The sequence below is a fragment of the Podarcis pityusensis genome (assembly GCF_964106645.2).
Source record: "Podarcis pityusensis genome assembly, chromosome: 2".
In the NCBI taxonomy this organism is placed as follows: domain Eukaryota; kingdom Metazoa; phylum Chordata; class Lepidosauria; order Squamata; family Lacertidae; genus Podarcis; species Podarcis pityusensis.
In genome coordinates, this window is record NC_138029.1 from 43908778 (window position 1) to 44190911 (window position 282134).

At 45.7% G+C, this 282134-nt stretch overlaps 5 protein-coding genes and 6 long non-coding RNA genes across 21 annotated transcripts; 5 read left to right on the forward strand and 6 right to left on the reverse strand.

The window, feature by feature from the left end:
- The first annotated feature begins 13109 nt into the window (after positions 1-13109).
- On the forward strand, positions 13110-22413 carry LOC308472319. Its single transcript, XR_013983427.1, has 4 exons — positions 13110-13245; positions 13510-13688; positions 17218-17294; positions 20105-22413. It is a non-coding gene; the product is annotated as an uncharacterized lncRNA (long non-coding RNA).
- Positions 22414-36926: 14513 nt separating this feature from the next.
- On the reverse strand, positions 36927-134489 carry LOC308472315. Of its 2 annotated transcripts, XR_013983421.1 has the most exons (5): positions 134141-134489; positions 132183-132286; positions 107999-108459; positions 104547-104703; positions 36927-37595 (listed from the first exon to the last, which is right to left on the reverse strand). It is a non-coding gene; the product is annotated as an uncharacterized lncRNA (long non-coding RNA). The 2 variants fall into 2 exon arrangements; XR_013983422.1 differs by lacking the exons at positions 36927-37595; positions 104547-104703 and having other exon boundaries at positions 106954-108459.
- Positions 73186-74752, reverse strand: LOC308472327. The gene is made up of 2 exons (XR_013983431.1): positions 74610-74752; positions 73186-73323 (listed from the first exon to the last, which is right to left on the reverse strand). It is a non-coding gene; the product is annotated as an uncharacterized lncRNA (long non-coding RNA).
- A 130-nt stretch (positions 134490-134619) lies between the features above and the next one.
- ASF1B (anti-silencing function 1B histone chaperone) lies at positions 134620-144437 on the forward strand. Its single transcript, XM_080997042.1, has 4 exons — positions 134620-134838; positions 139185-139300; positions 142099-142275; positions 143332-144437. Exons 1-4 carry the CDS (start codon positions 134730-134732, stop codon positions 143527-143529), a joined length of 600 nt encoding a protein of 199 aa, XP_080853168.1. The 5' UTR covers positions 134620-134729; the 3' UTR covers positions 143530-144437.
- A 9060-nt stretch (positions 144438-153497) lies between these two features.
- Positions 153498-212996, forward strand: PRKACA (protein kinase cAMP-activated catalytic subunit alpha). Of its 5 annotated transcripts, none has more exons than XM_080997030.1 (10): positions 153498-153674; positions 200020-200081; positions 201935-202063; positions 202162-202260; positions 204383-204465; positions 205599-205725; positions 206245-206340; positions 206487-206609; positions 209549-209713; positions 211820-212996. In XM_080997030.1, exons 1-10 carry the CDS (start codon positions 153629-153631, stop codon positions 211943-211945), a joined length of 1056 nt encoding a protein of 351 aa, XP_080853156.1. In that variant the 5' UTR covers positions 153498-153628; the 3' UTR covers positions 211946-212996. The 5 variants fall into 5 exon arrangements, with proteins under 5 accessions (XP_080853156.1, XP_080853159.1, XP_080853157.1 ...); XM_080997033.1 differs by lacking the exon at positions 153498-153674 and adding an exon at positions 166453-166548; XM_080997031.1 differs by lacking the exon at positions 153498-153674 and adding an exon at positions 166755-166782.
- On the reverse strand, positions 162760-166692 carry LOC308472321. Its single transcript, XR_013983429.1, has 3 exons — positions 166598-166692; positions 164013-165727; positions 162760-163590 (listed from the first exon to the last, which is right to left on the reverse strand). It is a non-coding gene; the product is annotated as an uncharacterized lncRNA (long non-coding RNA).
- LOC308472318 lies at positions 179910-185957 on the reverse strand. Its single transcript, XR_013983426.1, has 3 exons — positions 185833-185957; positions 183947-184378; positions 179910-181525 (listed from the first exon to the last, which is right to left on the reverse strand). It is a non-coding gene; the product is annotated as an uncharacterized lncRNA (long non-coding RNA).
- Positions 212997-219303: 6307 nt separating the features above from the next.
- SAMD1 (sterile alpha motif domain containing 1) lies at positions 219304-227657 on the forward strand. Its single transcript, XM_080995464.1, has 5 exons — positions 219304-220188; positions 221913-222291; positions 222757-222847; positions 224222-224330; positions 225529-227657. The coding sequence occupies exons 1-5, from the start codon at positions 219445-219447 to the stop codon at positions 225685-225687; spliced, it is 1482 nt and encodes a 493-aa protein (XP_080851590.1). The 5' UTR covers positions 219304-219444; the 3' UTR covers positions 225688-227657.
- A 4573-nt stretch (positions 227658-232230) lies between these two features.
- Positions 232231-250076, reverse strand: LOC308469292 (uncharacterized protein). 6 transcript variants are annotated; one of them, XM_080991503.1, is made up of 6 exons: positions 249092-249263; positions 242928-243432; positions 242330-242411; positions 240705-240787; positions 236724-239516; positions 232231-234609 (listed from the first exon to the last, which is right to left on the reverse strand). In XM_080991503.1, exons 2-6 carry the CDS (start codon positions 243346-243348, stop codon positions 234197-234199), a joined length of 3792 nt encoding a protein of 1263 aa, XP_080847629.1. In that variant the 5' UTR covers positions 243349-243432; positions 249092-249263; the 3' UTR covers positions 232231-234196. The 6 variants fall into 6 exon arrangements, with proteins under 6 accessions (XP_080847629.1, XP_080847627.1, XP_080847630.1 ...); XM_080991501.1 differs by lacking the exon at positions 249092-249263 and adding an exon at positions 249405-250076 and having other exon boundaries at positions 232232-234609; positions 240621-240787; XM_080991504.1 differs by having other exon boundaries at positions 232232-234609; positions 242357-242411; positions 249092-249259.
- LOC308469295 lies at positions 249214-250689 on the forward strand. Its single transcript, XR_013982079.1, has 2 exons — positions 249214-249346; positions 250071-250689. It is a non-coding gene; the product is annotated as an uncharacterized lncRNA (long non-coding RNA).
- Positions 250690-255853: 5164 nt separating this feature from the next.
- Positions 255854-264992, reverse strand: LOC308469294 (CCN family member 1-like). Its single transcript, XM_080991509.1, has 5 exons — positions 264747-264992; positions 263534-263750; positions 260603-260929; positions 258043-258248; positions 255854-257562 (listed from the first exon to the last, which is right to left on the reverse strand). Exons 1-5 carry the CDS (start codon positions 264795-264797, stop codon positions 257254-257256), a joined length of 1110 nt encoding a protein of 369 aa, XP_080847635.1. The 5' UTR covers positions 264798-264992; the 3' UTR covers positions 255854-257253.
- Positions 264993-282134: the final 17142 nt, after the last annotated feature.

A 282134-nucleotide genomic window follows, 5' to 3' on the forward strand; every position in this document is an offset into this window, starting at 1 on the left:
AGGAGTGAGTCTGCATTTGAGGCACATGCTCAGTAAGACTGGGCATGTCTTACTTGCCATTTACTCCAGGAAAATGCCTTGAGTCATTTTGGCTGGAGCAAATGCCATGGTGGTGGGAGCAGCAACATTAGAAGAGGTGTGACTCACCAGATGTTGTTGGACTAGAACTCCCATCATCCCTGACCACTGCCCATGCTGTCTGGGGTTGATAGGAGTTGAGAGTCCAACGCCATCTAGAGGGCCACAGGCTCCCCATCCCTGTATTAGAAAACAAAGCCACCACACTATGCCTATATATGTGGGAAGAAGTCTCACTGTGTATGTTCCCAGGTGTATCTCCGCAGGGCTGCAGAATTAGAAGCAAGGAAGTGAAAAGGGCAAGGTAGTTTCCAAGGGCTAAGCGTCATCTCACATAAATGAGTTGTAAGAAATATTGTTATTTGTAACTAGAAGATGACAAAATAGGGAGAATTTTAAAATCAACACCACTATCCATCTCCCTGTCTTGGATAGTGCGACTCATTATCTCTCTTTCCCCCCTCCACCAATATTGTTTCGAGGCATTTTACTTGTGTTTCTAATCAGGGCTTATCTGCTTTAGAAGTCTCAGCAAACCTCTACAAAGAAGTGGCATATGGAAGCTGAATCTGGTTTTCTGAGGCAGCTCTTTGTGTCTGTAAAACCCATTTAACCCTGCCCACATGCACTTGTCACACACACACACACACACACACACACAGGCACAAAATCCTTCTTTAAATGTTCCATCCAAGAGCACGAATAAATGAAAGATCAGACAGCCCATCTCTCTTACATGCTTTCCAAAACTAAAATGTCTGAAAACATTTATTATCTCCACTTTGAGACTACAGTCCCATGCACATTTACTTGGGAGTATGTCTAATTGAACTCACTATGATTTGCTTCTGAGTAAACATGCACAGGACTGGGGCTGCCTGTAATTCCCTTGCCAACCTAAATGATTCCCTTTTTTTTATCATCGTTGTTCATTCCCACCAAGAGAAAACCAGACCATTTTTTCCCTCCTGCTTACTGGAGGCAAAGTCCTTTTCTCTCTATGGTCCAGTGCTTACAAATCTGGTCCAGGTTTTCCACTAAACCAATCCCTTTTTGTGTCATTTGGATTCACCTTTTCAAGCTTTTCTCTGCTGCCACAAGGGTTAGAAATTCATTTTGTTTAAAAAATGAATCCGAGATGCTCACATAATACACTTTGTCCTCCAAAGATCTGGGCTAAGTCATGGTTATGTAGTCTTGGGGAATCAATTCTTCTATGCTAGTATTTCCCAGAATAAATACCAGGTTTGCTAAAGGAAGATGCAACACATCTGTAGTATAATCTGGAGAAGGAAAGGAGAATGCACAACAGCTGTATGTGCCATTACCTGGAAGCCCCAGCAAATCCATCTACTGCTTTGGCCAAGGAGGGAGCTATTGTGACATGTGCCACCGGTTTCAACTTACCCTTTTCCTCCCAAGATGTAGTTGGTGGCTGTTTCCAGGGGAAATTCACCAGTGGAATCCAGATGTTACTTCTGTAGCCTTGTAAGGTTTCTGTTGAGGGAACACTGTTGCAGTGTCTTCTGTAGTGGGAAGAAGGGACAGGAGCTTTATTGACAATCTACCCTGATCCTCAAAGGCTTTCCTATTTTGCAGAGCGACAGGCAGAGTGCATTGATGATTAAGGCCAATGTGAGTAAATATGCCACAGCCTTTGAAGGGAATAAGTTATTGGCAGTACATGTTGGCTGTGTGGTATCACTTTGCAGGCTATTGCAGCCAAGCAGATCACTCCTTAGAGATGACTGTGGTCCACTCGGAGAGGAGCAGGAGTGTTTTGTCAACCCTGGATTGCAAAACATAAGGCCTCTCTAACCCTTGTCACACACCCATTCTCGGAATAATTCCTCGCTCCTCTCTGTCTCTTTCCCACCCCCCTACATGCCTCTCTCCAGCTTCCAGAATTCTCTTTGGCTTTTGGGACAGTCTCTTCACACACATCCCTCAATCTAGGGCAGGAGTGGAGAAACATTTTGAGACCACAGGTCATATTCCCTTATGGGAGTTGCATGTTTATGGTGGGTGGAACCAGAGGTCTTCAAGGTCTTCTGCTGGTGCAATGGGGATTTTTGTCCCTTCCTCTCATGCCCCCCTCCAACTGGCTGGTGTGTGTGTGTCGGGGGGGGGGGGACACCCAGAAGAGCATGTGAGGCGGGGGAGAGAGGAGATCATTTTGTCTGGCAAGCTGAAATGCTTGTGCTGACTAGACAGTCTCCCGAGTACTATGTTGAATTCCTCCCAGAGGCAAAAGTGGGCAGAACAATAGATGGGGCTCTTGCCTTTGTAGGGTAGGCTAAATTCTGGGCCTGTAAAAGTCAGAGGTCTCTACATCTGGGCAAGCAAGAGGCAAATGGTTCAAAAGCACATCCCAGTTAGACCAAAAGCACTCAATGGGGGCTTAGAGGAGGACGAGCTAGAGAGGCCTGGAGGACTATTTGGCCCCTAAGCCTGAGGTTCCCCACCCATCCTAGCGGAGGGCTGCCTCTACAGATGCATAATGCATGACCTCCACCTTTCACTTGTCACAGCTGTTACCACTCAAGTCACTCAAAGAATGTTGTTACAAAAGAACATGTTGGATGGAGTTCAGTGTTGTGTTCTTCCAGTCTTTCCATCTGCACAAACATCTCTGCTTGCCAGATGGAATGATCCTATCTCTCTGCTCCCCCCGTGTGCTGTTCTGGGGGTTTCCCAAGTGGAAGTCCTTGTGCAAGGCATCCGCTGATGGGGCTCATTAGGAGAATCTTGCCCAATGTTTTTAAGAATAATGCCGAAGGATTGGGTGAGTTTGTGTCCTCCTTGGTTTTTAAACAAATATTTGGATTTCTCAACACTTCTACATTCATTTCTCAAACTTAGTATCCTTCTGTTGATTGGTTTCTGCCCTTGTCTGCTGAACTTGAGCTTCTACCGAAGGGCCAAGCTGCTCTTCTGCCAAGTCCATGTTGTTGAACAACCCTCTAAACAAGTCTTCCAGCAATGTAAAGCAGATGGATTAAATGAACATTTTGATTATTTATTTAAGGCATTTATATAACACTTAATCATTAGCATTTCTAAGCAGTGTACATAAACCATGTGGAGAATAAAGCAGCAGAAATTCAGCACAAAATCAAACTAAAAGCTGAAAACAAGCAAATATGCACATTAATTTTTTCCTTCACCAAATACCTTCAATGCCAGGAACAGCATTCCATAGTGTTGCTTAAGTGTTGCTTAAGCTGGGTTGTTTTTGCAGATCATTATCCCCCTGTTTTCTCATGGACTTTTAAGAGGGCTCTTGGGGTGCATACATGTTCATTAACACTTTATTCATCCCTGAGGGGATGCGGGTGCCACTGGGGTCTAAACCACTGAGCCTCTTGGACCTGCTGATTGGAAGGTTGGCAGTTCAAATTCACATGACGGGGTGAGATCCCATTGCTTTGTTCCAGCTTCTGCCAACCTAGCAGTTCAAAAGCACACCGGTGCAAGCAGATAAATAGGTACCACTACGGAGGGAAGGTAAACTACGTTTCCTTGCGCTCTGGCTTCTGTCACAGTGTTCCATTGTACCAGAAGTCGTTTAGTCATACTGGCCACATGACCCCGAAAGCTGTCTGTGAACAAACGCTGACTCCCTCGGCCTGAAGCAAGATGAGCGCCACACCCCATGGTCACTTTTGACTGGACTTAACCATCCAGGGGTCCTTTACCTTTATACTTTTCATTAATCTTGGAATACAATACTAGTTTTCCATAAGCCACACCTTTGCTTAGCCTTTCCTTAAACTTTCCAACACAGTATCAAACACTTGATGCAGGTTCCTCAGTGCAATTTGAATTATCAAACATGGATCAGAGTCTAAAGTTTAAAATGGTTAACTGGTGGGGCAAGTTTTAATTAGCAGAATGTGAGTTGAGAGCACAGGGGGGGTTGGGAAGGGGAGCACAGACGTTATGCTATTTTGGTTCTGGTGTCTTAGCGCAACTTATAAAGAAAAAATAAGAATCCCTTGGCTAACAAATTTATTATGGTATTAAAACAGCCTGGATTGCAACCAGAGCATAGGTGGTGGAAATCTTGTTCTGAGACTGACCGAACACTGGTTAGAGCTCGTAACTGCACCATCATGTGACAGTGAGGATAGCAAAGAAGACATACTTTGCTGCCTCTGTTGCATCCTTGAGGGTGCTCTGGAGGTGGTTGTCCCTGGAAGACACGCCACTGGACCCTTGAAGGCGCACTATGACACATATTTGTGTAAGAATTTGAAGGTACAATGGCTCACCTTTGGAGCAATCTTGACACCATGGCTTTGGCAGTTCCTTGCAAGGCATGCAATATCACATCTTTCCTTGTTATGTAGGCTTGGTGTATGTGACCTGATATCATCAGAAGATGCTTGCAGTAAATGTGCTCTACTATTTGCTCTCCTGATAACTGTCCCTCCTGACTAATTGAATGTAGCCAGCATGGTATGGTCAGTTTACCCTGGAGGGAGGTGATCCAGCTATGTGAATCTATCAGTCTGATCTACTGACTGGTGATATATTTTGTCTTTGTTCTATGACTGTAATTTTATTGTTGATCTGATACTGTTCACTGCCATGACAATTTATTTTCTTAATCTTGAGGGTGCATAGAATGATTTTATTTTTTTGCAAATAAAAATACATAAATAAATGTAAGCTTGTTTCATGATCTGTATGTTAGCCCCCTGGTTGTTTTTTGCTGCAGCGAACTCAAATGGCTACCCCTCTGGAAATGTAAAGGGTGGGGGACATAAACAATGACCTTTCCTTCTCGTAATCTTTGTTTATTCAATTGTTACCTCTCTCATGCTTCCGTCAATATCTCAAAAACATCTGTATTGAGGTTTTTTGGTAATATGCACATTTATTTAAATTCGATCAATTAATTAACTGATCGGGTAAAGGTCTGATTATTGTAATGAACTAACAGTTCTCTAACAGGCTGACAGCCCTAATTATAAGTCTTAAAACACTGGAAAGTATTGATGTGGCACAGTGGCCTGCCTTAGAAATGTGGAGACTGAAAGGGTGCTGGTAAGAGATCCAGAGGTGGCTACTACACAGCAACAGTCTGGAAATTTGGGGAGAGAACATTCAGGTAGGAAATGAGCAAATGCACCACGTGAGATATGGTCTTATGAGACTAGAGCAATTCTTGCATAAGGGGGAAGGGCCAAACAGAAAGGGGGTCTCAGAAAAAGGGCGTGAATCTAATAGCCAAGATTGTCTTATGAACCTATGGAAGACCTGATGAGCACTATTTTCACATTCTTAATCTGAATGTTCGTTATGTGTGAACATTGCCTCCATTCTTATTTCCTTGGTGTTAACACCAAGGGCTGGATTCAATTAAGTCCCTGTGCAAGCAGAATGAGTTCCACGAGTGCAATGGAATTCCTCCTCCCACCCATGCCCCTCGCCCCACCAATCTGCTCTGGAAGGTGGGTGGAAATCCAAGCAGAGGAAAGAGGAATGGTAATTTCTGTTTCACTCATGGAAGTTGTTCCACGCATGCAATGATGCAATGATTTAGCTGACTACAACATCAGATTTTCATAGTTGTTGAACCAAATATAAAAGTGTCATAATTACATAATCCCCGCCTGGAAAAAAGGGAATTTGTGGACAGGAGGAGAGGGGAAATGGTGAATTGGAGCTCTCTACTTTCTCATCTGAGGCCAAAGGGATTGGGCAAAGCACATGGCCCCCGAAATATAGCCGGGGGGACCCGCCATGTGTGACTTCAGTAACAGAATCAACTAGGACAGAAAGCAAAGATCTACTATTGTAATTAACTTAGATTAAGAAATACGCCATTACAGTGTATCACAGCCTTGCTCTTTGCCGTTGCCATTGCTGAGACCTGGCCAGTATAATTGTGACTTGAAAAGCTTGATTGTTGGCTACCAGGGGTGCCAATTTGAATAAAATATTGGGGGGGGGGGACTCAGGTAAGCCCCACACGCGTAGTCAATCACAAGATACAGCGTGCATGCACTATTTGAATTGCCATGCCCACTAAAGTGGGGAGGGGGCAGCTCCAAATAATAATCTAAAATGTTTTAAAACATTCTAAGAGGAGCTAAAAACTTGATCTCAACCAGTGACCTCAAGGTTGCCGGGAACAGTGTCTCTCAGCCATCAAATGCCTGAATAAACAGTAATGTTTTTAAATTCCTCCTGAAAGTTAATAATGAGGGATACATACACACCCCACTAGGGAGAGCATTCCACAAATGGGGAACTGCCGCTGAAAAGTGAGTCGTAGCCAACCAAGCAGTGCCACCAACAAGGCCTCACCCGCTGATCACAGGGTTCGAGATGATTCATACTGGGGGAAACACTCTTACCAGTGTTGAGTGCTCATGAAGTGGATGGAGACAAAGGAGAGGACCAAAACTACAGGCAAAAGTGATTGTATTCCCAGTTGGGATTTCTCTTGCATTGTGGTGCAGAAAGCTGTACAGGATATAAGTTACGTAGCAGGAACTCTCGGGTATAGATGGAGCTGTTTATGTTGGGTGGGTGACTGCCTCCCTATGAGCATGTAGAATCCCTCCAGGACTGGAAAAGCAATTCCTCTTTGGATGGAGTCCCAGGGGGTGTGCTGAAATGATGGAGTATTGAGTTTTTAATTGAGTATTCAGTTAACCAGTTAATCGGTGGTGGTGGCGGCAACAACAGCAACTTGAACCAATTTCCGGAGAGGCAGGCATATTGGTCTGTTGCAAAAAAATAAAATAAAAAAAATTCTGGTGACACCTAAAAGACTAACAATTTTATTATGGCACAAGCTTTAATGGATGAGAGTCCACTTCATCAGATGCATCTGATGTACTGGACTCTAGTCTACTAAATTGCATGTCATCATAAAACTGTTATTTGTTCAGGGCGGATTTCAGCATGGCGCTATGGCAATCGTTCTGTCAGTGCAAACATTTTAGTTTGCCAGAAGGTTCAATCCTCCTCCCTGCTGTGTGTAGTTCTGGGGGTTCTCCCAACCCCACCCCTGAGCCAATTTGGGGGGCACAGGCAGGACGGGACAGAGGAGAGCAAGCCTTGTTGTGTGAGCAGAAGTCCTTGCGCAAGCTTGTGCTAGTAGGAATTGTTAGTAGAATCCCACCTGAAGCAGACCCTCCAAGTGTCCCTATTTTCCATTTAGAAGGACGCGGGTGGCGCTGTGGTCTAAACCTCAGAGCTTAGGGCTTGCTGATCGGAAGGTCGGCGCTTCGAATCCCCACGATGGGGTGAGCTCCCGTTGCTCGGTCCCAGCTCCTGCCAACCTAGCAGTTCAAAAGCATGTCACAATGCAAGTAGATAAATAGGTACTGCTCCGGTGGGAAGGTAAACGGCATTTCCATGCGCTGCTCTGGTTCGCCAGAAGCGGCTTAGTCATGCTGGCCACGTGACCCGGAAGCTGTCTGTGGACAAAAGCCGGCTCCCTCGGCCAGTAAAGCGAGAGGAGCGCCGCAACTCCAGAGTCGTTCGCGACTGGACTTAACAGTCAGGGGTCCCTTTACCTTTACCTTACCTGATTTAGAGAAGCCATCAGAATTTCTGATTTGATCCCAGAATGTCCCACTTTTCCTTAGGATGCCCCTATTTTCATTGGAGAAATATTGGAGGGTATGAAGTTATCCAAACCCTGAGCCATCTGAAGGCAATCCTGTAAAGAGAAGGGTTTTTTAAAAAAATGTTTAATGTTTTATTATGTTTTTATATATGTTGGAAGCTGCCCAGAGTGGCTGGGGCAACTCAGTAAGTTGTGTGGGGTATAAACAGTAAAATTATCATTATGGAATGGGATGTCACCATTTTCATAGAAAAAACGTTGGAGGGTATGCTGAAGGTGCCACAAAATACTCTTTGTTGAGTTTGAACCAATTGACAGTGGTCCTGGGAGCAGTAACTCAGTACTATGGAGGGACTTTGCACACACCCCTCTTAAGCGTTGAGGGTGTCTTATCTGTTTTGAATCGGCACTATGAATATGGCTGGAGAACTGCATTTATGATGATAATATGCCAATGCCCTGCATTCTGTCTATTGCTGTTTGACTTGTACTGCTGTTCTGTTAGTTTATAAGTCTGTCTGTAGCAGCTTATTTAGAGAATAGGTTTGCTTGAAAGAAGTCAGGTGCATGAAAGCTAAAGTAAAAGCATTCAGCCCAAAACTACATTCTCTAACGCACTGCTCAAAGAGTGGATTTCAGTAAGGCTGATCACATATTTATCTATTGCCAATGACTGATGGACTTATCACACAACTATACATTAACAAGGTCCTTTAACAACGAAATAAGTTTATGTCCATATGGGTCCAGAGAACAGATATTTCTTTCTAGAAGAATGATCAGGTACTGTAACTCCAATTCCAGTTTTGCCTTAGTATGTGGTATTTAACAGCTTGTACCGAGATGCTGTAATCCTATGTGCACTTACTTTGAAGTAAATTGCACTGAAATTAACAATGTTTGCTTCCAAGTAATCATGGATAGGATCAAGATGACTAGTCAAGAACTAGATACCCCTCTGTGCACCATTAATTTATGGCACATAAGCCACTTTACCTCCCTCCCCCCTTCTTTCTAAATAAAGCTTAATTTTGTTCAACAGGGTTTTTTCCTATCCTACAGAAACATCGATACCCACAAATGCTGCTGGGAACTCCAATTCAGGATACAGCACACTTTTTGAGTGTTAGTTCTGAGCATTAGTGGGGGGGTTTAACAGTATAGTTGGGATTCCACAAGAGCTGAATATGAAAGTCTACATAACTCTTCATCACATTTACTCTTGACTGTTGTTGGAACCCCAAGATGCCTTTTCCATCTGGTTTTTAATGGTTAAGAATGGACAAAATGGTTATCTAGTGTGAAAAGGCACCATGAAGAAGTCCTGTGAGTTTGCATGTGACGCACAAAGAGCAGACTCTGGTACCTTAACCTAGGCTTCCTCCTCCTCCTCCTCCTCCTCCTCCTCCTACAGTGGTCATCTTCTGTTGCAAACCTGCGCTGGAATGCACAAGCCTCTCCCTGAATCTCACCCAAGCACTTCATCAATGATAACGAACCCTCTAAAATTGATGATAAAATGGGCACACTGACCCTCCACCTGCCTCAGCAAAAATGTAGGCTTTGCAACATTCCTTATTAGAATGCAAACTGAGCAATTCGCTTGTTCCCGCTCCCTCCCCAACACATGCATAAAAATGCTTATTTCTTAAAAAATAATAATCCATTAATAGGCTTACAATGACAGAGTGACCCAGATACCTCTTCACCCTCCAATTCAGGATACAGCACACTTTTTGAGTCCACAGGGATGATCATCAATAAGTAGGGCTACTCTGCTGCAGCCAGGGCACAAGCACGAGTCACTGCTTTATGCCAGATGCTCCTCCTGGCAGTGACCTCGTCCCCGGCCCCACTTCACCATCTCTAAAAGACAAAGTGTGTGAGCAGACGAGCAGTCCTATCTGGAGCACACTAAACGGCACACCAATCAGCAGTCCCCAGTATCTAGAAGGAGGCTGCCATTTTGCCACATAGCAGCTGACAGGTTTGTGAGTTACCAGACACACTTTACTATATATGTGTGTGCACATGCTTCCTTCTGGGTTTTGGGAGAGGGGTTATTTTTAGAATGAGAACACAGAATGCATAGTTTACAACTCTGCATGTCTAAATTTTCTCTCTCTCTCTCTGTCTCTCTCTCTCACCCTCTCCTTCCTTGGAACAGAGAAGTGACAAAGTGAGAGCAACACATTGGACAGAACTGGCCAAAGTGGAAGCTCAAGTCCAAAGCATGGGTTGAATAAGGCCCTTTGCAGTTTCCAGAGAAATGTGGGGTGTGTGACTTGGAACAGAAGGACATGCCTCCTTTCCCCCTTACCTCTGTTAATGTCTGAGGATCCCTTGAGTTGAAGCTGGCTAGGCAGGGTGCGGGAAGGAGAGATGCCCCCTGTCCTTTAAGTGCCGAGAAGCCAGGGGTTAAAAGTTAGGAATTTTAGGGAGTTCTGAGGTTAGTTTTGATCTTTTGTTCCACCCAGACCTCAGTATTCCTTCCTGCCTTGTCCTCATTTCTGTCTTCCTCCGGAGTGGCCAATCAGGATTGACCTTTGTTTCACACCCCCCCCCCAACATCCTGAAGCAAATTAGCCACTGTATTAATTTCACAGGCAAAGATCTTCAAATGCCTAATCAAGCCAGGTGCTTTGAAGTGCTGCAGTTGAGGGTTAGCGGGTGAGGCTCCATGAAGTTCATGCCATTCAGGGGGCTGGACAGAAATGAGCCTGTTAAGGTGTTTAAAGAATCTCTTAGTGGACCACAAGCTTAGCGTGAGTCAACAGTGTGATGCAGCAGCAAAAAAACCACTAACGCTATTCTAGACTGTATCAAAAGAATTATAGCGTCCAGATCAAGGGAAGTACTGAGCCTACGGCTTGCTGATCAGAAGGTCGGCGGTTCGAATCCCCGCGACGGGGTGAGCTTCCATTGCTTGGTCCCTGCTCCTGCCAACCTAGCAGTTCGAAAGCACATCAAAGTGCAAGTAGATAAATAGGTACTGCTCTGGCGGGAAGGTAAACAGCATTTCTGTGCGCTGCTCTGGTTTCGCCAGAAGCGGCTTAGTCATGCTGGCCACATGACCTGGAAAACCTGTCTGTGGACAAACGTCGTCTCCCTCGACCTGTAAAGCGAGATGAGCGCCGCATCCCCAGAGTCATTCGCGACTGGACTTAACTGTCAGGGGTCTGCCTTAGTCAGACCACACTTGGAATACTGTGTCCAATTCTGGGCACCACAATTTAAGAAGGATGTTAACAAGCTGGAACATGTGCAGAGGAGGGCAACCAAGATTATCAAGGGTCTGGAAACTAAGTCTTATGAGGAGCGCTTGAAGGAGCTGGGTATGTTTAGCCTGGAAAAGAGGAGACCGAGAGGAGATATGATAGCCACCTCCAAATATCTTAAGGGCTGTCACATGGATGAGGGAGCCTGCTTGTTTTCTCCTGCTCTGGAAGGTAGGACTTGAACCTATGGCTTCAAGCTACAAGAAATGAGATTCTGACTAAAAATTTGGGAAAACTTTCTGACAGTAAGAGGTGGTGGACTCTCCTTCTTTGGAGGTTTTTAAGCAGAGGTTGGATGGCCATTTGCCATGGATGCTTTAGCTGAGATTGCTGCATTGCAGGGGGTTGAACTAGATGACCTTTGGGGTCACTTCCATCTCTAAGATTCTATGGTTCTATGTGACAGGGCACACAAACCACATATAGGAGGTGCCTGAGCCTGGGAGTTCTGCCCCTAGCATCCCTGTGTAGACGACGACTCCTACTACCACCACTATTACTATTATACTACTAGAATGATGCAGAGTTGTTAGTGAACACAAGGCTCACATATGCGATACATGTATTAGAGTCTTCTAATAGCTACCGCTGTAGCTCATGACAATGTGGAACAGAACTGAGTAACCTGAAGGTTGGGGAAATAAAGCACATAAATCTGGCTATGATAAAAAGGCCAGAAAAATTGAGTCTGGTCTCCAATAAACTCCTGCATAATGCTACTAAGGACAAATTGATAGTGGCACCTGGCAAGATAACTGAGCCAGTGGAATAATCCAGGTCATACGTTGTGCAGACAGAGAATGGACACTTAGCTCATACCTGTCAGCACATTCTCTTTCTGCGGAAGAGTGTGGCATCTGTTATTTCCCCCATTACTTTAATTTGAATCACATATGCAATTTAATCGTCTTCTTTTTGTTGTTGTTCTGATTTGTTTAAAGTGCTTCAAGATGTTCTTTTTACCCCATTTTCTAAACAAGCTAGCCCTATGTTCATATTGTTCATGGAGAACACGCCTACCATAGAAATGCAACTTCCATGTTTAAGGACAGTACAATACTCTGTATTTTTCCACTCTGTTACATCCAAGCAGGCTCACCGCATGGCCTACCAGTTTCTCCTTTACTGCTGTGAATTGCTGGGGGAGTAAAAGCCTTGTGTGCTGTTGCTGCTGCTGAGCTCAGTGAGAACAAACAGAGACAGGGAACAAAGGGAAGAAAAATAGTGATAACTTGAAATTTGGGGTAGACAGACACCAGTAGGGTGGAGAAACAGAGAAGTGGAGGTGAGAGAGAAAGTGCAAAATGGGAGGACAGACCGAGAGAGACAAAAGGGAAAGGTAAGAGATATGGGGGTGCAACGTTATGATGGTGATGCAGGGAGCGGAGAATGCAATGGGGTGCAGATGAAAAGGAGGGTTCAGAAGAACCTATGCCTGGGATAACAGAAGGGATAGAGAGGCCTCTAACAGCACAAAGAGAGAAAATAATACTTTGGGTGTGTGCAGGGGAGAAAAAAGAGGGCAACAGAGACCTGGTGGCAAAAAGAACAGGGCAAAAATAAATAATATGCTAGGAGGTACAGAAAGAAATGGGCTTGGCAGTGGTGGTGGGGAGACAGAGAATAGGTTAAGAAGAAAACATTAAAAATGTAGCAAAAATAATTCCTGGCAATTACTGTGGCGATGTGGGCCCCTTGCGTTAATCAGGAAATGTCAATGTCTCCCTCGGAGTGATCTGGATTGTATGCACCTGTTGTAGGCAGATACAGCAGGCAGGAGTCAGCAGCTCCTCCCCTTCCTTTTCAGGGCTGGAAACTTTGTGCTGCTCCTTTGCCACCCTCTTGATAAAGGGAACGAAAGGAGGAGTCCTGCCCAGAAGAGGGAGAGGCAAGGCTGACTGGCAGGCACCCCACTGCAAGTAGAGCCCCACATCCCCTGGCTTCATGGGGGATTGTGAGTACTCCCAGAGTGACCCACTTGCCTGAACGTTGCCTCTCATGATCTTCCAGAATGTGCTCACAGCAGCAGGAAGCTTGTCCTTGCTTTACCAGACCAAAAGATAAAAAAATCTGCTCGGCAAATTGCAAAAGAAGGCTCATTGATTTCAACAGGAAAATGAAGCACGTGCTCAGCATCAGTCTCCCTTTGAAGATGCGAAAGTGCTTGACTTTGGTTGGATTGCATCCTCACTCTGTTTCTTGACCCTTCTTTTGTATCGGTGTGCAGCGCAAGATGAAACTGTTTTGTTTTTCTTTAAAGAACATATTGCAGCTATTTTTTCACTTCTTAGGTACAGTGTAAGCTTGTGCTTATTTTAAATCTTCTGTTGCCTTTTGTTCATTGCATACAGTTAACATCCTTAATTCTTATGAAAAATGCACCAGTTATTGAGATCAAGGTGTTTGTGGTTGATTCTCTGTTTTAAACTCACCTGTAAAATCTGTCCTTTTCATGAGATGTTTCCTTATTTAAAGAAGATGTTCAGTTTAGGCAAAAACCTCTGAACTAAAACTAACACATCTCATGTAACTAAAACGGTTTCTCATCCTACCTGTTTCTAGACCTACTCTACAGAGGATGGTCCTCAATTCTGAAGGGCTGTCAGGCGAAGGCCCTCTGAGTGGTCCTGTCCAAATCTGGTTTAGAGCTAGAGGGAGAGTATCAGGGAGGGACTTGATGCTGCCCAGCCACAGCAAACACCTGAACAGCAGACTGAAGGCCATGGCCTTCCCCCACGATGGTGAGATTTATTGTTTTTCTACTTAAACTGTAAGAATTATTTATAAATTTGAATCAATGCCTATAAATGACCAAATGTAAATTTGATGCAAACCTTTGCCCTCCTTTGCCCTCTTTTTTGGCATGCCATACACAGCCATGCCCTACACATCAGCATTTGAGCTTGGCCACATGGCTACTGACGTCTCTGTTGGTTTTAAGGAAATAATTGGTTTTCTATAGGCTTCTTCCTCAGAAAGGTGGCAGCCCCACCTTGCGAGAAAGACAGCCTTCGCTTCCACTGATGGCAAAGCTGCCCTTTCTAAAAGGGATGGCTGACACAGGCATCACGGATGTCAACTTTGAATCCCTCCCCACTCTGCAATAATCATGTTATTTTCAAGGTTTGAAAGGAGGGCTCCTATTTAATTTTGGAAAGGGTGATATCCTATTTAATTTTGGAAATGGTGATATCCTGTATGCAAGTTCATCTTGCTCTCTAAAAGTAGCAAACATCAACCACCCCAGCTCCTGTGCTCCACTCTGAAGAAGCCTTTTTCCTTATTCTTTCTTTCTTTCTGTCTGTCTTTCTTTTTCTTGGACGTGCACTTTATGACCTACTTTTATTTTAGGATGGAGGCAAACAGGCTGCCCCCTCAGCAAGCTCTCCTGCATGCCCCAAGGGCCTTGTCTCTCGCCATGTTGTCAGAGCCCACATAGGAAGCTGCCTTACACCAAGTCAGACTATTTGCCCATCTTGTCCAGTATTCCCTCCGACTGGCAGCAGGGTCTCAAGCACAAGTCTTTCAAATTATCATTTGTATTTAGCTAAAGATAACCAAGGCAGACAAATAAGGCTCTGAGCTGCTGGATTCTTAGGACTTTTTGGGCAGGGCAGGGTGTTGTATGTAAGGTGCACAGCATTTGTTTTGTGGCTGTAAGGCATCGCCCGGAGATTAATTTCCTTCCTTTGTGGTTTCATGACAACTGACTTCCACGTCTGGTTTTCCCCACTGCCGTAACATTAAAGTGCTCACTAAAGTGTTTTTGTTATAAGTGAGCATTTCCACAGCATGAATTAAACAATTAAAACCGAGTCCTCTGAGGGCAGGATGAATCCAGCAATAATATATCAATTTTTAAGAAAAAGATGTGCTTGGAATGAACTGGTTTGGTTTAGCAAAATTCACTGAATTAGCTCCAAATCTCTGATCTACACCTGAAAATAGTCCCCATAATTGTCCAGTTCATCATCAAGTTGCATGTGTTTTTGACTTTGGGGGGCCTTTAAACTTAAAGATAGTAATTGGTAGGGGAAATAAACCAAACAATTCACATTATGCTGTGTGTGTGCGTGCCTTGATGCTTCCTTAGTCTGAAATATAGACTTTAAATATAGTTTATACTTCAGCATAGTAGCTTGTAACATTCTGAAGTCTGGGTGCAGGGAGGGATGCAAAGAATCATTTGAAACAATTTGAATCGAACTGCGAACTGAATCAGTTTATTTTATAAAGGAACAAAAGTGAACTGGAATTAGTTCCTTTTGGGACATGTCAACCTTAAACTAGAACTAGCTCCTTTTTAAAATGAACTTCCCCAGTTCTGCAATGGCTACACGAGGCTTGAGACCAAGCAAAAAGGGTAGGGGAGAAAGAGAACACTTCCCTTCTCATCTGTCCCACATGCTGTGATGGGAGTGGTTGTGCACCTTTATAGATCCATAATGTGAGAAACCACATGGCGAATAATGGACTATGATTCACTTTAAGAGACATATTAGGGAAACACATTCGCCCTTAGTAGCTTATCATGTATTTTTCTCTCCAGTACTCTCAAATATACTGTTGTGAGCTCAGCTGGCTTGATCACTGTGAATGAGTGGTCAAGTCCTTGATAAAGGAATGTTAATGTTCTTTAATGATTGTGGATGGTCTCCTGAATAAGCAATTCCATTTCACAGGTGGGGTATGAGATGAGCTTTCTCTGCACCTCTCTACAGGCAGTGGTGCAGCTTCCCACTGTTTCTCCGGATCTGCTGCCTATTTTTAGGCGTTTGCTTGCTTCCAGTAGGTGCTGCTAATATTATTTGTAGATAAAACAAATAATACAAAGACAGCAGAAATTGCCTTTACTCTCTCGTCCAAACGAAATGGAATTCTGCCGTGCTGCCCCTGAAACCTCTTTCCGCCTTATGCTGAATCCGACCAGGGTTTCAAGCAGGAGTCTTCCCTAGCCCTACCTAGAGATGGCGAGGATCAAACCTGAGACCTTCAGCATTCAAAGCATACCACTTATGATTCAGCTAGTATCTGCAGTGGATTTGAATTGATTTTATATGTGTGCTGTTGTTATTTTTCAGCTATTTATATGGGAAAGGCCTACTTGCTTTTTTATTTTAAAGGTTGTTTTAACTGTTTTTATATATGTAACTGTTTTATATATATATACACCGATTATATTGTAAATCGCTTCATGATGCGTCATGGGAAGTGACTCAAAAATGAAATAAATAAATAATAGCTTTGACCTTTCCTAAGAGAGGAGATTGTAATAATACAATCACATCCCTGGTCTATTTCCCCACCCCCACCCCCACCCGCCGCAATATACAGTTTAGAATATTTGTGGAGTAAAAGTTCCGCTCTCGGGAGGAAAAGGAGGGGGTGATATGTCATGGTTGCTTAATGTTAAGTTTCACTGGTTTCTCCCTCACGCCCACCTCCCCTGCAAAGATTGAAACAGATCAGTAAAGATTAATTAGTAAAGATTTGCTTCCACCTCCTTAACTGAAATCGCAACTCACAATAAGGATATGAGAACTCACTTTACGGCTTTGCGTTTGTGTTGCACCTACAAGGTGATGATGTGGAGGTATGCAACAAGACATGGGATGCTTCAGGACAGGGGTGGGGTGGGGGGAGGGCTTAAGTTGCAAATGAGACATTGAGATATTGCAAATGCTTTGTTGGCAGCAGACTTTTTTCACTGACTGAATTTCCTCTGGAGAGGGTAAATCCAGATTAAAGTGGGGGTGGCGGGGGTGGAATACAGGCTGGTGTCTTGATGTCAATGACGTCATGTGTACACTGCAAAAACTATCAGGCATGAGGAGTACTGATCCTACAATAAACACCTACCCAGAAGCACCCTAGGAAACCTGCACTATGACTGGGAGGCACATGTTTCCTTGTGCACAGGTGTGCAGATGCATGTAGTACAGTACCTGTAAATGTTGCATTGCTCAAAGATGCAGGGTGGTGGGTAGGTGACATTCCACGGAGGTGCGATGTATGTTAGATAACATTACCCAGTTTCAGAAGAATGACCCTCTCCCTTGCTATTCTCCACCAGGTATATCTATGAACATTTCCCCCTTCCAACAGACTTTTATTTCATGAGGCAGACAGTGTTCTTTATTTTTATTTTGTTTAAAAACTGCTGATCTGTCTCCTTTTTGGTAATTGTTTTATATTGTTTAACACAACTGTAATGTCATGTATGCGGCAAAGTGCCCTGAGTTAGGTTTTTTTGTTTTTGTTTTACACCAGGAGGATGAGATACAAATGTTTGAATAAAACGATATGGGAAAAAATTGCAAGGCTTTGCAGAAGAGTATATAGTTCAGGTATTGCCTTTTGCTTATGACTTTAATGAATTAATATCACACACAGATGTACTGTTTGCAGAGAGCCAGAAATGCAGCCTTGCAGACCCTGCAGATTCGGGGAGGGGAGGCAAATCCACGAGAAGCAGCCTCTATTTCTTTTTAATTAAACTCTTCAATCAACCCCCCCCCTTTTCCCTTTTCCCTACTCCCAAGGCTCTTCCATTAGTGTTTCCCTCCCTGCCTTACTAATGGCCTTGCAGGCCCTTCCCTGTTATAACTCTCCCTGCCGCCCCACCTCTGGGTTTTGCCACTCTCCCCTCCTACAACTGTATTTCCCAGCCCACGCTGCTCAGAGCATGATTTACGAGAAGGCAACGCCAATTCCAGTCTGGCAGGAGAGTCGGGTACCACATTGGCTGAGAGAATGGCGCCGGTGCCAGGCCAGGGGGGAGCCCAGAGGGTGCAGCTTCCCAGAAAGAAGGTCGAGTGCGGAGGGAGGGGGACTGCTTGGCCAAACGCAGCAGCAGCAGCAGCAGCAGCAGCCACCAGCTCTGCAGGAGCAGAGAAAACTGAGCAATGGCATCAGGTCCAGCATTCCTTCCATCCCGCCCATCTGTCTGAGACAGAAGCAGAAGGGGAATCCTGCATGCATGCAAGCAAGCAAGCAAACAGACAAAAAACACGACAACAAGGCGGCAGGCAAGTTCCCTTCTGCCCTGGGTGCTTGTTTCTCTCCTGAAAGGCACTCTTAACATATAGGTGGTGCCTTGCACCGTTGAGCTGCTAGGCCGTGACAGAGACACAGATTTCACAAGCTGCCCCCGTTTCTTCAGCTCTGTTCTTAATTGCTCATTCACTCCCATGGAGACACATTTATCTTAAAGCATCAGTGGAGGCAAAAGATGCAGAGGGTGACAAACAGAGACTCCTCCTCTCTCGGCAAGCATAAAGGAGACATTGCAGAGCTGAGATTCACGTCAGGGCTCCCTCCCTGGTGCTCTCATGTAGGATGATGCTCCCTCCAGCTCAGAGAACCGAGGCCCCTGGGAATGCGCTGCACGTCTGCACAAACACAGCCCACTGCAGGGCAGAAAACTGTCCATCCTTGAGACAAGGTTCTGCCACCTGTGGGCATGAGGAGGAGCTAGTGTGCCTTTCTCGGCTGAGAGCCCTTCATATTCTCTTGTTTCTTGCCTGCCTCTGGAGCTGCCCCACTGCCGCACAACGCATCCATCAATTGTTTGCCACCAGAGGAAGCACAAAGGTGGGGCACAGCCAGTAGACACAGGTTCGAATCTCACCCACTCAGCCATGAAGCTCACAAGCCTCTCCGATTAGCCTTCCTCACAGGTTTGTTGTGAATACAGAATTGGGTGGGAGAGTGGGAGGACCGTGTGCATCCACCCTAGACTCCTTGGAGGAAAAGTGAAATAAAAATGTAATGCTCTATAAAGCACGGAGGGTGGGGAGGCATAACTCAGTGGCAGACAACTGGCTTTAAACATAGAGGGTTCCAGGTTTTATCCACAACATCTCCAGTTAAGGTGGGGAGATCTAAGACTAGGGGGGCTGAATGTGGTTCCCCAGGCCTCTCTAACTGACCCAGGACTCCCCCTTTCCCAGGACACTCCCCCTCTCCCCAGGCGGCACCCCCTCACCGCCCTGCTTCGCACACTCCTTGGGTATTTTTGCCTGGCTGGAATGTGTCCTTGAATTCCGATCATGTCTCTTGCTTGCCTAGATGAAGGATAGAGGTGTGTAGAAACTAGTTTGCTGTATGACGGTCATTCCTCCACACACTTTTGCCCCTGGCCCTGCCCAGCCCTGGCATGTGGCCTCTGGAAGGTTGCTCAGAAGGGAATGCAGCTGCCCTCAGGCTGAGAAAGGTCCCTCATCCCTGAGTTAAAGGGAGCAGAGCAGGAAAAAAGCCCTGCCTGAGGCAGCTGCCAGTAAGCAGGCAGGGAGAAGCAATGGCCTGGCTCACCGTAGCCTGTTTCCTGCCTGTGTTTGAATACCAAGCCGACTAGAGATCAGGCATCTTTGAAAGCTGAAACCCATCCTGAATAGGGTTTGTTGGGATTCATGGCAGAGACCGCAAGCACACTTAGGTCCCTCTCAGCCCAGTAGAAAGCCTGACTGGGAGCAATGAACCAGCACACCTGATCCCCAGGATTACAGAGGTCTGGACTGGATCCAAGACTTCCTCTGGAGACTCCTGCATCTTTTAAGACAGCCACTACTGTCTCCTTCGCATGCAGGGCTACAGCTGCATCGCTGCTCCTCCTGGACATGGACGTCTTGCACGCCTTCCCTTTTCCCTGCTGGCGCAGGTGATGAGTGCTACCTTCTGCAGAAAACTGCCTCTCCTCTCTCTCTCTCTCTCTCTCTCTCTCTCTCTCTCTCTCTCTCTCTCCCTCCGAAGGGCTCCCTGAACCAGGGCTATCCCTGATGGCTGAAGCCCAGGATGTCTCTCCAGGGATGCAATCCTGCTTTTTGCATTAATAATTTACACCGTGTTGTTCAGCTAATAATGGCCTTTCCTTGTGATTAGCTCACTTAATGGGCTAAAATTGGCAAGAGAACAATGGGGCTTTAATCTTCCTGGGGAGCGTGGCGGGTGGGGGAGGTGGGAGGAGAAGAAATACATTCCCTAGATCTTCTGCACTTGTGGAATATCTCGCTGCCCCTGTCTCTGGCAAGAAGAGAGGGGCAAATGGGCTTGCAGGTCCAAAGACCCCTCCTCCAAGCACATCATCCTCAGCCTGTCTGTGTGTTCCAAGTCCTCTGGCTGTAGGAAAATGCCCTGCAATATATTTCTCTGATTACAGGTCTGAAGCATCGAGAGCTCCTGGCTGCCCTGGCCAGGTTGTGGCATGCATTGCCCATACCTGCCTCCCATCCTTCTCAATCACTTCTCAATCAGCGTTTTGATACCGCCCTCTGTTCTTCAGAAGTGCAATATAAGAACCGTCTGCTTTCATGCTCGGTGATCCATTAGTAGCGGATGCCCCATGCACATCGCAAACCAGCAGTTAGGAAGAAGAGAAGAAGAAGAAGAGTTTGGATTTGATATCCTGCTTTATCACTACCCTAAGGAGTCTCAAAGAGGTTAACAATCTCCTTTCCCTTCCTCCCCCACAACAAACACTCTGTGAGGTGAGTGAGGCTGAGAGACTTCAGAGGAGTGTGACTAGCCCATGGTCACCCAGCAGCTGCATGTGGAGGAGTGGAGACGCGAACCCGGTTCACCAGATTACGAGACTGCCGCTCTTAACCACTACACCATACTGGCTCCCAGAAGCAGCATGAAGGAGGAGACAAACAGAAATGGTGGCTTCCTTTCCCAAAGACCTCCTTTGGTGTATTAATCCCACTGGCAGGTGCAGGTGGCATTGGCTACTGGAATAGGGGCAGCTTTTGTTTGCGGCAACTGCCTTAAGAACCATAGGAGGAGGCAGTTGTTTCTTAGGGGGCTATTGCCACCGGGGGAAACTCGTTTCGGAGAGGCGGTGGCCACAATCATTTTGAAAGGGCAAGGCCTGCACTCCCTGGTAAACATAAACGCCGCCTGAAGTCCCGAGTGGCTTTGCATTGGCTTTATCCGTCAGTGTGTGCTTGAATTCCTGATCTCCACTTCCCGGTCTCTCTGTTCCTCTGACCTGCCTGTCTCTAGCTTCATTGCTACTCCCTGCTTTCTGCTCCGCTTGACAGACTCCTTGGCTGTGACCTTGGCTCTGCTTGACTCTGACTTTGGCTCCCCCTCTTGCATTGGTTTCTGTGTTTGAACTGTCTTCCTGGCTCCTGACCCCATTTCTCTGCACAGTTCTCAAAGAGGCTCACAGCTTACACACAATTGCACCAGCCCTGAATAGGAGTCCCAGGTCCCACTTTGATTAGACTAGCTCGGCTCAGTTTTCTTTCCTGAGGTGGGGGCAGAAACAAGGAGGCACCAGCCGCCTGCCCACCCCAGAAGCTCCCTTCTCCTATGCCAGCGATGAGCAGACTTCAGCCGTTGATTTTGTACTATGTCCAAACAATGCTACAGTAGTATAGCAGGCAAGGAGCAGATAGAATCATAGAATCATGGAATTGTAAAGTTGGAAGGGACCCCGAGGTTCATCTAGTCCAACCCCCTGCAATGCAGGAATATGCAGCTGTCCCATATGGTGTTCAAACCTGCGACCTTGGTGTTATCAGCACCATGCTCTAACAAACTGAGCTGTAGAATTAAAGAATAGGGTGCCTCTGAGCCTAGACCAGGAAACTGTTTTGAGTACTAGAATTGAGCTCACAGTCTTTTCACATAAATATCCACTCCTGGTTCCCCTCCCCAAGCTTTATTTGCTTCGGCAGCCTAATTTAGGGGACACACACACACACACACACACACGTATTTATGTTGTTGCTAATCTACTGGAGGCTCCAATACTTTGGCCACCTCATGAGAAGAGAAGACTCCCTGGAAAAGACCCTGATGTTAGGAAAGGTTGAGGGCACAAGGAGAAGGGGATGACAGAGGACGAGATGGTTGGACAGTGTTCTCGAAGCTACGAACATGAGTTTGACCAAACTGCCGGAGGCAGTGGAAGACAGGAGTGCCTGGCCAGGGGGTCACGAAGAGTCGGACACGACTAAACAACAACAATCTACTGGAAACTACCCAGAGATCTGACATCAGTTGCTAGAAACTGCAGGAGGGGAGGGTCTGCTTGAGCTCAGGTTCTGCTTGCTGTTTCCCACAGGCATCTAGTTGGCCCCCATGAGAACAGGATGCTTAACGAGATGGGCCATTGGTCTGATCTGGCAGGTTCTTCTTGTGCTCTTAACTGTGCCCACCCCTGTTCTAAGCTACTAAACCCATTTCCTCCTTATTTTCTGCTGTAACCAACTAACGCTATTTCCCTGCACAATGTCTTCCCTCACCGTCTCCAACTAATGCCATTGCCACAACTGTAGGCATGTTTGCCTGGCTGTATATCCCAAGGGTGGGAAAGAACTGGCCTGGGCTGTGGGGTGGCGGGGGTTGTAGTAAGTGGAAAGGAGAGGATACAAGCAAGAAATGCAAGGAAGGACACCCTTCTCCAGGTCCTGCTCCTCACCCTCCTTGAGTGCTTGTGCCTGGCTGAAATGTTTCCTTGAGCTCGACCTGAAGAATTTGGAGCAAATGATTCAGCAAAGGAAACACAGCCCAGAATAACTAAGGAGATAGTACAAGAATACTTGGCTAGTTTTTTGTTTTTTTTTAAGAATATTTATTCCAATTTTAAGATTACAGAAAAAGAAAAAAGTAAAAAAAAAGGAAAACAAATCACATACATCCTACAAATCACATACATCCTACAAGAAAAACACACAGTACAAAGAAAAATACAAAAGACAAAAAATCACAATAAAAAAGTAACAAAAAAAATCAAATTAAGCCATTAGAACCGTTTTCCCATTTGCTTATTTCCGTGACTTCCTCTCACTTCTCTGCTTTGTATTCTAATTTGAATCGTATCTCCCGCAAATCCTTCTAGCCTTCTTTTCATTTACTTATTTTAACATTCAAAAGTATTTAATAGAATACTTGGCTAGTTTAGATGTATTCAAGTCTCCAGGGCCAGATGAACTGCATCCAAGAGTATTAAAAGAACTGGCAGATGTGATCTCAGAACCACTGGCAGTCATCTTTGAGAATTCCTGGAGAACAGGTGAAGTCCTGGCAGACTGGAGGAGGGCAAATGTTGTCCCTATTTTCAAAAAGGGGAAAAGAGAAGACCCAAATAATTACCGCCCAGTCAGTCTGACATCAATACCAGGGAAGATTCTGGAGCAGATCATTACGCAAACAGTCTGTGAGCACCTAGAAAGGAATGCTGTGATCACCAATAGTCAGCATGGATTTCTGAAAAATAAGTCATGTCAGACTAACCTGATCTCGTTTTTTGACAGAATTACAAGCCTGGTAGATGAAGGGAACGCAGTGGATGTAGCCTACCTTGATTTCAGCAAGGTATTTGACAAGGTGCCTCACGATATCCTTGTAAAGAAGCTGGTAAAATGTGGTCTTGACTATGCTACCACTCAGTGGATTTGTAACTGGCTGACTGACCGAACCCAAAGGGTGCTCATCAATGGTTCCTCTTCATCCTGGAGAAGAGTGACTAGTGGGGTGCCACAGGGTTCTGTCTTGGGCCCGGTCTTATTCAACATCTTTATCAATGACTTGGATGATGGACTCAAGGGCATCCTGATCAAATTTGCAGATGACACCAAATTGGGAGGGGTGGCTAACACCCCAGAGGACAGGATCAAACTTCAAAACGACCTTGACAGATTAGAGAACTGGGCCAAAAGAAACAAGATGAATTTTAACAGGGAGAAATGTAAAGTATTGCACTTGGGCAAAAAAAATGAGAGGCACAAATACAAGATGGGTGATACCTGGCTTGAGAGCAGTACATGTGAAAAGGATCTAGGAGTCTTGGTTGACCACAAACTTGACATGAGCCAACAGTGTGACGCGGCAGCTAAAAAAGCCAATGCAATTCTGGGCTGCATCAATAGGAGTATAGCATCTAGATCAAGGGAAGTAATAGTGCCACTGTATTCTGCTCTGGTCAGACCTCACCTGGAGTACTGTGTCCAGTTCTGGGCACCACAGTTCAAGAAGGACACTGACAAACTGGAACGTGTCCAGAGGAGGGCAACCAAAATGGTCAAAGGCCTGGAAACGATGCCTTATGAGGAACGGCTAAGGGAGCTGGGCATGTTTAGCCTGGAGAAGAGGAGGTTAAGGGGTGATATGATAGCCATGTTCAAATATATAAAAGGATGTCACATAGAGGAGGGAGAAAGGTTGTTTGCTGCTGCTGCAGAGAAGCGGACACGGAGCAATGGATCCAAACTACAAGAAAGAAGATTCCACCTAAACATTAGGAAGAACTTCCTGACAGTAAGAGCTGTTCGACAGTGGAATTTGCTGCCAAGGAGTGTGGTGGAGTCTCCTTCTTTGGAGGTCTTTAAGCAGAGGCTTGACAACCATATGTCAGGAGTGCTCTGATGGTGTTTCCTGCTTGGCAGGGGGTTGGACTCGATGGCCCTTGTGGTCTCTTCCAACTCTATGATTCTATGATTCTTGCTTGCCTGCCTGGAGAAGTGGGGGGTCTGTTTGTTTATTAGCAATTTCTAGGATTGTAGGCAATTGAACTAAGAGCAGATCCATAGTGTGCATTGAAAGCAAATCCAGTGCATATTTAAAGCATGTTACTTTCCCCAAAGAATCCTGGAAACTGTAGTTTGTTAAGGATGCTGGGAGTTCTGTCTTTGTGAGGGGGGGGGGGACTACAGCTTCCAGGGTGCTTTGTGGGAAGTACTGTGCTTTCAATGTATGTTGGACGAGCTTCAAATGTATGGTGTGGATCTGCCTAGTCACACCTGCTGCTCCGCCCACTTTTGCTCCTGCCACACCCCCACACACCACTGATATGCAGCTCCTGAAAGGTTATCAACGAGGAAACAGCCTGGGGGCTGAACAACTTCCTCCACCCTGATACATCCCACTGAACTGAGCAGGAGTGGGGGGGGGGGGACTTACTTCTAACATGCTGAGAATTTAGTTGTAACTCTCTCTTTTTACATCACAAAAAGATCCCTTGCAGCATTAAGAGAGTGAGAGATTCTTGTGATATAAAAAGAGACTCTCCCCTCCTGCAGAGTGTCTCCCCTCCCGCAGTCTCTACTTAACTGTAGATCCCAATCATTAACCCAGTGATTCAGTTGTCATTGTTACCTCAGCTAGCTGGCAGATAATTCTCACTGCCCCAGAGTCTAACCCTAGCACAACTGTAAATAAGTGAAGCAGTCTCCTCTTTTAAGTAACTTCTATGGTAAGTGACCGAGCTGAGAAATCACTGTGTTTGTGCAAAACTCATCAGACAATCCCATAATAACCTATTGGGGCCAGGACTCAATGGCCACTGTAATGGCAAACTATTTATGCTGGCTAAATAGTGATTTGAAGGAAGCTGAAAGGAGAGGACATAAGGAAGAAATGCATGGAGAAAACAGCTGCTTCAACTGCATGGCTGCACCAAACCCCTCAGAAAACAGCATTTTTGGGCTGATGCCTTACTGGTGGAAAGCGGGCAGAGAAATATAGGATGTGTCTCCTTCCCCAGTACAGACAAACCCCAGTTCCATAGTGGTTCAGATTACTTGTGCCACAAATCCATCTAGCCTCATATAAATGTTCAATTGCAGGGGGAGGGAGAGTCTTAGAAGAGGCACCCTGAGCTCCACAGACTCATAAGATGTAGTCCATCCATTTCTTCAAAGGTCTTTCCTTCAGCTCCAGTTTCATAGACTCCCATGGGCCAGACACAGCCCTCTCCTCTTCTCACTGCAGGGCACTTCCAGCAATGCACCGAGACCCTCCCTGATTTCAAGGGAACCGCAAACTCTTCCGAGACTCTGACCTACATTCTTTCATTCCAAGGACATCTTTGGAAGGCACCAGGGCACTTAGCTTTCACATCTCACATTACTTAGCACCAGGCGCCATCTTTCCTCATATCTCCAACACCCTTCTTAATTACTCTTCATACCATCATTTCTCATGGAAATCCATTTCTCTCAAGGCAAATGTGAAGGTGAAAGGTTACAAAGTATTGAAACAAAACTCCCATCCTCAAGGGGAGGGGAAAGAAGGAATTCCCCATCAGGTCTGACCTTCCTCCCCACTGAGTTTAACAGCGCACACACACACACACACACAACACAAGCACTTTTTCTCAGAGTAAACTTAATTTTGAGATTTGGATTCAGCAGGTTAAAATTAGCTCAGTTTGTTAATAAGTCCTGTACCCAGATTGCTAAAGGACTGTGGAAATTTGAGTTCTTGAGGGAGAAAATATTCAGGCACCTCTTCCATTGATATATAAATATATAATACATTTGAATGGCATTTGTTGCCAGTTATTGGCCCCACGATATTTACAGATATGACCTTCCCATCCTTCCTTGGTGAAACATTGCTTGGTACTCAACATTATTGAAGTCCTGAAAGCAGGAATGGGACACGTCTCCTTTGGATATGTCTCCAGGTAAGCAGCAATTCACACAGATCTACAGTCAAGGAGGTCCATGCTGCTGCCAGCTTCATCCTGGAGCTGTGGCAGCCACCTGTGAAGCCAGGATTGGAGCCAAGCAGCTGTCATTGCCTCTGGGTTATTGCTAAATAGATTCCTGCCAATGCTATGTACCCCATGCCCTTGTAACAAAGCCGCCTGGGTTCCCTGCGTTGCACAGCAGCTGCCTCTGCTTGATTAAGGCTTCCAGTGGCATATGCTGATAGGGGTGGTGGTAACCAGGGAAAGATCAGGCCAAGGAAGGTATGGCCGTCAACCCAACACAACTGGACTCTTCTGTTTCTAGGACATTGCCTTTCATAGCTAGGTCTTCCCTACTCGATCTTGGCAGCCTGAGAGACCAGGCTAGTAGCTAAAGCCAAAGGGAGGCAGGAAAAGAACTAGAAGCCTATTATGGTCCTCCCATCATCAGCAACAATGGTTTCATCACCAGTTATGAAAATGAACGGACCATTGTTACAGCTAAAAGAAACCCAACAGGGGGGGAAATGACAATAATGAAAGAAAGGAAACATTTTGAATAGAAAGCAAATAACTCAAATGTGAATAAACTGAAAATCAATTGGAGCACTGCTACCCAGCATAAATGTTTTAAAAGTACAATTTTGGGAATTGTGTTTCTTTTGTTGTTTAGAATTCAGATATTTTCAAATGAGTGGAATACACCATTTAAATTGCATACTTATTTATTCCCTAGAGTTAATCTGGTAACCTCTAGATTAGATTACTGCAATGCGTTATATGTAGGGCTCCCTCTGAAGATGGTTCGGAAACTTCAGCTGGTGCAGAATTCAGTGGCCAGCTTGCTGATTGGGACAAGACAGTTTGAGCAGATTACACTGATCCTGCTTAAATGGCTCAGGACCACCATACCTCAAGGACTGCCTCTGCCCAGATAAACCGACCTCGACCCAGTGATCATCATCTGAGGCTCTTGTTAATGTGCCTCCTCCATGAGAGGTCTGGAGGGTGGCAACACAAGAATGGGCCTTTTCTGTGGTGGCTCCCCATTTGTGGAATGCTCTCCCCCTTGAGGATTGCCTGCCCGCAACTGCATTGCATATATTTAGGTGCCAGGTGAAAATGTTTTTCTATAACCAGGCCTTTGACTGATTAACATTTTCTGTCCTTTTAAATATGTTTGTGGGAGGGGGCTATTGGTTTCTGTTTTATTATGTATTTTGTGTTCTTATTTTGTATTTTTATGTTGTAAACTGCCCTGTGATCTTTCGATTAAAGGTGGTATTTAAATTTAATAATAAAAATAAAAATCTATTCCAGTTCCTCCAGAACTGTGCGGCTGGTCAGTTATGGAGGAGAAACTGCTGGGTATTCTGGAAGAGACGTGAAGAAGGAGATATTGTAATTAATCTAAGAGAAGAGTCTTCAGGCTATGAGCATTACTAAACTACAAATATATATTGGCTTTGTATCAGTTGAATTATCAAGGCTTACCCCCCCAAAGAATCCTGGGAATGGTAGTCTGGTAAGGGAGTGTAGTGGAGCACTTTTTATTTTTATTTTTTAATTATTGTTTGTTTAGATCTCTAGCCCCATCACAGAATACAGTTGCCTGACTTCCCTGGGGGAGATGGAATGACTATTAGAGCAGTCAGTTTTTCTGTTTTCCAGACTGTTTTTCTGCTTTTATGATTAATTTTAATTGATTTTATCCACCATATGCTTTTTGTAATTTTTATGCTTAGAAACTTTGGTGATTAAATGGTATTTTAAGAGCTGAAATAAAATTAATAACAAACAATGAGTGGCACAAGAAACAAGAAGCAGTGCTGGCCAGGAGCAGCTAAGAATTCTCTGAGCTTAAGGGTCTCTTTTGGACACTTGATTCCACAAACAGCATTCCCTGTGCTGCTGTGTTCACAAAGGCATTGTAAGGAACCAGTGGCAGGCTTAATGTCTTACTGAACAGAAGAGAAGAGAAGAGCATGAGCTGCTTTATTCTTAAGTGCCACCTCTCCTCAAAGTGGACTACAGTGGTACCTCGGGTTACAGACACTTCAGGTTACAGATGCTTCAGGTTACAGACTCCGCTAACCCAGAAATAGTACCTCGGGTTAAGAACTTTGCTTCAGGGTGAGAACAGAAATCGCCCGGTGGCGGCACGGCGGCAGCAGGAGGCCCCATTAGCTAAAGTGGTGCTTCAGGTTAAGAACAGTTTCAGGTTAAGAACGGACCTCCAGAATGAATTAAGTTTTTAACCCGAGGTACCACTGTACTCAACTGAGTCTTCGTCTAGGGCAGTTTCAGGCATTCTGATTCCCTGGAGACATTCAACCTCCTGCTGTACATCACCATTCCCCTCAACATGACTCATCCAGGCTGCTGTATCCCAGGATACGCATGGCTGGTGCTCTTAGTTCTTGGTCTACTACCACCCATCGCATCAGGAGGCACAACAGGGCTGTAGCGTGGAAGAGCCTATCTCCTCATGTGCCTCTCTGTTATAACAAGTAGTAACAGGAATGTGTGTATGATATGTCACCATCACAGCCAGCATTTCCCCATCTCCCACAAGCTGCATCCAATGATCGGAGAACAACAGGAAAGCCCTGAATGCCATATCACACGGTTATTTTCGAAGCATTATCAGAGAGTCTGGTTAAGCCGGGGTGGGGAATGTGGCCCTCCCAACCCTTACTAGCCCCAGGCAGCATAGCTAAAAGTCAGGGCTGACAGGAGTTGTACTCCAGTGGCATCTAGAGGGCCACCAATTCCCCATCCTTGGATTCAACTACAGTCCTAGAGAAAGGTCTGTTCTTTCCGTATACAGTGGTACCTCTGGTTACAAACTTAATTCGTTCTGGAGGTCTGTTCTCAACCCGAAACCGCTCGTAACATGAGGCGCGCTTTCGCTAATGGCGCCTCCCGCTGCTACTGCGCTGCTGGCATGCGAATTCCACTTGCATTCTGGGGCAAAGGTCGCAACCAGGAGCATCTACTTCCGGGTCAGCGGAGCTTGTAACCCGCAGCGTTCACAAGGGAGACGGTACGTAACACGAGGTTCTATTGTAGCTGCCATCTTCCTAGTGACACAGCTACAAAGTAGCCAGTTTGATTAGTGGGAAAGGATGCAAAAATGGGATATATAACTAACCTCATTAGAGAATATAATTCAGGAAGGGACACAGGACACCTAGAAGGCTCATGTGTAACATGAATTTTGACAATAAGGCTGAGAATGAAAGGAAATGATGAGCCATTATAATCCAGGGATGGGGCCCTCCAGATGTTGTTAGGCTACAACTTCCATCGTCCCTAATAGTTGGCCATGTTGACTGGGGCTGATGGGAGCTGAAGTTCAACCACATCTGGAGGGCTACATCTCTCTCTCCCCCCCCCCCATCCCTCTTGTGAACTAACACTTTTCATGGAGATGTGCTTAGGCTATGACAGCTGGTGAGGTTTGGTTTTTTTTTCAGTCTTAAAAATAATAATAATCATTTCATAAAGGCTGAAAGAGAACTCAGGAACTCACAGCTGTTGTATCTAGAGGCACACCATTATGCATGGTGGCAAAAATAGTTTGGGAAGCTCAAGCTCATCAATTTCATTTTGAGATAATTTCACAAACAGGTGGCTCTGCTGATGAAAAGAAGACTGGACACCACTCAAGGCAGCAGAATAAGCAACTGAGCCCTCCAACAACATCTATTAAGAGGCAGAAATACCAAGTTTAAAGGCCAAGTTTACACAAGCAGCTCTGCCATGGAATACATTGTTTGCAATGGCTGCAACTTGCTGATATGATGAACAGAGGCAGCCATGCGGAAGGCCCACTGCTCATACAGAACTCTATTTGCATTGAGTTTTAGCATGAAGAGGTTAGAGAACTTACGACAGTATGACATCATCACATATAGATATGGAACTATAATATTATTGTATAAAGGAACAGTTGCCAATATGGCACCTGCAGGAGCAGTGGCACCCTTGAGCTCTTCCCCTGATGTCAACAAAGCCTCTTGAGCCCCCTCACTCATTGTGATCTTGGTCGTTGTTATGTACTGAGTTGAATAGGATCCAAACTGTAGCAGTCTGATTGGTCCTAGAACAATAGGATCCAAAAGGCAGCAGTCTGATTGGTCCTAGAACAATAGGATTCAGAATGCAGCAGTCTGATTGGTCCTAGAACAATGCAGCAGTATGATTGGTTGGCAGGAACCACCCAATCCTGCTCCAGATAGAAGTGAATCCACAACCTGATTGGCTTACAGTAGAATTCCAGAATTAGCCAATCATGTGCAGCCCATTGTGTAAATAATGTATATAAAGCAGATACTGTGAGGGGACATTCATTCATTCCTCCTCACCACTATGAGCTGAATAAAGAGCATGAAATCACTTTGCGACTCTGAGTATATTTCACTGGCGACGAGGATGGGATCCCGCTGAGCTGACTGCCACACACAGCACCGCAGCACCGCCAACTGCCGCACCGCTGCCTCGCACCGTGTATCCAGGCTTCAGCTCCGGGGCACAAGGAACTCAGAATGGCAGCCCACAGCAGCTTCTCGCCATTCAACCCAGCATCTGGAGACTGGGAAGCGTACGCCTCCCGTTTCACCTTCCTCCTAGAAGCCAAAGGGGTCACCGACGAAGAAGACGCCAAGAAGAGGGCGATATTCTTCAGCGTCTGCGGAGAGGAGACGTTTGAAATCGCCCGGGCTCTCCTTGCGCCTGAAGACGTCGCTACTGTTCCATACAAAACAATAATGGAACAGCTGAAGGGGCACTTTTCGCCGCAGCCCTCAGTGGTGGCTCGTCGAAATGCCTTCTACGCAAAGCGGCAAGCCCCTGGGGAAACCATAACTGGGTTTGTGACCTCTCTCCGCCAAGCCGCCCGGTTCTGCAACTTCTCAGAGCTGGAGAACATGCTTCGTGACCGCCTCGTCGGTGGCCTGAAGGATGAGAAGCTGCAACGGCGCCTCTACGCTAAGAAGGACCTAACGTTCCAGGTCGCTCTGGAGGAGGCCCTGGCAACAGAAGCTGCCGAGAGGTCGACCCAAGAGGCACGGCCGAGCCTGCCATCCCAACCGAGGGTCCACCATGAAGACCTCACCGACGACTCAGGATCCGACAGGGAGGAGGTGCACCGAGTACAGCAGCGCACTCAAGCAGCGCACAGACCACAGCTGCCTCGACGAGAAGGAGGGAACTGCGCAAGCTGCGGGGAGAGTCACGAGAGGAGGACCTGCCGTTTCCGCAACGCAGAGTGCAGGCAGTGCAGAAAATCGGGACACATCGCCCGGGTGTGTCGGGCTCGGCCCACCCGACACCAGGCATCAGATGACCAATCCAAGAGCCCCAGGTCCCGGGGCCCAACGCACCAAGGCAACTCGACGGAGCTCACGGACTTCCAGGTATACCAGTTGCCCCACCCCAACGTAGAGAAAATTTATGTAGAGGTACAGATAGAGGGGGCCCCATGCCGCATGGAGCTTGACACGGGTTCAACTCTATCCATAATCTCGGCAAGGACCTTAAGGAAACTGTGTCCCACTGGGGGTCCCAAACTCAGGCCGGCCCCATTCACCCTCCGGGACTTCCAGAAACGTAAGGTCCCCACAATGGGGGTGGGGACCTTCAGGGTGCAATACCGAGGGCGGACGCGGCAACTGGACTTGCTTGTGGTCAAGGGCCCCTACATTAGCTTACTGGGATTGGCATGGTTTGGACCACTGGGGCTAGCTGTCACCGGGGTGAACCACACTAGCTTACAAGTGGACGTGGACGCCATATGCAAGGAATTTCCAGGGGTTTTCGATGGGAAATTGGGACAGTATACGGGCCCCCCCATTGCGCTACAGCTTGACCCCGCAGTACGACCGGTCAGGCTCAAGGCCCGCCGGGTCCCGTTCGCCTTGAAACCCCGTATAGACGAGGAATTGGACCGACTCGTAGAGCAAGGAGTGCTGGAGCCGGTGCCTAATGCTCCCTGGGAAACCCCAATCGTCACACCCGTCAAGCCTAATGGTTCGGTCCGCATCTGCGCAGACTACAAATGTACCATAAACAAGGCCCTCACGGCCCACGCATACCCAGTGCCAGTGGTCAGCCATGTCCTTGCCACCCTGGCTGGGTCGAAAATTTTTGGCAAGCTGGACTTGGCCCAAGCATATCAACAGCTGCCAGTAGATGAGGCCACAGCAGAGGCACAGACGATTGTGACGCACAGAGGAGCGTTCAGGGTAAAGCGGCTGCAATTCGGTGTCAGCGTGGCACCAGGCATATTCCAGAATATAATGGACTCTCTCCTTAAAGGGATTCCTGGCGTCACCCCCTTCTTCGATGATGTGTTGATTGCCGGCCCCACACCAGAGGAGTTTGAGGACCGCCTCCGCACCGTTCTGCACCGTTTCCAGACGGCGGGTCTCAAGGTGAAGCGGGAAAAATGTCTACTAGGAGTGCCTCAGTTGGACTTTCTGGGATTTATGGTGGACGCAGAAGGGGTCCACCCGACTGGGGACAAGGTACGGGCCATTTGTGATGCCCCAGCGCCCAAGAGCAAGACTGAACTTCAGGCCTTCTTGGGACTATTGAACTTTTACCATTCCTTCCTTCCCCACAAGGCGGCGGTAGCGGAGCCCCTACACAGACTCCTGGACAAGCGGGCCCCTTGGGTGTGGGGCCAGCGCCAGGAGGCCGCATTCCAGGCAGTCAAGGACTTGCTTGTCTCAAACTCGGTCTTGGCACACTTCGACGAGAGGCTGCCGGTGGTGCTAGCATGCGACGCCTCACCCTATGGCATTGGAGCTGTCCTGGGGCACCAACTCCCGGATGGAAGAGAGGTACCGGTGGCGTACTTTTCCCAGACACTCAACACAACCGAGCGGAACTACTCGCAAATCGACAAGGAGGGTCTGGCAATCGTAAAGGGAGTAAAAAAATTCCATGATTTCTTGTACGGGCGGCCCTTCACCGTGGTGACTGACCACAAGCCGTTGCTTGGCTTGTTTGCCCCCGAAAAGCAGACCCCCCAAGTGCTGTCTCCTCGCGTCCTCAGGTGGTCAATTTTCCTTGCCAGCTACCAGTATGCACTGATTCACCGACCTGGGAAGGCGATGGGCCATGCGGACGCCCTCAGCAGGCTACCACTACCGGAAACAGGCCCTGACCCAGCACCTGCACAAGAGGTTATGAGCCTGGAGCTGCTTCCCGACCGCCCCATTCAGGCACAAGAAGTTGCACACCATTCCAAGAAAGATAGGGTCATCTCCCGGGTCCTGGACTGGGTGTGGAGGGGATGGCCCAGCAGCAGCCCCGGGCCAGAATTCGCCGGCTACACAACCCGCAAACATGAACTGTCGGCCCACAAGGGGTGCCTGTTATGGGGAAGCAGAGTCGTTGTTCCCCAGCCCCTCTGCAAAAGGGTCCTCACAGCCCTACACGAGACACATCCAGGGGTAGTAAGAATGAAGGCCCTTGCCAGGAGTTATGTGTGGTGGCCGGGGATCGATGGAGAGATAGAGGCCTGGGTCAAACACTGCCAGGCCTGCCAAGAATCCCGCCCAGATCCCCCAAGGGCCCCAGTCCAGTCCTGGGAGTCCGCCCGAGCACCATGGTCACGCCTGCATGTGGATTTCGCTGGCCCCTTTCAGGGGAAAACATTCTTCATAGTGGTGGACTCCTACACCAAATGGCTGGAAGTCGCACTGGTACCGTCCACTTCCACGTCCGCAGCCATCCGGGTACTACGCAGGCTGTTTGCAACCCACGGGCTCCCTGACACTCTCGTCTCAGACAACGGGACTGCATTTACGTCAGGAGAATTCCAAACCTTCACAGCGCAGAACGCCATCCGCCACATCCGTTCGGCGCCGTTCCACCCTGCCACCAATGGCCAAGCAGAACGCATGGTGCGGACCACCAAGGACACCCTTCGCCGCATGACGCAAGGGGACTGGGAGTACCGCCTTGCCACATTCCTTCTAGCACAGCACAGCACCCCCAGCTCAACGACTGGCCGGAGCCCCGCTGAACTACTAATGGGTCGGCGCCTTGCAGTCAGATTGGACCGCCTTCACCCCGATAGAGCTCAGGATGAGGTAGTGGTGGGGGAAGGCAGGAACCCCCGGACCTTCGAGGCCCAGGACCCAGTGTACGCAAAGAATTTTGGGGCAGGCCCAGCATGGGTACCCGCCACAATCACCAGGGTCACTGGCCCCGTGTCGTACGAGGTGCTAACGGATGGGGGGCAATGCTGGCGCCGCCACTGCGACCAGATACGGCGACGATTCCCGGGAGAAAACCAGGAGGAGGACAGGTCAGAGGAGTCCCAAGGGAACAGCGGGGCAGTGAGGCCCATAGAGCAGGAGGGGCCAGCAGGAGAGGCAGAATCAGTAAATACAGAGAGGACCCGTGAGGCCGAAAGGACACCGGAACCAGAACCACGACTGAGCGAGCCGGTTGCACCAGACCAAACAGCCGCATCACAGCCAGCATCCTTGGAACACGAGCCAGAACCCGGAGCCCGGACCAGGGAACACCCCAGGCCACAACGCACACGTAGGCCGCCGGCATACCTTGAGGACTATGAATGCGACCTCCCGGGCAGGACTGGAACTTAGAGGGGAGGGGTGTTATGTACTGAGTTGAATAGGATCCAAACTGTAGCAGTCTGATTGGTCCTAGAACAATAGGATCCAAAAGGCAGCAGTCTGATTGGTCCTAGAACAATAGGATTCAGAATGCAGCAGTCTGATTGGTCCTAGAACAATGCAGCAGTATGATTGGTTGGCAGGAACCACCCAATCCTGCTCCAGATAGAAGTGAATCCACAACCTGATTGGCTTACAGTAGAATTCCAGAATTAGCCAATCATGTGCAGCCCATTGTGTAAATAATGTATATAAAGCAGATACTGTGAGGGGACATTCATTCATTCCTCCTCACCACTATGAGCTGAATAAAGAGCATGAAATCACTTTGCGACTCTGAGTATATTTCAGTCGTGAGGGTGATTACCTTTTTTCTTCAAGAAGTACATAAGAGCTGAAGGAAGAAGTGGGAAGAGTGATGCTCTTTCCTACTTCGTTTTTCACTTCCAAGGCCTTTTCAAGGCTGAGATAAATTCTGCTGGATCTTAGTTTTACACAGATTCCTTAGGAAAGGAAAGTGGGTGCACACGTTCTTTCTGCGTCTTTGGGGTGGAGGTTGTTCTGGAGAAGATGACCACAGTACTTGCTTACAAACCCCAAGCTGCCCAAGGGCCTAAAAATATAGAACTGCAGGTGAAATGGAGGATTGCTCAGGGAGAGAAAGGTAAGTTGCTTAGAAGTCCAGTTACTTATTTATTTATTTCTTTAATAAAATTTATTACACCACTTGATTGTTAAAACAAAAACCTCAATGTGGTTTACAAGATAATTAATAATTGTTTGCAGAGGTGCAACTATCTCTAGCCCAGACAAGAATGTAGGGGATGATACATTTTAAACACAAGCAAAGTGCAAAAATGGTAGCTACTAGTGGTATCTGGCTGTGCTAGAAAGGCAGGATAAAGGAGTGTGGAGGTTTTGTAATGATTCTAAAACTGCCAGCTATTTTCAGGATGCAACCACCCAGCAAAATCTAATTGGGTTGTGAAAAATGTAGAAAATGGGATCAGGAAACAGGATGCTTTTATTTCAGAGAGAAAGTCTGCGTTCTCTGACACAAAAAAAGAGAATTGCATGTGAGTACTTCAACTTAATGTGCTGCTGTTGATGGACAAGGACCCATAGCTCTGTGACAGAGTAATCATTTGGCACACACAAGGCCCCAGTTTCAGCCTCAGCACCTTCAGCTGTGGTGGGGAGGAGGACCACAGGGACCAGGACTGGGGAAGCAGCCCCTTTCTGCCTGAGACCTCTGAAATCCAGAGCCAGACAGATGTTGTTTTTATTGTGGGATTTTTTTTTTTAAGGCAGCAAACATCTTTTTAAAGACAACAACAACACATAAACAATAAAGCAATCACAAAAGCAACAAAACAGTGACAATCAATGAAGTAGTACATCAAAGAAAGCAAGTTTTAAAAAAAACCCTCACTGAAGGGGGACCAATGGCTCACTGCAACAAAATGTCTTTCAGACTATAGGTAAAGGTAAAGGTAAAGGGACCCCTGACCATTAGGTCCAGTCGTGACCGACTCTGGGGTTGTGGCACTCATCTCGCTTTATTGGCCAAGGGATCTGGCATACAGCTTCCGGGTCATGTGGCCAGCATGACTAAGCCGCTTCTGGCGAACCAGAGCAGCGCACAGAAACACCTTCCTCCCTGAGTGGTACCTATTTATCTACTTGCACTTTGATGTGCTTTCGGACTGCTAGGTTGGCAGGAGCAGGGACCTGGCAATGGGAGCTCACCCCGTCGTGGGGCTTTGAACCGCCGACCTTCTGATCGGCAAGTCCTAGGCTTTGTGGTTTAACCCACAGCGCCACCTACGTCCCCTTTCAGACTATAGTGCACCCCAAATTCATACAAGCGGAGAGGCCCACTTTACATCTGCATGTGTCTCCTAAACCAATTACCCCTGAGTGAACGTAGCCCTTGACAGAAAAAAACAGTGAAGACCAACAAAAACAGCACTGTGCAGACCCTGAGGGGCAAGGTGTTCCAACAAGTAGTTGCTAGGTAGACCAAGAGTCTGCCTCAGAATAAAATGGATTTATATGGGTTGCTTGGCCTAGCGACTCATTCCTCAGTCTAGATAACTCTAAGCTCTTTGGCTGTTTGAAATGCTCTCCTGTTGAGGTGAACTTAACATGCACCTGTGATGTTTGCATAATGCACAACTGGAAATAGATGCAAACCATCTGTTTTGCAGGATCAGACCATCTTGAATTAGAATCCACATTAACTCCAGGCTTCTGCCCCCGTTGCTAGAAGCAATGGAGGGAATGAGCTGACCATAGCTCAGTGTCATCCTTTTGCAAAGACAGCAGGAGCCCAGCAGGCCCCTTACAAGTCCAGGAACCCTAAATCCCCACCAGTCCCTGCTATGACAACGGGAGGGCATGAAATCCATAGGTTTCAAAGAATCCTGAGCTTCGAAACCAACGGTGTTGTTTTTGACCTTTAAAGGCCCTTCAAGACCTGGCATCCTCACACCTCTCAGGGTTCCACTCTCAGAGATTTTGATGGTGGCAGGAAGACTCTGGACCTTTCCCCAAATAGCTCCAAGGCTCTGGAAAGAATTGCAAGTGGAGGTGAGTCAGTATGCCTCCCTGTTAAGCTATACAGAGAGCTTTCTAAATCTTATTTATTCAAGCAAGCTTGGGGGGATTTAACAGGTGAAAATGATCTAATGGTGCTATCTGTGAGAAGGAGAGGAATTTGTGCTGCTAATGTTTTATGGTTGCTGTTGCCTTTGTTATGCTGTGTACTATTTATATCACCTATTTTATGTTTTTGTAAGCCGCCTTTAGCATTTATGGGAGGGCTTTGAATATATATAGGTATATATTTTTAATCACCCTGGTAATTATGGTAATACAGGTATCAAGAGAAATAAGGAGTCTTGCACACGCATCTAACATGCCATTCAAACACGTCACTCCCTTTTGCACAGAGAAGCCCAATCTTCTCAAACTCTGGCTGTTCTTGAGCTGCACTGATGTTCTTAGCAAGATAGCACCTGTGTGTTCACCTGCTCTGGCATGTAAACAGATGGGCGTGAGTAGGCATGGTGTGCAACTGTTTGTGCATGTGGATGCGACAATGCATGTGTGCGCCCTCATTTTTTGTATAATTGTGTGCTGCTCTTGAGCATCTGTGTGCAGAAACATGTGCATCTATGGATTTGCCTGTTTCAAAGACTGTGTGCATGCCTGCCTTTGTGATGGGGTTTGTATTTGCATATCCGTAAGCTTGAATATGCAACCTTGTGCACATGGCGAGCTTCTTTGCCTGGCAGCCTCCTCTGTGTATATATGTACAAGGGAGCAGAGTTTGCTTCCATGTGCAGGAACGGTATGTGTGTCACGCCCTTAACCATCACACAAGAATGCATGGCTGTCGATGGCAGAGGCTCCCCTAGGAAATAGGAATTGGATTCTAATGATGTCAACACAGTATGAATAACACGAGACACAGGGAGGCAGGGAAAAAAAGGGATGTGATACCCTGATGTGTCCCTCCCACCCCCACCCTGGCACCGTGACGACCGTTGCTAGGAAGCAGAGAAAATTTAATTTTGCAACATTAATCTGCCGTCTTGAGAGAACCTCCTTCTGGATCGGGAAGGAGAGAAGACAAAGGGGGACAGTCATAGTGACAGCTAGGACACTGGGTCTGCAGTGATTCCTTCCAGTGCTATAAATGTGGGGCTTCTGAGACTGCCTGGGTTCAAAACAAAACATTAACAGCTCACTCTTCTGGAGAAGTGTTGGGTTTTGTAGACTTAGAGGGGATGGCTGAGAAGTCTAGATTTCCCATTTTTAAGGAGAGAGAGAGAGAGAGAGAGAGAGAGAGAGAGAGAGAGAGAGAGAGGTCTAATGGTTAACACTAGGGGATCTGAATGCCAAGGGTCCTGGAATCTAACCATGGAAGGAGAGTCGGGTTTGTGTGGATAACCCATAGTAGACCCAGACATCCAGACATACTCCTCTGGTGCTCTCTTACCATCTTTTGAAAGACAGACTAGTCATAGCTCAGTGGTAGAACACAGACCTTGCATGCAGAACGTTCCAGGCTCAATCCTGGCATCTCCAGGTAGAGCTAGGAAAGACCCCTGTCTGAAACCATTTAGAACCACTGCTGATTTGCATAGGCAATACTGAGCTAGTTGGACCACTGAACTTGCCTGGTATAATAAGGCAGCTCCCTATTTTCCAAAACTGGGTCCATCACAGTCTGAAGGGCATTCATCACAAACCATGAAAAGCTCCTGTAGGGTCTGGGTTTAATTCCAACCACATGAGTCATTAAATCCTTCTCTCTCTCAGTCAAGTGCTTTTAAGAGCACAGGATTCATAACTACATAAATACCCAGTGTGATCTGTGTTGACTGCAGGTCAAAATCAAAGATTTGTGCACTCAGGAAAGCTGAAGTCTGCAGGCTTGCTATAAGCAAAATACTTTATGCAAATTAAACAGCTTATGAACATTTGATTTACACAACTTTCGTTTCCAGCATACAGTTGTCGTTGGATCAAGACGCTAATTTTTTCAGCAGCAGCACTTGGTTCCAAGAAGAAGACGGGAGGGGAAGTTTGCACAACATTTCAGACAGGTTTGGCACCACTCAGATTCAAAATGCACAGTAAAGAAAACACATTCATAGCTCGATAGTTTGCTGTCTCTCCTCCAAAAAGACAGAGGCATCCACATGGAGCACCCGACTCATAGATTGTGGTATGGAATCTGCATTGAGAAGGGGAAGGGGATGCATCACTCCGCCATCACCTGCAAGCATGTATACTCTAAAGCTCAGCCACCCCAGGCAATTCTTTGGGGAAAGGCTGCTTTATATGCAAAGGCATCTTCAGGTAGGGCTGGGAGAGATTCTTGCCTGAAACCCTGGAAAACAGCAGACAATCAGTGCAGACAATGCTGAGCTGGAACCTGCTCTAAGGCACTAGATTCAGGTAGGTAGCCGTGTTGGCCTGACTCAGTCATTTGCTCTAAGGTAGTTTCCTGTTGTCCTCCTAAATCCCTTCAACTGTCCCTTTAGGACACTTACAGATGTAATGTATTTTGTGAGTGACTGGCACTCTGAATCACAGCACTAGCCACCCATAAGCCACATGTTGAAGGTGCCAATCAGCACAAGTGACAAAGCTCCCATCTACCAAAAGGCCCACACATTAGTAAGCACCCAAGCCTGCCACAGTATTGCTTCTAAGGAAGGCCCAGCTAGAGGCTGAAAGCCTTCTCAGGAAAGTCAGCTGGCTGCTGCGGGTCACATCCACACCATACAAGTAAAGCAAGTAAACCCTGAGGTTTTCAGAGATATGGGAAGGGGAACCCATGCTTTCGAAAACATGACCAAGGGGGCAAAAAACAGCATGGGATATTCAGCATCAGCTGGAAAACAAAAAGAGAAAATTTGGGCTTATAGTGGGCAGGGGGAAGGCAGTGAAATGTCCTGCTGAAGCTCCTCACATTTTATAGTATTATGGAGGAAGGTATGGTTGCCTGGAAACTTGAGCAGGAGCCATCCTGCTGGGAGGTGAGGAGACACTTCAACAATTTATTTCAGGTCACCCTTGTTGTACCTAGAAGGCTTAGGGGAATGCCTTATTTCCACTCTGTGCTCTGCTGCTGCCTGCCTGGGGGTCTTTTTTTTCTCTTTGCCTCCATTTCCTCATAGAAGAGTGCCCCTTCCCTTCTGTACTCTTGTTTGTCTGGCTTCTACTTCAGTGGGTGCTTTGAAACTCATTCACACCTGTCTCTGAAAAGCTCTGGAGGAAGCCAGGGAGACAGTCAATTCTTCTACTTTAGCTATTTAAAAAAATTTCCCTGGTCGAAAGAGGAAGTTCTGTCCCCTGCCGCCTGCTGGTGAAAGGCAAACAGCTGGTGTCAGTGGCACAATGGACCATTCACTGAGACGGCCTCAGCTTCTCAATTCTGAGCCATTGTTCCCTGCCCATTCCTTTCCTGTCCCTGACCTTCCTGCTTTGTCTGAGCCAAGGCAAGGGTCTGCCCCCACCTTGGCCCCAGAAAAGGAAGAATATGTGCATTTCCACAACCAAACAGGAGCCAGCAAAGGCAGGTGCACCCTTAGGTGTCAGCCAGAGTATTTGGATCCCTGTACACCTGAGCATGCTGCTCAGCCATGGCTAAGGTACAAACACTTGCTTGTTATTTGAGGGTTGCAAAGATTAATTTATTAGACAAGGCACACCACTGTGTTTCCATGGACTTAAAGGACCAGTCTGTTGTGGTTGGGCTCCAGGTGCTGATTCATTATTAGAGTGAAGCCGGAGGTTTTTCCCTTTGTTTTTGTAGTGTTGCATATGTCAAGACAGACTGTGTGCTAAGCACTGCCACAACAGTAATCATGAACCCCACAGAAAGCTAAATAAAGTGTGCAGAGAGTCCTGTAGGATCACTGCACCTAGATGGGGATCTCCCATATAGCATGTGTAAACATTATGTAATGTATCTGAGTGATTACCGTACGAAGGGCTGGTAAACAGAAAGAGGGTCCTGTTGTGGACTGAGTTTTATCAATTTATTTATTTATAGGCCACTTTGGGGGAGGACCCCTGCCAAGGCATAATACAGTGGTACCTCGGGTTACATACGCTTCAGGTTACATACGCTTCAGGTTACAGACTCCGCTAACCCAGAAATAGTACCTCGGGTTAAGAACTTTGCTTCAGGATGAGAACAGAAATCACACAGCGGCGGCACAGCAGCAGCGGGAGGCCCCATTAGCTAAAGTGGTCTTCAGGTTAAGAACAGTTTCAGGTTAAGAACGGACCTCCAGAACAAATTAAGTACGTAACCAGAGGTACCACTGTATAGGAAAACAGACCATGTTATATAAACCTAGACTCATAAAAGGTATAGGCAGCATCCACTGTTGCTTACAGGTGGTTTATGCTTGTAGGGTTAGGGCAAAGTTCCAGGAACCAGTACGATACTGGACTGCTGGAGGTCAGAACCTATAAGGCCCATTCTAGAGGAGAAAGGCAACATAAAATATGAGGCCAAAAATGAACCAAGTTCAGCAAGCATTATGGGCATAGAGATAGAATACATTCTTTGCATGGAAATGATGCAATGACTACATCCTGCACCAGACACACACACCTGGACTGCTTTTGCCTGGCTGGAATGTGCCCTTGATCTGTGTGCTGATGCCTCTTGCTTGCCTGGATGGAATATAGAGAGACTGTGATCACAGGCCCACCATCCAGGTAAAGCACATGGTGTCCTGTCCCATACCCTCCTCCACCCAAAAATAAAAAAAATCCTGGGGACAGAAGTTTGTCAGATGAAATGTTCTGTAGCTCTGTAAGGGGGTAAACTACCATTCTCATATTTGGGGGAAGCCACGTGCTTTAAATGGACGGTGTGGGTGTGTGCAGACACCTATGACCTTTCTATGGCTGAAAAGGAGCCTACCATAGGAAGCTGAAAACCACATTCATTGCTCCACCCACTTTTGCCTCTGCCTCCCCCACGACTGGATGTAGCCCCTGCAAGGCTGCCCAGAAGGGAATGCAGCTCTTGGGTTGAAAAAAGGTTCCCTTGCCCCTCTTAGATATTCCTCACCTCCCAAGACTCTTACATTCTATGGACCACATGGTCTGAGAACCACTGCAGTCCCCTATTCTATTTTGCTGTTCTTAGCAGCTGTTCTCCCCCTTGTATATTTGTGCATTTGTGTTTCCTTGCATCTGGTTAACACACTGCACGTTAGTCTTTGTTCAGCTTTTATTTTGCCATTTTCAGCTCAGTTCTCCGCTTCATCAAGATCATCTGCGCAAGTCCACCCACACATTTGCAGTCTTTCCCAGTTTATTTATCTGCCACTGGTTTTAAGATGCTCAAGATGAACAATTCAGATGGGATGTTTTGCCACCGCCAGGCTTCCATTTTGTCAAGAAAAGAACATACCCAAATCCCCAGCAGAGTCACTGGCCCTCACATTCTTTTGGCTTTCCAATCAGCCTTGTAACTAGAATAGAATGAGGGCTGAGAAGATAACTTCCTAGAAGTCCTGGGTGTGGTGTCCCTTCCACCCCCATCAGGACCTTGTAAGAGCAGAGTGGAAGACATCTCTGTAGAATCTCAACCGGAGACAGATTGGCCAGCCACCCTAGAAAGAGCATGCATGCATCCTCATGGCTCAGGTTTGCTGTTTCTTGCACATCATAGGCTATATAAGGCAGCATAAGGAAGAACTTGCCCACACTTGGATCTCTTTGGCCTGGCTTCAAGTGGATTTTCACAAGCCTTGTGGAGATATATTGGTGGGAAGGAGAAAGGGGGGGGGGAAATGGGGACCTGCAGGAATTGGACCCCAGCGGGCTGGGGGATGATGATTCAAACCCCAGAGAGAGACCAAATGGAATGCCATTCATTCATGCATTTTATTTGTATGCTACTTTTCCACACAAAAAAACCATGTTCAGAGCAGCTTAGAACAAAGAAACAAGGCTGCATTTCAAGCAAACACTACAAAAACAATTTCATAATAACCTAGCAAAACAAAAAGATAGTAACATTTTTAAAAAAAAACAAAACCACATTTCAATGCCTGCAGATAGATCAGACAGCAAGCCAGCCTCACCAACTCCACCTCCAGTGCCAAGAACGTGAATGTGATGGTGCTGATGCAAAGAGACTCAGCAAACCCAGCCTACTCAAAGCAGTGCCCACTTGCTTGCCAACCAGGTGAATGACTGTGCCCACCCTGCTCTTCAAAAGGAGAGCCTTGGGGCATGTCAAGTGTTGGGACAATGTCTTAGCTTGTAGTTTGCCATGTCTCTTAACCTGACCGATGTGCTGTGTAACCTCTGTACCACAGTGTTCTATGCATGAAAACCTTTGGCAAAAACTGCATTGAGAGTCCAAGTACTGTGTCCACTAGTGAGAGCCAGGACAGGGGTGGCTTTTACCCACATGGAGCAATGCATTTAGTGCTGGGAAACCTTAGGGACAGGATTCGAGACTGCTTGATCCAATGAGCTGGTTGTGCTCAATCATTTCCCTGAAAGCCATGGTTCTTTCCTGCACTCTGGCTTTTTTTGCCACATCTCCCTTCTGCAAAGTAGGAAAGAAACAGCCCATAACGCCCCCCCCCCGATAGAGCAAGACCTTCATTCAAGCTAGGACTGATGGGCATGACCTCTCTAAACAGACTCAGAGGAACCACGATCACACCTGCTAGTAGATCAGAGGTGCAAGTCCAACTAAAATGTAGCCTGAAATGTAAAAGTCAAACCTGAACCTGACTTGTCTTTCGTAAAAGAAAATGATGGGATGAAAACAGGAACCAGAAAAACTGTAAGCAAAATACCAGCCACCTCCAGTGTTTCACTCATTCAAATGAGCTTTTTCTGTAAAAATATGGAATATGCTTTTCTTCAGAAACAGAGCAGCTGGGTATGTATGTGGTTAGGAACATAGGAAGCTGCCTTATAGCAAGTGAGACTGTATATCCAACTATCCCAGGATTGTCTGCTCTGACTGGCAGTGGTCCTCCAGAGTCTCAGAGCTAGCTTCCCACTGCTTTTTTTTCTTTTGGAAGGTGGGAGTTTCTCACCAACCACTAACAGATACAGGTTCCCTGCCACCTGAAGCACCTATATCCCTGGCACAATACTCAAACGGAGACACCTATCTTACTCCCTGCAGCACAGTGCCCCCTAGTGCCCCCCTTCTGTTCTGCAACATCATCAAAGGCACGCCACAAATTGGGCTTTGAAATAAGAAAGCACCGAAAAGGAATGAGGGTAGAGGCCGCATGGCAGGAAAGAGGGTGAGAGATATATTGTGCTCCAAGCGCAATTGAGGAAAATGCAAGAATGCAAGCTGACATTTTGAAGAACATAACAGATGGTATCAGTAATCAGTATTGCCTCCTCCTCCAATGTCTTGTTTTTCTCTTCCTCCACCCTTACAGGTTTCAACTATTTCCCTTTCTCTGTAATGCTGACCAACCAGGAGACCAGCACAAGCTGAACACCAGCATAATTTGGGTGTGTGTGTATTCAAATTCAAACCAGATGTGCATTTGATCCTTGTGACAGTGGCCTACGAGGTTTGTATCTGATGCCTGCCCCCTCCTTGCATTTTTCAAATGTATACAGGAAAGTGGCTAGAAAATAACTCAGGGGACTAGTGAATGAGAGACCATGAAGTCTGGCGGAAATGACTGGCAGAATCCGAGACCAGGGAGAAGAGTCGGTGGAAGAAGATTGGAAGAAATTTAAGGACTATCTACAGAAATATTGTAAAATTAATGAATGTTAGAATGATGTTGGATAGAAATTAAGTGGTTTTCAGCTGTAATACTATAAGGGAATATGAAAAATGGATGATTATTAATAGGTAAAAATTTAACGTTACAATATTTTAAGATTAAAGATTAGGATAAACAAAGAGGGTAAGGATTTGCTGAACCAACAAACTGAACTGGAATACAAAAAAGGGAGGCGTGAGGAGGTCCGGGAAATAAGCTAATGAAAAATAAGTAATGGAAAGATTGAGTTGTTTTTAGCCATTTTTATTTTTGTACTTTTTTGTACTTTTTTCTTTTTTTGTTTTTGTTTTGTAACATTTTGAAAATCTTAATAAATATCTTTTAAAAAAAAAAAAAAGAGAGAGACCATGAAGTCCAGAGAAGTTTCCAGAGAGACCTACAAAATGGATTTCACACTTCTAACAGGCCCTTCTGACATTTCAGAGGTGCCTCCCTCTGCTACTTCTGTTTTAAACAACAACACGTGGTAAAAACATGTAGGATTTTCCCTAGCACACACTGTAGTGGCACATGTATACCTTGCTGTGCCAAATATCTATATACTAATAATACCAATTCAAGTATTTTATGCTTACGTAGCCAAAACATAATAATGATGCCCAAGAGAGAACAGCAGATTTGGGGTAACATCAAGGTATGCACAAGTTAAAAAAAAACTGAAGGGAAAATCCTAGGAAGGTGAACCCCTAAACAGCCTCATAATGACTCGCTGACATGCAATTTTAGGAGACTGGAAGAGAGAGAAAAAGCCCTGAGAACTGGGTAAGAGGAGGAATAGAAGGGAATGTCTGCAATAGAAACACAGGTGTGTGTGAGTGTGTGGATGTGTGACAGAAAGAACTATATTGTTGTCTGGATAGGTCAGTTCCTGATTCACACTGACAAGCTATTTTTCAGTGTCCCCTGGGATGGAAGAGAAAGCTACCCAAAGGCATCAATGGAGAAATCAAATAATTTAATGTAACAGGGACCAGACCTTCTACTCCATCTCTCCCCCTCCAAAGAAAAAAAGAAACGAAAAGGATAAGAAGCACCAAATGGAGAGAGAAGACCCAAATGTCCCAATGTGCATGTTCGCTGGGCATGGAGTACTGAGTTGTGGGGAGAGAGAAGTAAGGGGAGGGGAAGCCGAATGACTAGAACCTGAACAAAGCCATTCCACACTGAAACATTTTGTTTATTATTATTATTATTTATTAAGAAACTATAGCCCAGTTTTCAATCAAAAAGATTCTCCAAGTGGGGCATCAATTATAAAATTAATGATATGAAGAAAACCCTAAGACTACCCAAGGACAGGAGCTGGCACTAAAACAAAAACAAAACAAGAACATTTTGCTGCAGCCTCCCTCAATCTAAATCTAGATTTGAATCCTGACGCATCTTAATTTGACTAAGAAGAGGCCACCTACGGCGTTCTCTGCAGTACAGCGCCCCCTGCCCTAGAGGTGTGGCACAACAGTTTCCTAGGGGGTAGCCAAGCCTTCCCCTGCTCTCCTCCTGTGCCAGACAAGACCAACAATGACTGAAAGAGGAGAGTGCCCCCTATTGAGCTTCTGTGCCCTGCATGGAGTCATCCCCATACCCCTCTCTCCATTTCTATTTATACCAGCACCTGGGGAGGTTTCTAATCGGCTAGAAATCTGGTCTGCCTTCATTGTAATAACTTTAAACCAGGTTGCTTTTCTGTACCAATTACAGGTTAGTAAGGCTGGTTGCCACAGCAACAGCAGCTGTGAGCCCCCCCAAGGCGCCGCTCGATACCTTGATTCCTTTATAAAAGGGAAAAAAAGACAAAAAGGTGGGAAATATATATAACCCTCTGCCTAGACTTAAAGGGCCAGAGGCAGCTAAGGCCTTGCTACTGTGGTAACCAAGACTGTGCAAGTGTGAAGCTAAAGAGGCTTACTTCTGGACTGGTTGGGACCTACACACACACACACACACACACACACACACACTCTTCCACCTTTTGCTCTCTAGAAGAGCACCAGAGAGTAAGAGTCTGAGGCTGGAACAAAAGGGAGGCAAGGAATAACAGAGCTTGTTTGCCAACACCTAATATTCCATTGCTACTATGGTTGCCAGCTTTTCAGCTGACTTCTGCAGCTATGACTTTAACAGCAGCTTAACTTGCAGACAGTAACGAGTGAAAACGTTTACCCTCGTGCCATGAAACAAACTTTTGCTTGCTTATTTATCTGCATCAAGTTGCTCTTAATGCACATAGCAGGCCAGGATGCTTTTTGTTAACCTCTGGTCACTTGGCAACTCTACTGCCTACTCTACATCCTCTCAAACCCTCAAGCCACTCACTCCCGTTGGTGTTCCCTGAATCCTGCTGCCTCCCCAACAGCATGGTCCATCCACCTATCTAGAAGGCAGGCAAACTGTTCCTCGATTCCTCCTCCTCAGGACTGGGGAACCCTTTTCAGCTTAAGGGTTGCATTTGCTTGTGAGAAACCTTCCAATGGCCACATGCTAGCACATGGGAGTGGGAGGAGGGAAACATGGCCTGAACATGGGGTGTGACTCTTACCTTATAGGCTATATATTCCAGTCAGACAAAAACCAGCAACTGCATGCGTGCCTACCCTTTCCACCAGCCAAGCAAGAGGCATTCTCACAGTTCAAAGATTCGTTCCAGCCAGGCAAAAGCACTTGAGGGCCTGAAGTAGGGCCTGGGAGAGGTGTGGCTAGGAGAGAAGAGGCGTGGTCTAGGGAAAGTCTGAATGGGCAAGTAGAGAGTACCTGGTCGTCCAGGAAGGAAGAAGCAAAGGAAGGTGCTTCATGGTTTGGAAAGAGTCATGCTCCCTGTTTATTATTTCTCCAGTTCCCATCCACCACTTCCTGAGGTGTGAGCTACTGTAAAGGGACAGTGCCTGCTTCCTTTCTCTCCTCAGCGCCTCTTGCCCCTAATGTGGGTGTAGCAGGCACAGCTGACCAGACTGGGCTGCCAGCACAAAACCTGCTTCAATGAATGCCACACATGGCAGCTGCCTGACAATGGCATTTGCTCAGTGGATAGGGAGGGATTACAGCAGCCCAGCATTAGTTTCCCTAGCAGATGGCATTTATAAAAGCTATGAACTAAGAGAGAGAGAGAGAGAGAGAGAGAGAGAGAGTGTGTGAAGGATAAAGCCCAAGGGCTATGATTGCAAGAAGGAGAATTTGCAAGAGCAGTGCAGGACTGTAACAGTACAGAACCAAAGACTTGCTGGTAAATCTAGGTGTGGAGGATGGGGAAAGTGTTGAAATTAAGGGGCACTGAAGAGGATCTGTTTCCTCTTTGTCCTACAACTAATTTCACAGCGAATAATCTCCTGCTATCTGGTGCCTGCCATCAAGGGGCTGGGGGTGGGGATCTGTTTCTGCCTAAAGCCAACTTGTTCCTTAGCTAGTACTTCTTATGGCACTTGCTATAGTATGTGGGGTGTCAAGAACAAGCAGGGGAAGTCTCTGGGCGGATTAATTAATCTGGAGTAAAGAGTGTAATCCTGTCTGTGTGCCCCTGTGAGCTTTTTAGGGAAGTTCAAGGAGTCAAAGAGATCTTGGTGGTATTCTTTATTTTCTGGATGTATTTGCAGGCTGCCTCACAAAGCAGCTGCTACAGAAGAACAGATGCATTAGACATCAGAGTGGAATACCTTATTTTAGATCTAGATAATAACATAAGGATGCCAATAAACAAATATAAACAACTCAGAATCATAAAGCCAGATACACAAGAAAACTATCTGGGAAAGGGAGCATGGAAAACAAGAAGTGGCCCATTTGTAAGACTATACCATAGAGGCCAAGAATTCATAAGGGAGTTCAATACCAATTGGACCCCCATCAAGATGGCCCTGTCCCTCGTCTCTGCCAGCCAAATTGATCTTACAGACAGGTATACCAGCAGGACCTCAGAAGCTGATCTTAAAGTAGGATTATTCAGGGTCAATATTGGATTGGGTCTGGAAACACACTGGTGCAAAATTGTGTCGCATGTTCTGACTTGCCAGCCCCCAGCAACATCCAGGACTTCAGCAAAAAAAAAAAAAAAAAAAAAGGTGGGGTGGGGTGGGATCTACGTTCACAACCATATATTATGATTGAATGGAGCTTTGCATTTCCAGTAATGAGAATGTAAAACCTCATTTGGGTAGGTGTCCATTTGCTTGAAAGAGAGGTTCTGCTCTGCTTTCTGCCTCCCATTAACAACATACACACACACACACACACACACACACACACACGTGCAGAATAGTGTGAGAAAGTCTCAAAGGTGCTTCTTATGTAATGTGTGAAAACACCTAGGTAATTCATTGACTATCTGAGGATGGAACATCAGAGGACTGGGGATTAGGATTTAGAGGTAAAAACAACCAAGGGAGATTAGCGGCCCAAGGCTAGGAGAGTAGAGGTGAATGGCAGTGACCAGTGGCCATTGGCAGCTATGTATGAGAGATTAGATCCCTGATGACAGAAAGGCTTCTAAGGATTCACACTGATAGAGGGATAACTGGCAAACTGAACTGGAGAAAATGCTTGAGCTAGCAAGAAGCCCACTTGCTATAACTGCACACAATTAATTGGACTTGGATGATGTAGCTATCTATGGCACATGGTGCAGCAAATGCAGTTCCTGGTAATGACGCATGGAGGGAAATCGGAAGAATGTATTCTTGACAAGCTCATGTTGCTTAGGCAGTTCTAGAACAAGCAGGTTTTTCTGAAAGTGTCTGTCCCACGTTTCTTTGATGTCAGGAGTGCAGGGTTAGGGTGGGGGTGTGCTTATGTGACTGATTCATAGCATCCAATCCTTGCAGAGGCAACACACACACACACACACACACACACACACACACCCTGATTCCCCAGTCATCTGCATTGCACAGTTTCAGAATCATGCAGACCTGTAATGGGGAAAGGACACACTCTCTCTGCATAACAAGGTATCTTCTTCTTTTTTTCAGACACTGTCTCTTCTGCTCCTTCCTGTTTTGCACCAGAATATAAAAGTGGGCACTTTAGAACCTGTCAAACTATGAAATGAGAGGTGGCAGCAGAACTGAAATCTGCCTGGATAGTGTGATAGCTACTTTTTTGTGTCAAAGAAGTTTCCCTAGTTCCAAGAGAAAGGACTGCTCTAACCATCTCTCCCATCTATTTTCTTGCTGGAAGGGATGCAAAAAGTGACCTACAAGGTGTGCACAATCCAAGCTGGTGGGATTGAACAAAGGAACAGAGTATGTCTGAGCACGTAAGTCCAGGAATTTGTTTCCTGTGCTGGAACTGAGCCTCACACAATTCTTTCACATACGCTTGTGTTTGCATTCCCATTTCCTGTGCACTCATGGCGTTTCCAGTGCTGAGTTCTTAATGTTAATCGTATGCATTTTCCAAAATGCATATATATCCTGTACTTTGTTATAGGATACTACTGTTTGGTGTCTTGTTTCTCAAACCAGCTTTACACTGATTGGAGTCCTTAAGGCATTCCTAATTCATCCCTAGCCAAGGTGTGAACACCTTTGCATAGGGTAAAGACATCTCTACCCCTTCATGTCCCCTGGTGTGTACATAAACAGAAAAGAATTGAAGCCATGGCGATGTGAACAGCTATGGGAGGGGAAGACGTGAAACACATGGGGGGGGGGAGGGAAAACAACTTCATGGTGCTCTAAAGCAATAAACACACCCTCAGAAAGCCTTTGTGCTTCCCCTACCCCTGCAAGCCTTTTGGCTTCAGCAGCTTGCTTTTGTTTTTGATTTGTTTGTTTTGGTTGGTGGGGTTTACTCTCAGTGTGGCGTTACTATTGTTCAATAAGTGAGAATCAGAAACTCTTGCTGATCTACTGCAAGCCACCCTGAAATCTACCGGTAGATTCCCCCTGGGTTAGAGTAGGCAGTGTTTGGAATCAAAACCAGATTTACAGTATCTTATTCCTAACTCACTACTCTGAATGGGAAATTGACTACTCTCTGGGGCAGAGTGTGCAGATAGTGGACTTCCCCAACCCATCTGTCCCAGAAGGCTTCCTCTGTTTTCTGGTCTTCAGCCTTTTCAATATTTCAAGCCTTCTATCTTTTGGGGGAACTTTCCACTCTGCTGCCTACCCCAGAACCTTTGGATATGACAGAGGATTCTAGGGTGTGTTCTAATCTAAGATGTACCCTCAGCTGGGAGTGAACAAATCTACCCATTTAGGTCTCTCTTTTTCTAATTATTCCAGTCATAGTTCGCCACATGTCTACAACTAAAAAAAATGTCATCCCTAAATTCCTCAGCATTTTTTAGAGTGCATTGCTCCTAATGTACACCTTTTAGCATGCAATTTCCCCTAATATAATGCATTTGCATGTGTCATTTTCATTAATACATGAATCTGTAGACACATCCCCCCTAATATACCTGTCACTGGCCATTCTTACTGAGCTTCTTTCTTGGTCTGCGTGTGAACCAAATGCTGCCTTTCAAGGAATTTTGTCTGTCATTACTGGACTTTCTCATTGAGGAACCCCCAGTAAGCTGCCCAGAAACTCACAGGTCCCCAAAACACATTTTGAAAAGTTAAAGCCACCAGACTAATGGATACATGCTGGGCTGACAATATCACACCTGAAGTTGCAAAGCACAACCCCCTTTAATTTTTAGCCTTCTGCAAAGATCTTTATTGCTTACTCACCTGGGTGGGGTAAAGAGAGGGCAAATAGGAAGGTTTGAAACTGACATTGTGAGCTGGATGGAGAGATCTCCAAAGTAAAATTCCTTGGCTCTCCTTGAGCTTAGCGGTTTTGTCTATAGAATTATTTGTGAATTGTTTCTATATGAGTGGTCAGGTTTCAGATGGGTGACATATGCATTGCAAAAAAAATTTAAAAAAATTCATAACAAAAATGGCTCCTGATCACCATTCAGTCCAGGAGGGGAGCGAGGAAGAAAGGAAAGGAATTTGTCAACAACGTTGTTGGTGTCCTGTGAATCTGTCCCGGTCCTTGAACAATCCAATCCTTGCCTCTATAGGCAGTGGCAATGTGTCCTCAAATTCCCTCTGTGCAGACACACTGCTCTGCTCGCTAACGCCTTGCTAGCTAAACCACACTGGAGTGGCATTTGTCTCGAGCCAGACAACTTCTGCATCATCTTGTCCCCTCTAGTCTTCCAATTTCCCTCCTGCCATCCTTGATTTCATACTGTGAGCTTTGTGGTGCAGGACCATGTCTTGCCATTTCACCTAGTCGTGAGGCAAATATTTAGGCAGAGCAGTGACTTGGTTCAGTCCAGAAAATGAAAAAATTGCCAGCATTGCCCCGCTGCAGAACTTAAATCATTTTGCAAAGGAAGGAATGAAATAAGTAAACGAACATACAGGCAGAGTAGGTTGTTCCTTCTGTTTAAGTATTGTACTTAAATCCTTCCTGCTCTCCAACAAAGTGACTGATGGAATGAGAAGCACTGGCTAGGGCTGTGGGATTTGGAGTCCAATAGCATGTGGCAGGTTCCCCACGCCTACATAAACCATCCTCTTCTCACACACCTGTTTGACATAATACTTCAAAACAAAGTTCTAGGTGTAGGGATCTCTTTAACACATTCTGCAGTGAAGAAGATAATTGCAGATAATTCAGTTGGCTTCCCTGCAATTTCCCCATCTTCCTTTAATATTCCTCTTACACCTTTATCTTCCAAGGATTCTATTGCCTCTAGCTGGTTTCCTGGTCATCGTGCATTTAAATACATGTTTATTATTAGTTTAATTTGTTTAGTGATTTTCTTCCCTGATTTATTCTTGGCTTGCCTTGTCTTATCATAAATGATGTGCCAGAGCTTGGCTCTTTCATTTCCCCCCTCTTCAGACAAGACTTTTCTTTAATGGATATCTGGTTGCCTTTTACAGCCTCAGTGACTTTGTTCTTTAACCATACTGGCATCCATTTGGACTTCAAGACATGCTGATTAGGACAAATAATGATGGCATCTAACTGTCCTGGCTGCATATATATGGAGCATATGGGGGGTAACATATGTCTTCCGACCCACCCCAAATATGGCAAATACTACCGTATTTGCTCACATTAAAGACTAAGGCATTGTGGTAAAGCAACAACCCTTGGAGGGTGACAGATTCATCCCTGCTCTGAGAGTAGGTACAATTCACAGATCACTACTCCCTGTAAGTTTGGGTTCCCTTGCTTTCTATTCTTGTTCCTTACTAGCTTCCTCCATACCCAGAAGCAGAAGGCTCTGTAACATGATAATGCCACATATATCTGCATTGCTGGGGATTTTCCAGAGCTGCTTTCTTTTGCTCTGTGCTGAGACCTATGACAGTTTGATGGGATCTTCTTGATGCTTGAGAGCACATTGGAGCACATTGTCAGGAACCATTCGGGTTGAGTTGTTAGCCCTTTTTTGGTCAACATAAACAGGAAAAGTCACAAAAGGGTGAGCCCTCTGCCTGCTGTTGCATTGAACAAACACGTGCAATGGTGATTCTAACCCACATTAGTGACTGTGACAGCAGGGCAAGAAGGTGCCAGTTATTCTGGTTTAATTAATCTGAAGAGTGCTGTGCATTGATGAGCATGACCCAGATCCCCACCTTTTTACCCAATGGTGCCACCAGGGCAGGAAGGACTTTGGGGCAGGAGTCTAGGGCCAAGTTCAGCAGAATGAGGAGGGGGAATGGTGTGTGTGTGTGTGTGTGTGTGTGTGTGACCCAAATGTAGCAAGGCTGGATGACCACATTTTGAAATAAGTCCATTAAATCCAGGGTCTAAAATTATCTCACTATGTCACTCTTTCCCCCTGCTACATACTGCATCTTCATACTATATGGGGAGCCCCAGAGTGACTGAGCGAGTCTGTCTTGTCTTATGATTCTGCATATATGTGTGTGTGTCGGGTGTGGGGGGGTGTGTGAGAGGGGAAAGGATTGGCTGCCTGCCACCCTTGCTGATAGATGGGGTGAGGGCCAGGTACAGCAGCTGCATGCTTGAACAGCTATGGGAGGTTTTCTCACACCAGCCCCACAAACCCGTCACTCAACCCATCGATCAGGTGCCAAGGGCGGGGGCTCAAGGGGCTTCAACTGAGCCTGGCAGGCCTCCTCTTTTTTAAAAAGCACTGAATAGTGGGAGTTGAATGCAGCCCCTTGGCCCTGACAGCTGTGCAGCTGGCAGCTTCATGAAGACATCACCAAGAGGGAAACACAGACAGACACCAGGGCAAGGCGGGATGAGGCATCCTGTTGTTGTTGTTGCTGCCGCCTGTGTCTAGTCCCTTACTAGTTCCTCATTGTTTCCCTCTGAACCAGGGAGATCCAGACTCCTTGGCAGACCAGCATACTGTGTAGCACTCTGTGTAATGATGTGAAGGGCATGGTTGCCTTTCTCAATGGATCATACTGTGAAACATTAGGGCCTTACTGAGTTATGGCTTGGTATGCTGGTATCCTTCCCCAAAATCATTCAGGACCCCCTTCAACACATTCAATGAGTAAATCAGCAAAGATAGGTCCTTTAGGGTGAATGGGGCACTGCCCCATCATCCTCATCCAGCCTGTCTGGAGGGACTCTCAGTGTGTACTAGAATAATTGTAGGTACACCTGCACATACATCTTCCTGTGCTCGCAGTTTGGCACTTAAGTGCATATCCAGGTGTAGGAAATTCGGCCCTTTCAGTTGACCTCCTTATTGAGCATTGATCCTGATTTGGTTGCAGGAAGATTAGATGATGTTAGCTATTTAATGAGCATTCTTTCTGATTTGTGAAGAAGTTACATGTGTTGCATCAAAGCAAGTGATATCTCACACTTTCCTGTGCATTTCCCCATCACTTTCCTTAAGGCAAAAAGTCCAATTTGGAAGTGGAGTGGTGTGTTCACTGTGCAAGACATCCCAAACAACTGTAATTGCTCGACCTGAATTTGCTGGGATGTGATTAAATCCCACCTGAAAATAGCAACAGTCTGGAAGCGCCCAGGGTGTCAGAAAAGAAGGCATGTTGTCTTTGAGGATTTGGCACATCAATATCATTCATTCCCTCACATGGGCTGTGCCACCTGTGCAGAGATCACAGTTCTCTGCATCTGTCTTGTGGATGGGCAGGAGATTGGAGCAATCAATGCACGGTTGCTGGGTGGCTGCAAATATTTCTGTGCACAAATGAGCCAAGGACTGAGGAGTGGCGAGTCCTTTGCAGACAGGCCTTTAGAGTGCTAGGAAATGTTCGCACAACCATGCTGAGGTGAGCTTACAGTGGGAATCTTCTCCCTGCAGAGTACAGTAGTACTGTTAGATAATTAGGCTCTGCTTTTACTGTGTATGGCAGGGGGTGCTCGTGGGAGTGCTCTTTACATGTTAATGTGTATTTAAAATATGGAAAGCCAACCCTGCTGCATTAGAGGGATCCCCTTGCTCAGTAACATTACTAGGTATTTAAGGGACTCAAGGCACAGGCCCATGAAACAAACTTGAATGAATTTGGATATGCTTTTTAATCTTTGTGAATGCCTCTAGGAAATTAAAAAGGTGGGAAGCTGGGGTCTCATGAGAACGGCACCCAGTTGCTTTTAAGCAAAGTAAAAATAAAAAGTTTTTAAAGGAGAGGAAGGGGCATATCTGGAACCTGCTGCAAAATACTCCAGGCCCTCTCTAATAACAAGAACTTGCTGAATGGTACCTTGGATTTCTGCCACAAAGTTCTGCATTGATGGCACCACTGACACCACAGCATAGCCTCTGGCAAATAAAGGTCCTTGTATGAAATTACAAAGCCCTAACAACTTATATCCAGGGTGCCTTAGGGACCACCTGAACCCTCATATCCCAGCTTGATCACTGAGATTATCTGTGGGAAAGTCCCTGGTTGTCGCCCAAGTTGGTGAAGCTTATCTGACACTGACACAAAACTGAGCCCTCTGTGTTATTGGCCCACTCCTATGGAATGGTCTTCAGCAGGCACATTCTGTTTGAGCCTTTGAACATTTGCTGAAAAATTTCCCTTGCCACCAAGCTTATGCAGACAATTAAGAAAAACATTTTCTGAAATATTCAGCTAGTGATGTTTTAATTTTTGTGTGGTTTTTATTGTACTATCATTGTTGTACTTTACTTTGATATTTTATGAAACTGCAGTATACAAATACTTTTACAAATAAATGAAATCAATCACTGCTGTGAAGGACTCTGTCTCTCTCCCCACCCCCCTCTGCTACACACAAATAAGGACATTCTGTAGTTCTCAGGTAATTCCATCCCTACAGATTATAATATGATGCCCTCTATTCTCTTTGAAAACTCTTTATATAGTGGCTTGTTGATGACAGCAGGGGGAAGTGGACTTTCTGGGTTGTTAGCTCAGAAAATCCTCCCATAGAAAGGACGTGAGCCAGAGATTAGTGTTTGAAATCAACTCATATCAGATGCTGCCACTGGATTCCTACTATGCCCACTACTGGTCAGAAGTTGGAACTGAAGCAGTCATAGTCAGGTTTGACTTTCTGCAACCAAAGCTGGGAGAACAATGGGATTGACACAACTTGGAGTTCCTTCTTTCCTTGCACACTTTCACCAAGTTCTATTTTTTGCTTAACCGAAGAGAGCTCCATGGATGACTGTGGACCACACCAAACCCTTCCACTCTCTGTGGGCTTCAGTTGCCACTCTGGCCACACACATACGCATTTCCAAGGATCAGTGCTTTTAACAGCTGTATCTCCGTGCCAGGAAAGCTGTGCTTGGTCCCCATCTGCCCAGCTGTTGATGGCACAGGATGTTTGCCAGGGGAAAAGATGGGACATCCCAACACAGGTTGCAAGTGGCGCCCCCTTGGCTCAGTGCCCAGTGCGGGCAAATCGGTCGTGCTCTCCTAAATCAACCTCTGATCTTATTCTCACAAGTTGCCAACCAGATGCCTGTGGGAAACCCACAAGCGGAATTTGAGCATGACAGCACTCCTGTGATTTCCAGCCACTGGTATTCGGAAGCATGGCTGCCTCTAACTGTGGGAAGAGAGCATAGCCATCACGGCCAGTAACCTTTAAAGGCCCTTTCCTCCATGAATTGGTCTAATCCTCTTTTAAAGCCATCTAGGCTGGCAGCCAACATTGCCTCCTCCATTGTTCCAAAGTTTTTAACTATGTGCTGTGTGAAGATGTGCTTTCTTTTATCAGTCCTGAATCTTCCGACATTCAATCCCTCGATTTATTAAAACCAGGAGAGAAGATTTTTTAAAAGCTCTTTGTGTAAAATATAGAGTAAGTCTTGGGACCTCAAGCGCCCTTAGAGGAACAGACGAGAAGCAGAGCTGGAAAATTCCACCAGGAAAGCAGTCTGGCCCTAATATTCATCCATGATGGCCTGAGGCACTTCATCACTCACATATAGGACATCCAAGGCGCCGTGCTCTGTTTTAACCAGAGAAAGCAAATAAGTGGATTCACTACTTGTAGGTCAGCTCTCCTAACCCACTGAGGATGGATGCACGAGGTCAAGAGTGAAGGAAGGCCTAACGTTGCACAGCAGCCAAAAGAAGCTTCTAGATTTCCGGGCTTCTTGCCTCTCGGCTTCCCTCCCAGAACTGCCGGACTCCTCCTGGCTCCTCCCTCGCCTCTCCCTCTCCAGCCTCTTCCCTCCGACTGAGAGAGAGAGTCCGGGACTTGCCGCTCTTCTCACATTCAACACAACCAGATCCAGTTGCGTTTCTCCCAATGATATTTCCTTCTCTCCCCTCCCCACCCGTCACACACACACACACACACACACACACACACACACACACACACAAAACCTGAGTTGCAATGAAATCATATCAAATCAAAAACGAAATTAAAGCCTGGCTAATACAGCGGTGACGGCAGCCCCAGGGTGGGCAAGTTTATTTATTTCTCTTTGGAAATGAATTTCAGCTCCTCTTCCCGCCTCCCCCCACCCCCTCCAGGAGGTGTCGTTCACTGTGTCTCATCCATCATCAGCAGGAGCATGACGGCTGGTGGGTGGTGTGTGGGCACACGCCAAGCCCAGGGGCTTTGGAGCTGCCGCCTCGTGTGTGTCCCCCCCCCCGCGCTCCCCACAGCTGTATTTCTGTCGCGGGGAGGGGCTGGGGAGGATGACAAACATTTCACCGAAACGGATGCAAAGGGCTGGATGCAAAGGGTGGAATTATTATATACCTTTCTTGCCCGGAATATATAGATTAGGATTAGGGAACGTAAATCGATGCAACTGTTTGCACCCCAAACCTCGCGGCCAGGATCCGGGCTGCAAAAAGGGGAAGGAGCCTTCTCGACCCCTTTTGTGGTCTAATCCTCTCATGCAGCAGTCTCACAACCGGGCGTTTGCGAAGAGGTATTCGTGGGCGAGGAGGTGAGAGAGTGAGAGCTATACTAACAAATGAATACCTCTTAAATATAATTTAAAAATCAAGAAATAGGGCTCCTTCATTAGCAGTCACAACAAGCACAATTCAACCAAAAATGTGTTTTCACCAAGTGTGAACAAGCAGGCTGTGAATGGCTCTGTGTGGCGATTCTGACATAGCACTTTTCTTCCAGTTGACAAATACACATGAAGAACTTTACACCGACATGCTAAAAACTCATATGGGTTATGCAGAGGCACAGGAGGCAAAGGCTTTGCCTTAATGGTTTTAATTTTGATCATGCCATAACCCAGAGAAGTGTAGCTTCCCTCCCCCATCCATTACAGGCCAATATTTTTGATTTATTGTAAAATGCTTAGTACATGTTAAGTGCTCTCGAAACAATAAATGATGCTAAGGATGATGAACATGTATCTGTGGAGAAATGTGTACGAACAACATTGTGTTTGAAGACAAAATCCACCATGGATTTCCCTAGCTCCCCCCAGGAAAAAAAATCTGTGAGCAGGAGTGGGCAGAAATCCAAACAGGCAATAGTCTTATCTTGATTACATCGTAATATAGATTTTTTTATTCTAATCTAGGTGTCTCTGATGTAATGTTTTTCCTCTGTGCGAGCTGTTACAATTTGAAAACACTGTACTAAAATTGGCCTTGTGTTTGCCGATGGATAATACGCATTTGTGCGCATATTGTTTTTCATTCCTGCTAAAGAGCTGCTTTCCCCATGCATGCACTTGCCCTCCCCCTTCCTGCACTCCCAGCCTCTCATCCCCACCCTTGCCCACTCAATTGGTGTGCAGTTTGTGGTTACACCACTTGTTTATTGTTTGGTCTGTCTGCCGGACTGGGTTTCAGGAGGCTGTGATACCCGGCTGTGTGTGACAGAAAGTGATGGCGGCATATTGCAGTAATTGCATATGGTCTCATTAGGCAGTGCTGCTTGCGCACGCCAAGGTCTGATCGTGCCTCCCTCTTCAGACTTCTAGCGGGGGAAATGATGTGCTAAAGATTTTTCTACTTTCAGTTAGAAGCGGTCCTTGCAGCCTGAGGCTAGAGGCTTTGTAAAGAGGACTGGAAGGCTGACTTGCAGCACTGGGGCCTTCTTTATTCCCTTCCCAAATGCACAGGCAGCAATATTGTGGAGCTTTGAAGGGACTCTTATGCCCCATCCCTGAAGCTGCAGCACGTTGGTGGTACTTTATTTAGCAACCCATCCCCCCCCCCCATGCCACAGCTCTGACCCATGCTTTTCAGCAGCCCTTTTGGAGATTAGAAATGACTATTAGAAATTTGGCTGCACAACCAAAATCTTAAGGCCAGTTCAGACCCCCACTGGGCAGATGGAAACCTACCTGAAATTGCCACGAACACTGGCAACCTGATTATGACCAGCCCATTCTGTACAAGTGCCACCGTACACAGGATTGCATTATCACCATATCACTCATGTCAAAACTTCCATGTAGGATAGCCTGCAATCGTACTGATACAGGAATTTAACCAGTGAGCATGGCAGGCTGCTTTAGCATACAGTCTGCACCCCAACAACAACAAAACTGAATGGCTGATGCATCTTGCTTTTTGTGGTTTGCACATATAGGGGATTCTCAGAGGTCAGCATCATCAGCCACCTGCTGAGACCCACATACCACGAGTGCCTCCGACTCCACAGAATCTCCCAACCTTGCTGCTGCTACTCCTTACTGTTGCTGCCTGATCACCTGCCCTCTCTCAGTGAGTGAGCAATGACAGGACCACCAAGGAGAAGGGGCAGCAGCCTCCACCTGTCTCACTCTTTTTTTAAAAAAATGATATTTATTAAGGTTTCCAAAAAGAAAAAAGAAAAATTACATATATAAGAAAAAGAATAATAGAAAAAAGAAAAAATACAAAATACAGAAAAAATAAAAAAGACTTTAAAAAACAAATCATTCTTTCCATGCCTTACATTTCATTTACTTGTTTCCCTGACCTCCTCACGCCTCCCTTTTTTGTATTCCAGTTCAATTAGTTAATTCAGCAATTCCTTTCCCTCTTTGTTTTTATCTTAATCCTTTAACTTAATATATTGTAGGTTTAGATTCTCACCTGTTAACAATCCATTTTTACATACATCTTTATATCAATGCTGCTAAAACCACTTAACTTCATTCTGACATCATTCTAACATTCATTAATTTTACAATATTTCTGTAAATAGTCTTTAAATTTCTTCCAATCTTCTTCCACCGACTCTTCTCCCTGGTCTCGGATTCTGCCAGTCATTTCCGCCAATTCCATGTAGTCCATCACCTTCATCTGCCATTCTTCCAGAGTGGGTAGATCTTGTGTCTTCCAATACTTTGCAATAAGTATTCTTGCTGCTGTTGTGGCATACATAAAGAAAATTCTGTCCTTCTTTGGCACCACTTGGCCGACCATGCCCAGGAGAAAGGCCTCTGGTTTCTTCAGAAAGGTATATTTAAATACCCTTTTCATTTCATTATAAATCATCTCCCAGAAAGCCTTAATCCTTGGGCACGTCCACCAAAGGTGAAAGAATGTACCTTCGGTTTCTTTACATTTCCAACATTTATTATCGGGCAAATGATAGATTTTTGCAAGCTTGACTGGTGTCATGTACCACCTCTGTCTCACTCTTCCAATTGAATAGTGTGCAGATTGGATTTAGAGGAATATATGACAAGTCCTGCTGGATCAGGCCAAAAGTCCATCTAGACCAGTGGTTCTCAAACTCTTTTCTCTGAGCCACACTTTCAGAATAAAAATTTGCTTGCAAAACACTGAATTTTTTATTGACACGAAATATGTTGGGAAAGAAAAAGAAGCAACTCCTAGCAGTGCTTGATTTATAACACAGAACACAACTATTTCATAATATGATCATGGGACATCCAGAAAGTATAAAACAATGTAGCTACAAAAGAACATGAATCATTCCCAAAATATAATTAAAAACGAACCTCTTACGTATGTACTTCAAGTATGTATACAAACTTAATGAGAGGTGTGAGCTTTTCCCCTGGATTTGGGTTGGGGGGGGCACAACAGAGCTCTCTGTGATTGGTCAGTTAGTAAAGTATTTTTATCTATTTACATGATTTAGGGGGGAAGTTGCTATTACCTGTTTTATTTTTAGCTGTTCTTATTGTATTTTGTACATCACCTTGAGACACGGATGGTAGGCAATTAAGAAACCTTCATAATAATCCCTGGCATCTCCAGTTGGGTTGGGAGAGACTCCCTGCCTACAGCCCTGCCAGTCAGTGTAGCCAACACTGAGCTAAACACTGAGGCAGCCTCCTCCTACGTTCCCTCTTCCGCACAACTATTAAAAGCACTGCCCTAATACTTAAAGATTGGCCATCCTTGCAGTCCTGCGACAAACACTAATTATGTGCACTTATTTGTAAATTAGTATTGCTTGCTTGCACCCTTCCTACGTTTTTGACTGCAGAGTTATTTGCATGACTCCACCTCACATCAACAACTTTTAATTCCCAGTCCCTCTGACCCCCAACAGTGCACACACCCTTCCATCATCTTGAATTTGCTGCATGCTAGGTAAAGCATTGCTCAGTAATATCTAGTTAGGGAAACAAAATCAGCGTGAAACCAAATATTATAGGAGGAGGAAAAGGAAAAGGGGACAAATGTTCATCCAGCCAGAGCTGCTCAAGGCAACAGTGCCTCCTGGGAAGGGAAAGGGCATGGCATTTTCCTTTAATGCCCTGGACGAAGGACATTTTTACATAGCCCTTTCCTAGCAGCAAATGAGACTTTTAGGTTAGGTTGGCTGGAATGCAGAAGGCGGAGGGGTTGTGCCTGAACAATGCATCATGCCCAAGGGTGGGATTTATGTGCTTTAACTGTCCAATAACTCAATTTTTTGCGAATGCCTCATGCCCTGGTGATGTGGCTCAGCTGGCAGCCCAGGAGCCGCTGGGTTCTGAGGTTATGGGTTCAGATCATCCCTCAGGATGCTGGCTGATGCTAGAGTGGGCACCAGCAGCCCTTTCAATGGGGTAGGCAGGAAAGTCTACTTGTGTTGCTGCGATCAGAATGTACAACTGCCCAGCTAATGAAGGGAATACAGCAGGGTTTCCTCGATAAACTGTGAGCAGATCACACAGGTCTCTTGCCTGCATCCAAATATACAAGATTGGGCTTTCTGGATGTCACTGTTTCAAGAGATGAGATGGGTGAAATGCTGTAAAGGGCATGTCATTCTGAGAGGGTCATAAAAGGCTTGGTGGGTGGGAGATGCTGGAAGCCAGGTTTAAATAAACATGTCAGATAACATTATGCCGTAAGTGTCAAAGTATAAACAGACAGATTCAAAAATGGGCAAAGTCTTCTCTGACTGAAGTTCAGCTCCCTGCACCCATAATCTATTGCAATGGTGTCCAGTCTGTCTGACATGGGACACACCTTCAACCCAGCTTGCAATTTGGAAAACCCCCATTTAACTTACTGTTGCCTTAGTGGTGGGGTTGATAGCAATGCTGTGTACCATCAACCCACCTCAGATGTTGACACAAACCACACTTGTGGATCCAAATCCACAACTGAAGGTCAATATCTATAAATTCTAAGAAGGAATTCCAGGGATTCACTTCCCTCCCCCAAGTTCAGGAGTCACTATTTTTGGATCAGTGGATACATTTGGGATTTTGATAAGGTGCAGTAGCACCTGTCAGAAAATGGCTGCTGTGGGGGTGCTACATAACATAAAATGGCTGCCACATTTAAAATAGCAGAAAAAGAGACAGGGCCACAGAATGGTGTGGCCATGCCCTCCCATCAATGTAAACAAGACACCTATATCAGCTTCCTCAGTGCCCTCTCAAAGAGAATGTATTTTCACTTCTTATCAGAAGGGAGGAAGGGTATCCGGTCCTGTCATGCAATGAAATCTGGGCAAGTTTAAGGGGGTAAAATCAGTGTAGGAGAGGCTGAGCCAATGCAACCAGGAAATGGGCAGAAAAAGCAAACAGTCACTCATGCAGTCTGGAATTTTAGGGGATATTTGCTGAGTTTTTTCATGGACACCTTAGGAGGCACTGGTGGGTACACTGGTGCCTGCATGTGTCATGTTGGTGATAGGTCACCAACAAAGGATAATTAGGAGGGATAGATTAAACTGGAAGAGGGTACCAGCCAGGATTCCTGGGTTCACTCATCTCTCAAAGGCTGGGAAAGAGGGAGCCAGTATGGCAAACACATAGCCATTCTGTTAGTAACAAGCCTATGGCACATGGCTCTGAGTGGTGAGGCTGCACAATGCCAGCATGGATGATTAGGATATAAAGACTGTGTTAATCCCATTGAATCACAGACAGGGTAGCTGTCAGTGTGCAGGGGCCTGCTGAGTTAATGGGCTGCCAAGGAAGCCCCAGGCGCCAGCCTGTTCAGGAGGGCGGAGTGGAGAGAGGCAAATGCAGATGGATGGGCAAGGGGTGAAAAGAGTGGAGACAGAGGCAACCGTGGAGCGAGAGGAGGTGGGAGTGGGTGGGACACTGGGCTGTTGTAACCCTTCATTGCGGGTGATCTCATCCTGTTAGCAAGGAATTAGAACCCTCATTAATGCATCAATTAGACATATTAGCACAGGGGCTGGGGCTAAAAAACGCTGCCCTCCTGCTGTGCCATGCTATTAATCCCTTAGAGAACTGGCCTAGAGGGGACTCTCCTGCTGTTTAGGGCATGCCCTGTCTCCCTCTGGTGACTGCCAGGAATTACCATCCCTGGCTTGTGGTGCATCTCTCTCTCTCTCTCTCTCTCTCTCTCTCTCTCTCTCTCACACACACACACACACACACACACACACACACACACTGTACACTAAACCACCAATCCAAGAGTTATGACTTGAAGCCCACTCTCTCTTCCACTCCCTACTTGACTATTGGTAATTTGTTTCCAAGATGTCATTTAGCTTGCTTCTGTTCTGAAAAAAAAAAAGGTCTGAAGGATTCCCCTTCTACATAATGTTTATTTCCAGGTAATCTTAGATCCGGGAGATGGGCAAGGTAAGAGATTTTTAGGAGTGGTGAACCTTTCTTTCTGCCAAGGGTTGCATTTACTCTCTGTATGTGTTTGAGCATGCACAAGCAATGGGAAAGGTAATCCCATCTCCTTCTCTCCTTCTGCCCCTCAGCAGGGTCAAAAACTATTTCACACATGACTTCATGCTTGGTTTTTCTGGGTAGATTTACACAACCATTTGTTTGTACCACGTTTGACTTTTTGCAGTCTAATGGAAAGATCTCAACCAGAACCACAAGGCGATTACAAGAAATCACTTGTGATGCAAACAAGTAGTTGTGTGAATCCACCCCCCCCCAAAAAACAATGGGTCAGTAGGTTAATCAATGTGTCAGTGCTCTTGGATTGTGGGTTTATTTGTGTTAGCCTGATAGCCCACAGTCTACATGTGTGTTGTACTAGTAACAAAAAGGAGACCCACATGAATCTCTACTCAGAGACCAGTAGTGGAGGGAAAACCTCACATTGTCAACAAACTGAGAGCCTGAAAATCATCTAGCATCTTGCATAGAATCTTATCCATGGACACAGAGAAGTAGGAAACCATCAGGGAATAGTGCAGGAGTTCTAGAGAAATAGAAGGGTCAGTTCTGCTTTCGAAGGGCTACAGTGCATAGAGCAGAGAGTCCCAAATGGTCTTGAGGATTTCAGACTTACATCTGCTGGGCTGTGGGAGAGAGCTCTGAAGGGAAAGATGGGAGGTGAGTCCTGTTCTCTCTAAATTCCTCTAAGGGAAAATAAACCAATCCTGGATAAATTTTGCTTTTCCTGTTTGTCTCCTTCTCTCTTCACTGACTCCCTTCCCCACCCCGCTATATACAGGACTTAGCCAATCCTATAGCAGGCCACAGCCAATTGACCTCTTCTCAGAGAGTCACCCCTCTCAATTTTCCAGCCCACTAATCATGACTGTTCCAGATCAGCCAGGGCCCCAGACCTGTAACAATCAGCACTTGGCATGTGGCTGGTAGGGTGCTGCTCTGTAAAGAAGCGGTGAGCGGGGAGATTGGAGAGAGACTCCTGCCAGCTAATGCTGCCCAGATTCTTATGAAACGTTTGTCCTAGGAACCAGCCTTGACTGTGAATAGCTAACCGCCAGCAGATTCTGTGGGGTCGGAGGCAGCGGAGGAAGGGGAGAGAGTGGAGAAAATTGGTGACTCTGGTGCAGACTCCGTTGCTATTTCAGGGTGGGAATCAATCATATCCCAGTAAATTCAGCTTAAACAATGAAAGCTACTTCCCAGAAGATTGGACTTTTAGCAATATGAACAATGACAGGAAAATGCACTGGGAAGTGTGGCTTGATAGAACTTCATCTAACCCCTCTGCAATCAAATCAGAACAAATGCTCAATACATAACTGGTGTCATCTAACCTCCTTGCAAACAAACCAGGCTGGGTGCTCGATAAACAAGTCATCTGGAAGCAACCTATGAGTGGGCTCCAGGACAGGTGAAAAGGAGAAAGGGAAGAGGTGGGTAGAGAGCTGGAGGTGTCAAATGGTTCCAAGGAGAGCACCCCAAACCCAAGAGTTACGTATATCTGCTGGAAGCATCACCAAGCAGGGACGGAGGAAGGGGTGTGTGGTGAGTGAGGACCGCCCTGGGACCGCCCCACTGAGGGGGGGTGACAAAATGCCAGGTGGTACTCACCGCAGGGTCTGCAGCACACCCGAGCCACACGTCCCTCCTGGGAGAGACATGGTGGCTTAGGCACGCACAGGCTCCGCGCTGCCCAAACGGTCTGCCCACTGCCTCTCCCCCAAGCTGAGGGCGGCTGGGTGGGAGGCGGCAGGCAGACTCCGGAGGCCCCGTGGTGCGCCCCACTCCTATGGGTGGCTCGCCCCGCCCCGGGCACGCCACCCCAGGTGCCCGAGTGGCTTCCTCTGCTGCTGTCGCCAAGTGCAGACTCCTGGGTCTTAGACCCTCTCCTAATCAAGAGATAGCCCTCTCAGAGCTTGGGGCTTTGGCTTCATATCCCCCACCCTTCCTACCTAATATAATACACACACACACACACAGAGAGAGAGAGAGAGAGAGAGAGAGAGAGAGAGAAAGTTGATGCCACAGTCTGTCTCCTCCCAACGCCTCCTTTGCGACTCCCTCTCTTCTATGCTCAGGGTAGCCCACTAGCCAGCTGCTGAGAGTGTCAGCTGTGTGTGAGGTCAGACAGAGGCCAGCCATGAGCCATGCTCCTTGCATCTGGGAGCAAGCACAACACGCCGCGTGGCGACACTGCAAACAAATGACTCTGACAGTGATGCAATGATCTCACTCTGTTCCTGGGCAATGTGTGCCGAGAACAGAGAAGGAGGGGCATCTGCCACAAGCAGCTTGACACGCAAGAGGGTGTATGCTTGTGTGTGTGTGTGTGTGTGTGTGTGTGTGAAGACAGGGAGTTTACAGACCCTGCCTCCTTTGCCTTGTGAGCAATGCAGTTCTTCCATCCCCAGAGGGAGAGAGGGTCATGCCTCAAGGGGACAGATGGTTGCTGTGGGAGAGACTTGCCAAAGACCTTTCCTCCTTCCATCACGCCTGCAGGAGAGGCAGAGCTGACTCAGCCAGGGCTGCTCATCCCTAGCCCGTGATGCGGCCCTGTCATTGCTCCAGCCCACTGCCAGGGGCAGGTAGAGATGAGCTCACCCTCACCTGTTTCAGAAGGGTTTGGCAAAGAATACTCATATTAATAAGGTGTCAAACATTTTGCTTCTGTTTTGGATCTGCAAGTAACCCTTTTATGTCTGTTACTTCAAGAGAGACAAACTCAAGAGAAACTGTCTTTTGTTTACTGGCAGCTGCAAAAACACAAGATGCCAAAATACTGGAAAGAAACTCAGTTGTCCCTTATACATTTGCAGCTTGTAAAAATACAGGCTGTGGATGCTGTAATGAAGTTACATAGGCAGTTAGGCAATTAGAGTTTGGGAAAGGTTCTTTTTTAAAGTCAGATAGACGAGATACTATCAAATTATGTAAATCATTGATTGTTGTTTTAATCTTACACTGTTCTTCATCTAAGCATTTATGTATGTAACAAAAATGAACAAAAATGAACAAAAAGTATAAAGCAAAGGGATCGGATACAATATGTAAACAGGTTTTTTTTATACAATAACAGGGTAAGCAGGTGATTATTGCTAATATGAACTGCTGCCAAGCATAGGGTGAATCTGAAATCCTGTTGTCTCTACCAAGAGTCCCAGGACAAGACAGGGCAGGACTGCCTGACGGCTCACCCTTAAACGGGGGACATCTCTTTAATATATTTTAATTTGGGTCCCAGGCAAGCCACAGTCACAAGTGAGCAGGGGAAAGTATCTCTCCCTCTATCCCTTCCACCTACCTCATCAGAACTCTTTTCTGAACTGACAAAGACCCTCCACCTTCCAGAATTCCACTAATTCTGGAATCAGCAAGAATCTGCAGCCAGCTTCGCATGAACAAATAAATCACTTTACTTTAAGGAAATCTTAGAGTCTGCTTTCCTTCCTTTTCTGGGTGTGTGTGTGTGTGTGTGTGTGTGTGTGTGTGTTTGTATGTATGTGTGCTAGGATGTTTGCAGATATACAAAATTTATCAGCCTGCTGTGGAAGTGGGCTTCTTGCACTTGTTTCACACAGACAATATTTTTACCCAGACTGGGCTCAGAGAGGGACCTCTTACTCTAGTGTGGTCACAGAACTAGGAAGACAACAGTCGCACACAGTTCCCAGCTTCCGGCTTGATTTGGAATGTTCATTTTACACTTTGTAAAAGGCAAAAGTGCAAGACACCTGCCTGCCAGCAAATGGTGCGTGCGGTGTCTGCTGGATTTGGATTCTGTGGGGGAGCTTCAAAATCCCTTTGAAGGGGCAATTTGCTAAAACCTGAGGTGTGTTTTGTGAGGAACAATTTTTATGTTTGGTGGGAACAGGCACAATGTTGCCAGTTGTGTGCATGAGAGTGAGAGAGAAAGAGACAGAGAGGTTTGAAAGCCCGAGTTAACAACCCAAAAACTCAAAGGACACATGAAGCGGAGAGATAATTGTTGGTGTTTCTTTAGGTAAGGGAAATACAGACTGGTGGGGGAAAGGACTGCAACAGCCACTGACCATTAAACTGTATGGCGACAGTCATTACTCTGCCCCTGCATCTCTCATGGGCTCCTTTGGGTAGGGTATAAATTGAATAAGTAATAATAATAGTATTAAAGTTCTACACATCTGGCACTGGCAATGAGAGTGACTCCCAGTTTGATTCAGTACCAGAAATGGCAGTAAGTCCTATGTTGAAACTCTCTTCCACACTGAGGGCTGACAAGGAATTATAGTAAAATGCAATAGAGCAGTGGTTGCCAATTGGTGGCCTACATGGCTATAGCGAACTTGATTCTTTCTTGAGAGAAAGCAGGGCATGCAATGTACATAGTGACTATGACAGCTACAGAAATTAGGCAAGTGCTCGTTCCTAAATAATTCTTACAGAGGTGATACAATGTTGTCAACAAGACCAGAAGTTCACTATTGTCCATGTAAACACTACTAATGGGAAACACTTTTGCCCATTTTGTTGCACAATCTGACATTTGCTGGCACAAATTTGCTGGATGGACTTGGCTGATTATTTGGAAAGTACTAAGGTTTCTGAGATTTCCAAGAAGTATCTGTGATGAAAGACCAAGTTCTTTTCTCACTCAGAACTTTGTTCCATTTTCTCTTTCAAAATGTCTGTAGTCACCAGCCAAATAACAGAGCCAGCACAGCATAGCAATCTAAATAGCATAGCATGGTTACTGGGCCATGTTAAAGGTCTTGTTAACATATAAAGCCCTGAATAACTCAGAGCTGAAAGATCATCTGCCCCTGTATAGACCTGTAAGATTACTTAGATTGTCTAGGGAACATACCATAACCTACAGAATATCATTGGGTGGTGACCCAAATATGGGCATTTTCTGGTATTGCCCCTGTATTATGGAATACTCTTCCTCTGCCATATATATAAATCAGCAACCATCAGTTTCTTCAACTGCCTTGTAAATATATTTTTACCTGGACTTTTCCTGACCCATAAGATCCGACCCTGTTTGATGTATTTTAATGCCCTGAATTCCTCTTTTATTTGTTTTTATATGCCTTTTATACTGCTGCTTTATTTGCTTGAGGCTGTCTTTTTTGTTTGAATGATATTGTTTGTCCTTTAACTATCTGCAGCCTTTTAGAAGTGGGCGGGATGTTTTAATGTATTTATTTCCTCTTGGTTTTAATGTATCTATGTGGGGTTTATTGTCTGGTTGGTTGTCTGGTTCTAAGTCGCTTTGTGTCGCCCTGGGCAAGATAAGGTCACTAAATTTTAACAACATATTGTACACTGCTTAGAGATTTTTTAAAAATATTATGCAGTTTAAAAATGCTTTTGAACAAGCAAGCAAACAAATTAATAAATATAAACATAAGCAGTGGTTTGGGAAGAAAATAAACACTTGCGTTTCCAGAGAGCCTGATGTGATAGCTGAGAAGAGAGAGGAAGTATGTGTAGCTGAACAAACAGATGGGATATACCTGTTCATCAAACTTTTTTGTGCTTGAGTTGACCAATCAATTAACTTTAGTCTTTGGAAAATAATAAGAGGACAGTGCAGCATGTAAGGTCCATTTTCCTAATCTGATTGCCTTGCTCTAATTATTTCCTACAGCTGCAAGCCAATGGACTGGTGAAATTGACTAACCCATAGGATCACTGGTGTAGTCCATTTCTCCCTAAAGGGTGCAGTTTCCCAAGAGAGGTCAACCAGAAACAACAGCCATTTCTGATCCAAAGCTTAAACCAGAAGCACCCACCAGTGAGGGTAGGGCTGCCAACCAGGAATATCAAACTATCAGCTGCTTCTTTTCCCCCCTTTTGTCTCTGGGCCAGCTGCCAGAATTTTTTGTGCAAAAGCCAGAAGTTTGGGTTCACTGCCAGAATATTTTGAATAAAAATCAGCAGGATTGCATTTAACGTGCACGCTTGAACGGAGTGACCCGAGTATGAGCACTAAGGAGCTAGACAGCTGAGCTCAAGCCCAAGCACACCACTTCACATGACAGACGGCAGAACCGTATGAGTGTGCCTCCTCCATAACTGACCCCACAGACTCTCTGGAACAAAGCAGGACCAGGGGATTGTGGCATACCAAACAACAACTTGGCAATGGCAGCTATAGGGATTGCTGATGCACGTACTTCCCTACACAACTCTACCATGCTCAACTCACTGTATCTGCTAGGGCAGGCCTGGGGAACTGCAGGCCTGGGGACCAATTATGACTCTCCAGGCCTCTGTTGGCCCTTGGAAGACTCCCCAGGCCATGCCACTCACTGGCTCTGCTTTGCACCTCAAGTGTTTTTGCCTGGCTGGAATATATCCTGGAATATGCCTCTTGCTTGTCTGGATGGAGGAGAGAGAGGGGTGTCTAGCCAACTGCACAGAGGTAAAATTTACATTTCTGGCTGTGCCCACTTTTGCCTCTGGCCCCACCTGCCATTGGCATGTGGACCCCAGAAAGTTGCCCAGAAGGAAATGTGGTCCTTGGGCTGCAAGTCTCTACTCCTTGCTCTGTCCCCCTGGTCTGAGGATGTTACAAGGTATCAGATGTTGGCAATCCTAAGCAAAGGAGCTGTGCAGAGCAAGGGGGTTGTGAAGTAAAAAGTTGTCCAAAGGCCTCTGGGGGTACCCAGGTGTCCCAAACTCTTCAGAGGGGAAGGGGTGCCTGCCATGTTGGTGGCAAGGAAAAAGTAGGTTGTATAAAAGGAGAATTCCCTGGATACCAAGATCCAGGTTTGTGGCAAGCACTATTTGGTGAGAACCCTAGCAGAGATTTAAAATCACAAAATATGCAGCAAAGTAAAACATGGAAATACAGAGTGTTAGGCATTTAAAATATGTCCTTCTAAGTTCCTTCCAAAGCTCCCCTCTTCCCCTAGCACAGAAAAAGGCTACACATTTGGTAAGTTCAACATTGGTTTACTTACAAACTCTTCAAAGGGCAGATTCTTGTGCTTTTCCACACACCAGTCAGGTAACATAGGCAGTGAAACCTGGCTTAGTTACAGTGGTAAAGGTTCCTAAATTATTGGCATAGGAACACAAGAAAGCCTTGTTAGAGCCATGCGGTCTGAGCCTGGAGCAACCAGCTCAGACTTCTTTACGTGCTGAGCTTCTCAGGTAGACCAAAGAGGAATAACAATAGGTCTGATTACCTAGTTCCTTGGAAGGTGAGGTAAGTCAGACAGGACAGCTTACTCTATGGTCTTAACCCCTTCATACATTAATTTGACAAGCATGTTGGTTATACGAGGGTGGTTATCCCACACTGTGAATTTAAAATGTGCCCAAAGGCCCCTGGGAGTACCCAGGTGCCCCAAACTTCGGCAGGGTTGTCTGCCAGACTGAAAACAGCATACAAAAATATCTTTTCCTCCCAATGCAAAATGAAAGCATGACCTTAGATGGACTTGGAGGCTCTGGGGACATGCCAGGGTTGAGGAGAACGGAAGAGATGCATAAGAAACTTGCATGCCTACTGAAAAATCTGAGCCCCAATCTCATGAGATACCTCTCCCCAATATTAGGCCAATAGCCCTGCCTAATGGGGAGGAGGAAGAGATAAGAATGTTTTTGCATGGCAGAAGTCTGCAGAGAAGTTGCAAATAACCTCGCACTGATTCATCACCCCACCACCCCTTTATAGAAGGACATGCAGATAAGCACCCATCTTTTTGCTTCTTATTCTTTTTTAAAGCAGCAACTGTTAAAACCAACCCTCTCAGGACAGGGCATATATATTTTTAGAACTTGTAATGGGCACTATCCAAGTGGACGACCCTCACAGTGAAATGTATACAGGCCTGCTACAATATCAGCTGAAGGCCAGCTTTTCCAAAGGACAGCTTGAAGCAGCGCAAAAAAACCTACAAAACTGATTTGACCAAAGATCATGGGAGGACACACAAAAAATGAGCATGTGTGCCGTGGGCAATGACACCTCTACAACACCGCCTCCAGCTCTTTGAAAAGCTAGCTGCTACGCGCAGCCTCAGTCCTTTGTAGCTTACTGTCCTCATTGCTGACTGCCAACAGCCTGACAACCCACCCTCAAAGTTCCTGGGGCCGACCATTTCGAAAACACTGGGACTGACAGCAGTTTGGATTTGTGCTCCAAATGTGACTTTTGCAGGTTCCCTGCCAATCTGTTGTCTCCAGGTGCCATTATGACATGCAAGACAGAATAGCGGGTCAGGGAGAGGAGGTGAGGATGGAGTGTATAGTCTAAAATGGTGCCAAAGTCAGGGGTGCCTGGATTTGTATTTAGGTAGAAGCATATTTGCTGATATATTGCCCTTTGCAGGGGTGAGGGAGGTAGGGATGGGCAAGGCTGGATGGACATTGATAAGATAAGATAAGATAAATTTATTGTCATTGTCCGTATATACACAGTATACACAACAACGAAAATCAAACACCCACCCAAAGACCGGGTTCACATACACATTTGCACGTATCTCCAACACTCTCATCCTATTCAGACATAATCTATAAAAACATATCATACTCCAGAATGTAACATAACCTATTAAAGGCATAACATAACCTAAAAACCTGTCTCATTCCTTCCTACTCCCTGCTTGCTATTTCTTGCAACTGGCCCTGAGATCATTATTTAGTGCAATCAGAGCTCTTGGATAGAAACTATTCAGAAGGCGTGTGGTTCGTGTTTTCATTGTCCTATATCTTCTGCCCGAAGGCAACAGTTCAAAGAAGTTGTGAGCAGGATGGGTGGGATCTCTCAGGATATTGTGTGACTTCTTCAAAGTGCGAGACGTGAAGATCTCATCCAGGGTTGGTAGTTGGAGCCCAATAACATTCTGGGCAATTTTAATTATTCTCTGTAAAGCTTTTTTATCCGTTTCAGAGCTGCTCCCATACCACGATAATATACTATAGGTTAAGACACTCTCGATGGTACTGTGATAATAGGACAGAAGTAGGTGCTGAGATAGATTCAGTCCCCTGAGCATTCTCAGGAAATACAACCTCCCCTGCACCTTCCTCACAACCATATTAATATTTGCAGTCCATGAGAGGTCCTCAGAGATGTAAATGCCCAGATATTTAAAACTACCAACCCTCTCCACCTCCTCGCCATTTATGTGCAATGGTAAAAATACACTTTTCTTTCTCCTAAAGTCAATTATGAGTTCTTTGGTTTTTTTGGTGTTAAGCATAAGATTGTTTTCTTTACACCATTGAATTAACCCCTGTACTTCTTTCCTATAAGCAGTCTCATCGTTCTCACTAATGAGCCCCACCACTGTTGTATCATCCGCAAATTTGATGATTGTGTTGGACTTATACAGTGGGGTGCAATCAAATGTGTACAGGGAATAGAGAAAGGGACTTAGCACACATCCCTGAGGGGCTCCTGTGCTTAATACTAGAGTAGAAGAATAGTAAGGGCCCATTCTCACTGTCTGCGGCCTATCAGTCAGGAAATTCCTTACCCACAGACAGATCTTCTGATGTATACCCAAATTGGTCATTTTAAGAAATAACCTGTCTGGCAGAATTGTATTGAAGGCAGAACTGTAGTCCACAAACAACAGCCTTGCGTAGGTTCCCTGTCGTTCTAGATGACTCAGTACAGTATGGACAGCGATGGAAATAGCATCATCAGTAGATCTATTTCTTCTGTATGCAAACTGGAACGGGTCTAGAGTGGGTGGAAGACCAGCCTTAATATGATCTAGCACCAATCTCTCAAAACATTTCATAACGACAGATGTTAGGGCTATTGGTCTATAGTCATTGAGAGATACCACCACTGACTGCTTGGGGACTGGCACTATAATCGATGTCTTCAGGCAGGTAGGGACAGAACCCTGCAACAGGGATAGGTTAAAAATGTCCGTAAACACACCAGCTAATTCTGCAGCGCAGTCCCTAATAGCCCGTCCCATGATTCCATCCGGTCCGGCTGCCTTCCTAATGTTAATGCTCCGAAAGGCACGTTGTACGTCACAGGTCTGTAATAAAAATGGTTGTCTATCAGTAGTAGTTTCTGATGATGTGCTGGTAGCCAATGCTGTAGTGACGGTAGTTCCAGTTCCCACCTCAAAGCGACTAAAAAATTGATTCAGTTGATCAGCCAGGTGCGCACTGCTGCTAACCAGTTCGTTTTTAATATTTTGCCCTGTAATTTGTCGCAGGCCTTGCCATACTCGACGAGGGTCGGAGCTCTCAAAATGTTTTTCGATCCTCCGGCAGTACATAGCTTTGGCGTTCCTAATGCCCTTTTTCAATTTGGCTCTGGCTTCTCTATACTGTTGCGCATCACCAGAGTGAAAAGCAGCATTTCTTGCCTTTAACAGAAGATACACATCCCTGTTTAGCCAGGGCTTGTTGTTAGGGAACACCCGTATTTGTTTGGTGGTAGTGACAACATCAATGCAGCTTTTAACGTAGAACAGTACTGTTGAAGCGTATGTGTCCACATTATTCTCCACAAAAAGCGACCACTCGGTGCTCCGAAAGCAATCTTGAAGTTGCTCAGATGCACCTACTGGCCACACTCGTATCTCTCTAGTTGATGGTCTAATTCTGCGTACGAGAGGTCTATATGATGGTATCATAAGTAAAGATATGTGGTCTGACTGCCCCAAATTGGGCAAGGGCTTGGTCTTGTATCCATGCATGATGTTACTATATACTCGGTCCAGGGTATTTCCCCCCCTAGTGGGACAATCAACATACTGGTGGAACTTAGGGAGCACAGTCCTTAAATCGGCTCGGTTAAAATCACCAGCAACCACAAATGCTCCATCCGGGTGGGCCCGCTGCTGTCTGCTAATAGCAGTTAGCAGGTGGCCCATAGCTGTAGTAGCGTTTGCATCGGGAGGTATATACACCGCTGTTATTATAACAACATTAAACTCACGTGGCAAATAAAAAGGGCGGCACTTCACCACTAGGTACTCCAAGTCAGGAGAGCAATGCGTGTCCATTTGTTTGATGTCCGAGCTCCAGTTGTTATTTATATAAACGCAAATTCCTCCTCCTCTGCTCTTCCCGGATTCGGCGGTTCTATCCGCTCTAATTACTGAGCGTCCTTCTAGCTGCAGAAGTCCCTGTGGAAAGGAGGGATCCAGCCACGTCTCTAGAAGGACCATAACACAGCAGTCCCGGATACTTTTCTGCCGAGAGGTAATAAGTTCCAACTCCTCTACCTTGTTGGGTAAGGATCTCACATTTGATACAAGGAGACTTGGCAATGCAGGCTTGTGGGGATTTTTACCTAGCCTCACTCGTAGACCAGCCCTGCAACCCCTCTTCTGCTTGCGCCCCCTCCGTTTTCTTTTCTTTCTGGCAAGGAGAGCAAGGGGAGTATCCCAAGAATGTGCAAGATATGGAGGCTCTCTGATAAGCTCAGCTGGAATGTTATAGGTTGAGACCTCCTGGCTGCAACCTTCTCCTCTGCCGATACTTAAGAGCTCTTGATGACTATAAATTACTTGTGCCTGAGTATTCACAGTCCCTAGCAGCAATAAGTTCACAAATAAAAATAAAACACAAATCACTGAATACCGGTCTTCGGAGTGCCGAGCCGCTGCAAGTGCTTGCGCCGCCATCTTGAAGGAGGTAGTTTGATGTATTTATTAAATTTATATCCCACCTTTCCTTCCAAAGTTGCTCAGGAGGCCAAACACATACACAATGGATTTTTGTTTAAAGGCATTCTCAGTTATAGTTAAAAACATGATTTCACCCAGTGATCTCAGGCTTGCCACCAGGGCCAGACTTAGATGAAGAGAGGCCCTTGTGAGGGCACTTGTGAGGCCCCTCCCCATCCCCCACCCTCACAACTAGAAGAAAATGGCAGAGTGTTATAAACAAAATTGAGTGAAGCCAAGGGTAATGACAGATATTTAAAATTCTGCAATTCACAATTTCTCCTCTAAAGGACATAAGATATTATTGTTAAATACCATGGTGATTTTTAAAAATGCATAAAATTAACACTGAAAAACTTTTGCAATAACGGGACTTTGCAAACCTTTTGTGAAATTAGCATTATTTTTTAGGAAAATGAAATTGTAATGTTATTATTAAAAAAAAGAAGGCCTGGCCAGGGCAAAGGCCTCTTATATACCTGCTGGGATTGACAAGGCATCTGACCCTCACCTGAATCTCATAACTCTCCTGACAGATCATTTGGTCTGCAGCCACATTGTGGAAATAAAGGATGAGATTGCCCACCAGATACCAGGCACTCTGCTAAAATTAGGCCTCTGTGTTTTTGTTACAATCCCCTTCTCAATTAAGTAATCAATTTTAATCTATAATTTAAATTCTCCAAACTTTCTTATTTGTTAATTTGAGCAAGTAAACTACTGCTCTCACTTCATTACAAACAGTATTTCTACCTGCAACACACTTGAGCAAACCTGCTCCTCTTCCTTTCACAGATATTTTGTTGCCATTTGCAACTGTAGCTGCCTCTGATTAGTTATCATTTAACTCTTTGAGGAAATAATTAGCATTACACGTCATGTGCATGGAAGTTGCTGAACCAATTAACTAACTAGAAGGATTACTGTTAATAGCACCAGTTTTCCTATACAGTGGTACCTCTGGTTAAGAACTTAATTCGTTCCGGAGGTCCTTTCTTAACCTGAAACTGTTCTTAGCCTGAGGTACCACTTTAGCTAATGGGGCCTTCCACTGCCGCCACGTCGCTGGTGCGTGATTTCTGTTCTCATCTTGAAGTAAAGTTCTTAACCCAAAGTACTACTTCAGAGTTAGCGGAGTCTGTAACCTGAAGCATTTGTAACCCAAAGCGTTTGTAACCCGAGGTATCACTGTAACTTGATATTGCTGGATAGTTTTGATGAACTGCAAAAGGAGTTTTAGTTTGCCTTCTGTTGCCACCCTGGAACTTTTCTTTATTAGTGCCACTTTGTTTTGTACGATTCCTTGCAAATGAAGGGAAACAACTTTTCTGCTTGTATATGTTGATAATATAATTTTGGTTACTGAGAACAAACAAGATTGTACAAAAACAAGACTGGGCACAGGCCTGGCCAGGACATAGGCATCCAGACTGTGACAAAGGTGATTTGTGTGCTTGCTTGCTTTCTTAACAGCTGTTGGGAACTTCAAGGTCCCTGCTCTCCCTTCTTATGGTCTTTGTATTGGACCTGGAGACTTCAACAGAGAGCATTCCATGTCAAGAAGGAGGGCAAGTGGGCACCCTATCAAATGACAGGGCAGGAGCTAAACGGAGCAGGGCCTTTTCACTGGTGGTGCTCATTGTATGCCTTGCTCTTCCCAGACCCGTTCTCTTTTGGCCTGTATTTTGGAGCTTTATAATTTAGGAAGACTTTGGAAAAACTGGTTGGCAAGTCTTATCAGTTGCTGACGTATGAGCGGATTTTATTTGCTGTTATTCTGGGGTTCTGGTGCACCAGGGTTTACACCAGCGTAATAGAGCTGGCCAGAATGCCAGAAGGGATACAATTTACAAGCTTTCGTCATTATCTGCACAGCAGGGGATGCTCAGTCAATAGTGCAAAGGCTGAGCTGAAGCATTCCCTGCTGGTTACCTATTTGGTAATACGCAATTTGGTAGTCGCTATTTGGTAGTACGCAATTGGTTAGCTGTTAGATTCTAGAGCTCCCTATTGGTGGCTCTTAGGCAATTCACAAAATACAGAGTCCATTCATAAAACACAGCGTTCATTCATAAAGCAGCAACATACAGTATATCTCCATTGCTATATATTGGGCATATATCTCAGCAGTTGAACGTACAGGTTTATGGCCATGCTGTAGTGTAGTGCTTATGCGACTATGAATAAAAGGTGGCTGGGTTCATTGTCTCAGGGTTTGGGGGGGAAGAGGTTACAAAACTGATTTCTAATAATTGCCCTCCCTTTATTTCCATAACAAGTCCTTGAGTCTGTACTCTGAATAGTGACACCAGGGACCTAGAAGGTGCAGGGCTTGTCAGTCCAACCCCTGCACAGTCTCATCAGGGCTGATCTTAAGGCAATTGGAGCAATTTGGCCAAATTGGGCCCTGCAGAATGCCCAAAAAATTAAGTTGCGCCCCACTGCTTCAAATTGAGCCCCACTGACTAGCCCTGAGTCTCATAGTTGCTGGGCCTGAGTTGCCCTGCCCTCGCATGAAGTCTTGGGTTTGCAATTTTGAGAGAGGGGGGGTTGCCTGCTGGGGAGTTGGCAGGCTGGTGAGGTCCCCTAAATTTAGAGGCCCAAGTTGCCCTGCCCTCGCATGAAGTCTTGGGTTTGCAATTTTGGGAGAGGGGAGACTGCCCGCTAGGGAGCGGGCTGGCGGGCTGGCAAGGCCCCAGACTTCAGCCTACTTAGCATATACATAAATCTGGCAGTGCTTGCCAGGGCCAGTATTCTTCAGCCACCAAATGGTACACAGGAAAGTTTTCACATTCCTCCTGAAAGCTGATCATGATGGAGATGGATCCACCTCGCTAAGGAGGGCATCCCACAACTGGGGACCACCACTGAGAAGACCCTGCCACCAATTGGACAGTTCTTGGTAGCAGCAGCACCAACATCAGCTCACCTGCTGACCATAGAGACCAAAATGGCCAATATAAGGAAAGGTCCTCTTTTATGTACTTGGGTCCCAAGCTATTAAATATATATATATGCTAGTACTAACACCTTGATTGGGTCTGGTAGCTGACTGGCAGGCTTTGCAGTGCTTTCAGGACTGGTGTCACATGGTCCCATCGGGCTGCCCCACTTAGCAGGCCACCTTCAAGGGCAGTTCCACATAGCGCACATTACAGTAGATGGGGCAGGAAGTCACTAGAGCATGGGCAACTGAAGTCAGGCTATCCCAGTCCAGGGATGGCTGTAGATGGGGAACCAGCCTGAGCTGGGCATAAGCACTCCAAGCCACAGGAGCTGCTTGAGACTCCAGTGACAAGTCCAACCCACCCTCGCATTATTTACCACCCACCCAGCTTCATGAATGGATTTCATTCTCTCACCAGCTCACTGTTCCACCTCTCACCAAGAGGTTGGGTTAGCCACATACACCCTCTCGCTGCAGTCAGGAACTGCTGAGACAGGCCTGGTTGGCCCCTCTAGGAATCCAAGCTCTTTGGCAAAGCCAAACTGCCCTGCAAATGTACCACAGGTAGAGACTGCAGGCAATCAATAGATGTTAAAATTCACCACTCAATCTCTACCTGGGCAGATGATGCAAGCATCTCCTCTCTCTGCTGATGCTGGGGATAGGTGCATGTTCTGCAAAGCCAAAGAAGGGCAAAGGCTCAAGGGTGTGCGCGCCAAAAGCTTGTAGCAACAGCTTCCATTTTCCTTTGTGCTTTGTTGCTTAGCAGCCTTGGCAGGTTTCGCCTCTTTCAAGGCTGCTTGTGAATTACAGTGTTAAAGATGGAAAAGCAGCAGAAGGAGAAAAGATCTGCATGCAAATTTGAATCTGGACCTGGAAGGAAATATAACCCTGTTTCTAGATCACAATCTATATCCAGCCACTGCTTGTTAGTGGGGAGTTGGTGAATGTGGGGATGGGCTTGGCTTCTGGAGAGGGCAGCACTGGATGTCCCCCTAGTAGTTCTGGATTCTATGATAATAACACTTCTGTATCTCTCATTGTGCTGGTCCCGGGGGGAAGGTTACCATTGGCGTAGTCAAAGTCCGGTCCTGGGTCACTGGTGTGGAAACAGTTCACAAGGAGCGAGGCGAGGTCCGAAGCAGGAAGCCGGGCGGGGACAGGAACACTGGAAGGTCAGAAGCTGGAAGCCGGGCGGGGACAGGAACACTGGAAGGTCAGGTATGGGTCCGGGTAGGAGCAGGTACTCAGCGACGACGTTGCTCCCGCAACCTGGGACCGGGCTGACTGGCCTTTATCTTCTCTGAGGCCAGGGGTGGTCCCGGCCCCCAGGAGACCCGCCTCTTCTGGCCTTAAGGCGAGCACTCCTCCAGGGAGAAACCAGTTCCCTTCGCCTCTCTGCCCTGAGCCTCTGCAGTTCAGGAGAGGCTGAAGGGTTACTGGGCCCAGGGGGAGACTCACCTGTAGGCACTGAGTCCTCAACCACCTCTGGAGCCAGAATGGATTCACCTGGTGCCGGCTCCTGAGGATCCGGCACAGGTGCAGGTGCTTCAGAATCAAGGCCCTGCCCCAGTTCAGCCGGCCCTGGAGGCGGGTACTCCTGCGCAGGCTGGGATTCCTCCGGTTCAGCCTCTGAATCGGATTCCCAGGCCATCACACTCATGCCATTTTAAAAGAAATTGAAACAGGAAGTCCACTGTCCACCCACAATCCAACCACAAAGCACTTCATGAGTTCCTGCTTTGGTTTGGGGTGTCTCAGACCATTCCCTCTTTGCCTCTGACAAATGCACAATCTCTTCAAACCATTCACTTTGGTTTAAGATTTGGGATTCATCCAAATCCACTACCCACCCATTGTATCAATGAACACATTTTTGTATAGTTTAGTTGTTACTGCTGATATACTTAGTAAGTTGTTGTTGTTATGTTATGTTTTTATACTGCAAATCACCCTGTGATCTTTGGATGAAGGGCAGTATATAATTTTAATAAATAATAAGAATAGTTGGTATACACCTACAGTACTAACAGTGTTTGAAATAAAGCCAGTCCACTTCACTTTAAATGTTTTTGTGTGAGAGAGAATGTTACTAAAATGGTATGCTTAAACATATAATATTCATTTCATGTTTGAAATCATTATTTCCCCCCATTTCATTATATTAACATTATGTGTCCAGATCATACTTACTGGGGGTCCACTAATGGGGAATAGCGAGGGTCTATTTTGACACACAATTATTTTTTAAAAAGCAATTAGTTTGGTAGCTGTGCAGAGAGGAGATGAAATATTTGCCTTGAAATTTGGATTAAAAAATAAACTCTGGATTTTAATTTAGATTGTTCATCATTTAGGCCTATAATGGATCGTTCTTTGGATCATTGTCTGCATCCACATCCAAGAACGATTTCCACCCTGCTCCTCCTGTTCACAGAAGCTGTCGCTGCAAGATGCAGTGGGTTGGCACTAAGAAACTGACAACCAATCTCTGCTTGCTTCTGGTACGCTAATCACACAGAGATAGTTACTAGTACCAAAACACTCACTTAGACACCCATTCTATCAGTACATTGGCTGCAAACACACCATACATTTAAAGCACATTTTCCACCCCACCACCATCCTAGGAAGTGGCTGGAGCAGGGAAGTAAACCATAATAGTATTGCCTTATACACAAAAGCACCTACTGTTGCTTTTAGACCAGTTCCAGCAGCTACTGGTTGACTGACTTCTGGCATGACTGCAATCATGATTTCATATGTGTGAAAATATGTCATGCAAATTGGCCATCCACAAAACTTGCTTGTAGCTCATTATGATGTACTTCTGTTCACGATGTTATTAATAACTTGCTTCTGTTAACTATACAAAAAAGCCATGTTGACTATATAAGGGGGGGAAATCTTCCCTTCTGTTCCCTTCACCTATCTTCCTACAGTCAATGTTGCAAGGCCAGTGCAAACACAGATTTAGTTGGTTGGCTAAATTGGTTAAGTTCCTTCATGGGAGCAATTTGTGGTTCTCATTCACAGTTATGTTATGTGCATTGCTTGTGCAAGCAGTTACTCTCCCATTGGGAGCTTTGCAAACTGTGGTTTCCCACATATTTTCAGTTCCACACTGAGACCACATTTGCATAAGAGATTGCCCAAGAACTATTGGTTCTTAGAAAGGATGTCATGTTGGAATTCTAGAGAAATGAGGGTAGAGGAATAATCTTGCTAAACACACACACACACACACACACACACACTTTCAGGTCCCTTAGATGTGGGGTTGAACTATGATCTGCTTCTGGGTCCCTCCTGTCCTGCTGGCTCAAATGGATGCATCCTTCGTCTAAGGGAGGACTGTAGCTGAGGTTGGCCTGGCCACAGGCAGTTGTGCCAGTTCTGGGAACAAAGAGCTTCTCCTATGACAACGCAACGAAGCTAGTGTGAAAGTAGCCTGTTCTAGTAATATTAAGGGCAAGCAAGATTAAGTTAGCTAGAGATGTGTTTTAAATTAAAGAGTCCTTTGTTTTACTGCCCCAAAAGCTTTCCTGCCTATTGTAAACAAACTCTTTGCTTGAGAGAAAATGTCTGTTCTGTGAATACGCAGAAAGTAGTTGGCCTGCCAGGAGTATGTTATTGGTTGCCTAGTGCTGCTCTGCTCAGGTAAATGTTTAAAGGAAAAGTCTCCCTTTAAAATTAGAAACATGTGCAGAAAAGACATTCAGAGTCATCACCAAGTTACCGATTTTACTGACCACTAATGGGAAAACTCTTTTCAAAATGGAGAGAATGGCCGAGCTAAGAGTATGTCCACATTAGCAGCTTAAAACACAGCAAGGTCATTCCCCACTTCCCCTCCAGCTGCATTTTAAGCAGTATTTGCACAATGTTTTTTGAATAAGCCAAAAAGTGCTAGGACTGGAGAGGGAAAAAGAAGAGCTGTTCATGAAATTCACAAGCCAAGCCCATGACTTCACTCGATTTAGCCAAATAATCTCCTCACCCCCACCAGACTTCAAAACCGTAACTAAGGGGGTCATTTCACAAAGTAGAGGTCTGGCTCTCCATCAGTTGAGCTTTGAGTACAGATACTTGGAGGATGGAGATCTGAGACATGTTGCACTCTCATGTAATATAGTGATTTCCTGCTATTTTGTGTGTGTTCCATTTAACCAAGGACCAACTTTTATTTTAGTTTTGCTCTGCAGATGTTGCCAAAAATGGCCTCTCTATGAAGTGATATTCAGAGAGGCCCATCATGTGATATGGTGCGAGAGATATGAAGGTCTGAGGACGAAATGGGGGGTGGGGGTGGGATGAAAATATTTGTCCAAGGTGTGAGATGGAAAAACTCAAAACTTGGGGTGAGAAAACTGTTGTATAAAACATTTTCTCTTTCAGAATGAGGAGTGAAATATTTCTTAAGGCACAGTTTGAAAATAATACTCTTACAGCTAATTCTCTCTGTTGCAAATGTGTTCTTAGAACCAATATTTTACTTTTTATGTTATTTTTTTATTTAAATATTTGTATATTGCTAGTCATAAGAAATACCAAAGTAATCCGCAGCAAACCTACTTATATACAATAAAAAAGCCATGTACAAATTTAAAATCAGAGATCAACTATCAATTACAGATAGATATTTTCTTAATTGCCTGCATAAGCTTGCTGGCATAGAAAATTTATCAGCAGGCATTTACAGACTAAAACAGAAGGCGCCTGCTGAATCTCAATTGGCAGAGCATTCCACAGGACTGGGGTGATGACACTAAAGGCTCAGTTTCTTGCTGCTGTCAGATGAGCCTCGCCAAGTCGGGGGGCGACCAACAGTGCTCCTGCTGATGTTCTCACTTATCAAATTGGGATATGAGACTGTAAGCCGTCCGTAAAGTACCCTGTACCAAAGTTCCTCAGGGCTTTGTAAATTAATACACCCTTGCTCAGTAATAGATGAGCAGTCAGTGCAGATGTTTTATAATCTGCAAAGGTAGCATAGGATTTGTCCTTTTTATGTTACTGCAGAATGAGCACAATGAGTCAATTAATATTCTTTTTATTTTGTTGATGTGTTTTGCATTTTTTAAATGTGCATGCATTTATGACTGTAAATCATTTTGAGACATTTTTGTAGTAAGCAATGAGTAAACAATAATATCAACAACAACAACAGAGATTCAGCGGGTGCCTTCTGTGCCAACTTTTAAATGCCTTCTGAAAACTTCTCTGTTCTGCCAGATCGTGACCTATGCAGGCAATTAAAAGGACATCCTCTACAATGGTCTACTGATGTTTGTTTTTTTATTTCTTTTTGTTTTTAACTTGTTCTTAACTTAATATGATTCCATTGTCTGGTTTTATGTTGTAAACTGCTGTGATACATTTTTATGATACGGAGCCATATGAATATTTTTTATAAATAAATAAAATGATGCAACTCCTAACCTTGTGCTACCATTGACCATGCTGGCTAGAGAGCTGGAGTCCAAAAACATCTGGATGGCCACCACCTTGGCTATCCATAAGTGAAAGAATAGGGTTTTACATTCTTGAATGCAATGTATAGATCCTCCTCAAAACCTTCTGGGCCACCTATTTATTTATACAGCACCAAATCTCACCAGGTTAACACTGCTTGTTATGTAACAACATCACTTTAGGGTTGCTGGTCTCACCCCCAACCCCTTGAAGTAGGGCTGCCATATTTCAAAAAGCTGGGGGGTGGGGTGGGCAAAGTTGTTGAGCTTTTTTAGTTTTGGCGAAAGTTGTTTAACTCAAAAAAAGAGACCCTTTTGAGCTATTTTAAAGGAAATTTGCCAAAATCTAGACTTCTGACATCAGTTGCCATACGTCCGTATGTTCCCAGACATTTCAACGATTTCCACCCAGACACTGCTTCTGAATACAGTATTCCGGCTATGTCCAGGAAATTTTGGACATATGGCAACCCTGGTAGAAGATTTCTGTGTGAAATTTTGCTCTTGAACATCAGTTATTCCAGCAAGTGGCACAATCTAACATGGGGCATTTCCAGACTGTCACTATTTTCAGGTGGGATTCAGTCACGTACTGGGTAATTTGGGTTGCACAATTTATCTGGCACTTTTGTGCAACAAATCTGTTTCCCCTCTCCCCACAATCAGACTTTTTACAATAAGAAAATTGATAGGGAAACACACAGGAGAGTGGGATAGGGGTGGAAGGTTTTTTTTGCCAATATTCAATTCTGTTCTCCACATTTCTGCAGCAATTTATAATTAAAAAAAGAAACCCTCATGAAAATTAATCACCATTTGAGTGTGAATTTCTCCTAATAACACATTTTTGTATGTGGTTTTGACTAATTTACCTATTATTACGAGCAAGTTTCCCAATATAATGCATTTTTGCATGTTATTTTCACTCAAAATATACTTTTTAATGTCCACTTCCCCTAATATATGCATTTTTGTAAAAATTTTGGTTGCGGAACTGCATCACAACATTTGGATCCGCGTAAATTTGAAAGGAGGGCTGTGTTTCGGTTCTCATACTGTTTCAGAAAGTGCAAATCTGATACAATCACCTTAAACTGAATCAATTTTCTCCCACATCCCTCATGTGGGATAACAATTGCTTTGACGCAGCATCATATAACACCGGCCAGTATGGTGAAGGATGTTTACAGCGCTGGACTAGGACCTGGGAGGCCAGGGTTCAAATCCCCACTAGGTCATGAAGTTCACTGGGTGATCATGGGCTAGCCACCATCTCTTAGTCTAACCTACCTCACAGGGTTCTCGTGAGGATAAAATGGGGTGGATGAAAACCCATGTAGGCGAACCTTGAGCTCCACGCTGTAAACAAATCAGAATGGCTGTTCAATATATAACCACTGCCATCTGACCTTCCTGCACACTTTGTGAAAACAAGTAAGAACAAATGCTCAATAAACAGATTGCCTGGAAGCAACCTTCATCTGTTGTTTTCGTTCTATGGAACTCACAAGGCTTCTCAGACCTTGGTCTTACAGTCTCACATGGATTGGCAGGGGCAGAAACTATCCATTCTTCGTACTCTGACTGGGTGGGCCAGTGTTGGAGCCCAATTGTGTGTGAGCTTCCCATAGCCATCTGGTTGACCACTGTGAGAACAGAGTACTGGACTGGATAGGTCTTTGGTCTAATCTAGCAGGGCTCTTCTGAAGTTCTTAAATACTACTCCCCACCCCTACAAGGAATGGGGAGTGGGATTTAAGGGGAATGGCTTTAAGAAGTTTCAGTGCACCATACAGACACCGATTCTTGGTTTCATTACAGTAATTCCCTCCTCACCATCCCCCTTTCATGCTGCCTCTGGAAGAAAGTCGCTTCACCCTGCTACATTGCTCTGGCGTGAGTAAAACAGTACCTGGAACCAAGGGCAACAAGGTCCCATGATTTGCTGAAAAGTATCTTGGTCACATTTTGGACCAAAAAATGTGGAAGGCTGTAAATCAAGACTAACACTGAGTAGAATCAGCCAGGGCAGTCCAGAGCTGAACTAATGCAGAGCTTCTGTGCATGTCAAGACTGAAAGGCATTAGCAGATCTACAGGAAGTCCAGGGCGTAGATCGCAAGGCAGGGAGGCTACAGCTGGATAAAGGATAATGTCGAAGAAGGGGGAGGGATTCAGGTCTGGAATCGTGGGGAGCAGCTGGCTTGGAGGGCATTTGCAGCATTGGATCTGCTTGGGCTTGGGAGGGGCAGAAGTTGGAAGTAAACAAGGACAAATTGTAGCACAAGGCTAGCATGGAAGAGTGGAAGAGAAAGCAGAATGCTGTACCAGCTTCATCCCCCAGACAGTGTTTACCTTGAGCAAACATCCCCCATCCCTGGGGAAATAACCAGAGCAGGGAGGGCCCAGCATAGCTCAGAGCCAGCAAAGCCCCTAATCCCCCAGCACACGGTGCACAGGTGCCGAAGGCGGGGAGGAAGGAACCAGGCTAAGCCTTAGCAAATGACAAGTGCATGTGTGTGTGTGTGTGTGTGTGTGAATGATGCATGAACACTGAATTAAGCTCTGTGGGGCCAATGATGATCTGTTCTACAGGAATTTGCTAAAGTGGGGTTGTCAGCGCCACAAGGCAATATGGAGGCATGAGGTCAGTGTTAGTTCTACGGCATCTGTCAAGCAAGTGTATCTGTTTGTGTGGTTCTGTGGAATTGTCCGTTGTTCACCCCAAAGAGTTTAAGGAAGCCTGTGAACTCCATATGGGGCTATGTGTGCACCTACTTTCTAGCAGGAGGGACAGCGAGAGCAGATGAACTTTGCAAAAAGGAAGGAGTGATCAGGGCAGCAAAGAAGGTGTGGGGCTCAGGTCTGAAGAAGCAGGGAGCAGCTGGTATGGTAGAGGAAGATAAGCCAGAACATATAATCAGGGTGAATAAAAGCTATAAATGTAAGGGCTAGATGCTTGGAACTGATGTAGACAGTGCAGAGACCTACAGCATAGGAGCAGGAGAGAACAATGAATTTAGCGGAACAGGAGAGGTGGGGAGACTTGGCAGCCAGACCAGCAAGGAGGAGGTTACTGTAATATAGATAAGACGTGACTGGAGCATAGACAAGGTTTAACCACTAGCTCTAGAAAGAAAGAGAAAGGCTGTTCATGGAGTGGCTGAAAAGGGAGAAGTAGCAGGATTTGCGACCACTTGGATGTGAGAAAATGACAAAGTAGAGTCAAAGATGACCCCAAGGTTGCAAGTGGGTGGATAACAGTATCTCCAGCTGTGCCAGACAAGTGTAGGAGCAGGGAAGGTTTGGGTGGAAAGATTAAGAGCCCTGGGCTCACAGGTCTGGTTAATATATAAGACATAGTCTGGTATAAGCTGCATTCAGAGTAGAAGTATGCTTTGATTTATTTGGCCTGAGCACCAAGGTGAATGCAACATTTCTACCCTGCCTGCTACATCCTTAGCTCAGGTTAAGCTTCCTGCTTTCCAGGTGGCACAAATTCATAACATTTTGCAAAGATTATGTTCCCCTTTGCTGGGAAGTAGCAAATGACCACCAGACCTGACCTAATAAGTGCTAATCCCTTGACCTCTCTGCTGGTTCACACTAAACTTTGATGAAAATGTCCTGATTTAAAAACAAAACAAAAACCTGGAAGCTGCTTCTAAAAACCATACTGATATGTGATCTCATCTTATCCTGGAATATCTCTTTCATAAAAGCACATTTCCTGACACCTTTGCCCTCCTACAGTCTTGGGGCTACTTCCAGACAACCTATTTCTTGAGCATTCATCCTTACTTGCTTGCACAAAGCTTAGACAGAGGTTAGTTTATGTCTGGTCTTTATTAGCATTCATCTTGATCTACTTTCAATGCATTTCCCTGTCACTTTTCTAACTGCAAAAAGTCTGTTGTATTTTTAAAAGTGCATTTGTTGTACTTTGGGACAAAGCACTATAATCCACTTTACTTTTGCAAACCTAAACAGTGACAGTCTGGGTACATGTATCCATGCTTTGAGAGGGTGGCCTATTTGGCTCCTGAAGCCCCTTCAAAGAAGGCAGGGTCAGAACTCAGCATGTTCTTGCACACAGAACCAGGTTCAGAACCAGGTTCAGTCCAAGCATCTCCAGGCAGCGAGACTGGGGAAAAGCTTGACCTTTGACCCTTGAGAGCCTAGGCAGACAGTGGCTAAAATCCCAGGCACAGCTTTGCTGCTTTGGTCATGTGATCTGGAACGATAATACCAATAAATACCGGCTTTCCTAGAGATCAGAATAGATGGTGAGAGCATATACAAAACTACTCTCTTCCTCTACCTCTCTTTCGAACGAGTCAGAGTGCTCCCACACACTAGGGTCTCATTGCATTGCTCAATCAATTCTCTTATGAAATTAGCTTGAAGTGCATGTATCCCTGTTGGTTCCGTAAAGGTTTATAATTATGGGTACCCCCCCCCCACTCAGACAGTTAATTTCAGTCTTACAGCAAAGGTAACAGGGTGTGAGATGAGGATAAGGATTACTTTTATTTAAATGTATATTCCCCCAGCCTCTGTTCCTAAGCCTGGAGTAGGGGCCTGGAGTAGCAAACAACAGGCAATAAAAAAATAAAAGCATATGAAAAACAATTCCAATACTGGACAGGGAAAGATCTTTACGTACAAGTCTTGTTGCAAGAGGAAGGTTTTCAGTAGCCCCCAAAAAGACAACAGATACGTTACTGCTGGGCGGTCTCTGATGCACCGATGGCAGCCGGTCCCTGCTAAACTATCCACCCAGCCTTATTATTCTTCCCAAGTAAAGTCATGCCCACAAGCAATTGTGTGAGCAGCTCCACCTCACTCCACCTCAGATGCTGCCCTCCTGGTGCAGCTCTTGCTGATGAGGTGAAATTAATAATAAACCAAAAAAAAATCAAATATCCTATGCATGCAATCAGTTCCCACACCCAGATATGCCACTTTCCAGTAGCAGCAGAAAGGGAGGTTTTTATTGGATGCTGCCATAAACAGACCTGAGCAAAGGGCTGCAAAGGCGCGATTTAGCAACTACTGATGAGCCCATCCTGGGTTCTCATAGTGAACTATATGGCTCACAAGGCACAGAAGGAGCAATTGGTTCCATTTCTGAAAATGATGTTTTAGATCTTTTGGAGCATAGGAAGGCCTTTACTTTTTCTCTCTCACTCTCTCCCTTTAATTCCTCTCCTGTGCTTTGATTGGGAATTGTCGGCATCTCACACCTCTGGGAGCTCATTATCTCACTAATTCAAATCAAATAGGCAGGGAAAAAACACAACGCAGAAATCCTAATCTATTTTTTTAAATAAAATAAAAAGAACCTCAAGCCCCTTAATGAGATTTTTACTCTTGGCAAAGTCCCTCAAGGACAAATTCACACACCATTGTGCTTTCAACGGGAATGAGACTGTTAAAACACAATCGTAATAATTAATAACAAATAGCAATAATTACTGAGCAGACCAATGATGGCAGATAGCCTATATTTTCAACATCAGTGACCATTTATGGCAGGGCTGCTAACACTCATCATTTTTTACTAAACCCCAGGAATTGATTAATAATTGTAATTGGCTATTACGGAAATATGTAAGATTGCCGATAACTATATGCACAATGAAAATAATTACCACTTTCTTCTATGCCAATTAATTATGATAATCCATAATTGTATGTGTTGGTAATCATTATTAACACCTGTAGTGACTGAGGTTGTTGTGACAGGGATCACCAGGTGGTGCTGTTGTGACCTTCTTCTAGCTAAGGGTTCATGATTGTTAATGGGCAAACAAGTTTCTACTCATGTGTGATGTCAGGTGGTTTGGGATTAGGCAGGACAGGATTTACAGTTGTGCTAAAGATGCTGCAGAGCAGGTAAAGTTGTGAGGATTCAGCCTGGAGAGCGCAACTTTACACTGAATACAGCGCCTCTACTGGGAGAGGTTGCTGCTGCTGATCTCTCATTTCATTGCTTCTTGGGTCCTACTGCTTACCTTCCTCACCCATATGCTACAGGGCAAAACTGAAGCCCCACCTGCTTCAACAGAGGAGTAAGGAAAATGAGCAATGGTGCCTGGAAAGGAAAGAAGTGGGAAGAACTTCTGCAGCAATTTCCCCCACTACATTTACAGAGAAAGGTGTGTTCTCCAGATGACACCATAAGGTAAAGGTAAAGGTACCCCTGCCCGTACGGGCCAGTCGTGTCCGACTCTGGGGTTGCGCGCCCATCTCGCTTAAGAGGCCAGGGGCCAGCGATGTCCGGAGACACTTCCGGGTCACGTGGCCAGCGTGACAAAGCTGCTCTGGCGAGCCTGCACCAGCGCAGCACACGGAAACGCCGTTTACCTTCCCGCTATAAAGCGGTACCTATTTATCTACTTGCACTTAGGGGTGCTTTCGAACTGCTAGGTGGGCAGGAGCTGGGACCGAACGACGGGAGCTCACCCCGCCGTGGGGATTCGAACCGCTGACCATACGATCGGCAAGTCCTAGGCGCTGATGTTTTACCCACAGCGCCACCCGCGCCACCCGTGGATGACACCATATCTTGCACTAAAGCTGACTTAACATAATTCTGAATCCTGCCCTGCATAATACAAAACCAGTTTCCATAACCACCATCCATAACCAACTTCCACCACTGGAATAATCCAAATCTTACTACGTTTGCATAAAAGTAGAAATTCCAGCTTGCTGTTTCCAAGGTTATGACCTTGCAACCCTCAAGTAGGGAACTTGGCATTTCTTTCTTATTAGCTGGGAGTTTCTCCAGTTCCACCTTTAGTTCTGTTGCTACTACTAATAGGATTCTCTGCATGCAACTCAAAAGGAAAGAATGGTCCATGCTCCCACTTTTCAGAATGCCCATTAGCCCAAACAGCATAAGAAGTAGGAAGCAGTTGCTTGTGTTTGGGGACTTCCCCTGGGTTTGTCCACCTCTGCATGTGGGCAGACAACCAAAGGTGATATACCGTAATGATCAGAGGTCTATAGAACTCTGAGCCAGTCTCCCTAGATGAAACCAGGCAATAGCATCCTGTCCCTTGTGCAACTAGCTACTGGTTGTAAGCGTCTCACCACCGGTGGTTTCCTTGCTGAAAGGTGAAGGGGAGCTATACCTTTGCTGAAGGACTGTAGCTGAGCAATAGAGCACAGGAGGTCCCAGTTCATGGTATCTCTAGGTGGGGCTGGGGAAACCTTGTGCCTGAAGCTCTGGAAAGCTACTGCCAGTGAGTATAGACAATACTGAACTAGGTGGACCAGTGGTTTCACTCTGGATTCATCTATGCTGTTATTTAATGTGGACAGTAAGCTTTCTGTGCCTCCATTAATTCTCTGATGTCCATATGATGTTCCCTTCCAAATCATGGCCACTCTTTCCTCTCCCTCAGTCTAGATTTTCTCATACATTTTCTTTTCTGGAGTATCTCTGGTATGAGAAAATCCAGACTGAGGGATGGACTGCCCAAGGACTAGCCCTAGGAAACACCAGAGACAGGAGCTTGTTTAAAACTATACACAAGTTCACTTTAATAAAGAAGAGTAAACTGTAAACATTAATCCCTCTTGCTCTACATGCAAACAATGTTTAGCCATAATTTCCTTGGACCACAGAAATTATCTAGTCCAACTCCCTTAGTCAATCCTAGTCAATCCTTGGCATCTCCAGGTAGAGCCGGGAATGCCCCCAGTATGAAACCCCACAGACCTGGTGCCAGTCACTGTGGGGAATATAGAAATAGATGGGCCAATGGTCTGTGTACACACCTCAGTCTTTGAAGAGTTTCACTTTAGGATTGTCTAAAAGCACTTTTGGAGACATCACTTTTAAAGAGTGAAACATTAGTGAAACTTAGGCAACAACTCTCTAAAGATGGAAATATTAGTGTGTAATATTCCTATGTATACCGATATACAGGAAAAATATTATTAAAAAGCAACCTTGATTCTCATCAAACCGTTCTACCAAAAGTGCTAAATCCAGATTAAATGGGGAAATAATACAGGGCAGCGTTTTCATGAGGATGCTGCACTAAACTTGCTCACATGAGCAGGATCAAGTCTACAATAAACTGCTGTGTTGAAGTGTCCTAAGCATCAGGACTTTTTTCAGAGTAAATATACATAGATCAGGCAGCAAATGCTGCAAACCAGGCATGTGTGGTCTTTTCTGGACAGAGTCCAAGATGAAGATAACACTGCATTATAGGGGTGCTGCATCCAAGCAGGGATCCAGGAGGGAACTGAATATCCCTCAAGGTCATATAGTGCAGAACACACATCATAGCGAGGAAGATCAGCTCATGGAGGCAGCAGCTGGGCTCCTTGGGATTTCTAAGAAGCAGGAAAATGGGCAGGCAGGTGCAGCAGGATAGGAGAAAGGAACTTCAAGTTAGGCTGGAGAAGGAGAACAGGGGAAGCGGAGCAGAGCAGCCATGCAGAGGAGTATAGGTCAAAAACAAGGGCCAAAGCACATGGCAGCAGAGCAAGCATCCGGGTCAGGACTGCTGCCAAATGGCTATAAAGTGAAAGGTGAGAGTGATTTAAGGTGCATTAGAGGTGGGCAGAAGGGTAGTGCTAAACAGCTGCATTTTAAAAGCCATTTTTCTCCGGATGAGGCTAAGAGATCAAAACCTTAAATATTTGTTGCTGCTGCTGTTGGAGAAGAAGCATAGACACAGGAAAGGTTCAGCAATAAAAGAATTCAATAAAATGTACACGTAACAAATGTGCATCACTAAAAGTGGTAATGCATCCCTCTGCAACAACCTTGCAGCCTTACACGTTCGATTTAAGCTCCACCGAGTTCAGTTGCAGTTCTTCCCAAGTCATGTGCATAGGATTGCACCCTTGGTATGAATGGGTTGTAGCCAGTGTTTGTCCTACTCAGAGTAAACCCACTGAAATTAATGGTCATGACTAGCTTTAGTTCATGAATTTCTGTGGGTCTACTCTGGATGGAACTTAGTTGAATACAAGTCTATGTTTCCGCCCTCCCCACTGTCTGAAAGCAATCAGTGCCCTAAATGTCCCTACTGCTCCAGGGAATTGTATGTAACACACTTGTGTCAAAAGAAAAGTGGCAGGAAAACAGCCCCAAATGTCACACAATGAGGGCCTGAGTGGTCTTTGTGCAAGGAGATAAGCGAAGCACTATTCTTGTTACCTACTCATTTGTTTCTGTAGGACAATAAGACATACAGCTTCCAGCTTTCAGTACAAGATTAGTGGGGCAGGACTGGAGACTCAACCTACATGTTTCTGCAGAGCCACCCTATGCTCTACAAAGCACATGCTGCAATTATTGGTATCCTTGGGGCCTAATGTTGGTAGCAGTACTCAGACAGCCACTATGGCTATTCTTAGGGTAGAAAAGGAAAGCAGGCAAACAAACAAAAAACAACACTGCTCTCACAATCCCAGCTGACAGTGATGATGGGGAACTAGCTTCTCTCTCATCTTCCTGATGACATGTTTATTGAGCACAAAGTTTGCAGGGAAGTTAGACAACATCAGCTATTTATTGAGCATTCATTCTGATTTGTTTGCAGTGAAGTTAGACAATGTTGCATCAAGCATGTGTTACCCCCACCCCACAATGCTACTCAGGGTATAGGCACATATGTTTCTATGTTTGCTATGTGGTGTGTTTGAGTTCTGCTTGCTGCCAGATTGCCACACCACCAAACAAGGAGCCTCTCACATTAAATCCAGAGCGAGAATAATGCAAATGTGCTGTAAATGTTGGGAACTGCTACACGGAATGGACAGGTACTTGGGATGTCCCAACTGTATTTTGTGTTTCTGTGGCATGTGTATTTGTATATATGTGGCAACTGCCTACCAGGGCTAGGCATGTACATATAGATGCATGTATATGTACAGAATGGGTGCACCCACATGTACAGCATGGATATTAGGGCGATCCACGATTGCAGCGTGCATCTGTCTCTCCCTGTGACTCGCTCTAGCGTGCTGGCACTTTTGGGCTCTATGCACGCGCACGCATGCACACACATCTGCATACCCCTTACTCCAGAAGCCCATTAATAAAAAATGCACTCGCTGCCAGCCAGCCTTAGGCCCCAGCTCGACAGGAACGAGGCTGCTCATGAATATCTCATGGCACCCTTGCTGGTGAAGGGGAAGGACGCTGCGAAGGGGGAGGTCGGCAGCAGGTTAGGATGCTTACGCTCTGCTGAGCCTCATAAATATGGTAATAGCAGGACAGGGACATGGCTCTTGCTGGGAAGATCTGGCCTCACCAGCTTCTTCGGCCCCAACCACCCTCCTTCCTGTACAGACACACACACAGTGTGGGGAGACTCCAAATGGAACAGGTGGAACAGCCGCCTGCTAGACAAGAAGTCAGGCTGCTGGGATCAGTTCCAGGCCCCATGCAATACGCCATCTCAGCACGTGGCAGCCCCTGTCCCCCTACTGCCTTCACTTGACACCTGCCACTCTCTGGGCCTTGAGGGGCTGCTAGAGCTAAGCCCAACTTTGCTTAGAATTATCTACTGGCTTTAGGTCTGGTTTACACTGGCTGGAGATTCTGATCGCCAACTGGGATGCCAGGTTGATCCCATTATCTTCTCGCTCACTGCCTGGGCTACTTCCTGTGTGTTATTCAGCATCAAATTAGCAAAAAGGCAATATGTGAATGAGCTGGCTTACCCAGTGGCTCAAGTACTGAGACTGAAGTGCTGGGTATGCCACAGCTGACACAGCCAGCAGCAGTCAGATCTACATGTACATTCTCATGCTGTGAGCATTCACCTGCATTTGCATGCAAATTCATCCTCCCCCAAAATGGCAATCCTACATATTACCTCTCTAGCAGCTGCACGTGGAGTGAATGAGCCATATCAGGTAATTCTTCAGTAGGCAGGGCAACTGAGGCCTAGTTTCTAGAGCAGAGGTAGTCAATGCAGTACCTTCCAGATGTTGCTGGATTACAACTCCCATCATCCCTGCCCGCTGGTCATGCTGGCTGGCGCTGATGGGAGTTGGAGTCCAAGAACATCTGGAGTGCCCCAGCCTGGCTGCTCCCAGTCTAGAGCAAAACATTTGGCTTGGGTGGCTTGCTGCTGCTCATAACAATAGGTCTCACGTGAGCAAGCTGGAGTTCTGGAAAGCAGCATGAACCTATGGGTATGGGATGGTGGAGGAGCAAGAAGGCTTTGTGAGAAATCTGAACAACATTAGGCTGTTGAAAGAACTGGGCAGATCCAAGGCATGGAAGCCGTTCCAACTCAGGAGCAGCCTCAGGAGAAAGGCATGTCAGGCATGACAGATGGCTGCTATTGACTTGGGGGTGATAAATGAAGGAGCCATGAGATGCTGAGAGCAAGCAGGGAGTGAGGAATGGCATGGCCACTGCAAAAGGAACCTGAGGCTGGTGCTCTGCACTGTCCTTCCTTACTGAAGCCTCCAGGAGAGGTGAGGTATATGGTGATCATTGGAAGAGGAGCAGGTGGGCAGGGGCGTAACAGTCATGGGAGCCTCAGCCTACTTTGGGAAGGAACCTATCCTTCTGCCATCCCTTTTAATTCCATAAGGAAATTTTCACCAATTTGTTCTTTGCTTTGCTCCAGTTCTTGATTGTCCCAAAGCAAAGAGGCTAGCTAGGCCTAAGTGCAGAATCCAACCTTCTTCTGTGTGGGTCATAGTGGCTGAGCAAGCTGGATTCTCCCCAGCCCTCTCCTGTTCATTCCTCTGTTCACCTTGAGCTCACCTTGGAACGAGGGTTCTTTCAGATCCTGACATTGCTTTAAAACTCATCTTGCATCTAGGGCCCAGGTACCAAATGAGTTTTAAAGGTATAAACACAGTGGTTCTCAAAGGGTGTGGCGTACCACACTGGTATGGCAGGAAAGGATGGCAAGTATGGCAGAAAGATTCAAGGGCAATCAAAGAAACATCTAAACATTTCAGTGCAGTACAGTATAGTATCAAAATATTATTTTTTTGCAGAAATTTTAGCTGCATTGTTTTATACTTTATAGATGTCCCATGATCATATTATAAAACAGTTTTGTTCTATGTTATAAATCAAGCAGTGCTAGTTGTTTCTTTTCCTTTTCCAATGTATTTCTTAAGCAAAAAAAAATTCGGTGTGGCACAAGCAAAAATTTTATTCGGAAAGTGTGGCCCAGAGAAAAAAGTTTGAGTACCAATGTTGATGCCTCTCCAAACATCCTTTCTATTGTGCATTCAGATTATTTGCACTCATGGCAGCATCCAAGCAGTTGTACATGATCCTGCTTTCAATACTGCTTTCCCCTGCGAATGTTTTAAGGCAGACGTACTACTTTGTTTCTGATCAGTGCATGTTCCGTAACTCCCTCCTGAAATATTGTCACTTTTCATACCACAAATGTTGTAGTTTATTTTTTGCCCTGCTCTTGAGGCAGGACAGTGCAGGAGTGTCCAGGCAGCAGCAGTGTGGTAACACTGGGGAAGCATCACAGAACAACTAGTAAAGCAGAATGGTGTGTGGGAAATCCAGCATAAATCCAGCACTAATGCACTATTATTGCGACAATGATCCGTTGCAGAAAACATCCACACACAAAAACCCACCAGTCTGGAGAGGCCCTTAGTGAGGCTATTCCACTTGGCTTGAAAGTCCTATCAGCCAGAATACATAGAATTCATGATTGCTGGGCCCCTTGGAAGGTGGCAGAACACTCTGATTGACAGCGGGGAGTATCTAACCAAACCAAGTGCATCAGGGAGAGAAGGAGCCAAGCAGGTAGCTAAAGAGAGTTCCCATGGGACATAGCATGAGTGGATCTGGGTATTGTTATGTTTATGTCATTGTGAACCACCCTGAAAAAGGCAGTGTAGAAATATATAATGAGAAAGGCAGTATATAAATATTTTAAATAAAAAATGAAATAGCCTGAGTAAGAAAAGCAATGCAAAGCTGGAGCTCACATGGAAACAGAGATTCATGTGCACATTAACACCCTAGTGTGTGCCCACAGCTCTTACTGCCCTCCTTAGCCAGGCACAGAGCTGCAGAGAGACTGGGAAACATGTGGGGCAGGAGAGATAAATCACATGTATCCCCCCAACTGCCTAAAACAGCAGCTAAGGGACTATCATAAAATGCCCTCCTCTAATTAAGGCATTTATTTAGTTCCAAGTGATCATCTGTGCATGGGGCATTACGTAGGCAGCAGAGAAGATGACAGCACCCCCATCAACAATGTAGGGATGACCTAGTAAGTCCAGCCCATCACTGGCATCACAGTTCCCAGCTGTGCTGATTGTAAGAAAAAGCAGATTTCAGGCTTGTGGATCCACTTTGTGTGCATTAGAGCCCTCAGACCCACTGACTGGAGCCAGGGCCCACGGACTAGAGCCTACATTACTTAGGAATGTGAAGAATATGCTGCCTCTGAGCAGCTGCTGAGTGAGCACAGGAATTTGTTTTGAGTTGAGCTCATGGTCCTTCAGTGTGAAACTACATTCTTAGGAAAGTCTTCTTCATTTTGGGCAATATGGGGGGGGGGGTGTTAAGGTGGAGGAGAATAATTTTGTTGTTGCTGAACAATTGGGAGATCTTGCCAATTTACTGTACCTTAAGCCACATTCACACCACACATTTAAAGCAGTATCATACCGCTTTAAATTGTCATGGCTTCCCCCAAAGAATTCTGGGAGCTGTAGTTAAGGGTGCTGATCCCCTTCCAGAGCTACAATTTCCAGAGTGGTTTAACAATCAATCCCCCTTCACAGGGAACTATGGGGCAGGGGTGAAGGAAGGGGGTGCAGTGGGTGTGGATGGCCCCAGGTGTCACCACTGAGGGGAGTGACAAAATGCTGGACAGCACTCACTGCGGGGCCTGCCCACACGGTCTACCCACTGCCCCCCCCCAGCTGTAGGGCTCTTGTCTACCTTCTGCCCACCCGTGGACAAGGATGGATGGTTTCTTTGTTTCTTATTTTTCCAGTGTTCAGTCCTTTGCATTTCTGCATCAGATTTGTTCATGAAAATTCATCAGCATTTTGGTGCAAATTTCCCATAAAATACATGCATGCATTTTCCTCTACTATTGCACATATTGGCATGTTATTTTTGTTAATATAAGCATTTGTATGCACAATTTACCCTAGCATATGCATTTCTCTACACATCACTTGGCCGGTGAACTACACTGCAAATTTCAAAGTCAAATTTCAACAAAAGGCTTCGTTTTGCATATTGTTCCAGGAAGTGTGAATGAGACAGGTTCACCTTTAAATGTGAATTGAATTGAATTCCTTCTCCATCCCTACTCTTGGTTTCCATCATAGGAACCAACTCTAGGTTGGGCACCCACAATAATATAATTGTGGGGCTGGGAACCCACAAAGTCAATGAAAAAAGCTGGCAAGCAGCAGCAGTGCTTCCTTCAAGAGAAAAGCAGTTCAGTTCTGCCCTCCACAGCCAGCCAGCGAGGCACCCTTTTCCAGGGGGTGGAGCTCAGATGCAGAGAAGTATCTCTGCTTCTGAGTCAGAGCCGCTCCTCATGGGAAAGGGTGCCTTGCTAGCAGGGGATAGGAGGAGGAAGAGGAGTCACCAGCGGCCACCATTACAACATGGAAATGCAACATCACATGCACACATGCAGGCATCTGCATGTGATGTCACATGCCTGCGTTGCAGGGGCAGGCACCCACAATCCTGAGGGTGAGATAGCACCCCTGGTTTCCATCCATTTGCAGACACAATCCTTGCCTCTCCTTCTTACGTACCTTTATTAGGAAGCTTCCTTATACTGAGTCAGACCATTGGTCTATCTAGCTCAGCATTGGTTATATGGACTGGTAGTGGCTTTCAGGATTTCAGGCAGCAGCCTTTGCCAGTCATACTTAGAGATGCTGGGGATTGAACCTGATACCTTCTGCATGCAAGGCAAATGCTATACCACTGAGCTATGGTCCTTCCCCTTATTTTCTCTCACACTTAGAGATACAGTAGCCCAAATACTCCCATCCCTTTCCCTTGTGCTCTCTGTCTTCAGCTGGCCCTGTATGCTCTCAGCCAAAATGATTCCTCAAGTCCAGCCAAGCATCTGTCAGCAAGCCTGGCCTCCACACCCTCCCTTGCCACCTTCCTCCTTGCCCTGCCTGTCTGATCCAGACAGCAACCTCCTTGGGGCAGAGACTGTCTCTCTCTAGGGCTCTGCAGCACTGACAGCATTCAATAAATGATAAATAATCATGTCCTGGACTCAGCTTCCTAGGAGGGCCTGGAGCAGCTAAAGGGAAGCACAGCAGTCATCTGTGGCTCTGCTGAAAGACGTTGCTGCTCTCTTTAGCTTTCCCACCAACCTGCTTCATCCTGCCAGACCCCCCCCCCCCAAAAAAAGGCATTGCAAGCAGAGAGCAGAAATCCAGCCTGCCTTCTCAGCTGTCAGGCAGGTCTTAGCATCCTGGGGAGAAGATTTCGACAAAAACAGATCCTGGGGATTCCATACTTTGTGATGCTTAGCAACCACAGCTCAGACAGATTGGGCAGAGGAAGGTGAAAATTGTCCCTGAAACTGCAGTGTCTATATTAAACTGGTCTCTCTCTCTCTCTCTCTCTCTCTCTCTCTCTCTCTCTCTCTCATATTCCACATCCCCCGGAATACACTGATTTGTATTTTACACACACACTCACCTTCACACAATGCTACAATCTCCCACGGGTAACAGATTTACACTATGTCAACAATGCAATATGATGGGTAAATGCCCATGAGAAAGAATAGGCGGTCAATTGTGTCGCTGCAGTGTGATGCCAAAACTTTACCAGACTCTCCCCGAAAGCACAACCGGCTACTGTAAACAAGGAGTGGGACAAACAGATCCAAAAATGATATGAAAAAATACATAGGCAGCTGTCAGTGCAGGGAATATTCTAGCTGCTTTGCTAGTCTGAAATAATGCAAAGAAGGGGCTGGCAGCTGTCAGATGATCAAAGATCGGAGACACCAAAACCCTGCTCCTGGCCTTCTGATGTGCCAGAAATTGCTTCATAGGAATATTGGAAGCTGCTTCATTCCAAGCCAGGTTATTGGTCCATCTAGTGTAGTATCCCTCTGCATACCAGTTGCTGTAAACTGCAGGAGGGGACAGTGCTCCTGAGCTTGGGTTGTGCCTGAGGGTTTCCCAGAGGCATCTGGATGGCTACAGGATGCTGGTCTAGATGGGCCACTGGTCTGATCCAGCAGGCTCTTCTTACTTTCTTATTGTCTACACTGACTGACAGTGGCTATCCAGGGTTTCCGGACAATGGTATTCCCCGGCCCTACATGGAAATGACAGGGACTGAACCTGCATGGGGGCACCAATGAAGGCTGGTGACTCCCACTTTAGGGAATGTTACATAGCAGCTTACATCAGTCAGAAAGGAGCAGTTTTGAAAGGGAGGGATGAAACCCACCTACATCAGAGGCACACTTAGAGTACATTCTGTTGCTGCTGTGAAAATCAGTGTTTGCACCTTTTGGTAATGAAGCCAGCAGGCCCACTGATTTCTATGTAAGCTGAGCAACTGGGACTTAATGTGAACATTGCAATGCAAACAAATGCATGTTTACTTGGCAGCAAAGTCACCATACTTTGTCCTGGTGTGTTTACTGGAGTTTACTCCTCCTAGGTAATGTGCTTCAGACTGCAGCCTTAAGGCGCACGCAACCACTAATGCATGGAACAAAAAACAAAAAGTTGTAAAGAAGCAGCTTATATGTAAATGCTTAATCATTTCCTTGCCCATATCCTTCTCCCCTAGTTGCTCTTCACTAGATGCAGGACTCCAAAACTGCCTCCGCAAACATACTTTCGCAACCCTGTGAAGCAAGAGGCAAGTGATCAAGAGCTGTGAGAAGTAACAGGTGAGGAATGGATTAAGCATCTCCTCTTCCTTCTCCCCTCCTACCTGATCCCCTGCCCCTGCTTTTCCATAAGAAGTTTTGGCTTTCATTACATGGGTGTGTGTCTGTGTGTAATGCCCAGTTCCACCCTCAGAACAACAGCAGAACTTTTAGCACTTGGACATTAGGTACTCATGATGTCCATCATGCAAACACTCCTGTGTCAGAAAGCCAATTCAATTAAAAGCTTTCAACCCATTCCGATCCTTCTTGAGACTAAAGAAGTGAGTCACAGAAGGGATTTAGCTTTCCTCCACACACTCACGATCTGTTCCGAGTGGCGGAGACTCAACCACATACTGCTGCGCAAGGGGCCTGCCTGTGGTGGACACATACAAAAATCATTTTGTTATTCTAATTTAGCACTGTCCACAGCAGTGGGAAGGTGTTGTGGTTACGAAATCGAGCTGTGTGCTGGGCAGTCTCTACTTTGAGCTTCATCTCTGCCATTTGCTCAGAGGGTGGCCTCAGGCAAACCACTTGCTCCCAGCCTTAGCAGTCCAAGGGATAATAATAGTTGCCTACTTTAAAGAGCTGCTATAATATTGGTTAAATAACACATGGGAAGCTCATCTAAAAAACAAGAATCATATAATAAATACTAATGGTCCCTCGATACATCCTGTTTATTGTGCATTCATGGTTGTACTGGAGTGGTTATGCATAATTCCCTTTCAACCCTGTTTGCAGCTGCAAAAGTTTCAGGGTGGACATATGTTCCCATTTAATTTTTTGTCCCACTTTTGTTGCACTATACAAGTCACTGAAGACCACCTTCTCATCATTGGCATCTGAAGGAATCTCAATGGCTAATGGTGAAAACAAGGCTGCTGGCAAATAATTGTTGCCAGAGCAAATGAAGAAATGTCTCAATGCCTCCTGTCCCCTCCTTCCATGCCTCCACTGCTACTAGACACGATGGCTACGCTCTGCCTCCACAGTCAGAGGCAGTAATGCTTCTGAATACCAGTTGCTGGAAACCACAGGAGGGGAGAGCCCTCTTGTCTATTTCCCATTGGCATCTGGGTGGCCACAGCGAAGACAAGATGCTGGACTAGGTGGGTCACTGGCCTAATCCAGCAGGGTCTTCTTATGGTCCTGCTCATGCCTTCCCTGCTTTCTTTCTCTGTGGCAAATAGTGTTGTTTGGCCTTGCAAAATATTATAAATCCCACTGTATAATCAAGGGTTGGGGAAACTATAACCTTCTATAAATTGTTGGAATGCAACTCCCACCATTCCTCTGGACCATGAGGCTTGGGGCTTATTGGGACTTGGAATCCAATGGCATCTGGAGACAAGGCACACATTCCCCATCTCTGCTCTGCCCCATTCATACTGTGCTTCAATATGGCACTCTACCTTGGAATTCATATATCAGGGAATGATTCAGGAGATGCGGAGATTATAGAAGTGAATAATCTTAAACTATGTGACGCAAAAGTGACTTAAGGTGTTGCAAAAATGGCCCTCTTTGGGACTGTGCCATCAATAATGACCAACACTCAGGATAGATGAATCTATCAATTCTGGTTTTTGTCAGTTTCTGATTTCTCTGTCTTACTCAGTTTGCAACATTTCTGTATTAAATCTTTCATTATTATCATCATTGTTTAAAAACAACCCCCATGCATACTTTTCTCTAATATATTTATTTATGTACACATGTTTCAGTTGGAAAACTGCATTGCAAAATTCAGAGTAGTGCAGATTTCAAAGAACAGTTGCATTTTAGTTTGTGAGTTGTTTCCAGAAAATGTGGATTAGGTAGATTCCCATTCAAATGTGCACTATGCTGAATTTTTCCTCCCACCCTAGCCAACACACCCTCTATCTCTGGAAGCAGCCCTGAAGTTGCCAAGCTCCAAATGTAAATCACACCACCTCTCTGTTTTAATTCCTCAGTGCAACCCGCAAAGCTTCAATCTGTAGTCCCTTTCCTAGGTGAGAGTTTAAAGTGTCCAGTTGTCTGAGCAAATGCATGAGAATGAACACAGCTAAAACTAGCACAATAGTTTGGCACTTAAAAGTCTACTGATTTCAATAGGACAAAGTCAAGAATATGCTTAAACACTCTTCTCTCATTAAAATCAACAGGACTGAAACACGCTGAACTTAGTCTGAATTTTGCTCCGTATTTATGCAGCTCTCTGAAGCCAAGGAAAGTAGCCCATTTTTAGTATTATTCCATTTGAATGATTTTAATAGTGGCTTATGATGTGATTTTTTAAAAATAAAAATTCTCAGGGCTGGCATGGCAGGATCAAGCAGCTGGAGAGCCTCTCTTTATCTCTTTTCAGCCAGCAGGAAGCCACACTCTGGACTGACAATATTATACCTGAAGCCAAAACAGGAGCATGCCTTAAAATGCTGTTATGTGTTTGCCGAGTGTTTTCTCTTCTTCTTCTTGGCCATCGACTCTCCTTGCAGGGGACCTTCCCCCTTGCACCTGGCTTTCCTTCAGTCTCTCCTCCTCACCCACCAGTTATTGAGCTGACAGGCAGGTCACCTGGGCTCAATCCCTAGCTCTTTTCCCGTCTGTCTCTACACAGGCTCAGAAAGCTCTTTGAGGCAGAGATTGTCTCTCACCTTTTGTCTGCAGCGCCTGCCAGAACAGTGTGTTGACCTCATTTGGGGAATATCAGTGCTACTGAGGACAGCGGATCACAGACTAAATATGAAATAACAGTGTGATGTGCAAGTTCAAAAAGACAAAAGGCTCTTTTGGCTTACCTGGTATCACATCATATCCAATACATAGGATATAGTTCTTCTCTACTGTCCTCAGTTGTGTTTTTCTCCATCCGCCTTTACCACAGCTTCAGAAATGAACTGGCCGTGTGGAGGGACTTGGCAAACAAGGGCATAGCTAGCGACACTTTTCTTCCCCCTGGGCAAAAGAGATTTGGGTTTGTTATGCGTACCTCATGGACCCAGGAAGATTCAGAGAGGTAGTCAATGGAAATGCATAGGTTTTAATGAAAAAAGGCCCAGCACTAATTATAAATGTAGACCGGGGTCAACCAGCATCTTGCATTGTTTCATGGCAAGACCCTGCCTATAGCTAGAGAGAGATCTAACATATGATCTAGAATGGCTCTAGATTATGGCGTATTAAAAACAGGGCTCTGCCAGATGTTAAGCTGTTTCATTCTCCATAGCAGAGTGGTGATTACAGGGACATAAAACATTTTCTTAGGGGGAAACACCCAAATGAAGCAAATATGCACCTTGTGCACTGTGCTGCTTTCACAGCCTATTGCTATTTCAGCACCATTTTGTGGGGGGTCTTCTTGCTAGGAATAGTCATATGGGCAATCCCAACCAATCAGGGACCACACGGCGAACATGATATTAAAATGCTCTACAGCCAATCAGATTTGGCTAAATGGTGATCTCAGAAAGCCAAACAACAATGCTTCCTGGATCAATACTGTCCTCACTCTGAATGGGCAAACACCCCCCTTTAGTTGATGAAAGTGGAATGTTTTTCTACTATCTGAAGTTTCCATGAAAAGTCCCTCCCTTCTTACTCTCCTCTAATGAAAAATATAATAAAACACACAACCAGATGAACTGGAGCAGATGTGTAAACATTACAGTTGTCAGGATGGATTTTTCAGTTTTCCTGATAAACCAACCATTCTAGGCCAGTGGAAGATATTGACAGGCTTTCAAAATGGATACATAAGCAGCCAAGTTCCTGAGTTTCATTGGCTTCAGGACAGGAGGTGTTTGTGGGGGTGGCCTTTGGGAGGGTCTCCGTGGCCAAAGTTCTTCTCTGGAGCCGTAAGAACTGTGGTTGTTTCTGTAGGTCCTGGTGGCAAAAACACTGAAAACGGAGCACAGCTCTCCTCTGGGAAGGAGCCAATTAAGGTTCTATTGGCTGTGTTCTGTCTGGCATATTTTTATCTTAACCCAATTTTAATGAAATTTACAAAGATTGTTTTATTGCATATTAACAGCCAAATGTCATGATGCATTCTCCTGGCTGGTGGCTGTGCACAAAATGCAACTGGGGAGCACTTGCTTTCATCTTGCCTTCCAGAATCTTGTCATCATGTTGCATCTGCATCAGAAGAGGAATCCTAGGACATCAGGGACCCTCATAAAAGGGGGATCCTCTCACTGGGCCATCTCAGGAAGCAGCCACAGAGGCAACCCCTGTTACAAAAACTTTCTCAGACATAGAGGAGGAGAGGATAAATTCCAAGGAGCTATGTCTTCTCTACCTCCTGTTCCGATAATGTTATATTGCCAACAACCACAGATGTAGATGAATCCTCTATGGAAATTCCTTTAGTTCTGGGCATCCTGTGTTCACCACCATGCCAGATTCTGAGGCGGCAGCAGCAGGGATGTCAGCCTTGCTCAGAAGCAGAGGCTGATCAATCCCAGGGAGGTCCAGGCTACAGTACATACATCCTGAGGGCAATATTTCAGCTCTCAGTAGACTTCAGGCTGATATTGGAGCCATCCAGTCATCTGATATTTGACTTAGACCCTACCTATTAGTCAGGCTACATCTGCACCATATAAAACACCATATATAAATATAAAACACTATTATACCACAGTCATAGTTTTCCCCAAGGAACCCTGGGAACGGAAGTTTGTTAAGGGTGATCAGAGGTGTTAGGAAACCCCTATTACTTTCACAAAGCTACAATTCCCAGTTCCCTGGGGAAAAGGACTGATTATTAAACCACTCTGGGAATTGTAGCTTTGTGAGGGGAACGGGGTCTCCTAACATCTCTTAGCACCCTTAACTAACTAGTTCCTAGGATTCTTTTGGGGATGCCACATGTTAAAGAGGTATAATTGTGCTTTAAATGTATGGTGTGGATGTGGCCTTGGTCTTGCCTCTAGCTTTACAGGGCACTGTGTCCCAGGCAGGGGTGCCCAAAGTCAGTACCGCATGTTGCTGTAATTACTTCACAGCACACATGATCTGGCTGCTGTTGACCTTGAATAATAAATATAATAATTTAATTTTCTTAAGCAGACTACTAGGGGTGGATGCATTAGATTTGGTTTCTTATTTTTCCTATCTTCAGTCCACCACACTTCCACATCAACTGATTTCTTTTAAAGTTCTTACAAAAGTTCATCAGCATTTTATCGAGCATTTCTCCCAATATATACATTTCGTATGAATTTTTCCTAATAAAAACATTTTTGCAAGCAATTTCTCTCCCCAAATATAATGCATTTTTGTATGTTATTTCCACTAACATACACACTTTCACATATGCATATTCGTGCATATTTTGGTTGGAAAGTTGCATCACAAAATTTGGAGAAGTATGAATTTCAAAGAATAGCACGTAGACCAAACTGAAGTTCTCATGCATCCCTGTTGGAGACAATTGAGAACTCTGTTTGAATGCAGAGAATGATTGCTAGCATAATGTACATGGAATCCATTGAGCACCCTGAAGTATTTGAAGTATTGTTCCTAAGCCAAAAATGCTATCTTCTCTCAGCATTTCCTTGGATATCATGCATTCCAAAACATTTCTGTATTACCTTTGCATACTCTTCAAGTCTATTGCAATTTATTTCCCTATGTCTGGAACACAGCAGTAGCTGGGAGGGGGGCAATCACAGCAGAAGTGGTGCTGGGCTCGCAGGACCTGGGATGGTGCAGCGTGGTGGCAGTGAAGTTTCAGGAGCTCCAGGGTGGCCGCAGGGTAGTGGAGAGATGCTCTTATGATCCGCTGTAACCCCTTAGAGGCTTTTGTGTTGTTGTTTTTAGTAGAACAGATCTACAGCTTAAACAGCCCTCCTTATTTTGTATTCATACATTTGTTTTCCTTACCCCCCACCCACCAATATATAACACACTGCAGTTATTTTTGACAATTCTATCCTGCCTTCCGAAAGAAAGAAAGAAAGAAAGAAAGAAAGAAAGAAAGAAAGAAAGATCCAAGGCAGAAATTTCAATCCCATCTCTTTTCGGTAAAGATGGAGGACCTTCCACCTTTCATGGCAAAGTTTGCAAAATCCACCTATTCATTTGCACAATACTAATCTTCCAGACATTGAACAGAGAGTTTGTTCTGACATTTCAGAGCTGGTCTGGTTAATTCCCCTCTGTCGAGCAGCCAGTTCTCCCCAGCCAATGGATTCCCCCACCCGTGTCACAGAGCCATCTTCCAGCAGAAGCTTCCTCTCGTACTCACCCGCTTTGGTTCTTGTAAAACTGGATCAAATCTCTTATTAAATCTTCTCTGGGAGAAAAGTCAGTAGACATTATTGGGTTAAAAGTGAGCTTCTTCATCAGCTGTCGCATCTAGGAACTGGGAAATGTCAGGCTTGAGGCCTAGCTTGTGACAGGCTGCCACAGGGTCATGTTCTGACAGAGGCCATGTGAGCCAGAGGAGGAAGGCCTAATCCTGAATAGGCTGAAGGTCATGAACCGGACAAGGTTATCAGGAAACCAAGGGCTGGAGGGAGCAGAAGACATAGTTATGGGCAGGCTGGAGGTCAAATACCAGTCTGGAGAGGTGCAATGAGGCATCTTTGAGGGGGGCCTGCGTTGCTACTCAGTGAGACAAGCTGCTCGGGACTAGCCCAGAGGGAAGGGATTTATGGGGCACGGTGCCTCTCCGTTGCTTTGGGAGGTCAGCAGACAATCTTCAGGCTGTGGAGAAAGGATGATAGCGCTGCAGCTTAGAAGTCACCTTTGTGCCACGGAGCCTAGCCTGACTGACTGGATAAAGGCCCAGAATGCTTGTGATGCAGGAAATTAAGGAGGCTGCCATTCAAGACCCACTTACTGCCTCAGCACTTAGAACCCCAAAAGTGATTCATTGGGGCAGATAGGCACGGACATATACCGTATTTTTCGCTCTATAGGACGCACTTTTTCCCCTCCAAAAATGAAGGGGAAATGTGTGTGCGTCCTATGGAGCGAATGCAGGCTTTCCCGGGCTTCCTGAAGCTCCGCGCCACCCTCCGGATCCCGGCGCGAAGCCGCGCGGGGCTCCGGAGGGTAGCGCGGAGCTGCCTGAGCTCCAGGGCTTCTTGCAGCTCCGCGCCACCCTCCGGATCCCGGCGCGAAGCCGCGCGGGGCTCCGGAGGGTGGCACGGAGCTGCCTGCGCTCCAGGGCTTCTTGCAGCTCCGCGCCACCCTCCAGACCCCTGCGCGAAGCCGCGCGGGGCTCCGGAGGGTGGCGCGGAGCTGCCTGCACCCCAGGGCTTCCTGCAGCTCCGCGCCACCCTCCTGATCCCGGCGCGAAGCTGCGCGGGGCTCCGGAGGGTGGCGCGGAGCTGCCTGCGCCCCAGGGCTTCCTGCAGCTCCGCGCCACCCTCCCGATCCCGGCGCGAAGCTGCGCGGGGCTCCGGAGGGTGGCGCGGAGCTGCCTGCGCCCCAGGGCTTCCTGCAGCTCCGCGCCACCCTCCCGATCCCGGCGCGAAGCTGCGCGGGGCTCCGGAGGGTGGCGCGGAGCTGCCTGCGCCCCAGGGCTTCCTGCAGCTCCGCGCCACCCTCCCGATCCCGGTGCGAAGCCGCGCGGGGCTCGGGAGGGTGGCGCGGAGCTGCCTGCATTCCGAAGCCTGGTGCGCACTGAAGAGCGCGCCCGGGCTTCGCGCACCTCTCCACAAGCCTGGGGAGACCGGCTCGGTTCCCTAGGCTTGCGGATAGCAGGCTGTTCTGGGGGCTGGGGTCGGGGGAAGCTCGGGCTTCCCCCGCGCCTGCCCCGTGCCTGGGGAGGGAATTTTTTTTTCTTTATTCCCCCCCCCCCAAAAAAATAGGTACCTTGAACGCACCTTGTTTTAGAGGGAGAGAACAAGAAAAAAAAATTTTCCCCGTTCTCCCCCTTCTATGATCCGGTGCGTCCTATGGTCCGGTGCGTCCAATGGTGCGAAAAATACGGTATTCCCTCTCTGTGATGAAACCATGAAGGGAAAGTGCCTCTGAGGGACAAACTCCACGAATCTCCATAGACTGCAAGACTCAAGCTGTGGCTCCTTCATTTCCCCAAACTGAGCATCTAACTCACATCTGAGAGGTGAAGCACGATACCAAAGTTGAAACAAAGGACAATGGCCTCCTGTGGTGCGCTTTGGTTCCTCTCTCCACAAACACACACACATATGCACCTCACCACCATTTCAAATCCATCAGCTAACATATTCAGGAGTTCTCTCCCTTCCCCACCATTGGACCAAATATCTAATTGCATCACAGAAAGAGGGAGGAAGCAGATGGCTTGATATAGCTCCATTCTCCTCTGTCACAGCAGCTGGTGTCTCCTTGCCCTTTTGGTTCCCTGTCCCAATTCCCTCCTAGCATGGGGGAAGTGGGGCCATCACCAACACCTCATCACACAGCACTGCCATCCTTTATTCATGGGCCTCAGACACATTAGCTGTCTTCAAGACCCCCCACCAACATGTCCCGAGGGAACCGCAGCCACTCCCCCTTCAATTAAGTCAGTAACGTATAGTTAATAATTCAAGGAAGTTGTAAAATATTCAAAGCAGTCCCGGTGGACCTCTGGCACAGAGGAGCTGGGGGCTTATTCATGGCAGGTACCGTCTCCCATTGTAAGAAGCTGTGTCAGCTCCCTTGATCATGTCCCTCTTCAGAATAAATACCGTAGTTCAAAGGATAGGTCCAGGAACCCACCTGAAGTTGCCATACACCCCCATAGATGTAGGGATGGAGGAGAAATTCAATTTTGTTTGCATTTTAATGAGAAACTATCTAATTCACACTCCTTGAAACAATCTGCAAACCGAAAGACAGGTATCTTTCCCAACCCAAACACACAAGCAGAGACTCTTACTTGTAAGTAAGAAATAGATATTTATTCAGGCAAATCATGGTACAGGCTTAGTAACAGACACAAGGCTCAAGCGTCATGGTTTAGGAGGTGAAGAACAGGGGCCAGAAGTTCAGAACTGGATGGAAACAATGAAGATGTTCCAACAGCTTTTAAAGATGTGGTGTGCCTACATGTGAAACTCGCTGACTTTGTGCAAATGTCAGGATTGCAAATGCACACGCCTTTGAGGGGAGGGGAGTCTGCTCCCATCTGAGAAGGCAGTCACTGGTCCAAGGTGACAAAACTGAACCTTCCTTTTCAGGCTCCTGTTTAGTTGCTGCTGCCTCCAGTTCCTCCTCTTCCCTTGGCTGTTCCAAGCCCTCCCTAGCCTCCTCTGAGGCTCTCTGCTGGGGAAGAAAGTGTGGAGGGGAGCAGAGCCAGCACCCCCACTCCCCCTTCTGAAGTGGCTGAAGTTAGGGTGAAAAGGGAATATTCCCCATTCCTCTGACTCAGGTTCCCACCATTTAGCCCCCACCCCAATTTCTTCTTCTTACCTCTTGTGTCACCACCTGCCAATCCAATCCTGATTCCAACAGCATTGTGATACTGACCCTGGCATTTCCATACAGGGAAACAAGCTATTGGTATGTAAATTGTCATGTGTGAGGACTGCACATCTGTTATTTTGCAGTATGCTCAATCTTGTCAGTTGCTTCCCAGGACATATAATTGTAGTGAAACAAAGATGCATAAAACACAGTGTTGATATGTGATTTGTAGCTTAATGACTGCAAACTGTAATACCAGAGCTTACTGCATAGCTTGACATTTATGTTGTGTTTTCACATTGACTCATGTTATGTTGTTGTTTCCCCTCCACGTAGTAAATTACTTGACAGTAGAAGTGAAAAAAATGGCACCTCTGAGCCCTGAAAATGGCACTGAACAGCTTAGCACTGCTCTTTCTAGCACTTTGAAATAATCAAATTATTAATGGAGTAAGAAATGTTTATATGCCAGAATGGATTAAAGTGGGATTGAGAGACCTGTGGCCTTGCAGATGTTCCTGGACTACAGCTCCATTCATCCCTGAGGACTGGCCATGCTGGCTGGGGACAATAGGAGCCAGAACCAAACAACATCTGGAGGGTTGTTAGGGATTAAAGCTATTGGGTGGGATTCATTTAAGGAACCCCATCAGCACAAGCCCTGTGTGAGACCTTCTGCTTGCACAACAGGGCTTCCCCCTTAGTGCCCCCTTGATGCTCCCTGAAAGCAACACCCCAAACCTGTCTCAAAGCTTGAAAGTTGAGGAAGGCAGCTCTGAAGGTGGGGCTTCCCTCAGTCAGAAGAACATTTCTAGGGCTGCCATATTTCAAAAAGTAAAAACCAGGACACCTCAAAAGTTGTTGAAATCCTTTGAAATCCTGGTAATATCCGGGAAACTCTGGACATATGGCAGCCCTATTTTACATCCCTGGAGGTGGGGCTCCTCAATTAGTAGAGAATAGTGCTCCTTGAGCTTAATACATAGCCTTTATACGGTAGCTTCAAAAAGGTTTCAAAAAGGTAGTTTCAAAAAACTAATTTAGGTCCCGTTTCAATGATGCCAAGATTTTAGGTTTCATGCTTGGACAATTCATATCTCTGATACCGTGTAAACCAGGGGTAGTGGGTACTGCCCACTAATGCATCTTTCTTGATGGTAAAATTTCCTTACTGCCCACCAGCGCTCGATGGAAGGATTCAACTTGTGCCATAGAACCCCCTACCGCCCACCTAGAATCCCGAAATGCCCACTAGTGGGCAGTAGGGGCCAGGTTGACAACCCCTCGTGTAACCCCTTCTTTCATGATCCACCAGGAGTCTGCTGATGGTCCAAAACTAGCTAACATCGCCTATTTTCATGTTTTAGCATGCCTTTTCAGAACCACCACCCTTTTCAACTGGGTCACTTAAAATAAAATGTCCTATCTCTTGTCCAAAAATCAGAACCCTCAGACACACAATTCTTTCCATTTTTTGTACTGGGCAATTTCTCACTTCTTTCTGAACAACTGTGATGCTATAGATATCAGCTCTTAATAATTCCAGGAATCTTCCATTGTCAGCTTATGCCCTGTTACCTATTTCAGCATTAGCTTTTATTAATTCTATTAATCTTATAATAATCAGACAACCTGAATCTTTCAATTAATAACACCATTTTCAAAATTGGTACATTTAAAAGCCTTATAGGGCCACAGGTTTGTCATTCCTGGATTAAGTGAAGAATAGATCTCTTTGCCAGAGGGGAAAGTGTTAAGGTAATTTGTGAAACTCAGATATGTATAGAAATCTGATGCATTTAAAGAGTTTAACTGAACTATCCTATACTTTACCTTAGACCAGGGTGAGAGATTAGATTACTGCAATGTGCTCTATGTGCGGCTGCCCTTGAGCCCAGTGCAGAAGCTTCAGCTAGTGTAGAATATCTGCACAGGCTTCCCATTTACTACTGAGCCAGGTTCAAGGTCCTTATATTAATTTATGAAGCCCTACACAACTTAGGTCCAGCATATCTTAGGGACCATCTGAACCCCTATTTCCCTGCTCCATAGGAGCCAACTCCTATCAACTTCAGCTTCTTTCAGTTTATCATTTTTTCACTCTTAAGTTCAGTTCCCCACTTTTCCATATCAGTTTGCATTTTTCTAAAAAGGTCCTCATGAGAATTCATCAGCATTTTACTGAAATTTTCTCCTAACCTACACATTTTTCTATGCAATTTTGTCTAATATAATATAATTTGTCTAATATAATACAATTTGTCTAATATAATTTTGGAGGAAATTGCAAACCAGTTCCCCTAAATTTTTGTACATGTTATTTTCACTTTGCATTTTTATGCATACTTAGCCTATACATTTCTGTACATATTACTTGGGTGGAGAACTGCATTGCAAAATTAGGAGCATTTCAAGTTTTGAAGAATGGCTGTGTTTGGGGTGGAACTCAGTGTAGCACTAAGTGGGGTATACACGCACAGAACGAGGTCTGCTCATGCAGCAAGACCTTCCCCCGCCGCTCACCTGCCCCCTGCCTGCCCCCTAAACCTGTTCAGGGGTTTCCCCAAACCCTCCAGAACAGATTTGGGGAATATGGTTGCGTGAATGGACCTCATTCCATACATGCAACAACTGAGTTAAAACCTGGCCCAAGCGCAGGTTAGGAAGGTTTACCTTTAATGCAAACTGAATTGACTATCTCCCTCATCCCTAGTCGTTAGGTGGTTAGTTTTGATTGTTGCTGCTACTCTATTAATAAGTTGGTGTTGGCCAACAAGCAATCTGCTATTCTCAGATAGCGCAATTCTTCTTTAGGGAACTATATTTGTATATATTTTAGCATACAGCAAAATCAATTGATTTCTTGAGAATTCGCAAGGAAATTTGTTGCACACTAAGCCAGAAATGAATTAATCATTATGCTGCTTACGTTACTGAGTAATGTCCCCGCCATACTGGGTCTCTACTGGAATGCAATTATTTCTGTGTAGAGAATGGGTCTGTGTGGGGCCCTTTAAAATTCTTCTCAGTGACTGTTCCTTGACCACATGACAAGAGAATTGTGGCATTGTTCCCAGTTGTAGAGACATTTTAAAATATTGGTAGCTGCTCAGCATAAAAAGCAGAGTGACTGCTCTCTGTAGCACTCCAGATTTCAGGTAAAAGATTAGCAGGACAGGGAAAGAACTTCCATTGCTTTATAACGGCTACTTCATTCTATCTGTGACAGAGAATCGTGCTGCAAATATATCATGGCAATGTTGGGTCCCATGTCACAATAGGCCAACACAGTGATATAACTAAGGTGGCAAATTTGGTTTTCAGCAATTAAAGAATGGAAGTCACAAAAGCCACAGACTTTGTATACCAATAAAAATGCAATACTAAACCACAATACTCAGATGAGAATTGTGAAATGTATTTCACACTGAGTACTCAATTAGGTGTGACACTGGAGCTCCCTGGTCTGACTACCTGCATTAAGAATTTAGCATATAATAGCCTCACCATCCCTTAAATTCAGACTCGAGAGACTGAAGCATGGGGAAGCAGGGAGGTGACCCCCTTACTCCCAGCACTGTCCCATCACACACACACACACACACACACACACACACACACACACACAGAGTGAAAATTTCACCTATAGCTCGTGTTTGACCCATTATGGGAACTTAACATGTACACAAGTGAAGAGTCTGGGTTTTTTATGCTTTCTAGCTTCTGCTGTAGCTGGCAAACTTCTTGTCTCAAAGAACAAAGGAACTGTTATTAGCTTAGTACAAATATTTTCCTTAGACAAGTATCTTCCACACTTCAACCTTTTTTTTAAAAAAAAACACCTGCTACTAAATTGTGATCTCTGATTCTTAGCTAGATGATCATTCCGACTTGAGAAGCTTAGCTGTGGATTTACAAGGTCATAACAAGGCAATGCAAAATTCTGTACCAAGGCCACCATCCCAACATCACGAGAGTGGAAATTATAAAAGGTGTTCCCGCAAAATATGACCAGGTGTACGTTGCAAGGAATGGAATCACATGCTGTGAATCTCAGGTTCAGTCCCCTGGGTTTTAGCATGCTATCTCCTTCCTTATTTGGCAGAAGGTTGCAGTGCAGTGCCCTTTTTATTTTGTGCAGAGTCAGGTAGGGATTGTATAGAAGTGGGAATGCTCAGGAAAGAGACTCTCACCCGCTTCCTTGCCCCACTACTCTGCAACAGCCCTGCAGTGTTTTCTTATCTGGTAGGTTCTGTCACCACTCACTTTATGGGTCACTTGCAGCCCCAGAAAAAGCAAAAAGTGAGGATGTCCCTTTAATGACTAGAGTTGGGGATCCTGGCTCAGCACCCCGTTCCTCCAACCAGTCCCTCACAATTCACACAGATTGTAAAGCAGGCATTCCAGCCGCCTGCTTCTCCCTGAGAACAGAGCGAATTCTTGGCTTTACCCACTCCCGCCAACTGTTCGTTGATCACTTGCAGTTTTTATTAATCAATCAATTAATTATAATTGCTTGTTGTTGTTATTTCTTCATTGTGTGTTCTTCAAAGCTGTTCTTCCTTTCAAAAGGTTTGGGCTGCTCTATTTAATTTCATCTTCGTGCACGTGGTCACTGAATGTACATTTGATGAGAAGCTGCTTTGCTCTTTACTCATGTTATTGCAATGAAGTAGCAACTACTGCATGGCTTGACTGAGTGGATGTGAATTTTTCCTAGTGACTCACCTGTTGCTGTGCGGTTATTCAGGGGCATAAATGGATAAACTCCTAGACTGAATGCTTGGGACAGTTTCTCTTAAAGTGAAAATGGTAGGCTGTTCTGTTACATCCATGATAAGCGTTCTACTGACCTGTGTGTGTTTGCGTGTGTGTATGTGTGTAATACACACACACACATATTGTAGCTTAGCTCCTGTGAATCTAAGCTCCTGGGTTCTGTTGCCACCTACACCTGAAGCTGCCTCTTTAAATTAGATGCATTTCAGAATATTCTTTTCACATTAAAATTCAAACTTTGACAAATTCCTACTCAGCTGTCAAACAAAAAGAAAGATAAAATATTTATCTACACCTCACCATTTCTGGGACAACTGCGTTGGAGTGGAGAGAGATGAAGGGGAGATGAAGTAGCTATGTAGTACACAGTCAGGGTATATGCATCTGTCGGCAGAGCTGTGTTTTATATTTTACCATGTGCACTTATTCCTGTGTACTCTGGGCATACCATGCCTGCACAGTTGAATATTTTATCTGTAACTACATGTATCCTAGTTATTCTTTATGTGCGTGTGCTTGTGTTGATCAGCAATGGCATATTTTGTTGTGTGTGTGTGCACACGCACATATGCGATGAGCTATACTTTGTGCGTACAAAGTAAGAGTAATTATGTGTCAGAAAGTGTTTTATGTACAAAATAAATGTTCTTGAATATGTAATTTTACATATAGTGTTTCTTTGTTTGCTGTCTCTTGACACAATCTATCTACAAAACACCAAATGAAGTATTTGCACAAAGCATAATACAAGATGCACTTTTGCATGTGTCACTGCAAGAGTGTATGTCTGTGCATTGAGAACATACATACACCATTCCCAAGAGTGAAAGTATATAAGCCTTTAGTATGAACTGCACAATAGTGCATGATGCACATTCCTGTATTATTTTCCCCTTACACTGCTGCATTAAGGAATTAGGTTGTATGGGATACTGTCCATTCCGTGCACTTGTCAATGTAATACACCGTTGCCAAGGGTGTAAAGGTTAATTACTATTCTGGCAGCAGGGATAATCATGAGACTAGACTAAGCCAAGCAGTTAGCACAGGGGTATCCTTGGGAGAAAGTTGCCTGGGCACTTCTTGTGCTTTTAGCAGGGCACAACAGTGTCTTAACAAGCGCCATAAGTAGTTGCTGCGCCTATAGCCTCTGATCAACTTGCCCAGAATGGAGCTGATGAAATTACACATGGTTTTAATGGTTGTAATGGTATTGTTCTATTGTTTGTTTAAATTATGGGTATTTCTATTTTAACATTTGTGCAACTGGTTTATGAACTTGCAAACTGATTGGAAGTGGTATATAAACTAATAATAATAATGTGGTATATATATTAATAGTTATAATAATAATAATAAACAATGTATACAATGTGTGCATGGAACTATTGAGATTTTATGATGCTGAAATCACCAGCATCACATAGATAAAATTTAGGGGTTTTCCCCCCTGCTTGGTTTTTGATGTTTTCTATGTAAAGTTGCAGTAGAAAACTAGAAAATATATGCTTATGGGCCATCCAAAAACCTGTTTCTGCTTCCCCCTACCCCCAGAATTTCAGGATTTTTTAAAACATGATTTGTGGCTTGCCATTCCTGGTAGTTCTCCCCCCTCCCCCGCTCCCCCCTCCCAAATAAGAGTGTGCACAAATGGGCAAAGTAGGAAGACAGGCAGGGTGGTTCATTACGCACAATGCAGGCTGTCATTAAACGCTTCTGCTGAGGGGATGCTGCTTTTGCTTTGCTATTTTTTTCCTGCTGAGAGTCAAGGTTTCTTGAAGAAAGGAATATATAAATGAGGGGGGGGGAGAGAGAAATGAGATGGAATGACAGTAGGAGAGGGAAGCCAGACCCATCAACCACTTAATCGCTGGATCATAGAACTTGGCCCATCCATGGGGGGAAATGCGGGAAAAGATTGGGGGGACTGTTTGTCAAAAATGGAGAGCAACCCACATCTTGCTGGAGTGAATGATGAAACCGCCACTGTTTTGAATGGATCAGAGCTGCACTCTAACTAAATTATATTTTAACTGCATCTGCACTACAGCTTTATCACACATTTTGCATTTTATTACACAAAAAATACAATAAGTAAGCAATACATCGGTTACAACATTGTTGATGGACATCCAATTATGTTATACAAAACACTCCTCCTTTATTCCTGCATTGCAAGGGTTGGACTAGCTCACTCTTAGGGTCTCTTCTGACTACAGTTCTGTGATGCAGACTGAAACATTTTCTCTGTGATGTGTGGGGTTATCTGTCATATCACCCTGGTGGAATCTACACACATATAAAAACCGTTCTGAAAATGCTTTTTTAAAAGCGTTTTTAAAAACACATTGAATTTTCAGTAAGGCTCGCCATCGCCATCTAGTGTCACATTGTATATTGTACTTAAAACACACTTAAAACATTTTATTTGCAGTTGTATAGCCGAGTCCCCTGTCTTAGGGCTGGTTTACAAAGTGTCATCAATCGGGTTTGGCTTTGCCCACCTCCCACCACTAGAGAACCTGTTGGATTCATTTATTTGCCTTCTACATCGCCCTGGAATTCTGCACTTCCTCTTCCTTGCCTCCATGTCCCTTGAACCTGCCATGTTGCTTCTTACCTTTTCCTAGAATGTTGTACAGGTACAAGCCACAGAAGCAAAAGCACACAGCAGCTTGTCCAGCACTAAATACCTTATCAGTCCAGCCTCATACCTCACCAGCTTATTTCTGCCCTTCCTTTAGTACATCTTACCATGAACAAAGCACGTAACTATGTTCATAAAGCCTATGCAACTTCACTCGAGCTCCCTTATTGGGCAGTTCCTCATGACCAATGAAGGTTGGTCTATTGGGGCAAACGGGGTACTGCCCCACCCAACTCATTCTGCCCTTAGCCAATCCCCGCCTGCCTGCCTGCCTTCTTACTTAGATCCTGCCCAAAAGGTAACACTGGCTATCACCTTGCTTCTCCTTACTCTCAGTCTTGCCATTATAGAATTCAGCAAGCGGGAGGATGGGGGCCCAACCAGAAATAGTTGACTCTGCCTGCCATTGGCTCTGGCTCCATCTACAGTTGACCTCTCTGCCCCTCTTGGCCCTTGAGTAAGTCTTGCGGTCCTGAACACACCAAGGGGCACCCACTACCTGCGGTAAGAATATGCTTGTTTTCATCTGTCCTAGTGATACGGCATACCACACCTTGAACCATGCAACACTGCTCTTCTGTGAGGGTTATGTTAGAATTTCCTCCAAGGGCACATCCTGCGTGGACCGAGGGAGAGGTTTTACATTCGTTTGCAAAGGAGTGTGAAAAATTGCCTGAAAGGGCGAAGGGGATGTTTTTCAGGTATGTGTGAAAATGTTTGTTAAATCCCAACATTGAGTCGGTACCGGTTTGTAACAATTAGAATGTACGCTCTGTTCCATGCAACTGTAACTTTATTTTTTTCCGAGTACAGGGTTTAACATAGAATTGGCTCAAGGAAGCCTTTTCTGATCAAAATGGTGCTGCAGCGCTAAGTGGTAAATCTTCGGTACAATTAGCACCACAAATAGAAAGGGTTTCTGGGTGTATGGCTTTTCTGAATACCGTCCCTCCAAAGGCATAGATGGTCTTATTTAGTAGCGTAGGGCAGTAAATGTCCTTCTGGCATTACTTTGGCCTACTTCTGTTAGATTTTCCTCCCAGCAATCTCGCTGTTTAATTGATGCATACCAAGGAGCAAGTCTAGAAGTCCCGATAAATGCAAGTTCCTTCTAGGCTTTCATTTCAATTATTCTGGTTTTCAACTGCAATTTAGCTGATAGAAGCCTAGGAGAACCTGAACGCTGAAGTAACCACGAGAAGAAATAAGCTGGGTTGCTTTAGACACTGATAAGGATGTCTGTAGAAAACGAAAGCTTTGGGAGTTCGGTATCGTCCATAAACTAGAGTTTTAACTTGTCGCGCTAATCCTTGCGCTGGCAGCAATAGATAGGGCAGTTCACCTGACTCCACTCTGCACAGTAGGACTAGACACAGTAGGGGACAAACCCTACAAGTAGGGACTAAGGCTGCAATCCTAGATACAGTATAGGAAATGACTCCTGAGTGACCATTTATCAAGTAGTTCGCTTCTATCAGCTGTAGCCTAAATGGTGGTTATTTCAAGCACTTTTGGCTTGCTCTTCATTAAAAATCCCAGATCTAAAACTAACCACTGGAAAACTGCAGAATACTGGGTTCTTCTCAATGTTCAATCTTAACCAATGACTTGGATAAATAAATAGGCCTTCAATAGGCATCTAAAAGCCCAGCAGGGTTGGCACCAGCCAAATCTCTGAAGAGGCAATCCATGGGGTGCTGTGATTGATAATACCTTCTCTCATGTTAACACATATCACACACTAGGTGGACATGGGGCTGTTAAGAGGCTTTCTCTACCAGATTTCAGAAACTGGGTGGGTTCATAGAAAATCCAGCAGCTCTGTTGGGCATAAACTGTGTGCTGCCAACAATAAGTTTTTAATGTAAGAATTTAAGAAGAGCCTAGCTGCTGGATCAAGCCAAATGCCCATCTAGTCCATCGTCCTGCTTCCAGCACCAGCCAAGTGGCGATCCCTATGGGAAGCTCATAAATAGGACAAGAGGGCAATATTGTTCTCTCACACATGATCTGCAGCACTGATGCTCAGAGGACTACTGCCTCCGATACTTGAGGTAATACAGAGCAGTTGTGATGGCTAGTAGCCATGCCCTCCATGAATTTGTCAAAATAACCCCCCTTTAAAGCCATCTAGCCATCTAAACTGTTTTTAATATTCTTAAATTGCTGTAACCTGCTCTGGGGCCTTATGGAGATTTTGTGATTCCCCAGGAGGTTTCTTTTTCCATGGAAATATCATCTAATGAAGATATCTTCTTGCCACAAGAAGCCACACAGATTTGCACAACTGCAGTAAAAATAGATAGTGAGGGTCAATGGAGTGTTAGTAAACTGCAACATCTTTTACTGGCATGAAATGCAGGGAAGATGAAAGCAATGCAAATCAGGCGTAATTACATTGGATTGGAAATGTAAATGAATCAAAGGTGAAATAGTTACCACTGAAATCAATATGGGAGTAAACTTAGATACAATTATACTTTGAAAAGATACACTCTTTATGACGTCTTTGCTTCCTGTTGTCTCCTTTGTTTCCACTTAGAATCTCCAGGACATTTAGAAATAAATGTACATTTTTTATTGCATTGTGATTGGTTTACGTGCTGCACTGGAGGTGCTGAGTTCATATGAACTGCTAAATTAGAGATGCTTTGTATGAGAATCCTAGGGAACAACATGGGCTGGGGTGTTGTTTGGGGGGGGTCGGTGGTGGTGGGGTTGCTGTTATTGCTGTTGGTTTTATGTATTGTTATTTTAGACCTTGTGGCTTACATGGAAATTGTTTAACACGGTTGTGTATTTTTTTGCTATTTAATTTATTGTTTAGGACTATTTTTGTTATGTTGCGGCTATGTATTTTTTCATATTATAAGCTGTCTTGAGCATGGTTTGAACTGTGGAAAGGAAGCATAAAATAAAATGTGGGTGCACAGACTGGGCTTTGCTAGCTGGTTTAACAGGTTTAATCAGAAGTAAGTCCCACTGAGTTGTAAAGTTGGTTCTGAGCTCTTGGCCCTGTTCAGGTGTCGGGGGGTTGGGGACGACCCACAGGTCAAATAATCTAGGCGAGACTATTGCATTTCCACAGATTGGACCATTCATTGAAGGGAACTACTAGAGGCAGTTTGTGTCGATTGGTAGTAAAGAAATGTTGTTACAGCACAGTTAGCATGAGAAAAAACTATCACAAGGACCCACATAGTGTCAATGATCAAGAACTGTTGCTTGAGTTGTCAATAGATTTTCAGTGTTGTAATGCAGCCTTCTTTAAGATATCAGCACCTCTAAGTTGAAAAATTGGAGCTTTCTGAAAATGCCAACAATTTCACAATATTAAACCATGTGAAGGGCAGCCCAAGAGATGAACTGCTAATGACTAACAGATCATGAAGCTCCTTGTGCACTTGTGGATCCAGGTGTTTGAAGGTTTCCATGACATTATTGCTTAGAAAAACATCTGCACACTTGCCAAGGAGCTACAAATTGAATGGGGACCACAAGGGGGTGGCTGAAGCATCTGCCCAGTCTCCACTGGCCATTCCCTGCCAGCTGGCAGCTGGCATGGGCACAGGGTCCGATATTGCCAGTCAACTCTCCTGTGTGACCCAAAGACTCCTGACAGAGGAGAGGTGGAATGCAAATTGGCCTGTCATCCTTTGGAACCCAAGAGTTGCCGAGGTCAAGCAATCTCCTAACAAAGCAGAGACAACAATCCAAACTGAATGATAGTCACTGGGAGTCATCCCAGCCAGTCTTTATTTTGCTCAGTAAATAGACAGTTGTTAGTCTCATTTGGTGCCTGAGATCTAAATGTCTTCCCTCAAAGTAGTGCTTCTGTTGCAGACAAAATGCATATTCACAGCATGCAAATGTCAATGTCTGATTAGTATGAAAATATGGCTCCCCCCCCACTTCCAACCAACACATCCACTCGATTGTAACTGCCGCATGGAAGGTGGTTATTCAAATGTCATGGGGGGCGTCTATGGATTCTAGTTTGCGTCACCTCTAGTGCCTCTTGCCTTTTCCATGATGCCCCTACCATGTTGTAAACTTGTTCATTCATTCAATATTGGAAATATATAGAAATTATTTAATTAATTATTTTGGGTCTTAGGAGGCAATGTGTCTTTCCAGCAGAGGGGCGCATTCATGTTTTCAAAACAAAGTAAAGCACAGAAGAGGAATATGGCCATCCTCTCACAATGTAGGGTTGCCATACATCCGAAATTTCCCAGACATATCTGGAATACTACTGTCTCTAGCAGTGTCTGTGTGGAAATCGGCAAAATGTCCAGGAAAATCTGGATGTATGGCAGCTCATGACAACAGCTTTGGGCAAAACTCAAAAAAAACCCTTTGCACCTCCCCCCCATGTCAACAACTTTGCCCAAAAAGAGGAGAAAACCGAAGTCAGCAATAATCTGGGCAACTCCCAATTCCGACTCAAAATATTTCAACCAACCTTATGCAGTGAAAAGTACAAACCAGTGGCAGCGTCTTGCCACACTTTAACCAACCCCCAAAAGGAAACAAAGAGAAAGGGTAAATGAGAAAAGGGAGCTACGGCAAAGCCATCTTGTCTGGGTTTGACATAAAGAGGTGCTCTGTGGTCTGAAAATTAGGAGAGGTTTCCCTCAGCTGTGCAGGGACTGTATAAATTGTCTCATTAAAAAGGTTGTAACAAACCAGGTGGATGCTGAAAATGGAGGCTTTAGGAGATACATGAGTTCTACAGAGCTGCCTGGCACCAAATCATGAATTAAGCAGGCTCAAAGACAGGCCAGGGTACTAAAGAGCACTTCATTTTTGCCGGGAATCTGCCTCAGGATTTGTTTTCAGTGCTAGACTTAAAAGATAGCAAGAAGTGCCACTGAATGTATGGATTGCCTTCCTCTCAATTCTGAAAGGAAGGGCTGTTTTCATGTGGTAAGAGGGGCTTCCAATGTGTGGGGGCCCGAGTGTGTGGGGTGTGTGTGTGTGTTCCACCCAGGCCTAAGCCCCGACCCCTTACAAAAGATGCTGGAATAAACCAAAAATGAGCCAGGTATCATTGTGGTACGTTGCCCCTGTTCCTAGTAAGTCCCCACTCTGGACTTGGTCTTCTGTGATCTGGCACTTGAACTGTTTTGACTGGTCTAATTCCCTCCTTTGTCAGCTGGCACTTCCACGGGGTATTTCCCACCCTTCCCTATCCTGCCCCATTCCTCCTCCCCCCCCACCCGAATTCTGGGATTCTCTCCAGCCTAAACCCCAGCTACCCCCCCCCAAGAACCATGGTCTCCCCTTCTTTCCTCCCAGCTCCCCGGGAAGTTACCCAGGGTCTGAAAGCTTCACATGAAACCTAATCGATGCCAGACGAGCTGGCTCCTTCCCTGCCAGGCAGCTGTGCAGCCAATTCCCGCACACCCGTCTGCATAGCAGAGGGGAGGGGGGCATCCCCCGCTGCCTATGGAGCGAGCCTGGCCGTGGGCTATTTGGAAGGAGTTAAACCCACGGGGAGGCTGAGCTGAAAGGGTCAATCTTCTGTCAGACGGGGAATAAGTCACTGCTGCTATTATCTGATGAAAAAGGTGGGATGGCCTAGGGGCTAGAGCACAGCATTAAGGCACAGACGGTGCAAGTCCTTGTTCTCCCTCCCTCCACCCGACTCCTTAGGAGCACCATCTTGCCTTTCCGGGTTCTCTTTGCCCCAAGGAGATGTCCCTCAAGCCCAGCCTTCTTGTAGAGTGATGTGCACAGGTGCCACACCTCATAAAGTGGGCTACGTTTCTTAATGGAACCCTTTTGGTGAGCATCTAAGAGCTGCCGGATGCATTGCTTCAAAGCTCCGTGCAACTCAGTCTCATGTCTCCATGAGAGATAAAATAGCAAATTCATTTTAATGTTTGTTTGCCTTATGCTAGACCATTGCCCCAAATTGCCTTCACAACTGCATATAAGAGAGAGGAGAGGAGGTGCACCACACTTCACAATGACAGCACGATCCTAAGCGTGTCTTCTCAGAAGTTAAGTCCTAGGTAAGCAGGTATAGGATCGCAGCCTGGTTGCCCTCCAAAGCTGACAACAAATTCAGGGACATGCAAGGTATACTGAGTAGCTGGTGCACCCTGCTTAGAAAAAATCCACTGAGCCAGCAATCTGGAAGAAAAATATTGGTCCTGGCCCAGACTGAAGCAGCAGCACCACCATATGGTGCTTGGCCCATTTTCAAAAACCCAGCCTGTTACTTCTGTCAACAAAGTATGGAGCAATGACCACGAGCCAAGCACACGTACTGTTTCATGTCTGGAGGGTCATTCTAGGCTTCAGGAGGCCTAAAGTACTACCTATATCTGGTACTTCCCAAGATATATGACTACTACTAACAATAATACCTAGCATTTATATAGCATTTTGGAAGGCTGACAATGCTTCACATATATTATCTCAGTAAGGCTTAGGTCAACCTTGAAATTAAGCTGGGATTATTATCCCTGCATTATAGAAAGTGATGAGGATGACAGATAGTATTTTGCAGAAGACCACCTGCTGAGTTTGTGATAAGGGTCAGATTTGAACTGGGGACTCTGTAACCAACCTCACCCAACATTTAAAGCATACTTGAAGCATATTTAAAGCATGCGGCTTCCCCCAAAGAATCCTGGCAACTGTAGCTTGTGAAGGATGCTGGGAATTGCAGCTCTGTGAGGAGTGAAATACAGTCCCCAGGATTCTTTGAGTGAAGCAATGGGCTTTAAATGTATGGTGCGGATGCAGCCTCTGCTATTTGTTTTTTTTTTTTTGTTTGACTGACTGATTGAAAACCTTGTTGAGAAAGTATCACAGGATTCTTTGGCCCTCAGTCCCCCATGAAAGGGACTGTTTCTTGTGACATGAGGAGAACCATTGTACTTGCAGGTTTGCCCCCTTCAAAGAGCAGGCTGAGGCACTTCCTTGTGAGGATAAGTAAACAGACAGGCACACAGAAGACTGGACCCCATGAAGTTCCTGCAGATTTCCTCACAGAGATAACACCCCATATATGCCTTTTGTCTGTTGTCTATACCTGCTTCAGACGGCACAAAGAGCAGCACAGGAACAGAGGAAGGAGAACCAATTGACGTAAAATGAAGCTGGGGCAATGGTGGGGAAGGCACCTCATACCCAGAGGTCACATACACGCAGCAGTTCCTTATGGCCATACCCACACCATAGATTTAAAGCACACACCCCTGCCGCAAAGAATATTGGGAACTGTAGTTTGTCCCCACTGAGGTGCAATTTTTAGCACCCTAAACAAACTACACTTCCCAGTATTCTTTGGAGGAAGCCATGAGCTTTCCCATGTGCTGGATGTGCCCCTGGCAAAGACCTGCCCTGCTGGATGTATATGGTGTGCGCTGATAATATGGGTGACTGTTCGTCATTATGCAATGTGAGCCTCCATGTTGGCACTTAGTGATATATATTTTAAATTTTGTGCAGAGAGCGCTCAGCGGGGATTCAGTTACACATTTAAAACATCAAAATTAAAGGAATATAGCAAGAATTATTAAAGTGGAAGGAATGGGGGGCGGGGAGAGCGTTGATTGTCTTCCAAGTCTGCAAGTTTATTATTGGAAAACAGCCCTGGTGTGTGAAATAAAGAAAATCTTCGCCCATCTTCCAATTTCCCACAGGAAACGTGGTAATTTCTCAATAAGAAGACCACAAAGCAGAGGCTTTCATTAAAAAATAAATAAATAAATTGATATGGAGAGATGCTTTCCTCCCACCCGTCTCCTTGTTTCCCAGAGTGTCTCAGCAGCACCCTCTTGTGTTCGACCATGGAAACTGGGTTTTGCCTCTTCATCGGTTGCCCCAGGAGCTTCTTATGCTTCGACTTTTTACATCAGCAAGAACAGTCAAGGAGAAACCCGGTCAAATACAGCTGCCACCAAAGCATCTAAAGGGGTGCACCCAAGTCTGAAATGTGAAACCTGAAGACCTCCTGAATCAAGTGCCCCTTCTGAGATTTTAGCACATCATGGAGAGAAGAGTCCGTGTCAGCCAAGGAGCTGAGGCTGTGGCAGAGCGCTGTCATCTGGTGCCCATAGACTGGAGACGCAGCCTAAAAAGTGGGATCCCGCACAGCTGTAGCAACAGCCCCATCTCATTAAATTCATTGCTTCTTGCTGCAGTGTAATGGTCCTCTCCTAATAACAGGCTATCTGAGGATATTTTTCTCCCTTCGACACTGCCAGATCTCGCAGGACTATAGCGAGGCCATGGCTGAGATGTCAGGAAGATTGTAGGTGGGGACTTGTAGCTTGGAGACACACTGCTGGGCTCATCTGCAGAAGGCAAGGGCATCAATGAGCTGGAACTGGCAGCCCAAAGATGGAATCGCAGGAGATTAGATGGCGTCGGAACAGCAACTGAGAGGCTGGTGCTGGATTCTGGTGCCTTTTTACAACCAACTAGATCAGTGGTCATTTCTTTTTGTTCAGAGCACTGAGCACCCCGAGTCGAAATGTTTATCTTCATGCAGCAATTGCTACTCGTCTGGAAAGAGGACGGGGAATGTTCCATGTTCTGGTGGTGAACTGGTTCTAGCTGCTTGGTGAAAGGGTTTGGAACCAAGTCTGCAGGATACAATCCACAGCTGCTCGCCTCTGTTTCTTGAAGGTTGGCTAAAAGCGCTTCTCCATGAGGTTCATTGAGGCCAAATGAAGTCCACCCTGGGCTGGGGCAACTTTCAAGTGAACCTTGTTTTCTAAGAAAGGGTAGCTAATGCAGGGCACTCTAGAGCCTGTTGGACTCCAAGTCCCATCTGTCCCAGGCAGTATGACCAATGATGAGGGATGATGGGACATCCAGATAACACCTTGTTGGTCACCCCTCTCCTAGGTAGTGCTTCTCACTGAGCCTCTCCTAGGTGGTGCTTCTGCTGGGAAAGATTCATACAGTGGTACCGTGGTTCTCAAACGCCTTGGTACTCAAACAACTTGGAACCCAAACACTGCAAACCCAGAAGTAAATGTTCCGGTTTGCGAACTTTTTTGGGAAGCCGAATGTGCTCCGTTTTGAGTGTTATGCTGAGGACTATTTTTGCTATTTATTTTGTGTTTTTGCGGCTTCTTTGTTTTGTTTTTTTGACTGTGTGGAACCCAGTTCAGCTACTGATTGTGTGACTGCAGTACATTGTTTATTGCTTTCATTTTATGGCTCAATGGTCTTGTTAGTAAAATTCATGTTAAACTGCTGTTTTAGGGGTTGCTTTTAAAAGTCTGGAATGTATTAATCCATTTTGCATTACTTTCTATGGGAAAGCGCACCTTGGTTTTGGAATGCTTTGGTTTTGGAACAGACTTCTGGAACGGATTAAGTTTGAGAACCAAGGTACCACTCTACAAGGATTCTGTTTGTTCAGAAATCTTCATTAACATATTGGGAGATTCCTAGGTCACCTGATTAGCCTGTGCCTCTAGTTTTCACCACCAAGAACCTTGCATGTTATCAAGTCCCAGATGCAGATGGGCCATCACACAGCCCTCCCCCCTGCAGTCCATTAGCAACAGTGCAGGCTCCTTATTAACATTTCCCCTGCTCTCACGGATCTTTCCGAAATGGCTCCAAATTGACATAATTCCAGGCTATTAGTGAAACCAACAATCTGATTGTGTTGCAAGGCTGTGGCTAATTATACCACATAAAGGGGCCTCTGCCAAGGTGTGGGAACGCTGTGCTTCTGAGCAAGGACAAGTTGGACTGTAGTCGGGGAAGAGCTGGGCTTTGGGTTTCATCTTTCACTTCACAGTCCCTTTTGCTATATTTCAATTCCATCGCAGAATGAAAATTCAATCAGTTCTTTCCAAATTGCTTCAGACATCTCTTTCTTGCAGTTCCAAAGTACTTGAAACCCTGAAGCACTGTGTGTGACTATTTCTCGGTGTTTCCTTGACGCCTTGTCTGCATGTCCTGCCACTTGTAGATTTGAGGGTTTGTACGGGAGTTAATGTGCCTTTGGTGAGTGCCATGGGCGTAGCCAGAAATTTTGTTAGGGGCAGAACCAATGTGATTGGTCAGTGATTGGTCAGTTAGCAATGCCCATGGTGAGTGCCTATCTTAAATGTACATATTAAATGATGGGGTAGGGATCAGTAACTGGGAAGGGAAAACATCTCTCCTCCAAGACCTCTATTAATCCATCATATTGGGATGGATTCCTTCCAAGGACTTTCATTGTTCTTTTCCTTGTTTACTTAATACTCTGAGAATTAGGGGGTTTCTGTTGCTTGCTGCCAGAGAGCTGTGAATTCCAAGGAACATAGCTTCTGTTCTACTTTTAGTCTGATGCTGTGTTTTTGCAGAGTCCTCCCCCATGCACATTCCTCTCCAGCTCTTTGTCACATTCTTTATGCTGTTACTTCCTCAGCCTCCCTTCCATTAGTTCCTTCCTTACCCTCTCCCACTCTTTCTTCCCCTTTCTCTAGTCTCCAGCACTATAGTGGATGTTGCTAAGGAAGTCTGACTTGCACCACACAGCATCTAGCACACACAAGTAGGAACCCCGGTTACTTCTCTTAGTGGTAGCCGGGATGCCACTTGCTGGAGGTAGGAAGAGTCACGCGGGTCACAGTTTAGGCACACCTTGAGAACACTCATCTCTGTGCTGGATTGCAGCTTCAGCCTTCAAGATGTGTGCTTTAATATTCTGCTGTTCAAGTGTGCTGGGGTGGGAGTGCTTTATGTAGCTGTACTGGGCATGTGGGGGGATGCACGAATGCCTAGGAGCTTCCTAACATGCTACCCTCTCGTTTGTGGTCAGATATTAATTGGTGTAGACCATCTGCTATCTAACCACTTACCTGCAGACATTACAAGCCTGTGGTTTCTCTCTCTTGACGGGCTTTTAGCCACAAGCAGCTTTGCAGGGATGTGAGGGATTTGAACCATATGTCTCGTCACATGCTCTCTCTTTATTAAAAAAAACCAGAAACGTTTTTATATATAAAAATATAGATTTCTAGTGTGGCCTTGTTGTATTTTATTGTTGGATTTTGATATTAAGCTCCCCAGGCACCAATTGGCATAGGTGGGGGGCTATATAAATAACATAACAATTATGATCATTACTATGACAAACACTACACAGGAATCTCAAGGTTACTCTAGAGATAAGCGCGATTATTTCTACCATTAATATAATAGGAGCACACCATGGGAGGATGCAAATGTCTCGGTGAGAGAAAGGGTTTGTGCATATGGGAGGCTTATTTTCATGCTGTTTCCTTTGGGCGTGCATGTGTGGAACTGTGTGGGTGTGCAGCAAAAATAATCTGCTGGGGTACCCAGAGGAAAGGCTTACTTTTCTCTGCTGCATAGTTGCATTTTTAATGCACGTGGCAATACACATGTATGCATACACAAAGGTTTCTGTATATGTGGATGGATATCAGTTGCCACATGTCTTATGCTAGGTCGGTCTTAATCTGAGCCAACTGGGAACTTCTGGGAGCCCTTCCACTGTTCTGCCCCCTAACCAAGTCACTCCCAGCCCAGATTCATCAGCGCAAGTACTGCAGCTCAGATAAGGATGACTCCTGCTCTCTGCTGGTGGGACCAGGATACTGACTTCATTGCCATTCCAACCAGCCAGCAGCTGGGAGCCAAAGCATTGGCTCTGACAGGTTTGACAGCTGAGATGCAATAAGTGTGTTAACCCATCAGGGACATAAGGGATGATGGATGATGGTGAATAGATTTCCTTAGCTTACTTACCTGGAAGGAAATCTAATTGAGATCACTTTAACTTATTCTGGAGAAAACAGGGATAGGTGTGGGCTAAAACTTGCAAGAATGCCTCTCAACAGCCCTACATTATGGTAAAAGGCAGATCTGGGGGCAGGGGGTAGAACACAAATGCATAGGTTGTCCTGAACAATTCCTCCCCACCTGCATAGCACAGTAGTTGGCAAACCTAGTATGGATAAGTGTTGATCTCCCTCCATGTTTGAATGTCGGCAGATGGAGCTTGAGAGTGAAGCTGCAGCTGGGATTAAGAAGGTATAGAGTGCCTGAGCACAAGGCCATGTGCAGCTGTTGGTCTATTAAAACCTCCAGGGTTGAATCATATGCACACAGGCATACTGTATTTATGCCCACTGAAATCAACGCTCATGGATGTACTCAACTGAACATCAGATTAAGTGGTAAGGACCTCATTTGTATACAATACAGTGGTACCTCGGGTTAAGAACTTAATTCGTTCTGGAGGTCCATTCATAACCTGAAACTGCTCTTAACCTGAGGTACCATTTTAGCAAATGGGGCCTCCCACCGCCACCACGCCGCTGGAGCATGATTTCTGTTCTCATCCTGAAGCAAAGTTCTTAATCCAAGGTACTATTTCTGAGTTAGCGGAGACTGTAACCTGAAGCATCTGTAACCTGAGGTACCACTGTATATACATTTAACTCCATAGGCTCCATAGACCTTTATCTACAAATCTGTTTTGCTAACAAAACTGTAACATTGCTATATTGTACTGCATGCTTCTAGCCAGAAATGCAACTGTTGGTGCAAAGAAGGGGATGAGGGATTCATAGTGATTTGTCCAAATGCTGATCAGGGAATTTAGGCAGCAGACAGTGACCCACACTGCACAAGCAGACCTCATATCTTGTTGCGGTGTAGTTGCATTTTGAGATTAAACTGCTCTTTCTTAGGCCTGATTTAAATCTGTCCTTACAGTTACAGCAGATGGGTGCTGTCACCTTTAAGTCAGGTTCCCCTGTACTGACTTTTGCCATGCTAGTGTGCCAGTACGGTAAGCACCCAGATCAGAATGTCTTGGTGCTCTGATACTGTGCACGCAGGGGACAGCAACCCAATTGAATCTGATGTTGGGCTGTGTAATTTCACAAGACCATGTTTCGTCTCCATGTCCCACATAAACTCCATCTAAAGCTGAAAAGCAGCCAGCTTTTTCATAAAATGATGCAGATAGTAGAATACAACCCATAAGGCTTAAGAATACACTGAGTTACACCAGCACAAGGATTTTTGCTCTAGAGAGTTGGGAGAACCCCTAGCATAGATTTAGAGGGCCCATGAGAGAATCTTCCATTGCACAAACAGAAATTCTTGCAATGACAGAACAATTGCTTTAGAGCTATGCTGCAATTCCACCCTTTGTGGAATTAGCTATAGCAACCCCATATGGGTGACAGTTGACAACCCTAGCATCTTTGCCATTATCTATGCCATCTAGGCATGTACACACTGTTTGGAGGGTTTTCGGTATTTCTGAGGGACACTTTTGTACCTCAAACTAATATTGAAGTCAAGGAAAGCAACATACTCAGTGGCCTTGCATAATCACTTCATTCCTGGCTAACAAGAACTCGCAAGTGCAATCCCGAAATCCCAAACCATCGTTTGAACCATAGGTGAAGAAATCTGTGGCCCGCCACGTGCTGTTGGACTACAACTCCCATTATCCCTGACCATTGTCCATGCTAGTAGGAGCTGATTTGGAGGGCCACAGGTTCTCTACCCCTGACTTAGGCTATATACACATTAGTATCTTAAAACATAGTGAGATCACACATACACCTCACAGTTTAAAAGTCACATTTTATGTTGCTGTACATACCAGAGAGAGGGTGGGGATTGTCGTCACCTGATGCACATTATCAGCTTGGTTGCTTCACACCTGCGACACACATTGTAGCTTCAAATGTCAGCCATGGGAGCTCACTAGAATCAGAGCAAACATTAATGTGTACACAGCTTTAAACTAATAATTCAACAGCCATAAGTTAACTATCAAGTATAGCAAGGCAATGTTAAGTTTGTACTACCAACAAACTTAAATACAAACTTGCTATACTTGTCAGGAACAGATCAGCAATAAAACACCCAGTGTCAGTGAAGTTAACTCTTTATTCAAAGAAACCAAAACAGTGTAGGCCTAGCGATCACAGCAACTCCAGTAGGTCTTGCAGGGCCATAGCTAGGGGGTGGCAAGGTGGGGCCCCGCAAGGGTGAATTGAATGGGGTGGGTGGGTTGGAGGAGAGGCGGAAAGAAGAGCAATTTGTCAGTGGCTGGGGGCGCAATCTGGACAGTTCTGCCAGGGGCGCAAGATCACCTAGCTACGGCTCTGAGATCTTGCCCCAATGAGGTAGTTGCAAGGACTGAGGGTCCCCGCCTCCCCACCATTCCCTAAGAATCTTCCTCCCCCAGATCCCTCCCAAGCAATCTCAGGATTGTCTTGTCTCTCTTTGCTCTGCCCTCTTCATTTCTCTGCGTGTTCTGGGAAACCAGCGGGAAGGTGAGCCGGTCACAGCAGGAGGGAGAGACCCCCTGGCTTCTTCAGCAGCCTGTCCCCACTCCTCTCCAGCCTCTACTTCTGCCTCTGAGTCTGGACTGCCCTCTGCCATAGCCTCTTCCTGCTCACTAAACCCTGTTGCCTCTTCAGTTTCTGACGTCTCCCAGACTGCCCCCTCTTCTCCCTCTGACCACTCATCATCATCCCACCACCAATCCCCTGGCTCTGAGCTTTCTTCGCATGGGGGTTCCTTTGGGAGCTCCCCAGCTGGTGGCACCTCCCACCCCTCCTCTGCATCCAAACAGTCCATGACCGTGATAATCAACTTGTGGCTACTGAGCTATTTCTCATCAAAATATTGTATATGCCATTTATAAATATGCTGCACAGCAATTTTGTGTATATTTGGTACTAGGAGCTGCTGTGCCTAACACAGATATGATGCAATACTGCAAAAAAGGTATTGCAATTACTGAAAAGACAAGGGTTAAGGAAAAGTTGAGGGCTAACAATAGGACGTGGGGGGCACTGGTGGCAGTGAAGATACAGCCAGAGAAATGGTGCTGCTCATATACTGATAAAGAAGCAGAGCGGGTTATAAATATGTTACCTTGCCTTGTTTTAGGGTAGCATATCCCGCCTCCACCCCCACCCCCCGCCGCTCCACATCATACATTTAAGATCTATGGCTTTCTTCAAAGAATTCTGGGAACTGTAGTTTAAGGGTGCTGGGAACTGTGTCTCTGTAATGGGGAAAACTAAGGGAAATGGGTGGCGCTGTGGTCTAAAACACTGAGCCTAGGGCTTGCCGATTGGAAGGTCGGTGGTTCGAATCCCTGTGACGGGGTGAGCTCCTGTTGTTCGGTCCCAGCTCCTGCCAACCTAGCAGGTCCAAAGCACGCCAAAAAGTGCAAGCAGATAAAAAGGTACTTGTCTGGAGGGGAAGGTAAACAGGCATTTCTGTGTGCTGCTCTGATTTTGGTGTTCTGTTGCGCCAAAAGCGGCTTAGTCATGCTGGCCACATGACCCGGAAAAACTGTCTGCAGACAAACGCCGGCCAGTAAAGCGAGATGAGCGCTGCAACCCCAGAGTCGTTCGCAGCTGGACATAACTGTCAATCCTTTACGTTTACTTTTTTTTTTAATGGGGGAAACTACAGCTCTCAGGATTCTTTGCGGGAAGCCATGTACTTTAAATGTAACATTCCTTCTGTCGACTAAGGGGCCTTCCTGTTCTGTCTAGACGGAAAGAGGGAGACAGAAGCTAGTTGCAGAAGCTTCACCTCAGATTTGCTGAACGTTCTTCGAAACTCTGCAGGGATTTCATTTATTAAGCCAGTGTAGAACGTTAAAACTGAGCTGCACGTGACGTGGGACTTTTAGGCTTGCCAAATAACGTTTCCTCGCCCGTCTTTCGAATTCCTCGTTAGCTCCGGTCCCTTAATAACTCGCCAAAAGGCACCAATTGGCCGCCTGCGCGTTTTGAGCGCGCTGAACGGAACAGGCAGAACGCGCGCTGATTGGCGGTGGGCGGCGAAGGTCAGCGCGCGCGAGAGGAGGGGAGGGGAGCGGAGGGAGGAAGATTCGGAGTCGAACGCTTATTGTTTAGATTTAGCTCCCGCCAGGGACAGAGTCGGGAAGGAGGATTGGCGGAGGGAGCGGTGGGCGTGGCCGCGCGCGAGGAGTAGGCGGGGGAGCCGAGGCGCGAAGCTCTGGGGTTGGCTGCGGCGTCTCCGATCGCCGCGCGGGGATTGGTGGCTCCGCCGTTCCGTCGTTAAGCCGGCGGCGCGCGGGGAGTGGGCTTTCGGCGTTTGGGCTTGAGAGGGAGAAGGAAGCAGGCAAGGCGGGCGGGGGGAAAAGAAGAGATCTGTCATGGCGCGGGTGTCTGTCCTGGGAGTTTCGTTGCTGGAGAACCCGAGCCCCTTCGGCCACCCGCTCCGCTTCCAGGTGCAGTTCGAGTGCGGGGAGGCGTTGCCTCACGGTGAGTACGCGGGGGGGGGGGGTGAAGGGAGAAGCTCCCGCGCCAGGAGCCTCGTTCCCCAACCGACCCTCAGCCCGAGCCAGGTTCCGTCGCACGAGGCGGCCGCCCGCAACCGACGCCCGGGAGCCCCCACCCCTCCGCCAAGGATGGCAGGGCTGGGTGCCCCCCCCCCACGCCGCCTCCACTCCCGGGGCTTCCGCTGTGGCTTTATTTTGCCAGCCTGGACCCGGCTCTTCACACAGGGGCTGCTACGTGGGCGTTATACCTTCTAACTACTTAGAAAAATTAAAATACAGCTTTTATGAACTTGGTGCCTTAAGTTTTTGGCCTGCAGAGACTTAGCAGCTTAATTGGGGCGAGGCTGATCTTGAGATGGGTGTGTGTGTGTGTATTTATTTGTGTGTGTGTGTGTGTGTGTGTGTGTATATATATATATATACACACACACACAAATATAAATACACACATTCAGAAACACACACACACACACACACACACACACACACTTCAAAATGCCACCGGGTGTGGGGTGTCCTTCTGACCATTCTGCTGAATGAGGCCTTGGCCTCTGCCAAGAAGCCCCAGCCGGCAATACTGTTGGTCTGGGCAAAGAGCCAGTGTGGGGTGGAGATTTGGGCTGAGGAGACCACGGTTCAAATCCTTACTCAGCCAGGCAGCTCCCTGGGTGACCTTGAGCTTGGCATCTAACCTACATCACAGGGTTTTTAGAAGTGGGATGGAGGGGGAAAGCTATGCATGTCTCATTTAGCTCCTTGGGGTAAAGGTAGGATTTAAATCAGGGGTCATCAACCTTTTTCAGCCATGGGCCTGTCCACTGTCCCTCAGAACATGTGTGTCAGAGTATATTTTTTGCAGGGGGGAATGAACAAATTCCTGTGCCCCACAAATAACCCAGAGATGCATTTTAAATAAAAGCACACATTCTACTCATGTAAAAACACGCTGATTCCTGGACCATCAGCTGGCCAGATTTAGAAGCAGTTAGGCCGCATCCGGCCCACGGCCCTTAGGTTGTCCACCCCTGATTTAAATGAAATAAAATAGCATTGGCTGTTTTGGGGAGGAGGTTGTTACACACTGTTGGGAGCCCCAGCGCAGGTCATGTCCTGACCTCAATGCCAGCAGCCCTGTGGGGGCAAGGTGTAGCTGCTTGATGAGATCAGCAGAGAGCTCCAGAATGAATGCCCATATTCTTTCCCCCCAATAAATCATAGGCTCTTTATTTGTTCCTATAGGAAGAATTTCTTGAATGCCATAGTGGGAATACAGTTGGTCATTAGCCAATAGTAAGCCTGGGAGATGCACATGGTTAAAAGCTATGCCTTCCTAGGCATTCATTGGCAGTCAGTAAAACAGCAAAACTAGGTGTTATACTCTATAGAGTTGGTAACTTCTTATCTGAATTCTTTCAATTTCAGTTGAATGTTTGTTGTTGTCAATTTCTTATGGTGTTTAATAATTCTTCACTAGATACTGCAGTGGTCTAGTGGAAAACCATGAAGGCTGGTCTGTTAGGTCAAATGAGGCAGTGGCCCACTAAAGTCAACCTGCCCTCAGCTAACCCTCACCTGCCACTTGCATCCTATCCAGGCACTGGCACTGGTTATCATCTTGCTCCTCCTTAATCTGTTACCATTTCAGTACTCAACAAGGATGAACATGGGGGCAAAACTAGAATAAGTTGACTACCTGTCATTGGCTCTGGCCCTATCAACTGTTCTTCTGAGAGAATGCCAAAGTCCCTTTATTCTATGGTACCATTCTGCCTACTCCTTGGGACCATACCAGTCTCTTCCCCTACTATTCCTTTTTAATTGTGGATTCTGGATTGTTAAATTGAAAATCACTGCCTTCCTGACTTCTGCTCCTTGGTGATCTTCCACTACATTGGATTGTGTGAAGCAAGTTTCACTTGCTTCAGGACTGCTTTGATGGAAAGTTGCTGCTTCTGTCCCAGGGTAGGAGTGGGCTAAAAATGTCATTGTGGGACATTGTAAGAAATCAGGTTTACAATGTGTGTCATTTCCTTAACCTTAAATTTAGGCTACTGATTTTCTTATGAGCAGCAGGCACAAGTGCAAATCAAGAGCTTACTAAATGATGGCACTCTCCACAGAGAAAAATTGTAAGTCAGACTTTTAAAATAGAGTAGTGTATCATGGAAACCTGATGCATAAACTTGGGGAATAGCATTCAAAAAGGGGAACACTGCCATAAAATATAGGTAAGCATCTTATTCTCACCTTTCTTATCATTTCACATGCTGATTTTCTATACAACCATGAAATTTGGCATTGGGTGCATATTTCAGTATTCTGGGAATCGCAGTACAGTGGTGCCTCGCAAGACGAAAAGAATCCGTTCCGCGAGTCTCTTCGTCTTGCGGGTTTTTTCGTCTTGTGAAGCAAGCCCATTAGCGGATTAGTGCTACAGTACTGTATTAGCGGCTTAGCGGGCTTAGTGGATCAGCTGATAAGCGGCTTAACGATCAGCTGATAAGCGGCTTAACGATAAACTGATAAGCGGCTTAACGATCAGCTGATAAGCGGCTTAGCATCAGCTGTTAAGCGGCTTAGCCATCAGCTGATAAGCGGTTTAGCGGCTTGGGAAAAGGGGGGGGGGAGGAAAAAAACCCCGCAGGAACTCGCAAGACATTTTCGTCTTGCGAAGCAAGCACATAGAAAATTCGTTTTGCGAAGCACCTCCAAAACGGAAAACCCTTTCGTCTAGCGGGTTTTCCGTCTTGCGAGGCATTCGTCTTGCGGGGCACCACTGTATTTGTTAGAAGAACTGAATGTCTAGCCTTACAGCCGGAAAAGATATATTTGAGAGTGTTTGGGCAGTGCTTGGTGAAGCTTCAGAAGTTGCAAGCAGGGAGTCAGCTGAGCAGAGCAGGATTGGCAGAGGGGCATGTTTTAATGTCAGGGCTGTAGTGGGGGATGTTGACTGCCCTGGTTCCCTCACGGATAAGTTGCACATAATTCATACATCATGCAAAGTTTTGCCATTGCTTTTTTAAAATAAAGCATAGGGCCTTCACATAACATTATTGAGACCAGACTTCTCTTAAGAGTGTTGAGATTGGGGAGAAATGGAGGTACAGAAAATCACAGTGAGATCCTTTACTTTGGGGCAGGATGTGTATGGCCTTTCCAACTTAGGAGAAGCTGCAAGTTTTCTAAATTTAATAACCTTTGTGGACAGATGCCAAAAAAGCGCTACCTGCAAAGTAGTAAAGTTTGTAGAAGAAGACACATGAGAGTGAGCTGCAGCATAGGATCAACTTCCTATTTCAGATTCTAATCTCCTGTTAAGACTTCTTTCTTAGCAAAAAGCCAGGACAGCAAAGAGAGATTTCTGGTGAGCAAATGGGGATACTTTTGCACATTCCTCACAGCTCCTTATAGTTTCTTGTTGCTCCTGATGATTGCTCCATTTGCTAACATCCCTTTTGACTTGCATTGCTTTTGGCACAAAAATGTGGAACAGTGGACTTTATTTATTCATGACCTCACATCATTGGATACAAGTTCTTGTTAATTAGCGTTACTGTTACCTTGAGAGAACTACTAGCCTTCATAGCTGCACCAGTGGTCTATCATAGCAGATTGTGCACAATATTTTCTGACTTTTGTCTAATGAGATGATCCATAAAGGTTCAAGACAGACATAATAGCTAACTGGAAGTCACAGCTGATTTTGCATAGCAGATTCTTCACCCATGGTGGGAGCCTTTGCAGTTTGCTCCTCCCCTATGCAGGAAAGCTATCTGGCTTTTCTAAAGAAAAAGAATTTAAAACTCTATTTGTATATTTGCATTTAATTGCATCTGCACCTCTTCTTTAAAAAAAAAGAAAAGAAATAATGTAAAATAAACTTTTTACTAAACTGCTCCAAGGATTGTGGTGAGGAATCTTGATGAGATTATGAGTGATGCCCACTGCTCACTTAAATGGCAGATTTGCAGACCTTGACCTGGAGAGAGAGGGGGGGAGGCATCTGTACTGAACGCTGTGAGAGTGCTTCCAGATTGAGCCCATTGTTTGCAAACATTACATCAATATTCACCCAAAATTCCCCCATCATTGTTTAACAATATGAATTGTGGATATGCAAATGTTTTTTTGAGACACTGGAAAACAATAGAGGTTATTCAGCCCTGCTCTTGATCTGGTGTACACATTCTCTAAACACTGGTGCTAATGGTATATTTCAATGTGTATTTCAATTGGCTTTCTGAAGATGAAGGGAAATTTCCCTCAATACGTCTAGGATTCTGGTGCCCACACTCTTGCCAACTGATCCTTGTTGCTTTTACCTTTCAGATTTGGAGTGGAAGATCATCTATGTGGGCTCTGCAGAGAGTGAGGAATATGACCAAGTTCTTGACTCAGTGCTGGTGGGACCTGTTCCAGCTGGGAGGCATATGTTTGTGTTTGAAGTAAGTTTAGATCTATCTCTTGGAGAAGGATAGGAAAGATAAGCCTAAGGCTCCAATCTCTAGATTTTTCTCTTTAGATTCAGACAATGGAGAAAGATTGACAGATTTCATTTGAAAGGGACCTCGTGTTTCATTTTTAAGCTTTTTCAATTTTCATTTTCCCTAATAGAGAAGTGATTGTTACCTGGAGAAAATGCACTAAAATCTGGATTTCTCAGTTACCTATAACTGGGCAATAGCATGTCCACCAAAATTAAATGGTAGCTGTAAAGTAGAGGAGTTTGTGTTCTAACTCTGATTTAAGTTCATTTTTTTTTTTAATGATGCTTTTCTGAGTATGTCAACATTTTTTTAAAGTACCATGCAAATAAAGTCCATCATTATTGTTTGTGGCTAGAGTGCTATTTAGGTTGAGAAAACATGGGCTACATTAGTCATGAAAAGTCACCTGGTGTTGCTATACTAATATGAGGAGATGGAGAGAAAGAGTGGCGTATGACAGCCCTGCAGTGTATTCCAGTGTTACTCGGTGTTTGGGGGGAATTGCAGCTTGAGAAGGCTGGTTCATTTTGGTAGGGGTGATGATTAAATGCTTTTCCACCCTTTAGGGGAAAACAGTGATTATTGAAAATGAATTGCTGCTCCTGATATAAACACATAAATGCGTTAATATCAAAGTCTTAAATCCTTTTTGCTCAAGGAAAAAAAAGTGGCTCTTTGACCTGTGCTGATAACATTACTGTAGTAATTACAGAGCATTGCTACATTCTGGGGTGGTACAACTCTTAACGATATAGTTAGCCAGTGCTTTCAGGATAGCAATTCTTGTTAGAACATTAAACTAAGATGGAGGTTGATTAAATTAGTGTCCCAGTTCACTGGCTTTGGAACTGCAACTGCATTGCTTACTTTCTTTCAATTTGTGCTGAAGTATAACTCCATCCTTGGCCTTTCTACCACCTGTAGTCTAGCTTTCTTTCTCTGAAATAATTTTACAATCATGGTGAACTGACATGAGGATAATTCCCTGAATCTTTTGCTTGGTTTTCTGAGACTACATATTTTTGTTGCTTGTCTTTGTTGTTGCACAACACCGAGCGAAATAAAAAAAGCCTTGATTATGAACTCCAGTCTGTTGGCATTTCTTTCTTTTTTTTAAATAATATTTATTAGTAGTTTTCAGAATTATAAGAAGAAAAACATTAAAAAACAACATTAAAAAACAACACTATAATAGACAAAAAGAAAAGAAAAAACACAAAAACCAATACAACAATACAACAAAAAGATAAAAAGAAAAAAGAAAACAACACAAATCCCAACTTACATATCTAAAACTTCCATTTGCTTGTTTCATTGACTTCCTCACACCTCCCTTTTTGTATTCTAGTTTAATTAGTTATTTCAGCAAATTCTTAAAAAGTTCATCCTAACCTAATTTAATCTAATAATTAACTCAACAAATCCTTTCCATCTTTCCCCATATTCTATTATTCACATTACCTTAATTAATTTAACCTTATCTTACCCTAAAACACCTTAAAGCTTGAATCTTAGTTATCAAATATACATTACTCCTGATATCATTTCTGCTAAAGTCATATAGTTTCATTCCAACATTTCCCCTAATATTCATTAATTTTTAGCCAATTCCCCAATTAGAAAATTTTCTTTATAAATTTTCTTCCAATCTTCATCCAACGTCCCTTCTTCCTGGTCTCGGATTGTGTCAGTCCTTACTGTCCATTCCATCTAGTCCATCAACCTGGAAGCCTTATGTCCGAGGCCCTTAAGTCTCTTCCATGTCCCTTCTGCAATTCTTCTTCGTCTTGTTTATACTTGCCCTTTTCCTTGTCTTTTGTTGGTCTCTTTCTTAGTTTCTTTCCTTTCTCATTGAGGGGTAGGCCTCTGGGGGGTTCCAAGCCAGAATTGTCTCCGTCTCCCTTCATCAAACTCGCCCATTCCCCACAGTCCCACTCCCCACAATCCTCAATATAGTCCAAAAAGTATTTAAAAGCATATTCCAAGGTCTCTCCAACGTTGGGAACCTCCTCAACTCCAGACTCCCCCTGGCCCACTCCAACTTCAATCTTCAATGACAGCGGCTCATACTCCTGTAGGGCCTCGGGACTCTCCATTTGTATTATTTGGGGTGCAACCGCATCCTCCTCCATTATCTTCTGCACTTGCCCAGTCAGTACAGATTCATGAGTTGGTCCCTGAATAATTTCTGTATCAATATTCCCTGTTTGCCCACAGTTATTAACTGCAACAGTCAAATCCATTTTCTCATTCATCAAGTCCATCTTCTCATGCATCTGTTCCAGCAGGGCACTTGTCTTACATAAGGCAAGCACCCAGTCTTCTTTCCAACTCATCTTTAGTCAAGGTCAGAAAAGCCTGTTCCCACGGTCTTAATCTCACATCTGTTGAGCCCTCAAGTGTACCGCAGCAACAATTTGACAAGCTCCCTCTAGAGGAGGCAATTTGTCTGTTGGCATTTCTTCTATAACTGTATCACTTTGTTCCACCAACATAAGCCCATTCCTGGTTATATACACTTCAATGGATCTTGAATGAGGACTCTGTAGTATTGTCATTCAAGATTGGACCAGGCAGACCTAGGTTCAAATCTCCACTCAGCCCAGAAACTGAATGGCTAATTTAAAGTTTTAATATTCTTCAAGAATTGCAATGGGGATGAAATGGAAAAGCCTCAAGCATGTTGTCCTGAGTTTTCTTTTAAAAACAGGCAGGATGAAAATGTCACTTACCTTGTTTTGCCATTTTCTCTGCAGGCCAATGCCCCCAACCCTGATCTAATCCCTGAAAGTGATGCTGTGGGAGTTACAGTAATACTTATCACTTGTACCTATCTGGGCCAAGAATTCATCCGCATTGGATACTATGTCAACAATGAATATATGGATCCTGAGCTAAGAGAAAACCCACCCCTCAAGCCAGACTTCTCCCAGGTGAGAAACTGATCTGATAAAAGCAGCTTGTCCATCTTCTTGGCCTTCATGAAGGCCATGTCCTTGCCTTGGGAATTTGGATTGGGGACCCTTAACAGGATGCAAAGCAAGGCAAGTGAGGGGTGTGGCTTGGGGAGAGTCCAGATAGAGAGACGGGGGGGTGTATTTGGCCCCCAGCCTGGCGGTTCCCATTTCTTTTGGGGAGTACAAAATACTTGCAAGGCCAGAGTAGTAGCCTTTGAAACCCAGTCACTTTGCAGTGTTGGAAAATGCTATGCTGGGGGGGAGGGTAGATGTTATTTGGGATGACAATATGAAGCAGAAAGTTATACAATGAGTTCAGCTCAGTATTAATTTATTGCCTGCATTCTGAATAAGACAGTGCATTTTGACCAGAAAGCTGTGGAGTGGGCAGCCCTTGTGATATAGAATGGAGCTTTGATTTTTTTCAGGAGTTATAGCACAACTTAAATACACTTTTGGAGAATAGAGTAGTGATAATGGCCTGCTACATATAAAACCTTGTTTGTAATTGCATCTTCATCATGTTATGTGCTGATTGATGTGTCTGCAGCAGAGTAGTTTGAGGGAGCTTTAAATCTCAAAGAGAAGAGTAATATGTTTAGTGAGGTACCTACTCAGCTCCGTGAGTTGAGGGGACATTGATGATTCCCTCCTGGGAATCAAAGCATTGAAAGAAAATTGGGGTTACTGAGTCACAGCAGCAGATTTTAAGAGCCTATGGACTATAGAGTTTGGTTCAAGTCTTGTTTGCCATTTTGAAACCCAATGTGCAAGGTAAGTAGGTCCCCTGTACATGTCAAAAAGTAAGAAGGATTACCAATGTGAAATAGAATTGGAAGGATTACACCCAGATATAAATTTTCTCTCTATGTTGTCATAAAATAAAATAGTGTTAACTTTTAAAACCATTTTTTACTTCTGTTACCCCCCTCCTTTCTTGATATTGCTGCAGGAATTGAGTAGCTGTCAGCCTAGAAAGTTGATCCAAACATAAACCTATGTAACTTTGACCCCTATTTTTCTTACTTCCAGCTACAGAGGAATATCTTGGCATCCAACCCCAGAGTCACCCGTTTCCACATCAATTGGGATGGTCCTAGAGACCAGATGGACAATATTGAAAATGTAGACCCAGAACCTGATAGCTTCCTGCCTCCTAGCTGTGTCTACATCAAAGGCTTGGTCCATTCCATGGGTCTGCAACCAGAGAATTCCATGGACTGTATGTGATCCAAACACAATAATGCTGAGGACCCTGTGCAGTGAAGAGCAGCTGACAAGTTTTTGTGGGAGATGTAGGAGGGATTTGGGATAATGAAGCAACTGATATGTCTATGGAGATTGCCAATTCAGAGTCCTTTTCATGTTAGGGTTTGTAACAGATCTACAGGTCTGTTCTGTCATAGTATTTCTTCATTGATACTTGGATCCTCCTGCCACTAACCCTTGACAGGCACCTAGTCTAGCTGCATAAAGAAGAACCCTGTGTTTCCCTCCTTTGTTCCAGACCTCCAGAAGTCTGAGCAATGGGAGCTTCCTTGTTATTTTGAGCACCCATTTCCTGGGAACCTATCATAGTGGGTGCCTTCTTTTCAGGACAGTTTTTCTGTTGCAACACAGCTAAGTCTTGATGAGTTGCTGCTGGCAGAATAGCTAGCAATTACAGTCAGGTCTTGATGCCTCTCAGGAGTTGATAAGCCTGTCCCAATTTTACAATCTGTGCTTAGTAAAAGGTGATGGATGATGAGATTTAAGCTGTACAATTTACCTATTTGCACAAAGGTCCCAGCACTGCTTTTGAGAGCTCCCTCTTTTAGCTTGCACCAGTTGGCCTTCTTTCTACCACTGACCCAAAATCTGCCCAAGGCCACAGTGAGCAGGAATTGCATCAACTCCTTTAGACAGTGGCTAAGTTTACAAATCCCTCCACAGAGGAAACATGCCTTTCTTCAAAAGGCCTGCACTTGTGTTTTTTTTCCTGGCCTGCCTCCAGTCGCACACCCTTCTTTTCTGTTATTACCTGCCCTGATACTTGATCTCTCTATTTCTCTCCCTGGTATTTTAGAGATGAACACAGCATATAGGTGTTTAAAACATTTTTGCGTTGTATGTCTGACCAATAAAACTTTTTGGAATAATCTATTTTGTGAATTCTTAAGTGGTATCTAGTTGGTTGAATACCGAGAGAACCTTATTAAAGATTTTGCTGCAAGGGACTACTCATTTTGGCAAGGTTAAAAAATATATAGGTAGAATTTGCTTCCTTAAAGCAGGAGTGGCAAAATATAGTTGTATGCAGTGTTAATGATCTGTAAGAAAACTGTAGAGTTGGAAGAGATCCTGAGGGTCATCTAGTCCAACCTACTGCAATACACCAAGTCATGCCCCCTAAATCTGTCCTGGGGGTTTCCCTGACCCTCTGGACCAGAATTGGGGAGGGTGCAGGGCACAACACTTGTTTATGCTGATGGCTACCACCCCTGATGATGGTAATTGGCTTACCTCAAGTCAATGGATTATATGAAGTAGACTGAAGTTAGAATTTTTAGGGTTGGTTGACTCATTTTAACTGATTTAAATACATTCATTTTTCACTGCTGAAAGGTTTTCAACCTGATCATTATTCAGCATGTATATGTCTGTGGCAGTGTGGTTAAAAGTAGCTTGTGAACCAGTGGTGCTGCACCAATACTATGAAGTTCAGTTACAGTTCTTTTTTTTCTTTTTCTTTTTTTGGCACCACGACAGTTGTGGCAATTGGTGGAAACTTACCTTAGTCACGCTGCTTTCTGCAGGGAGTTACATAAGCAATAATTATTCACGGATCAATATTAAACACCTTTTACATGTGTGTCCAGGTGATTTACAACATATCTTTAAAACTGGAAAAAAAAAAAATGTTGAAATGTTGATAACCAGAACCTTGAACATGGTTCTGCGGCAGGTAAACTGCCAGTACAAATCCTGCAAACAAAAGTGTTAATAATGCTGCTGCTTAAAATGTGCTGTCGCTCTTTCGTGACACTTTCCCCCCAGTCTGTTATTTCCCTAATATTGTGTGTTCTGTTTCATATTGTATTGCCTGCTTCTGGCCACCAGTACAACCTCCATTTTAAGGAGTTTGTGGTCCTTTCTCAAATTCTTGGGCCAAACATGGCAGGAAAGTTACTTATTGCACAGATTCAAGGCTCCCTCTTGCCTGCCACTACTATCATAGCTTCAAAACTCGAGTTAATTTTAGCTCATTTATAAACTTCAGCTAATCTAAAAGGCAATCTGCTCAGTTGCTAAAGCTGGGTATAGAAAACCAATTTTACTTGTGCACTGCAGTATGTGGTGACTTCAATTTGCTGTTGGATGCGATTCAAGAAGCTGAGTATAACAAAGCTCAGTAAACCTGGGACCTGAGTGTTCCTAGGCATCACAACAGCAAGGTTTCCTATGTGAAGGATGGAAGTGGTTTAGTTTTTGTCAAAGCAATAAAAAAAGTATTGACTGGTGGATCTTGCTCAGGTAAGCTGGCAAAGTCCTTGGAAGGTTCCTTGGAAGGCATGAAATCCAAGAAAGCAAGCTAAAGGAATAAGAGGGCTTGCATGGAGCTCTCCCCCTTTATTCAGTACAAATGGGTAGTGTACAGCTCTCAGCTTTGCCTTAACATTCCAGCTGCCCATTGTAGGTGGAGGAAAAACCTTATATAATTACATTATCCGCCTACCTGTTAAGGCTATATTTTTTGCCCAGAGACATCAAATTAAGTTTTTAAGAAACTGGACCATCCTTGTAATACGGAACTTCACACAATTGCATATTGGTTCTGTCCCTATGTGAAAATGAGACAGTGTAGTCCCCATCCCTTGCAGATGACCGCAGTGCCTGGAGACAGAAAGACAGCAATAACCAGAGAAGAGAGAACCACTGGGAGGAGTGCAGAGAGAAGGAACGCCATGGTGCATCTGCACCAGCAAAACCAGACACCTTCAATAAACATGTCTCTGCTGTATTGATCTCTATAGCCATAGCAGGCACTATAACTCTCCAATGGCTTGAATTTACCCCCATGGCCCACTCTGCCATTGTCTCTTCAGAAAGACAGATGTCAACAGTCCCCATACAAGAACCTCATTAAAGCATATATAGTGGAACCTCGGTTTTTGAATGTAATCTGTTCCGGAAGACCGTTCAACTTCCAAAACGTTCGAAAACCAAAAACTGAAAGCAGAAGCCTCAGTACAATAGGGAAACTCAAAACATAAGCTGCGTGGCACGTTTGGCTTCCAAAAATCATTCGAAAACTGAAGCAGTTACTTCCGGGTTTTTGGCGTTCGAAAGCTGAAACGTTTGTCAATGGAGACGTTCGACAACCAAGGTTCCACTGTATATTGTTGGGAAAAAGCACCAAGGCAAAAGCCAGCTCCAGATGGCTGGAATGCAAAACAGGATGTTATGTTTTGCAGATGTACTGTTGGAGAAAAGGTGGAGCCTATTCTCTGTACTGAGCACCGGATGTTAGCTCAGTGTGTCATCTGACCTGTGCTGGAAGTACAGGGGAGGAGTTGTGTGACTCTTCTGATGGAGACTGAAGGGTGCAGTCACATTTCTATGTACTGTTGAGTGACAGGAATAAAACATGTAGAAAGGACTCCTGTCTGTCTCATTTCCCCTCCCTGGGGAGAATGCAGGGAGGGAGAGAAGCAGAGAAGCAGAGGGTGTGTTTTCCTCACATCTAATGAGGGAAATCACCAGTTTATGACCTAGCCTGCCAGGAGACGCAGCGGAGAGGTCATCAAGTATCTCACTCAGTTGCCCGGGGGAGGCCAGTTTACCTCTGACTGTGAGCTGAGATACTAAGTTGGGCCTGATGGAGACCCACAACTTTGGAACCCCTTACTTCCCTGATTTTTCTTTAGGAAACAGTGCAAAAATACTCCTTTAGGTTGCCTTCTGATACATAACAGGGATCTCTTGATTTGCACTACTTATAGCTTTAATATTCTGTGCCAATGTAACTCAAATACTGTTCTCAGTACTGGAGGGGGGAGGCAGAAGGAGCTCAGCCTTGCCAATAGTCTTGACAACAGAAAAGGCGTGGGCTTTCCCTATATTTGTGTTCTCCTGAGGGATAAGAACCTCAGCAAGAAACACTCTTATCATACCTTCTTTCCTTGTCAAAGAAAAGGAGAAAGGGATCTTTAAAATCCTTTTCAAGGTCACCTTTGCTTTAAGCTGTGTCTAAATGAAACTCCCCTCTTGGCACAAGAGGATTTGAAAACTATATATGAAAAAGTACTATTCCAGTTGCATGTTGGGATGAGGATGAGGAAGATGTGGAGGGGAGCATTGAGAGCTTATTGCAAATAAAATAAACTTATTTTGCATACTTACTCCAGTCTATCAGCTGCAACCACAATACCAAGAAAAAGCCAAGTAATGTTCAGCCCTAATAGTGCTTAAGGACAGGGATGATGTGGTTTTCTCTGATGGGCAAATATGCAGCCAGGTGACCTGTGGGAATCTGGACTCTTCTCTTCCTTTTTTGGATGTTTAGTAACCCTAGCAGGCTTACTAAGACCCAATCTCCTTGAACTTGAGTAGATTGCAGATGTTTCCCCCCTTTGGGGGAACAGTTCAAACTCCCAAGGGTGCATTGTATCTGAACTCAAGGGAGACTGCAACATATAACCACTGCATTACAATACGTCAAGAGGTTTGGCACTATCAGTTGTGGACTGGTTTTTATCACACAGCATGTGATTGGTTTACCAATGCCAGGATGTTACCAACATGACTTTTTGTGTGTGGATGATTGTTGCTGTTACATACACTGCATTTTTCTGTGTTTTCTTCTGATTTCACTGCACCACCCCCACCAACCTCAGCCATATATATGTGCTTGCAACTCAGGATAACCCTTCATGTATCTGAAGTGGACTGTAGACCATGAAAGTTTATTTCGTAATAACTGCGTCTCTAAGGTGCCACAGGACTCCCTGCTACTCTGCTGCAACAGATGCATGCATCTACTCCTCTAGAAATTGTAATAATGCTGTAGATACAGTTTGGAGTCATTTCAGCTGCATAGACTGCCCTCCCCTTGAAAAGGGTGGCAAAGCAGGTTTGAACAGCTTTTACTTATATTTCCATGTGCCCTAAAGAACACCAATGTGCCCTTCTGGAGGTAAACCCTAGCCCTTGAAGGGGAGCATTAACCAGAGCTGTTTCTTCCTGCTGTGCTGTTCTGTGCTTGTGCTGTGCTGCACTGAATTTGAGGCTGGAAGGTTCCCTGTGGTCTCAGAAATACCCCAAACTCAAATACTGTCCTCACTTCCTGGCACCAACTGTTCACATAACACGTATGCTGCTCCATGATCCAGATATTTCACAACAACAGAAGGGAACCTTACAGCTGCACAATAGCTGCCTTTGTTGTGCTTTGTTTAATCTCCTCTCCACAGGGAAATAAAGCTGGTGGCACCAATCCAAGTTTCATAGTCTGCTGTGGGCTGGAGGTACATCCTTCTCCCTTTTAATCAGATGCTTATTTACTACATCAGTGCATGGCCCCACCACTGCAATTTGCTTCATCTGCTCTTTGGCAGAGTCCACGGCAGGAGCCACATCTTCTTCTAAGCAAACTCTGCCTCGTTTTTCTCTCTTTGACATCATATTACAAGGAGAAATCATCATGTGAGCTCAAAGAGGAAATCTAGCCAGACTGGCCTGTTTACTACCATCTGGGCTCCATTTGCTCATCAGACACTCTCCACCCTTAAGACTCCATAATACATGCATAGTTATTGATGTAGGTAGGTAAAAGGAAAGCAGAAATTATAACATTGCATGCTGCTTGTGAAGTTCTCGCTATTTATGTTATACAAGTGGGATAATCAGCCTATTATAACCAATATATTTAAGTCTAATTAATGCATGAATGGGTTAATACCATAGAGTAAGCTGTCCTGCCAGGCTTAGCCATGCCCACTTCCCTTACTTTGGGTAATCAAGCATATTATTCTCCAGTCAACCTGAGAAGCTCAGCATGTAAAGAAGTTTGAGCTGGCTGTTCCAGCTCAGACTGCATGGCTCTCACAAGCCATTATGGAGTTCCTATACCAATAATTAGGGAACTTTCACCACTTTGTAACTAAGACAAGTTTTTCTGCCTGTGCAACCCTTTCTGAAGCACATGAATCTGACCTTTGAATAATGTGTAAGTAAACCATTTTTAAACTTACCAAATGCATGGTATTTTTCCTATGCCAGGGGAAGAGGGAAACTTTGGAAATAAACTTTTTAAGGCGAATTTTTTGGAATGCACTTTTAAAGTTTTACAGCCTCTATTTCCATGCTTTACTTTGCTGCATATTCTGTGATTTTAAATCTCTGCCAAGGTTCTCTCACCAAATAGTATTTTCCCCAAACTTGGATATTGGCATCCAGGAATTACCCATTTATACCTCCCCCCCGCCCCCGTGAACCAACAATACATGTATTTGTAAAATCAAAGCAGTAAGGTTTGGGTAATACTTGGTATGGCTCTCTAAACACTACAAATCAGTTTGCATCCAGTGTAACTATCGTGAGCCCCTGCAAATAATCTGGAGGATTGCACCCCAGTGAGTGTGTTGGGGACCCTTTGTTAAAGCTCTCCAAACCCACTGAGAGTTTCCCAATGAGAAAAAAATTCAGTGCTAAATAGGTATGGAAACTGATTTTAATCTGTGGTGTGTACAACTGCGCTCTGAAATTCACCCACCTCAAACAGGTACCAAACTCTTCCAGTATTTCAAACACACTATCTGAAGCTATTTTCTTACTGTTTCCCTGCACACATTTTTAAAATTTGAGTAGTAGAAGCTTATCTATTAGGGCAAATGGGGCACCGCTGCCAGGGGTGGCACTGCTGGCGAGCTTCCTCTGCCTTAGTTTCAGCATTACCCTTGGACAATTCAGTAGGGAGGAGGAAGATGGCAGAATTATAACTACGGTAGTTTGCTCCGCCTGTCATGGATTCTGGATCTACCTACTGTTGGTCTTCCCCCATTCACGCCCACCCCCACCATGGAAATGTAATATTTGACACAGTCCTCATGTTTACCCAGCAGAGGAGAGGTTGGAGGAAGTACAAAAATGCAAAGCTGAGACAAATACCTAAAGCTATTCACATGTTTAATAGTAGTGTTTGATTAATTTTATTAATTTGAACTGGTAGCTTCAAATTTGAAATTAGCATCCTATTTGAAAATGCTGTATATTCATAAGTACTTGAAATGCACTAATTTGTTAAAACGTGATTGGTTTTCAGTGTTCAGATTTCAGATGTGTTCATTATTGACCTAATTTGATCTCTGTCTTTGTGCTCAAAATCAGACTAATAAGGCCTATGCTCATGCAGCCAAAATAGCTAAAATTAAATGCCATATTTTATCCCTTTCATAGGAGTGGATAAAACTGCTACTTTTGAGCATCCAGTTGTCAGTCACGTCCTGGAGAGAATAACTTTGCTGTATAAGGAAATCTAGTAAGAAGTTTTTAAGCTGAGGTTGGTCAACTATCAGGGATACTGTAAAGGTGGATTTCCTTCCTGGTTTGGCCTGGTTGTCTTGGACAAAGTGAACTTTGACATCCCTTCCAACCAAGTATGATTTTAATTTGTGTGTATCAGGGTTCAGGTGAAGCCAGGACCCACTCTTAAAACCTAGTTTCAGTACCAGGATCATGACACTCTTGGAATATATGAAGTATACCTCCATAGGTGCATGTAGACTATTGGTGCTGGATTGCACTAGTTCAAGTATAGTTTTTAAAGAATCATCTGGAATGACACTTAATTTTGTGTAGTATGCACAATTTCAGCTAAGGATCCAGAAATCAGAGAATATTGGCAGAAAAAAAGCTGCTGAAACATAGGATTCTGTATAAGTTCTTGCCCTCTGAATATGATCCCTGTTATCTGTTTCAAGACCCCAACAACCTAGTTTATTATTTTATTTGACACATCTATAAACTGCTTCACAGCCAGAGGCCATTAAAGCAGTCAGTGTACAATTAAAAAAGCACACTGGTACTTCGAGAAGTACCTGCTCGCTTGTACTGTGATAAGGTTTAGGTTGCAAAGCTTAGCACATTTACCGGTTACAGGTTGTAATTCCGTGCGCTGTTCTGGTTCGCCAGAAGCGGCTTAGTCATGCTGGCCAAATGACCCGGAAGCTGTACGCCGGCTCCCTCAGCCAATAAAGCAAGATGAGCGCCGCAACCCCAGAGTCGGTCACAACTGGACCTAATGGTCAGGGTCCCTTTACCTTTACCTTTACTTCTCCCAGAAGTCTCTTCTGAGCAAACATGTGTAATGTTGCATTATGAGTTTCCCATTAAAGGATGAACAACTTTCTCATGGTGCTTTCTGCCACTCGGGGGATAGAAATAGGGCCTCATTCTGTTGGCTACACAAGAAATAACATGAAAGGTGAAGGTGAGAAGAGGATGGAGAGAAAGTTAAGCAAGAGCAAAAATGGCTAAAGCATTAAGAAGAAATTGAGTAAAGCATGAAAAAGTATTGGTCATGACTACTGTATTAGTTATTGCTACTGAGACACTTGAAACAGTAATAGTTCACTCTTAGAGGCACTTAAAAAGAACAGAAAATTATTGTGCCTTGTATTTGTTTTGCTTTTTCATCTTCCAGCACCAATCTTTAACATACACATACCCTTAGTGCATAGTAAAGCCCTGTAAAACCTCTGAGGTTCTTAGGTTATGTGCCCTTCTGCATTCTGAATAATGCCTAGCAGGTTAGTGGTACAGTACTGTGTTAACTGTCTAGTTGTAACTTCCAGAGAGAGAGATGGGATAGTTTACTGCAGCAAAAACAAAGAAGAATCTTGTGGCATTTTAAGGCTATCATAATAAATAATAACTGTATTAGTATTTAAGAAGCATTTGTCATGGTGACAGCCATGTCCTACATTGCCTCCAGGGCTGTTAACAATTGCCAAAAAAACAGTGAAGTGAAAATGTAGCCTAGACTCTTCCATAACGTTTACGTTGGTTACACAACGTGCTCCGGAAAAACCCAGGAAAAACCCGCAGACTGTGTATGTCACAAAATGAACAACTATCAACAATACCTCGGGCATCAGATTTATTACATAAGTTCAGCTCGTTATATAAGCTCTGAGGCCCCCCCCCCCGCAACTTCAGCCAAGATTTGGAAAATCCTGTCATCCTACGGAAATTTAGATAAATTAGGGCCAAACTAGACGGAGAAACCTCTGAATTCACTTTACCCAGCCATTGTTTCACACGCTCACGTAGCTAGAGACATAGAAGGCGCAAATGCACTGTTTCCTCCCACCCTCCAGTCCGAGTTTATGGGCGTGGTAAGCAGCCTACATCAGAGAGCGCTCCGGGTTAATCAATAACAAGCATAAACGTCTCCATTCATTCAAAAGATGGCACAGTCAGTCTATATTCATACATTAACCGAAGTGCATAAACAAAGGGGTAGTCAAGGACTGTCAAACGTTAGTCTAGGTACACAAAGCAAGCTGGTGAGCACAAGCTCAGCTGAACGCCCATTCTTATCCGAGCATTGCTTTGTCAGGCTCCCGCCCCTCAAAAATGAATTTATTCCATACTGGTCAACCGAGGACAATAGCTTTGCGCAACAGCGAACCCCTATGCTCGCTGCACAATGGAATCCCTGTATTATTTATTTCTATTTTAAATTCCCACTGGAAGCATCAAACCCCACGCCCGGTTTTCGCCCTCTCCCCGCTTCCTCCGGAGACGCGTTTTACTGCTGCTGCTCCTCCTCCTCCCTTTACAATGGACATTCTTCGGAATTAGGAAAATCTAAATATTCTAATAATAGCACCCTGAGCCCCCATCTCCCGGCCTAGCCAATTAGCGGATCCACACCAGAAGGGTGGGACTCTAAATCTTCCGTTAGCCAATCACAGAAGCCGGTAGAAGCCTTCGGCTTCAACCCGACACTTTTTGCGCAAGAAGGAGGGCGGGCGCGCGAGAGGAAGCCGTCACGGTCCGCGGGCCAATTGCGACCGGGGCTTCGGCGACGGGACCAATCGGCTGGCGGCAGCCGCGCAGGCTAGCCAATGGCGCACGCGCGGGGAGGTGGCGCCGCCGCCGCCGCCGCCGCTGCTACTGCCGCCAGGGGAGAAGGGGGCGGAGGCGACCCCGGTCTGGCAGGGGAGGGGGGGATTGGGCCTGGCTGGGCCCAGCCGGAGCCTCCTGCCGCCTGCACCGAGCGAGCGGGGAGAGCGCCCCCTCCCCGCGGGCCCAGCCCAAGCCCCAGCCCGGCCCCCGCCTGGCCATGGGCAACGCGGCCACGGCCAAGAAGGGCGGCGAGATTGAGAGCGGTGAGTGCGCGCGGCGGCGGGAGGAAGCCGGGTGTGGGGAGCGGGGGCCGCAGTCTGGGAGAAGCCGAGGCAGGAACTGGCGCCGGACCTCCCTCTTCCCTCCCGGAGCGGTGAGTGTTCTGGGGTTTGCGGGCAGCCGGTTCCGGAGAGTGGAGGAGCAGCGGGGGCGTCGCCGCCCGTGAAGCCCGCTTGCGGGGCAGGACACCGCCTTGCCCACCCTGCCTTCACACCAGGTACCCCGGGCCGGGAGGGGGGGTGTTTCCCCAGCCAGGCCTTTGCCTCAGCCTGCCGTGCCAGGCTTATCCGGAGTGGGGGGTGGCGGCCGGCCCCTCCGTGCCTCGTTTGTGGGGCACCTGGCTGGCCGGTGCTGCCGGGGGACTTTGGGGCCGATCCGGCCGGTCTGCCTGCGGCGCTCTCCGGCGCCCCCGCCCTGCCTCCTCCCCTGGGAGCCTGCGAGTTCGCTGCCTCCACATGGAGTGAGTCCCCTTGTCCTGGCTTCCCAGCACAACCCATTCTTCGCGTTCGCCTTCCCCTCCCATGAGCATTACTTTTAATGCTTTGTCCGATTTGGGTCCACGTGTGTGTTTATTCGGTGAAGGGGGTTTGTAGCATGGAAAAACGGGTTTAAAAATAATAATTGGCGAGCTGGGGTTGTTTTCTACCTCTGGCAACACTGCCTCTGGTCGTGCCTGTGCGCTAAAAACCAGTTTGTGTTGACTTGTAGGTTAGTTATCCTCCCCAAATATATCAAACAGATTTAAATACGAAGCGTAGCATTTTCTCATTTATCTGAAGCTGCATAGTTAACAGTGGCTGGTACCGAATATGTGCAATGAAGCTAACACTTTGCTATTGCTTTTAGGCAGGTATGACAGGGTTCCTGTTCAATAGACAGCTCGCCCTGTTAAAACACAAATGGAAGGCTACTTAATTCAGCAGAGACAGACGGATGTGTCCGCTACGCCCCACCCCCCAAAGGAAGTTGCAGAATGGAGCTGCAAACTGGTCAGGCAGGGCCTCAGATGGAAAGACTAGCAACAAAGCAGGAAGTATGTTTGTAGCGTACCTAGATGGAAAACAGAGAAGTCTGCTTGGATTGCTTTCGAGGAAGTGGAAGGCAGGATTTTGTAGCTGGCGGCAGACTTGCAGAACAGTCAAAGAATTAATGCTGGAATAGGACCTCATGAAAACTATTTAAAACTACACACACACACCCCTTTGGGGTTCTTTCATTTTACCTGTCTTCTTTGGGAGCTTGTGGCATGCAAGCCTGTTCAATTAAGTATGAGTTTTACCTGCCACATTGCATCCAGGCAGTGGGTGTGCAAAACTCGGCCTTTTCTTCTGCACTGGAGAATTCAGGTCATTTTTCTTTAGGACCAATGCATCTCACAACCTTGTTTTGTATACCAGCATCTTTAACAGCTGGGCTTGGGCTCAGTTACAGATAAAAAATGTGAATCAAAGTTACACTGCAGAACTCAGGTTTTCTAGGTGCTAGTACTGTTCTTTGAACATGGAATTGTCCATCCTTAAAGGCTCCCTCAAAAGACAGAGAAGGTATAGGGGGGAAATGTATGAAAATTGCAAAGGAAGTGCCAGGGCTTGGCACAGAAGGTTATAAGAGAGCTCTCAGACTTCTGCTCCGTGTGGACTCAGTCCATGACCCAGCATGTACTACTAAATCCCTTCCCAGAGTTGTGGATGGGATTCAGGAACCTTGACTTCTTGTCCATTATTACTCTCTTCCCTTCCCAGCTTGTTTTATTCTGTGATCAAAATCCCATTACTGTTTAGACTGAGGCTGACCCTTTCCCAAAGAGATTATTACACTTAGTAGCAGTATGGCAGGATTATATCTGTGGCTTGTAATGATCACTGTAGAAAGAGGAAAGGGCAGGGCACATAGCAAGTGTACAAATTCCTACCCCTGCATCACTGCCTTACAGTGTTTTAATGTATTCATTGTTCTCAGCACTTCATTCATTTGTCAGCTGTTAACAGTATCCAGGGATTGCCCAACAAGACAACTACAAGAATCCACCAACAGCCAACCTGATCCAAAAACACCCACCCCACCCATACATGAAAACAAAGTTCACCACAGCCAATCACAACCAACCAACCAACCACACCCTAGGGCAACCCCAACCTCTCTCACCACCAGAGGAACACAAGCAAATAGTAAAGAGAAACCACACAAGCGATGCTGACACAAAACCCCACACATACATTAAGTTAAATAGAAACATTGCCACCTGACCCCACCCCCACCCTCCATTGCCCCCTCCACCTCTTCCCCCCTTTTCTTCCCAATGTAACACTAATGTTGCAACAAATGAAACTGATCTGTAGAAAATGTAACTTGAAAAAGAGACATTGTACATACTTTTGTAAACCAAGAAACCTTTAATAAAAAATACATTAAAAAAACAGTATCCAGGAATTTAGGGACTCTGTAGTAAGAATGAGATGGACCAATATTTTGGACTTCCTGAACAGCAAAAGCCTGATTTATACTGTTTTTATTAACCACAAAGATAGCTATTGCCAAAGAAAGAGAACTCAACATTGTGCATAAAAAATAAGTTGTGCAAATTAATATTTTGTGCAGATACACTTATCTTGGAGAAATATGTCTATGTTTGATTCTAAATATATTTATATTATTTTGTGGAATTTAGAATATATCCTGGAAGGGAAGCACAGGTAAATGAGTGACATAGGGTAACATGAAGTGCAAGATTCATAGGTACTTGTGCATGGCTTCGATGATCACTGGTTCTTTCAAAAGCCCATTTGTAAATATTAACTGAAGGACTGAAACCTACTGTTATATATTTAAAACGTGGATTTATCAGCAGTCCAAATACTACACCATATTTGAGTATGTGGAATCTCAGGACATGCATAGTTCTGACTCTTAAGTTATTTTTATTTAGGTAAATGTATACCTTGTCCTTCTATTGTGATCATGGTACTTGGAAGTGGAGTTTGTTAAGTCAAGATAGGGAAAATTTAAGGACACTTTCCTTAAAATTGTCTTGAGTAGTTGTGATTGAATTCTAAACATCCTTCAAAACTTTAGCCTGATCATCAGATTTAACATACATGCATGCATGTCATCTAATAAAGTTCAAGTTCATAAATTGATGGTTGTAGCCAAAGCCCATGATAGTATTAATGCAATAATACAGAACAGATATTCATAATACAAAAAGACTGCCAAGTTCCTGAAACACACAGTTTTCCTTATATCTCTCTCAGACCTCCAATTCTAATATTTTGCCTTTTAAAAATCCAGTTTACCAGCATCCATAATGTAAGGAAGACAAGTTCCCAGATACACCAACAAACTCAAATCCAGCTTGATTTCAGATTACACATCTGAAGCACCACCACAATTTATAGCAATTTTATCTTAACTCCTTTTCCTGATTATTATTATTATTTTATTTTTTGCAGCCAGTGTATAGAGGGCCATTCTGCTTGTTATGGAGCTATTATTGGCACTCAAAAGAAACAACAGTGTGTGCCTGCTTGCTTGTGTGAACAAAGGTTTCAGAAAGCCATCTCTTGGCCCTCTCTATAAGGGGCAGGCTAACAGATAAGGAGTGATGTCTCCCACCTGACCATAAATACAAAGTCTCTATACAAGACCTTGTAGTCGCCATCCAAGACTGTTTTGGGCATCACTTGGAAACGCAGCTCAATAACGACATTTCTTGAGGAAACTGGTGAAAGTTCAGATACTAGCTCTAAAATGCTCTTTTTTTAAGAGTGTGTACCAAGGGGGAAATTTTGTGTTTCTAATTAGTTGTAGGTCCCTTCTGGGTTCTGTCCAGAAGATCCAATCCCTTAGTTGTCATCTAGTCAAAAAGCTATTTCCTAGCCTTTGCAACAAATTATTTATTGGCAGTTATAAAATATTACAAAGGCTATTTTCTAAAGTAACAGCATGCATTATATGAGCTCCATTAAGTAAAAAAAACTTGAAGGCTTCTGAACACTTGCTTGTTGTAGAAATATGCTCTGTGGACCATTATTCTCTGCAGAGAGTAATCAAGTTAGCAACTGAAAGAAATTTAAAGGGAACAAATAGTAATCATTAATTGTTAAACAGGAACTTTAGCACACTATCCACATGATATCCAAGCAGTAAGGTTTAAGTAGTGGGATTTTTAAGGAATACTTGCATCTGCCTCTGCCTGCAGCTCTCCTGGTATATGTGCAGCAGTTGGAGGTGGGCTCCCTTGCAGCTTTCTAGTCCAATCTGTCCCCTTTTGTTGCTTTCAACAGATCTGAGGAGCAGACGCAACATTAGACCTGTGCCTCTATTGCTGATGCATGGAACTTCTTTGCAGATTTGTTGTTTGATCCACAAAGAAACTGTGCTGATAAATTTTACTCCCAGCTCTCATTTTTGGCAGGATTAAAAAGGAAAACAAAGCATGACTTCAATTAAACGGAGCACAGCTTTAATTAAACAATTAATCCAATATAATGTATGTGAAGCTTTTATGTGAAGTGCACTTAATAGAAGCACTGTTTCTTTTTATTAAATGGGACATCCAGGTGCCTGTGGCTTGGCTGCTAGGCTCTGTGTAAAATGTCTATTATGGAATTTCTAGAAGATAGATGGGTCAAGTAGACTTCCTGCCTACTCTGATGAACTCAGAAGGGGAACAATTCTTGTATTTATGCTGGTACTAAAGGGTTAAGAGGTAACAAGTCGCTCTAATCACTGAGCAGCTGGAAGTCATTAAGCATCCAGGAATGTGAGTTAGTTTGTATAAATAGTCAGTTCACCCGTGTGTTATCTCTTTATCTCTCTCCCCCGTGTTTGCTTATATGAGTTAAGTTTAGAGTAAAGTTTTCTTTATGCCGGAGATAAAAGCATGTGTGCTTTATCGCCAGGGTTTTTCTTTTGTAAATAAAGTTTTTTTTTCCTGAGTTCCAAAGTGCTTGCTCCAGGATTCATCATTGAAAGGTACTGACTCTCCTGCCTTCTTCAACCGCTGCACGAAATTCTCTGCTGAGATAAGATTTATGGCGTTGGAAGTGCACTGGACGTTTACTTAACATTAAACTAATTAAAGTTTAATGGACAATTTATGTAGCCTTTTTTTAAAAAACCTGACAACTTAATTATTGTGATTCTCTTTCATTGGCGGCTTTAAAGTTGAAACTAGATAACAACTACTACATCCTACCTTTCCTCCAGTAAGTTCAAGGTGGAGTACCTGGTTCTTTCCCTTCTCAGTTTGTCCTCACAACAACCTTGTGAGGCAGGTTTAAGTTGAGAGGCAGTGACTGAGTAGGGATTGTGCAACATTACATGGAGGTCCTTTCCAGCTCTGCAACTGTCTGTTTAAAACAGAGGTGCCTTAGGTGTGGACATCCATATATTGTTGGACCCCAATTCCTGTCAGCTTCACCTATCTGAAGTAATCATTCAGTGCAAATGATAAATGGATTTTAATAGGCTAGCCAACAGATCTGGAAAAATGCAAATAGGCCTTCTGTTTGTAGCCACCTGCCAAACGTGAGTTGACTTGGCTTCCTGAGATGGCTCTCAGATGTTGATTGGAGTGCAATAGGGATTACTTACAGACAGTCCTTGAGGTATTCTGGTCCAAAACGCTTGTCAGTTTTTTGGTCAAAGAAAATGTGGCTATATAGGTATCAAAGCTGTGGCTGACACACTGTTGGTATGGTAAGTAAATATAAACGAAATGTACGGAGAACCCATGGATTGGTAAACTGAACTCTTTCAGTTGCATCTTAAAAAATAGTTCAGTAGCACCTTAGAGACCAACTAAGTTTGTTCTGGGTATAAGCTTTTGTGTGCATGCACACTTCTTGGTATCTGAGGAAGTGTGGATGCACACGAAAGCTTATACCCAGAACAAACTTAGTTGGTCTCTAAGGTGCTACTGGATTATTTTTTAATTTTTTATTTATTTCGACTGCGTCAGACCAACATGGCTACCTACCTGAATCTAGTTGCATCTTAGTTTCTCCAAACACAAAGCCATATGTTTTTGGTGCAGTCTGTTACTACAGTACAGATAATAGTAATTGTGATTCAGAAACATTTCTGCTGGCGGACAGTGGCAGACGTAGATCATCTGGGCTTCCAATAAACAGGGTTGTATCCAGTTCAGCCTCTGGGGCAATAGAGGAGTCTGCTTTATTTGATCAGAAAGCGGGTGAGGTGATTTTTTTTTTGTAAATTCCTACTTCCTCCTGCATCTGCTATGCTGTTCCAAGGGGCCTCCAGGGCAGGCACTGGGGACTGCAGAGGGCAGTACAAGCAGCCATGAGGTATGTCCACAGTTAAAGGTAGGTTTCCTCTTCCGTCTCTCTCTCATCTTTCTGTTAGGCTGTAAGTTCCTTGGGGCTGGGATCTGTTTTCTGCTCATTATTCTGTTCATTGCCATCAACATTGATGGGACTATATTAAAAGTAGGTTCCTTAACTTCTAGTCTGGGGAAATCTAAGCCCCCTTTTAAAAGCTGCGCTTTCCTGTTCATTCTGCATAACTACACCAAAGGCAGAACTGCTGATTGACAGCTTAGTTGTTTAAAGCAGCTTTTTTCCAACCTGGTGCCCTCCAGATATTTCAAACTATAGCTTCCAGCATTGGCTATACTGGCAGAAGCTGTTGTGAATTGTAGCCCCAAACATCTGGAGGGCACCCAGGTTGGCAAAGGCTTAAAATCTAACTGGTATTAGAAATTGAGTTGGTTCATCTCACTCTGCAGATTTGTGACTTGGCTTTTGTGAAAGTGATATGATTTGCCTGTGATCTTTCTACCATATATAAAGTGGAGGGAGTTGGGGCTTCCGACCCAGTGAAAAAAACCCCTATCAGCATGTGTTAATTTGATTTAAAAAAACAGCAACACCAAAAACTTCTTTTGCTTCTAGGAAGCCTGCAGTTTAGGTGAAGAAAACATACTAAAACTTAGAGAATATTCATTGGTTTTGTGGTTAAATTTTGTTTACTTATATGTCTTCTCACACTCAAAAGGGCCTCCGGGGCCTGCTGCAACCTTCAAGTGACAATAAAACAAATTATAAAACCAGAGATAATTTCACATCAGCCAACAAATCAAATCCACTGCTGGCTGTAACCGCAGCAAGTAGCAAAAAACTCCCTGGAGTTGGGGAAAGGTGTTAGGAGTAAGCTGTGATTACTGTAAGAAGTTTCTTCAGAAGATGCAGACAGGAGAGGAAAATGTAAGAAACCTTTATCTGTGTACACTATAAAAATATGAAACTGTTTCCTTGCCCATGTAATTGGCACTCCGTTCTTCCAAGGTTCCGAACAGGCCCCAGCAGTTCTTGCTCTCCTCATTAGGTTCTCCCAGTTATGTGACTGAAGCTGTCTTCAAGGAAGAGTTTGATGTGCATGGTATCCCAGATGTTTTAGGGTTCTTGGTAGGTTAAAAGTGTGAGCTCGCACTGATGATTAAGATGAGAAATTGGAACTCGTATTAAAGATCAGAGTAAACTAGCAGGAACTTTTGGTAAAATGAGGTCAAACCTGAGCTTACAAAGCCAATAATGGACTTTGAAAGTTTTGTGCGCTTTGGAGCTGAAGGGTGGGGTGGCAAATATGTCAAGGGTGTTTATTTTCTGTGAAGAGGTGGTATGGTAGGTAAAGGCTAATAAGGAAGCAACAACTGTTCATTTGTATGAGTAGCACAGTGCCGGGAACGCTTCATACTTCACAGAGTAAAAGTTCAAGTGGTAGTACTTTTGCTACATAATTTTGAAGTGTCTTAAGCATCTGTTTCATAGCATGTACACATCTGGGGAGTCAACCAAGGCCGTTCCTTGCCATGTGCATAGGTGCATGTAGCTGTTTCAATGTGTCCACCATGTGTAGATCATGAATGATCTTCAATAAATTACTACAACCCCGTAAGTCAGAATTCAAATTGCTGAAATGAATTGGGTCCCTGCTGCACCTGTAAGCACTCATTGATCAGTGTAAAAATCCACTCTTTTTGCAATCAAGATGGCTGGTTTAAAATGTGTTTAAAGAGTAATTTACTGCCTTAACAAACTGGAGTATGAATGCTGAGCAACCTTTTGTACGTTCCTTTGTAGAATCCAGGGATGATTTCACACTTAATTGGTTTTTTTTTTAGTGTGTGAATACTTCATAATACATAGCATTTAGATATTAGCCAGCTCTTAAGTTGCTTGAAGCGTCTTAAAAGCAAAGTGCTGCCCATTTAATTATCCTGTGTAGGGTAGTCAGCACGTGTTTCTGGCAGGATTCCTATGTCTTTAATGACTGTGACAAGCGGGTATCCAACAACAGAATCTTGCTGGAGTCACCTGCTTAATTTCTGTTTGGATTGCTGCCGTTAAGGGGCGTAGGAGCTCCTTCTGGGAAAAAGATTTGATAGCCCAAACCCTTAAGTGCTGTTCTCCTTGTCACTTCCTCCAAGATTCTGTGTTGCTTTCTCAAGTGTTGCAGACAGGTTAGTCACCAGGTGGGTAATTTCCGAGGATCAGTAAATGCAACAACCTGCCACATCTCTCTGTACTATATTTGCACTCATCCCTTATCACACAGACAAGTGTACAGGCTTTCACAAACCACAGGCAGGCCTTCCTGTGCTCCCACTGTTGTTGCCACTGCCATCCTGGGGTGGAGGGAAGGAAGAAAGCCAGCAGCTCAGGCCTGCAGCGCGAGCAAGCAGACCAGTGAAATGGGCAGGTGGGCAGCCCAGGCAAGGCTTCCTACACGCTCTCTGTCATTGCTACCACAATATGGGTGTGTGTAGAGGAAACAGGTCAGCGGCCCAGGCAGGTAAACTTGGCAGAGTTGGCCACCCAGGCAGGCCTTGCTGAGCTCCCTCTGTTACCATCTGCAAAGGCGGCGGGGCAGGAGAAAGAAGAGGCCCTCTCCCTGCTGCTGCTGGAAGGAAATCTGCAAATGAAGCAGAAGTAGGGAGATAGGGGGAAGTTTCTTTGGCGTTTTTTGACAATCTTGTGGGTGGGGGTTGAGCCAGTTGTGAGGGGTTGGGTGTGGGAGAGGTGTAAAATGGGAGAGTTGGCATATAAGTCCTGCTTCTGATTTGGGAAATGTTTTTGGTCTTTGTGCTACTAGCTTCATGCTCCCTTTCTCCTGGGTTGACCGCCAAAAAAGGCACGCTTGACTCTTCCACTGCCTCCATGCCAAGCTCCTTTTCTCTTTTTTTCTCAGGCATGGACCTCATCCTGTTGCCTTGTGGTCTTGGTGCAGAGGGAGCGTCCATCAAATTTCCACAATCTGTATCTATCTGTAGACTGATCTAGCAGTACGATGTGGAGAAAGTTGATAGAGAAGTTTTCCTCCCCTTCATAAAAATAGAACTAGATGTTGAATGTTGGAAGTGCCAGGGCACACAAAAGGAAGTATATCTTCATGCAGGGCATAGTTAAACTACATGCTGTCACAAATCTTGTGGTGGTCACCATCTTTAAGGCTCCTGGTCATGGTGGCTGTGTATAATCTAACGTGTCAGAGGTGATGTGCTTCTGAATACTGTTTGTCGGGAAGCACAAGGGGAGAAAGTGCTGTTGTGATCCTGACCTGGTTGTTGACTTCCCGTAGGTCTGAGTGGCCCCTTTGAGAATAGGATGCTGGAGTAGATAGGTCTTTGGTCTGATCCAGCAGAACTCTTCTTATTCTTATATCACCTAGATCTTATCCTGATTTGTTACTTGCTCCAAGTATTTTAGATTATCTTTTAAAATGCATTTTATTATTACGGAACAGAAACACGGAACATTTCCTGGAGTTGCTTTCTATATCTCTTAGCCCCTGCCCTTGTTGCTGGCTTTTGAATTGGGAAGGCAGCAAAATAAACTGAAATTTCAAGAAGATCCAGCTTGCTTATTTTCTCATATGCTGCTGTGGGTCACTGTAGAGGTTCATGTACAATTAGCAATGCCTTGACTTGGTGACTCTGTGAGCCTTTCTCTATAACTGTTTGATTCACAGTGCCAACTCAAGCAGAGGGGTCAAGCATAAGGTTTGAGGCCCATACCAGGCTCTATGGATACCCCCAAAGTGGTCCAGGACACCCCTAAAACATTCTGGTCAAATTTTTGGACCAGCTTAAATTGCACTGCAGGCAAGAGCACCCAATAACTGTTAACTGTTATATTTTCTGGTAGCAAACATCTACCAGTTTGATTTTTGTTAGGTTTCTTTGAAAGGGGTCTAATGGAGGTGAGAAATGCTTGTTCCTAGCTTCTTTAGGATGCAGAGGAAGACAAATGTACTGGTATATGATGTTACTTAATTATATTCTCATGATTGTTTTAAACCTGGTGGCTGCAGTAGCAACTTCCCTTCCCTTCCAGTTTTAATGTGTAAAACTGAGCATTGACCCTGAGTACTGAAATCCTTGACCAGAATGATTCGTTTCCTGATCAACCTGTTCTGTTTGTTAGTAGGTTAATCAAGAGGTGATTTCAGACCGAAGACTGTAAAGGGGTCTGTCTACTAAATTACAAAAAAGGGGAAAAAACACTGGACATATTGCTCAAGAGAACCCTATTATGTTTAAATGGAGACAGAAGCTGTCTAAATGACAATGACAAGCTGGCTTGAGTGACTACTGCCTCTTGCTAACTTGTAGCATGCTGTAAACCTTGGTGGACAAGTGAGGGAGTATTACAAATTAGTGCATTTGTAGTTTTGGCAGGAATAGGAGAGTGGTTTGGGCATCCACAGACCAGATCAGGCACGTTCTTCAGCCATGATGCATTTAAGACTATCAGCGCCTGGCCTGTGGAATGTTTTCTGGCAATTCTAGTTAGGAGAACAAACTTGAAGTTTAACCTTATGTTGCCCTATGGTTCAAGTGTGGGATTGTGTTGTGAGCCATTCCACTTGTAACATTTTTGCAAAGGAGTAATGGCTAATAATTGTATTGATCAGGTTAGATAAGATTTACAGGCCAGACCCTTATTGTAGCACGATACAGTGATTGGGTTTTGGCTCTTTCCTGATGAATTTCTTGTACATGGAAGATTGGAAACTACAAATACAGTACGTGGTCTTGTGTGTTCACTATTTATTTAGCAGCTTTTAGCCTTGCTTGATTAGACTTCAAAAGTCATTTCAGTTGACAGAATTTAAAAAAAAGAAAAAGAAAACACAAATCATTAAGAGCAAAGAGGAAAATGCAACCATTGGACATGCCTCTAACCCAAACACCCTCCTAAAAGGATCTTAAACTTTATACTTTTGAAAGCTGATGCAAGAGTTCATTAAATGCATTCCCTAGGAATAGTGTTCCAAAGAGTACCCCTCATCCTACTGCAACAAACAAGGGGACTGTTAAGCATTGCTTTTCCCGTGTCCCCAAGGACATAATAGTGGTGGTATGCCTCTGATAACTTTGGTTCAGGGCTTTAAATATCAAAAATATACTTTGATGTGTGCTTAGAAGCACACTGGCAATGCATGCAATTGTTTGAAAACGGATGTAATATATTGTCAGCAATCTACCCCCATTAAGAGCTTTGCTGTTGTATTTATTTATTACATTTATATTCTACTTCTCTAAGGAGCTCAAAACAATTTACATGGTCCTCCTTTCTTTACCCAGCCCTCCCTGTTATCTTCACAACAACTTGGTCACTAGCCCAAGGTCACTCATCAAGCTTCATGGCTGAATGGGGGTTTGAACTTAGGTTTCTGTAGCCTGGACATTCTAACCATTACACTACACTGTCCATTGCCCAAACATAGTGTGGAGTTTAGCTATAGCTGACACAATAACGTATACTGTAGTTTAACAGTGCTGAACGAAAAGGAAAAAAATGGATGCTTTTTGTGCCATCTGGTGGCCATTTATTTCCTACACTAGTGAAAAGGGTCTACAAAATAATGTTATCCACTGCATCTCTACAAAACTGGGTGTTGTGGCCATGCATACTTCTTTGTACTTCAGCTGGAGAAGATGACCTTGCTGTGGATGGATGCTCCCACACTACCCTGATGGAACAACGTAAGAGAATCCTGTAGAGAAAAACTAAAAGAAGAATTAGTTTTATAAAGACATGAATTCTAAACGTGGAAGCAGTGACATGCAGTGATTTTTTTTGTAGGGGAACACTTTGGGTCAGAAGCAGCAGCTTGTAGGATGGTTGCCGGCAGCGGGGCAGAAGCCTCCTGGGCTTTGAGGAGGAGGTGCCAGGCTTTAATGCTTTAATACTCTAATTTACCAGGAACATTTAGGGGACTAGCCTAGTCCCACTAGTCCACTGCCTGGAAGCTGGTGAGGTTGGGGAGGACAGAGGACCATTATAACTGAAGTATACCTGAAGGAGCGTCTCCACCCCCATTGTTCAGCCCGGACACTGAGGTCCAGCTCCAAGGACCTTCTGGAAGTTTCCTCACTGCAAGTAAGGTTACAGGGAACCAGGCAGAGCGCCTTCTCGGTAGTGGCGCCCACCCTGTGGAACACTCTCTCATCAAAATGTCAAGGGAATAAACAATTCTCTGACGTTTAGAAGACATCTGAAGGCAGCCCTGTTTAGGGAAGTTTTCGGTGTTTGATCTTTTATCGTGTTTTTAATATTCTGTTGGGAGCATCCCAGAGTGGCTGGGGAAACCCAGCCAGACAGACAGGGTATGAATAATAAAGTATTATTATTATAACTGTGTTCAGTCACCTAGTTTTGATTTGTTATACAAACTTGAACAAAGCGAAACAGCCAATCGGGCGCGGGGCAGCAGGCCTGTGTGCTGAGGGTTCTGCTCTGGCCACGCCCTCCCAGTTCTACAGGAGATCACTGGAGATCAGACCAGGCAGGCCCGGGGCCTGATGTGCTCCGCTTGCGTTTCTTAAAAGTATGTGCCAAAGGCAGGCTCCTGGGCCTCGCAAGGGTTTGATCCTTACTCTTGTTCTTTACAGGGTCTGGCTTTAGGTCTTTTAAGCGGGCTGTTTCACTCCACCCCCCTCTCTCTCTGCCCCTTGGAGCCGGTCTCCCAGAGAGCTGGCAAAGCTGTAGTTTGGATTGGGCCTTCTGGGGAGCCGTAGGGGAAGAGAAGCCACACTCCAGACTGGCAAGATGGAGGTCGGAGGTGAGGGGGAGTAATAGGCTGGGTAGCCCGGGGAGAAGAAGAGGCTCTGAGTCTATGATGCCAGCCCTCTTGGGGGTCCAAGGAGGAGGTGTTGTGGTTTTGTCTAGGGACAGGCAGCCCCGGTCTTCACCCCGGGCGGAGGGAGGGGAATGTGACAGGATCGGTGGAGCTGAGAAGTAGATTTCCCACTCTTAATGTGAGGTGGCTTCCGTTTGGGCCCGACTGAGGGACTTTGGAAGGTGAAGAATGGCTTTGATGTACTTAGCTGTACCGTCTGGCTTCTGCAGGCTGATAATTTAAGAAAAGGTAGGCCCTTTGATTATAACATGCTGTTAGGTCTTAACATAATCCCATCTGGTTACCTTTCCCTGTCTTGGCCTCTTGAAGGTTTGCACTGCAGCAGGTCAGAACTGGTAGTAATTCAGGTTTACGTTCCTTGAGGGAGAGGATTTTTATTTCTGTTGGGACAGTTTGTACAAGGCCCTAAAAATCTGTGGTTACTGTGGGACTGAGTTCTTTAGAGTGGAGCGTGGCAAGTGGCTAACAGAGGGAATGTCCACACTTTGGATTCCTATGTTGAATTATTAAGAGAGAGCATTATTTGTTAGGGCTGGTTGATGGTCCCAGAGCTTATTGATTAAATTATGATTGTACATAAATGTTCTGATTGAAACCCAAACTTCATATTGAGATGCTACAAAGAGGTAGGTGTGTTATAGTTAAAATGCTGTTGAGAGGGATGCCTTTTCTAAGAATTGGGGGGAACTGGAGAAGTTCAGTGTTTCTTACGTTAAGCATAGAATACTTTGCTAATTCTCCATATAGGGAAAGTAGTACTCTGGTGCTATGCAGAAGTAGGCTGTGAAGTTTGAGCTCTCTTCCAATGATGTGTGTAATGTAGAACTAGGCTTTTCTAGAATGGAAAATAATGTTAGTGGTGTCTTTGGCAGACTGGAATGGGAATCTTGGGAAGGCATGAAGGTTATATAAATGAAGGAATAGATCGTTTAAGATGCAAGCAGTGAAAATAGGGAAAGTGCTGTTACTCTTGAAAAACGAATCCATTTTATCTTCTAGTGACTTTTGTTTAGGATGTGTGCAAAGAAAAAACAAAGCAAACAAAATTATATAAAGGTGGAATACTTCTGGAAAGTCAGACTTTCATAAGTTTTTTTCTTTTTGTTATACATCTTAATCTCAACTCCTTTGCTATGGTTGTGCAGTGTGGAGATTTATTTATTTTTTAATGGCCAGGAGAGAACCCAAAAGATCACACAAGCAAAATTCTTGATTTTGTTCAGCATCAGGGCCATACTGAAAATCTTTAACTGGGGTCACCAGTCAGTCATACTTGTATTGTTTGTAGCAGATGATCATTACATGGAAGAGTCACCAGCTAACTGAATTTTGCTTTTACAGGCTTAACTGCAGTAGAGTATATGTGACCCACTCATGTAACTTTCCATGTGATGTACTTGTTTGCTTTCAGAAGCAGACTCATCGGGGTTCACTTCAAATGAATGGGTACCTTGTGATGCAGCTGTATTGCTTGGCTTGGTGTGCATTCAGCTTCCAACAGCCAACGTATGAATAGAGTGCTGAGTGGAAGGCTTTATGCACCCTTCAGTGCTTACTCTTTATTCTTTTTAACATAGGTTGAGAGGTAACAGGTTGAGAAGCATTACTTAATTCCAACTGTGCTGCTTCCAGTTCGTGATCTGATCCACCATCTGCAAAGTACTTCAGATGAATGGAAAAGTTCAAGGGACACTTGGCCACAGAAAAGAGTTTTGAGAGAGAGATGTGGCCCAGCACCATTCCCTGTGGTCCAGCCACCAGAGGGGGGTGTTGCACATGGTTTCTAAAGACGGTATAATGCTGATTGGTTTGCCAGTTTCAGAATGTATGATTCGAGCATTCCCAGAGGACTCCCAAGGAGAAGAGCATCTCTTGTTACCAATTAATGAGAAGAACCATGGGGTGTGTATGTCACTTGTAATTGTTGGCAAAGTGTACCGTTTGTGCTCTGTGCTCTTTGTTCAGTTATTACTTGGTTTGGGAAAGAGAAAATGGTTGATGATACCTTTTGCAGATAAGATTATCTGTTTCTGCATTAATCACAAAAGACACGAGCATAAGAGATGCGGGTAATCTCAGAAGTTGCCTCAGTGTGCTAGAATGTGTGGAAGTGCTAATGTTGGAGTTGTAATAAGTGTTACTATGCCAGAAAATAGTCATGTTGTCGGAGAGCTCCTTTTGCAAAGCTCTTAGCACATACATGTGCCTCTTGAGAGCAAACCTGTGGCTTTAGAGCTACGGTATATGGTGAGAGAGGGTGTGAAGTACATATAAGGGAATAAGGTTTCAGAAAGTGGAACACTCATTAGCAATGCATTATGTGTAGCGAGGTGCTAAAATATCGCAAACAGTCAGATCCTAACAATGTGTACTTTGGAAGTAAGCCTGCTTGATGCAATGAGAAATCCTTAACATGTAGACAAATCTTCCAGTTTACATCTAGATAAACTTTACAAAGCCATGTAAGGTTGAGGCTGCAAAGAAGGATCACTTTCAAATCCCAACTGATTGTTGCAAGAGCTATATTGGTATCTTCATTCTCTCCTTTGCAATCCTGTTCACAGAGCAAGGAGCCACTTTGAGAGAGGAATGGATTTCAGCTGATCAGCCAGCAAACATAATGGCCATGTCTTTTCTTGCTCTTCTTCATACCTAAAGCACTATCTATAGGAAGTGGGGGGGGGGGGACATATGTGTGTGTATACACATTGTGAAAACAATATACATCCAGGCCCCATTACATGTAGATGTGTGAGTACCTAAGGTAAAAGGTAAAGGTAAAGGTACCCCTGCCCGTACGGGCCAGTCGTGTCCGACTCTAGGGTTGTGCGCCCATCTCACTTAAGAGGCCGGGGGCCAGCGCTGTCCGGAGACACTTCCGGGTCACGTGGCCAGCGTGACGAAGCTGCTCTGGCGAGCCAGCACCAGCGCAGCACACGGAAACGCCGTTTACCTTTCTGCTATAAAGCGGTACCTATTTATCTACTTGCACTTAGGCATGCTTTTGAACTGCTAGGTGGGCAGGAGCTGGGACCAAAAGACGGGAGCTCACCCCGCCGCGGGGATTCGAACCGCCGACCATGCGATCGGCAAGCCCTAGGCACTGAGGTTTTACCCTCAGCGTCACCCGGTGTGAGTACCTAAGGTGCAGCTTATTCTGACTTGTACTTATTGTGTAGAAGTCACCATATTGCACTGAGCCGTACTGTTTTGTTACACAAAGCCTTTAGGTCAAGTTGATTTCTGGTCTACCAGCTTTTGTTGGACTCCCATCTGCTGCAGTCAGCATGACCCGTGGTCGGCTAAGATGGGAGTTGTAGTCCTGCTTTAGACTGGTATGCTGGGTTCAGCATTTTGGAACAGGGGACAGTCAGAAGGATGGACAGCATTGGTGAATTTAGCTGCTGGTTGACAATACTACTATTTTATGCTTTATACCTGCCAGGTGTATTGAGAATGAAACCAACTTGTCCAGCCTGGCTGTGGAAAATGTGCGTGAGAATGTGTGATATCCTCATTGTGGGGTTCAGATTTGTGGAAGAAAAAAATGATGTTGCTGTGAAGTTTTGCCTTTTTTTGTGGGGAAGCTGTGTAATGGGATCACCACCCTTTGTGATCTCCTATCAGGATAGTTGTAGTTCAATATTGCTCTGTACCTTGTTTTGGATGAGTCTGAGAGGCCCTTATTTTTCACAGAATACCTCTTGATTACATTGCTGTCAGCAAACGGAGGAGGGGGGGAATTAAAATTCTGACATTTATTTTAAAAAAAAAGCTGTTTGGAGACTTCACACAGACAAAGCCCTAGCTTTCCTGAGTAGCTTGGGCTTACTGGCAAGCTTGCATTAACTATGCAAACCCTGATATCATGTTACATTAGCGGGTATGGAACTCTGTAAGTGTGGTGCTCCAATTCTAAAGTGTTGCTCTTTGGCTTGATGGTATATCTCTTGATGTCTCATTCTAAACATTGATACGCTGATGCTGCAAACATCAGGATAAAACTCTGCCAATAGTTTCTAAACAATATTTTCCAGTGAGCATAACTCATTATTTGGTAGTGGTTTGGAATTTTGAATTCAGAAGCCATTTTTAAAACATTATTGCAATGCTTTATTGCATTTGTTTTAAAAACAAAGACTATTCACCAATTCTCCTTCCTTTCTCTCATTAAAGTTTTCAGGTGTGATTTAAGACTTGTTTATGAAAATACATAAGACAGAAAAAATGCAGACAAACATAACTGGAGGATTTTACGGTGAAAACTGTGGCTCTTGGCAGCAAACTTGTTAAAGTGCTGGGAATGGATAATGAACTAAAGGGACATAGCTGACTTTCACATTTTAGTTAAGTATAATAATGTGCACAGCATGTATAAGCATGTTTCCGCTCTTGCCATTTCTGCAACCTCCATTGGTAACCACTTATATTTTGTGCTTGCCAATTAATGGAGGACTCCATCTACTAGTATTTTATAAATAATAACAAATGTGCAGAAGCCCGCCCTCTAAAAGCACTAATTGTTGCATATCTCACTCTATCTGGTGAGTGGTACAACTCCCACATCAAAATTTAGGTGGTCAGTGCTACCTAATTGATTTACAGTGGTGCCTCGCAAGACGAAATTAATCTGTTCCGTGAGTCTCTTCGTCTTGCGGTTTTTTCGTCTTGCGAAGCACGGCTATTAGCGGCTTGGCGGCTATTAACGGCTTAGCGGCTTTAAGAAAAAGGAAACAAACTCGCAAGAACTCGCAAGACGTTTAGTCTTGCGAAGCAAGCCCATAGGGAAATTCGTCTTGCGGAACGACTCAAAAAACGCAAAACCCTTTCGTCTAGCGAGTTTTTCGTCTTGCGAGGCATTCGTCTTGCGGGGCACCACTGTACATCAGTTTACACCACCAGCAATTACTGAAATGTAGGGAAAGGAATGGCCAGTAGTTAACCACAGTCTGTTAGCAGAAATTAAAAGATTCAGCTTCCCCAACCATCTTTGTTTTAACTAATTCTGATGCAGGTCATTATCTGATTTTTATTTGCTACCTATTGCTCTTTACTGTGGCTTTAATGCATGACTTTTGCACATTGTGAGCCCTCTTATGAATCATTCTGTTTAAGACGCAGTGTTAAATATGTCAAATTAAATAATATTGCCTGGCATGTTTTAACTGAGAAGCATTCCTCAGTGTTTCGTTTGTAGCTTCTGTGTCGGAGCTTCATGTTTCTAACCACTTTCATTCTTAGTGAGGTATTCCAGGCTGCTTGGAATGGCAGGGAGTCGTATCGTACCAGATGATTCTTTCAGCCAATTAGGGTGACCCAAGTTCCCAGGGAGTCAGCTTAACCGATTATACACTCCCAATATCTGACATATGAAATTGGGTTCATTGTAAGGTAGCAAAGAACAGAAAGAGCTCTGTCAAAAGAATCTGCTGGCAGAGTGTGCCAAGAAAGAAAAGTCTGAAATATCCTCAAGTCCCAAATACTCACTTTCCTTTCTGAAAAGGGGGGGGTGGGAGGGCTTCTGTATCTTACTCGCAAGTTCTGAGATCCAGTTCTAAAGAGTGTTGTGACAGTCCAATAGGTGCAGTTGGAAGAGGATGCCACTAAGTACATTCTGGTATTGAGTTTACATAATGAGAAAATTGGTTCCATTACCTATCAGTTTGGTACATTTGAAAGATATACAGTGATGAGGTGATATATTCAGACTTCAAAAGAAAGATGTGTTCCATTTCTAAGAAACAAAGCTGATGGTAGCACAGTTTGATTTTGCTTGTTCCCAAGGTGCATTGCTCCAAGACAAGTTGACCCCCTGTTCAGAGTCTATGAAGTAGTATCCTGAATTTTGCTTGCCAGTGGCCACCTCTGAGCAACTGAAGACTTGTCCATGTGTAATCTGGAAGCATTTCTTCCACTGCAAATGGCAGGTGTGGAACTCCCAATCCAGATAAGGATTGCAGCAGCAGTAAGAGGTTAAAGCTCCCTGTTCTCCTGCCAATTCATACTGAATCCCTGTGCCTACTAAGTTCCTTTTTTAAAAAGACCATTAATGCAATTGCTAACTGTGTGAAAGGCGTCTTGTACAGCCCTAATTTTAATGGCACATCTATCTGTACCAGCATCTAAATGTTCTCTTTGGGCTTCAAAATGTGTGTAATTAAGAAGGCATTAATTGTCCTTTAGTTGGTAGTTTATGTTACGCTACAATAGCTCTGCCAAATTGGGGGGAGGCAGGGGTTGACCCCCAAGTAGTTAATGATATAAGAAGAGCCCTGCTGGATCCAATCAAAAGCTGATATGATTTAGCATCTTGTTTCCCACCATGGCCAACCAGATATTGGGAGGAGGTTGGATATGTGCACTCCAGCAACTGGTATACAGAGGTGTGCCACCTCTGATCCTGGAGGTAGGATACAGCACCTTTCTCCCCTTCGCACAATTGACAAAAACTGATGAGAACTTTGATGTAGCAGTATTATGGGTACAGAATTTACTTGTACAGACCACTTGCTGTCATCCTAAACTGTCCATTCACTTAGCCTTTCCAGTTACAGTATTTTTCCGTCTATAAGACACCCCCATGTATAAGACGCCCCCTATTTTGGGGGACTCAGATTTAATAAAATGGGGGGAGATGTATCTTGTGTACAGTATAAGACGCCCCCTAATTTTTGACATTATTTTTTAGGGGGGAAAACCTAGTCTTATACATGGAAAAATACAGTAGGTCTTCTTCATCTGGTTGCATATCTGCTTGTAGTGTTGAAGGGTAACCCTGCTAAGTCAGAGGCATGGAAATTGCTGAGGAGGGCAGAGCACCTCAAGGACTCTTCCACCTGTCCTCTTGGTGTGCCGTTCCATGTCTTACACAACCATTGCTTTCTGCCGCTGTGGCTGGTTGCATTTATTCCAGCATGCTCATTAAAAAATATTTTAAGCTTTTGTGCTGAACCCGTCAGAGATTTGCCTGCTGGGATGACAAAAAAAAATAATCACCTGATCTAATGAAGCCTCACCTGCACAATGTTTAACCCTTTCTGTGTCTTCAAAGGTGAGAACCTGTTTGTTTTTTAATGCCACAAATTAAGATTCCTAACTTCTTGAGAGCTTGGAAACCTGGCAACTTGTCTGCAGTTAGTAGGTCTACCCTGCTCTAAGTACTTGGTTTCTACTACTGCCTACAAGTCAGTCTAGGAAGGAAATTTTTTGCTCTACTTCTGCTACATATCACATTGATGTATTTGATTTGGATTGATTCAGCTGAATTGTTGTACTGTGAAGAAGAGTCTCATTATTTCCTTTGTTTTTCTGCTAGAAATGTGTTAACATGCACCCAATGGATTTGCAGTATGAACAGTAGTTGTTGTGAACTTTTGTCTTTTCTGTAAGTCGGGTCTAGAATAATTGTTTGGATTTACAGAAATGGCATGCTTAATACTCAGTTTGAAGCATTTTCCAGCCATGTGAGATGTTGTTCTTCCTGGGTGCATCATTCGTCTACCTAGTTCAGTAAGCTGTCTTTGGCAGTAGTCAAATCTGACTGCTCTCAGAGGAAGTGACTATGTTCTTGCTTTGTGATCTGAATGATGATAAAGTGTTGGCCTGCAGAGAGGCTTTCTGAACTTTATGAAATGCAGATCCTCTTTGCATTCTTAGTTAATAGTTCAGAGTTTCAGTTCTTAAGCTGGTGCATCTCAGCAGTTTCAGCAAAGAGAATGGACAATGGTGGAGGGTAGTTTCCTCATGGACAACCTTTGTGTGCATGTTTTGCTGAACATTAGTGCAGAAGATGCAAAGTTGGTAGCCTGTTCCTTTAAGGACTTTGTACAAAGCTGGCACCATGCCCAGCCTCTTCTCTTCTTCTTCCCACTTCAAGGCTGTTCCTTTGGGGCTTTTCCTGAAACAATACCGCAAGCTACCCTGCCACTCTGCTTGCTCTGCTTGCCCTGCAGACAGTCTCTGAATCAAGAGCCAGCTCTGCTTTGAGGGACAATGGAGAGTTGCAGCACAGGCAGAATGAACTATGCAGCCTGAGTCTGGATCTGTGCTGAAGGCGTAGAGAACAAGGCTGTCGTCTGGAAACAGCGATATGGAAACTGAACCCCGTAGTCCTCAGAGTATGTGGGAAGGCGACTCCGAATTCAGCTTCCAGTTTTGGACCCAGCTTTTTCTGTGGATGCACTTGGTTGGCCGGTTGGTCACTTACGTCCTGCGTAGCTTTGGGGGGCTAAAGCAATAACTCCTTCCTGTCCCTTATGACTTGGTTGTTCTTTGGAGGTCCACTGTGACATCTAATATTTTTAGAGCTCTTTGGCAAGCAGTCCTATGAGGAAGAGACATCGCCCTGTATTTTTTCTTCTTTCCTTTTCCTTACCTCCATTCTTCTCTGTTCTGGATGGCCTTGCCTAAGAAAGGCTTCTTAACCTTGAGAGAAGGACAAAGTTTTAGAAGCAAGATTTCTGGTTTCTCTTCCCATGTTTATCCACACACTCTGGACTGTGCAGTAATCTTTTGCTTCATTCAGAGAATATGAGCTTTTGGGGGCTGCTTAGCAATAGAATCCAGAAGTTATGAGGACTGCCATTCTGCAAATGAATGTTCACCCTTGGAATGTTGTATTAGTGCTTAGAAAGAGTGATTTCTATCTCCAGAACATGGAGCATCCAAGGGGATATGGGCTTGAATGAGATCCTACTTTGAGTTTTGGGGGGCCACACCTTGTCATATTCCATCTACAGCATCAGAGGTTTGCTTTGGTGTGCTCTAGTTTCATCAAGTTATCTGAACATCTTGGTCCCTTCCAACTCTACAATTCTATGATTCTATCTCAGTCTCCCTCTCTCCTTCAATTGTTTCTTCTTTCTGTTAAAGAATCACCTCGTTTTGGAAGATAATAGGGCTCCCCTACCTGACAATTTCCTTATTTGCCCTACCTTCAGCCCTGAGGGCAAAAGAGATTCGGAGAATTTGTGAGCTATTTTAAGCCTCATTGCATAGTCCTTGCTACTGCTGATCTGGCAGGCCTTCCTCCCTCTGTATTAATCAAATCTGCCTGCTGTTCACCCTCTGATCAGCTGTGTAAGTGACCAGGCTCCCTGTATTTCTTTCTAAACAGAGAGAATATGGAATGAACTGTCTTGGAGCTTTTCTGAGCCTTAGCGTGGGGGCTTGGGAAAACCTGATATGGATGGCTGCCCCAGACTTGTTGCTGAACTGACATGAATGCTATAGTCCAGGGAGGTGGGTTTGATGGAAGTCGAGAGCAGTCGGCTCAAGCCAAATGCCTGTGTGAATCAGTTGGAGGGGAATGTTAAGAGCTCTGCTGAATCTGGGACTGTGTCTGTTCTCCAGTTGCTGCCTTTACCCCTCTCTTCCTGTGGCGGGACAGGAAAAGCAGTGCCGCTGCCTCTACCTGTTGGCAAATAGCAATGACTGAAGAGAGTGCCCTCCTGGATCCTGATTGAGCTGCTTGGCTGTGTTTGCTCCGAGAGCAGAGCTGGGGCAGAGGAAAAGAACCGGTGATAAAATAAAAGAGAAACATGAGCCATGGAGCTGAGGTGAACTCTCAAAACTCCAGCAAGGACAAAGGGTGTAAGATGTCGGCGCTACAGAAACTGGAGAGTCTGGCAGGGCGGATCTTTTACTGGGGGCCACGGAGTGATGCTGGGGCACCGAACGTTGGGGAGGCAGCCTATGAATCTGAGCACACGGCAGCCTGGAATGAGCAGAGTGAGTTGACAAGGGAGCACGGTTTCCAGGGGTGCCAGAATCGGTGGGTTCCCCCGAGGCTCTGCTCCAGAACTGCTGCTGTTCTGTGCCTCTTGGTGCATGCATATGCTTGTGGTTAAGTGTGTAACTGGAATCTGAAATAGGGCTCTGATATTTTTCAGAGAAGCCCGCAAGTGGCTATAGCCTTAGCTCTGACAGCCATTCTGGCTATGACTGTTGACTACCTCTTTCCTCAGGCTAAGCTAAAGTTTAGGGTGCTCAACTTTAATGAGGCCACAGCTGCTTGGTGTGTGGCTTTGATTTTGGCCTTAGAGAAGCCCCATCGGTTCTCAAAAGCCCACTGCAACTTCTTACTATTTGTTATCATCTTTACAAGCTCTAACTCTACAAGTGTCTATTGCACAGCGTAGAGGTGGGGAGCCTGTAACTCTCCCAAAGTCGTTGGGCTTCTGCTTCTATCAACCCTGGCCCAAATAGCCAATAGGAAGGGATGATGTGAGTTGTAGCCTAGTAACATTGGCGGGGCACAAGTTCCCCATCCCTGACCTAGAGAAAGGCTAGCTGGAGCGTTCCTGGATGTTCTCCCACATTTTGGGGGAAGAATTGCAACTTTTTGGGAAGTTGTTGGCAAATGTCATTATTAAGAAGCAAATTCTCTTTGCCTGTGTGTGTTTCAAAACTTTCTTCCCATTTTGACAGTTTTTCCTCCGGCCTCTCCAACTGATGTTGTCACTTTAGCTGTTTTGGTTAAAATGTGTGGTCAGAGTTGTTGACATAGGGAATTTCAGTCTGAGGTTGACAGAGTTGTGAGTGAAAGTCATGGGCTGATGATTGTTGCTTTTTCCTCTTTGCTGCCACTACCAGTCAGGATTGTAGCTTTTGTTGTTGACTTGATGTGATGTCATATTCTATTTCTGTCACTGGCTGTATCTTAATTCATGGTGTTGTCTACCTCTAGGGTGATGGGTCGTAAATAGATGGTAGGTCTTCTATTGTTCTGTCTGGACCACACATTACTCCTTCATCTAAGGCAAAAGGGAGTGAATGCAGTCTTTTCTTGGATCCTCAAGTATGTTTAAACAAAACTGTCACAATGTTTTGGCAATGCTGCTTAGTCTAAAATAGAAGCTTGTAGAACATCTGATGCCAGATTCTTCTTTGGCCCCTTTAATCTTTTGGCATTGACACCTCCTCCATGCTGCATCTGAGTGTGTTGCACATGAAGGAGAGTGTTCAAAACCACCAGCAGCACATTTTGGAACTATTTAGCATATACAATACACATGTAGATTCTGTTCAACATTTACATGAAACTGCTGACAGAGGTCATTTGTAGATTTTGGCTGTGGAGTCATCAGTATGCAGATGACAGCCACCTGTCTCTCATTTTCATTTGTTCCTGTAAGATAGTTGAAAGGCTGAATCGCTGTCTGATATCTGTGATGGACTGGATAGGGTGCAATGAGGGGAAACATAATTCAGACAGAAGAGGTACTGTTGGTAGTTGGACCATGTGATATGAGATTGTTTTTGCAGCCTGTTATGAGTGGAAAGTGTGAAAGTGCAGGTACTTAGTTTGGGGATGCTCCTTGATCTGGGTCCTGTTTCTGCAGGTGGTGAGGGGTGCCTTTTCCCGGTATCACCAGGTGCAACAGCTACCATCCTCCCTGACACAGGGGAATCTTGCCACAGTCATTCATCCTCCTCTAGTGACCTTCAGATGACAGTGCTGTAACTGTTTATGTGGGGCTGCCTTTCAAAAGTGTTTGGAAACCTCAATTAGTTGCTGCTAGAATGCAAGGCACTTTGAATCTGTAATGAATGTATATGAATGCTGATTCTACATGATTTTCACTAGCTGCTGATTAGTTTTCATGTTCAGTTGCCTTGAACCCTCTTGTGAGGAACCCCAGGCTTTTGCCAGAGTTCGGCCTGCTCCAGAGAGGGTGCTCACCACACAACACCCTGCCTCTTCTTAGCCAGGCAGATAATAAATCAGAACTCCAGCTAACACTGCACAACTCTCTGGGTTCCTGAAGACCAGAAGGTCACTGCAGGGCCGGTCCCTTTGCATCAGCCAATCCACCCAATCTAACACACAGCAAGGCCATTACCTGTAATGCGCATCTGCCATCAGCTCTGTCTTCTTTTGGTTTTTTATTTATTTCAAGATCAGAGCACTTGGGAAATGTGAAGTGCTTCCGATCTCCTCCGATGTTTCCAAAATTGACAAGCCAATTGGAGCAGCTCATTTCAACAGTATAATGTAAGACAGTAGGGGGTCATTTTGTTGCTGCCATTGGCAAGGATTTCTAATCCTTAGTTTTTTAATAATCTACTATAAATCCCTTGGGGATCTGTTAGTAGAGTATCTTCAGCCCACCCCTGGCCTAGAGCATAAAAATACAGGGTAACGTCATGAATGATTGGTGGCTATTTAGCTTCCTGCATAGTTTCATTTGAATTAACTAATTAAGCAACTGCAGTAGGATTAGATTTCTCTGGATCTCTCAGTGATCCCTGTATTTCATGTTTATTAAATCCTCATAAAGAAAGCATGCTAGTTAAATCAGGGTGGGTTTTGTCTACCCTGCTAAGCACTGAAAAATTTGTTTCTGTTTTTCAGAGATGTCCTTTCAAACAAGGTGTTCTCTAGATTTGTGTCATCTTCTCCAGAACTGTTGACTGGATTTGCTTGCCTACCTTGCCCTGTCCAAATCCAGGTTTAAATGTGACTGTCTTTGAGCTTATATTAGCTTGGCAACCCTAAATGCCTAAGCAACAATAAACAAGTATGTTACTTGTCAACCACCTGGCATCCACCCACTGGGGAAGATGCATAGAGTGCATCTGTCAGTGAAATTTTAGGCCTTAAGCATCTGTGCCCTTAGAGCTAGGTTGGCTGGCCAATTTCATTTAAACAAGGATCGACTATGAGTTATTGGTACTCCTGGCTGAAACGTGGCAGACTTCCTATGTTGATCACTCCTGCAAGCTTAGTGTTAGCAGGACCAGTTGCTTCTCCAGGTCTCCTAAAGCCCACCAAAGCCTTCCCATGCCAGTTATATAGAACAGATGTCAAAGGGACTTGTAATTTGGGCAACACATGTTGTCTCTATTCCCAGGGATTCCCTTCCCTCAGTAACAGTCAGATGCATAGTTAAAACCAGTGCAGACTTGGAAAGGTTGGCAGCTAGGTAGAGCTGTTTATGAGAAATTCCTGCAAGATTTGTGATGTACGCATTCAGTGAGATGAATTATGTTCCCAAGTGTAAATATGTTCAAGTGGTCTGGTCCTTTGCTTCCTAGGTCTTGGTACTGTTGATTTAAGAATATTGATTTCTCCCACTGTGCTTTAGGCTCTAGGACAACTTGAAAGATTAGTTCGCCTCTCTTGAAGACAAGGCATAAAGCAGCAGCAACCCCACTTCTCCGTGTGGCCTGGTTGATGCAAGGACTGCATATTATTCTCATGGCAATTGTGCATCTAGTGTTGCAGGAGAAATGTGATTGGTACATGCATTGAATGGTTATCTCGTTAAATCACAGTGCAAGAAGGCATTGCTGCTTTTTCTCTCCCTCTCCCCGCCCCCTTTCCTTTGTACCTTCCCTATCTTATGCTATGGCAAGTTCACAACACTGTGGAATAGAATGCCACTTTGAAGCCTAAGTTGGGCTGGCACCCTCGGCTCTGCAATAGCTGATGGGCAAGCGCTAAACAATAGCTGGTGGGAGGTGCTGTTTGACTCACTGCTTGCCTGCTAATTTTGGTTCTTGGCCTGAATCGGCTGCAGTTTCCTATTGAGCGCAGCCGTGTTAGGGACATGACTGGCTATTCAATCTATTCCCAGGGAAATTGATTAGGGTCACTGTGTTCTGGGCCTCTGGCAAAGCTACTTTGTCCTTCATCTTCTAGACCACTGGGGCATTGTGGTTGAAGGGTAGAAAACCAGTGTCTCTCTCCTGTAGGTGGGCCTCTTACAGAACATGACAGACTGGTATTAAAGCAACCTGTAGCTGAGATAAAGGCTTCAGAATTAAAGAGAAGATGAGTGCTCAACCTTTTTTCTCTGGGTGCTGTGTTAAATTATTCTGACTGCACCTGTACACTCATAATTATTACATAATTCTGTTTTGAAGGCACTGAAGAATTCAGCAGAAATTGCGCTCGCTCCTTTCTGCTTTGATACTTTGTGTTCTTGCAATATGTCTCAAGGTACCTCCTCCAGTATCTAAAATGTCTTCATTCTGCACATATAACTTAGTGGAAGATGTTCCCAATGAGCTTCTTGCCTTAATTTTGTAATTTTGATGCTTTGCTTTAGGGTCTTATAAGCACAGCAATAGAGGGGCAGTCTGTTGCCATCCACTTTTGTCACCTACTTCCCAAAGCAACTTCCCTGGACTGCATTTGCTACTGTCAGTAATTTTTGCCTGCCTAGTTGAGGACTTGAGCACTTAACATTGCCTGTCTTTGAACCTCATCTTTCAGGTAGTATTGCAAAAGGGCAAATTACAAACTCTTTGATCATCGTACCACCTACCAACAAAACTTTTGTCTTTTTTGAATTGGGCTACATTTTATTGGTCCGTCGGGCAGCTGCTCACAACATCTACTACTTCACTGGAATAGATTTAAAAGGAGAAAAATAACTAGGTGTTTTCAGCATTTTGATGGCACCTGACTCCAAATTCCTGGATGATTTTCCTCAGCTATGCCATTTAGATGTTAAACAGCACGAGAAACAAGAAGGATCCTCCAACATCTTCTGGAATCAGCCAGTCAAGTGGAAAAAGAACTAGAAGAGAGTGGTATCTCTTATCACATGTCCGATAACAGATCTAGAAGTATACCAAGAGAGATGGTATGAAGAGCCAGTGAGATGTCCAGGAGTATCAGTGGTTCTTGTTTTTAACCTGTAAGCCGCCTTGAGTCCTGTCAGGAAAAAGGGTGGGATATAATTAAGTATATTACTATAAAAATATATCATCAAAGCTACCCCACACCTCCCTCCTCTCTCACATACAAATTCTTTATGGTGACCAAAGCAGCATTGGTAGCAAAACTTGGCCAGAAGAAAGATTGATTAGCTAGATTTGAGAAGCCACCACCCTCTCAAACCCCTTGCCTCTCCTCCTCAGTCCACACATCTCACCAGCCCTGCTTCACGCCTTCCTCAAGTGCTTTTGCTGGCTGGAATGCATCCTTGAACTGTGATGATCCCATGTCCTCGTTGGGATGGAGCGATGTGTACTTTTGCATGGTCAGCTTCTGCATGATGTGGCTTCTGCATGGTCAGAATGCATCCTACTATACAAAGGTAGTAAGGGCTGCATCTGTCGCTCCACCTACTTATTGCTTCTGGTCCTGCTTCCTCTCTGGAATACAGATCTTGGAAAGCTGCTCAGGAGGGAACAAGACCCAGGTTCAAGTCACTGCTCAACCATGAAGCTCATTGGGTTGTCCTGAGACAGTAGCTCTTCCTGCTTAACTTACCTTACAGGGTACTTAGGAGGATAAAAGCTGAGGGAGCAGGGAGAACCATATATGCTACTCCCTGGCCTTCCTTGAAAAATGGAGTATAATTTAAAAGCAACTGTATGGCAGGAATCTTTCAGCCATAAAGGAAGGAATATTATAGTGGGACTGGGTGGGAGGTAGGAATGGAATGGTCACTTATAACACTGCACCTATCCAGTGGCAGGTGCTGGTAGCATTTGCTCAGCCCCATTGCACACAGTAGTAATAGCACCAAAGACTCCTATGCACAGGAAGAATTGCTTTTCCCAGGCATAAATAGTAAGTGCCATCACTGGCAAAGTGCAGTAACTCTTGGAACAGAAGCGCAGCTTCTGAGAAAGGCATCTCAGCTGCACATGACATGAGTTGCAACTGCATACTCATTGCATAAAAAAAAAATTGAAGGGCCCTAACAAGAGACTTGTGCTCTATGGGCTCTATTTTTTTTTTTTTTAAAAAATGAGCTGCATACAAGCAGATGATCATAGCCAGTGCTAAAGCAGTGAATGTACTTTGTGGAGACTCTGCCCCCTGCCACTGCCCACAAGCACAGAATGGGATCTGTGTGCATAGAACGCCAACTGGTGACTATTCTGGAAGTGAGCCAGGGACTGGCAGCTTGAATGCCAGTGTTGAATGGTGTCATTGTTTCTTATTGATACACCTGCCCAAGAGCCATAGATTTTGGAAATGCAAGAGAATGAAATTCGCGAGGAAAAAACAGTGTCCAATCTTAAGTGAGAAAGGGAGCAGTATTATGATAGAAAGGGTTTGGTGGCTGCTGAGAGGAGAGAATCAAGACAGCGAGAGCCACAGCAAAACTCCAGATTCCTCCACTGAGCATGTAAGCTTCCACGTTGGCTGCTCCCAGGACTGGACTGCACTAGCAAAAAAATTCCATATCAAGTAGAAGTACAAAAGCACTTTTGCCATATTTTAAATGGAATACATAAACAGGGTTCCTACTTGTTCTCAACAAACTTCTCCTTCAGAAAGTTAAGGAAACAATGAGGGACATGCTATTTTTAGATCAGAATCTGACTAATAGGAAGGAAATGTTTGAGTCTGTGAAAACAGTTGGCTATGTAAAAGAAAGTAACTATGAACTGCTGAAGTCCATGATCCTGAAATAGGAAGAGGAAGGGCAGCAGAATAGCAATGAATGTTTAACAGCTGAAAGCTTCAAAAAGAGCATTAGCTTTTTGAAAAGTGTTGGCTGGAAAAATGTTTTGAAAGGAGAATCTATGATAGCAATCAAAGCCTGATGTTCTTTCCTAATATGATCAGGGCAGGAAATGGAACCTCCAAAACAAAGTTGAAAGGAAGTCAACCTACCTTAATATCTGCCTCTGACTGATGGTTCAAATGGGGACATCTTGCATTGCTTCTACTGTCTGACCCTTAGAGAAAGGGAGTTCTGTTATGAGATATGCAGCTGCCTGGAACACCTGTGTTCTCCATGATTGCAAGTCATCATTTGGTGTGGCATTCTTGGGGTCTTCTGGGAATCTCTTTTGTGCCACCCCTAGGCATTTTGCTGCCTCAAGTAGAGCCCGAATTATGTCTACTAGGGTCAGCATTTTAAAATGCCTTTGCCACCTATTCAGGCACAGATTCTTGCCTTCATCCATCTCTTCATCACTGCCCCTTTGGTGCCACATACAGCAGAACTCTACCTTGTTACATGGTAGGCATGGTCATGATTCCCCCCCCCCTTTTTTTTTTGAGATCATAAAATCTAAAAAAGATGGCATGTAGGGCTCAAACAATTTCAGACCAAATAGGTTTAAAAAATATGTAACTGTGCCTGCAGCACTAAAGGAAACCATTACTCACCTTGGAACCTGTTGGTAATTGGCCTTCTAGGGTAGTCTGATCCATCAAGAAGTATACCATGCTGTTTTGCCTCCAACTATAGTCCTTTGCACTACTTTACAGGTGAAACATTTCCATGTGCGTCTGAAGGTTGGAAGGATGTTTGCCATGTCCGAAAGTGGGGTAGAAATAGATTTTAAAAATAAAAAAATTGTCCAGTAGCACCTTAGAGACCAACTAAGTTTGTTCTTGGTATGAGCTTTCATGTGCATGCAGACTTCTTCAGATACCTTGTGAGGTTGATGGATTTGCATTTCATGCGGCTTAATGTGGTGCCTTCCATGGTTCTAGATTCAGGTAAGTGTTGGTCTGATGCAGTAGAAATATATAAATTAAAAATTGTCCAGTTGGGTAGTCACCTTCCCATTGAACAGACTTCAGTAAGAAGTGCTCCTGAAATGAAGAAAACCAAGGACTGACGCCATCAGTTGTTTGACGGTATCTCCCTCCCTTCCAGTATTCTCGGAGCCTGCTGACCATCATTCCTTAAGACACATTCAGAACCTGGCACTTTCAGACAGAGCCTCCCTCCCATATGCTGCCAGAAACCATTGGATGCTCTTCACAGGGGCTATTACAAAATTCTGAGGCAGACTCAGCCAGCTGATGCCCGAAAAGCAAAAGCTGGGGGGGGGGGGGTTGCTTTTGATCTATTCTTGCTTATGAGACGCTCTGAGAAGGTTGGGCTGATCTTTGAGCATCCTCTGTATGGAGGTTATCTTTAGCTCAGCTACCAAGCAGTCGTTCCTTCTGAAATCACTGTACTGCTTTTCTCTTGAGAAATTAGTCCAGCTCTGACTTGAGGGAGCAATGTGAAGCCTTGGGCCTTCTGGCATTTCATTGTACTTGTGCTGGATAGGACTCCTTTTATCCCCTCAAATATATATATGTGTGTGTCTATGTTGTAGATTTCATTCTACTTCGTATTTCCATGTGAGTCCTGCTACTTATCTCTAGCTACTTCTGTTGGGCCACCACCTCGAGAGAGTCCTGTGCTGGATAGCTGCATATGCTTAATCTTCTAGTAAATTGGCAATTGCGGCGTAGCTGTCATGCCTTATTATCTCACTGGTCATCACCTGCAAGCCATGTAAACAAGCCACTCTCCTCTCATCCCTTGGTATTTTCTTTTGGATTAGGAGCTGCTCTTGTATAGGTTACTTTAAGCCTGTGTTAACCTGTTTCTATTAATGAAAAGAGACACAGGGCTATCTGTTCTTGGCAAGCATGTGCTTGAACTTGCTTTCTGTTCTGGTGTTTGTTTGTTTTTAGGATCTGCTCTGGGGTGGCTGGGTTAAGAGGCGATTCCTTTTCAATCTTTGGGGCTTCCTCTCTTTTTCAGCAGCCGCATGGCACTTCACTCACACACATCAAAGTAAAAACCTAACAAGTAATGAGGGTGAGTGAAGCAGGAGCTCAAGGTGGAACTGAGATCACTAATGGCAGAATGAAAATCTTACGGCTGGGCTGATAAAATGTTTTCATTCCGAGGGAACAAAAGAAAGGGTTTCTCTCGGCACCAGCTGGAGACCTGGGCTTTTACTTTCTCTGCTTCCTTGCCCCTCTTGAGGAATAGAAAAGAGATGTCTAGGCACCACTTGAAAACAAGCAAAAACACAAGTTGCCTAATAATGCAGGCTGGTCTTGGCTTGGGTCAGTTTGCAGGGCATGGGGGGAGGATCTACGGCAGCCTTTTGTGATAGGCTTGTGAATGAGCTGCCTTTGGTGACTGGCAGTATCTTTCTCGCCACCTCCTCCTCTCTTTCTCTTTGCATTGCCATCATGTGATCCCCTGCCCCCCTTCTCCCCCCCCCCAGTATTGTTTCGTAACCAGCTGTCCCACTTACAGAACAGTTGTTTCTGGACTTCGGGGAAGTGTTACACTGGGGGGGAAATGGTTTGCACAGCATCTGCGATGACTCTCTCGACCTCATCTCTAGGCAGAGGCCACGTTGGCATGGTCTAGTTCAAGCCTCGCTGCTCCACTTGGAATCTCAGGAGCTCCGTGTATTGTGGATCTTCAAGGCGGAGCCTGCTGTGTCTGAATAAGCAGCAGGTGTTCCAGAGGAGCCTTTCCAGGTGCTATGGTAGATCACTCCTGCTGGCTATAACGGTGGCCTACACTGATGCAGTCGAAGGAAAGGGAGAGAAGGCGAAACAGGCGTGCCCTGGAGCTGCGCTCAGCCCTTTGCTGGCTGGGGACTCTCTTTCGCTTCCAGGAGAAGTTGAGCTCCAGGCGGGGGCCGTGTTTGCTTTTGCCACCGGGGGCAAAGTCCCCCATGAGCCGTCGGGTCAGCCCTTCCCCGCCACCCGTTTTGACCTTTTAACTGTATGGTTGCAGCTGCGGAAACAGCCGGGTCACCAGGTGGACCCTTGGGGTTGAGGGCCACCGAATGGATGGTAAGGAACCACGGGGTCCTGGGTGGCTGAACGGACTGCTGTCTGCTTTCTCCCTCGCTCCCTGTGTTTATTAGACAGCTGCTTCTTTCAAGGAATGTATGGTGAGAAAAGGGCTCTAAAGACAAAGACACACATGGATCTATCTGTGACGCTGAATGTGGCACAGTAAATTTTTGAGCAGATGGGTTTGTACTCACATGCAGCCCCTACAACAAATCAGCTCTGACTGTCATAGACATATGTAGAAACTATTTAAATGGTTAGCCTTGGGGGAGTTATTCCTGATGAATTATGTTTCCACTAACTCCAGAATTTATCCCCTTTTATTTCCAGTTAAAGAACCTTGAGCGTTGAACAAAAGATGCTCAGAGCTGCTGTTTTCTCTCTAAGGGTACCATTTTTGCTTTATGAATTTGCAGCACGTCGTAGTTTGAGCTGAGCTTTCTTGCTGCTATTACCATCCTAATTGCTGTTTTAAATGCTTATATGAAGGAAGAATCTGCCAGTTTATTCTAAGTAGTAGATTCAAAGCCTCAAAAATCAAAGGTGTTGGCATCATAAAGAGTATGGAGGGTCAATTAGGAGAAATCTAAGGATCAACATGCTCAAGAATGTCTCCTTGCTGACAAGCCATCTAAAGCACATTCTGATAACTTTCACCCAGTCCATTGGGCATGATTGTATTTAAATAAAATGTCTAGTCCTCAAGGTTGTGATGAAGTATCAGAAATAGCTGTTTAGATTCTGCTAAACACTAAGGATATGGATGAGCCTTCTGCTGTCATGAAGCAGATTTTCTTGTTTCCTGGAATTCTAACATTTTATCAGTATTCCAAACTCATGGGAATGGCAAGGGTGAAGAAGGCTCATCATTTGTGGGGTAGGAGGAAAAGCTTAAACTTCCCTCTGTCTTTTTTTTTAACTGACTGGCTTCCTAATGGTGCATTTAAGTGTTACATCTAATTTGGCTTTCAGTGACAAATGGCAGGTGAAAACATTTTCCCCTGGAAACCTATGCCTGCTCACTTTGACCACTGGTCTTCTCTAGAGGCCTTTCTTTCTCCCCCTATTAATATCTGTTGTTACACCTTCTGACCTGGTCACTACAGTCTCAGTTATAGGGTGAGGGGCAGCCTATTGGTGAATAAACTGCACCATGCTTTTTCTCAGAAACACTGTCCTGTCACTTATTAGGACCATGTTCACAGATGTCATGGCTGAGCTGAGATGTCATGAGACTTCCGGTTTCAGCCCCCAATGAAAAATAGAGTCATTGTGATGTAGTGTTACTGTATTGAACTTTGACTGGGCAGACCCTGGGTTCTAATCCCCACTCAGCTATGAAACCCACTGGGTGCCCTTGGATCAGTGACTCTTGGCCTAATCTGCTCACAACTTATGTTAGTATAATTGGAGGAAGGGGGATAATAGAATTGCGTAGGGTGCCCTGAGCTCCTTGGAAGAAGAGCGAGATATAAATGTAATAAGAAATAAAAAAATAAATATTTCATATCCTCAAGAGTATCACAACCAAAATGAAATTTGCATAAATCTGTCCCATGGTTGATTCCAATTGCAGGCATTGGTTTACTGGTCATAGGATATTTCTTAGAAGGGTTGAGGGGGTGGGGTTATAGAACCAGATTACCTGTACTTGGCCTAGAAATTAAGGGCACATGCACACCATACATCCCAACACATATTTAAAGCGCATGACTTTCCCGAAAGAATCCTGGGAACTCTGTTTCTCCCCCCCCCCCCCAGTACCTTCAACTATATATTCCAGGATTCCTCGGAGGAAGTTATGTGCTTTAACTGTGTGTTGGTTGTTCTTTAAGGGTGTGGCATGGATCTGCCCTAAATCTGCTAGTCTGTATCCCATCCTTTTTCTGACTTGTTTTCTATACTAGAGAGATTACAATGGCGTCTGTTCCTGTATAGCCACTGAAAAAGACAGGAGAATGCAAGGCAGTGTATTGATAACATCTGGCTGGCCTGTGCTTGCCTATGGCCAAGGCTCTTAGGATGTTTAAGATCCCTCTGAGATAACATACAAGTTACGCACCAAAGCCAACACTTGCCCCTCAAGAGACTTGTTAGCCAAATGATGATGCTTTTTCATTGTTGTTTTGGAAACCTTGTGAGGAGGGAGGCCCCTTGTGTTGGAGAATATATTGGTTTCCGTCTCCAGTTGTCAGCAGTGCAGGAGCGAGATTAAATTCTAATTTCATATCTAAATTAATGCTGAAAAGACCCAGAGTGATAAAGTGGTGAAACAAAACCAGTAAAACATTAAATGAGGAACATTGAGGTGGCAATGTTCAGATGCAGCAGATCAGTACAAATAAGAATCCCACGCAGACTGCTTCCCAACAGTCCTGCAAAAAGATGTTTTCCTTGCATTTCTAAAATGTAACCGTGAAAATCATTGCCACACTTCTTCTGGGAACTCATTCCAAACCTGCTGGAAAGGTCCTACCCCTTCCAATTGAAGTTTAACTTCTGGAAGATGGGGATTTTTATCTGGGCCCAACCAGAAGTTCCTAATGGGAGGCTAGTGTATGTGTGTCAGGAACACAGGAAGCTACCTTCCACCAAAGCAGACAATTGGTCAATCTAATTTAGGGATGGAGTCCATCTGGCCCTCCAGATGTTGGACTCCATCTTCCATCAGTCCCAGCTGGCATGACCAATGACCAGGGATGATGAGAGTTGTAGCCCAACAACATGGATGGCCACAGGTTCCCATCTCTAGTCTATACTGACTGGGAGCACCTTTCCAGGATTTCAGACAGGTCTTTCTCAACCTACTTGGAGATACTAGAGATTGAGCCTGGAGCCTTCTGCATGTAAAGCAGGGGTGGGGAACCTGGGGCCCTCCAGCTGTTCTTGGACTTTTGACTCGCATCAGCCCCAGCCAGCATGGCCAATGGTAAGGGACAATGGGAGCTGGAGGTGAGCAATATCTGGAGGCCCAGAGGCTTCTCAGTCGCATGTGCCCTCTTGCTATACAGGTGTCCCGTCCCCCCCTTAGGCAGGGATTGTGTTTCAGGGCCCACAGACATAAGCAAAAATCGTGTAAGTGGGGAGCACCCTCTAAAAAGCCTCTGAACGCCTGCTTTTCCCTGCTCTCCAGCTCTCTCTACAATGCAGACTGAAATATCAGCTCTGGGGCTGGTTGGAGGCTGGAGGACACGCAGGCAAGTAGTGGTGGCGGCGGCGGCTGCAGTACCCCGCGCATCAGCTGTTAGGGAGGGAGGCTGTGTGCTCGGGTCTCTTTGGGGCTTCCTCCGCCGTCACTGATGTCTTTTTCAGGCTCTGGGGAGGGTCTCCTCACAAGCAACAAGGACTGTTAGCTCTCTCCCACTATTTCCTGCTTTGAATTTTTTTATTTATTTCCTGGCACTGCATGTATATGCATTTGTGCACATGTTTATTGCCTGTAGTCTTTCCCCCTTGTATGGCCAGAATGCCTAGTAACCTACAGTTACTTCAGCTTCCCTTCTGATAGGGAGTGCAGTTCATCTCCTTGAGCAGCCTGGACCTTGTTTTTACTCCATGCAGAAGATACCATCTGCCTGGGAATGCAAATGGTGCCATACCAACAATTATTTGAAGCATGTGTGGTTCCACAAAATGCGTTCCGTAAATAACACTGGGGCTTTTATTCCCTAGTGCAGATTTTCTTTTGTATTCCCTTCCATTTGTTTATTCTTAAGGCGTTTATATGCAGCTTAATCATAAGCATTTCCACCAAGTATTTTGTGAGAGGACTGCGACCTAAGCTGCAGAGCAGCTAAAATAGCATTTGGAGGTGGCCTTCTCCATAGGAAGCACAAAATAAGTTTTTTTTTTTTAAAAAAATACAGCACGTCCATCATACGATGCTCTAATTTGCCATGCTCATGAAAATCATATGCAAATTGTATTTCATGTGGATTAGCACTGAACTTTCAGCTCCTGCAGCTTTTCTCGAGGTGCCCCTCTGTCGAAGAAGGTGCTCCACCTTGGCTGTTGCTTTGCTGATCTCCAAAGTGCAGAGAGAAAAGAGGTGAATTTGTGTGTCTGGTGAGAGCAGCTTCTGCGTGGTGAATAAGCCTGATGGGAAAACTCTTTGAGGACGAAGGCGTGCATGGTGGAGATCGGCGCTGTTAAAGAGAGTGCCTGCCTATGTTGCTTGAGTGCCCTGTGCTCAGTTTAGCTGCCAGCAATGCAGCCTAGTAGTTGTGTTTTGGATACAGTGGGAGAAGAAGGAGTAATCTTTGAAAGATTACTAGGGCTGCATCTCTATTAGTCCCCTATGCTCTGGTGTTTATCTTGGCACAGGTCAGTCTGTGAGGCTCTTGTGCAATTGGACATGGTCGATTAGTTCCATAAGCTGGATTCATGGAGTCTGACCAAGCCAATGTGAATAGAAAATGCCTTCATCGGGTTCACTGTTTAAGGGGTGCTCTCAGCTCAAATGGTGTAATGGAGAGTTATTTCTGTGGCAAGAGATGCTTTTAACACCTGGGGCTTTGTCGTAATGAGGCAAATGGTGTGTTTCTGCTCTTTCCCCCTTGTTGCTTCTATTCAGCCAACCAATTTCTTGTTCGGTTTTCATCTGCAATTCTGGCTGCAGCAGTGGTTGAAGATGTGTGGGGAGGGGAGTATAATTAGGAAGGGAAATGGCTGGAGAATCCAACCCCCTTGGGCCAACCCAGTCTTGTATACAGTATACTGTCTCTCACAGCAGCTAGCGTAAGAAACCTATTACAAGAAAGGTAGAAGAGCCCTCTAGTGGTCATAGAAAGGATGTTTTCACACATATATTGCGTATCTTAATCTACAACAGAAATTTTCTGAAGCCCTAAAGCTGGGCTGGGGAGCCTGTGTCCCCCAGAAGTTGCTGGACTATAACTCCCATAATCCCAGACCATTAACCATATTGGCTGAGGCTTATGAATGGCCCACTTTAACTGATTCTGCAGCCCCTCCGTATGCACTCCAGATCTCATGAAGGGAACCCTCTTAAAGGAAGCAAGGGGCACCCAAAAATAAAGTAATGATTTCTGCATACTCAGAGGACTCTCTGGGAGACATGCAGAAGTATGTAAGTTTGTGAGCTGAAAGAGAGAACAACTTTTTGAAAAGAGAAAAAAAGCATTGTGGGCATTTTAAGACCTTTGGGATGTCAGTGACATACAGAAAAATAGACTATTTACTGGTGCAGTTCATCTCTGTCTGAAGAGGGAAATTCTAGGTTCATGTTGCACCCCAAAAGTAAGAGGTGCTGTCTTTTTGCTGCTAGCCTCTTCTGGGAGGGGGTTGGGATCCAGGGTGGGGTCCATGCTGCTGTTGCTGTCCATTTACAGCAATGTTAAAATCCTGGGTTTCCTTCATTGTTTTATGTGAGCAGCTCTTAGTTCTGCCCTGGAGGATGGAAAAAGTGGGTCAGATTGGAAGTTGGGCATGCTGTGTTAGTCTAGCAATTATGTCTATGGCTGCAGGCTGTTGAGCCATAGAATGATGGTGTCAGTTAAAAGTGGCAAACAGAGGGGGAGGTTGGGGGATGCATGCCATGAGGCTAAAATATTTTCACCCTATATATTCCTCTATTTTGGTAATTTTTTTTTAAAAAAAGGTGCTCGTACTCATGTCTTGATAAAAGTGCTGTGGGTACCAGCACCAAATGGCTGCCTTGGCAGCAAAAGGTGCCTGCACTCCATATTGGTGAGTGCTGTCCTCCCAGAAGCAATATATACACACATGCATACATAGATCTCAATAAAATGCTTGGATTCAGGACTGGCAACCAGCCCTGAACCCTGGGCAAGTTAGCATTTTAAAGCAGGCTCAGGGAATGTTTATAACATGTGGGAAAGCAAAAATATGTGAATCTTGAATAGTATTGCTGGCCTCCTGTTTCAGGCTATGTGGAACCCTGAACATTTAGAATTATTTTTTCTGGATGCCCAAGTAGCTGAATTAAATCCAAAGGCGTGCCAGATACATTAAAATTGAGAAAAGGTGAAGCCCATTCCTTTGTTTTTCAGATCTAGCAAAAAGATTGTAAAATGCTGACCTACAGCTCCCATCATTCTTGACTGTTCCTGACCATTCTGGCTCAGGCTTATGGGAATTGGAGCCTAGTGACACCTGGAGGGCCACAAAACTTAGCAGAATGCTGCTGCCTTTTGCAAACCTGCTTCAAAGCATTCTGGTCAGTGAGAGTGCTTCAGAAAGGAAAGCTGAATCTGCTCTTCCCCAGCCTTCTCAACTCAGGCTTTGGGTACCATGGCCACAGAATACAGCTCTTCGTGTTGGGTCTGTAATAGAGGGGGAGGGAACAGCTGTCTTTGGAAAGGGCCATAGCTCAGTGGCAGAGCATATACTTCTGTGTGCATTGAAGGTCCCAAATTCAATTGCTTGTACCGCTAGCAAGGTTGAAAAAGTGTCTCACCTGCCACCCTGTGGAGTTGCTGGCAGTCAAGTGTTGCAGGCAGTGCTGAGCAAGATGGGCCAGTGGGCTGATTTTGGCACAAGACAGCTTCTACTACTTAGAAAACATTTATTAGATGTGCGTTCCAGCACATAAGGCCTCCGCTGCACGGAGTTCAAATAATGGTTTAAAGCAAATCTATCAAATAAGCCGCTAGACGAAATTTCATGAAATGATAGGGGCCATTAGTGTGGGAGATGAAGAAAATGTGGGTAGAGCTTGTTGGGTTAAAAATAGGGCTAGCTGAACATGCCCATGCCTGCCTTGTACTGTAGGGGAGTGCTCAGACTCCCAATAACTTTTTGTTTCTTAAAAAAAGAAATCTACAAAATGGTGTGAGCATTTCTTCAAAGGCACTCTTCAAGCTGGATGATTCAGAAGCACTGCAGAATGGCAGGTGAGCTTCAGAGTGAGCGAGTGCCTCATGTTCCACATTGGGACACACAAACTCCTGCACAGACACTGATGGGATCTAAATGAGCTGTCACTACTGCCAGCGAGGTCTTGGGGTCATGGTAGAAAGCGCAGTGACGTCATCTCAGAGTGCTGGCACAGTGGAGGAAAAGCAAATCTGATACTGGGAATTACTATAAAAAGGGGCTGAAAATGAAATGGCAAGTACACCAGGATGAGACTCTGGTATGGCTGTGCTTGGAATGCCAATGGAGTTCTAGTGGCCTGGTTTTGAAAAAGAGATCACAGAAGGGGAGGAAAGTAAAGAAATGGGTGGCTAAAGATATTCAGGTGGATGGGACTTCCTTCGAAGAGAAGTTTAGGCCGCACACTTATTTAGTTCACAAAATCAGGAATGGTGTGAAAGAGACCAAAATATTGGAGTTTGAAGTTCTCTAATACTTTGACAGCAAGTTCAGGACAAATTAAAGCAAGCACTGTTTTCAACTTATGGAATTCATCCCACAGTTTGGAAGGCCACTAACACTGTCATTGTCACTGTCAACTGGAATAGGTTTAGCTCCCATAGATGGGTCTATCAATGGCTGTAGGTCATGGTTTGCAGATGCACTTTCCTTACCAGAGGCAGCGAACAGACAGAGGATGATTATTGAAATCATGTCCTAGTTATCAATTTTCCAGGGGTATGTGGTTGGTCCTGGTTAGAGACCATATACTATACTTGATGAACCTAGAATTCTGATCCTGCAAGATTATTGTTGCCAACATCCAACAAGAGGAAATTACTTGCACTTTCACACTTGTATTACGTTTTCCCAAGGAACTCAAGGTAATGTATGTGGGATTATCAGTTTTTTCCTCCCAGCAGCCTTGTGAATTAAGTTATGTTGCTTGTGTGATTTCCCCCCGCCCCGCCCCACCCCGCAAAAAGACCCCTTCAAAACCATTGAGCTTCATGGTTCAAATTCAGTTATCTAGCCACTACACCACAATGACTCTTACAGTGCCATTTGAAAGCTGGGAGAACAGGAGATTAGCACATCACAATTATAGCCTTGAGCAGGGGTCAGCAGGGGGCTGGTCCACTGTCCCTCAGACCTTGTGGGGGGCTGGACTATATTTTTTTGGGGGGGGAATGAATGAATTCCTATGCCCCACAAATAACCCAAAGATGCATTTTAAATAAAAGCACACATTGTACTCCTGTAAAAACACCAGGCAGGCCCCACAAATAACCCAGAGATGCATTTTAAATAAAAGGACACATTCTACTCATGTAAAAACACGCTGATTCCTGGACCGTCCGTGGGCCGGATTGAGAAGGCGATTGGGCCGGATCCGGCCTCCGGGCCTTAGTTTGCCTGTGCATGGCCCTTGAGGCCCTTGAGGAATGATGCAAGTTCACTGGGCAAGGAATTGTACAGCGGTCAGTAATGATGAGACGTGGTCCAACACCATCTGGTAACCCAAGAATGAGAGAGGTTGTCTTAAGGAATTTTTTTCCTGTTCCTGGTGGCCTATCTAAATTTTAGCCAAAGTGGTTTTTTAAACCACAGTTTCTCTTATTTGAAATATACATATTGATGAGACAGTATTGCATCTTTCTCTGATTTGGCATGTAAATGCACATGTTTGGATTGCAATGCAATGTCTTGAGTTTTGTGTGCCATAACTTGGAAGCCCATATTGCTAGGGGATATCAGCTTCATTATGGAGCCAGGCGAATGTTCAGGGCTCACTTTCAGGCAAAATAAACTCCCAGCCCCTAAACCACACTCTGAACCTAACACTAAACCAAGGTTTATTAAACTATGGTGTATGAAACAACGGCTTAGTGTTTTGTGCAAAGCCTGCCTAGTGGCTTGACTATGGTTTGTTTACTGCTAACAAACCATGATCTGAAGCTGTGGTTCGTTGCTGGTTTATGACCCTTAGTTTGTTGTAATTAAGTTTTGCAACTCTCACCAAGCCAAACACCCTTCCTTAACCATGGTTTGTTTGGCCTCCCCACCCCAGATGCTCACTGAACTACAAAGGCATGAGTTGAGAGCAGCTGAAAATTGAACCAAACTTTGGAGAAAAACAAGCCATGGTTTGCTTGCTCATCTATGAGACAACTCGTGGCTTGTTTTAACAAACCGTGGTTTAGTGTTCTGTGTGAACCAGGCCTCTGTCTGGAGAACAGAGCAGCCATCAAGAAGGCAGAATTGTTCCCTCCCTTTGCCTAGACCTCAAGACAGGGTTGATGGTTTAGAGTGCAGTTGGAGGCTCTTGGGCATGACGCAGGAGCAACTGACGGCCTGAGGTTAGATGAGATCATAGTGCTCAGCCTGGCCTTAAGGCCTGTGGTGCTCTGTCGCTGTCGGGGGTCCCTCATGGCTTATGGAAGAGGTCAGTGTTCTGGAGATGGGGAGGGGTGATTGCTGCCCCTTTTTGGAGGGGGGCCCATGGAGCTAAAATATAATGCTGAGATGGCCCTAGGAAGGGGGGAAGAGCTGCCAGAATTTTCTTACGTGGCAAAAGAAATCTCCTTGAGGAGTGGGGAGGGGGCTGGGATCTGTGCAGGAAGGTGTAAGCTGGTGGCGCTCTGTAAGTAACGTGGATAAAGCAGGAGACAAAGGGAAAGTAGGTCAGACAGGCTGAGCTGCAGCTCCACGTCTGTTTGTGTGCGTGTCTCGGGGAAATCCAGCCGCTCTGCTGCAGCATGAAGGAATTGGGTGGGAGGATTGCTGTGAAGGTTTGGAGTGGGAGGATGCTATGAAAGCATCCCCAGACTGCGCCTGGCCATGTTCCCTTTGTGTCAGGTACCTCTCCTGTAGGAAATAAGAGGCTGGTGCAAAGCAACCTTATTTCAGGGGCTCCTCCATTTTACGGTCTTCTGATCTCATGCCAGGAGAAGCTGCATCTCCATGATGGGAGGGGGGAACTGAAAATGAGCTTTTTCTGGTGAATGCAGGGGCAGACTTCACATTCTGAACTGGGAGCCAGGATCCCTGGAATCTGTAGTCAGGCTCCATTTCTTTAGATGGTAGCGAACTCTTCAGCAAATTTACCCTGGCTGAGGAGTGCTTGCTCGGCCTTTTCTGCTTCTCTTTGCTTTATGCAGATACAGTCGTACCTTGGATCCCAAATGCCTTGAAACTCGAATCTTTTGGCTCCCGAACCCTGCAGACCCGGAAGTGAGTCTTCTGGTTTGCGAATGTTCTTAGGAAGCCGAACATCTGACGTAGGTTCCGCGGGTTCCGATTGCGTGCAGGAAGCTCCTGCAGCTAATCAGAAGCCGCGCCTTGGTTGTTGAGTGTTTTGGAAGTTGAACGGACTTCCAGAATGGATTCCGTTCGGCTTCCAATGTATGACTGTATATGCTGTGCTTGGCCCCAGTGGATGATGGGATCTTGAGGGCTTAGTTTGTAAGGTTGTTGTTTCATAGACTCATAGAGGTGGCAACTGCCAACTGCAGTATTGTTGATAGGTGGCCAGCCAGCCTACTGTTCTTGATGCTGATATTTAGTTGTTTTTCTCACAGAGTGACCCGAAGAAACTTCCATTGAAAACAATAACAAAAAACACAGCAATACAATTAAAAGGCAGGTCTGATAGATTCCCAGCCAACACGAAAAGAGGCCACAATTCCCCCCCTCCCCCATTTTAAGGACCCAAAGCCTGGGTGAAGAGAAAAGTCTAAATATAGATAAAGATGGCACCATGCATGCCTCCCTGGGGAGAGCATTTCACAACAGGGAGCCACCACTGAAAGGGCCTTAATGAAAGAGAGTCATCTACCCCTTCCAAAGCAGTCTGCTTTACTGTTGAACATGTTATGCCGTCAGGAAGTTCTTCCTGATGTTTGGTCTAAATCAAATCCTTTTTCTTGTAATCTAAACCCATTAATTTAGGTGCTATCTTCTGGAACAACAGAAAACAAAGTTGCTCCATCTATGTAACAGAGGGCTATTGCATTGCCTCTTGGTAGTCTGTTCTCCAGGATGTAAAATTCACTGACTCCTTCAACCTTCCCCCAAAGAGTTTGGTTTCCAGGCTCTTCATCATCATGGTTGCCCCTCTCAGAAAACATTCCAGGAGCGAGGCAACCCTTTAGAAAGTGGGGGTGTGAAAATTGCTTGGGGTTCCTTCCCAGCTCAGCAAGGGGTACCAGTCTAAGAATGCATCCAGCCCCTTCCTAGTTAATCAAGCAGTACTGCTTTGCCAGTGAACACAACCTTTTGGTGTTGGCAGAACGCTGTGTTACATAGATGGAGAAGCTGGAAGAGGGAGTTTAGTATGCCAATTCTGCTTTCTAAAGCCCAGCCCTCAGCTACTTCTGGAAATAGCCTCTGCCAGAGTCCCCAAAACTCTAGTTTATATCATGACAAAAAAAACAAAACTAAACTTGGATGATGTTCAGCTTGCATAATACACAGAATTAGCATATAATTATTTGATCACTTTTAATCAGCCAAATTTATTTAATTAACTGATTAGATTATGACTCCAATTGTCTTCAGAACCCGCACAAGTGGTAACAGCATGGGGTATTATTTCTATTGTGCAGCTGGAGTAGAGAGAAAAGGATGGGGTTCATGGGATACAGGTGAATGATTAGGATGAGTTAAGGGTAATTCTCTCTCTCATTTACCTGTTTACCTCTAGATCCTTTAGAAGACATTGAATCCACTTTCCTAAGCTTTATCTTTCCTTTGTGGCCATGACTGCTAGAAACTGTCTAATTTGAGGCAGTCACGCCCAGTTGGGTGTTCTCATCTGCAGCTATATTTGACATGTTTCTGTCGGCAGTAGATGGGTTTTTCAGCCCCAAACCTGTTTGGACATGGAGCATTTCCTTGGTTCTGTGAATTTTCTGCTCTCAAGAACCCTCTTTGTCATTGTGCTTGGTGCCATTACATACCTGTAGCTTCAAAAAACCTGATTATGCAATTTAGAGAGTGTACAACTATCTACGTGGTAGCCTTCCTGCTTTGGATACATGGAGTGTGTTGGAGCACCAGGTAGTTTCTCTTAGACACAAGACTACCTTCCAGGTTGGATCTGATCTTTTGTACATTATAGAACACAAGGTATGCAGTGGCCATGCCGTGGCTGCTAGTGTCTGCATACAGGTCATCAGTTGGTTTGCAGTCAGGATGATATTGGGAGCCCTTAGTTCAGTGCTGGTGGATGTGTGGCTCTCTAAATGTCTATTCCAGCTTCAGCTAGTGGTCGGGGAAGGTGGGAATTGCAGTCCAGCAGCATCTGGAGGGCCACAGGTCCCCTCTCCCCCATGTTTCAGTCACTGTCTCAGCACATGGCAGGTGCTTTAACCATGAGTAGCTCACCTGTGACTGGGAAACTTTAGAGTCTCTGAGTCTTGAATGATTCCACTTTACCTCTCATGATTGACATTATTGGCTGAAATCCAGAAGGGCCCATGCTTCCCCAGATTCTTCTCAGAATTTCATTCCACAGCTCCTAAATGTCTCTTTCAAAAATAAGTTTGGGGGTTGTGGCATGAGAACCTTTTTGAAGGGGAGAAGCTGCTAAGAAGGGGAGAAGCTGCCAGTACATGGAACTGCCAGTCTTAAAAGTCTCTAGTTGTGTGTGTGTATTTTTGAAACTTGCAGAGCACCTTCTGAGTTGGAAACTGAGGAGAAAATGTGTGCATGCAAACAGATGGGACATACAGTGGTACCTCGGGTTAAGTACTTAATTCGTTCCGGAGGTCCGTTCTTAACCTGAAACTGTCCTTAACCTGAAGCACCACTTTAGCTAATGGGGCCTCCTGCTGCCGCTGCACCGCCGGAGCACGATTTCTGTTCTCATCCTGAAGCAAAGTTCTTAACCTGAGGTATTATTTCTGCACAAGGGCTTCTATATGTGCAACAGGGCTTCCCCCTCTCCCACATGCACCCTGAAATTGTCTCGAAGGGGTTGGGGTACCCCCAGAACAGCATGGAGGGGAGGGAGGGAGATGGTTCCATCTGGCAAGTGGAAATCCTTGCATAGGCAGAGCGTTTGTCATGGTGCAGCATTGAATTTCACATCTGTATGACTCCTCAAAAGCCTTGCAAATGAGTGGCATGGATGTGGAGAGAGTGGGGCCTGCCTTCCTTTTTCATGGGTTTACTTATTCCCTGCTCTTGCTTTAAATGGGTTTCATGGGTTTACTTATTCCCTGCTCTTGCTTTAAAAGGCTGGAGGTCCCAATGTGGCCCAAAGTTGTCTGTGACTTGCAAGGATTGGGCACAGGTTGGCCCCCAAAATAAGCAACATGGTGACAGACCTAAAGCTGAGCAGCCGTGATCTTTAGCAGAGGTGACCGGTTGCTACTGTATTCTCCAGGCTGGATTTAGGGCTCCAGTGGTAACACAGACTTCTCAGATATTGATTGTGCATATTTCCACAGGCCAGCAGTTGGCCATTTCTCATCTAGAGTCTCATGGCTGAGCCTAAAAGAGGGGGCTGTGTGTCTGCTCTCTGCCCTCCAGGGAATGTTTGCTCCTTGGGAATCCGACTTGTTGAAAGGTGTTGTCTTCCCCTTTCTGGCCTTCCTGCTGGGAATGCATCCTCCGTTCCTGGTGATTCAGCAAATAGGCCCGTCAAAGAAATGAGAGCTGGCAGACTTGAAGGGGACTCCTGTTTCCCAACATAGCCTCTTTGACTCCTAAGGAGTGTTCAGCAGCTCAGGCCTTCAGGCAACATGCTCTCTTGTCAATGCTCTTTCTCTGCCTCTGCTTACTTACAGTGAAGGAGTTTCTTGCCAAAGCCAAAGAAGAGTTCCTCAAGAAATGGGAGAACCCGTTGCAGGTATGACACCTCTCTTCTCGTCTTGATATTTTGCCTTCCTTCCTTTATCTAGCCATAGCAGCCTGGGTCTTGTTGCTTCTAAGCTCTTAGGCCTGATTTGAAAGTGACACTGACCTGGTTTGCATGCAACCATCAGCCAGAGTTAGACAACTTATGGCTTCGCAGGAATGTGCATGTGTGTTGGTGCACACGGTTTAAATTGCTCCCGTGTACCCTGCCTCCTTTTGATGTGCTGGAAAGAAAACAGACCAGGGTGCCAAGAATACATGTGTACAGTTTCACACAATACATGTGTACAGTTTAAGCTCAGAATATGTGTGTACCGTTTCACACAACTGGTGTTGCATTTAAGTAAGGGATACACTGCCTAACTTGAATGCTATAGTGTGCTGCATGCATTGAAACGACTGCTTTGATATTAAATTCATTAGTACATAGTTCTCCCCATTTTATCCTCACAGCAGTCCTGTGAGGTAGGTTAGGCTGAGAAACTGCAACTGGCCCATTGAGCTTCATGGCTGAGTGGGGATATGAACCCTGGTGTCCTGGGTCCAGGTCTGACACTCTGATCACTCTGGCTCTCCTGTACTGGCTGTGCGGAAGCCCATTTGGGTCTGCATTCACTTGTTTTTTATGTGTATAAAATGTGACCAGTGTAACTTTTTAAAACAAGGCTTTGGAAGGATCTTGCCAAACCTTTGTTATTGCTAGTTACACCAAAGGCAAAAGTCTTGATGCTGGTGGACATTCTAAATTATCCTGCTGAAGAAATAGGCGCTGAGACAGGTGTTTCAGTCCCCAGGTTATTCTGGAATTGCCCCTTTTCTAGGAATAATTTTGCAGGGGTACAATACAGGAGGAGAGTGCGGTGTCCAAGATGGAAACACAGGAAGAGAGTCAGCTTTGGATTAGTTTACCTTTTGCAGTTCTAAGACATGGAAGATGTGTCTGACAATAATGTTTACCAGTGCCCGGGTTGCTTGCATGACAAGGAACAAATAGTCAAGATCTTTCCAAATTACTAAGCAAGGCTCAGAAGCCCTTCACCTATCACATATACTCTTTGGTGTTAGCAGACCATATTACAGAAAGGGGAATGCAATCTCCCTCTAGCTGAATAAGGTATTTTCTTCCCTGCAATATCTGATGAATACCTCACTGCTCAACTAACAGGTCCGATGCTTTAGCTTTTCAGCAAATAACTCCCAGAAGGTGACTGCCAAAATAACTGCTTCATGGCAATAAAATGACTGTGTAAATTGGCCCGGAAATTTGGATGCTCTCGCTGTTTTGGCTTGTTCCATTTGCTGCCCCCTACATAAAGGTGTCATTACATCTGGTTGTATTTTGCAATAAGTGTGATATTTGGGGATATTACTGTTTTTTTGTCAGGCTCTAAGGCTTAACCTGTTGCTGCTAGTTTCTAGGTTATTACAGATAGTGTAGTGAGTGTTGGGTGTATGTACAGTCCTTTTTGTGGATTGAGTTTGATTTTCTTGCTGTTCAGTATGCAGGAGGATTGTATGTCTTTCTCTCTAAAAACTCTTGCCTTTTGCGCCCTCTCGTGGTAAAAAGCTATCTGTGTCTCAAACCCCAAGAATGCTGCAAGTTTCAGGGAGAAGAGTTGGCACGCCACAGGGATGATCCTCTTCAATAACAGTTGCTGCTTTAATATGGCATGGGAAGACATGGTACTGCCTGAAGGGTTATCTTTAAAAAGAAACTAGTAAGCCGGCATTTTGAACTCTTACGGCCACTTAAGGGTCCCCAAAATCTGATGACTAGAGCCTGGTGTCCTTGACAGATTGTCTTCCTCTGCTTTTTATATTATTATTTTCAAAATCCTTTTTCAGAATACGTCCAGCCTGGATCACTTCGACCGGCTCAAGACCCTGGGTACAGGCTCTTTTGGGCGGGTGATGCTCGTGAAGCACAAGGAGACCGGGAATTACTTTGCCATGAAGATCCTTGACAAGCAGAAAGTGAGTTTGAGCCTGTCGTTGAGTTCTGGGAGTTGGTGCCTGAGGTTGGCAAGAGGGAGGCCCAGCTGACTCTGGTTGACTTCCTTTCTGTCTTGCAGGTTGTTAAGCTGAAGCAGATTGAGCACACCCTCAATGAAAAGCGCATTCTCCAGGCTGTGAACTTCCCATTCCTTGTCAGGCTAGAGTATTCTTTTAAGGTAAAGGATGTCTTTGCACTCTCTCTCTCCACCCCCTGCCTAAATATTCATTCTCTGGCTTTCTGGTCCTCTGGATACCTGCTCTGCTGCAGCAGATCAAAGGCACACAGTGGCCAACCAGATACTTAAGGGAAGCTAACCACTTTACTATAGCACCCAGCTAATCTTTTTGCCCCTGTCTGGGCTTGTGGCTAGCTGAGCATCCACCATTGCAGGCAAGCCCAGCTGGCTGGATACTTTCTGTGCCGGTATAGTAGGTACAGTGTGCTTCCCCTTTGGGAGCAGCCTGGGCAGGTGGATCTCCTGGGCTAGAGCACACGTTGTCATGATAGGCCATCAAAACTCTTCCTTATGATAGGCCTTCAATAGTTTGTTTTGTCCTAGCTCATTCTGGTGTTGGTGGAGTTTTGGGCAAGTAAACAAGTGGGCACTATAAGCATACAAAATGTTTAATAAAGCCAACAGTATTTTATCATTTTGTGTTTGAGTTACCCAGAGAATAATCTTACTGGGTTGCCTTATATAAATACAGTAAGTAAGGCTGCAATCCTAACACCACTTACCTAGAAGTAAGCCTCGTTGAATTCAGTAGGATTTACTTTTAAGTCAATGTGAAAGTGCTATAGGAGCATGTAAGTCTGGACTATGTGACAAGGCAACTGTGCCTTGTCTATTAATGCAGCTCTAAATCAAGGTTTTGCAGGCTTCCGTTCACCTCAGCTACATAGAAAGGATATAAAAAGCCATTGAGTCCTACCTATTGCCACAAAGGGCAGAACCATTTTTTAAAAATCTGCTTTGAAGGAAATATGCATGTTTATATACCCTTTGTGGCTGTAACCTAAAACCATGGACACAGTGGCTGTTTGAAAGCTCAACCAGAAGAGGAGGCCTCTACTGCTGTCTCATAGGTTCCTTGCCATTTCCCCTCTGCTATAGCAGTCCTTGACAATGCCGTGTCAAAGCTTACCTCTCAATCAGAATAAAGCCTGAACAAATACATTCATGCTACCTTGCAGAGATTGTTTCAGTTGCAAACTTTGGGGGTTAAAAAAAAAAAAGTATCTTAATTCTAAATACTATTTCCTCGGCAGTAAGTCCCATTGATGTTAGTGGGACTTGCTTCCAAATTGGTTGGTGTTAGACTGTGTGTATAATTCATTCCCTTGGTAGTGAGAGTAATTCTGTAAGTCTACAAGAAGATCCTTGCTGGATCAGCCCAAAAGCCCATCTAGTCCAGCATTCTGCCCAACAGTCCATACTAGCCAACCAGGTGCCTTTGGGGAGCCACAAACAGGATCTGAGCACAACACTCTTTTGTTTATGAACTGGTATTGAGAGGCCTGCTTCCCCATAGTGGAGTTACTATAGTTATCATGATAGCGGTCATTATTAGTCTTATCCTACATGACCAGGTACTAAGAGGTATGAGTTCACCTTAGTAACAGCTACTTTTGAAGTTGTTGCCTTTTTTTTTAAGGTCATGGCAGGAAAAGACTCTGAACAGAACATAGCACTAAAACCAAAACACTCTGCTATAGAAACAGTTTTGCACCAAGCAAAACTATATGATCGTTGTGCAAATAAGTTGTGCAAATGAATGGGGACTAGAGGACAAGGAACTTGTATACATTCAGATTTTAAAGAACTTGCATTTATTGAGCGGGAAGCAAGGCAATGGTGGTAGAGAGCGATGGACTAGGGAACAAACGTGAAGATTGGAATTGGGGGCAGTTAGGAAAGTGTAGCTATGTGAAGGAATGAAGTACTGATCTGAAATGCTGTGACCTGTTCCTTCACCACCACCTAGTCTGTAGGCACTGTATCAACATTTTGGTTTTTTATCTGCAACTGCAAGGGCAAGATACTTCATTTTTTTAAAGGAAATTGGCAGGAACTTGAATTCTGTGGTGTATATAGTCCTTTCTCCCAGCCCAACAGCAAACCCAGTTTCTGTTCTAGAGTGCTCCTATGGATGTGTGAGTACGCTGGTGCAAGCGTCACTGCAGAAAGGCAATAGAAGTAAATAAATTGGAGAGCTGTGGCCCTGAACATAGAAGGTTGGGGTGGGTGCAAAGCAGTGCTGGCCAGGACCCTGAGTTGTTTCTGCCCTTGATTACAGGATAACTCAAATCTGTACATGGTGATGGAATACATCCCAGGTGGCGAGATGTTCTCCCACCTACGACGGATTGGCAGGTTCAGGTGAGTGTGCTCCCCTGTCATTGTAAGGTTGGGATGATGCTCTCAGTTGTGGGAACAGAAGAGCTGAGAGTTGGGCTTCCTGGGTTAGAACAGGGGAAAGGGACCAGGAAAGAACTAGGTTTCTCTTGTTCTGCACTTTAAAGTTGAGTGGAGGATATCTTCCCCTTCCAGCAAGCCCTAACTTCTGGGGTAAAGAATATGCAGTTTAGAAAAAAAGTCTAATGATAGGACAGAAGCTGCATTTGCTTTGACATTAATTCCCATCCTCCTGGATGTGAAGCTGGTGACTTGCAAAGAGCAGATCATTCCTATCAGAGTGTGGTGGCAATGACACTGAGTTCCTGATTATTCTCTTTAACACTAAGGGGCAAGGGATGACCTGGCTTGACAGGCCCATATGAGCAGAGTGCTTTTCATCAGAGGATTGTTAGCGGAGACTTCAGTATAGAAGCTACCACCATAGAACATGCTTCCATCTTGCTTTGTATCCATTTACTGTATGGAAAGCGGGATGCTTGTTAACATGCTCTCATTTAACTGTGTAGTTATGTGTGCTTCAGATAAGCTGCCATCTTGTAGAACAGTCTAGAACTGGCATAGCACTGAGACTGAGCGACGGACCAGGAAGCCCCCAGTCCGAATGGTGCCTCTGCCATGAACTCAACTACATGGCATTATGCAAAGTTCTGTCTCACAGCCTCAGCCCCACCATCTGCAACACGGAGAGTAAATAGTAATGACTTACCTTCCAGGATTGTTGCAATGATTACACCTACATAAGAACATGGTCAGAATAAGGGAAGAGATTCTGCATGTGTTCAGCCATAGGTGGGGCAGGGAGAGCATGAGTGAAATGTGTGAGATAATTTCCAGCTGAAGACTCAAGGTCCTGTTGAACGGGGAACAGGAGAGAGATCTGGTCTTATAGTATTGGTTTGTGACAGGGGTGGAAACCTGAGCCCTTTTGCTGAGAGTACAGCTCCCATCATCCCTGACTGAGCTGGTTGGGGCTGATGGGAGTTGGAGGGCCACAGGTTCTCCATCCCTGGTTTATGGGGATCAGTGAAGGTGAAGACTCAGCTGGCATGCATTGGAGGTGGCCTATGAAAAAGCTCTTGCCCCTTTTGTTGCAGTGAACCTCATGCCCGGTTTTATGCCGCTCAGATAGTGCTGACTTTTGAGTACCTGCACTCACTAGATCTCATCTATCGAGACTTGAAGCCTGAGAACCTCCTCATCGACCAGCAGGGCTACATTGAGGTAATGCTGCTTCCATCCATTCTGTGAGATTCTGCCGCACAGCATTTTGAGAATTCCTCTCCTTGTCAGTATGTCTAGGAATACTGTTTCTTTCCCCAAATATCTGTAACAATTAGTTTTTTTAAGAAAGGACTGAATTTTGACAAGCATAAGTAACTTCTTAGGAAATTTTGGAGTTGACATAAAATCTAAAGGTGCACCTCTTTCTATCATTTGTTCTTTGAATATCAGGAAGTCCACCCCCCCCAGTGGTACCTGCTCAACCAAATGTGCTCCAAACCACCAGATGCACTTTTCCTATTTTGGTGGCAAGTGGGGAGCATGTTGGAAAACATTCATTACGGCAGTTGCTGTTTAGAAAGTGATACTTACCTTTGGAAACAAAATCTTCTCTCTTATTCCACCCGAAACATCACCTCTCCATGTGCTGGGGTTTGTGCAAGCCTCCATCACTTCCTTTGTGCTGCTGACCCTATTGGTGTGGAGAACTCAGCTTTGTTAATTTTCTCTTACCTCCAGGTGACAGATTTTGGCTTTGCCAAACGAGTGAAAGGCCGAACATGGACCCTTTGTGGGACTCCAGAATACCTGGCTCCTGAAATCATTCTGAGCAAGGTGAGACACCTGTACTCAGGAACAGTGTTTTGGGCCTCGTTCAGCCCAGAAAGAAGACTGTGTTCATCTCGATATCTTGCAGTACACTGCAATTAAGTGCTGATCATCCTTGGTGTTTGTGATCTGAGCCTGCTTTCCTGTTTCAGGGTTATAACAAAGCTGTGGACTGGTGGGCCCTGGGTGTCCTCATCTATGAAATGGCAGCCGGCTACCCCCCATTTTTTGCAGACCAGCCCATTCAGATATATGAGAAGATTGTCTCTGGGAAGGTAATATTTCAGCATAGAGGCTTGCATGCTGGGTACAGGATATTACAAATATATATTACAATATGTAGACCATCTTGCCCATGGAGGGAATGCAGTACTTCCCTAGAAGGCGTGTTAGAAATTTCCAAATAGCTCACAGTATACAGTGCATACATTTATAATGTTCGGTGAAGCATGGACCTGCTGTGTTTACCTGCCAGATAAATGTTGGAGTAGGTGGAATTCAGCAGACTGTGAACGGAAACCCCCTCTGTATTTTCTTGGCAAATCTTCCAGCTATTTTTTGGTGCTGCTTGCAGCTTTCACCACAGGAACAAATGTCTGGAAATCTAGATGGCTGCAGTTATATTCATAGTCTGACCTTATTTTGAGGAAAGGGGCAGATCTGTTGGCTTCATTTGAATACTGAGTCTCAAATTTCGTATACTTTAAACAAACTTAAGGCTCTAGTCTTCAGTGTGAAGAAGAAATTAATTGAAGAATTCTACAGGCTAAGTGGAATATGGATTTTCTGAGTCTAGAATTCTAGTGTCTGTAATACTTGGCAGTTCTCCCAGGTGAGACTCCTAGAGTAATGTGAGGCCAAGCAGCACAAAAAAGATCAGAAAAGCACAAAGTGGAGTTTTATAAGTTAAACAGAGTAAAACTGCGGAAAGGGGGAGACATGCAACTCAAGCTCTCTGTAACTGCAACGCTGTGAGTTTTCAGAATATTGCTCTTAGAACTTGTAACATGGCCTAAAGGAGTGAGGTGTGGCAGGGCAGTGTTGGAAGAGCTTTGCAGGAAAATGTGTGATGTCAAAGGAACATCTCTCCCACCCAAGAAAACTAAACGAAAGTAATGGAGATCAGTGGATATATGTGCATGCTAGCTTTCAGATGGCTGGGGCTTGCTCTTGTTCTGCTGCTCCAGAACATGCATGCTCTCTTTGAGTCCAGCTGTCCTTTTATCCCTTCCCTGCCATTTATCCTATGAATTTTCACTGGGCCCTACTTGCCAACTTTGATTTCTCAGGTGGTTAATGCTAAAATAATCAGTATTAAGTTGCCGTTTGAGTCAGGCTGTTAGGCCAGGAGCTGTACTGACCCGGCCTTTCTCAGTAACACCTAAGATCTTCTCTTGAGTCAACTAATGGTTGACGAATAAACATGCATTGTGGATAACAGTTATTCTTTGGCACTGACCGCAGTTTACTTTGGATTTGAAATTTGTGCAGGTGTGTTATGGATCCCCACAATGTCCTTCAGCAAAGGATTTGTCCTTGTTAAGATTGCTGTGATACTACTACTACTACTACTACTACTACTACTATTATTATTACTATTATTAGCACTTAGTATCACAGTTGGGCATGAGGCATTACTATTAACTAGTTGAATTAATATAAAAGCTCCCAGAACCTTGTTTGTGATAGGTTCTTGCATCAGGACAGCTCAGCTAAGGTTGCATATAAAAAACATAGTCAAAATGTTATGCGCTTGATCAGGTTTGGTTCTCTGCAAAAGAAACTGATGATACTTGTGCACCTCTGTGAGGTGGGCTTTTACTTAGATAAGTCATCCAAGTAATAATGACTGAGGGTTAAACACGGTTGGTCATGATGACAGTCTAGCACAGATCTCAGCAGAATGAATAGCAAGTAACCATTAATCAAGATTAGGTGCTCTTCTTAAAAGAGAAGGGGAATCTGGGTAGAAGTAGCTCCTTTCACAATACTAAGAGAAAAGGCTAAGCCAGACTCTGTGATACTTACATTTGATCTTGGTGAAGCTTGTATAAAATTCCAGTCTTACATTTAAACTGGTACACTAAATGTACTTAAATATAGGGCATGTCTACACTACAGATTGGAGCCAGATTTTTTCAAACTGATCCATCTGTTTCCACCACCCTGCCAAGGTAACCTAAGAACATTGCTTGGGGATCCTCATTGCTTCATAGAATCACATTGCCTAATGCCTTAAGCCCCTTTAAAAACTATGGTGTAAATATGTGCATAACCTAGCGCCACATCCCTACTAATCTGCCTGATAACATTCTACCTTTTTATCTATCTAATATCTTTCTGTGGTAGAACAAAATGTAGGTTACAGTAAGCACATATACGTGAACTGCCCTGAAATCTTTGGATGAAGGGTGGTATACAAATTTAATACACAAATAAAATAAATATAGCCTCTTTGCCAGTGCTTTTTTCTTAGGGTGTTTGCTCCTAGGGCTTCTGATTGAAGATCTTCAAACCCACTAGCCACCCTGAATTTCATTTAGGTGAGATACATTGCTGAGAAGCAAGCGCAAAGAGCACCTGTATTATATTTAAGGGTTTTCTTGCTGTCAACTTCTTTTGCCAAACTGCTTCTTAAATTGTTTTCAGTTTTTAAAAAGTAGTCCAGGGGACATTGCATCAGTTGTACATTTGTGTGTGCATGTGAATTTCTCTCTTTCAGCAGTTCCCGTGCCAAGCCAGTCAGACCATTTTTTTTAAATTCAGAAGTTATAAATCAGTTTAAAGAGAGAGAGGCAAGCGTTCCAAGTGTGTTAGTAAAAGCCCTCCTTCTGTCCCTCTTGTGTTTAGAGTGTTTCCAGAGGGATATGCACATCTCTGTCTCTGTGGCAGCTAGAAGTTCTTGTTAGAATAAATTCTAGGATTTGTGGGAATGTGCAGTGTTAACATTTAAGGACATAAGAAGAGCCTGCTAGATTCTGTTCTCGCAGTGGCCAACCAGATTCATATGGGAAGTCCTCAAGCAGGGCATGGGTGCAACTTCCCAAGGCCCCAGTTTTGTGGTAGATGTTGCAATTGCAGACATATGGTGAATTAGTGCTTTGGCTACAGAGCATAATGAATCTCACTTCCTGCCCTTTCCCTGCGGCTGTCAGATTTCTCCTGGAAGGCAGAGAGATTAACCTGTTCTTGGCTTCTGCTTCCTTGCACCCAGGTTCGCTTCCCGTCTCACTTCAGCTCAGACCTGAAGGACCTGTTGCGTAACTTACTCCAGGTAGACCTCACCAAACGCTTTGGCAACCTCAAAAATGGAGTCAATGACATCAAGAACCACAAGTGGTTTGCTACTACTGATTGGATTGCCATCTACCAACGGAAGGTAAGGAGAAGTAGGAGGGTGCAGTCAGAAGAGGGGGCGGTTTGTGGTAGCAGCCCACAGCCTTATTTCCAAAGCAAAGGTTTCCACTATCACACTGCCAGAGAAGTAATGCCAACTCACTGTGGGTGTGTAGTGCTGGTACACAAAGCCATCCAAACACATGTATCACCTTTTGGAAGTGTATAGCTCACGAACAAGAGAGCCCCCCCCACCCACAAAGCTTATCTCTGTGTTGAGAAAACTAGCATGTGAAGCAGCTCTTACACTTCAGTGGAACTTGCAGGCCCAATATTAATGATATGGGATCTCGGGACATATTGTGATTATTAGTTATCTGTGAAAAGATCCCAGGATCTAGTTAAATCCACTGTTGCAGCTGTGTTGGAAATCATCCTGTCTTCTCTTAGACCTTCCCTTTGTGAATTTGATTGAAAGCTTCAGCCCCACAGCTGCTAATGGCATCTGGATGCTAAAAACCTTCTCTGGTCACTTGCTGCTTTCCATGGTATAAGCCTGCAGCCTTCCAGATGTTGTCAGACTCCAGTTCCCACCTTGCTGGTCAGGAGTTTGAATCCAGCACAGTTTGGAGTGCCATTCCTGGTATAGGATCTGCTAATGGCCAAATGAAAGTAATTGTCCATAGAACATGAGGAGCGGGCAAGGCTGAGAAACCCCTTTGTATGAAAAAGCTGAAGGGAGGCAGGATAGGATGATGTCGTTGACCGTGTTCACTCTTAGTTCTGCTGCCTACCTAATTTGCAAATATTCTGGAGATGAAGGTTATAAGTTTCAGTTCCTCCTAAACTGGGGGAAAATAGCAGGCCCAATTAAATGCATCTCTGCCGAGAGGAGGAAGCTGAGCAGCAAGGCAGGGGTCAGTAGGTACAGCTTCCATTTTGGCTGGGCCTGATTCAGGGCCAAACAAGACGTGCGTTTTTGTTCAGTCTGTGCCTGCCCATTTGCCTGTAACGTGCAGGTGTGGGGAGAGCCATGTTTTATGTCAGGGTGGGCACACAAGGAAGGGAATCAAGGGCTACTCCATCCACCCTTTTCCTTTTTGTTTTATTATAATTATAATTTTTTATTATTTATTGAATTTATATACCGCCCTATATCCGGAGGTCTCAGGGTGGTTCACAAAACAAAATAAAAATAAAAAACCACAAAACACATTAGCAAAATAAAAACAACAACCCAATAAACACACCCCAACGAAACAAAAAAATACCACATTTTAAAAGGGCATAGGATGTCAATCAAACCAACCAAAGCCTTGGTTAAAAAGGAACATTTTTGCCTTGCGCCTAAAGGTGTATAATGCTGCTTTGAGATTATTTCCCCCCAAACCAGTTCCAGTATTGGAAGTAGAGTGGGCTAAAGGGAAAGGAGATTAAGGTGACCTAAGTGTGGCAAGGTAAAGAAGGGGAAAGTTTTGTTCCCCTCTCCTGTCAACTCATTTTTGATACTCAGAAAGTAGATTTCAGCCCCACCTGAGCAATAAGCAGTCAAGGACCTGATTAAAAAGCACAGGCATGTCTGGCTTGCCCTTTAGTGGGCTCAAGCTATGAGTGAGGAAGAGCTCATGTTGCTCTCCTTGCCTGTGGAATAGGCTTAGCTGTATCCAAGGGCCACATTCCCTTTTGGGCAGCCTTCCAGGGACCACATGCTGATGGTGGGTGAAGCCAGAGGCCAAAGTGAGCAAAGCAGTGGATGTGAATTTTATCGTGCAATAGGCTCCTTTCTACAGATGCTTGCACACACCCACACCCTCTGCCTTCCATCCAGGCAAGCAAGAGGTATTACCAGAGCCCAAGGACCTATTCCAGTCAGGCAAGTGGGGCCAGGGAGGTGAGTGTGGTCTGGGGAGGGTCCCGCAGGTCAGAGAGGAGTACATTTGCCCCCCAACCCTGAGGTTCCCCTGTATGACATGTGTTCTCTCTCTCTCTCCCCTGCCCACCTATTTTTGTTTCTGGTTAAACTGAGAAGGCTTAAACCAGTAACCCCGCAGGGAGCCCAATTTCACAGCGAATGGTATCATTTCTCTCTCCTAAACCCATGCAGACACGACCCCTAATAACTCCTCGCTTTGTCCCCTCCCCTCCACAGGTGGAAGCTCCCTTTATACCAAAGTGCAAAGGCCCCGGCGACACAAGTAACTTTGACGACTACGAGGAAGAGGAGATCCGGGTGTCCATCAGTGAGAAGTGCGCCAAGGAGTTTGCAGAATTTTAGGGCCAGTCCCCCTTGCTTTGTGTGCCCAGGAAAAGGAAGGGCTGGATTTGATCAGCCCCAAGGGCCAGAGTTCCTTGCCTATATGTTAATTTGGGGAGGTGGGAGAGTGTTGGGGTTCACCTGAATCTGTTTGGGCAGAAGAGAGAAAAGGGGAGTTCATTTTGAAGCTGTGGAAAAGGCAGCAGTTGGAGTGCCATCCATCCACCTCCCACTGAAAGCTGTAAGGTGGCTCCCAGCCACTCTCAGGCAGGTTTTAAACAAATTCCCTTCCTCCTCATATTGACTCCAACCCCCCTCCCCACCACTACCACACACAAACCCTAATTGGACAGTCCCTGGTTTATTGGTGGCTTTATTTTATTATTTTTTTTAGGGGAAAGGGGATATATTTGCCATTCATCACCCCCTATGAAAGGTCTGGTTCATGGGGCATTGCAAGAATTTCTGGAAGGGGGGTTAGGGCAAGAAATAACCACATCCACACAGCACTTTGGTGTTTAGACCAGCACTGAACAGGTTAATGGCCCCACCCTCTCGCCTTCCCCTATGGGACAACTCCTGTCCTTTTATCAGTTTCCCCCCCTTTCCAGGCCCCTTTTATTATCTTTAAATAAAAAGTTTAAAGAAATAGTTGACTGGCTTTATAAAAAGGGTTTTAAAAGTCTAGGCAGGGCACAGTGCTTTTTTATACGCTCTGTCTCCCGCACCGTTAAATTAAATTCAACCGGAATTTTAACTCTGTAAAAACAACTGAGTTTTAGCATGAAGAATTTGTGTGTGTTTTTTGGATAGAAAAACACTTTATTTCCAATCTTTGTCTCCCTATTTTGGGGGAAAGAAGGGGGCAATAGTTTTCACACCTGTAGGAGGGAGCAGTGACTGGTTGCCAGCTGGCAAAGGCATACTGAGAGAAAGAAGCTTGTCTCAATTTGTCTTTCTTAAATGTGCACACACCCCTTCTCTCTCTCTCTCTCTCTCTCTCTCTCTCTCTCTCTCTCTCTCTCTCTCTTTCTCCCCCTCCCCTAGTCTCCCCATCACCACCACCCTCCAATCCAAATGTCCCAACATGAGTTTCCCCACTTCAGGCAACTCTTGGAGCATCTGTCTGAACGGAAGAGAAACAAGCAGGATCTAGTCCACCCTGTGAAACATCAGATAGACTCTAGCTAGTTGCCATGGTTCAAAGGGGCTTCTCCCATTTGGTGAGCCATCAGGGTGGGAGAAAGTCCATGTAGATAGAGCTTGACCGTCGCAGGCAAAATGCATTGGCTGCTGGGATCCTACCCTTCCCAACTCAAACCTCCGACATCTGTTTTTGTAATACAAGGATGTTTCCAGTCTGTTGGTGGAAACTCCATCGCACCGGTCCTTAAGGGCTCCATCAGTCTGCTATGTGGGTTTTTTTTTATGTTAAGACGCTAAGGAGGGAGTGGAAAATGTAAATCCCGGTGTAAACGGAGGTGGGGTAGGGGCTTAGAAACGAAAGTGTTGGGAAGGCCCATTCCATTTTGACCTGCAGTTCTGACAGGGAATGAGAGGTGGCATCTGTTTTATTAGAGTCTTTTCTCATGGATGCGGAGGGAGCTGTGACTCAAAGATGAGGAGGGGGAGCCCATTTCTCTCCATTTAATTTGTTCCGACTCTTTCCTCCCCCTCCCTTTCCAATGCAATGCCTCTTTGTGTTCTGTCTTCACCTACCCCACTCCAAACACACTATATTCACCAGTTTAGTTTTCTTTTGTTTTCTTTCTGTGGCTGGGGAGCAAAGCAGTCTTCTTTAGATTGATAGATGACATATAACACATACAGAAGCGCTGTCAGGAGCAGGCAAGCTTTGCTTGCCCCTCCAACTCCTCGTCGTCCTCTTCCCACCAATAGCTCATTGGCCTCTTCTATGTTGGGTTGGGGAGACAGCGGGAGTTAAAATACCCACCAGCTCCCTGCCTCAGAAAAAAACACTTCTATGTAATCCAACAAAACTTGTTTCACTGAGAAAAAAACAAACCCTACTTCCTCTTTAACAGTGTGCTTTGTTGTAAACATATTTGAAACTATTACCAATAAAGTTTTGTTTAAAAAAACCCTGAACTTTTATTTCTGAAGCATGACTTAAGACAGGGTGGTGTGGAGAAGAGGAAAAAGCAAGGGGCTGTGATGACATTGAGACGTTTGAACGCTAATACAGGAGACAGTACTTGGGCCTAAATGATGGCACTGGATGGGAAGTTATGGAATATATCTTCTTAGAGAGCAGTATGTGTGCTCACATTTGCCACTGACACAGTGAGATTCTTTACCTACGGTTTAATTGCCATGCCTGAAGGTACATAGATTGAGGGCATTGTCTGTCCTGATCAACTTTAAGGAGGTCAGCTAACAAAATGGATTAGCTAGTTTTAACTTACTAGCCAATCAATAATGCAATAGCAATATAAGTGATATTTTGAGTCTATTTAATTTTTAGTTTGTGGGAATTCTGCTAGCATCTTAAAGATAGAAAGTTAAGATTATCAAATAGCTGTGAAAATGGGATCATGTGTCTGTTACCTAAAGTTTACACCAGCATTCCACAATTGCCAGATTCACTGGACCTGTGTGTTAATATATATAGATAGATAGATGATAGATAGATAGATAGATAGATAGATAGATAGATAGATAGATATGTAGCCATAGAATGTGGATATTCATAGAAAGCTCCTACCCTGCTGATTACAAAAGAATACACTATTTGTATATGAAATAAATGTCACATGTTGAGTTACGTAATGAACTATAGTGTTGTACAAAGTCCATCCATTCAAGGCCATTGAAAGTTGGGCAGACAAAATATAAACCACTTCAATGGTACACAGACATCCCCGTTCTTGTAAGAGATCAACCATTATCAACAGTCTATGAGAAAACTAATTGTATTAATCTCCAGAGGTACTGCAAGGTCTCTGGACATTTGTGTTTTGCTTTTGGGGTCTCTGCTTATGGCCATAGTTAAAACAACTTTTTCAGCAAGATGTATGGCAACTGTAATTGGCTATGATGTCACTCTTTTCTTTAATCTAAATTTTGCTTTTTCTATGTACATATTTTTAGGCTTGGCTTGAAAAAGTGACAGCCTACCAGTAGCTTGTGGCACATTACAAACTAACTTATTTGTGTTGCATTAGCTAGCTAGGATGCTAGAGCAGTTTTTCATGCTGCTACAAGACTCCTTTCTTGTTCTAGTTCGACTGAAGTTGGCTTCTAAAGAGATGTCTGCTCAAGTGAAGTGATGGAATGAGGTGCACTGGAAAACTAGGGTGAACTGTTCTAAAAGTGAATGGGTCATTCTGAGAATAACAAGCATTAGGGACTGAACAGCAAAGGGATGCAACTTGATTTGAAGCATGCTAGCTGCTTTCCCAGTTCATATAGAGGTAAGACTTCTTGGAGATGAAAACAGCTATGAGATCCTTTTTGGTTCCTTTTTTAATTTTCTTAGCTAAACCCAGATACACTGTAGTTTGTTCATTTCACATTCCCCCAATGTTGACGACAGTTTGGAAGAGGAATTCCACTTTCTCCTCCGGTTAATAGCTGTGGTATTACTTTCAAAAACTGCAAAATCTTTTTGACCAGAGATGGCAGTGGGACGAAAATGTGTGTGTGTACACATGGGAACTGAAGCCCTTCTCAAACCACTTTTCATCTCTCAAAGGTACCTGTCTCCCTCTTAAATTGCCTTCTGATACCCTATCTGGTCCCCATTGTTTGAGCACTTTTTTCTCTTCATGATGTGGTCAGGCAAGGAGGCCACATCTGGTGATGAGCAAAGTCTTGCTCAGGAGGGTAGCACTTGGTTAACAGTGATCCCCAGCGTTCTGAAGCTAACAGGGTGCAGAAGTTGTAGGCCAGTGAGCCTGCCTACAATTCTTGCAGCTTCTCGGAGCAGTCTGACACCATGCGGCCTCTCAATAGGTCCACATACAACTCATGGCTGCTATGCAAGAAAGTTGGTACAAAAGACACTATAACACTAGAGAATGTTGAAAACCCAGAAGCACAAAGTTAAATCTCTCAAACACAGGCTTGTTAACGCAACTTGCCCCTTTTCCTGTCACGTAAGACAGGCTCCGTTGCCCTATGTAAGGAATCATACCCCAATTTCAATGTATCAGCTGTTTAGGTATCTTCAAGTTGGATTAATCTGTATGTGTGCAGTCTTCAGGCCATTTGACTTGCATAATATCCTTTTTACATAAGATTTAGATAACTGATGTGTATATATGTTAAAGTTGTATACTCAAGAGGAATGCTACATTTGGCATACTCTTGTCTCTGTTCAGGATGCCTGGAAACCTTGCATTTGCTTGCCAGCAAATACTGGAATTCTTGAACCTTGGTGTTTTAAGGAAAACCACAAATGAGAGATGTTAAGAGTAACAAAAATGCTACTGCAATTTTTCAAGGCGGTTGCTCTTGAAATCTCTCTGGAGGGCACAAATGCTTCGGTTTGGAAAAGATCATTCGTTTGACACACTGGGAGTTTTAAAGTAAAACAAGTGGACTGGTAGTTTCAAAACATACTGAAAGCTACAGTGCTTTATTCCCACCTCTGGAAAGGAGGAGGGCTTGAAAAAGAGATAGCATGAAGGCAGTTCATTCCTGACCACTTCCTCTCACTGACTCAGCTTGTGAACATGGGCATATTGCTTCCCTTTCCAGTGCCTCTTTCCCATCAGTAACGGGGGTGGATCAAAGCCACTGCTTCCCACAGTCCACATCACTGCTTAATCGTGCTACCTGTGCCATAACTGGAAAAACTATGATTTGAGGTGGACTGGAAATTCTCACAGGATTAGCATTGGGGAAAGTATTGAGTTAAACAGGTACAGCCTATGAAGACACAAAACCCTGTTATTCTGCCCTAATTGCAATATGTGGGAACTGGGAATATAACTCATGAAAGCTACCCACTTGATCTTAACATATCCTTATCAGCTGTCCTCAACTTATAGAAGTAGTCCATAGCGCAATGTTAAAACTCATGGTAACTTAGCATGGCTGTTCAATTTATACTATCCATTTTGCTTTTGGGGCCATAGAAAGCTACCTGATTCTGAGTCAGATCACTGGTCCATCCAGCTTAGTCTGCACTGGCTGGCAGTGGCTCTCGGGTTTTTGATGCAAGGTTTCCCCCCAGTCCTACCTTAAGCCACCAAGGATTGCATCTGGGACCTACATACAAAGCAGATGCTTTTGTTCTCCCCCAGAATCAACAAGGAAGGGATTCTGTTCTGTAGGATCCCTTATTCACTTTCCCCCTCTTCTTGCTCCTGCCCCAGGCATAAAGCAGATCACTACTGTATTTCTCTTATGATGGTCAGTGTACTTCAGGAACTCATCTACTATATAGTTCAGTAGGTTGCTGCACTCTGCATAGACATTCAACGCATCTCTCACCGAGAACCGAGCCTGCTCCTATTTACGTAGCCTCTGTATTCTAATTCTTGGCCATGCTATTGTAATGTGTTGTTGGAAATATATATAGAAGTTGGAGCTGCAATAATATGATGCACTGCTGAGTGCTGCTATTAAAGATTCCAACCACTCCCTCCCTCAAACCAGTTAGTCAGTCTCTGGCTCCTGAGCATGCTGTTCTCATTGGTCTGCTTTGAGATTTCCTTCCATTGGCTTTTTTCCACCATTTTTTTGTATTGCTACAAATCCTGGGGTTCCCCTATGCCTGGTAGTAGCTCCCCTTTTGTGCAAGGACCTACAGCTTGAAAGTGGAGCAGCATCTGTGTACACAACATTTTGCAGCACTGCCCTTCCTCTGCAAGCTAGCACTACCCAAGGGGTGGTAGTAGCTTAGCTGCAGAGTGACTGTGATGAAGATTGGTCTAGCTTGGTCAGGACTTGAGTAATTAGCAGGTAGAGAAGATGGACAATAGCACTGACTTCAACCAGACATAGCTTAAGTTGGTGGTGCTGATGTGCACTGCTGACTTTTACGTGAACAATAACTACCACACTGTATTTACTATGGATATGCCTTAGTGCAATACGTGTTCACAAATAAATGAAGAGTGTGGTGTGCTAGCCTTTGGCATCTTGTGAAAATTTCACAGCTCTACAGTACATCAGTATGGAGAAAATATACTCAAGGCCTCAGTCACTCTACTGCAGATTTCCTGTCTCATCTCTTTGAAATTCAATAGTCAATATTCCTAGCATTGCTTAGATTCTGACTTCTGGGGCTGCGGGGGGGGGGGGGAATCCAACTGTTACAATTAATTGCTTAACCATAATAGAAACAGGTACAAGCTTCCCCTTTCTGATCCTACTTATCCTTTTAAACTATGTTTTAGCAGCTTATGTTTTGTTATGTCATCGCATCATAAACTCTGGGGTCCTGGCCAAAAAGAAGAGTACAGTAATCAAAATGCAACATATTGTGAAATCTAAGGGCCTCCTTTCTAACATTTCTAGTGTATGAGAACAAGAGTCGGAGGAGGGTACCCAAGACTGTGAGAGTTTACAGGACATCCTAGTGTGACCAGAGGCCAACTGGTTGTGACAACTGCAAGAGTTCAGTTCAGTCTGACTTCTGCGTATTTACTTGGATGCAAGTCTCACTATGCTCAGTGGAGCTTGCTTCTCTGTGCACAGAACTGAAACCTTAATGGTGTAGCCTAGGGCTGCAAAAGCAAATGTCATAGGAAGTGAAGGAGTGGTGGCTGGGAGGGACATTTTTCCTCTCTTTACAGCCGCCTTTAAAAAAAACACACAAAGCAAAACATAGTGGTTCTGATCTCCTTCCATATTTGAGCGCTCACATTTATCTGCTGTAGTCAGGAAATACAAGTGTACAGGGGCAGGCAGGACAAACCTTCAGCGATCGGGTTTAAGCAAGGGCGTGGACGCTGACCGCTGTAGTTTTGACTGAATAAATGTGGACTAGGAGGAGGTCAGGTTCGTAAATTGGGCAAATGAAGACGGGCGTTTGAGAGGAAAGCTAAGCGTTGCAGGCTGAGAGGAAAACTTCTATTCCACTTTCCGCTGAAATCCGCCGCTGAAACTCCTGCTGCTATAAATGGAACAGCCAGCGAGTGTTTTGTTTTTTTTTAAAAAAAGAATTATGTAGTCGCCGGATTCCTGCTGTTGACTTCTGCCTGAGGCGGCCAGAGAGCGCCCTTTCCAGCCGGCGCGGCCGCTAAGGGGACGCCGCGAATTCTCCTGCTCCACCTTAAGCCGCCAAGTGTAGGGAGGCTACGGGAGGCAACAGCGCCTCCTTAAGCGGCTGCGGGTCCCGCTCGGGCGGTGGTGGAGGCGGCGGCGCGTGCGGCTGGGGGAAGGGGAGGGAGGAGCTCGCGCTGCCCGGACCAGCCCGCGCGCCGCCGCTTCCAGCAGCAGCAGCGCCTGCCGGGCGGAGGGTCTAGTTGGCGCCGCGCGGGCAAGAGCTGAGGCCAAGGCGGAGCGGCGCACGGGGGCAGCGAAGCCCCGGGGGAGGCGGCAACACCATGGCCGGGCCCCCGCCGCCGCCCCCGGGCCAGGAGGCGCCGCGCTACCAGGAGTGGATCTTGGACACCATCGACTCGCTGCGCTCGCGCAAGGCGCGCCCGGACCTGGAGCGCATCTGCCGCATGGTGCGCCGGCGGCACGGCCCGGAGCCGGAGCGCACCCGCGCCGAGCTGGAGAAGCTCATCCAGCAGCGCGCCGTGCTCCGCGTCAGCTACAAGGGAAGCATCTCGTACCGCAACGCTGCGCGGGTCCAGCCGCCTCGGCGAGGCGGAACGCCCGCCGCCAGCCCCGCGGCCCCGCAGCGGCCGGCCCGCACTTCCCCGCCCAGCGCTCCCGCCGCCGCCGCCGCCACCGCGACGCCCCGGTCCTCCCAGCGTGCAGCGCCCCGCGCGGAGCCAGCCGCGCCGCCGCCGCCACCTCCGCCGCCGCCGCCGCCGCCGCAGCCGCCGCCTCCTCGTCGGACCGGCCGGGAGCGACCGCCGCCGCCTGCCCCCGCCCCGGAGGAGCCCTCCCCCGTCAGCCTGCGAGAGATTGTGCGCTACTTGGGCGGCGACGGCGCCGCGCCGGGGGGCGGCCGAGTGACTCGAGGCCGAGCGCAGGGGCTGCTCCAAGAGGAGCGGCTGGAGAGGACCCGCTTGGGTGGCGGCGGGGGCGGGGGCGGCAGCGGCAACAGCGTCGCCTTGCCCAGGGCGGAGAGAGGCGCGCAGGCCCGGGCGCCCAGCGCCAGGGCTTACAGGAACAAGGTGAGGGGCTGCCGCGGCGCGCGCGGGGGGAGGGGTGGGGGCGGGGCGGCGGGGGCGCACGGGCTGAGGGGAACAGGTGAGCTTCCCCAGGACGGAAACGGACCTAGCGGAGGAGTGCGCGCGCAGGGGGCGCCCGAATACTGGGCGCGGGGGGGGGGGAGCGGAGGGGCGGGCGCCGGAGAGGAGCCGCTTTCGGGGAGGGCAGACGGCGCCCAGCCCCCCGAATGTTGTCAGCGGGCGCTCGCGCAGGTGTGCGTGTGTCTGGGAGGAAGAGTTATGGGCAGCGCCCAATCAAATCGCTTTGGCACGGGAGGGGGCGCCACGATTGGTGCCTGGGCTTCGACGGGGCGACATTCTCCCGTGCAGTTCCGAAGTATTGTGGGAAGGTGAGCGGAAAGGCCGCCGCTGGATGGCACAACTCCGCCTGGTCCGCGGGGAACTTGCGGGGCCGAGTTGGGGAGCGGGTAAGAACCACCCCCGGGCGTGCGGAGGGGCTCCGCTCACCTGCGCGCGTGGCCCTCCGGTGACATTTGTGCGGCGTTGAGGATGCACGACGGGCCCTGGACAGTGGCCCCTTCTCCGACCTCGGCCCCCCCCCCCGCCAAACTCAGGCCGTGCCAGGCTCCGTATAAACACAGAACAAAGAGTCAGTTTGTGCTTGACCTAAAGGGTTCTGTAACCTCCAATAAGGTCGGGAGGTGGTGGGAGTAGTAAGGCAGCGAATGCAAACGGGGAGCGGAGGGGGGAGCAGAAAAGGAGAAATCATGTGGTGCTGGTCAGGAGGGTGACCAGCTCTGGAATGTAACCCAATCCAGTAAGGATCAGAGCAATTATCAAGGGTAGAATACAATTACAGTCCAGTAAAAAGAAGCCCCTTTTGGTTCTCTCTTATTTTTGGCAAGTTTTCTGTTACAAGGATGGCAATAGATTTCCATAAATCTAGGTGGATCCGCCCAACAAAGCCAAGTGGAGGGATGGTGTGGCTGAAGTTTGATTCCATCTCTTCTTGGATTAGAAGGCTCCTGCTGTGTTTCAAAGAGCCTCTGAGCATTTTGCGGTAGTATTGGAGCAACACCACTGGTTTCAAGTACAGTGGTACCTCGGGTTAAGTACTTAATTCGTTCCGGAGGTCCGTACTTAACTTGAAACTGTTCTTAACCTGAAGCACCACTTTAGTTAATGGGGCCTGCTGCGCCGCCGGAGCACAATTTCTGTTCTCATCCTGAAGCAAAGTTCTTAACCTGAAGCACTATTTCTGGGTTAGCGGAGTCTGTAACCTGAAGCGTATGTAACCCGAGGTACCACTGTACAGTAACTCATTTTGAAGAAATAGGGGAAACCAAAGCAGGATTACAAGAAAGGGCTCTGAGTAAAATTACATTGTAACCTGGAAGTAGATTGGGTTAGTTGTCAAAGTGTGCAGTCCTGTTTATGTCTAGACAGAAGCAACAGCCACAGAGGTCAGTGGTACTTAACTCCCAGGAAAGTTGGCATAGGATTTAGCAAAAGTCCACAATCCCATACACCCTTAGCCTGGCAGTAAGCAACATTAACAACAATTACGTGCAGGACAGTACTGTAAAGTCAATAAAAGTGAAACAAGGAACTTGAGGCACCAACATTGAGTAAGCCTGGAGAGTTAGACACGGGGGTGATTAGTCTGGGGTGCTGTGGAAGCAGGGCCTGGATTTGTAAATATATATGTATTCTTTTTATGTTTGCAGAAGGCAGGTGAGGAGGTCAAAGGTGAAGAAGAAGAAGAGGAGGAGGAAGAAGAAGAGGATGAAGCCTCCACCATGTCTGAAGGTTCAGAGGTGGCACAAGATTATGAGGCCAGCAACTACAGCAGACCTGGGATAGGCCAGGTGAACGGGGACTGTAAGGACAGCAAGCATGGTGGGAAAGAGATCCCACCCAGCAGTGCCCTCACCAGAGACCTGCGCTCCCTCGAGGAGCAGCCCTTGAACAAAGGATCAGAGCGTCCCCACCATGAAGGAAATGAGCAATGTCATACAAAGGCCTCTTGGCCTGGAGAAAGTGCCTGTCACCATCTGGGGGGCAGCAAGAAAGATGGCAGCGCCTATCAGCAGCCAGACAGAGCAGGTATAGGACATAGGGTGGGCGAGAGGGAGTGGCAGAGGGCGGGGGGAATAGTTGGCTAAGCTTGACTTTTCTTGGGAGACCCAGGCCCTAGAGGGATATGGTAAAAGATCCTAATGGAGGAAACATTGGAGATGGTGATAAGATTATTGCACAGGTTTTTCAAGTGTAAATAGACCCCTGGCGTCATTGTGCAACTCACTATTGAGAATTATGCCTAGGAGCCCTAGGCCAGGTCAGTATTATGGGTGGATGAGGAGCGGGGGTCGGATTGTGGGAAGGTGGCTTTGGCTCTCAGGTGTTTGTGCCATAGGAATTAAAACTGGCTTCTTGTTCTCTGCCTCGAAAGGGCTCCAGGCACACACACAAATTCATTCACCAGCTAGTTAAAGCCTCGTTGCTTTGTAAGAGAACCAGGCCCATTCCCATTTGTGTGTTTTTTTCTCCCTCTCTCTTACTTTCTCCCAGTGTCACCAGCTGTTGCAGGTACTGAGCCCTCTGTGCCCTCATCCCCTGGGAGACCTGGCATCCAGGCAGATGGGAGACCCTTCAGCTGCACGTAAGTTTTGAGTGGGCACCGAAAACCCATTTGCTTAATGACAGCTAGTTTACCTATGACCCTCTGTAAGGAGAGAACACTTGAGTCCCCTGCCATCAGTGCCACTGCCTATTTAGGGGACTCTAGAAAAGGAACAGACAAGACGTCTTCAGCAGTGAGTAAAGGCTGACTGCATCTAGAAGGGCTTTCATCTAGGTAAGCTTGCCCCTCATTCTACCCTGGTGCTTATGGGAATGAGGGAGGAGCTGTAGCTGCTGCCTCACCTCAGCTGGTTCTTAAGAGAAGGAGCAGCAGCACCACTTATCTTTTGCACACTCTGGGAAATGAAGCTGATGTCAGAGTGAATGAGGGGCTGCTGCCCAAGGCGAGCCTTACGAGGTGGTGGCAGTAGAGGAGGAAGCAGTAAGTTAGTCCTGCAAGTTTTTTCAGCTGCCTCCCTCCTTCATTGGAGGAAATGAGTTGCTGCTGCCCTTCAGATTCCAAAGCAGACACAGTGGGGTTGAAATACTTAGACGTCCTCATTAGGCTGCTTTGCACATTGCCATATTCGTGTGACTGTGATGCCATATTGGTGCCTCTCAATGGGGGCCTTCCCTTCCTGTTTGCTGGGATAGGCTTCCTGTTAGCCTGGCCTCTGTCGCCCATGTTCTGGGAACCTCCAAGATAGACTGCTGGAATGCACTGTCTATAGAGCTGCCTTGGGAAACTGTTCAGAAGCTGCAGTTCCTATAGAATACAGCTGCTTGATTGCTGCCTGGGACTGGGGGTTAGGATCATGTTTTGCCTGTGCTATGTGGCTGCACTGGCTTCCATTCCATTAGTGGGTCCTGTTCAAAGGGAACTTGAAGGGCCATCTGTCTCCAGATATGCCTCACTGAGGTGAGGTGGGTGGCAACCAGAGAAAGTTTCTTTTTGCTGGTGGATCCCCAGCAAGTGGTGGAACATCTTCTGTCCAAAGATGTTTCCCTGACAAGATGCTATTTTTCCTTTCAGCTCCAAGCAGGTATTTTTTTTTTTATTTACCCAAGCTTTTGAGATGAAGTTCTTGCTCTCTGTCATTTTGCAGCATTTGACTTTATTATTCACATTTTGTTTTATTCTTGCAACCCTTCCCCTTCCCGCAATATATTTGAAGGGTGGTTTAAAAATACACATAATAAATTACTGGGGTGGGGTTTGGTGGCCCCATACAGAAAAACTTGTCTCTTGCTCAAGTTGGGTTCTTTTTATGATCTGCCACCCCCTGCCCATTCTGGATCCATGCATGCACTCTCTTCTTTTTAACTGGTGAGAAGTCCACTTCACATTGTGGATCAGGAGGCCATTGGATGCCTGGGGTATGAATTCTCTTTTCTCTCTCTCTCCTCCTTGTAGCTCAGTGAAGGAGAAGCCTTCTGACCCAGTGGAATGGACTGTGAGTGATGTTGTGGATTATTTCACAGAAGCTGGTTTTGCTGAGCAAGCATCTGCCTTTCAAGAACAGGTGAGAACCTTGGGATACCAAGTGAAAGATTTGGGGATTAATGCTCAAGCGGAACTCTTAGTGAAAGGCCCTGAATGGCACGGGCACTGAATGTTTAACAGGGTAGGGATTGGCATGTGTGCACGCTCAGTTCCTAGTTGCTTAGGGGCTCTTTGTCAAATGTAAAACACGAGCCAGAGTGCATATAATTGTACATCAAAGCAGCAGTCACCATGGGGTTTTCTTGCGTGCTAAAAAACCTGCCTTGCAAATAACAGAGGTGCTCACCAATGATTAGAGATCTGTTTCAGTTATCCATATTGCTACTCCCCACCCCCACCCCCCATCATTGCTTCCAACTGGCTATTCGCTTAAGGAAAAATAAAGTTACTAGAGCTCAGCAATCCTATTTTAATGTGTGCTTATGTTCATAGGAAGGGTCCGGAGTGTTCTCCCACATATGTCTTCCCCATCCCTCTCTGCATGTTGCATCATGGGCCTCTTCCCCTTAGTACGGGATTTGGCTCCTTCAGCCCTCTCTCCTCTTATAAGCAAGGCTCTCTGCCTGGTCCAGCTACAGCTGTCAGTGGCACCAACCAAGGCCAAAGTCAGGCTTCCTTCTTCAGGGATCTGCACCTAGAAGCATCCCACCTTGTCAGCTGGATGCTGTCTATGGACACCTGCGCCTTCAAGCCACCTTTCCATAGGCCCTGTTGTAACCTAAGCTCAACAGAGGGTGGTGTCGTCATGCTTCCTATGCGCTGTGTTCAGATAGAAAAGCCTGAAAAATACTCTTGTGACTATTTCAAAATATGAAATTCTGCTTAGGATGGGCATTTCCTGGTTGGAGGCCTAATGGGCTGATGGCCGGGTGTTAAACCAGTGGCATGAATCGTAATTGATAACGATTAAATATGTGTTAAAAGGATGGGGAAGGACTAAGCATTCAAGATAGACAAAAAAATGTGCATAAATTCAATCATATCCATTCCTCAACCTGGAAACTCGTCTAGATTTATAGAACACTTTCCTTCTTCCCTCTGGTTCACTGAGGAGGGGGATTCCTTCTTAATATAGATCTCTGCTATTGCTTTCTTAGAAGAAGTGTGTGTGTGTGTGTGTGTGTGTGTGTGTGTGATCTATATTCTGTCTCTTAATGGGGGGAGTCCCTGTTCCCTAAATGCCCTCTTGTTTTGTGCCTCTGTTGCTCCCGCTGCAGGAGATCGATGGGAAGTCTCTTCTGCTGATGCAGCGCACCGATGTCCTGACCGGCCTCTCCATCCGCCTGGGGCCTGCCCTCAAGATCTACGAGTACCACATCAAGGTGCTGCAGCAGTGCCACTTTGAGGAGGACGAGGGCGACTCCTTCATGGGCTGAGGAGGACGGGCGCAGCTCACGAAGGGTGTGGAGAGCTTGGGTGGGGAGAAGTGAACGGGGACTCTGCCAACCGCTACTGTCTCAAGTCATTTCAGCCTTTCTCTGCCTCCATGAAAACAAAGAGAAGCAGCTGTGTGGGAAGGGGAAGAAGGACTTTGGCCAGATTTTTGTGAAAATGGTGGGGAGGACAGAAATGATGATCCAGGCTTTGCGGCTTCTCTACCCTGATTGTCCAGAGATAGGAAAGACAGGGAGGGAGGGCTGCAAAAAAAAAATCCCATCCTTCTCCCAACCTGTCTGTGTTACTTACCCCAGCATTTTACTTACCATAGTGCATTGTCTGTTCTTGGGAAAGGGTGGAAAGATGTGGTTTTTGTCCCTCTTCCCAGCCGCAGTTTAATTGAGATAATTTGTGCTTCAGCATCCCCCCTTTCCCCTTCCCCTTTACCACCACAACAACAGCAACCACAGTAGCACTTGATGGTCCTACCTGCTCCCCCTCCCTTTGTTGCTGTTCTCAAGAAGACAAAGATAGAGCCTGCGAAGGTGTCAGGAGGTTTTAATCAAATATCTTTTTATTCTCTTTTCTGTTTGGGTAGGCTTTTCTTCCAGTTTTCATGGTCGTTGCCCAGAGTCAACTGCTTTTTATTATTTCTTTCTTCCCATTTTTAAAAAAAATATAAATATTTAAACTGGAAAAAAACCCAATTGGTTTAGTATTCCCAGACTTGTTAGCCTTCTGGAAGGGGTATTGGATCACCTAAAATGAACACGTGTCTAAAGAACAAAAGTATGTGTAAAAAGAGGTGGAAGTCCTAAGTTCTGCTCTCTTTTTCTCTCCTTTTTTATTTGAGGGTGGTGATGTCACCTAGTGGTTGTTTATGGGATGTATTCTGACTAGTCCAGGGATGGGAGCAGAACTCTGGAGTTCTGGCTCAATTTTCAATGCTATAATCAACTGGGGTAAAAAAGTGCGGTAACATTTGCACATCACCAGGAAGTCTAAAATGAAACACTTAGGGTTTAGGGAAGGTCTCTTTGCAGTGGCAGAGGCAGATGACTCGTTGTCTGCATATATTCACAACCAGGTGGTTTAGCTGGTGCTTCTATAGCAGATAATATAAGTGGAGCAAACACTTTGGGGACTGAAAAGAGCAAGGAAAGGAAATGGTCCGCAGTCCTGTTCTCAGTTACGAAAAATGGGGTGGTGGTTTTTGTTGCCTTAAGAAAGGATCTCCTCTTGTTAAAGCAGGCCAAGCCCGCAAAGGTATACTGTAAAGGCAAGAGGTGGTGGTAAAAAAGACTACAGTGAAATTGGCTCTTTGTGCACATCAAATGGAGAGGATCTAGCTATGGCACACAACACAAAATCTGAGCTTTCTTGGTGATTTTTCAGGGCACACCTCTTGAGTACCCCAGTTGCTTAGTAAGTATCTGTTTCACAAAACAGTTTGAAACTCGTTTCACTGTCACGGCTTTCTGTAAAGAACTGCAGGAATGGAAACCTTTTGGTGAGGCTGCTGAGAACTCTTTTGTAGTATCTTAGACCCTTTTACAGAACGACACTTCCTAGAATTTGTTGTTTTAGAGCCGTGGCAGATGAGGGTTGAAACTGGTTTAAATTTGGAATGTAGACAGGCCCTTAGTACAGTTTGAGGATCAGTGGATAGACAGTAGCTACCCTGTTTAGTTGTGACTCAGAAACAAAGAAGCGTACGTAGCTCGAGACACAACCCAACATGCATGCCTAGAGGAATGCACAGCTAGACAGGAGCACACTGAATTTATGTTCTCAAAATTTTATTTGGAACCATGAGGGCTAGAAACCTATTGTTTGAACTTTGAAAGCAGAGGTTCTCAATGTTGTAGCACAAAAGTGCCTCAGGGGCTTACATACCGGCTGCATGTTGCCCCCTATTGCACTAGACCCTACTATTTTGTCCAGAGCTGGGAATAAAAAAACAACAAGATTTTTGGGTTCTAATATGTATTCTGTTTATTGGCCACCAGTTGTCAAAAGAGCTGCCATAGGAGGTGAAATGCTTTAGGAACCAATTTAGATGACTCAACAGTGGGAGTGATTTTTCAAACTCTTTGTGCTGTACTTTTGGGAACAGAGTAGGGCTACAGAATTGGGCTGCCCCTTTACTTCATTGTTATTGACACTGGCCAGGGTGGAAAGAGGAGAGGACATTAATAATCCACAGTGGGAAGGTGTAGATTGGAATGGACAAAGCCAAGCAAGGCTGTTGCAGCGCAGTGTTCTGAAAATTCCTCTGTGAGGCTTGGATGGGACAAGGTTGTGTTGCCTGTCAGTGCAGAGGGTAGTTCAAGTAAGAGACAAGATAGAAAGGGGCTTCAGGATCCAAACTTCCTAGATATACTGTAGTACAGTTTAAGGGCTGATATACATGACTGTGGGCTGATGAAAACACAGATAAGGTGTTGGCTGGTTGTGTGGTTTTTTAAAAAACAGATTTGTGCTTTGGGATCTAGGCTTGAGCTGGTTGGCAGTGAGCCCAGGTAGTAACATACAGGTTTTGGAAATTTGTGCACGGGGAATGGCCTTGGCTAAGGCTGTGCTGAGGTGTGAACCGGGCTTGTGTTCACTAATTCAACACCTACAAAATCCAAAGGCGAAGTTTCCTTAGTAAAGGTGGACACAACATATTGCACAGTATTTTATGTTGATCTAGGCTAATCTAGTGACTGGAAGTTAAACACTTAAAGGCTAGGAATTAATTTGGACCATTCTAATGAGGAGAAATAGTATTTTAATACTACAGCTGGTCAAATAAGTGCTCCATCACTTTGGATGACTCTCAGTTCCAACGAAGTTTCATCTCAACCTTTATTTGAAATCTAGTTTGGATGTGAAGCTGAAACCGGAGGTTTGGGATGGACTGGGCTGAGGAATCACATGCACCCAATTCAGTGCAAGACTTCGCACCTGACGCCCTCAGAGCTTTCCAAACTTTTCATCTTGGCGACACACTTTTTAGACATGCATCATTTTGTGACACAGTAATTCAGTTTTGCTAGCAAACCAGAGGTTAAACTAACCCCTTTCCATCACCGGGAGGAGAGCGGGGAGTGTTTGCGCGACACACTAACACACTAAGGTGTCACTACACAGAGTTTGGAAAGCTCTGCTCTACCTGAATTGAATACATAACAGTTACTTAACCTATTCAGAGACTGGATCACAGACATTTCCCTAAACTTGCTTAAAATCCTAATTTCAGTCATGGTGCAGAGGTGGTCCAGCACCCAATGTTGCTGCAGAAGCAATATGTCACAGGTGGTGAAAAGCAAATGCGGGGGGGCAGGGAGTGGGAAATATTCTGGGGTCATTTAACCAACTAGGCCTCTGGCAAAGTGGTCATTCCTCAGACTGCTGATCAGTGATGCCTTGGGTGTGTGGTTGAAATATCAAGGAAATGCTTGATATTTCATGGGCTTCTCCTTGGAAATGGTGATGCAATCTAAGCCCACATACCCACCTGAAAGAAGTGGACGGAGGATAATTAAGAAAATACATGCTTCTAACAGACTTTGCAGCTTTCCTATTAATTCTTCAGATTTCCCTCTGAATAAGTGATTGCAACTAGCATTTGCTGATGAACATGGGATGGAACTGTCCAACTTTGGGACTACAAGTGGTTGAGCTATGAGTATGGATGCCTCCGGATGTCCTCTTTTCTGTTTCCAAATGTACTGCCTAGACTTAAAATGGATGGAGGACCTGTAGCCCTCCAGAAGTTGGACTTCCAGCCAGCATGGTCAGGAATGATGGAAGCCGTAATGCAGCCCCAGCATCTTGGGCCCTACAGATGCCCTTACACTCTGAGGATCCCTAGGCTGTAGTTCTATACCTGCTTACCGTGGGATAAGCTCAGTTGAAGTGAGTGGAACCTACAGCTGAGTACAGGATTGTTAGTTACTTTCAGCACTATGTGGCATTTAAATTGAGATTAACCCAAAAGCAGCTGGGTTGTCAAAGATGAACATCCCTACAGAACAAATTCATTCAGGACTGGCAAACTAGAGGTATCAATGTTTGTGGTGCTTACAGCCAGAAGTTGATCTTTTAAAACAATAACGTGCTGCTCCTGTTTAGCTATGAGTATCTAACCTCGTGGCTAATGGACCTGATGCATTGTCCTGCAGCATACACACACAAAAAGGCAACCAAAGCAATGAAGCATCTGAGGAAAGGCCAAAATACTTGAAGCTTTATAATTAAATGGAAGAGGGGAGGTTATGAATTGTGTGTGTTGCGGCAAGTCCATCTCTTCCCTACATACAGGCCATGCTTCCGCCCCTGACAAACAGATCAAGGACAGACTTTTTTAAAAACTATGCTTTGTCAGATAGCTGATGGAAGGCTGTTGTATGACGTGATGGCCACTGGCTCCAGTGCAGGGTCCAGCACTAGCTGTTTGCCATGATACACTAAATGGACACACCTGATTCAGAGGCAGTCTACCTCTGACAGCCAGCTGGCAGTCTAGCCACTCTCAAAAACAGGATGCTGAAGTGGATGAACTCTGTCTGAGGCCACGGAAGTCTTTATGTTCCTCATTCTGACTTCAATGTACCTTTGGGAGTAGATAATAAATTAGGATTGATTCCTCCCCTCCCCCAAGAAGATTTACAATGAAAGCAACAGCTCTGTGGCTGATAACTCTGTGTAAGGAAAGATTCTGCTTCAGTAAAAAATAGTAAAGGACTTTGAATTCCCATTGTGCTGATCCTTCATTGCTTTCAACTTGGTAGCCGCTGTAGGGAGTTCCAGATTAGGTCACTGTCGAGTTCACAATTATTACTCCGTTCTTCCTGAGAAGTGATTGCATACTGCGCTTTGTGCTGGACTTCAGTAACATAACTGCATATTGAGGATGGGAATGGGGTGAGGGAAGATCAGAGGCTTTTGGTTTAAAGGATAATAACTCCTGGCTCCCATAAGAGGGTCCATTTGATCAATCCACTACGTTTGCATCTGTTTATAAGATGCTGAACTGGACTTTTTGCATGGCAAGCAACCATAACAGGACTCCTTGCCCAGGCAAAGCCTGTATTCCTTGGAACAAAGTAATAGTTTGTGTGGGTCTTGGGAATGGCAAAAAAGCAAAAAAATAAAATAGAACTAAGCCTGGGGGAAATCCTGCTACAACCAATTTTTTTAGGGTAAGGTATAGGGGGCCCAGCTGCAGAAATACAAATTATGGAAAGTAGGCTATGATAGACACCTTACAAATAGAACTGCATACTTGGTATAGCATTTTTTATTTTTTATAGTATTGGTTTGGATGTAGGTAGGTTGGAGAATCTGCACAGGAACTCAAGGGAAAATATATGCTGCTAGGACACTTTTGAGACCGCTTAGTGTGCCATTCCAACATGTCACTCAGAGCATACCCATTGGAATTAATGACTGTGACTAAGATTGGTTGATAAATTTCAATGGACGGGATTTACCTAACCAGCCCCTCAGCAGAAGCACCACACAAGCTTGCCCCTGCACACCATGTCACACCCCAAAATTGGTTATTTTGGCAAGGTGTGCGCACATCAGAAGAACTCCCAGAATAGTACACAGGAGGAGAGGGAAATGATTCTATCCAAACAGCTGGAAGAGTGATGTTGACTTCCACCAAATATTTCCTGAGTAAAAGCCTGAGGGTGCCACTTAAGTCATTGGTACTTAAAAGGTAAACACGCATCCCTTTACGTCATTTTGCTACAGCAAATCATTCTGTGAACTACAGCAGGAACAGTTGCGAGCTCTTAAATAAAAGTCTCTTTCAGTACGCAAACTGCAGCTGCACCTGTCAGCCAAGCTTTAAGGTACAGGGGCTAGAGATGAATGTGTTGGTGTTGCCCACTGTGCGCAGACTGCATCTTTTAAAGCCCATCCATATCCTTTTGATGACATAACAGACACAGCAGAACTGTGCCAGCAGCTTCTACTTTGTAGTTTTACTTGAGCACACAGAAGAACCGGCTAACCATCATTACCAACAACCAATTTTGTTGTGGTTACAATAATAAAGCGTTCAATTAACAGAAGGAAGATGCCACCTGTCCCATGCTTCATAAGGGTAGGCGAAGAGTACAGAGCTAGCAGTTCAAATGGTTAAATCTCTTATCCAGGCCTGAACTGGTACCTAATTTTGAAGCAATTTACACCCATCATGCAGGACCCCAAACCATTGTCCAGTATATGCAAGTCTTTTAAATGTACACTGCAAATGTAGAATTTGGAGCTGGATACAGGATTCAGGCCTGACATGGAACTGCATTGCAGCATGTCATCTAAGGAACCAGTCTAGGCACCAATATTAAGGTGAAGTTGCTAGGGAAAGAGTTTTAGGGAAGATGAAGAAAGCAATTCACCACAAGCGCAAAGTTGTATTAGAACTGAAACCTATTTTGAGGAAATAAATATATTACATCCTGAACATATAAGCCCCCCCCCCCCCATTTTGAAACATGGACACAACAGCAGAAACTCAAGTTCATCTTTATTTTAAGAAACTAAGAAAAATCTATCATAATTTATCACCAACAATGTGCTACATTACAAAAGCAGTCACACACATGCAAACTTCAGGAGGGAGGGCGGGAAACCACACAGGGAAACCACACACCTTGTTACAGTTAATAAGGCTCCATTTCCAATGATATCACTACACAAAGCTACAGTTCCATCGAGTTGTAAGAGATACTCCCCAAACCCTGCATTCAAGGCACATGTAGCTGCATGGACAAGAGTTACCAAGAGGAAAACCATTTCTGAAGGCATGGAAGAGAAGGACCATATTGCCATGCAATGTTAGGTCTCACAGTTGGGCTACTTCCGCCATAGCAATTTGTAATGCCTGGGCACTTTCAGCCCCACAAGCAAGGCAGGGCTAACCAACATGGGCGCCTTGTCCCTACCTAGAAAACAAGCTTCTCCATCTCATGTAACATTTCCCTAGCAGCACTAATCTCTCAAGGTAATTGACTCAAGAATCCTAAATTCTGCCATCTCCATTGTAGCAGGCAGAAATGGAGGAAAGTAACGCGTCAAAGGCATCTCTACCTCTGCACTGCTCAAGAGTTTCTCTAGCAAGTGGTCCTGTGCTACGTGCCCAAGTATGCAGAGGTGAAGGAGAATTTTTTTTATTCTTTAAATCCCTGTGATGGGACATGGGTGTCCCACAACTGGCATGTGGGGTAAAGACGGTAATTTTGTCCCACTTAATACCAGCAAATGCTAGCAGGCCTTTACTAGAAAAAAAAGATGCAGTGTTTCATCGCCATTAAAGTCTGTTACAGCAGAGTCCCACAGTAAAAAGTGTCAATTGCATCTGTCCATCATCAAAGAAAGGAAGTCCCTGGGCATGGCATAGCTATCCCTGCAAAGCACCACAGGAAACCTGCAGGTTGCTACTGTTGTGCCAATACTGAGACAGGATAGCACAGGCACTGGCATTGCAATCTTGTCCACTTCTCTATACTGCTGAACTTTGGGTTCAAGCTCCCAGGAAGAAGACGCCCTGTACCAAACAATTCCCAAGCAGAATAATTCCCAAAGAGATTCTCATTATCCTTTTCCCTGGACAGGGTACGGATGTCTATGTAAAAAAAAACCAAGTTGATGGGCACTTGGATGGCAAACCACATACCAGCACAAGCCCTCCCACCAAACACACACACTTTGAAACCTGGGGCATGACCCGCTCCTGAGAAATACAGAAATGCCCAAAGACAGAGCAGTTCCTCCTCACTTGTAGATGCTCCCCCCCTTATGTCATTGGAGGGGCAATTTCATGTGTTGCTCTTTCAGGGGAAAGAGGTAGAAACGCCTTTCTCCCAAGAGCAAGCAATTTGCTGTAGAAGGGTTCCCTGTATCTGTAGTCAGCTATGAGAAATGAGGCATGTGAACACTTTCTGCCAACCTAGGAAAGGTCTGCCAGCCTTTGTAGCCATTAATTGCCAATAAATCCATGTGGAATTCCAAGGCCACATCAGTAACTGTATCAGACAGTTGCTTATCTATGGCTGGGGCAGCCCCCTGCCAAGTAGAGAAAGTATTGGTATGTCAACCAAAGGCAGAGGGGTGTGGTCGTCCCCCCCCCCAGCACTTACCAGGCGAAGTTGCGCAGGACTATCTCAAGTGTAGAAGCTGCCCCATATCACTGAAAACCCAAACAAAATGTAGAGGGGGTCCAGTGAGCTAAAAGCAGCTCAAAAGTGAATTTGCACTTTCTGGCAAGTGGCAAAAACAGCGGCTAAGCTACGGTAAAAGCCAATAGAGCAATCATCTCAGATAGTGTTTCTCATTAGCTGCCCAAGAGATCAGGAGAAGGGGAGGAGGAACACCCCCGCAGTTGGCTAACACTAGATTCTGAAGTCCCTACAGGAACGGCTGGATCGTACCTAAGGGGAAGGGTATTGGGGGGAGGGGGAAACAAGTCAAAATGCCCAAGGGAAACTTTCCATTTCCAAGGAAACAAATTCAGTGGAAGGTCTCCACTTCCACCACAGTCCAGTCCCCGTGCGGGGATGACATGTCCTCTGGGGAGAAGCTCGTCACAGAAGTGATGCTGGCACGCGATTCATCCAGAGGAGAGATCAGTTCGGTCCACTTGCCAATCTCTGCTTCGCTGCTCAGCGCCCCCTTCCCACCAGCTGCCCCGGAAGGGGCCTCCGCTGAGAAGAGAAGCGTCCGGCTGATCAGCTGCTGCACCATTGTGGCCTGGAAGCTTCCTAGGTGAAGAGCCTGGTCTCGGGACGCAGCGCGCAAATGGCGGCTCCCGTCCTCTTCGTCCGGGCCAGGAGTCTCAGCGCCACTTTCCACTTCATAGATAGTGGAGAGGATCTCTGACGGACAGGGTCCCCAGGGGAAGGGCAGGCCAGCCCCATTGTCACCTACAAACAGGGCAAGGAGCTTGGGTTGGAAAGAGTGGCCCTCAGGGTGGGGTGGTGACGAACAAAGAGGAAGGAACAGACAAGAAGAACACAACAGGAGAGCAGGGGAAGAAAGCCTGGGTTTACTTCTTTCTTTTTAAAAAGAAAACCTGAGATGCTTCTCAGCCTGGCAAAAGCTGCCTTCAAAGGTTGCTGTTATCTATTGACTGAACCCACCACCACTGCAATGCCTGGGCTGTGCAGAACCCTTTTGTTCAGATCGCCTACTTTATCTCCCTCTAGTGTTGTCCCATCCAGATATGGGGCCAGCTTAATGGACATACAACAGCTGTAAGAACTGCATGGGGACCTGGCTAGGGTGGCCTTTTGGGATTCCCAAGCAACTCCCCATTCACTCACGGTCCCTGTCAAACAGCCACTCCCGAGTTTCTCAAGATGATAGGTTGGGCAGGAGGGCAATTAATTCTTAAGAACTTCATTGGCTTTATAAAACTTAAGCTAGTTCTTAAATCAGTTATTTCTTCTCAACAGCACCTATATTTTCTGGAGTCCTGGTTGACCATTTTACTTAAAAAGCCAACCAGCAGCAGAAAGATGTATCCATCAAGGAAGTTGTAGTTAAGTTGCCAGTCAGCTCTGCCATTCTTTTGACAAAACAGAACACCCAATCATTCTTACTGGGGACCCAAGTATCTTTCGGCATGTGACCTTGTTAGTCCAGTAGGATTTCAACGTATTTTGCTCCCCCTAGAATGGCAATTAGTTTGAACACTCCCCCATTTCACTACACCTATCGCTTCTAAAGAGATCAACCTATGCTCTTCCTACCACTCTACAGAAGGTCACAAGGTTAAGGTATCATATTCCAAGATTACAACTGTAACAAAGCTGGTTTGCCTAGATCAGTTGCCTTAGCCAACTTCATAGACTACAGTGGCGGTGGGGGGGCTCATAGAATCCCCTGCTTGATGCTGGATTTTCTGAGCTAAAACATCTCCAGCAGAGGGCTGCCTAGCTTCTGCTCAAAGACCTCCATCCCCCTAGGGTTTGCTGCCATCAACAGGTTTCTCCTGTTACTTAAGCCTTAGGTCTAGTTCAGGCCTCTAGAGCAGCAGAGTGGGTTTTGCCCTCTTCCATGGTATTCAGTCCCATTTCTAGAAAACTCTCCTCCCTGCTAGCTGCATTAGAAGACGCCTGTTCAAATTTCAATTCCTCTTATATTTGATAAGGCGAGACTCACTTTAGGGGAGCTGCCTGCAAGACTAGTCTGAAGATTGCCATAAGTATAACCCCTCCCCACCAAATGCTCTGCAGAGCCTTTTTTTGGCAGGGCTTCATCCAGTTCATGAGAGAGAAGCAAATAGTGATGGGATCCCATAAAGAAAAATAACCTTCACGGAACAGGGAGACTCCAAGGTCACTAGAAGCAACTACTAGGCTCAAGGGCTGCTGAACAAGGCTAGGAAAGTGTATTGACCTTGATGGATTAAAATTCTACCCAGCTCTGCAAAATATTCCCATGATTCACTGCTGCCAATATGCCAGTCAGATTTGCCCCAGTTCATGTGCAAAGTCAACCAAGGTTTCTGGGCTACTCGAGCAACACAGCACACAAGAGGCAGCTCTCAATGACAGGGCTCCACATTGCGTCCCTAACACCTGAAAAATACGTGGACTGTCCTTGGCGAGATCTCAGAAGCAAAGCCACTTACAGCCACGTTCAGTTAGGGCTCTCCACTCTCTCCAAGCCCCCAACCCCCCCACCTCAAAACGGTAGGGAACAGATCTCCTGGAAAAACAAGACAGGCCAAATCAGATAGACAAAGTGATGCTTTATTCAACATATCAAGACTAAGAAGTTTACCCTTCTCAGAAAACACGCTAAAATACACACAGTTTCCCGCGAAGAAAAGGGGTTGTCGAGATTGGGGGGGGGGAGGTATCAAACACGAAGAGACAAAAAAAGTATGCCTGTTTGGCTAGAAACACAGATGGAACAGGTGCACATGGAAGGAGAGGGGCCGTCTTCCTTCCCTACAGGGTACTATTGCACATTGAGATACCACAGGTTGGCACTTTTGACACAGACAAGGCAGGTTTCCTCTATACGTTACCTGCAGCCAAGCTATAAGTGGCAGTGAAAGGCTGGGATGACTCTTCCCCCTGCCCTCCAGGCGTCTTCTGGGGAGCTGGCGAGGCCTGCAAAGAGTGCTGCTCCCAATCCACGGGGGCCTTGCTGCCGGTCTCTTTGGGGAGCTGGTCCTTGCTGCCCTCTTCGCTCTCGAGGGAAGAGAGGCCGGGGCTCTTCCCACAGCTGTCGGTGGAGTGGAGGTGGAAGGCGCCAAAGACGTCGCAAGAGGCGGCAGAGTTGGTGGAGGCTGGGGTCTCGGTGCCAGCGTCGCCGGAGCCCAGCTCGTCAGACTCCTCCACGGAGTGGGGCAAGGACGGCTTGCCCGGGAAAGATGTCGACAGGCACACGGCTGTTTTGGCGAAGCCCGGGTCCTTCAGGAGATCGGCGTCCAGCTCGGCTTCCTCCTCGGAGGACACGGTGGGCTCAGTGGGCGGGTCGCCAAGGACTTCGTCAGCAGGCAGGGTCTCCGCCTCATCGTCTCCCTTCTCCATGTGGATGCCCAGGTCCAGCTCGCCGGGCAGGTCCTCCAGGGGGCTCAGGAGCTGGTGGCAGGTCTGCTCCAGTTTCTCCTCCGACTTGGACTCTACCCCGGAGCTGCTGTCATAGTCCAGCAGTTCCTCGGGGGTGCTGGTCTCGCTGCTGCTCTTGCCTGCCAAATCGGGTCCGCTTAAAGTGCTGGACTTTGAAGAGGAGCCTCCCCTCTCCGGGGACTGGCTCGTGGTCAGCACTGTGCTACTCAGCAGCAAGTCTGGGAGCTCGGGGAGCTGGACGGGAGGCTCCTGCAGCAGCTCAAGGCTCCTCAGGGGCAGGGTCTGGGGTTTGTGCACCAACACCTGAGCCACACCGCTCGGAGAGAGCTCCCCTGAGAGATGGGGCCGGAAGCCTGGAGCTTCCCCCGCAGGAGCCTCCTCTTGGTTCAGGTTACCCCCACACGTTTCCAGGAGCACTGGATCATCACCGCCACCATCATCCACAGGGCCTCCAATTGCGGGATGTCCACCCAAACAACTGCACGGGTCGCTGTGGGCTACAGAAGGCTCTCCAGCAAATTCTGTGGGAAGCAAGCTTTCAGGGGTCTGGAGAGAGACTGGGGCCTGGTCCTGAACAAACTCACCGATTACAGAAGCTTTTGCTGCATGCAGAGGCTCCAGGAGTTCATCTTCAGTATAAATGGCAGCTGTTTGTGGCCTCTCAGCCTGTGGAGAAGTGACCACTTCCTGTGTTACGTCACCACATTCAGCCGCAAGCTCTAGTGGGCTCCTCCTCAGCCTCTCAGTCTCTGCCTCCACTGGGGCCCTGTCCACCTGCTGCTCCACCTCTGGGCTACGAGGCAGGCTTAAGACCTCATCCACTTCATGTTCGGCTGCCCAAGGCTCTGCCATACTTTCCAGGGGAGGACCTGCCTGGCTGAACGAGGAGGGCTGCTCCGCTGTGACGACAGACACCTCCGGTGCCTCTGCTGCCTGTGCCAGAGGTTTGGCAGTTTGGGCCTCTTCAAGCAACCCAAAATCTGGAACCAAGGACCCGGGAGAATGAAATCCTTCTACACAGCTTGGCATGGGGACATCTTCCCCAGTGGACACCGGGGTGCCGGGTGACGAGAGGTGGCTTATGCCTTCACAAGGCTCTTCCGCGTCAAGCAGTAAGTGCGGCTGCTCAACAGCCACTGGAACATCAAGGCGCGGAAAGACTTGCTCCTCTAAGTACTCAGAGTCTGTGCCTGCCTGCCTAGTCTGGGAAGATTCCAGCGTTGAAGTTTGGGAAGCAAGCCCCGAATCAACAGGAAGAGATGGTTCGTAAGTGCAAGCTGCCTGCAAGCCCAGTATTTCGTCACCAGGGACGTTCAGGACCTCAGAGGCGGCCAAATCATGTATCTCGTCATAATTCACATCTTGCGGAGGCAGAGAGACCCGAGGTGCCTTGAGGACTGCTGGATGCGTCTCGGTGGGAGAGGAAGAAACCGTCACATCTTGTGGGCTAGACGAAGCCAGAGGCGCCACAAGGACTGCTGGATGCATCTCAGTAGGGGAGGAAGAGTCCTTCACATCATCTGGACTGGACAAAGCCAAAGGTGTGACAAGGACCGCTGGATGCATCTCGGTGGGAGAGGAAGAGAACGTCACATCTTGCTGATCAAGCGAGGACAGGGGTGCCTCAAGAGTGGCTGGAGTTGGCACTTTCATGCTGGGATATGCAGCCCAGTCTTCCCCTTCCAAGCCCCCTGGCGCCAACTGCTCAGTCGCCGCTGCTTCCACCCTGCAGGTCTCAGACACTGCCTCTTGGGAGTCTAGCAAGGAAACAGTCTCTACCTCTGCTGCATGGTCTAATTGTTCTATGGGCCCTGCCTCTTCTATGGAGATGCTTTCTGCTTCACCAGTGCCCACCATGGCATGCCCTTCCTTGGCCTTCTGGACCTTCTTTGGAGAGGGGGCCTGCTCTTGGCTAGGAAGGGCATCTTTCTTGGGGAGCTTCTTGCCTGGACTGCCCCCTGCAGGAGAAGCCTTGGAAGCAGAGGCAGCAGCTCTTTGTGGCGTGGGCGGATGCGAAGTCCCACCAGCCGCCTTGGCAGGAGTTCTGGGCTTAGTAGACTCCGAGAACTTCTTCGACGAAAGCTTGGTATTCGGAAGGGCGGCCGCATTCCTTTGCCCGAGGTTTTGCTCGGACTGAGACTTTGAGCTTGGGAGTTTGGGGTGCCTGGAGGGGGCAGGCGGCATCTTCACAGCAGGGTTTGATCTTGAAGGCTTGGCCTTTGAGGTCGTGACAGCTCTGGAAGCATCTGGAATGACAAATAGTATTTTAAGTCCATTGCAGCGATTGCCAAAGCTGAGCCTCTCGCAACATGCGTCAATGCATGCTGGAAGATTTAAGCAGCCGAAGGTCTGATTCTCATGGCAGCTGCAATTCTGCTCCAAAGCCATAAACATTTACCCATTTTATGCCTGCCACCTGGTTTCAAACCAAACAACATAAAAGCCACAGTACCATCAACTAGGAATGCTTCGCTATGCACCACCCCCTACCCTAAAGCGATCTCCAACTGCTGCATCCCTTGCCTTATGGAGCCAGAATTTGGGTCACCTCAAACCCTCTTTGAAATAAGGCACCATTAGCTATAGTTTAATGCAGATATGCAATGCAGGATTCCCCATCTGATGTTGAACTGCAACTCCCACCATGTTGGATCACTGGTCGTGCTGCCTAGTGCCAATGGGAGTTGAAGTGCAACAACCTCTGGAGGGCACCAGGTTGAGGAAGGCTGGTGGAATGTATAGTCCCCCAACTAAGGTGGCAGCTCTCACTCTCAGAAAGTCCCTAACTAAAATCTCACTTCTACTATGAACTCACTAGGTGGGCTTCAGCAAGCAGCTTTCACCTGGAGGCATGCAACATGGAAATGCCAACCTATCTTCAGAGGATTGAAACTAGATACAGTTACGCGGGTTTCTTGACGTATAGAAGTGCTATATAAATGTCTCAATTTCCAGAGGGGCAGCTGTGTTAGTCTGATGCAGCAAAAGTGATGACGTGTACTTGTCCCATGCCTAAAAAACACGGGTCTGAGCAGTTTCCTCTCTTTAGCTTGGAATAGGAACAAATAGCAACCTGAAGAAAACCTGATTGCTGTTTGCACCAAAAGAGCTAAAGAGGGGACAAGAGCAGGACAAGAGGAAGTGTGGAAAAGCCCATAGACTTGAGCCTACTTCATGAGATGCATGTATGCTGTGTACTCTTGTGAAGATTTCCTCATTTCCTTGTTATCCCCCCAACTATACATATCCAAGATTCCACAGAATGTGGAACTTTTCCCTTTCTGCATTATGCTGTGGAAGGCTCAGAACTTCCCATAAGCCACGTAGGACATACGTATCTTCACATATACCTCTTTGTGTAGCCGGACTGCTTTTCTGCTGCGCTACTACAGCTTGACCAGCAGCTGGCACTGCCTGCTTAGGTTTCCCCACACCTTTGCCGTTGGCTGCGGTGCTATTGGCTGGTGGTCTGTTTAAGGCTGATGCAGTTGAATTCTTGGTCCCTGGCAACCAAGTTCTGAAACAGAAAGCAACAAGATTATGCAGGGGAGAGACTGTAGCTCAAGCCTTTCAAACACACAGAGGCCATTGGTGCCAGCATGCTGGTACGTTGGCACAAATGCTAGCACTTCCAAGTCTTTGGCAATTAGCTGTGACCAGAGTGGCAAGGTTATCCCTGACAAATGCCAGCCGTCAAGAGAAGTGTTCCAGTGAGAAAGCTATAAAATATAGATTTAAAAAATCAGATCACTTCCTCCGTTCTAGCCGCTCCTTGGGCCTGAAGCAGCTTCAGATCCTCAAAGCAAGTGGGGCGGGGGGGGGGAGAGGAAACATAAAATTAGCTGTGCTTCCCATTCCTCCACTTGTTTACAACATGCAAATCAGAGCCCTGGGGAAACGCAGAACCTTCCTGGAGAATATCCCCACCCCCGACTCTCCGGGCCTTGCCTCCAGTCATTTCCAAGATTAAAAAAGGAAATGCATAAAAGCAAATTAAAAGTAGGTAAATTTACCTCTACAACTGCTATTTCTCTGCCCACTGATTTCTTTTTGGTATACTGTACAGACTGCCCCAAAGGAAGTCGACGGGGCAAAATTCTGCCTGTAGATTTGCCTTAAGAGGACCTCTCATTTCTGAAGAGCTGGCAGAGTAAAGATAATTAAACTGATTCCTTTTTTTTAAAGTGTGGCACATCACCAAAACTGTATTTACTCTAGGCAAGGCAGCCTCTGCAGTACTTGCCAGCACAGTTCAAAATACTGCTTCAGTAACCATCGCTTTTAGCAGAGAACTGCCTGCTCCAATGCGCAGTGGGGGAAGCACTGTACACAAGGCGATTGTGGGCCACATTTTCCTTAATCAGAATGGAAACTACACTTTGGTTGAGTTGGTTCAGGTACTGCACTGTTGCTAAGTGCACCCTATCAGTCTATTCAGAGACTGCAGAGGTAGGACCCACAAAACAGCAGATCCACAAAAACAGTACATGTGGTCATCTATGGGGTGCATCGTTGAGTGGGAGGTGCACATTTTTTGTCGTTGCTATGGTGGTGTTCAAGAAGCTGGCAGCCCCCCTGCCAATCACTCATCACATTACAGACCCACATCCCAGTGTCCTCTGCACCTCTGTTCTCTTACTTCCTTCTAACGGAAGCAGGGCTGCATCTACTCACTAGGACACGAGTCCTTTGGGCCCTTCAATGTTGCTGAACTACAACTCCCATCAGGCCCAGCGAGCATGGCCAACAGTCAGGGATGATGGAAGTTGTAGTTCAGCAACGTCCAGAGGGCCAAAGGTTCCCCACACCTGCACTAGGATGACAAATAGCCACTGTGGTGCCAGTGGACAGTGCTGGACTCTGGTCAGTCACCCACTCAGCCTGGCCTGCCTCCTAGGACTGCTCCTGGGACAAAAGTACATGCTTTGCATGTACTGTATTAGGTACCATACCCAGCATCTCCAGGCAGGCTGGGAAAGATCCCTCCCTGCGACCCTGAACTGATGCTGCTAGTCAGTGTTGGCAATGCTGAGGTGAATGGACCAGCGGTCTGACTCACAGCTCCCTGCGCTCCTCCGTTCCATACCTGGGGGGCTTTGTCTGTTCGGGTTTCTTGACTTTCGTGGAAGTTGCCTTTGGTGCTACAGAAAGAGCAAAGAAGATACTTGCCTTAAGTAAACAGCTGATTAAAGCACAGAACAAACTATCAGAAGAGCCTAGCTGGATAAGCATGAAAGAGCTATCAAGTCGCCAGCAGAACAGGGAAGGCTCCTGGAACCTCATTTCTCTACCAGGTTTGAGTACATGGTGAGTGATTATCACAGCCAGGCCTGTGCACATATTTGCAAGGTATACAAGTGGAAACCGGGGGGGGGGGGGGATTACTAGGGGGTTTTAGGTGGGGGGCAGGGAGGAAGGACCCTTCAGTTAGCCGCATAGTTCCATGTTGTTCCCAAAATTTGGCACAATTTGGGGAGGGAGGGTATATGGGAAGTTTCCATTGAGTTAAGCTGTGTTTGAGAGAACCTGGCCCAGATCACAGCCTTCTCTAGACAAGCATGTCTAGGAACAAACCTCAAAGGTGCCATGCAATGTCTTAAGGGGCTTAGCACAGCTTTAATAACCCCCTGCTGAAGAGTTAGGCTGGCAATCCATACCTGAAGCCGTCACCTGCGTTTCCACTTTTGTGGGTTTCTGCTGCACCTCCTTCTCCTGACCGATCCTTTCTGAAGTCTTTGGCCTGCTGGGTCTGTCCCCCATGACCTTTTTCACTGCCCCCTTAGCAGACAAGTTGGTGGCAGTACTGGCCTTGGCCACTGGCTGCTTCGTCTGCAACACGGGGGGCTTCCTGGCTGCTCCATTGCTGAGCATTCTGGGGGCACCGCAAGGAACTGTAGGAGGACGACTTGTAGTGGCTCCTGGCTGCTTCCTGCCAGGGACCTGCACTGGAGCCCGAGGGCTCCTGCTGGGTGTTTGCTTTGCTGCAGGTGGACAGGCAGCCCGGGCTCCTTTACTGGCCGTTGCCACGCCATTCAGCCGTGGAGCTGGGTCTCCGCCAGCAGCACCATTGTCATCCATCTTTGCACCGACTGACACTGGGCAGGCTGTCCGTATCTCTCTGAACCGCTAGGCCAGGTGCAGGGCTCCGTTTTCACCTGCAACCTGAAAAAGAGGACCACCAACACTTTGTGTGGAACCCCACCCCAATGAAGCTCTGCGGGGATTGTGTGTAGTATTGCAGATGACTCTCACATCCCGTTGGTTCAGCAAGCTGAACCTAGCTGCTTCGGATGCAAAAAGCCAGCACTGACTATATACACAAAAGCATTCATATGCAGCCATCTAGTCACATGAAACTATCTGCAGCTTGTTGCCAAAAGCTTTCAGAGAGGTGGATTCTACGTTGGTGGACTGCAAAGAAAAGCATGAAAATCCACGCAGTACAAAACTAATTTTCTAGGGATGCCAAAGTCACAGTGGCAGCTGCCTTATGTTGGAGTCTTACTGGTAAGTCAGAACAGTCAAGCAACAGTTGCGTTGCTAGGATCCACCTAGCAAGGCCACAAGGCCAATGTTGTGTTGTTCATTAGATTGGCCCTATTTCTGCCACTGTGCAGTCCCCTTTGTAGAGCAAAGTGACAAATCAGGAACACTGCCGCCCAGAGAGCAGTATTTGCCCATGGCTGGCAACTATTTTAGCAGCCTACTTTGCAACTCCCAGCAAAAAAGAAGAAAAAGTGTTCCATCAAAACCACAGAGCACTCAAGCTTGGGGGATGTGGTGAGAAAGAAAACCAAATCCACCAGCAGAAGGAGAACCTGATATTCCTCACCATGCTCTGCTCCCTATGCCTCCCCAACTGACTTATTGGTGGAAGAGCAGCTGGCAGGGACAGGCCAAGACAGAGTATAACTTGAAAGGAGGACCCTTCCCAGATGGCATCCAATGGACTGTCAAGGCATTTAAAAGATCACTACAAAATTTACAATCACTACTGTAGCTGAAATTTATATTCAACAATAAATCCTACGCCGCAAAACCAAGGCAGCTCATAGAGCCATACTATTAGATAATTAGATCTCCTATCGAAGCCCTTTCCAGTATGACCAAAGAGAGGAAGTTATTTTAAACATGTCTTAGCTTTGGAGGGTGGGGTTTTTTTTTTAAGGGATTTGTTGAAGACAGTTCAATTCCTGCCTCTAAACTGAGGAGAGGATCAAAACTTTACAAGGAAAGTTGAAGTGCCTCTGAGACAAGGTGAACAGCAAAACAGAAGATGCAAATTTGTTTCAGCCAAATGCCTCACTCTTACACACACTTGCTTGGAGCCTATTTAAAATGCAAGGTTTATCCACATTGATTATCCAGGATTGGCATGTAGCATACAAAAGAGCTGAAGGCCTTACGCAACTGCCATGCACTGAATCTTGGGTTGATTTGACGAGAGCAGCCTCCGCCAACAAATCAGCCCCTGCCAGCACAGAACGCTGGCTGCAGCCGAAAGCAACTGGAGGGTTCCAGGTCAGGAGAGTTCACCTTGGGTGCACCTGATGCAGCTTGCACAGCAGGTTTGGGACCAACCAAGCTTTGTTGCCAGTGGTAATTTTGCACCCGGGCAGAAGTGTGATGAACTGTGGCTGCAGAGGCTACAATACATGATAGCACTCCTCTCCAGGGGAGAGGGCAGAAGACAAGGGGGCGGGCTGCCAAGCCACGTGGTCCAAAGTTGACACTACCAATGCTCTATTTTCCTGTGCAGGAAGTGAAAGACTAACTGGCCCTTGGCAGCCTCTGCACAGTCTTCCCAGGCAGTAAGTGTCATAGAATACTTTGCCCGCTGCCCATGAACTGACAGAGCTGACTTAGGTAGATAGGTCTCAAGTCACCCACTGACTTAGAGAGGCTCTTCCACCTATATCCTAGGGCACCCAATGGTCCACCAGCAGATCACATTACTTTCTGCCCACTCTAGAGAAGCCATATGCAGAAAGCTTCAGTGACTGCTGACAGCTATTAGATCATGAAGGCAGTTCCCAGGGTCATTTCCATTCTGCTCTTAGAGCACAAGGCAATGAGGGGGCTACGGGTAGAGTCTTCACCCATATTTGCTTATTCAGCTGGTTGTTTTAAAGCCCTAACTGAACATCCAGGACATTTAGCCACTCCTATGCTGAAAAGAATGGTTAACTTTTAACCCATTGTTTGATGTGGGAGAGAAAGATGCAGAAACAGCACCCTATTTGCAAAAAGCACATTTGTTCAATGCAACAAGAATGAACTTTATGGGACCAACCCCTTAAGTCACACTTGACACAACACCTCTCCATGTAAATAACCTTCCCAGTCAATATCAGCTATTGCCAAACAGTTCTGATAGGGAACTTTTGCCCTCCCACCCTATTATCTTAAGAGGTCATTTTGTTTTAATACTGTACTTTGGTTTCTCCTGACCTTCTTGTCTCCTGCATGGTCAAGTTTCAGTTTCACTTTCTGCTTGCTAAAAGTGTGTACCCTCCAAATTCCCTTATACAGTGGTGCCTCGCAAGACGAAATTAATCCGTTCCGCGAGTCTCTTCGTCTTGCGGTTTTTTCGTCTTGCGAAGCACGGCTATTAGCGGCTTAGCGGCTATTAACGGCTTAGCGGCTTTAAGAAAAAGGAAACAAACTTGCAAGAACTCGCAAGGCGTTTCGTCTTGCGAAGCAAGCCCATAGGGAAATTCGTCTTGCGGAACGACTCAAAAAACGGAAAACTCTTTCGTCTAGCGAGTTTTTCGTCTTGCGAGGCATTCGTCTTGCGGGGCACCACTGTATATGCATATACTGCATATGCAGTTCCTTGGAGTATCACAGAAGCTAGCCATTTAACTTTTAAGTCATAACCAGCCTCTAATTTTTATTTTCCATATTGTTTTGTTAATGAAAACAACTTGACATTTTAAAAGCCAGCAGAGCTAAGTGTTGTTCATGCTACAGTCGAACTCTTTGAAATCTCTTACACACACCCTGCCCAAAATTGTATTTACACTCTACCCCCACCCTTCTACTGCCAACCATGAGTAGCTTTCAACTGTCTCAAATAGCTTGTTCGATTGTTTATAACCCACCGCAACATCCTGGCATGTTTATAATTCTGCATCACCCAAAGCTGCAAAGCGTATGTTTCAGTCCACATCTGAGCCCGAGGCAGGCCCATGGGAAAACCTGCTTCTTTTCTAGCCCTTGAATGCTGCTGCACACTCTCTTAAACTTTCCAGCTACATTAGACACTCAACCCTCCCCCCTCTGCTCTTTCCTTGAAGCCATAAGAAGTGCAAGGGAGCTGCAGCCCCTCCACCCCCATCACACCTGCCCCAAAGCAAGAGAGTTAGATCATTCCAACAGTCACCCATTCACTTTTGGTTTTTTGTTTGTTCCAATTATTGTCCCAGGAGGAAGAGCTCTGCTAGCAAGCCTATAATTTCTCTTCTGGTTTTGGAGATGGTCATTATGTTCCCCAGCTACAACCTTGCCGATCCGCTTTAATTACACAAAGTAAGTACCAGGGAGAGAGATCTAGAAGCATCAGTGTGCAAAGACACAGTTACATCTGCTTAGCTATCCCAAGCCATTGTCTTCCCCCCAACACAATCATCCATGACTTCTGCTTCCTGTTAGGTTAGGTAAAGGGACCCCTGACCATTAGGTCCAGTCATAGCCGACTCAGGGTTGCGGCGCTCATCTCGCTTTACTGGCCGAGGGAGCCGGTGTACAGCTTCCGGGTCATGTGGCCAGCATGACTAAGCCGCTTCTGGCGAACCAGAGCAGCGCATGGAAACGCCGTTTACCTTCCCGCCAGAGCGGTACCTATTTATCTACTTGCACTATGACATGCTTTCAAACTGCTAGGTTGGCAGGAGCAGGAACTGAGCAACGGGAGCTCACTCCATTGGGGGGATTCGAACCGCCGACCTTCTGATCGGCAAGTCCTAGGCTTTGTGGTTTAACCCACAGCGCCACCCACGTCCCTGTTAGGTAGGTGATTAGATTAGCAGACATCTCTCCCATTTAAAAACTCACCTGATTTGATGCATACTCCCCAAACTTATTTCCATCTTATAATTGAACTTTACCTCACCAGTGATTTTCCTTATTCTTCAGTGTTCATGCACTGCCCTTCCTTTGCACACTTCTGTAGCAACATCCTTTCACTAGCAGATGGTCCGTACACCTTGCCCTAAAGGGTTTTATTCATTCATCTCCATCCCAAAAAGGCTTTGCCTTTCCTCTAGAGCAGAGTTCAGCAAGCTTTCAGCAGGGGGCCGGTCCACTGTCCCTTAGACCTTGTGGGGGGCTGGACTATATTTTGGGAAAAAATGAATGAATTCCTATGCCCCACAAATAACCCAGAGATGCATTTTAAATAAAATCACACATTCTACTCATGTAAAAACACACTGATTCCTGGACTGTCTGCAGCCTGGATTTAGAAGGCAATTGGGCCGGATCCGGCCCTCGGGCCTTAGGTTGCCTACCCATGCTCTAGACTAGCCCATTTCTGCATCTCTCAGCCATCCATCTAAAAGTCACTAGGTCACCTGGATTCCCCACCCCCATTTTTTTTTACTTTATTTCCTGTGGGATTTTTCCTGGAAGGGTAGCCTCTTTCCTAGAGAGGAGCTAATCCAAGCGGGGGCGGGGGGAGGCTATTTCTGTTGAGTACAAAGCCTTAATACAAACTTTTTTCCCCCCCATTTTAGAGACAGCCTCCTTTACGTGTATACTGTGACGGAGAAAGGAACCCCTTTGTCCACTGTCAACTACATGGGACCCTATGAATGGTGAGATAGTTGACATTTGTTCTTCCAATAACCAGCTGAGAGAGATTTGGTTCAGTTTGCCTTTCCTGCAAAAAGGCAGCCTCAATTTCATTTTATCTTTTAAATGGATTCATCCAGCAGTACCAGGGAAAGCCTATTCACTCTCACAAAGAAGCACAGGGTGGGGCTGTGTGTTCATACGAGATGGTAGCTCATCACCACTGCAAATCCCTCCCTTAACAAAGGAAAGGGCCTGCACATCTTAGGAATTGGTCCCTCCTGGTTTCATGCGAGACTTTTTAGGGATGGGAGCCACTTCCCCCTGTGGCCCCTGACATTATGGAGGCTTTGTGTTTTTGTTTGTTTATATATAAAATAAACCTCGCTTTTTCAGTACCGACGCTTTTAATGCACTTGTAGCCTTAGCTCGCTTCAATCAGCTTGCTGGGAAAAAACCCTTTCACATCACGCCTTTTTTAAAAAGGAAAAAATGCCCTTACTGCACCCAGAGAAAGTGCAACAACAAGAATAGCCACCAACGGGTACAGCAAATGCAGTGTGCAGCTCCCCTCTCCGAGGGTGACGAGTTGGTCGGAGGGGGAGAGCGGACGGGGCTAACACAGCAGATTCTGCCCCGAAGGCTTCACGAAGCCCAGAGAAGAGCCTGGGATCCAGCTCCCAGTCTTCCCTTTGGCCGGGAGGATCCATTCAAAAACTGCCCAGCCTAACAAAAAAGCCAACACCCCGCCCCGCCCCTCCAGATCAGGGCTGTTCGCTCAGTCCGCTTTGCACCTGCCGGCGCCATGTGCACCGGAGCCCCACACGCCCCCCCCCCCGCTTCCCCCAAATAAGCTGACCCCCAGCACGTGGGAAACCGGGGGAAGAGAAGCAACCCGCCCTGCCCAACCGTGGGGGGGGGGGGGAGGAGAGCCGCCCAGACCCTCTCCGCTCCGCGCGCAGTTCCCAAAGCTCCGGCCAGGCGCCGCCCGCCGCCGGAACTCCCGGCGCCACTCGACGGCTGTTACCTCGCTCGCTCGCTCGCGGCGCGCCGGGAAGCCGAGCCAACCGTCCCTCGGCCGCTCCAGCAAGCGAAGGAGCCCTGGGGGGCTTTTGTCTCCGGGCAGGGGACGCTGCCGGCCGGCCTGGGCGTCGCTGCTGCTGGTGCTGTTGCTGCCGGCGGCGGCGCCTGCCCTGGGCGTGTGTGGCCGGAGGGCTCGAAGGAAGGCGGAGTGGAGGAGAAGGCGGCGGCGGCGGCGGCAGCAGCGCCAGAGACGCACAAAGTAGGCATGGGGAAAGGGGCGGGGCGGGAGGGAGAGCAGAAATGCCCCTCTCAATTACCTGGCCAGCCAATGGCAGCGCCGGTTGGGGTTTGGAAGGGATGATGTCACTCTCGGGGGGCGAGGCTGGCGCTGCGCGGATCAATTGTGTCTTCGGCTGCGCCGCCGGCAGCTTTTATGGCCCCCGCCCCGCCCCCGCCCATGTGGCAGCTGGTTAATAGCAATTCAGCCGCGGGGGGGGGGGAGTGTTAACCCTCCGCCTGCCGGAGCGCTGATAGCGAGCCTGCTACTGTCAGAAGAGGACACACGGGGCTGGTTCACACGTGCGCGGATATACCCCCCCTCCTGAACTGAACGTGTGAACTGGTTTTACTGAAAAGAGTTGTTCGAGCAGGGGCCGACCCGGGGTGGCAGGACCCTGCCTGGGTCAAAGGGGCCCTTAGTGGGCCCTCCTGGCAGACCGGGCTGGCCCACCCTCCCCATCCCCAAGCAGGCTCACTGTCTGGCAGTGGTACTGACAGGAGCACCAGCCAGGCCTGCACAGCTTTACTTGCCTGCTGTTGCCCTTTCCCGTTTCCGCACCATGAGGATATTCTGGAGGGCCACAGTCTCCCCATCCACCATCTGTACTGTAGCCTTCTGAAACAAGATTTTGTTCCAGTTCCTCAGACAGTGATCTCATCCGAAAGATTTGCCTTAGGCGTTCTAAAAACTATAATATCCACAGAATGAAGAGACAGAATTGGAAAGGCTGGAGTGATCTACTACAGGACAGACCCAGAAGAAAAAGCAACTGAACACAACATTTTGTCAAAGGAACCAGCCCAAACTGTTCCTTTAAAAAAAGCCCAACAATTTTGGTGGTTTCCTCAATAACTTTTGGGGTGTCCTGGTTTTTACTTTTTGAAATATGGTATGGTATCAGCTGCCAACAATGCCTTCCTAGTGTCTGTATAGGACAAATAAGCAAGGACCCACAGTTAAGAATAAATGGGCACAATGCTTCATATTTTTTTTAAGGCAGCATAAGCTAGTGGGAAGATATTTCATTTTCTCAGGACACACTGCTGCTGACCTGAAAATCACCAGCATTTAACAACAGCAAAAACTTTTACGAGGACTCCAGTGCGAAATTGCTGGATTAGAATTTATGAGCAAGTTTAATCCTATGTATTCAGATCAGGAATTTCTGTCTCATGATCTCTTGTATTTCATGACCTTTTGGCCCAGTTGTTCACAATTGTTTTCTCTATAGCCATGTATCTGAATATATGTTTGATGAACTGGGCTCTAGTCCACCAAGTCTTATGCTACAATAAATTGGAGACTCTTCAAGGTGCCACAAATCTTTCTGGTTGTTGTGTTGTGTTGTGTTTTGTTTTTAATCAACATGCCATCAGCCTATGTGCTTTGTGGCAACAGAGTCCAAGTGGCTTACACACCCTGCTATATTTTACATCATGCTACTTCTGAGGGCTGCTTTCCAAAATCAGCTGAAAACACACCACTTAATATAGCACTATATTATCTAGCACTGCCCACCCCCATGTCCAGCATTTTCTTTCATGTTTGCTCAGACCTGCAACTTGCCTTAGGGCCTTCTTCGCAGCGTGCATCCTGATGGTGGACAAACTAATTTGGATTGTATTTGCAGGTTGCAGCTCCTGAGTTACATGCTGCATGGTGTGGTTGCAGAAAGGCCTGGTGATGAAGTGGTCTTCATCCTTCCTTAGCCGACAAGGAGTAGTGAGGATTATTATGGGAAGAGTTGTCCTGGCCTTCAGAATGAAAACTTGCTTCTGACAGCTAATTCCAGAGGTGGGTGCTTCTTGCTTGCCTCTAATCTCCTCTGTGTTTTTTAATTTTTTGTTTACTTTAGGAGTGAAAATGCTGGATCTTAATACTAGGGGAAGAGCAGGGCTAGCCCAAATCATTTTGCTGCCTCAGGCAAAGGGCAAAATAGTGCCCCTCCCCTTCCCACGTACAGAATTCAACAGCACTGGAGACGAACCTGAGTTCCTCAAGACTCATAATGGCTGTGTGTGTTGGCTTTTTCTGTATCCAGAATCTCTCCTTCACTGTCAGCTGTACTCATTAATCACCACCACCCTGAAGTCCCTTCATTAGTCCCCCAGAACTTAGCCTGGATCAGAGTATGTCTTATGTAATAATTGTTTAATTTTATAAAAACCAAACAAAGATTTCCATATATGCATGTATCTGCAAAATATAAAACCACTGAACCTTTTCATTTTAATACATAGATCTCTTTAAAATAAAGCCCACTATTCATTAGATGAATTGGGAGAAACAGCAGAGGAGGAGGAGAACTGGAAAGCACTTTGCACAATGAAAATAGCTCTAATATGATTATTTAAGAAAAATCACAACAATGATGGATAAGGAGAGAGACATTCATTACGTATGGCTGCTATACCTGGTTAATTCTTTATAGGCCATATGGAGGTTCCACCACTCCACCCTAACCAGGCACCAGGGCCTGAATCAGAGATTTCTGCATGCACCAGGAAGTTGCGCATGTGCTGCTGTGCTTAAAAATACACACATCCATTCCCCCCAGCGACATGGTTAGTGCTCCTCCAGTCCTGCTGGCTCTAATTTTTGTGTGGGGAAGAGGGACACTGGACTCAATCTATTCATCACCACCTCTGCCTCCTCTCCAACCTGCCTCTCCAAGGATCAGCATAGATAGAGCTGGCAAATTGGCAATGTGTTCAGCTGTACACTCTTCTGCAGGCTGGATCAGATCATTTCACTTCTACTCCAGCCATTACACTCCAGTAAGGGAGATCAATGAACAGCAACCTCTTTCCACTCACAGACTTAAGTCTTTAATGATCCAAAGAGCTTTGAGATTTTGATGAGGGACAGCAATAACACTCAGAATTGTTGATTACCATTTTGAGTACTGATTTGCAACTGTCCCAAATCCCACAATTTATTTTATGTGTTTTCAGCTTGGGAAACGGTGGCATAGATTATATAGTGCAGTCCAGTGAAGCAGCTGGCTGTTGCAGACTTAAGCACTCTCTCTTGTGTTTGCTAAGTTGCATAGCGTTAAGAGTTTTGGAGGAGGTAGGCTGTATGCCGAGGCCCTTCTAACCCCTGGCCCCTGCAAGTGTTGAAATCTAATCAAGGATTCTAATTCCTGGAAAAGCTAGGCTAGCTTCCTGGTGAGGTGACAGACTAGGTACTGGGCTACCGATGGAACAGAAGTGGCTCAGCACCAGAGGGCAAATGGGTGGGTCTCCTCCCTCCACTGGCTGGAAGTTGAAGAGGAGGGTCAGAGTTGAGAGTGAAGTTATTTGAGTTGGAAGATGGAAGCAAGGCAGCAGGCTGGTAAGGCAGAGGGTCAGAGTGACGCCTGATTTCTCTTGCAATCCAAGGCTGTGGCTATGGGAGAAGCAAGACCCTTTTGGGGTGTCAGTGCTGTGAACCCCTCCATTGTAGGCTTAGGTTGTATAGAAGTGTAAATCAATTATGCACCATAGCCTCCGCTGTGCCACACTCCAAGGAAACCGAACCCTGGGTAAGTGTCACGGGGAGATTAGGGTGGTGTACAACAACATAATGGAAAGACTTCTAGGCTGGAGCAGGGAGCAAGCCATTGTTGGAAACCGGGAAAATAAACTCTACCCTCCTAACCCATCCCCATCCCTGTCCTGTCCCATCCCCAGTTTCAAAGGACTTGTGCTGCAGTGGATACAATGAACCATTATTATTATTAGCGTATTTTCATGACATCTTTTAGAGATCTGGTTACTGGTTCTGGCCCCATAAGATACCTCTTTTTAAACATTTAAAAACAGAAAATCCATAACCCCAAAGGTGACACTTCTCACGGATTTTGTGTGACATAGTCAATGAATATGCTAATTCCAGAAGACAAGAATTGGATTGTCATTGTTTGAGGAGACAGCTAAATTACTTTACCCCTCTCCTATTTGTAAAAGCTGGTCTAAAAGCAAGAGGTTTTGATCTCTTACTCTAAAAACCACATTCCATGCCTGGTTCAGGCAGCCAACCTGGCTTTTACAGAGAAGGTGGCCTCTAGATGGCAGTAAAGTCACACTGCTGTAAGATCCCCTCTCCTGCCCTACAGGCACTGTGACCCAAGGTAAGTCTCTTTCCAGGTCTTGAAGCTTGTTTTACAGTTATGAGCTCCTCTCTGAAATCCAGGACAGCTGGTGTCAGTCCAGCTAGCAAATACAAGGCCAAGTGGTCTGACTCTGTGTATAGAAGCTTCTGGCGTTCATTTGTATCCTTAAAATGAGATTTAACCAGTGCAGAACAATGCTAGCATCATCTGTATCTTACCATCTTTCTGTTAACATGAGTATTAATGGCATATTTCTCATTCCACCCCCTTGCAAAATAATGACATATTGCTAACTTATTCATTTTGGGACCTACTAGAATCCAAATATCTTCAGGGGATGTTGTATGCTGGTGATTTTCATGATGTTTTGTATTTATATCCTTGTAGGGTTATTGGAGTGCATAGCATTTAGCATTCACCTTTGGTGAATTTGGTTTGAATGTTTTCAGATCAGCGTTCCTATCAAAAGCAGATCTAGGAGAGCACAACCGGTTCGATGGCGCCAGAGGTGGGGAGCAGGTGGATCCTGACCGCTTAAATTTGAGACACCAAGATCCGCCACTGTTCCCATTTACTGTAAATCAGCTCGTGTTGATTCCCTATAGCAGTGGTTTTCAACCAGTGTGCCGTGGCACCCTGGGTGCCTTGATTGATGGTCAGGGGTACCGTAGGCAACACTGGCCTCTGTCCCTCTTTCCTTCCCTCCCTCCTGATGCCCTCTTGCATCTCTGCCTCTCAAAGGCTTGCACAGCTGTTTGTTGCAGCAGCCCGGGCTATAAGCTCCACAGGCAAATGGTGCCTCTGGGAGGCACCTCTCTTTGGGGGAGTGGGGGACGCTCAGAGACCAGGGACAGCAGCAGCAGCAGCTGCCCAGAGGACTCCCAAGGAGGAGTCCCAAGAGGAGGCTGAGGGAACACTCCACATGGGAAGGTGTTTGAAAAAGGATGAGAGGCTGCCAGCTCTGCAGGCAAGGTGTGACATAACTGGGCTCCTGAGCCCCACAGGGGAGCCGCAGAAAGAATGTAGTTGGTCAAGGAAGCCGTGGACTCAAAAAGGTTGAAAACCTCTGCCCTATAGTATTTGAAACCCTGCCTCCCACCATTCAGTCTTAGTCAGATGTTAATATGTATATGCATAGTCTTCTATTGCTCCATTGAAGTGTCTGGTAAAAATGGTGGAATGGCAGTGGGCTGAGACTGTTTAAAGTAACACTGAAGGCGAACTATATAAAACCTACTGCATTCCCCATATCTACTAAATTGGTTCACCTGTAAAAAGAAACCATTAAGACATTTGGCACAACTGGTACTTAAACAATAAATAAATGTCAGCTGCTAATAATGAGGATGCGATAAATATGGTCACTAGTATCTCATGAAGAAGGCTTGTGCATGTTTACTTAGAAGTAAGACCCAATCAGTTCAGTGAGCCAAACTCTCAAGAAAATGTGCATAGGATTGTAGCCTTAAAATCATAACTGAGAGCCCAAGAATACATTTTGAAAACAACAAGAACCCCTCAGTTCCAACTAAGGTCAGGTCCTGCTGGTTTTGCAAATCCAATTTCCTCCTACATTGGGAAGAATGGAGTTCAGGGGCGATGGCTGTAGAAATGGAAAGCAACCAAGGTTCATAAGACCCCATCAGTTACCTATCACACACCCCTTGAACATTTTATATCAAGCCCTTTTGCAAGGGCAGTGTCATGATTTTCCTACACCAAAACCTCCAAGACGACAGAAAGAGGCACAAACACCAGAATGAAATGACAGACATTTCATTCTAGCAACCTTTAAGATCCAAGAGGGAGAGTGGAATCAAAGCTCTGCTTACAAGATGCAAAGCAAGGAAGGCTTCATTATGAAGCTAAATAGCCGACACTCCAAACCAGCGTTGAAGCTATAATATTTATGCAAAAAAGGTAAATAAAATAAAATCTCCTTATTTGTAGCAAAGCCTACTTTGCTGCGCTCATAAATATAGTTTTCCTCAACAGGACAAGAAAGACTTAACAGTTTAATATCTGTTCCAACATTGCCCCCCTATTCTCTGACAATCCCTGTTGCTGCTCACCAGGAACATATAGGGAACATGATTAATTATTATTATTTAAAAGTGCTTCAATAAATCTAAGAGGAGATGCTCTTTAAGCTTAGCCATGGTGTGATAGAATTGCTGGAGGATGGGGGATTGCCTTTTACAAATGACTGTTCCGGAAATCAACATGTCTTAGTCTGGAGGCAGATGCTGATTTTCAAAGGAAGAAAGTGATTTGAGAAAGTGCTTCCCTTCTGCCACCATTACATCTGGATAAACAGGGTCTGCTGGTTTTTGAAATAAAACAGAAAATCTCCTTCAACTCTCAGCCCTCCCTCTTTTTTGGGGGGGGTCTGTTTACAGTCTGCAATGTGTGTGTTTACTCTGATTTTCCCCACATTTTAATTTTTAAAAAAATATTCCCCCCAATCCAAGTTTGAATAACAGTTTGGCAACATGCAGAAGGATGAGCTGGGAAACAGCACAAACTGGAGCAAGAAGCCAAATATGCACGGATATGCCCTTCCCTTTCCGCACTGTCCTTGCCTACAGGTTTCTCTCGCCAGGAAACCATCTCACCACCAGGGTGCGCTGTGAGCAGGAGGCAAGGCAGCCCTTCGGTTCAAAGGAGGACAGACTGGGAAGCAAAGGTTTCCAACTGAGGCAGACAAGGAAGGAAATTAGAAGCACAGGTGCAAACAGCAGGCAGTGAAGGGGAAGCAGGTCCCTGTCAACCCTTGTTTGGCCATTTTCTCAATAATTCACAGGGTTAAAAAGGCAGCAGCAGCAGCAGACAGCATGGTAGAGTGGCAGCAATCACCTGACCTCTGGGTAGCTGAGTTGCTTCTGCTTACCTGGAATGGGAGGGGCGAGGCAGCGAGGAGGTCAGCGCAGTGCAAACACACCAGGAGTGCTGGTCTGCCTCTGTGTTTGCACCATGGTGACCTCCCCACTGCCTTGTCCCTCCACCCACAGTAGCAACTCAGTTGCCTGGAGGTCAAGTGAGCACCGCCAGTCCACCATGCCCTCCTCTACTGACCATTAATTTGAACTCTGTACCGAAACTCATCCTAATTTATTATTTGTGGGGCTGTCTTGAAGTTGCATTGCCAGATTTCAATCTAAAAAGGACCATAGGATCTTAGGGAGGCATCCAGGGCAGATCTGACTTGCCCTCACCCCAATCCAGTCCAGCTGTGGGTTATCTGCCTTGCGTCCTCCTCTGCTCTTTCCAGTCAAAGGACATTAAGGATATCAGAGCTGTCCATCTTGGGATTTGACAACTCAAACCAGAGAATTTACAGCTATCCCTAGTGCGCGAGGGCTGTGCTTCCTCCTTCCTTCCAGCACTGTGACCAAAAGCATGGACTGTGGAGCCCTAAAGGTGGCTGCAATGGGGAGATCTCTTTGTTTGACTCTCCCATTTTGTTGCCCAAGGCCCAGTTCCAGCCTGAGCCTGGCTGGGCTGAATGGAGAGATTGAACCCAGCGACATGAGATCCATTCCTCAAATCGCTAGATCTCCAGACTCCCAGGCACAGCACAATGTAATCAACCCATATACTGAGGAACTAGTGCACCTCCAAAATCCATGTTGCCTTTCCTAATTTTAGTCGCATTTGCATTCATGGAAGCAGGGCAGGTTTAGGATGTCCTGTTTTCTCCTGACATCAGGCAGAGGGGCCTCAAGTCCATAGGGGTGATCCAGAGTCACTGGAGATGGGTCGACTCGGTTCCCGAGGGTAACGGGCTCCATCACTCCAGGAATTTGTGAATATCCCCATTGAGCTGGTACCGGGGCCCCATGGCAGGTTCGCTGAGGAGCGGGCAATGAGCCGGGCCACACTGGCAAGTGTGGATCATCATGACGTTCTTGGAGAAGGAGCTCCCATCCGGGCAATGGAAGGGCACGCTCAGGGTGCGAGTGCGCAGAGGGACACAGCAGCGGCCATCCAAGCAGGACCCGCAGTAGCTGGGCTGGTAACGGCGTGGGCTCTTGCAGCCGGCGTAGCTGAACCTCACGGGCTCACGCACTTTGTGTGTCCGCAAGCACTTCTTACCCTTCTGAAAAGAGGAGAGGAAAGTATTTGTACTGTGTGCAAAAGAATACAGCCCAGGAAAGCTGTATGCACATAAAGCATACAGCTGGAGAAGCTAGAGTCATGGAATAGAATAATAGAGTTGGAAGGGAATATGGGACAGTTGCAGGAATATGCAGCTGTCACATATGGGGGATCAAACCTGCAACCCTGGCATTATCAGCACCACGCTGTACCCAGCTGAGCTATTCTTTCTAGTAAACAAGCACACACACCGCTTAGCCCCACAGCCACCATTCCTGTAATGTAAGCCTGGAGCAGAACATCTCACCATCTTGGGCCCTAATCCCTCCTGTTAGGCTCTCCCATTCTCCAAAACTTGCCATTTTGAACGGTTGGAAGTGCAGGGAGACTCAGCTCTCGTGTCCCAGATGCTGGGCTTCTGTGGTAAGCAGTGCCCTCCCCTATTACCTGCTCGCCCTCTTCCCGCCTTCCCAACCCTCACCTTTAGTTTGGAAAAATCAGGTTTCCCGCAAGGCCTGATCTGACACAGCCGGGTCTCTTTGATCAGTTTGCACTTCGGGTTGTCGCTGGTGACGCGGGTGGAGATGCCGAAGCCACAGCTCTTGGAGCATGGCGACCAGTCCGTAGTCTGAGCCAAGCACTTGTGCTGTTGCTTTGCCACGTGGCTTGGGAAGAATGGCCTCCATGCTGGGGAAGAGAAGGGAATTCCAGTTACTGCACTGTCATTCTGAATCCAAAGGGAACGGTGAGCGATGTACTGCCAGCAGCTACACCCACTGGCCAAGCATAAAATGAGATTGAAAGGGATTAAGTTCCTTAAGAGATGTGGAACACGTCTGTTCTGTTCTCTGGATGTTACTAGACTACAATTCCAATCATCCCCATGCTGGCTGGGAATGATGGGAGTTGGAATCCAGCAGCACCTGGGGAGCCACAGGGTCCCTGTATCTTCCACAAACGGAAGGCAGGCATTGATGGACAACAGCAGAAGGCAATTGTCTCCTTGTCCTGTAGATGAGCTTCCCAGAGGCATCTAGCTGCCATCATGCTGAGTCAATATGACTCAGCAGGATTCTTCGTAAGCCTCCATGGCAGCCACACCATTCAAAATGGCAACTACAGAAAGAGGCAAGGCCACATGTTGGGTAGGAAACATGGGAAATGAGTTTGTAGGGGGGAAATGGAGGGAAGAGGGTGTGGAGAGGGGATGTGGAGGCTGTTCAGGACTCTGGCAACTGAGAACCCATCAACTCCATTTAGACTAAACTGGCCTCTGTAGAATAAATTCCCAGTAGGTGCAAACTCTTGTCTTCTGGGAAGGAAATGCCTGCATTCCTCTTTTGCCATGAAACCACAAAACAAAATATGCAGGAGTAGTGGCATCCCGACCAACCATCACTTGGGAGCAAGAGTGATACAGGAGATTGTGTGAACGATCCCTCTCAGACAGATTTAATGCTTTTCGGTCCCTCTCTTATGCAGCCACTGCCATGCTTAGCCGAAATAGCAACTGGGAACCAAAGCAAATGCAAGTGAAGGATCACATTTCCTGCCCCTCGGGAGCATCAGATATAGATCCTGAAAGGGCAAAGGCCGACTCCCACTCTTACCCCTATTTATGTTCTGTGTCTCCACCCTGTTTAGATGTCGCTTCCACGCAACACAGTGCCAGCTTTCCATTTCCCGCCCTTGGAGCAAAAGGGTGATAAACTTGGCCAGCTGCATCTTATGCACTTCTTCTCAAGGCGCAACCTGTTCCTCAGTGCCTTGGTGCCCAGACCGCATGAGGCCCAAGTAGTAGGAAGTGAAGACACCAAGATACTTGGAGGCAGGAGGAAATTTCAGGATTCCAACTAGAGAGTTAGTAGCAAAGCCTCTAGATTGCTGTCAAAAGAGAAGGTAGCTACATCACCTCTAGCTTGTGTGAGACACGGACCTAGAAATTGATAGCGCAAGGAGGTTTCATGGGTGAGATGGTGTCCCAAAGCGGTTTAAGGAGCAGCTTGTCATCAAAGAGCAATGCCACACAGTAAGCAGATGACTTAAGCCTTGCAATGCGGCCTGCTAATAAACATCCTGGTATGACATCCTACAATACATCATCCTGCAAGGGAATGCCTCTGACAGATGCAGTCTCACTAGCAATGGCTGGAAGCTTCATCTTACTTTGCTCCTCCATTTCCCATGGGGCAGATGCAACACACTGCTGCACAGCTCATAAAGCAGGTTTTTTTGGTCCAAAGGTACCTAACGGTTTAAGCTGGGGAGGCGGAGAATCCCTACAGCCATAAATCACCTCATAACTACCTATATTCAGGTCCCCAAAGCAATTGCTTAAATTGTGATGCACACCAAATTTAGCAAGAACCACAAATATAGTGCCCAAGACTATCCCCACGCAGACTCTCTATTCCTATGCAAGCATTAGAGTGACTTAATACGATGGAAAACATCCAATATAAAGGGATGCTTTCCATTCTAAGGATTTCCAAAGGAGCAGTCATGTTAGTCTGTTGTTGCAAAAGAAACCCTTTCAGGTGGACTCCAGTCTCGTCATGCATTAGCAGGAAGGCTGCATTCTCATCTGGACAGCCTTCAAGCGTTCACAAGCCAGGGGTGGGTGGGGCACGAGGGAGCAGAGCAATCAGTGCAAATTTTAACTCATACAGTACACTAGTTTCTAGACTTGCTTACATGCTCCTCTCGGTCCATCCATGCAAGCTTGAGGCATTTTCAGAGACATACAACAGCCGGCCAAGAAGACTCAGGAAGCGTGCAAAGCCAGGTTAGCGAAGCAGTGGTGTCGCCTGGGGATAGGGGGTGTGGCCTAGGGAAAATCCCAATGGAGTGAGGGCGGGGCTTATTCAGCCCTGGGGCCTGAGCCTCCCCATCCCTGCTGTAGTCCATGAAAGCTTATGCCACAACAGATGTGTTAGGTCTTTAAGGTGCCACAAGCCTCTTGGTATAAATACAGGCAGAAGCTGAATAACATTCCTGCTCCTCCAGTCACAACAGCTCTGACTGCACCCTTCAGCCCTCACCTGGTAGGTTTTTCCAGTGTCCGCCTTTGCCCACATAGATGAGCTCGTTGTCACTGGAGTCGCCATTGGCATTGTACTCAAAGGTGACCCCTCCGTACTTCTTGGGTCCTTTGCTGCACACAAACTTCTTGCAGCACTGGCCAGGCACCTTCAGGAGTTTGGGGCTGGGGCAGCCCAGGGAGGCCAGGGGCAGCTCTAGCGGGCAGAGCGGCTGGCAACCCACAGCCCCGTCGATGCAAGTGCACTGGTGTTTGCAGCTGGGCTGGAAATTCTCCCCGTTCTGGTAGATGCGGCCGTTGTATTCGCAGGTCCGGCCTTCTTGCTTTGCTGAGGAGTTAGAAAGGTATGTGTTAATCAGTTTCAGAAGTTGGATTAAAAATGAAAAAGTGATGCTGACTGTAAGGTCCCTGTAAGAGAGGACCCAGCTACAGCATCTGGATCGGTTTCAAGAAGGCATCATGGAATTGCACGGGGGCAACAGTTTCAGAGACCTTTTGAAATAAGTGCCAAAGGGCAAATGGTCCCTGACATTCATCTCAGCAACACAAAATCCTCCATTCACCTAAACTGGTGTCTAGTTAGGGATTGGCATCCATGGTTACCACAGATCAATGATGGGAGACCAGATAATGTTTAAAAATAGCCAAGAGGTGATAGGGTGGGGGAGGACTCTGAGATCACTTCCTGCTTCCCTCTACTCATCCGCAACTTCAGGCCAACCTGGGAGTGAGCTACATAACAGCAAGCCTCATCCCTGGAGTCTGTGGATGTGAAAAACAGAGCAGGACTTAACCTGCCAGCGTCGTAAGTAAGAGAAATACACTCCTCTGCAGAACTAGGTTTTTAGGGGCCATGTCAACAAGAAGAGTGTGTTTGGAGCTTTAAATAGCCATGTGAAAACAGGGTGCAAAGAGCTCACATGGAACGAGATCGGGTTGCAAAGGCCTGAGCCACGCCTGGAGAGCCTCCTGCTACATGCAGTGTGCTTCCCCCTGGCCCACAGAGATGTGCCCTTCACCTTACTCCCCTGCAACTATTTAGACAACTTTTCACTTGCTCCTTGCTCTCTTCTTAGCATGTGTGCTCCTGAACGAAGATCTTACTTCTCACACTTTCCAGCAAGGGGCAGTGCTCAGACATACAGGGAAACAGGTGGTCCCAGACACAACCGTGACCCTGGTAAATGTACAGAATTGAAGTAGTCTCGAGGAAGGAGTGGGGAAAGCATGCTTTCTCATGGGAACAGTGTTGCCCTCCAGCATCGCCTCCCAGCTCAGAGAGAGAGAGAGGTAACATGTAGCTTGCATACGTGGAGCCACAAGATGAATGCTAATACAGATCTACTAGGACCTTCAATGTTTCCAAAAGCAAGTGTGCTCTTGTGTGAGCACCATAAACCTGCTACCTAGAAGGGAGCAAAATACCTGGTGTAGAAACTGCCAAGGAACTCCCCTCCTCCTAGTCTGCAAATCTGGTTTTCTGTCCCACTGGGGGAAAAAGAGTGAGTGGCTGACTCACCCTGCAAAAAATGCTCACCACATCCATGAGAGAAGATAGAGGAGGGGAGCAACAGAGGTTCATTCTCCACCAAGCAGAGCCACAACTCAAGAGTCCCATTGTTGCCCAGCTGCCCTCAGAGATCACTTTCACACCAGTCTTCTCCAACTTGGCACTTCCAGATGTTCTAGACTACAGCTGGTGTTGATGGGAGCTGTGGTTCAAAACATCTGGAGGGCACTAGCTTGGTGAAGGCTGGATTACAAAGTCACTTCTCTCCAACTCCTGAGCTCATGCCATTTTAAAGCAAGCACACACAGTGAGAGGGAGGATAAAAAACAGTCATAGGAACAAACAAGCATGAAAAAGCTGCACAAATATTTTGCTTGGGGCAACTCTCGCCTTACTTAGGTGACCGGCAACAGAAGTTGCCCCAAGCAAATTTTCCAAGAAGCACTGAAGGAAACCCTTGATCAAGAGACTGGCTTTCTCAAAATGCTTCAGGAACAAAAATATTTGCGCAACTGTCTCTCCACACACACTCCTGTCCAATGTTTTGTGCCTCTTCACACACAATTTCCATTAACCTTTCTATCGTCATGGCAATGCCACGATGGATTCCACAACTACATCCGTCACTAGAGGGAGGTTGGACAACGTATTTTGCTACATCTGCAAATTACCTTCACCAGCCCTCACGGTGGCTCTGCCCAACCCTTCCGGACTTTGATCCTCTTAAAAGAAAACACACCTGGGACACAGGGACCAGTCCTCCCTGATATGATTGCCAAAGCAGAATATGTACATCAACAGGAAATCCTTTCCTAGTCTAGCCCCAACAGAGAACGTGCCTGGCTAGGCTGGAGGAGAAGCCCTTGCTCCTTCCTCCTTCATTAAATTATGTGCCAGTTTATGATTAGGTGCCAGTTTTGTACATAACATGCCACTGCCCAACATAGTTGGTTGCTGGTCAACACCCAGCACACTGGGTACAAAATCAACTTAAAATCACAGTAATGATTTCAAAGCACTTTCTTGCAGAGTTCACATAAAATACAAAAAAAAAAAAGGTAATCCGCAAGCACAAAAACACTCAATTGAAATTATCATCATGACCATCAACAGGATTAAGTAGCAGGAAGCATAGTTTATTTTGTATTTATTGAAAGCATGCACTCTGTCCAGTGACCGAAATAAATTGATTCATTCATTTAAAGCATATATAAACCGGATAGAAACTTAAAATAAAAAATTCTATTTAGTAGCAGCAGCAGCATACTGTGTTTCTTTCAGAGTGCAAGGTAGGTTTACAAAACGATTTCAAAAGTTATCATTTTACGATCACTGATAAACCATGACTCCAGCCAGCACCACAAACAAACAGCTATAGAAAGGTCGAAGCCCTCCTCCGCTCCGTCCTTTCGCCTCTCTTACCCCAACAGATGCCCCGATTTGCCAAGGGGTCTGCCCCAAAATTGCACTCCAGGCCCTTGTGGGGGTCACAGGGCGAGAGCTGGTCGCAGTCCTCGTTGAGCTGCCGGGCGCACACTTGGCAGCAGCCGCAGTCGTCCGGCACCAGGCTGATTCCGGGGGGACAGCGAGGCGGGCCGCCGGGGGGGCATCGGCACGTTGCGGGGCAGCGGGAGGCCACCTGCAACGAGAGAGGAATCCTGGAACTGGAAGGGACCACCAGAGTCATCTAGTCCAACCCCCTGCAATGCAGGGATCCTTTTTGCCCAACAGGGGGCTCAAATCCATGACCCTGAGATTAAAAGTCTACTGCTCTACCGACTGAACTACCCCAGGGAGGTAGGAAAGGCGGAAGCTGGCCGAGAGGAGCACTCCGCGGGCAAGTTGGGGCGCTGAAGTTCCGGATCAGGGCCCTCCTCCTCTCTTACAGCTTGCGGCGCTTGTGGGATCTTTGGGGACGCGCGGATCTTAACCTTCGCCTGGCCGCCTGCTATGTATTTATTTTAAAGGCCACACCAAAATAGTTTCCTAGATGGCGCTACATGCCACGGAGTCCCGGCATTCTCGGCCTCCCCTACCAACGTGCCCGTCCCCTCCATCCCAAATAAATCTCCGTAATAAAATCCCTGCCACCACCATCAAAGCAGCCCCGCCACAGAGGCACCGGGGCTAAAGCGGCGGCGGAGTTGCAGCTCCCAGGAGTCCACAGGGGCGGAAATTAAAAAACTCACCTTAATGCTCGATAAGGTTCTATTCCTGAGCGCGTCCACTCTGGACAGGCTCGCCAGATTTAAGCATTAGAAAGTCTCTCACACACCGGCTCGATTCCGCACCGCTTCGAGGCACAGAACACCTCCCAGGACCCGGGGATCAACCCCCATCCCCACCGCAACCGGCCGGGACGCGTGTGAATAAATGCGGCTCCGCCAGTGCAGTCACGTTGGTGAGCCCGGGATCCGCCGGGAGAGCCAGCAGAGGGGGCCGGGGGGCCAGCAAGGAACTGGAATCCAGAGTTTAGCGAGAGCTCGCTAGCATTTGATGAAACACCCCCTCCCCAAATGATTCTAGCTGCCTGGTGGTCGGTCACCCCTGCCTGTTGTCATCGTCAACAGCGTTGCGCGCACATTTCACTTGCCTAAGCGGAAGAGAAAGAGGTGGCTAAGCAAGAGCTACTCACCAGGGAGATACAGAGTAAGAAAGCAGCGCTAAACAGGACAGCCTGCCTCATTGCTGTCGGATGGGAGGAGACGCCGGAAAAGGAGCATAAATACCAAAGGAGATGAAATAAAATAAAATAAAATGACTCTCGGGCGATCCGGAGGAGACAGCCAGTGAATCGTAGAACAGCTGCAAAATTGTCCCCAGGATCCTTCGGCTCCGTAAGCTCTCCGCACACCCCTTTTTGCGCAACTTTCAATACCTACAAAGCAACTACGTTGTTTCTGTATTTATATTTCCCCGGGGCCCCTCCCACCTACCGGGCTGGGAGCCAATAGGAACCTCCTCGCCGGCCAATAGCAACGGTGGCGCACTTCCAAACATTCCAGGGGAGGGGCTTTGGAAAGGTGGGAGGGGCTGAATGAATAGAGTCATTCATAAAATTAGAAGGCTAGTGCATTCCGAGGCGATGCGCGCGTAGTCTCGCGCGGGCCAGGGTGTTCCGCTAAGCAGAGTAGCGCTTTTATGGACACTGCTGAATAAGGCTCCTGCTCCCATAGGGCACATCAGTGCACAGGCATACCAGTATGAGGAGCAGCCGCGGCCACAGTCATTCCTGACATGCAAAAAAACAAATTAGAGCGAAGGAAAAAATCACGGGCGAAGGAAAATAAGCAGAAGGAAGCCAGCGTTTGTTTGGCCAGCGCCAGCCTCTGATCCGACACGAGGGCAGATCAAAGGCCCACGAAACCAGAGAGAGACAAATGGGTGGGGTCTTTCTGGGGGACCAGAACGTGGCTAAACGCGTGATCCATTTACTTGGGAGTAAGCGCCTTTGAAATCAACGAGACTTCGGAGTGCGCACACACAATATTCACCCTGAAATTGTAAAATCATTAAATTGTACCAAAGTGGCATCAGAGGGGGCAACAAGCACCACCAGATAAGGGCTGAAGAAGATAAAGTAGCGGGGGGGGGGGAATGCATCCTCTCCTTAGCCCTTTGGAGGAGGGATGGGATATGTACCTAATCAAACATCTTTGCAATAGTGTAAGTTAAATTTCATCCTTTATCACATTTTATAATTAGGGAACCATGTCCTGGTTTGCCTTTTTAAACAACAGTACCGAAGATCTGCAAAAGGATTTTGAGAATGAATGAGTTACCTTGAAATATTAAACTGATTCTGATATTGCATGGGGCTAAATCTGCTTTCAAGTAAATTACATTCATTCTACTGAAGCAGAGACAAAACTGATATCACTGAGCCTGGCTATATTGGAGCTATATTGGTGATTTCCACTTACCATAAATCAACAGTGCCTCAGACATTAATGGGGCCAAAGTTTGGGCAAATCAGCCATCCTTATAAATAATATGATAGGATCCCCACTACCTCCAATGTTGAGGGTCCAGCCATAATTTTTTCATGGTAGATCTTCATACTATAGTTGCTGATAGATTTGAAGTAAGCCTTTTCCACTTACATGGAAGGTGTTGTGAGTTGACTAGAGCAGTTTCCCAGAAGGAAATAAGTAAAAGCAAGAAATTCAACCCCCCCCCCATCCTGTTAGATTTATTGGCCACATACTGTAGCTGCCAGGCTGATAACTATTCACACAGCCCTGACTGTTATTCCATACACCAAATGCAGGGTAGTCCACCCCCAACCACCCCTGCTGACCGATCTTTCTCTTACATACAGGAACTGGTGTCCATTAATATCTCTGCAAAGGGCAGGCTAGAATTAGAATGACAAAACTGGCTGTTCTGAGGACCCCAGCTGAGCCACACAGGGGGGCCCCAGTTGGGTGGGTCTGAGTTATACACCTTCAAGCTAGTTTTAACTTAACTGATGGCAGGGTAAGAATCCCCGGAACACAGAGAGCTCCAACTGTGACAAGTCTGCTAGCTTAAGATGTGGTCTGTACAATGTTCCACCTTCTATTGAGAGTCTGAGGGCATGCTCACATATATGTGCTCATTACTTACTTACTTTCTTATAACTTGACATTACTTTATTAATGGCACATTTATTTATTTCTTACATTTATATGCCTCCTTCTCCTCCAAGGAGCTTGAGGAAGTGTACATCGTCCCGTCCCGTCCCCCCATTTTATCCTCACAACAACTCTGTGGTATAGGATAGGCTGACCACCCCAAGGTCACCCAGTGAGATTGATGAATGAGTGGGAATTCAAACCCAGGTCACCCAGGTTATCATAATTCAACACTCTAACCATTACACCACACTGCCAAAGCAGCGCTCTTCAGGTAGCTTGCAAAAATAACATAATATGTCAAATTAATAAGCACAGAGCAATAAAACAGTATGTGAATTCCAGCATTTAAAAACCAGCAACTTAGAGTAAAACACCATAGAGAAAAACACAGTACCACTAAAAGTTTGGAACAGATCTACAGCTCTGGAAAAATATCAGTGGATTCAAATACTCACAGTTTAAAACCCTGGGAAACTTAAAAGGTGCCAAAAAACCACAGAGAAAGTGATTGATTGGGGGGGGGGTCATCATCAATATGTGAGTGTTGGGTACCATTCTGAATCAAGGTGGTGGACCAAAACATGGCTTTGGGATGACGTCACCTCTTTCTTGGCACAGGTTTGGCTGCCTCTTGAGATATCACCACCAAATGTGACTTTGATGTGACGTTGCCCAATTTATGGCATGATGGGTCCAAACTCACAAATTCATTTAAAAATCACAATATTTTATGGTTCCTAAAAATTATCAGGTGGCAGCAGGCACATCCCACGAGTATGGCACAAACTTCAGAAGAGAAAGGAGAGGATCAAAGATCCAGCACTACCCTGTTTGGACAGCTCCATGTCCCGGCTGCCATGTCTGATTCTTTGGGGATCTTGAGGCTTGACAAGGTGGTCTCTGCCATGGACCAATACTACAGCCATCATGTTACCTAGGGCCTGGCCAGTTTTTAACCTTATAAAATGCCCAAAATTCCCTTCTGGAGTCAACAAGCAAGCAAAGTCTTGTCCAGTGTGTTAGCTTCATTTCTATGTCTGAAATCTTATTTGTCACTTTCTCCCTGCCCATCTTTCTCAGGGGACAGTGCTTTTGCAATGGCATATGGTTGGTCACGGTGGGAACAGGATGCTGGACTAGGTGTGCCTTTGTTCTGATCCAGCAGGATTCTTCTGATGCTAGGAAATGTGTTGCGGATTCTCTCTGCCCACCTGCCTTTCATAGAGTTTCCCCATCTGAAGGACTAACCCCCTGTTCTAAAGCAGCCATTGAGGGGGGCCAGAAGCAAAAGAGAACAGGGCTTCTGCGTCGTTAATAGTTGCATAGAAAAAGAAATTTATTGCAGCGCCCAGGTACACTTACTGAAATTCCCTCTGCCACACAGCTATGAAAAGGTGCAAGGAAGACTGTTCTCTTTTTTCGCCAGACCACCCCACAGCAGTTGCCCACTCAGCTGCAAAATGTTATACGTACCTATTAACTTGCATACCCATTTTAAACCTGGGATGCTTACCTTTGAAGCCATAAATGGTTTGGGACTCAAGTACTTCAAGCGGGATCTCCTTTTACACCAATCCGCTTGCCTGCTAGGATCCTTGGCCAATGCCCTTTTCCAGTTACCACCTCCATCAAGAGATGGGGGTTGTTACAAAAAGGAGGTGGGTTTTTAGGTGGCATAATGGTGCCCCAGCCATGCAATGCCCTCTCCAAAGATGTATGTCTGCTGTCAACTTTGTTGTCTTTTAGGCCACAAGCAAATACTTCTATTAAAAATAAACAAATCACCTGGGCATTTTAAAACATGTCCTTTTTGTTATATTAAGTATTTTAAGCTCTGAATTTTAACTGTGTTTATGTTTGCTGGTTGCTTTGCATGCATTTGTTGTCATTTTACTTGTTGCTTTAAGGTTTGCAAACTGCTTTGAAAACCATTGCTAAAAGGTGGCATGTGCGTGTTTTGAAGAAAGTAGTACTTATCCAAGGAAAGTCCAGGGCTGGCATGGGTTTTAGCATGCAAGAGATGGAGCAGGCTAACCGGGTTTGACACTGGCACTGTGCTCAGGGGAGCTGCTGCCACCTTACTGCATACTGATTTTCAAGCAGGTAATGCTTGAACGCGGGTGGCGTTGTGGGTTAAACCACAGAGCCTAGGACCTGCCGATCGAAAGGTTGGCGGTTCAAATCCCCGCGGCGGGGTGAGCTCCCGTTGTTCGGTCCCAGCTCCTGCCTACCTAGCAGTTCAAAAGCACCCCTAAGTGCAAGTAGATAAATAGGGACCGCTTTCTAGCGGGAAGGTAAATGGCGTTTCCATGTGCGGCGCTGGTGCTGGCTCGCCAGATGCAGCTTAGTCATGCTGGCCACGTGACCCGGAAGTGTCTTCGGACAGCGCCGGCTCCCGGCCTCTTGAGCGAGATGAGCGCGCAACCCTAGAGTCGGACACGACTGGACCTGATGGGCAGGGGTACCTTTACCTTTTACCTTTTTAATGATATCTGGTTCATACAGACACAGCAGCACATAGAAACAGCCTAAGGCTAATGCTTCCCATTCTTATGTACTGCCTGCACTTCTGATGAATATTATATACGTAGGGTAGAAATCAGTCGTTGAAAATTTAAATGGGTTTAGGCTAGAGCAGGAGTAGGGAACCCATTTCAGACCGGGGGCCACATTCCCATCAAGGCAATCTTCCGGAGTCCACATACCAATGGTGGGCAGGACTAGATGCAAATGGATGCAGCTTTTACCTTTTGCTAGGTAACTTTTGCTAGCTGATATCTTCCATCCAGGGACACAGGTGGCGCTGTGGGTTAAACCACAGAGCCTGCTGATCAGAAGGTCATAGGGGGTGTAGGTCATAAATACAAGTGGTACCAAAGTCACATGCCTCAAGTTCTCTGGTCTTGATTGCCATAACTGTGGCTGAAAGTCAGGAGAAGGAATGACAGCCGTTCACCCTTGCCCAAGGATATAGGCAAGGTTCGCAGGAGGCAACCTGGGCATCCTTTACTACAAACTCAGCACTGTGGGTTAAACCACACAGAGCCTAGGACTTGCCGATCAGAAGGTCAGTGGTTCGAATCCCCACGACGGGGTGAGCTCCCGTTGCTCAGTCCCTGCTCCTGCCAACCTAGCAGTTCGAAAGCACGTCAAAGTGCAAGTAGATAAATAGGTACCACTCCGGTGGGAAAGTAAACGGTGTTTCCATGTGCTGCTCTGGTTCGCCAGAAGCGGCTTAGTCATGCTGGCCACATGACCCGGAAGCTGTACGCCGGCTCCCTCGGCCAATAAAGTGAGATGAGCACCGCAACCCCAGAGTCGGCCACAACTGGACCTAATGGTCAGGGGTCCCTTTACCTTTACCTTATCTTCCATCCAAGTAACCAAAAGGCATCGACAAAGTTCAGAGATACACCCCAGTCAGGCAAAAACATGCATGGAGGGTATGAAGCAGGACTGGGGAGGGAGTATGACTTGCGGAGAACGCCAAGGGACACACAGACACACACAGAGGGTGGCCTGGCAGACTGCACTTGTGCCTGCGGTTCCCCAACCCAGGGCTGGATTGTCTAAAGAAGACAGGGCAAAAGTATCCTAGAAAAGAGAGAGAGAGGTGTTTATCCAGGAAGATAACCAGGCACATAATAAGTTGAAAGAAATATAAATATTTATTCTAGTTAAGATGGCTCTTAATATTCTAGTTAAAATATTTAATCTTGTTAAGATGCAGAAAGGCATTACCAGATGTTAAACAACATCCCTCTCACAGTGTCTGGTATATAGGGATAAGGTACACTAAAATATTCCACCCCCTTAAATTAAACCTGTTAGGCGTGCCTGGAGTGTTGTGACATAAACTGTGTTTCATTATGCACAGTTCTTTTTCACTTCTCTAGGAACTGCTCTATCCTTAATAACCCTGCAGCTCATCAAGTGCATACATTTAGTTGAAACAAACAAACAAACAAACAAACAAACAAAAATTCCTTCCAGTAGCACCTTAGAGACCAACTAAGTTTGTTATTGGTATGAGCTTCCGTGTGCATGCACACTTCTTCAGATACATTTAGTTGTTGCTGTTTTTGCTTTCAAGCAGAGTGTTGGCTGTTGTCATGGTTCAGAATACCAGCAAATGCCGGGTGTCCTGCCTCTGCACAGTGTGCAAGTCCCAAAATATTTCTGGGGGAGTCTGGGAATCTGGAGGGAGAGATTGGGGCAGGGCTCTGGAGAGAAATCTGCCTGCCTCTGGGAGAGCAGATGAGGTCAGGGTTCCAATGCCAATCTGCACTGAGTGCAAATGGGGTCTCTCTGAGAGTTCAACATTGATCAGCTACGTTTAAGCCCTCCCAGAAGAATGCCATGTCTGGGGACTGATCAGACTGCACACTTAGAATCTGGAGAGCGGCGAGCCCCAAGTACCACTAAGTTTACGCTTAGACGTGGATGCAGAACTTCACATTAGGAGGGGAAATGGCCTGATGCTTTCATGAAACTTCATTGAAAAATAAACAGGTATTATAGAAAAAGGAAGCAAACTGCATTCTCCATCCTCTCTCACCATTTCATTTCTCTCTCTCTCTCTCTCTCTCTCTCTCTCTCTCTCTCTCTCACACACACACACACACACACTCACCAACCAGACTATGTGTGCCTTGAGATTCCTGGGATGCTTGCTGAACCCTCAGGCAGCTTCCTCTGTGGCAAAAGCCCCTGCTGGACAAAGGAGCCTGTGTGCAAGCAATTCCCTTTCCACCAACCCTGCTGGTCACTGGCACCTCCTCCGTGGTGTGTGTGTGTGTGTGTGTGTGTGCACGCGCCTATGTGCAAACATCATCACTCCTGCGGAATGGAAGGGGCAGCCAGTCAGCACTAAGAACGCCGACCTGGGCAGCTTGAGCAGGGCGGACGAGCATCCCCAAGGATGTGAGGAAGCACAGGGAGCCAACAACAGGGAGAAGGCCTTCCTTCGGGCTGGGACAGCTGGGGGAACTGAGAAAGCCAGGCTGGATCACAGAGGGCTGCAGCAGGAGGGAGCAGCAAGGTCAGCAAGGCAGAGCCCAGGCAGGGCCAGCAGCAGCGTAAAATGCAGTGGCATGGGGCGGAAAGCAGGAAGACCACCAGCAGGTGGCGCCCCAGCCAATGATAGGCAGAGCTCCATCCTCATCACGGCTGTGTTCTGCAAGGGTAACACCAAGACTAAGGGGGAGGAAGGTGACAGCCAGGGCCACCTTTTGGACTGGTTGCAAGTAAAACAGGAGGCTGGCTGAAGTTGCTGAGACATTGCCCTCTTTGCACTAATAGTCTCAATTGATAAAATGTGATGCAGCAGCAGGACGGGTTTCAGGAGGGGCACCATTTTCTTGCTCCCAGCCTCCCTTAGCTATGCTGTGACAATGGATTCCAGATATTTGAATGCCCAAGAACCAGGAATTGGGTGAAAGTTTGGAGCCAGGGGCCAACAGCAAGGGGTAACCTCATTTCTACACAGCAAGACTTGGAGGGAAAGATCCCTCCCACTGGGTTCAGTTTGGCTTATTCTCACATCATGAGTGTTTAGTGGCATTGCTGCACAGGGCCCGGTTCTGTTTTGTCCTTGAGGGCTTGGGTTCCAATAATCATTATTTTAAAAGTGCACATGGTGTTTGTGTTTGGGGGTTTCCTACGGACAGGATAAAAATGGGGCATGTTGGGAGCTTGGCCCAAGGATCCAATTACCAGTTCCTTGGCATCGGGCAGCAAGTCAGCACAGACTGGTCACCCGATCCCTACCTGCCAAAACAGCCCTGATAAACATGCAGCCTATTAATAACAGAGTGGCACTCGGGACAACGCTACAAACACTGGCAGAATTGGGCCTCTCCTTTCAGGAGTCCTGTATCCCTGTCCATTGGAACGTTCATTACTACAGTGCTCACTGCCCACTCCAAAGTGGATATCGGGTTCTCGGTCCATGACCCATGAGGCATCGCTCTCCTGCAAAGACTGGGGATCAAAGCCAGCAATCTTGACTCCAAATGTTCCTTGCACTATTCAGCTTTAGCCTAGGTCAGGTGTGGGGAAACTTTGGCCTTCCTGGTGTTGCTGAACTACAACTCCCATAATCCCTGGCCATTGGCCATGCTCATTGGGGCTGATGGGAGTTGTGGTTTGATGGTGCCTGGAGGGCCAGGTTTCCCCACACCTGGCCTAGGGAATGGGAAAGGGAGGGGATCGCAATAAAGGAATGGTACTTTGCACATGTTACTGTAGTGGCCAGTCCAGATCGGCCCTTCCTGCTATGGAGCAGGAAGTCTGGGTAAACCATGCTTGAAACTTCCTCCATATGGAAGCAGCTCCATACAGAAAGCCAGTCCTGAGTGGGCCTGTTTGCCATGTGGATCGACACTCATCAATTTATAGTGGCACCAATGTAAGTCACCTATGACAACAATCATAGTGAGCTTGTACACACAAACCAGCCATCCTCCAGAGTCACTTTCAATGAGTCTCCGCAGGGAGGGAACATGAGGAGCCAGTTTGGTCCATTTCCTTGATGTGTAAGCATTCCACATGAGGGGAAATTTGTTATTTTAGAACTTCTACATTTTTAGGAATGATTCCTCGCTTTCTTGAAAGGATTGTACCACACATATATATTGAGCTGCCTCTTAAGAGTTACTCACCTGGTTAAATTTAAATAAACCAAGGAAAGCATTGTTTAATGTTTGGATAAGATATAAAGATTTATTGGAAAATAAAACCCCAAGGTGGCTGTCACCAATGGAAGCAAAAGCTCTGAAAAGGCTCAATATGGAGGCCAAATGGCCGACATATTGGGAAATTTTGGAGCAAGAAGGAGATAAATTGAGATTGCAGAGTTTTGAAAAACTAAAAAATAAAGTGAGAGATTGGCTTCATTACTATCAGATAATGGAGGCATATAATTTGGATAAGAAAATAGGCTTCCAGGTGGAAAAGTCAAAATTAGAAACAGAATTGTTAGAACCCAAAACTAAAAACTTGTCAAGAATGTATAACTTGCTGTTGAAATGGAATACTCAGGATGAAACGGTGAAATCTGCTATGATTAAATGGGCACAAGATGTTGGACATAATATTATGTTTGCTGACTGGGAACAGTTATGGACCACAGGTATGAAGTTTACGGCATGTAATGCCTTAAGAGAGAATATTATGAAAATGATATACAGGTGGTACATGACCCCAGTCAAGCTTGCAAAAATTTATCATTTGCCCGATAATAAATGTTGGAAATGTAAAGAAACTGAAGGTACATTCTTTCACCTTTGGTGGACGTGCGCAAAGATCAAGGCCTTCTGGGAAATGATATATAATGAACTGAAAAAGGTATTTAAGTATACCTTTCTGAAGAAACCAGAGGCCTTTCTTTTGGGCATTGTCAGCCAACTGGTGCCAAAGAAGGACAGAACCTTTTTTATGTATGCTACAACAGCAGCAAGAATACTCATCGCAAAGTATTGGAAGACACAAGATCTACCCACTTTAGAAGAATGGCAGATGAAGGCGATTGACTACATGGAATTGGCGGAAATGACTGGCAGAATCCGAGACCAGGGAGAAGAGTCAGTGAAAGAAGACTGGAAGAAATTTAAAGACTATTTACAGAAATATTGCAAAATTAAGGAATTTTAGAAGGATGTTGGATAGAAACTAAGAGGTTTTTAGCTGTAATGCTTTAAGAGATATGAAAAAAAGGTTAACAATTGGGCAAAAGTTTAATGGTAAGGATTTGCTGAACTAACAAACTGAACTGGAATACAAAGAAGGGAGGTATGAGGAGGTCCGGGGAAATAAGTGTAAGGAAGATAGGCTATGGAAAATTAATGTGTTTTTAACTGTTTTATTTTGTATGTTTCTCTTTATTTTTTACTTTCTTGTTATATCTTAAAAACTTTATACTTTTTTTTCTGTATTCTGTATTTTCATGTATTTTTTGAAACTTTAATAAATATCATTCTTAAAAAAAAAAAATTAAATAAACCATGTGGGAGTGTTCCTGCTGCATGACTTCTCCTCCTTCCAGTGCTAGACAATGATACATTTTTAATTTTGCTCTTATTTGGATAAAATGAATGATGATGATGATGATGATAATAATAATAATAATAATAATAATAATAATAATAATAATAATAATGGCTTGTTTTGTCCCAGAACATATTTTTAGCGCTTAGCCCTGAGTCATAATAATAAATGAGTTCGTCTGAGTAGGAGCAGAGAGCCTTTTCCTCACTACTAAGTAAATGCAGACAGCACTAATCTGAGGCAGAGGTTGTCACTCGTAGGTAGGTGTGAACGGAGCACCTTTTTTATATGCACTTGAGAAGCGCTCTCTCCCTCTGACCAACATTCCTACCAGCAGAGGACAAGGATAGCTGCTTATGCTGAATGACTCAATTGTTTTATTTGTTTTCTGGGTTGCATTAGCTCCTTCTGTGCCTTTGAAAAAGAGAATGGTGTTGATCTTCAGCTAGTCAGGCTCAGAGGATAAGTGGGAATTTTAAAAATGCTAATTTTTAGAAGAGCATGCTATAAAATAATTATTTTATTTCAGAGTTTGTAAACTGCTCTACATTCAGAGGGTACCTGAGCAGTGTACAGATAACAATATACGGTAATTTTAGAATCCAGAAGAGCCAACATTTTAAAAAAGTTATTATTTATGACATCAGTTTGCATGATGCCTTATAGCAGCCTGCCCTAACCTGTTGCCCTCTAGATATTTTGGACTACGACTCCCATCAGCCCCAGCCAGCCTGGCTAATGGTCAGGGGTAATGAGAATTGTAGTCCAAAACATATTTAGGGCACCAGACTGGGGAAGGCTGCCTTACAGCATTACATAGGCAATATAAACAGGTCCCTGCTCCCAAGGGGCTCCCAGTTGAAATCAGACAGTTGGAAAATAACAGGAGAGGGAGAAACAAGGGGAGGGGACCAGAGGGGAGGGAAGAAAAGACAAGACCATGGGCCACTGTGGCCTTTTGGTACAACTGGGGGGACCACCTGGGAGATTCAAATCCCAGACCATGAAGCTTTCTTTGGGTCAGTCATTATCATTCAGCCTAACTGCCTCGCAGGCCTGTGGTGAGGATAAAATGGCAACCTTGGGATGTCACTTTGAGTTTGTTGGAGGAATTGTAGGATATAAATGTAGACAGTAAGCAAATAAAAAAGACTGCACTTGGGAATGACGATTAAGAGAAACCAAATCCACAGACAAATACAAAAACTACAACCAGGAAGGAATAATAAAGTGCCCTTAGTGATGATAAGGTGCCATTAATATCGTAAAGTCATAATATATCCAGATGGAGAGATTGGTTTGGCACTAATTGAAGAGCCGTTTGACATACCGTAAGTCATAAAACACAGTCCGTTTCTTCTAAATGTTCCCACGCCACCCTTTCCTTCTCTGATGGGCTAATGAGCTGTCAGCTGAGCCAAGACTGCTAAGCCTCACAATTTCTCCTGCCATTTAACTTTCAAAGATCTAGCAAATTATTTTCGGTCGCTGCCATGCATAATTCTTGCTGATGCTGCAAAAGAGTCAGTCTGCGGCATTTTAGCAACAGTGTGTTTTGGCCCTAGTTGCGTCATGAAAATGTGGAAGTAGGAGAACCTCCTCTTCTCTTGTATTTATTTATTGTCCTGACATCCCACACTTCTTCCAAGGAGCTCAGGGATGCCTGCGTTGGTGTCAGAGCTGGCCCTCAAGCAGACGCAGAGTGGGATCCAGGACTCCAAACCAGCAGATCCTGCCATTGCTCAGATCCTGCTATTGCTCAGGGCAGACCTGGAAGCCCATAGTCCAGTCTTGGGGCACCTGTGGCCTTCCAGATGCCAAGATAACCAATGAGCAGTGATGGTTGGAGTTGCCGTCCACCTGGAAGGGCTGCAAAGAGATCCTGATTCTAGCCCCAACATTTCCTGATAATGGAGCCCTATGATGAGCCAGTCAAAGGGGCCTTACCTGGAACAGGAGCTCTTTTATAGGGTGATCTTGGAGAGCCCAAGCTCTGCTTCTCTGGCAGTGGTCCCTGGATCCCCTGGGGAAATAAAAAGTATTTTTACTTTTCTTCTAGAGCAGCTGAGCATGCTGCAAAAGGCTGTGCTGGTGAGATCCTAACCAACCATCATCTTAATTTACCACCAGGCATTTCTGAGTATAAATTAGCATATGCAAATATGTATCATGGGCCCTGGGTCCTTTAAGTACCTAGCAACATACCTGCCTGCCTGATTGCATTTTAAAAGCAATCAAGCTCATGGTAGTGGAAACACACTGGAAGATGTACAGGGGCTGTGCCTGAAAAGGCTCCCTCTCTTATGGACGAGAGCCAGTGTGGTGTAGTGGTTAAGAGCGGTGGACTCGTAATCTGGTGAACTGGGTTCGATTCCCCGCTCCTCCACATGCAGCTGCTGGGTGACCTTGGGCTAGTCACACTTCTTTGAAGTCTCTCAGCCCCACTCACCTCACAGAGTGTTTGTTGTGGGGGAGGAAGGGAAAGGAGGTTGTGAGCCGCTTTGAGACTCCTTAGGGTAGTGATAAAGCGGGATATCAAATCCAAACTCTTCTTCTTCTGCTTTTTGAGCCAATGTTGACCCCTGCGCCTCAGCGGTGCAGACAAGGGTGGATGCACTTCAAAGTGGAGAGATCAGCAGGGATTAGTCATGTGCCTTGTTGCTTCCAACTTGCCCAAGCAGGAGAGCGTTCAAAGGGCAGCACTCAATTGGTTTCAGTTTCCTTCAGAGCAGAAAGAGCGCTGGAGGCTTATGGTGCTCTTGTAATATTTGGTTTGTACAAGTAGAACATAAGTGGAGGCAAGCAGCAGGTGCTCCTAACAGGCCGATCTGCTGCCTCAGATCCCCAGAGATGCTTCCACTCTTCAGCACACAACTCTCTTTCTACTGTGTACTCACTATACTGTACCTTTATAGCACATTTCCCCCCTCAAATAATCCTGGGCACTGTAGAGTTACCATTCCCAGTAAGCTTCAGCAAACCGGAGTGCCCAAAGTCTGTGTCTCTTGCCTGCACCCACATCCCTGCCCCTTCTTCCCCCTCCTTTTAACTAGAGAAGGGTAGGATTTGTCACTTTCTCCAGATTCTGATGGCTGTCGCATTCCAAGCATTCTAGAGAGATTTGCATCAAGAAACCTCTCTTGATTAGCTCCCAGAAAGGAACAGGGGCTGGCCATCCTGGGACATTCAGAAACATTCACACACTGCTGTCTATCCCAGACTCCGCTTTGGTAAAGGTAAAGGTAAAGGACAAGGACCTATGGATGGTTAAGTCCAGTCAAAGGTGACTATGGGGTGCAGTGCTCATCTTGCTTCAAGCCAAGGGACGGGACACTGTGACAAGTGCCAGAGTGCACAGAAACACCGTTTACCTTCTCACAGGTAGTAGGGCTTTGGGGGGGGGCTAAAGGTAAGGGACACGGGTGGCGCTGTGGGTTAAACCACAGAGCCTAGGACTTGCTGATCAGAAGGTCGGCGGTTCGAATCCCCGCGACGGTGTGAGCTCCCGTTGCTTGGTCCCAGCTCCTGCCAACCTAGCAGTTCGAAAGCACATCAAAGTGCAAGTAGATAAATAGGTATCTGGCGGGAAGGTAAACGGCATTTCCGTGCGCTGCTCTGGTTCACCAGAAGCGGCTTAGTCATGCTGGCCACATGACCCAGAAGCTGTACGCCGGCTCCCTCGGCCAATAAAATGAGATGAGCGCCGCAACCCCAGAGCCGGTCATGACTGGACCTAATGGTCAGGGGTCCCTTTACCTTTACTTAAAGGTAAGGCAGGGTTCTCTGACTCACTTTAGTGAACAATAGCTACATAAGGGATAGGGAACCTGTGGTTTTCTGGGACAACTCTCATTGTCCGTGACCATTCACTCTAATGACTGGAGTGGATGGGAGTTGTAGTTTAGCAACATCTGAAGGGTTACATAAGGGATCTAAGGACAGACAGATAAAAGGAGGATTTTTGGAGACTATTTCTGAGGGAGAGGAGTGCAAGACTCAGGCGTTGTTCCCTTGTGAACAGTAGCAGTCTGAGACCAAGACTCCTGCTGACCCTTCTCCACCCCTGGCTTTCTGGTGTGCTGTTGTTTCCAACAGTAATTCTTTGAACAATGATATCAAAGCAATTTTTATTTTGTTATCGCCAGAGCTTAGGGCTGCAACAAGAAATTGTGCCTGGCAGTGGTGCCGAGTGTGGAAGTCAGATCTAGATGGTTACTGGCAAATGTCCAGTGTGGCCTTTAGGCTTCAATCCTATAATCACTTTCCTAGGAGTAAGTTCCATTGAACACAATGGCACTTCCTTCTGCATAGAGATGCATCCTGAGCCTGATCTCCTCTGTAGAAAACAGCAGTAAAAAGAGCCACTGCTGGTTTCTCAGAAGATAAAAAATAGCACCTCTGCAACCCAGAGACAGCTAGTCATTCACTGGACTGCTTTAGTTGATTGAATCAGCTTTCCTTTCTCTGGACTATTTCAGTTGATTGATTGAATCAGCCAATCAATCAATCAATCAATCACATGCTTTAAAAGGCCTCAAAACCAGGACAATCTTGATAAAATAGTTTTAAGATAAAGAGCATAAATACAGCAGGGGGACTTTTAGGGGTGGGTAGGCCGCCAGGGAAGGCTGAATGCTGTGTTTTTTCTACTGCCATTGAAGTGCTGTGCTCACCACTTTTGTTTTTGCAGCACTTTTATTTTTGCTTATCTGTTATGCTGTTGTTTGTTGTACTTTCTATTTTTGGTGTTAGCTGCTTGGATTTCTTCAAAGGGAAAAAAAAAGGATGCCAATTTCAAGCAAGCAAACAAACAAACACTGTGCAAGAAGCAGACAAATCCAGTGTGGACTGAGGTTACCAAAGGATTTGTGACTGTGGTTAGGCTAGGCCTGCTCAGAGCAAAGTAGGGGGGTCAACCTCAAATGCACCCCCCCCCCAGTAATGAAGAACCTTTCAGAGTGTGTATTAAGCCCTGCTAATCTCTTTGTATGTTCTATGGTCTCTGTCCCAGGGCAGCTGTTCAGCCATACACTTTCAGTAGTCTGATTGGACAGGGTGTGCCCTTCCTTTCACAAATGTGGGAAACCTCACACAGAAGGGGCAGCTCTGGCTAGAGGAAGAGGGTAGCCATTTAGATCAATCTGAGACATACAAATGAAGCTCCCTCACAACAGTCTGGACTATTGGTCCACCAAGCTGTCAAGAGCTCGAGTTAGGAGTAGTTCAGCAACAAAACATCTGGTATCTGTTAACTCTTTAGCCAAAGAAACCAAAACAGTGCAGACCTAGTCATCACAGCAATTCTTCCCAGTAGGTCTTGCCCCAACGAGGCAGTTGTGAGGACTGAACTCCTGTCAGAAACTGTGGCATACTGTCGTTAGTCAAAGTAGACAATACTGAACAAGATGTGCCATTGGTCTGACTAGGTACTGTATATAAGACCACTTGCTATGCTCCTAATCCTGCTAATGTGGCTGGAGACATGCGACAATGGATGGCAGTGACCTGCAGCTTTTTTCTGGAACAGGGACAGTCTGTCTGAGCTGTTAGAAATTTGGAAGCTCAGCTGCAATGCCCCATAAAAGTCCATAGTGTTTCTTAACTTGTCCTGGTGCCAGTTCCTGGTGTGTAGGCCTGAGAACTTGCCCCAGGCTTAGAAATTACTACCTACAACAACACTGTTTATCAGGTTGGAGTCTGCAGGCTAAGCAGACAGTATTTGGGCAAAGGCAAGTGTGTTGGCAAGATCCGTCTGTTGTGTAACTGAAACCAACCGGGGGAGATGAATGCAGACTTCAAGAGGCCAGTGGAGGGTCAAACAAAGGACCAAAACAAATGAGGTGCTGGAGATCCTTGACTGAGTCTCCCAGCATTTCCCCTTTTCTTACCTCAAAGCAGTTACAGAGTGTACTGGAGGGGTTGATCGTTCCCCCCTGCCATTTCCTAGATCTAAGTGCCCCCATCCCAAAGCTGGTCTTAGCTCTGCAGCAGGGGAGCGAAAGAGAGGCACATGCAGGTGTCCCTGCTTTTCCCTCTGCAGAGCAAACAGCATTGTGGGAGGGCAATTTTGATTAGGGAAGCACAAGGGGTGGATTTAAGCTCCTCTCTCCCACCACTGCTCCCATCAAATTTGGACCCACCTCTTTTTAGGTAAAAAAAATGAATAAATTAGGAGGCTCAGATCATGCATCTCCTGCATCTCATCACTTGCAGTCCCAAAGAGGCCTATCACTGGAGCATGCATTCACCTGTAAAGGTAAAGGGTAAAGGGACCCCTGACCATTAGGTCCAGTCGTGGCCGACTCTGAGGTTGCGGTGCTCATCTCGCTTTACTGGCCGAGGGAGCCGGCGTACAGCTTCCGAGTCATGTGGCCAGCATGACTAAGCCGCTTCTGGCGAACCAGAGCAGCGCACGGAAACGCCATTTACCTTCCCACAGGAGCGGTCCCTATTTATCTACTTGCACTTGACGTGCTTTCGAACTGCTAGGTTGGCAGGAGCAGGGACCGAGCAATGGGAGCTCACCCCGTCGCGGGGATTCGAACCGCCGACCTTCTGATCGGCAAGTCCTAGGCTCTGTGGTTTAACCCACAGTGCTGAGTTTGTAGTTAAGGATGCCCAGGTTGCCCCCTAGGAACCTTGCCTATATCCTTGGGCAAGGGTGAATGGCTGTTGTTCCTTCTCCTGACTTTCAGCCACAGTTATGGCAATCAAGACCAGAGATCTTGAGGGATGTGACTTTGGTACCACTTGTATTTATGACCCACCCCCAGCTGTCCTGCTTCCCATTTCAAGTGCTTTTGCCCGCCTAGGATATGTCATTGAACTCTGATAATGCCTCTTGCTTGCCTGGGTGGAGGACAAAGAAAGGCATAGGATTGTGCATAGAAACTAGCCTGCTGTACAGAGGGAAATGTTGCATTGGTGGCTCTGCCCCATTTTGCCCCGGCCCCACCCACCGCTGGCATGTGGTCCCTGGAAGGTTGCCCAGGCAGGAATGCAGCCCTTGGGCTTGACAGGGTTCCCCACCCCTTTGTGAAATTAATTTCTGGTGATGGACAGATAGATAGATCTTGGCAGGTGCTTGTCATTCAGAAAAAAATGGTACTTCTGGCAAGGGCTCAGTATTGGGTCAACGTATGCCTGCCCAATGTGACCCATGCTTTTCCATCAGAATTGTTCTTGGCATATTGGCATGTTCCTTTGATGGCTGCTATCGCTAATGGTGTGATATGTAATGGTTTCTAGGCGATGCTTATAACCTCCAGCCTTTAGTTTCCACCCCACTCCAATACAGTGGTCTCTCGGGTTAAGAACTTAATTGTTCTAGAGGTCCGTTCTTAACCTGAAACTGTTCT

Bases quoted from the DNA above. Each gene is read 5' to 3' on its own strand.
- ASF1B (XM_080997042.1), top strand. From the start codon at position 134,730: ATGGCGCGGGTGTCTGTCCTGGGAGTTTCGTTGCTGGAGAACCCGAGC. The intron at 134,839-139,184 runs GTGAGTACGCGG...TTTACCTTTCAG, and splicing joins CGGGGAGGCGTTGCCTCACG to ATTTGGAGTGGAAGATCATC. The intron at 142,276-143,331 runs GTGAGAAACTGA...TCTTACTTCCAG, and splicing joins TCAAGCCAGACTTCTCCCAG to CTACAGAGGAATATCTTGGC.
- PRKACA (XM_080997029.1), top strand. From the start codon at position 176,400: ATGAGCCATGGAGCTGAGGTGAACTCTCAAAACTCCAGCAAGGACAAA. The intron at 202,261-204,382 runs GTAAAGGATGTC...CCTTGATTACAG, and splicing joins GGCTAGAGTATTCTTTTAAG to GATAACTCAAATCTGTACAT. The intron at 205,726-206,244 runs GTAATGCTGCTT...TCTTACCTCCAG, and splicing joins ACCAGCAGGGCTACATTGAG to GTGACAGATTTTGGCTTTGC.
- SAMD1 (XM_080995464.1), top strand. From the start codon at position 219,445: ATGGCCGGGCCCCCGCCGCCGCCCCCGGGCCAGGAGGCGCCGCGCTAC. The intron at 220,189-221,912 runs GTGAGGGGCTGC...TTATGTTTGCAG, and splicing joins CCAGGGCTTACAGGAACAAG to AAGGCAGGTGAGGAGGTCAA. The intron at 222,848-224,221 runs GTAAGTTTTGAG...TCCTCCTTGTAG, and splicing joins GGGAGACCCTTCAGCTGCAC to CTCAGTGAAGGAGAAGCCTT.
- LOC308469292 (XM_080991501.1), bottom strand. From the start codon at position 243,348: ATGGATGACAATGGTGCTGCTGGCGGAGACCCAGCTCCACGGCTGAAT. The intron at 242,412-242,927 runs GTATGGATTGCC...CTCTTTCTGTAG, and splicing joins AACGCAGGTGACGGCTTCAG to CACCAAAGGCAACTTCCACG. The intron at 239,517-240,620 runs GTATATGTGAAG...TTGTCATTCCAG, and splicing joins CAGTCCGGCTACACAAAGAG to ATGCTTCCAGAGCTGTCACG.
- LOC308469294 (XM_080991509.1), bottom strand. From the start codon at position 264,797: ATGAGGCAGGCTGTCCTGTTTAGCGCTGCTTTCTTACTCTGTATCTCC. The intron at 263,751-264,746 runs GTGAGTAGCTCT...CTCTCGTTGCAG, and splicing joins TCTTACTCTGTATCTCCCTG to GTGGCCTCCCGCTGCCCCGC. The intron at 260,930-263,533 runs GTAAGAGAGGCG...CTAACTCCTCAG, and splicing joins AAATCGGGGCATCTGTTGGG to CAAAGCAAGAAGGCCGGACC.